This window comes from Prionailurus bengalensis, chromosome E1 (genome assembly GCF_016509475.1).
Source record: "Prionailurus bengalensis isolate Pbe53 chromosome E1, Fcat_Pben_1.1_paternal_pri, whole genome shotgun sequence".
Taxonomy (NCBI): domain Eukaryota; kingdom Metazoa; phylum Chordata; class Mammalia; order Carnivora; family Felidae; genus Prionailurus; species Prionailurus bengalensis.
The window spans coordinates 19918409-20154340 of NC_057347.1; the positions used below are offsets into that span (position 1 = coordinate 19918409).

The 235932-nt window shown below is 42.2% G+C and overlaps 5 protein-coding genes, 1 non-coding gene and 2 pseudogenes across 17 annotated transcripts; 7 read left to right on the top strand and 1 right to left on the bottom strand.

The window, feature by feature from the left end:
- The first annotated feature begins 9238 nt into the window (after positions 1-9238).
- ATAD5 (ATPase family AAA domain containing 5) lies at positions 9239-55721 on the top strand. Of its 3 annotated transcripts, none has more exons than XM_043583655.1 (23): positions 9239-9670; positions 13489-15383; positions 16164-16272; positions 19551-19715; positions 21715-21838; positions 22645-22726; positions 30025-30209; positions 32146-32303; positions 33830-33989; positions 34453-34782; positions 36341-36437; positions 37833-37912; positions 38093-38235; positions 38333-38483; positions 44088-44261; positions 45004-45137; positions 45841-45934; positions 47187-47251; positions 49062-49242; positions 51139-51320; positions 52650-53515; positions 54192-54350; positions 54455-55721. In XM_043583655.1, exons 1-23 carry the CDS (start codon positions 9605-9607, stop codon positions 54531-54533), a joined length of 5679 nt encoding a protein of 1892 aa, XP_043439590.1. In that variant the 5' UTR covers positions 9239-9604; the 3' UTR covers positions 54534-55721. The 3 variants fall into 3 exon arrangements, with proteins under 3 accessions (XP_043439590.1, XP_043439591.1, XP_043439592.1); XM_043583656.1 differs by having other exon boundaries at positions 54195-54350; XM_043583657.1 differs by having other exon boundaries at positions 9579-9983.
- Positions 55722-57189: 1468 nt separating this feature from the next.
- On the bottom strand, positions 57190-64412 carry TEFM (transcription elongation factor, mitochondrial). 2 transcript variants are annotated; one of them, XM_043583660.1, is made up of 4 exons: positions 64286-64412; positions 63085-63548; positions 60117-60266; positions 57190-58071 (listed from the first exon to the last, which is right to left on the bottom strand). In XM_043583660.1, exons 1-4 carry the CDS (start codon positions 64314-64316, stop codon positions 57634-57636), a joined length of 1083 nt encoding a protein of 360 aa, XP_043439595.1. In that variant the 5' UTR covers positions 64317-64412; the 3' UTR covers positions 57190-57633. The 2 variants fall into 2 exon arrangements, with proteins under 2 accessions (XP_043439595.1, XP_043439594.1); XM_043583659.1 differs by having other exon boundaries at positions 64265-64384.
- A 2684-nt stretch (positions 64413-67096) lies between these two features.
- LOC122486048 lies at positions 67097-67752 on the top strand (annotated as a pseudogene).
- Positions 67753-80326: 12574 nt separating this feature from the next.
- Positions 80327-110589, top strand: ADAP2 (ArfGAP with dual PH domains 2). Its single transcript, XM_043583661.1, has 11 exons — positions 80327-80518; positions 81396-81526; positions 83150-83241; positions 86247-86326; positions 87238-87350; positions 98058-98204; positions 103351-103434; positions 106657-106719; positions 108042-108119; positions 108772-109000; positions 110230-110589. Exons 1-11 carry the CDS (start codon positions 80425-80427, stop codon positions 110262-110264), a joined length of 1146 nt encoding a protein of 381 aa, XP_043439596.1. The 5' UTR covers positions 80327-80424; the 3' UTR covers positions 110265-110589.
- Positions 110590-114807: 4218 nt separating this feature from the next.
- Positions 114808-115497, top strand: LOC122484729 (annotated as a pseudogene).
- Positions 115498-117466: 1969 nt separating this feature from the next.
- RNF135 (ring finger protein 135) lies at positions 117467-133183 on the top strand. The gene is made up of 5 exons (XM_043583670.1): positions 117467-118096; positions 123406-123549; positions 126888-127008; positions 131252-131341; positions 132114-133183. Exons 1-5 carry the CDS (start codon positions 117734-117736, stop codon positions 132641-132643), a joined length of 1248 nt encoding a protein of 415 aa, XP_043439605.1. The 5' UTR covers positions 117467-117733; the 3' UTR covers positions 132644-133183.
- Positions 132185-208478, top strand: RHOT1 (ras homolog family member T1). 9 transcript variants are annotated; one of them, XR_006297811.1, is made up of 22 exons: positions 144586-144817; positions 162331-162389; positions 165181-165262; positions 167174-167217; positions 167521-167574; positions 167878-167930; positions 171723-171831; positions 172141-172242; positions 180327-180425; positions 180953-181061; positions 181819-181939; positions 184124-184208; positions 184578-184723; positions 186141-186241; positions 188290-188420; positions 189140-189223; positions 190796-190915; positions 193073-193275; positions 194265-194360; positions 196026-196148; positions 197584-197694; positions 207371-207469. XR_006297811.1 is itself a non-coding variant. In XM_043583664.1 (21 exons), the coding sequence occupies exons 2-21, from the start codon at positions 162357-162359 to the stop codon at positions 207486-207488; spliced, it is 2013 nt and encodes a 670-aa protein (XP_043439599.1). In that variant the 5' UTR covers positions 132185-132231; positions 162331-162356; the 3' UTR covers positions 207489-208478. The 9 variants fall into 9 exon arrangements, 8 of the variants coding, with proteins under 8 accessions (XP_043439599.1, XP_043439603.1, XP_043439602.1 ...); XM_043583664.1 differs by lacking the exons at positions 144586-144817; positions 197584-197694 and adding an exon at positions 132185-132231 and having other exon boundaries at positions 207371-208478; XM_043583662.1 differs by lacking the exon at positions 197584-197694 and having other exon boundaries at positions 207371-208478.
- Positions 167646-167770, top strand: LOC122486237. Its single transcript, XR_006298086.1, has one exon. It is a non-coding gene; the product is annotated as a U11 spliceosomal RNA (small nuclear RNA).
- Positions 208479-235932: the final 27454 nt, after the last annotated feature.

Consider the following 235932-nt stretch of genomic DNA (forward strand, 5'->3'; position numbering starts at 1 on the left):
ACAAAGTATTCTTTGCATCATTTCTCAGCTATTTAAAAATAAAAATCATTCTTCGCCAAGGGGCCCTACAAAAATAGGCGGTGGGTCAGATTTGGCCGTGGGCCGTAGTTTCCTGACCCCTGGCCATGGATGTTAGAGCTGAAAGTTGCCTCGGCCAGGAAAGAGAACAGACAGAACGGGTTTTGCTGAAGGTTACACAACGAGACTGTAATAAAGGCTAGATCGCAATTTTTCTGACCAGAATAAAGCTCTTTCTACCACCGTGTTTTGTGCTAGGTTAATGACACTTGGAACTAGAGAAATTTAGAAAAGGGGAGCCCTCCTGGAGAAAATGGGAAATTAGCTTTATCTTGAAGGTGAGGAAGTTGGGCACTTAGTAAATACTCAACAAGTATCTGTGGAATGAATCAAGGTATGAACTAAGCAAAAGGGGTGTGGAAAGGCATCCTAGGTAGGACAAAATTAAGTAAGGAAAGGTATATAGGTCTTGGAGACAGGAATGTAAGCGAATTGTTTAAGAAAAAAGAACAGACCACTTTGGAGAGGTAGGGCTGAAAATATATTGCGAGATGAGGTTGAGAGAAGAATAAAGGCCATGGAATTCCTGTTAAAAAGTTTAGACTGTAGGGGCTGTTGGGTGGTCGGTTAAGCGTCTTGATCTCAACGTTGGTGAGTTCCAGACCCACATCCCCTCTCAGCTGTCAGTGAGGAGCCTGCTTTCCATCCTCTGTCCCCTTCTCTCTCCCCCTGCTCACTCTCTCTCTCTCTCTCTCTCTCTCTCTCTCAAAAATAAATAAACAATTAAAAAATATTTTGACTTTAATGAGTAGACATTAAAGATTTTTGCATTTACATTTGCAAAAAAAAAAAATGTTTTAGGATGGTAAATGACAGACCTGGCATTTGGGTGTGTCTTAAGATAAAGAAGGGGGTGCCAATTGTAAATTCTCAGTAAATATTTGTTCAGTGAAATGAAAATACAAAAGATAGATGGATGGAGTGGTAAATAAGAAAAGACCATAGGCACTAGTCCAGCTATGATGTGATAGAAGCTTGAATTAGGATGTTGGCCTTTATAGAGGTTTGAAAGTAAAGCAGAGGAAAAGATAGTCAAATGGTTCGAGGGAATAGGAGGGTGTAGGCACAGACTGGGTCAGTAAAAAACAGGATTTACTAAGTGTTCTTGAACACAGTGTGTTCTGTGTGCTCTCTAAAGCTAATTGAACAGAATTGGATCCTACCCCAGAAGGCTTACTGTGTGAAATTTAAAAAAAAAAAAAAAAAGAAAAAAGAAAGAAAGAAAGAAAATGTCTAAAGGCCAAGACTCTAATCTTGGTCTCGTTCAACTTTTTTCCTTGATCTATACCACCTGATGGGAGGCAGGAAATATGTATTTAATATAGCCACATTATACAAAAAAATAATACAAACTAAGGAAAATCTTGTGAAACCACTCCTCCCAGGCTTAAAATTTTTGGTTGTTTTGTTTTTAGCTTTAGAGCAAAGTAAATACTCTAGTCAATGACAGGAAGATTGATCTAGAGGTGGGAATGATAGAAGCCAGCGGGCCATAGTTTTTATCTCTTTCACATCACACTGGTCTAGAATTGACTTTTCAAGGTTATCCAGAGGTAAGCAGATTCAGGGTCACAGACTCCCCATGCTAATAAGACTTAGAAGAAACAAATAAAGCAACTTGTTAAGTTATTTATTTACATAAGGATATAATTGCTCTGAAGATTACAACAGCTGGAAAATCAAGTTATAACCAGAGAGTTATTTGGTAAACATGGATTCAGTCCAGAATACTTCGATTATCTGGTCAGCCAAGATTTCCTCTCTCCTCACTCCAGCCTTTTCTCAGAAAGCTTCTAACTGTATTGGGCATGTACTGACTTTTTTTTTTTTTTTTTTTTTAACTCTGACTCCCCTTTCTACACACTTAAAACTATTAATTCATTGTTTAAAATCAACTGGCTACAACTAAGTAAACCTTAGTGTCTAGTTTTTTGTTTTTTAATGAATTTATTTATTTTAAGAAAGAGAGAGCATGCATGTTCGAGTGGAGGAGGGTCAGAGAGAGGAGGAGAGAGAGAATCCAAAGTATGCTCCACGCAGAGCCCGGCTCAGGGCACAAATGCACAAACCCACAAACTCTGAGATAATCACCTGAACTGAGATCAAGAGTTGGACACTTAACTGACAGAGCCACCCAGGTGCCCCAATACCTGTTTTTTTAATAGGGACTCATACAAATAAACACTATTGTCCAATCAAAAATAATTCAGAGACAATTCTAATTTTGACTGTAACTCTTAGCATTTTAATTAATGCCATCTAGTTTTAATTTTGAGGACTCACATTTACAGAATCTCAGAAGTCAACAGAGAAGTTGCAAATACAGTTCAAAAAAATTTTTTTCCTCATTAAACCATTTGAGAATAAGTCGACAGATTCTTTCAGTACATTCTTCTATGAACCCACCCACAATGCACCCTCAAAAACAGGAATTTAACATTGATACCGTCTATTTTTCAGATCTCATTCAAGTTTAATCCATTGCCACAATGATGCCCCTTATAACAAGTGGCTCCAATCCAGAATCATGGGTTGCATTGAATTGTCATAGGTCATGACAGTCTCCAATTCATATTAAGCCACAGAAATTTAAAAAAAAAATTTTTTTTGGTTTATTTATTTTTGAGAGACAGAGAGGGATAGAGGGCGAGCAGAGAGAGAGGGAGACACAGAATCTGACGCGGGTTCCAGGCTCTGAGCTGTCAGTACGGAGCCCAACCAACGTGGGGCTCAAACTCACGGAGCGCGAGATCATGATCTGAGCCGAAGTCGGACACTTAACCAACCGAGCCACCCAGGCGCCCCAAGTCACAGCCATTCTTAATATTCTCTTCTCCACTCCCATTTTGTTTTAATTCCCCATTAGTGCTCTGGAGTTTCTTCCCCAATCTCTTGCAAATCTCCTACTCCCTACTCAATGCAAATCTCCTGATACCCAGCTCCCTCCTTCCCACCTACCTCTTCAGTCATTTCTCTCAATTCTGTGCCACAGAATCTTGGGAGCCAGGCTGAAAACAAGCTGCAGGTGAGAAAGTGAGGGCAAAATTCTCTTTGTTGATAGGCTGGGATGTAAGAGCCAAGGCTGGGAGTGTATACATGTTAATACATTTTGGTTTTGTCAGTCTTTCCTGGGTTACCTCAATGGCCTCTTGATTTATTCAGAATGTTTCTAAATATCTTTAGTATCTATTTACATGTTTTACAAAGATCAGTTAGTTACACATTCAGTCTCCCAAGTTTTCCTTTCTATGCCTTCTTGCATCTTGCATTCTTTATGATACTTTCAGTTACAAGTTACAGCAGACTCAAACTGCCTTTAACAATAAATGGGATCCATTCCCTAACGTGGTGTAACTCAAAAGGCTTTAGCGTTAGTCTGATTCAAAGGTCAAACTTCCCAACTCTTTTTCTGCCATTGGTAAGGTACCATTACCTTATTTTAATCTTACCCACCTTCTGGAAGGAGGGAAAGGACCCCTTTCTGTGCTATATCAGTAGTCCAAATTTGCTTATCTCCCAGAAGCACCCAGAAGATCTCTTGGAATGTAACAATCCTACGTTGGCCTACACTTGGTCACATGCCCACCTTTGAAATTTTTCTTTAATGTTTATTCATTTTTGAGAGACAAAACGTGAGTGGGGGAGGGGCAGAGAGAGAGGGAGACACAGAACCCAATGCAGGGCTCGAGCTCCTGAACCGTGAGATCATGACCTGAGTGGAAGTCAGACAGCCAACTGAGCCACCCAGGCGCCCCAACACATGCCCACCTTTGAAATGGTAACTGGCCAGGAGGTGGAATTACGCAGATTAGTTTCAAAGGATCCAGAACCAAGGATGGAATTGACCAAGTGGGACAAGTGTATACCTCAGAATAACAGTAATGGTTATCAAGGGAAGGAGATATAATATTGGGGAGAAAATGACATCTTTCACGGTCCTTCCACGTACTGACTACAATGTAACATTGCAAAAAAGCACAGAAGCTAAGAAGTTAAGAGACTTGGCTAAACACTTTGTAAATATCTCTGAACTATTTTTTTTTAATAACTTTTTTTTTTTAAGTAAACTGTGCCCCCAAAGTGGGGCTCGAACTCACAACTCTGAGATCAAGAATCACATGCTCTATAGGGGCACCTGGGTGACCCCATCAGTTAAGCATTCAACTCTTGGTTTTGGCTCAGGGCATGATCTCCCGGTTTGTGGGCTTGAGCCCCACATTGGGCTCTGCACACAGGATGCAGAGCCTGCTTGGGATTCTCCCTCTCCCTCCCTGTCTCTCTGCCCCTTCTGCACTCTCTTTCTTTCTCCCTCTCTCAAAATAAATAAATAAACTTAAAAAAATAATAATAGAAGGAGAGTCACATGGCTCTGACTGAGCCAGCCAGGCACCCCATAAACCATAAGGGATTCTTTTTTTTTTCAACGTTTATTTATTTTTGGGACAGAGAGAGACAGAGCATGAACGGGGGAGGGGCAGAGAGAGAGGGAGACACAGAATCGGAAACAGGATCCAGGCTCTGAGCCATCAGCCCAGAGCCTGACGCGGGGCTCGAACTCACGGACTGCGAGATCATGACCTGGCTGAAGTCAGACGCTTAACCGACTGCGCCATCCAGGCGCCCAGGGGATTCTTAACAATAGAGAACAAACTGAGGGTTGGTGAGGGGAGGTGGGTGGGGGATGAGCTAGACAGGTGATCGGTATTAAGGAGCACACTTGTGATGAGCACTGGGTGTTGTATGTAAGTGACAAATCACTGAATTCTACTCCTGAAACCAATATTGCACTGTATGTTAACTGACTAGAAGTTAAATAAAAATTTAAAATAAAAACTATATTGGAGGGTAGTGTTACATGAGAATTAAATCTTTAACCAGAAAAAAAGGACATCAATGAATACTGTTTAAAATTGTTAAATCAAGGGGCGCCTGGGTGGCTCAGTCGCTTGGATGTCCGACTTCAGCTCAGGTCACTATCTCACCGTTCGTGAGTTCAAGCCCCATGTCAGGCTCTGTGCTGCCAGCTCAGAGCCTGGAGCCTGCTTGGGATTCTGTGTCTCCCTCTCTCTCTGCCCCTCCCCTGCTTGCACTCTGTCTCTCTGTCTCTCTCTCAAAAATAAATAAACATTAAAAAAATTAACAAAAAAATTAAATGTAATAAAATAAAATAGTTAAATCAAGAAATATTGGGGCTCCTGGGTGGCGCAGTCGGTTAGGCGTCCGACTTCAGCCAGGTCACGATCTCGCGGTCCGGGAGTTCGAGCCCCGCGTCAGGCTCTGGGCTGATGGCTCGGAGCCTGCAGCCTGTTTCCGATTCTGTGTCTCCCTCTCTCTCTGCCCCTCCCCCGTTCATGCTCTGTCTCTCTCTGTCCCAAAAATAAATAAAAAACATTGAAAAAAAATTAAAAAAAAAAAAAAGAAATATCTGTATAAGCATATTAATGTATTTAAAAATAAGGACATATCTAGGGGCACCTGGGTGGCTCAGTTGGTTGAACGACTGACTTTACCTCAGGTCATGATCTCGCAGTTGGTGAGTTCAAGCCCCACGTCTGATTCACAGCTGTCAGCCTGTTAGCACAAAGCCCACTTCGGATCCTCTGTCCCTCTCTCTCTCTCCCTCTCTCTCTCTCTCTCTCTCTCTCTGTCCCTTCTCTGCTTATATTCTCTCTTCCAAAAAATAAGTAAAATATTAAAAAATATATTTAAAAAATAAAAATGAGATATTTACAGTGCTAGAAGACTTTTGAAAGTGGCTGCCTTTGGGAAATTACACCAGGTTATGAAATGGAAATCAGCTCTTTCTTAGGCTGGCTCAGTCAGTAGATCATGGGACTCTTAATCTCAGGGCGGTGAGTTCAAGCCCCACATTAGTCATAGAGTCTACTTAAAAAGAAAAGGGGGAGGGGTGCCTGGGTGGCTCAGTTGGTTAAGCCTCCGACTTCAGCTCAGGTCATCATCTCAGGTTCATGGGTTTGATTCCTGTGTCAGGTTCTGTGCTGATAGCTCAGAGCCTGGAGCCTGCTTTGGATTCCATGTCTCCCTCTCCCTCTGCCCCTGCCCAGCTCATGTTCTCAAGAATAAATAAACGTTAAAAAAAAAAAAAAAAAAAGAGGGGTAGCTCACTCAGTTAAATGTGCAGCTCTTGGTTTTGGCTAAGGTCATGATCTCATGCTTTATGAGATTGAACCCCACATGGGGCTCTGTGCTGCTGACAGCACAGAGCTTGCTTGGGATTCTCTCTGCCCCTCCCCTGAGCATGCTCAAAGTAAATAAGTAAACTTTCAAAAAAGAAAAGAAAGAAAGAAATTAGCTCTTTTTTGATAGTAAGTTTTATAATGCTCTCTGACATTTCTTAACCAAGCACAGGCATTACTTTTGATAAATATAAGGGTTAATAATAATTCTTTTTTTTAAATTTTTTTAACGTTTATTTATTCTTGAGACAGAGAGAGACAGAGCATGAATGGGGGAGGGGCAGAGAGAGAGGGAGACACAGAATTGGAAGCAGGCTCCAGGCTCTGAGCCATCAGCCCAGAGCCTGACGCGGGGCTCGAACTCACGGACCGCGAGATCGTGACCCGGGCTGAAGTCGGACACTCAACCGACTGAGCCACCCAGGTGCCCTGGGTTAATAATAATTCTTAAAAGTAGCAGTTAGCTAGATGGGGAAGATGATAAAAAACCACATGAGCACATTGTAAATACTTAATTGCTATGCAAATGTTAGAGCTTATTTAATTTAAAATGTATAAATGCCATGAGCTCCTTAAGAAGAACTACATATCTCAAAATAAACTCAGTGCAAATGCTTAACAAAACAATGCAGTTTAAATACTTAGAAATTTAGAAAAATAAATAGTCATGGAGATATATAGCATATAACCCCGCAATTCCACTTCTAGATGTGTCTTCTAGAGAAACATTACACATGTTCAAGGAGACATAGACAAGAGTGTTCACTGACTCACTGAGACAGAAAACTGGTGACAAATGTTCATCACTAAGGGAATGGATAAATAAAATGTGTATAATTGGACAGAATGCTCAAGAATGAAAGGGAGTGAATCAGATCTACATGTATCATGGATAGCTCTTGAAAACAATGATGAATGAAAAAAGCAGATTGCTGAATGATATTTACAGTATTACTGTTTATGTAAATAAAAACAATAGTAAAGCATTTTCTTTGGAGATACATACAAATATAAAAAGTGTGCAGTGCTACCCACCAAACAGGTAATAATGACTACCACTGGGCCAAGAGGTGGAGATTGAATTTGGGGATAGAAGTCAAGGAGACTTTCAGTTTTCTCTGTAATTTTCTCATTTGTTTCTCCTCCCCCCTCCTCTTCCTCCTCCTTCTCCTTGGGCAGTGTTCTTACTCTACAGTGAGGGAAAAAAAAAAAAACAAAACAAACCAGATCAACAAAACAGTATGTATTTTAGAAAAACCTTATTCTGGGCTAACAGTTTTATTTTTTTATTTAAAAAATTTTTTAGTCTTTTTTTATTTTTGAGAGAGAGAGAGAGAGAGAAAGAGAAAGAGACACAGTGAGAGAGCAAGGAGGGGCAGAGAGAGGGGGGGACACAGAATCTGAGGCAGGCTCCAGGCTCTGGGTTGTCCTCATAGAGCCCAATGCAGGGCTGGAACTTAAGAACCGTGAGATCACGACCTGAGCTGAAGTCGGATGATTAGCTGATTGAGCCACCCAGGCGCCCCTTGGCCAACAGTTTTAAAAGAAAAAAATAATTACCTCCAATTTCATTGGAGAAATTTGCACCCTTTGTGTTGTGAAAACAATAGCAATACCATCTTTATGGTATTGAGATGGACACAGTGACATCCGTAGTTAAAATCAGTTTGCATAGCCAGATGCAACAAGGTGGCTTCCCGTTATTATTTGGTATATCCTTTTACCTGACCTACTCAGTTCTTACACACCATGCAGTTAAAAGTATGCACTCAAACAAAATAAACATACTCTATGTCTATATCACTGCAACAATAAACTCATGTGGAAAAACAAGTCAAAGCTAAACAAATCCGTGAAAAGAATGCAAATGAAGTATGAGATTATCATCACTACAAACCAGCAACCCCCTGGAACAACTGGCATGCACTCCAACCAGCTGAGGCCATGATGTTGGGCTCCTGGCTGCCGGGGAGAAAGAAATCCGCCAGAAACAATGCCCTCTTTTGCTCAGTTTAGGGGAAAAAGTCAAAATCTCGGATCCTGTGTGTATATTTCCAGGTAAGACGCTTGCCAAAATAACATTTTATTCCATGTGGGTGGAATGTAATCAATTATTTCCTTTTCTGTATTTTTTGAATTTCCACTTTATTTTTTTGAATTTCCACTTAATTTTTTTTTAATTTGAGAGAAAGGGGAGGGGAAGAGACAGAATTTTCTTTAAGATTTTTAAAAATATTTGTTTGTTTGTTTATTTATTTATTTATTTATTTATTTATTTATTTATTTAATTCCTGAGAGCGCACCAGCAGGGGAGGGGCAGAGGGAGAGAGAGGAAGACGGAGAATCCCAAGTAGGCTCAGAGCTGACAGCGCAGAGCCAGAAGCGGGGTTGGAACCCATGGACTCCAAGACCATGACCTTAGCCGAAATCCAGTGGGTTGCTTAACTGATTGAGCCTCCCAGGCGCCCCTTGAATTTCCACTTTTATTTATTTTTAACATTTATTCATTTTTGAGAGACAGAGAGAGCAGAGCGTGAGCGGGGGAGGGGCAGAGACATAGGGAGACAGAATCCCAAGCAGGCTCCAGGGTCTGAGCTGTCAGCACAGAACCCGCTGTGGGGCTCGAACACACCAACAGAGAGATCATGACCAGAGAGGAAATCAGACGTTTAACCCACTGAGCCACCCAGGCGCCCTTGAATTTCCACTTTTTACAAGGGGCTAGCCTAAGGCATCAAAAGTCTACAGTTTTAATTCTGTCACCGACGGACTTTAGTCAAAACACGTCCTCATCCGTGAAACTGGGCGGGAGAAGCCCCGCTAGTCTGAAATCCCTTGGTAAAACCAATCCCGCCTCCTGCAGTTTCGTCCGAGAAGTATTTTGGCCCTCTCTGCTTACCGTCCGCGCAGCCTCTAGAAGCAATCCTAAGCTCCGCCCCATGCGCTCCAGACGGCGCGAAAACCCAATTGACAAGAATTCCCTCCGAAGCCCGCGGGTCGGGTCTGCGTTCGGCCTGCTTTCCCGGCCGGGGTCGCGGTCCCGGGCGCTTAGCCTGGGGGCGCCTGTGTCGAGGGTCCCCTGCGCTCGCCGGCCGCGCCCCGGGGTCCTCGCTGCCCGCGCTTTCTTACCGCCCCTTCCCGCGTTCGACTCGACTGAGCTGGGCCCAGCCTCCGCGACCGCTCCGGGCGGGTGGGCGCGGGGGGAGTCCGGGACGGACCCCACATCCCGGCTGCTGCCTCTTCGGGGGCCGGCCGCCTCCATGGCCTCTAGGCTGGCGGGGCCCGGCCGCTCAACGCCCTAGGAGCCGGCATTCCGGGAAGCAGGGAGCATGGTGGGGGTCCTGGCCATGGCGGCGGCAGCTGCTCCCCCTCCGGTGAAGGACTACGAGATTGAGGTGAGCTAGAGAATCTCCGTCTGTAGGAGGTGGGTGAAAGGTGATCCCAACTTTGGATCCGGGAGGGGAGAGGAGGGACCTGGTGAGGCCCCACAGCAGTGACATTGTGTGCAACAATTGCTGGAGTGTGTCGCTTCCTAAAGTCGTGATAGGTACTGACAAACATCGAGATTGTGAGATGATTGCGGGGCCAGGAAAGTCAGGATTTAAAAGATACCTCGACCGGTCCCCAGGTCCTGAGATGTTGGTGGAACTTGATGTTTTGGACTTGTGAAATGTCGCAGAGGATCCCAGGATCAAGTCTGGGTTCATGGTAAGGAATCAGAACTTTAGCGTTGGAAAGAATCTTTAGGTTCCAGTAGTGTATCCATTTACCTATTGGAGGATGACTGCTTAGATTGCCATTACGGGAGTCAAAGTAATTTTTTTAAAAAATCGGTTTCTCATGGTTCCAGAGCTTAAGATACTGCAGTTAGGAGTCCCAGCGTGGAATGCTGTTATTCTTACGTATTCACCAGATTTCAGTGAAATGCAGTAAGCAGTCCTTATATAGATACTCTAATGCCATGAAGTATTGGAGTAGCATCTCAAGCTAGCGTTCTGAAATAGGCACACTGGTGTCCTTGAAGTGCGCCAAGATGTATGCTTATTTAACTAGGACTCTCCCTTATTTTTTGGAATTGAATAACTTTTGTCTACTTGCTGGTAGCTGTTACGCTGATATTTGTCTGCTAAATCAAGGGAGTTGCTCAGCTTTCTCTGATGTGAAGAAGGACTTTTGGTACTTGAATGAGACAGTTCTTGATTTTTGTGTGGTCGGTTTATCAACCTTTTCGTTACAGTTTCTGCTTTTGGTGCCCTGCTTAGCCTATTTCATAGCAATGATACTTATTGTTTAATATTGCAAGGGTGAGGGCCTTGTACACATTATTTTGCTTAATATCAACCCTGTGCTGAGGTATCATTGCCTGTATAATTAGAAAGTTAAAAGTAATATGCTTAAGGTCCCATGGTAGTAGATATCAGAGCCAGCACTTGAACTTAGATCTGCCTGACTCCAGAGCCTATGGCATAGTGCCTTTGGTACGATCTCATGGTAATATAATAATACTGATAACTCATTAGCATTTTCTCCTAATGCATTTACCATCTCATTTTAACATACACAATTTTCATCTGTAATTTATTTTGCCTCGTAGTCATCCAAATGGTTAGAAATTTGTCCCAATACCATTTATTAAGTACTTCTTTGCTCACTAGCTTGAATACTACTGTTCTCATGTACCAAGTTCTTAAATATATACTTATTTCTTTTTCTGGTTTTCTTTTTTATTTAAAAAAATTAAAAAAAGATTTTTCTAAGTTTATTTTTGAGAGATAGAGTTCTAGTGGGGGAGGGGCAGAGACAGAGGGAGTCTGAATCCGAAGCAGATCCAGGCTCTGAGCTGTCAGCACAGAGCCCGACTCTGGGCCCGAACTTACAAAGTGAACGATTATAACCTGAGCCAAAGTCAGACGCTTAATCGACTGAGCCACCCAGGTGCCCCTAAAAAATTTTTATAAATTTTTCGAGAGAGAGAGCACGAGTAGGGGAGGGGCAGAGAGAGGGAGACACAGAATCCGAAGCAGGCTCCAGGCTCTGAGCTGTCAGCACAGAGCCTGTCTTGGGGCTTGAACTCACAAACCACGAGATCATGACTTGAGCCGATATCGGATAGTCAACCGACTGAGCCACCCAGGTGCCTCTCTTCTTCTTCTTCCTCTTTTTTTTTTTAATGTTTATTTACTTATTTTGAGACAGAGAAAGAGCAAGCTCAAGGAGGGGAGGGGCAGCGAGGGAGGGGGAGAGAGAGAGAGAGAGAGAGAGAGAGAGAGAGAGAGAAAATCCCAAGTAGGCTCCACACTGTCAGTGCAGAGCCTGATGTGGGACACGGTCACACAGACCAAGAGATCCTGACTTGAGCCAAAATCAGGAGTCAGATGCTTAACTGATTGAGCCACCCAGGCTCCCCCCTGCCTTTATTTTCTTTTTTTCTTTCTTTCTTTCTTTCTTTCTTTCTTTCTTTCTTTCTTTCTTTCTTTCTTTCTTCTTTTTTTTGTTTTAGTAATCTGTACACCAAATGTGGGGCTCAAGCTCACAACCCCAAGAGCAAAAGTTGCATGTTCCACTGACTGAACCAGCCAGATGCCCTAGCTTTTAATGCTTTCAATGATGATAGCTTTGTGATACCTTTTTTTCCCCCCTAATGTTAATTTATTTTTGAGAGAGAGAGAGCACAAGCAGGGGAGGAGCAGAGAGAGAAGGAGACACAGAATTCGAAGCAGGATCTAGGCTCTGAGCTGTTGGCACAGAGCCTGATGTGGGACTGGAACCCATGAAGTGTGAGATCAACCGACTGAGCCATCCAGGCGCCCCTGCTTTATGATACCTTTTAATTTTCTTGAAGTATAATTCCCCATTCATTACTTAATTTTTTAAGATTTTATTTGATAAATTAATTTATTTTTAATGTTTATTTTTGCAAGGGGGGTGGGGAGGGACAAAGAGAGAGAGAGGAAGACACAGAATCTGAAGCAGGCTCCAGGCTCTGAGCTGTCAGCACAGAGCCCAATGCAGGGCTCGAATCCACAAACAGTGAGATCATGACCTGAACCCAAGTTGGATGCTTAACTGACTAAGCCACCCAGATGCCCCAAGATTTTTTTTTTAAGTTTATTTATTTATTTTTTATTTTTTAATTTTTTTAACGTTTATTTATTTTTGAGACAGAGAGAGACAGAGCATGAACAGGGGAGGGTCAGAGAGAGAGGGAGACACAGAATCTGAAACAGGCTCCAGGCTCTGAGCTGTCAGCACAGAGCCTGACGCAGGGCTTGAACTCACGGACTGTGAGATCATGACTCGAGCCTAAGTTGGACATTTAACAGACTGAGCCACCCAGGCGCCCCTTGTTTATTTATTTTTTGAGAGTGTGTGTGCATGGGTGGTCCCTCTCTCTCTCTCTCTCTCTCAAAAATAAATAAATAAATAAATAAATAAATAAATAAATAAACAAATAAATCACATTAAAACATTAGAAAATTTTATTTGTGGTAAGTGTCCTTCAAAATTTTTACTTGATTAGTAAATTTTGGGATGCTAGGTTTGTTCACTGTGTGTTTCTTAGAGATAGGATAATTTGTTTTTAACTAAAAAGTGAAAAGGGAATGGAGTTAATATTTGTAGAGGTTCTGCCATGCAGACTTCATATATTTTCATGTATGGTGTTCATTACAAATTTTGTGGGGTAGGTGCTAGTATTCAAAGGTTGTAAACAGAGACCAATAGAAATTAACACATTTGTACGTAAGTATAGTGGCCTTGAAACTTTTTTTTCAAGTATAATATATATAAAGTAAAATACACAAATTATAAGTGTATGGCTTGTGATGTAACATTGAGATTTGAACGTAGGTTTAATTTTAAAGCTCTTTTTGCTTTAAAACATTTTTTTTGTTTGTTTATTTTTGAGAGAGAGAGGGAGAGAATGGGAATGGGGGAGGGACAGAGAGAGAGGGAGACACAGAATCTGAAACAGGCTCCTGGCTCGGAGCTGTCACCTCCCGAACCTCGAGATCATGACCTGAGCTCAAGTCATTTGCTTAATTGACTGAGGCACTCAGACACCCCTCTTTTTTCTAGTATATATCATGTTTGTTACCTAAGGGAGCCTTCCTTTTTTTATCCAATTAGGTAAAATATTAGATCCATGTTTAAAATTTATGTTTTGTATTATCTTGCTTGACGTAAGTGCTTTCTTTTTCTTTTAAATTGATAGGCGTGCAAAAAGCGAAGGAAAGATGATGACAGATCTTCCTGCAAAACAATTACAAAATATTTATCACCAACAGGGAAGACTGGAGACAGTGTGTTCTCTCCACCCAAATCCAGTAATATTCTGAATTATTTTAGAAAGACGTCCCCCACAAATGAGAAGACACAATCAGCAAAAGAGTGCAAGATAAAATCATTGCCACCATTGCCTGCTGACAGTGGCAAAGACTGTAAAACACCGTTGGGAGTGTTCTCACATATAGAGTTCAAGAAGAGAGGAAAGAGAGTTAATTTATCTCATCGACTAAATAATATTAAAGCTGAAAATGAATCTCCAATTGAAATTAACAGTGACGATAGCAAAGAAGACTCCGGTCTAAATAATGATTTTGCAGAAAGTGGTACTTCTGTTTCACTCTGCAAGAAACGTGTAGAGGTACTTGCAGAAAGTATTCAAGATATCAAAAAACAGTCAAGCACTAGGACCTCCATAAAAAGCTCCAAGAGAGTAAATCCTAAGCAAGGAATCACAAAAAATGATTGCAAAAAAATGAGGAAAAGGAAGCACAGAGATATAATAGATCTGTCTGAAAGCTTGCCATTGGCAGAAGAAATAAGTCTCCTTCAAAAAGATGGTAAAGACAGGAAGGAGAGAGTGCCTTCCCTAGCTGATGAGATGGACAGTCCTGCAGACTGTGCAGACTCTAGGGGTGATATAGCTAAACCATCCCGCTTAAAGGATAGGACAATAACTGTCTCCTACGAGGAATTTTTGAAAAGTCACAAGGAAAATAAAGTAGACCTACCAGACTCTACAGTGGCGATTTGTATTCCTTCTGAAACTGTTGAAGATATAGTCAAAAGCGGTAGTATGAGTGACCCAGAAACCTGTGAAATTTCCCAACACATACGCTCCAAGACAGTTACCGTTCTTGCACAGGTTCACCCTATTCCCCCCAAAAAGACCCGGAAAATACCCTCAATTTTCTTGAAACAAAAGCAGTTGGAAACAGAAAATAGCCTGTCAGATCCTGAGAATGAACAGACTGTTCAGAAAAGAAAATCGAACGTTGTCATACAGGAGGAAGAATTAGAGTTGGCAGTGCTGGAAGCTGGAAGTTCCGAAGCCTCAAAGCCGAAATGCACTCTAGAAGAAAGACAACAGTTTATGAAAGCGTTTAGGCAGCCAGCATCGGATGCGCTTAAAAATGGAGTGCGAAAGTCTTCTGATAAGCAGAAAGAGCTCAATGAAAAATCTTTGAATGATGAAGGAAGAGACGGTAATTCTAAAAAAATCATGGACAATGCTAATATTCAAATGATTTCAAATTATGGCAATTCACAGTCACATACTGACAAAGGAACTTTTCCTAAAGAGAAAAGTAAAAAGCTGAAGAAAAAGGGTAAGAAGATGTTAGATACTGGTGTTACTCCAGGTGAAAGTAGACAGGGAAATACTCAAAAGAAAGGAACAACTTTTTCCTTTAAGGGTAAACAGAGTCAAAATAGGCTTAGAAGGAGTTTAAGACAAAAGAAAACGGAAGTTTTCAAAAACACATTATTTAGCAGTGAAAGTCTTGTTGGGGAAGACCCTCTAAAGATTTCCTCTCCGTATAACAAGAAGTCTTCAAGAAAAACCAGCGTACCCATTAATGATAAGGTCATACATTGTAAAACCGAAACCGAAGACAGTCTGGAAAATGTTTCCACACCCAGGTCAAGCAGAAGATCTGTAAGAACCAGCAGCACCCCTACCGCAATGGTCATTAGAAGTACTGATTCTGAAGACGATAGTCCAATAAAGGCTTCCACTCCAAAAGCAGCCACTTTACCAGAAAAGCATAGCTTATATACGGCAGAATTAATAACAGTCTCTTCTGACTCAGAGAGCCCTATTAGGTAAAGTTTTGTTTCTATTCTGAAGTTCTAAGTGTTCTCCATATGTTAGTTGGGAAGGAAAATGCTTGAAGCCTTGGAGAGTATCATTTTTTTCTAGAATACCTGATTTATAAGGCACAAAACAGTTTCAAAAATGCTTATTTTTCACATTTAATTTAAGGTCAGGCATGATTTCAGAAGAATTATAGATGTATTTTATTTATTTTTTTAATGTTTGTTTTTAAGGGGGAGAGGGACGGAGTGGGGAGGGGGAGGAGACACAGGATCCCAAGCAGGTCTGCCCTGACAGCAGAGAGCCCCATGTGGGGCTCAAACTCACAAACCATGAGATCATGACGTGAGCTGAAGTCAGAAGCTTAACTCACTGAGCCACCCAGGTGCCTCCTAGATATATTTTAGATGAGTTCTAACTTTTATTCATCATAGTTGCTAATCTCTGAATTCTCTGCATCTAATAAACATGAGATTAAAAATAAGTCAGAGCTTTATTTCTTGGGAAACTGAGCCATATCGTATGAGGTATATACTTGCATGCTAGTTTTGGTCAATGAAAGAGTGATCTTAAGAGGTAATTTTACGATTTCTAAAAGGAATCATTTTATATTTTTTAAGAGTTTGAGTTTGGCTTACTTTTGATCAGTAGTTTGAAACTGATGTAGGGGGTATTTTTGTTTTTAAGAACTGTCTAGAAATTGAAGCCCTAGGTGGTTCTTTTCTATACTTAATTAAAACTCTTACACATAATCATAAAACGCTTCTGAATATCTTTTTTATTCCCAGAATGAAATTCACCAGAATTAGTACTCCCAAAAAAGCTAAGAAGAAATCTAAAAAAAGATGTGAGAAATATGAAGCAACCGATGGAGATTTTACTTCTCAGACTAGAAAGGTAATTGGAATATTCGGGTATTCCGTTTCCTAAAACAACAGCTACTATTAGAAGTAATGTGCCAAAAGAATATTCACATATTTTGTATATTGGTTATATTAACTATAGCATATGTTATTACTCACTATTTTTCTGTTTCTCTAGTTAGTTTATTAAGTGGTCAACATATCTTATTGTGAGATGAGAGCAATTGATAAGGACAGTATAATTTGCTTAGAAAAACTTTTCTTGGTAAGAGTTACATGTTAGTCATTTTCCTTAAGGCTGCTTATAGGTTATGATTCAATTTTTGGTTTATTTCTATAGATCAGAGGCTAAAAAGTAGGGTCTGTAACTCTGGGACAGGTCTGAAAACCCTTGTACTATTGATATTTTGGGCTGGATAATTCATTTGTTATAGGGGACTCGTGCATTGTAGGATGTTTAGCAATAACTTAGGCCTCTACCCATGACATATGAGTCGCTGTCCAGCTCCCCTGGTTATGACAACCAAAAATGTCTCCACACATTGCAAATATCCCTGGGAAGGAAAAAAAAGAATCGCACATCACCCCCCCCCTTCCCCTAAAGGGAAAGGTAGGATATATAAGAATAATTTAGCTGCTTTTAAAAAATAATCTGCGTATCCACACCTTGAGAGAATTGGATTCTCTCCAGGGTGTAGGCACAGGTATGTGTGGGTTCACAATGCCCGTAAGGTGATTCTGATATAATCCTTGGGTGAATGGCACTGCTACAGAAAGTTGTTATCTCTTTTGTTGTTATTTAACAGCTGTCATTTTTTTGACTGCTTATCACATTCCAGGCACTATGCTTAGTACTCGTCATTAATGTCATAAAGTAAATATTTATCCCTGTTTTGAAGGACAGTGGAGCCAAAGGAGGTGAGAACATTTTTCAGAGTGGATGAAGTGACGTGCAGTGGAAGCCAAGCTGGGTGGCTGGGACTAGAGGCTGACAAACAGGGAGAAAGTAGGGTGCCATCAGCACCTGGTGTTGTCAGGGGTAACCAAGTAAGGCTGGGAGGATGGGTGGATATGACTTTTTGAGGTGATAGGATTATTGATGGTTTTAACTTTATTTTTCTGTTTTCTGTATAAACATGAACTTTAAAAAATTATTTTAGTTTTTTTAATAGCAAGAGAGCACGAGCAGGGGAGAGGGGTGGAGGGAGAGAGAATCTTAAGCAGACATGACACCACGTTCAGCTCAGAGCCTGGACACGGAGCTCGATCCCATGACCACAAGATCATGGCCTGAGCCAAAATCAAGAGTCAGACACTTAACCGACTGATCCCCCCAGGCAGCCCTATAAACACGAACCTTTAAGAACTTTTATCAGGAAAGAAAAAAAAAACTATTAAAAAAAAAAAAAAACTAATTTCAAGTAACGGCAGAATTACTTGCCAAAATGTGTATGTGTATGCTTTTTTCACATTCACTAAAACATATCTTTTTGTGTAACAGTTTATTTCAGTAATTGAGTTATCCATTTAAATTTAGGTGGATTATTTTGAATACGAACTTAATAAGGTTCATCAGCCTGCCAAAAATTTTGCTAGCAGAACAACAGAAATCTATCACTCTACTATACAGAAGATTCTACCATGGAAGAAGATTCTACTATACAGAATCTTTGTTTTCCTAACCTTCTTACATATATTTTGAACATCCATGCCTATGCTTTTCAATAGTTTTTTAAAAACATTTTGAAGGTTTTAAAAAAAAAGCAAACATTTGTTTAAAAACAGAAGTATATAAAATTAAAAGTGAAAAGTTATTATCTACTCTCTAGGGATAACACACTTAAAAAAATTTTTTTTAACATTTATTTTTGAGAGAGAGGGAGAGACAGAAACAGCGTGAGCAGGGGAGGGGCAGAGAGAGAGGGAGACACAGAATCCAAAGCAGGCTCCATGCCGCCAGCACAGAGTCTGCCGCAGGGCTCCAACCCACGAACTGTGAGATCATGACCTGAGTGGAAGTCAGATGCTCAGCCGACTGAGCCACCCAGGCTCCTCAAAGGGTAACCCACTTTAATAGTTACATTAAAACTATTAATGCCCTTCTAGACTTTTTCCTATGATTATATAGGTATATGTGACTTTTAAAAGGGATCATATAAACTGTTGTGCACCTTGTTTGTTGGATGTCTTTAAACATAAAAACCTATAGAACTCAATGTGGAAAGCACATTGTCTGGAAGGTAATATTTAAATGCACAGGATCACTTCGTACATCAATGGCAAAGTCAGGCCTAAAGGCCAGACTTCTTACCTAGTGCTCTTTTCCATACTTAATGCCTTTTCAGCCTCTCTCTAGTGGATTCACCCTAAAGGTGACTAAAGTCAAACAGATGCCATGAAGATGGTGGGGAAATAACCAACAATTCTAATCCATACAGACATCTAATATAGACATCTCTCTGGGTGTTTTTCATGAACGTAATTATATTTATCTGAATAAATTTCTAGTTAAAAATAAAGGTAGACACATTATATTAGACATGTTAATTACACTAGACACACTAATTTAATTTCCTTGGTAAGATTTAAGTAACTATTTCTTTGTCTTTTTTAACACAACTTATGATTATAGTTTTATATATGTTTAATGGATTTTATTATTTATTAATTAAATGTTTGAGAGCGAGTGAGTGAGCTGGGGAGGGGCAGAGAGAGGGGGAGAGAGAAAATCCCAAGTAGGCCCCATGCTGTCAGCGTGGGGCCTGACATGGGGCTCCATCTCACAAACCATGAGATCATGACCTGAGCCGCAATCAACAGTCGGATGCCTAACCAACTGAGCCACCCAGGCGCCCCTGGATTTTATTTTTTACAACAGTTTTAGGTTCACAGCGTAACTGAGTGGAAGATACAGAGATTTCCCATATACCCCCTGTACCCACACATGTATAGCCTCCCATATTATCAATACCAGAATAGTACATTTTTTAACAGTTGATGAACCTGCATTGACAGATCATTATCACCCAGAGTCCTGAGTTTACATTAAGGTTCACTCTTGGTGTTATACATTCTGTGAGTTTAGATAAATGTATAATGACATGTATCCATCATTCTAGTATCATACATATAGTGTCGTATCACTGGCTTAAAAATCCTCTATGCTCTGCCTGTTCATCCCTCCTTCCCCACCTAACTCCTGGCAACCACTAACCTTTCTACTGTTTCCAAAGTTTTGCCTTTTATAATTTCTTTCTATTATTAAATATAAAATGTTTGCCACTGATCTAAGTTTTTCAAATTTTTGTTTAGGCAAGCAGTGCTTCAAAAAGTGTATCAAAAGCAAAACAATTGATTGAAAAAGCAAAAGCTTTACACATTAGTAGGTCAAAAACTACTGAAGAAATAGTGACGCCCTTAAGACGTTCATCTAGACATCAGACGCTTGCTGAAAGGAAGGAATTGTCAGAAACAGCAGTAAGTATTAGAAATATTTATTGGTGTGAGTTCTGTCCTATTCTGCTGCTTGGAGAAGGAGGAGGAAGCCATATAAAGTTATAGGTAGAATTGTAAGATACCCCTGAGGTTGTGGAAAGAATATCATTTGCATTTCTGTTTTAAAAGCTCTTCGCTCCTTTTGCAAAAGCATACAGTCTGCATCCTTATCATGTCATTTGAGATCCTTCATAGGCTGAATTAGCTCTTCCCTTTCCTCCTTCCTCACATACACACTTTTTGCTCTAGTCACACTGAATTATTCCTTTCTTCCCAAATGGTGCAACTTTTATTTCCACTTTGTAGTCTCAGCTTGAAATGCATATACCAAATACTCTTTTCTACCTGAGGAATTCCTACTCATACATTAAGTCCTGCTAAATGCTACTCTCTTTTCTTATGTATGTATGTATGTATGTTTATTTTTGAGAGAGTGCAAGTGGGGAAGGGCTAAGGGTGGAGGGCGTGGAGACAGAGGAGTTGAAGCAGGCTCTGCGCTGACAGCAGTGAGCACGATGCACGGCTTGAACTCAAGAACCATGAGTTCGTGACCTGAGCCGAAAGTCCAATGCTCAGCTGACTGAGCCACCCAGGCACCCCTGCCTCCTCTTTTTTAAAACCAGCTTTATTATAGAGATATAAGTCACATACCATACAATTCACTATTTAAAGTGCCCAGTTCACTGGCTTTTAATATATTCACAGAGTTGTGATTCCATCGCCACAATTTTAGAATATTTCATTACCCCAAAAAGAACTCCTATTTCCCTTAGCTATTACTTCCCAGTCTCCCCTCCCTCAGCTCCAGGCAACCACTAATCTACTTTTCTGTTTGTATAGATTTGCCTATTCTGGATATTTCATATAAATGGTATCATATAACATATGGCCTTTTGTGCCTGGTTTCTTTCACTCATAGTGTTTTTGGTGTTCATCCATATTGTAGCATCAATATTTCATTTATTTTTTATTGCCAAATAATACCGCTTTGTATGGCTATACCACATTTTTTTAACCCTTTCATCAGTTGACGGACATTTGGATTGTTTCCACTTTTTGATTATTAGGAATAATGGTACGAACATTCTGATACTTCCTCTTGGAAGCTTTGTTGGTGCCTTCAAGACAAGTAGTTTCTTTCCAAAATGTACTTAACTTCTGTGTTTTTTTTTGTATTTTAGTCAATGTTGCTCTCAACCTACCGTGTTATGATTGAACTAGCTCTCCCTCTGTCCCCTAAACCCTGGTACAACCTTGAAGCCAACTCTTGTTGCATTTGTCTGTGTATGCTGTATTGCCTGACACATGGTAGATGCTTAGTAAATGTGTACTGACCATCTGAAAGCATATCAGACTTGATCTTTATCTAATACATTTATAGGATGTATAGCTCTCAAAGAGTAGAGCTAGAACTTGTGTAGCTCAGTGATACTGACTCTTTTGTCTGGAGTAAAGTCTTTTGGTTGCTTCTTTAAAAAAGAAAACCCATGGGGGGCGCCTGGGTGGCGCAGTAGGTTAAGTGTCCGACTTCAGCTCAGGTCACGATCTCGCGATCTCGCGGTCTGTGAGTTCAAGCCCTGCGTCGGGCTCTGGGCTGATGGCTCAGAGCCTGGAGCCTGTTTCCGATTCTGTGTCTCCCTCTCTCTCTGCCCCTCCCCCGTTCATGCTCTGTCTCTCTCTGTCCCAAAAATAAAATAAACGTTGAAAAAAAAAAATTAAAAAAAAAAAAAAAAAAAGAAAACCCATGGTAATAATAAGTCCACCCTTTGATATGTGAACTTGAATGGTATAGCACAGGCTATTGTCATTTACGACATATAGCTTATGTTTTCTGTATCAATCAGGTAGTGTCTGATGAAGAGATGGATGGAGCTGCTAATGTAATTCTCTTACCTCTGGCTTCTAGCACTGTAATCCTTTTGAAATTTAAAACCTCAATTGTCTGACATATTGTAAAAATGTTTTTCTTATTCTGTCTTAGGACTCTGTAATAATAATAGATTCAGATATTACTTCTTTAAAGCAACCCGAGAAAAATCAGAAGAATCTTCAGTGTCTGAATGATGTGCTAGGAAAAAAACTTAAGAATCCTAAAAACGTACCAGGTAATGAGATCTGATAATGTTTGTGACGAATATTAGAATGCTTTGGAGGAATTATATTGCTCTCATTTTAATTTAATTTCTTGTCTTCTAAAATATGAACGTTCAATTATATTACATATATCTATTTTAATAAGTAAAGTTATAATGTAGTGAAGAGTTTTATAAAGGTAATTGTGTGTATTCAAATTATTGTATTTCTTTCTATTTAGCTGCAGTCAAGGTAGAGATTCCCAAACCTGATAATCAAAATCTTCTGAATAAATTAAAAATTTTCTTTAAAAAAAAATTTTTTTTTTAATGTTTATTTATTTTTGAGACAGAGAGAACCAGCATGAGCAGGGGAGGGGCAGAGAGAGAGGGAGACACAGAATCGGAAGCAGGCTCCAGGCTGATCTGTCAGCACAGAGCCCAACGCGGGGCTTGAACTCATGAGCTGTGAGATCATGACCCGAGCAGAAGTCAGCTGCTCAACTGACTGAGCCACCCAGGTGCCCCAAATTAAAAATTTTCTTAAATCTTTAGGTCCTTCCCTAGGCATATTGATTAAGAATCTCTGGAGGGGGATTGTGGGAATCTGTAGTTTAAAAAAACATTCCCAGGAGATTCTGATAATGCTGTTGGGAGACTAGATGATTATATAGAAAATTTTTTAATTAAAAAGTTAAGTTTAAAAAAAAAGTTTTGTTAAAGTTGAGAAGAGTTCATTTTTTTTTAAGTTTAAGAAGATAGAGCTATAATTGAAAAGTATCTGGAGGTAAGTAGAGATGATAAACTTTGATACTAACCTAACTATTTATTTTTCTAAGGGAAAGTGAAAGTTGCTCCTTTATTTCTTACCAGAAAAGCTCAAAAAACAGCTGATCCTATTCTTGGTTTTGATGAAAACAGGTCAGTCTAATACAAATTCTAAAATGCTGAAATGTCTTATGGAATGTATTTTGTATTTTTTCCTTGACTTTGATGAGAAAGCACGTACATTATCATTTGAACCTTTAATAAGTTTATTTATTTTTAGAGAGAGGGAGCACGAGTTGGGGAGAGGGGCAGAGGGGGAGAGAGAGAGAATCTTAAGCAGGTTCCATGCTTGGTGCAGAGCTGGATGCGGGGCTTGATCTCATGACCCTGGGATCATGACCTGAGCTGAAACCAAGAGTTGGATGCTTAACCAACTGAGCCACACAAGCATCCCAATAAATTCATTTCTAAAAATGACAATATTGACAGTGCTACAGTCACAATTTGAAGATCAGACATTTTGTGGCCATCTCTAGATAGAATAGTGGAAAAATAAACCAAAAGCACCAAAGAGCTGATTATGAACTTATTCAGTATATATTTAAATACCTGCTATGAGGGTGCCTGGCTGGCTTTGTCGGTAGAGCACGTGACTCTTGATCTCAAGGTCATGAATTTGAGCCCCACATTGGGGGTAGAGATTACTTTAAAACAAAAAAATAAATAAAATGAAATCTTTAAATACCTGCTATGTACCAGGCACTGTTTTTCATACTAGGAATATTTGGGGGAACAAAACAAGACACCTTCCCTGTCCTCGTGAGGCTTACACTCTAGAGGGAAGACAATCTGTGATAAAACATTAATTGGGCCATCAAGTGAAAAATTGCAGTTGTGCTAAGAAGGAGAGGTACAGGGTTTTATTAAGTTTATATTAAGTGGATTTGGTCTGGTCAAAAAAGGCTTTGCTGAGGAAATGACATCTGAACTGAAGGATGAGCAGGAGTTCACCAGGGGAGGAACAGTGTTCTGGCCAGAGGGAGCAATCTGCAGAGTCCCTATAGCTCGAAGGAGCATGGTGAAGAGAGAGGTTGAAAGAATGCTAGTGTGACTTGAGCAGAGAGCTTGGGTGAGAGGAATGTGGGCCTAAGCTGGGGAGGTGGATGCCAGCTCACGTAGCACCTTTAGGCCGTGTGAGAGAATTTGTCATTTTGCCAAGGACAATAAGAAACAGAGGGCTTTAAACACAAAATATGCACATAAATGTTTGGATTTCGGGAAGGTCTTTTCTGACTGCTGGATTGGTTTGCTAGATCAAAATCCATAATGATTAATTAGATCTGGGGGGTAGGGGTAGGAGAGATGAAAGTGAAGGTGACACTCAAGTTCTGGTATCCCTGTGCAAGTGGATGGCATGGTGGAAGACCAGGTTTAGGGACATCATGGGTTCAGGTTATTTTTTCGTGTTTCACTCTTACTGAGGTATAATTACATATTGTTAAGATGCACAAATCTTTTTTTTTTTTTTTCGAGGGATGGAGGGGCAGAGGGATAGAGAGAGAGAGAGAAAGAGACTCCCAAGCAGGCTCCGTGCTCAGTGCAGAGCCAGATGCAGGGCTCAATCCCATGACCCTGGTATCATGACCTGAGCCAAAATCAGGAATCAGATTCTCAACCGACTGAGCCACTCAGGCACCCATTAATCTTTTTTTGATTGAAGTATAATTGACATACAGTATCCTGTTTCAGATATACATGGTAGTGATTTGATATTTTTATAAATTACAAAAAGATTCCCATGATAAGTCTCATTACCATTTGTCACTATACAGAAAGTTACTACAGTTGATTGACTATACTCCCTATGCTGTAGATTTCATTCCTGTGACTTAATTATTTTGTGAGTAGAAGTTTGTACCTGTTAATCCCCTTCCCCTATTTCTCCTGCCTCCACCCTCTCCCCCTCCCCATTCTGGTAGCCAACAATTTGTTTCCTGTGTCCATGAGTCTGTTTCTGTTTTATTTGTAAAATGCACCATTCTCTTTTTTTAATGTTTATTTATTTATTTTGAGAGAGAGAGGGAGCGGGGAAGGGGAAGAGAGAGAAGGAGAGAGAGAATCCCAAGCAGGCTCCATGCTCAGTAAGGAGTGGTGTTCTCAGTTTCACTGTGAGATCATGGCCTGAGCCTAAATCAAGAGTCGGACACTCAACCAACTGAGCCACCCAGGTGCCCCTAAAAAGGCATCATTCTTATTATTTTTTTCTTTTTTAATGTTTATTCATCCCTGAGACAATGCGAGAGAGTGCAAGCAGCAGAGGGGCAGACAGAGGGAGACACGGAATCTGAAGCGGGCTCCAGGCTCTGAGCTGTCAGCGCAGAGCCTGACGCAGGGCTCGAACTCACGAACCATGAGATCGTGACCTGAGCCGAAGTCAGACGCTTACCCGACTGAGCCACTCAGGTGCCCTTCTTATTTTTTTTTTTAATGTTTATTTTTTTAGAGAGGAAGGGGGAGACAGAGAATCCCAAGCAGGCTCCAAACTGTCAATGCAGAGCCCAGTGTGGGGTTTGAACTCCCAAACCACGAGATCATGATGTGAGCCAAAATCAAGAATTGGATGCTTAACCAACTGAGCTACCCAGGCGCCCTAACTGCACCATTCTTAAGCATACAGTTTTCATAAGTACATTATATCAAGATTTAACAATCTTTCTTTTACTCTGAAAGGTTACTCTTTTTCTGTTATTCCTACCACCACCATAACAAAAGGTTACCGCTATACTGATTCTTAACCATTGATTAGTTTGATTTCTATTGCCGTGGATTAGTTTTGTTAGTTTTAAAACTACGTAAACTTCAGAACTTCATGTAAATGTATATATATATATATGTGTGTATTCTTTTGTATCTAATTGCTTTTGGTCAGTACACATACACACACTTTCTTTTTTTAAATCAACTTTATTCAGGGACGTCTGGGTGGTTCAGTTGGTTGAGCATCTGACTTTGGCTCAGGTCATGATCTCATGGTTTGTGGGTTCGAGCTCTGCGTCGGGCTCTGTGATGACAGCTCAAAGCCTGGAGCCTGCTTCGGATTCTGTGTCTTCCTCTCTTTCTGCCCCTCCCCCGCTCACACTCTCTGCTTTTCAAAAATAAATAATTGTAAAAAAAAATTTTTTTTTAAATCAACTTTATTCAGGTATAATGTACTCGCAATCATATGCATACAATTGAAGTAAACAGTTTGAGGTTTAACAAACGTACACATCTGTGTAATCATCACAATAGAGAACATTTTCACCACATTCCAGAAAGTTCCCTTTTGCCTCTTTGCAATTAATCCATGTCCCCAACTCAATCCCACACAATTTCTGATCTGTTTTCTGTTGACATAGATTGGTTTGCCTTTTCTAGAATTTCGTAGAAATGAAATCATACAGGGCGCTCACTTTTGTCTCTGTCTTCTCTTAGCCAAGGTAATATATCAGTAGTCTTTTTTATTACTGAGTAGTATTCCTTATATGAATATACCACAGTTTGTGTATCCATTCTTTTATTGATGGCCAATTGGGTTGTTTCCAGTATTTGGCTATTATTAATAAGGCTGCTGTGAACATTCCATTCCATTCCATGTGTAGACAGTGTTCTCATTTTTCTTGAGTAAATACCTAGAAGTGGAATTGCTCTGTCATTGGGTAGGTGTACGTTTAACATTGTAAGAATCTGCCGAACTTTCCCAAGTGGTTGTTCCATTTATACTCCCACCAGCAGTATATGAGAGCTCCGGTTGCTAACGCTTGGCATTATCAGACTTTTCTTTTATCGGTTATTTATTTTGAGAGAGAGTATGCACATGCAAGCAGGGAAAGGGCACAGAGAGAGGGAGAGAGAGAGAGCATCCCAAGCAGGGCTCGATCTCATGAACTGAAATCAAGAGTTAGATGCTTAGGGGCACCAACGTTAGGTGTCCGACTTCAGCTCAGGTCATAATCTCACGGTTCGTGAGTTCGAGCTCCGCGACGGGATCTGTGTTGACAGCTTAGAGCCTGGAGCCTGCTTCGGATTCCCTCTCTCTCTGCCCCTCTCCTGCTGGCGCTTTGTGTCTCTCTCAATGAATAAACATCAAAAACAACAAAAGAGACGCTTAACCAACTGAGCCACCAGGTGCCCCCAGACTTTAATTTTAGCCATTCTCATGGGTTTCTAGTGGTATAGTGTTATTTTTTATTATTTACTTTTTTATTATTTTTAATCAATTAAAAATTTGAACCTTATTGAAGTATAAATTACATAGTCACCTGTATTTAAAGTGTATAACTTGGTGAGCTTTGCCAGTTGTATATGTAGTGAAAGCACCACCACTGCAGTAAAGATAATGCTTTATTTCCACTAGCCAGAAAGTCTTTTCCTCCACAAGCGTCCTCATGCCTTTCTGCAGTCCTCCTCCTAGTCCCAGCTCAGGCAAGCACCTGTCTCTTTTCTGTATGTTAATTTGCATTTTCTAGAATTCTGTATTAATGAAATCGTATGATAATACACTCTTTCATCTGGCCTCTTTCAGTCAGCTTGATGATTTTGAGCTTTGTTCATGTTATCAAATACTGTTGACTCTTTGAATTGCGCAAGTCCACTTACGTGGGTTTTTACATTACGGTACTGTGAAAATGTATTTTCTCTTCCATATGATTTTCCAATATTTTTGCCTCTAGCTTACTTTAAGGATATAGTATATAATATATATACTGTATACACAACATAACAAACTATGTGTTAATCGACAGTTAATGTTAATCCTTTAGGCTTCCAGTCAGTAGTAGGCTATTAGTAGGTACATTTTTGGGGAGTCAAAAATTATGCATGTACTTTCGACTGTGCAGAGGGTCAGCAACCCTAACCTCTATGTTGTTCAAGGTCAACCATATATCAGTAGTTCATTATTTTTGCTGAATCGTATTATATGGATAAACCACTTTTTGTCTACCTGGTTACCTGTTGATGGACATTTGGGTTGTTTCCAGTCTTAAGAATAAAGATGCCAGCAACATTCATGCAGAAGTCTCCTACAATTTTGCTGATGATTCTGTTAAATAGTGAGAGAATTGATATCTTAACAATATTAAGTTTTCTGATCCAAGAACATTATATTTCTATTTTTAATATCTTTCACCAGTGTTCAGTGGTTCTCAGTGTAGAGGTTTTATACATGTGTTAAATTCATCTCTAAGTATTTCATGTGTTTAATATAATTATACACGGCATTATTTTCCAATTGTTGATTTCTGGTATGTGGAAATACAATTGATTTTTTTTTTTTAACCTATACCACAGTCCACCATTTCACCTAATGCTATTATTTAAAAAAAAATTTTTTTTTTCAACGTTTATTTATTTTTGGGACAGAGAGAGACAGAGCATGAACGGTGGAGGGGCAGAGAGAGAGGGAGACACAGAATCGGAAACAGGCTCCAGGTTCTGAGCCATCAGCCCAGAGCCTGACGCGGGGCTCGAACTCATGGACCGCGAGATCGTGACCTGGCTGAAGTCGGATGCTTAACTGACTGCGCCACCCAGGCACCCCATAATGCTATTATCTTATATGCCTTTGCTTTACCCAGTAGAATTGTTTGAAGGAAGAAATTTGCTGGTTTTGGACTACTTAACTTAAATTTCTTAGAAGTTTCTTAGAATTATTCTTATGTTCCTAAATTGGTATACTATGGAAGAATTTAAAAAATAATTTATGTTGAAATAACTTTTTTTTTTTTAATTTTTTTTTTTTCAACGTTTATTTATTTTTGGGACAGAGAGAGACAGAGCATGAACGGGGGGGGGGGGGGGGGGGCAGCAGAGAGAGAAGGAGACACAGAATTGGAAACAGGCTCCAGGCTCTGAGCCATCAGCCCAGAGCCTGACGCGGGGCTCTAACTCACGGACTGTGAGATCGTGACCTGGCTGAAGTCGGACGCTTAACCGACTGCGCCACCCAGGCGCCCCTATGTTGAAATAACTTTAAGAAAAGTTGCCAGACTACTACAAAGAACTCCTATCCCCTTCACCAAGATTTCCCATGTCCTTGACTGTGTTTATTGAAGTGTGGAGACTCTGAACCTGGGTCTGTCTGATAAAGCAGATAAAGCTAGGATACATATATAAATATGTATATATTTTTTATATATATGCATATACCCAAAGCAATTTATAATTGTATATATTACACAGTTTATCACATATATATAATACGTGTATATTTTGTATTAGCACTTTGTACACTTCTCCTTAAAGTTTACCTTCTGCTATTGGCATATACTCTTTTTTTTTTTTTTAAGGTTTTATTTTTAAGTAATCTCTACACCCAACATGGGGCTCGAACTTACAACCCCAAGATCGAGTCACATGCTAGGGACACCTGGGTGGCTCAGCCCAACTCTTGATTTCGGCTCAGGTCATGAATTCACACGTTCATGAGATTGAGCCCCACGTCGGGCCCTGTGCTGACAATGTGGAGCCTTCTTGGGATTCTGTCTCTCCTTCCCTCTCTGGCCCTTCCCTGCTCATGTGTGCGTTCTCTCTCTCTCTCTCTCTCTCAAAATAAATAAATAAACGTTAAAAGAAGAAAAAAAGTTGTATGCTCTACCTACCGAGCCAGCCAGGTACGCCAATCTCGTACCTCCTTAGCTACAACTTCACGAATCTCTTCCTCCTTCCCTCCAGCTAACAGTAAAAAAAGCTACACCTCCTCTTTTCTGAGATAAATGCCTCCACACTGGCTTTAAATCTCTTCTTTCCCTCATTTCTCTCAAAAAGGAAAGGAAAAGCGAAATGGAAGTCTTTACATCCTCTTTTTACTTACCAACTCAAATTTCTGTTTGTAGAGAATATTACAATTCTCCATATATGGCGGGCTAGGAAGGGCAGATTAGCTGTCGTACAACCCTCTCCCCCTTCCGCTGCTCCCGTATCCCATCCTCCTCGCCTCCCTCCCACCGAAGTCAGGACTCTTAGGATTAGCAATATGAAGATAATCGAGGTAAAACTGAGGCATCAGTAATAAAGGCCCTAATGGTCTTGTTACTATATTGGAAACATCACATTAGAAATTCTTATATTAACTTTTTGAAATATAGCACTTACTTTGTTTTCTGATTATGATACAAATGCATGTTCTTTTAAAAAGAAGACAAAATACACAAGGGAAAAAACTCACCTACCACTCATAGATAGACTCTGTTAACATTTTGGTGGATGTTCTTCAAGTCATTTTTTTTTCCCTCTATGTATTTACTTTTATTTCTTAATACTGATCGCTTTCATTTTTATGATAAGGAAAAGTGAATGTGCCCAGCTAACATCTCAGATAGCGGATTCATTTTTTGAAATTAAAAAGTATTGTGTATTTTTTTAAGTGTTTATAACCTTAGCTTTCCTTTGTTGCATCATTTTCTTAAAAGCCAAGATACATCTGAAAAGTCTCAGGATTGTGATGTGCAGTTTCAAGCCAAGCGTGACTTCCTAATGAGCGGTTTGCCGGATTTGCTGAAACGACAGATTGCAAAGAAAGCTGCTGTATTAGATGTGTACCTTGCAGCGAGTACTAGTTTCCAGAGAGTTGTCCACGTACAACAAAGAGATGATGGTGAGTTTATTATAATTAAACATTTTTAAATGTAGGGTGCCTGGGTGGCTCAGTTCAGCGTCTGACTTCGGTTCAGGTCACGATCTCCTAGTTCATGAGTTTGAGCCCTTCTTGGGCTCTCTGCTGTCAGCCTGTCAGCACAGAGCCCACTTCGGATCCTCTGTCCCTCTCTGCCCATCCCCTGCTTGCGCTGTCCCCCAAATAAATAAATATTAAAGTATTTTTAAGTGTTAGAAGTAATATGAAAGTGTAAGTTGACTTGAAATGAGGCTAAAGTTTAAAGATAATTCTTAAGGAGATTTTAGTGACGATTCGCAGTATGTGTTTCATTGTCTCTTCCTCAGTCTTGGACTCCCTGTACTGCATATGGGGTGTCAGGGCAAGAGAGCCAGAGGCATCCTCAGCCCTCACCACCTTATGCAGCGAAGAGCAGGCGTGCGGGTGGGACCTCAGGTGGATGTTGTTCTCCAGGGAGGCACTGTTCCGAAAAGAAGGCAGTGGTCTTCACGCATGCAGCCTGTGTGTGAACAGATCACCTGTAAGACTTTCTCAGAGGAGCTCCAGCCCTGTCCTCGTCCGATGGGCTGTTGAATGTGCAAGGGAGATGTGTGCCTCCTTTCCAGAACAGCTTTTCCTCTCTCGTTGCATCTAAATCCCCCCTGGAGCAGGTAGCAAGTAGCTCCACACTCCAGTTCACCCTTTCCTCACACACACCCTGCACAAGGGTGAGCTGTTTGCACAAGCCTTCTGCACGGTGGTCTTGGCTTGATCAGAACCTGATTCTGGTTGGATTCAAATGCTACCGCAACCACAATCTTACTTGACTTACATAGTTTTTAATTACCAAAAGTGTACAAAGCTTTATTTCTTTTCCTTGTCGTTGCTCCTACCTAGAGGGTTTTGTGTGTGTGAGTGTGCACGCTCGCGTGCGTGCACAAAAGCATTTATATTCTTCTCAGCTGGCTTTGTGGTTTGGTTTAATGCACTCCTTCTACTCCTAAAATATGCTCTATGTTCTCTTCTGTCTTTTTTCCTTTTGTGTTTCTGACCTTGATAGCTTTTCGGTTTTGTTCAACCTCCCATTTGTACAGGGAACTTCCCAGCCAGCCCTTCTGGTGATATTCTTCTTTCTCTTTCTTCCTCAGCTCTGCCATTGGCCATTCGGTGAACGAAGCCCTTCTTGTTATTTTCACCAGTTCAGTTTTATACAGCATATTCCAATAGTATATTCAACTGTAGAAGTTAGTTATACGTTTCTTCCCTGATTTTGATCAACATTTTCACCAGAGTGCTACTGTAAAATGTATCATATGTGTTTGTGGATCAGGAGATGAAGCAAGCACAGAGACAGCCTCTCTCTTTTAGAGCCTGAAGAGTTGGGGCGCCTGGGTGGCTAAGTCAGTTGACCGTCCGGCTCTTGACTTTGGCCCAGGTCATGATCTCACATCTCGTGAGTTTGAGCCTCGCATTGGGCTCTGCGCTGACTGTGAAGAGCCTGCTTGGGATTCTGTCTCCCTCTCTCTTTGCCCCTCCCATGCTTACTCTCTCTTTCTCGCTCTCAAAATAAATAAAAATAAACTTAAAAAAAACAGAACCGGAGGAGTTAATCACACATTTATTTACTGGTATGCCAGGTCTGCCCTCAGAGTTTAAACCTTAAACCAGGATGCGAACTGCCCCTGAAATTCTTACCCCTAGTAGCAAGGGTTGATTTCAAAAGAAACGAAGTTTGCTATCACTTGGTTATTTTAAACAATTGGGAAGGAAGACTCAATATTTTTGTTAATTGTATCTGTTGGAGGAGAGGAGTTTGGTTTTTGAGTTTTGGTATTTTTGTGTTAACTATGTAGCTGTCAGGTCTTTTCACGTTTGCGTATTTGGCATTCGATGTAATGAATGAAGATAATTAAGACCTTTGTTTTCTGTTTTGCTTTAGGATGCCATTTGTGGCATTTGAAACCACCCACTTGCCCTCTCTTAACCAAACTTAAAGAACTGGATACTAGAGTAATAGATCTCTCAAGATGTGTTCTTGCTCTTGGTGAATTTTCAACATTGAATTCAAATTCTAAAAGTACTAATTCTGCTGTTGTGGTAAGTACCAGAGATCCCGGCTATTGTACGGTGTTTCCTTCATATCTTCAGAGGGAAAGCAAACAGATATCTGCTACTGTGGCCTAAAGTTCTTTTTTCCCTGGAGTCCAGTTTAAAAATTTTTTTTTTTCTTTTTTTTTTTCAACGTTTATTTATTTTTTGGGGACAGAGAGAGACAGAGCATGAACGGGGGAGGGGCAGAGAGAGAGGGAGACACAGAATCGGAAACAGGCTCCAGGCTCTGAGCCATCAGCCCAGAGCCTGACGTGGGGCTCGAACTCCCGGACCGTGAGATCGTGACCTGGCTGAAGTCGGACGCCCAACCGACTGCGCCACCCAGGCGCCCCTAAATTTTTTTTTTTTTCAACGTTTATTTATTTTTGGGACAGAGAGAGACAGAGCATGAACGGGGGAGGGGCAGAGAGAGAGGGAGACACAGAATCGGAAACTGGCTCCAGGCTCTGAGCCATCAGCCCAGAGCCTGACGCGGGGCTCGAACTCCCGGACCGGGAGATCGTGACCTGGCTGAAGTCGGACGCCCAACCGACTGCGCCACCCAGGCGCCCCCCCCTAGAGTCCAGTTTTAAAGAAAAAAAATCCCAAATGAGGTAGACATCTCTTTTAAATACTCCTGGAGCTTTAGAAACATTTTAAGAATTAATGGTAGCCAGGGCACCTGGGTGGCTCAGTTGGTTGAGTGTCGGACCTTGGCTCAGGTAATGATCTTGTGGTCTGTGAGTTTGAGCCCCATGTCAGGCTCTGTGCTAACAGCTCGGAGCCTGGAGCCTGCTTCGGATGCTGTGTCTCCGTCTTCCCCCCCGCCCCCGTCAAAAATGAATAAACATCATGGGGCGCCTGGGTGGCTCAGTCGGTTAAGCGGCCAACTTCGGCTCAGGTCATGATTTCGCGGTCCGTGAGTACGAGTCCCACATTGGGCTCTGTGCTGACAGCTCAGAGCCTGGTACCTGTTTCAGATTCTGTGTCTCCCTCTCTCTGACCCTACCCCGTTCATGCTCTGTCTCTCTCTGTCTCAAAAATAAATAAACATTAAAAAAAATTTTTTTTTTTAATGAATAAACATTAAAAAAAATTCTATAAAAAAAAGGAATTAAGGGTAGCCAGTTTCAAAAGAATATTAGATTATATAGCACATTTAGATATTGTGTAAATCAGCATTCTAATCTAATGTGTAAAGTACAATTAGTTGAAAGAAGGAACAAGAAAAATATGAATTAAGTCCCTAAAAACTATGCAAATGCAGCTTTGCTGTTAAGGTTTTATTTAGTCACTGAAGCTAATCCTACATTAATATTGACTAGTTATCGACAGAAAATGGTTGGTGACTAATATTAATAGACAATGTGGGGGGCACCTGACTGGCTCAATGAAGCAGGCGACTCTTGTTCTCAGGGTTATGAGTTCAAGTCCCATGATGGGTGTAGAGATTACTTAAAAAAAACATCGAAACGTCTTTAAAAAAACAGACAATGTGGGTCCATTATTGAGCTTTTTTTTCTTTATTGCAGTTTGTGGAGAGAAGGAAAGATTTGACTGAAGAAGTAAGAAATGTTTTGCTGGAGGAAATTAGGTGGTCAAATCCCGAATTTTCTTTGAGGAAATATTTTTCTTTGCTTCTTAAAAAACGAAGTGAGCACCAGGTACTTTCTGAGTGTCATCGTAAACAAGGTTAGTGATAACTGTTATCATTTACATTAACGTTTTGTTTTTGAAAACATTAAGACTTGGTCTTTGACTCTTGGAAGTCCACTGAGAGGATATTGCTTATGGTTGGCAGGGAAAATTGTTCAGTTGTATTAAAGCATCTTGTTCAATGCAGTGTTGGCCCCTGCCATTCTCCACAGGTACAAACCCAAAGACAGGTTTAATATTGTTAAAATATTAATAGTTCATTTAAGGAGAGCCTTAGGTGAGATCATTTGAACTGACTTGCCTTTATATAACTTGTACAAAAGGCAATCTAGATAACACAATATCCTGCTTGCTTTCAGCGGCCCACATTTGATTCTTGCCTCTTCATTTTATAGTAATAAGATTGTTGGATATTTTGAAGTAATATTAAGATTTTGGATATTAAAATTTGTTTTTTGTTAATTAGTAAGCACATGCATTTCTCTAACTTCTGAAATAGAAAGTCCAGAACTTGAACCTGATGTCAATCAAAAAGAAACCAAAAGGAAACGAGTGGAAATGGAAATTCAGAAGTCAAAAAGAAAGAAGCCAAACGAGTATTCACAAAGCCCAAAAAAGATAAATGGGAAACCAGAAGAACTTGACAAAAGAAACAACTCCACTGGGATAAAGCTAGACTCTTGTAAAGGCCTTCTTTCTAAAACATCCAGGAAGAAACAAACTGCTTCGAGTACAACATGTAAAATAGAAACAGAAGCAGTTGAAGATTCTGATGTTCTGATAATAGATGATGGCAAAGAGCCTACATCAGAAAGATCTCCTGTTCCTGGTAAATTAGATCTTCTTCCTCTCGGCCTAGAACTTTTTTGTTTGTTTTCTCTTCTTGTTCATTTTCTCTTTAATATATGTTCTTTGCAACATTCGAACAATATATGTTTATAAAACAAGAAGTGGAAGCCTTACTAATTATAATCACAGTCTTACAGAAAACCACATTTAACAGATAGGTGTTTGGTCTTTGATTTTTCTGTGTGCTTTTTAAACAACCTGGGATTATATCTCTTTAACATGTCTCTGACTTACTCCCATTTGGGTTCTTTAGCTTTTTCAAAAATATTCTATTGAATTGATTAATTCGTCCATTTATGTGGCTGAATGGATGTTTTAATATTTGTATAGCAAGTCTCCTCTATCGTTTTTTTTAAAAACTATTCATGTATCGGGGTACCTGGGTGGCTCAGCTGGGTGATCATACCAACTTCGGCCCAGGTCATGATCTTGCAGTTCGTGGGTTTGAGCCCCACGTCGGGCTCTGTGCTGATAGCTTGGAGCCTGGAACCTGCTTCAGATTCTGTGTCTCCATCTCTCTCTCTCTCTGCCCCTCTCCTGCTCGTGCTCTTTCTCTCTCCAAAAATAAACATTAAAAAAAATTAAAAAATAAAATTATGTTCATGTATCTACTCTGCTGAATAAACTATAGATTCTCTTACTCCACAAATCCCACTGGGGTTTGATTTTGCATTAGTGTATAGATTAATTTGGAGTGAATCGGCATGTTTACCACATTCAGTCTTCTCAAATGGGAGTGTGGCACATCTCCATTTACCTAGGTTGACTTTGTAGGACATTTTAATGTTTCTTTTCAGGGATCAAAGGATGCTTCACAAAAATTACGCTGCCTTTATTCTTTAGATTATTTCTTAGGGTATAAATTCCTTTTCATATATCATGTTTTTTTAGTGATTACTTAAATTTTAAGCATGTACTTTTATTTTTTCATTATTTTTTGTAAGTAATCTCTACCCCCAACATGGGACTTGAGCTTACAACCCTGAGATCGAGTCACATGCTCTGGTCACTGAGCCAGTGAGGCACCCCTAATTGAGTACTAACTTTTAAACTTTACTGCCATGAGACTTTATGGCAGTTAGTTTTTTGGGGGTTTTTTGTTTTGCTAATTATTTTTTTAGCGTTTATTTATTTTTGAGACAGAGAGAGGCAGAGCACAAGCAGGGGAGGAGCAGAGAGAGACACACATAGAATCCGAAGCAGGCTCCAGGCTCTGAGCTGTTAGCACAGAGCCTGATGTGGGGCTCGAACTCATGAGCTGTGAGGTCATGATCTGAGCTGAAGTCAGACACTTAACCAACTGAGCCACCCAGGTGCCCCTATGGTGGTTAGTTTTTAAGGGGGAAGAATTGATATGAAGATATGAAGAATATGATAGGAAGAATTTTAAATGTTAAGTTTTGAAATTGCCCTTTTGACATTTTGTAAATATAAATACTGTACAAATATTCATTGTTTACATGAAACAATAATGTAAATGTGTAAGAATATATGCTTATGTTAAGGAACAATGCTTCAATGTATATGTTTTGCTTTAGATTCTGGAACTGAAGACATGCTATGGACAGAAAAGTATCAACCCCAGAACTCCAGTGAGCTCATAGGCAATGAGCTAGCTATAAAAAAATTACATAGGTTGGTAAAACATGTAAAAGAATTGAGAAATAGTTTTACATTTAGTTTGTTTTGAATCTAGTTTGTTTAGTTTGTTTGAATCTAGTTTTACTATTTATTTACTTTGTTTTATTTATACTAAAATATAGAAATTATAAAGTATTACTTGTATGATAAAATCTTTTTAAAAAAGGAAATTAAGAAAAACATGAAAAGTAAATATCCTTCTTGTCTATTTCTACTCTCTAGAGGTAACAACTATTAAAGGTTTCTTGTAGAATCTTCCAGAAAAAAATTTATGCATATGTTAGCTCCTTTCTTCCTAACAAATAGGGTCATATTACTACTAATTCAGGTCCATAGTCCTTTGTCTACAATTCCCACATCCAAAAAAGTTCTGAAAATTAAAAGTTACTAACTTACGGTTTTTATGGATCCCACTTGGTAGGAGTTCATACCTTTTTAAAAAATTTTTTAATGTTTATTCTTTGAGAGAGAGAGAGACACAGCGCAAAGAGGGAAGGGGCAGAGAGAGAGGGAGACAGAATCCAAAGCAGATTCCAGGCCCAAGCTGTCAGTACAGAGCCCTATGCGGGGCTCAAACTCACAAACCACAAGATCATGATCCGAGCTGAAGTCAGATGCTTAACTGATTGAGCCACCCAGGCGCCCCTCATATCTTTTTTTTTTTTTTAATAAAAACGTTAAGTGATTATTTTGTAATACCAGAGACCCCAGAGGGGTATTGTGTTATGTGTGGTATATGTACCAAATTACTTTTCTAGTATCTGAAAAATTTTGAATTCTAAAACTCACCTGGTCCAAAGGATTTCATATAAGAAATAGGGGCCTATAATAATAGTTAACACTTTGAGCTTAGTACTGTGCTAAGTGCTTGTATTATTCTTAGCCCCTGTAATCCTTACAACTATACTATGAGCGTAAATACTGCTGTGCTCATCTTATAGATAAGGAATGGACCTATAGAGGTTGAATTATTTGTCCAGGGTCACCCAGCTTGAAAGTAGTGGGCTGGAACTCAAACTTGAGCAGTCTAGCTCTAAGCTAGAACTTAATCTTTCTGCTTATACTTAGCACTGTGTATTAGACATGTTTCATATCATCACAGAGTCTACCTGAACTCTTTATAGTTGTTCCGTACTGGTTTCATAGGTGAGGGTACTGTAGTGTCTCTTTTCTCCTACTGAAGTACTTTTATGTTTTTCCCTTTGGAACCTAATCTGAACAAGGTTGCAGTGGATATCCTTGTGCATACAGTGTTGTATATTTTGGTAAAAAATTACTTCCTTTAGAAATATTTGTGCCCATGTAAAAATATTTTACTATTTCGTTGATTCAAAGAGATAAGGCTCTATTCTGTGAATTAGTTAATTAACACATATTTTCTTATGGCAGTTGGTTGAAAGACTGGAAGAGACGAGCCGAATTGGAAGAAAGACAAAATTTGAAGGGAAAAAAAGATGAGAAACAGGAAGGTATCTTGAGGCATTTTCTCCATTTCACTGAACGTGTTTAGTTAGATTGGCTCTAAATGTGTATGAAATTTCTTAATTGTATTTTATATTTGATTTCCTAGTTTTTGTAAATAAGTGTCTAGCATCTATTGCTGCCTGAGCAATTATCAAATGATAATTTGCATTTGAATAATTTTTCAGATCTGTCGGATAGCATTGATTTTAAAGGCAGTTCAGATGACGAAGAAGAGAATCGCCTTTGCAATACTGTTCTGATAACAGGGCCGACAGGAGTGGGGAAGACTGCCGCGGTGTATGCGTGTGCTCAGGAGCTTGGATTTAAGGTTAGTAACAGCTACGCCAGGAGGATGTTAATGTAACTGTTGCACTCGAATTAAAGGAAGACCGACCATTCTGCCTTGCTTTCATGTATTCTTCCAGATATTTGAAGTCAATGCCTCTTCTCAGCGCAGTGGTAGACAAATTCTGTCTCAACTGAAGGAAGCTACCCAGTCCCATCAAGTGGACAAACAAGGTGTAAACTCTCAGAAACCTTGTTTTTTTAATAGTTACAACCTAGGCAAGTCACCAAGTAAGTAAATTCTTTTGCTTAGGTCATAACCTTTGAGAGAAAGTGAAATCTACAAAAAGAATTTTAATAATCAGCATTTTTTTTTTTTTTTGCCTTTTGTTTTTTAACCTTTTCCTATACACACACGTGCGTGCACCTTTTTTATGTTTTCCTGGATGGTTTTAAAATAAACCTCCAGACCATCATATAATTTTATTTGTATGTACTTCAGTAGGTATCTCTAATTGATAAGGGCCTTTAAAAAGCATAACCAGGGGTGTCTGGGTGGCTCGGTCTGTTAAGCGTCTCACTCTGGATTTCAGCTCAGGTCATGATCTCACACAGTTTGTGGACTCGAGGCCCACATTGGGTTCTGCACTGACAGTGCGGAGCCTGCATGAGATTCCCTGACCCTCCTCACACGTGCTTGCTCCCTCTCTCAAAATAAATAAACGTAAATAAAATAAAAAGCATAACCACAGTAATCATTATTAGACCTAATGAAATTAGCTATGTATCTTAATTTGATCTAATACATACTCTTATTTTGGTGTTCTGTTGTTTCAAATGGTTCGTGCAAATTTGGATTCAAACAAGGTTTACATCTTACATTTGACTGATGTCTTTTAAATGTCTTTCAGTCTCCCTAATAATTCCCTCATCCTTTTCATATCATTTATTTGTTGAACGTGGATCATTTTTCATAAAATCTCTCACATTTTAGATTTCGCTGATTGTATGTTCATGGCGTCAGTTAACATATTCCTCTTCCCTATATTTCTTGTAAACTGGCAGTTAGATCTGTGATATTGATTAGATTAAGGTTCTGTTTCAGGGCTACCATACATGCATAGGCGGGGCTGTGTGCTTCCTATGGCATCAAAGTGGAAGATAACATTTGTGATAGTCACATGGCTCAGTGAGTTCAGTTGTTTTCAGGCTGATCCATCCATTATAAAGTTCCCCATCACTCTTTTATGTAGCCATGAATGATCTTTATCTAGTAGATTATTTCATTAGGAGTTAAAAAATGGGTGATTTTGTAATTTACTGAGCCTTTCTGAATTTATTAGTTGAAATTGTAAGGAGAATTTCTCCTCATCAGTTGTTTGGACACTTTGACATACAATTTGTACAGGAAAGGCACGAGAAATGTTTCATTCTTTCCTTTTTAAAAATTTATTTTGTTTGTTTTTTTAGAGAGAGCATGAGTGGGCGAGAGGGGCCGGGAGAGAGAATCCCAAGCAGACTCTGTGCTCAGCGTAGAGCCTGACGTAGGGCTCAATCCCACAACCATGAGATCATGACTTCTGAGCCAAAATCAAGAGTCAGACGCTTGATGGACTGAGCCACGCAGGCACTCCCATTCTTTTCTTTCATTTATCAGTTCTTAAAGTAGTGGTGCCCTAGTAGTCTCTAAAGTTATCCAATGAGTTTTTGGGTAGTCTACTTTTTTTTTTTTTTTTTTTTTTTTTTTTTTTAGTATTATGAGGAACTCATGGATTTGTATCTATTTAATGTGTTTCAGTCCTTTGTGTTCATTATTCGTTGTGGCTATTACAATTTTCTTTTTGTCACTAGTTTAAACAGCTGTGATTTTGATGTGGGTTGCTGGAGTTTTCTTCATGTTTCATGTGGTTGGGGTTTGTTGAGCTTCTTGGATGTATGCGTTTATAGTTTTCATCAAATCTGGAAAATTCCAAGCATTGTGTCTTTTTTACTCTTAATTAAAAGAGGTTTGACATATAACATTGTATAAATTTAGGGCATACAAGTGTTAATTTGATACATTTCTATATTGTAATATGCTTGCCATTGCATTGATAATTAGCATCTCTATCATGTTACATAATTATCACTTCTTTTTAGTGGTTGGAATAATTAAGTTATAGTCTCAGGAAGTTTGGTGATTATAATACAATGTTGCTTGTATTTACCATACTGTGCATTAGATCTCTAGGATTTATTTACTCATTGCAAGTTTGTACCCTTAAACAGTATCTATCCTGTCCCCAGTCCCTTTCTCCTGGCAACCACCATTTTACTCTCTGTTTTTTGTGAGTTTGAGTTTTTAGATTCCATATAGAAGTGATGTCATACAGTGCTTGCTTTTCTCTGTCTGACTTACCTCACTTAGCCTCATGTGCTCCAGGTCCATGCATGCTGTCATAAATGGCAGGATGTTCTTTCTTAACGGCTGAATAATATTCCATTGTGTATATATACCACATCTTTATCCATTCATGCATGGGTACTTAGGTTGTTTCCATAGCACATTCTGTCGTGAATCATGCTGCAGTAAACATGGGAGTGTGTATATCTCTTCGAGATCCCATTTTTGTTTCCCAGAAGCACAACTATAGCAGATCTATTTTTAGTTTTGGGGAGAAACTTCATGTTGTTTTCAATAGTGGTTGAGCCAGTTTACATTCCCCTCAACAGCACACAAATCTTCCCTTTTCTCCACATCTTCGCCAGCACTTGTTATCTCTTCAAATAATTTTTCTCTTCTCCTCTCCTTTGACAATTTTAATTATATATATATTAGACCACCTTGAGTTGTCTTCTAGCTTGATGATTGCATGTGCAATTTTTCAGTCTTCCTTTGCTCTGCATGTTTCATCTTGGATAGTTTCTAACTATTTGAGTTCACAGATCTTATTTTCTGCAGTAACTAGTATACTGTCAGTGCCATCCAATGTATTTTTTTATTTCATACATTGTAGTTTTCATTTCTAGAAGCTTGACTTGGGTCCTTTTTATAGTTTCTGTGTTACCATGCCCAATTTTTCCTGTAAGTTTTTGAACAGAAGAAACAGTTATGACTATTTTAGTCATAGTGTTCTTGTTTACTAATTAGTGTTCTTGTCTATTAATTCTGTCATCTGTGTCATTTCTGAGTTGGGTTCAGTTAATTGATTTTTTTTTTCATTATGGATTGTATTTTCATGCCTTTTTGGTGCCTGATAATTTTGTTGTTGTTGTTGTTGTTTTTTAATTTTTTTTTCAACGTTTATTTTTTTGGGGACAGAGAGAGACAGAGCATGAACGGGGGAGGGGCAGAGAGAGAGGGAGACACAGAATCGGAAACAGGCTCCAGGCTCTGAGCCATCAGCCCAGAGCCTGACGCGGGGCTCGAACTCACGGACCGCGAGATCGTGACCTGGCTGAAGTCGGACGCTCAACCGACTGCGCCACCCAGGCGCCCCGTTGCCTGATAATTTTGATCAGACGTCAGACTTCGTGCAGTTTACCTTGTTGGGTATTGGACATTTCTACATTCCCATAACTACTCTTGAATTTTGTTCTGGAATACATTTAAGTCACCTAGAAACAGTTTGATCATTTCGGGTCTTCTGCTATATTAGCAAGACCATAGCAGCATTTAGTGTAAGACAAATTTTGCCATTGCTTAGGTAAAATCCTTCTGAGTACTCTGTCCACTTCCCCATTAATTCTGAAGTTTGCTGTTCTAATGGGAAGAGGAACTGTTCCCAGCTCTCTGTAAGCCTTAGATTATTTCTTCTAATCTTTCACTGATCACTACTCCATTGAAGGCTTGAGGGAGACGCTCTGCACATTTCTGGAACACTCCGTGGAGCTCTCTGCTCTTCACTATTCTGCCCTGTGATTGCAATCAGCCTTGGCCTCCCTGGAGGCCTGTTCAGTCTCCTGAACTCAAGGAAACCTCTGGACTGGCTTCCCCCTCTTCACTGTGGCCTATACATTGTCTCAAGGCAGGAACCAGGCAATTCCTGGGGTTCACCTTGTTTGTTTCTTCTCTTAGGTATCACTGTCCTTTTTTGCATTATTTTCAAAGTCTTAAAAAGCATTGTTTCATATATTATGCTTAGTTATTTGCTGTTATTTCAGATAGATTGGTAACTCCAGTATATGTCTTGGCCAAATGCAGAGCCCTTTTTTCTTTTTGTGTTTTTTGACTAGCAGTAACCTGACTTAATTGGCTTGTGTCCTTTACACATAGCCCCAGTAATCTTTGATATTTGTTTTTGCTTTCTGGCTTGTTAAGATGTTCCAGACCTAGAAGGTAGCTACTTCTCCATGGAGCTGATTGTTTTGGTGAAAGATCCTTTAAGAAGATTATATAAATAAGGGCACCTGGTGGCTCAGTCGGTTAAGCGTATGACTTCGGCCCGGGTCATGATCTTGCGGTTTGTGAGTTCAAGCCCTCTGTTGGGCTCTGTGCTGACAGGTCAGAGTCTGGAGCCTACTTTGGATTCTGTGTCTCCCTCTTTCTCTGCCCCTCCCCTGCTTACACCCTTGTCTGTCTGTCTCTCTCTCAAAAATATATATTAAAGAAAAAAAAAGAATATATCTATAAAATTTAGCCAAGTACCTACTACCTACTAGGTATATTATTTAAATTTGGCATGTATTTTCTTTTTTTTTTTTTTTTAATTTTTTAATGTTCATTTTTGAGAGAGAGAGAGTACAAGCAGGGGAGGGACAGAGAGAGAGGGAGACACAGAATCCTCCAGACCCCACCCAATGTGGGGCTCAAATTCACGAACTGTGAGATCATGACTTGAGTCGAAGTTGGACACTTAACCTACTGAGCCACCCAGGTGCCCCTTGGCATTTATTCTCTAAAACCAGTCTTCGGACTGATGCCAATCCATGATCAAACAATCCTTGTACTATGCCAAAATTAGAAAAATAAGGACAAAATAGTGAGTTTTTTTATAAATCGCCATCTCTTCAATATAAAGAAATATTTTTTTATTTTAAGATTATGTTCCAGGGCACCTGGGTAGCTCAGTTGGTTGAGCGTCCAACTATTTTGGCTCAGGTCCTGGTTTCATGATTCGTGAGTTCGAGTCCCATGCTGGGCTCTGGGCTGCTGGTCGTGGAGCCTGCTTGGGTTTATGACATAATAGTGATGTCTAGGATAATATCTCAAATTCAAAATTTTCGGTAAGTTTTCAAACATCTGTAATATGCAAAGAATATCATAAGATCTGTGGAGATGGGGTGCAAGAAAAAGAATAGGACAGATACAGTCATGGAATTGTGCACATATGATGGTACAGGAAAAGATCGTGCTCCTAATAATAATTTGCACATGTGAGGACTGAATCAGAGCACTTGGAGGAGAGAAAAAACATGCTCTGGTACAAATGCTTGGTGCCATGGGACCTCAGGAGGGTAGAGATCAAACATTTGCTTTTAAACTTTGTATTGATCCTCCATAGTATCCTTAAAAAAAACATTCTTTGCTTGTGATATCCACATACTATAGGGAAACTGAAGTTGGATAACAGTGTTCTGTCTGTGCTCAGTATGTACATTATCTTTCTTCCTCCAGCCTCCTCTGAACCCAAGCAGATGTACAGAAAGTGAATGGAGGGATTATGAACATTATTTGCTTCAAGGGTGTATGTTTGTTTGGAAAAGAATGTCTTTTCTAAATGCCCAGTTTTACCTTCTCTGATGATAGAATAACTGTAACAATATACTAATATTTGTACACAGTGTAAGAATGAAAGAAATCTTCTGTATCAATTTTTAACTGGTAAGAGTAGAAATATAGGCTGTGGATAACTCAGTCTTACCATCTGTTTAACTTTTAGAATATTTACCTTTACGTAAATTTGGTTTTGGCAGAAAAATTAAGCTCTCCTAAGAAAGTTATTACATCACCAAGGAAACTTCCTCCGCAGTCACCACAAAGTAGCGTACCAAAACGAACACTTCCGCCTAAAACTTTGGCAAATTACTTTAAAGTTTCTTCTAAGCCAAAAAAAAATGAAGAAATAGTACTTCTGGAAAATAATAAAGGTAAGACATTAAATTGACAAAATATATGTGATATTTTTTAATAATGACCTTCATACATAAAATATCCTATTTCATGAGTTCCTATTGCTATTGATTTTTTAATGTTCTAATTCTTTTTTATTTTTCTGTAATCTATTTTTCTAAATGTTTATTTTTGAGAGAGGGAGAATGAGTGTGGGTGGGGGAGGGGCAGAGAGAGAGAGAGAGAGAGAGAGAGAGAGTGTGGGATAGAGGATACAAGGCAGGCTCTGGGTCAGGTTTCACAAACCAAACGTGAAATCATGACCTGAATCGAAGTCGGACGCTCAACTGACTGAGCCACCTAGGTGCCCCTATTTTTATTATTTTTAGAGAGAGTGAGACCACAAGCAGTGGAAAGGGGAGGGGGGGAGGTGAGGAGAGAGAGAGAAAGAGAAAGAATCTTAAGCAGGCTCCAGGCTTAGCGTGGAGCCCAATACGGAGCTCAATCCCACAACCCTGGGATCATGACCTGAGCTGAAATCAAGAGTTGTTCACTCAACTGACTGAGCCACCCAGGTACCTCCTACTGCTATTTATTAAACCTCAGCTACTTTGAAGGTCATACACATAGGAGTTTTGACATTTTGTTTCAGCTTTTTTCTTCCCCCACCCTTGTTTCAGTTTTGATAGGGGGTTTCACTTTGAGCTTAGTTTGCAGAAATATCCAGTGTTCTGTTAAAGGTTGATTTGAATCTAAAATATTAATATTTTGTTTATGCAGGAATCAAAAATTCTTGTGAACAGAAACCAATTATTCAGACTAAATCTACAAACACAACTAAGTCAAATGTCAAAGAATTTGGAGCTGAGGAATCCAACAGGAAAAACGCAACATCTCTCATTCTTTTTGAGGAGGTAGGCTTGTGGACATATGTTCATGATATCTTATAATACAAATTTTTGTATGAGGTGCCTGGATGGCTCAGTTGAGTGTCCGACTCTTGATTTCAGCTCAGGGCATGATCTTGCAGTTCGTGAGCTCGAGCCCTGCTTCAGGCTCTGCTCTGACGTTGCGGAGCCTTCTTAAGATTCTGTCTCCCTCTCTCTGCTCCTCCCCAACTTGTGCATGCATGCGTATTCTCTCACTCTCTCTCTGTCTCTCTCAAATAAACATTAAAAAAACCCTTATTCTACAGATTACTACATGTGTTACTGTGACGTGTTGTAAAATAGCCAAGAAAGTCAGGAAGACTTGTATCTATTTGAATTTTAAGTGAATGAAACTGCAACCATAGAAGAATTTTTCAGAAAGATGATTAATGCAATTCAGGGTTATTAATTATTGTTCAGCGATTATAGAAATTATTCTGATTCATACTTGTTCAGGTATAGGTGACTGCTTTTTTTGGTTTAATATTTATTTGATAATTTTTTTTACTTATAATGGTGTAAAACATTTTAAGCTTTCAGTGTGGGCTGAATTCACAGTGTTCATAAATTTAATAAATTCATAAACTTTGTCTCTGACAGACTTACAGTGTATCTAGTATGTGTACATGACATATCCAGCACATGTTTTGTTACTCAGTATACTAATATTCTCATAAATGGTTCTTAGGTTGATGTCATTTTTGAGGAAGATGCTGGGTTTTTGAATGCAATCAAAACATTCATGGCAACAACTAAAAGACCTGTAATCCTTACTACAAGTGGTAGGTAACAGTGATTTTACAGCTAATTACTTTTGGTTAAAATATTTGAGAAAGCCTCAAATTTTAGTTAGAAATGTTCCTTTAAAAGTCTGCTAGTAAAGGGGCGCCTGTTGGCTGAGTTGGTTAAGCATCCGACTTTGGCTCAGGTCATGATCTCAGTTTGTGAGTTTGAGCCCTGCATCAGAGCTCACAGCCTGGAGTCTGCTTCAGATTCTGTGTCCTCCTCCTCTCTCTCTGTCCCTACCCTGCTTGCACTCTGTCTCTCAAAAAATAAATAAACTTTAAAAAAAAAAAAGTCTAGTAGGGGCATCTGGGTGGCTCATTCGGTTAAGTGTCTGACTTCAGCTCAGGTCATGAGCTCACGATTGTGAGTTCGAGTCCCACTTTGGATTGTCTGCTGTCAGCAGAGAGCCTGCTTCGGATCCTCTGTCCCGCCCCCCCCCCCCCCCCCCACCTCTCTGCACCTCCCCTGCTCATGTTCTCAATCTCTCAAAAAAAAAAAACATTAAAGAATAAAAAATGAAAGTCTACTAGTAAATTAACTTTTTTTTTCTAAAATTTGGAGGCTCCTAGATCATTTCTTAAACGAAGAATTATTCAAATTTATGATTAGTTCTCAGCTTTGAGTAATTACAAAATTAATATGTTACCTTGCAAATGGCACCAAACATCATTCACTGGTCAGAACTTTTTATGGAACCCAGCCTTTCTGCAGTTCCTTAATATTGAACTTAGCCATTCCTTAACCCCTGAGAACACTTCCATATGGATTATTGCCTATTTTAAAGTAAGTTGTAACCAGCCTGATTGCTCTAAACTTCCTAATAATTAGTGTTTGGTGTTCAATTTTAAAACTCATAGTTTTTTTTTTTTCATTATAAACACTGAATTATAACAGTGTTTTCTAATATTTTTCATTGCACATATTCAGTAGCATATCTCTGCTATAAATTTCTAGAGGAAAATAAATGTTAGTTTATGTCAGACTCCACTTATAAATTAATGGGTCATTTGACTGTTAGTGATTGTCCTCTAAAAATATTGATATAAATTGTATTATTCAAAGGTTACATGACAGTTTAATTAAAAGATCAATTATTTTAGGTCAAGATAGAAATTCACTTCCTTAATGATTTATAATTTGCATATTTTTATTACCGATGAGATACAGAATATTTTCATAGAGAAAGTATAACTGGACAAAGTAATTTAATGGTCTTAATGGTTTTTTAAAATGTTTTCTTTCCTATAGATCCAACATTTAGTTTAATGTTTGATGGCTGCTTTGAAGAAATTAATTTCAGTACTCCTTCGCTTGTAAGTTTTGAATTTTGATCATAAATCATATATCACAATTCTGTAAAAGATGGTTTCTTATGATAGTGCCAGTGTATCTTCAGTACATTGCTGATTAGGAGAGTGAACATCTCTGCCCTGTTCCTGATGGTAGGGTGAAAGGCATTCTTTACCATTAAGTGTGATATTAGCTGTATATTTTCATAGATGGTCTTTATCGGTTAGCTGTATTTTTATTGTGAATGGTGTTAAATTTTGTCTGGTGGGTTTTTTCCTGTCTTTTGAAACAATCATCTGGTTTATCTTTTTAATTCTATCACTATGGTGAATGATGTTGTTTGATTTTTGGATGTCAGACCAGTCTTGCATTCTTAGGATAATATGGTCATCCTGCATTATGTCTTTTATATATTTCTGGATTTGAGACTTTTTCCCTGTACTTTGTGAATATATTGTAGATTCTGTTATGTTTGTGTGAACAAATATTCTCCTGTAATATGTGGCAGCTAAAATTTCTGTTCCGTTCTTTTAGTGTTAGCTGGGCTGCTTTGAGCTAGGCCCACACATGTGAAGTTCAGGTATCAACCAGGGATTTGCATTCTTCTTTTAGCTAGAGTTTCTGTTTCCCTCCTTTCAATGAACTCCCCTGTCACTTTCCAGCTACGGCCATCATCCCAAACTCTATCCTCTGGTTCAGGCCAGTAATATTGTGAGTTTGTGTTTGAGTTTTAGCCACCATTGCTGCCCCCTGCCCTCAGTCAAAAATCAACTTAGAGGAGGTAGGAGAGGATGGGAGTTCATCCAGGGCCATTTTCTTTTGTCCAAGTGTTGATTTCCCTTCAGTTATCTTCTGCTCAGGTTACTCTCTTGTGCCTTCAAGTAGTTTGTTTTTTATATTTATTTGTTACTGATTGTAGAGTTTATAGTTATTACTGAAGGCAAGGTTTGTCTGATAATAGGGTCTTTATTATTGAAAGAATTCCTAGTTTGTGGGAAGCGAAAGTCCCAGAAGTATGCAGGAGTAATGTATGCACATAAAATAAAGTCAAAAATTTAATAGAGGAAATCTTTTAATTGTCTTGTTAACTTCAAGGTAAAAATGCTAGTGATCTTGTAAAATATGCAAAATGTAAATACAATTTTATTTGTTTCAGCTTTTGAAGGTAAAAAGCTTTCCATAAACAGCGGGAAGAGAAGAGTATATGTTTTGTCATTTTACAAAAAATATTATAGCAATATTGATGAAAATGCTAAATAAAATGAAAATTTTTACTTGGTCCATTTATTCTTAAGAAATTACATGGGTTTTTTGTTTTTTTGATTTTTGTTTTCATTTTGTCTCATAATGTTTCTTGTTAACTTACATGTATACGTTTGTGCATGCATTGATATAATTTTCTAACTCTGGCTTTTAAAAATTATATGAGTATTTTTCAGTATTGTAGTATTCACGTTGTTTTTCTTCTATAGTATTCACATTTATAATTTTAATGGCTGTGAAATATTCCATCAAGTTGTACCATTATTTAAGCTTAAGGGAATTTCTCAAGGTTTAATAACATTGCCTCCAGCGTTCATGTTGGAAAATTTCCTGTAAAAGTTTCCTTACTGTTTTTAGACTGTATACAGTTAATAAAATAAGTATACGTAAAATCTTTTTAATTTAGAAGTATATTCCTTTATATTTTTCTAGATCAGTTTCACTCTCAAGAGCTAAGATATTGTGAATTTTAGTGAAATTTGTCCTACTTTTAGATGTGTATTACTGATGTATTTCTGTTAACTCTACAATTCACCATGTTTCTTTTTTCTTTCTCTGTTTGTTGCTCAGCTAAATGTTGCCAGCTACCTACAGATGATCTGCTTAGCTGAGAACTTTAGAACTGATGTGAAAGACTTTGTAACATTGTTAACTGCAAATACTTGTGATATTAGAAAAAGTATCCTTTACTTACAGTTCTGGATTAGAAGTGGAGGTGGATTTTTAGAAGAAAGACCGTTATCCCTTTGTCGTAAGTTGATCTGTTATAAAAGAAATTTCTATAAGGGGACCCTCTGTTAAACTATATGCTGTACCAAAATATCTGAAAGATTTAAAAAATTGTGAGCATCCAGAGATCATATTAATCTTGAACATAAACATACATATGTCAATTTAGTTGATTAAAATTTTATAAACATGAAATGTGGTTAGAGTAAACCTGCACATGGAACAAATTGTTACTTCTACATTTATAAGCATAGTTTCTTATAAACAAATAGAATTAAATATTATTTAGCAACTGATTTCCTTTTTCCACTTACTAAAAAACATGTTGGTGATTTTCCCCATATATAGGTTATTTTTGTCTGACTGTAAGTTCTTTAGCTGCAATAGTCTATCATTCTTTTCTCATAAGAACTTTATCATTTCAGAAATGTTTTATTTCTTATCAATCTTTAGCCTCTGTTACCGAATTGAAGTCACAGACATTTATTGAGGACTTTCTCTATGCCAGGTCCTGTGTTTACATGAATAAGACATGCTTCCTTCCCTGAAGAAGTTCATAGTTCTGTGGTTTTCATGCTCCATAGTCACAGTTCTGTAGTTACAGATCCTGCTCTGGGAAATACACAAATATTTAAATAAAACCAAGGTGAAGTTCTGTAATATTAATCCCCTGTCAAGTTTTTTTTTTTTCTTCGATTAGTTCCAAATTTTAATGTGTTATTCTTTTTTGAGTTAGCAAACGTATATATTTAATTCAGTGTAAGCTTGGAGCCTTAACTGTTTCTTAGAAGTAAATATGATAAATAAGACACAGAAAAATCTTCTTATAAAAAACAAATTAGTAACTATTGCCGTATGACTGGAAATAAAATGCTATACCAAGAACTTTCAAAGAAAAAAAACTATGTCATTATTTCTTTTCTTGAAGATTTTATATGCATTTTATTTCTGTCTAAAAAAATGCAGCTGTGTACTCATTGGGAATTCAAACAGTACAGAAGTATGTAAAAGAAAAGTAAAAGATCTCCCCCCTTCTTAAGGTTAGCCACTGTTAGAGCTTTATCTATGCATGTACAAATATTGCTACCTACTTATTTAGTAGAGTTAACCAATACTGTATGTACTGTTAAGCAATTTGCTGTTTTTACTGGAGAATGTGTTGTTAGTACGTACAGTTTTAGCCCTCTCTTTTTCACAGCTGCATGCTATTCCATAACAGGGAATGGATGTAACGTAATTTAATTAACCATCACTTATTAGTGGAAATGGAAGTTACCTTTTGTTGTCATTAAAATGTGCAGTGAATATCCAGACACATATCCTTGAGCATATCTGTGAGTACTTCTGTTGGAGAGAATTCTAGAAGTTTGGTTGCTAGGCCAAAGGCTAGAGTACATTTGCATCCTGGTAGGTATTGTCCGGTTGCCCTCCAGAAGATAACTGTACAAATTTATGTTCCCAGGAATAGTTTATGATGGCTTTTTTATGTATACCTCTGAGAAAATTAGGGAGCCAGTTGTTTTAGTTTTGCCAATTTAAAAGGCGAAAAGCGAATGGTATCTTATTCTAATTTGCATTTCCAAGATCACTAGTAAAATTGCACATCTTTTAAAAAAAAATTGCACATCTTTTTATGAGTTTATTAGATATTTGTATTTCTTCTGTTACTTGTCTGTTCATAGTCCTTGTGCTTTATTCTTTTGGATTGTTTTGTAAGCCAACCACCACCACCATCTTAACCTCTGTATGCTAGAAATAATGTTTGTATCATACTTTTTGTGAATTAAAAACACATGTGGAGAAGAAGAAAATGGGAATATAGGTCCAAAAGATGACAGGATCTTAGATTTTAAATAATTTTTTGCTGTAATTTATTAAAAATATAGATAGCTAAGATTTTCTTTTATTGATTTTGTAGGAGGAAATAGCAGAAGTGTTCAACTGGTTTGCTCTGAAGATGGCCCTGATTCCAAAAATAAACCTAAAAATACTAAAAGGAGCCCTACAGACCTTCCCAAATGTGACACTGGCTGTGTTGAGACCTTGTTTGGCCTTAAGAACATTTTTTCCCCATCGAAAGACTTATTTTCATTTCTAAAGGTATTTTCAATGTCTAGTGTAAGATACTAAATTTATATTCCTTTTCATCTTCCTAACACTCACTCCTGTGTTTTAAATCTTAAAGTTAGGGAGACCTGGATGGCTCAGTTGGTTGAGCGTCTGACTCTTGATTTCGGCTCAGGTCACGATCCCAGGGTCGTGGGCATGAGCATGGAGCCTGCTTGAGATTCTCTCTCAGGGCGCCTGGGTGGTATCAGTTGGTCAAGCATCTGACTTTGGCTCAGATCGTGATCTCACGGTTCATGGGATCAAGCTCTCTGTCATCAGCATGGAGCCTGCTTTGGATCCTCTGTCCTTTTCTCTCTGCGCCTCCCGTGCTTGTGTGCGTGCGCTCTCTCTCTCTAAAAATAAATAGACATTAAAACAAACAAACAAACAAACAAAAGACTAAAAAAAAAAAAAGGGGGGGGACACCAGGGTGACTCAGTCTGTTGAGTGTCTGAGTTTGGCTCAGGTCATGATCTTCAGGCCCCACATTGGGCTCACTGCTGTCAGCCCGCCAATGCAGAGCCTGCTTCAGATCTTCTGTCCCCCTCTCTCTGTCCCTCCCCAACTTGCGTTCTCCCAAAAATAAATATTAAAAAGAATAAATTAAAAAAATTAAGATTCTCTCTCCCTCTGTTCCTCTCCCCCACTCTCTCTCTAAAAATACATACATATTTTTAAGAAATAAATAAATCTTCAGGTTAACGTAAATTTGCCTGTAATTTTCATAGATTTCTGATTTTAACACACTATACCACTTTGACAAACAGTTGATGGGTAATGCTCTAAATGCATATTATCGGATTTAGACTAGAATTTAGAAAGATTTCAGATTAAAAAAAGACAATTTCAGAAAAGTAGTTTTTTAAACAAATGAGCTAACTATTGAATTGGGGTATAAACTATTAAAAATTTAATTCTTCAAATTTTAATAGTTTAAATGTATTTTTTAGGCTCAAAACTATTTTATTATTATTTATTTATTTATTTTTAATGTTTATTTATTTTTGAGAGAGAGAGAGAGCACGAGCTAGGGAGGGGCAGAGAGAGAGGGAGACAGAGGATCCAAAGTGGGCTCTATGCTGAGAGCAGAGAGCCCGATGTAGGGCTCAAACTCACGAACCAATGAGATGATGACCTGAGCCAAAGTCAGACACTTAACCGACCAAGGCACCCAGGTGCTCCCAGAACTATTTGACAAATTAAGGGAGTGTAGGTTAATAAAATTATGAGAGGGTAGCAACTCATTACTTTTAAGATGGTCATATGGGTAGAAGAATGTTCAGACTATGTTCTAACACTTCATTCAAAATTTTTTTTCAGCACAAGATCAGAACAAAGGAAGAATGGTATCAATTCATCCAGCTTCTTACAGAATTCCGAACACAGAATGTAGATTTCTTATATAGTAATCTTGAGTTCATTCTGCCATTACCTGTTAACATCATTCCAGAAACGGAAAACTTTTGTGGTTCATCAGGAAGTGTGGAGGACACCAGTGCAGCAACAAAAAATATGAAATGTCTTGCTAGGAAACATTCTGAAGGAGAGAAGCCATTGAAAAAGCCACAAAAAAAGAAACAAAAGAAAAAGATGACAATTCTAGATGATAGTGACTTATTTGACTCTGAAGTGGACTTTTCTAATGAATTCTTTAGCCTTTCCCCTGTATCTTCTTCCTCAAATTCAGAAGAAAGCAAAGCCAGAGATAAAGAAAGCAATCCAGAGACAAAGAAACTAAACAAATGTTTAGAGTCTAACATTGAGTCTGTTCCTTGTCCTCCTAAAACACCAGCAGAAAAAAAATGTTCTGCCCTCGTTTCTCAGTGTCTAAATTCTCTCACTGAGTTCATGGATAACATGTCCTTCTTAGATGCTCTTTTAAATGATGTAAGAGAACAAAAGGAAATTGGTAAAAATGACTTCAGTTGGACAAATGTTAAAAGCGGACTTTGTGATGAGTTTAGTCTCGAGACTACCGATGGATGGACTTCTCCGAGCTCCGGAGAATTAAAGGCAGCTGTAGAAGCTCTCAGCTTTACTAAATGTTCATCTACTATTTCAAAAGCATTGGAAACCTCCTTGAATTCTTGCAAGAAATCAGGAAGAGATCCAACAAAAGAGCTTACTTTTTATGTTTCACAAAAACGCAGCAATGTATATTTCAGTCAGTCGGCGGCTAATTTAGAGTAAGTCTTGCCTCCTTTTACTTTTTATTTTTCAATAATAAATGCTAAAGGGAAAATTATTAGTTTCTTTTTACTAATTTTGAAATGCTTGGCTTTATTGATCATGGTAAGCCCTTAATATTAATAATGTAGCTCCTTTTTTTTTTAAATTTTTTTTTTAATGTTTCTATTTATTTTTGAGACAGAGACAGAGCATGAGCAGGGGAGGGGCAGAGAGAGAGGGAGACACAGAATCTGAAGCGGGCTCCAGGCTCCAAGCCATCAGCACAGAGCCCGACACGGGGCTCGAACCCACAAACTATGAGATCATGACCCGAGCCGAAGTCAGATGCTCAACCGACTGAGCCACCCAGGCGCCCCAATAATGTAGCTTCTAATAAGACAGGGAGACCATCCTGATTGCTGGGAAGAAAAATGAGAGATTAGGAGACTCTTGAATGACAGGGAGTGGGGTTTTGATTTGCTGTGACAGATAGCAGGTAGCCATTAAAGGTTTTTTTCACTTGTGAGTGATTGATGTGTTGAAAATGATACAGTAAGTTAACCCGGAATCTAGTTAATCTAGTCTAGACCAGAAGCAAGGAGAAGTGGAGACCAGAAGCTGGTTGTGTTTGGGATTGTTGCATTTTTATTAGACCTTAAAAGTAAAAAGTAATGCATTCCTTTTCATTTACAGCAGTGTCTGGAAGAGGATAGCAGTCATTAAAAGTGTATTTTCTAGCCGATCCCTTCTAAACCTGGGTAATAGACAAGCTAGTATAATTGAGTACTTGCCAACTCTTCGAAACATTTGTAAGACGGAGAAGCTAAAAGAACAAGGAAAAAGTAAAAGAAGGTAAAGAAAGGCTCTATACAAGTAACATTGTAGACAGCTATTTCAAGATTAATAAATATCCTCAGCTGATGGTTAAATTGAATTGTTCCTTGTAATTTTGACAGGTTCCTGCACTATCTGGAAGGGATTCATCTTAACATTTCGAAAGAGACTGTGAACACTTTGGCAGCTGGCTTCCCTTAATGTTCACATTAACAATGCCTTGTACAGATTATTATGTGGTCCTCAAGATACATTTTTATATTGATTCATGGAAGAATTTATTTCTGAATGTACATTTAAAGCAGGCTATTTGTATATTTTTTATTAGTGTGCAGATATTTAAAATGAAAAAATTTGAGTTACAAATTGTATTTATGATTGTGGTGGTATTTTTTTCTGAAATTTTTTATATTATCTGATTTAGCTTTGTGATAGTATTTTTGTATGTGAGTGAGCTGTTTCTAGAAGGGACAGTTCACTAAGATATTTCTAAAAATGTTTCAGTGTTAAATTAATCCATAATTTTTCTCTTTCCTGTTACCTTTAATCCACCTCTCCCCAACCCAACCTTCAGTACTCTGTCAAGTTGTATATATGAATCATCTAGGTGGTGATCTTTAAAAAATAAATTTATGCAATACAAAATTATGTAACATGCAAAAAACTTCCTAGGGAAGAAATTATGCGTCAGTTTTCAAAAAGTAACATCTTCCCGATAAATTTATTTTTAGTGTATTCCTCTGGCATATTTTACCATTGGATCAGCATGTTGACAAAGTGAAAACAAGATTATGAATTGTCGTTTTCATAAATCTTTTTTAGCAACCATACATATGTGATATCTTGTATATTTTGCCAACTCAAATCATTTGCCTTGTACATTTTTCTTGTATTTTTATATCAGTGATGTTTTATTTCATAAAGATATTAATGACATTAATATATCTATTTTGGACAAAGTGCTACTCATCAAAATTGTAACAAGGGAGGATTCTACTATACAGGCTTTCTACATCATAGCCATCTCCATTTAAAGTTATGCTTTTGGAGAAAGTATATATTTTTAATTACAAGATTGTAAAATCCCACATTTCACTTAAAATTATTTTTGCGATCATATAATCAGGTATATCTGAAAATACTGTCCTATTTCCAATTTTTATATTATGTACTAGCCTAGAATTCAGTTACATTATCTGAATTATGTTTTTACCCCAAAAGGTAAGGATCCTGATTTTGTACAGATGGAAAATATTGTTGTATACCTGTTTACAAATGTGTATGAAGACATGTTTTTTACCTCATTTGTTCAATTTACTTTTTCTTGTTATTGATAGTATATGGATTTAATTAAAGGCTGAAGCTAAGAGGCTTTATGCAATGTTTAAATAGGTGTTCAGGTGTAATCCTCTGGGTAAATATGGGTATTTTATAGGTTTGGATATAGGCTATGTCTTACAGGTTTCGTGCTTGTACAAGAGAGAGAATAGATCTGAAGTTTTGTGGGTTTTTAAGTATATGGATCTTTCTACTGCGTACTAGTGTTCATTGACTATTTGTAGACCACTTACCTGTTAATTTGGTCTTTTATTATTAGAAAATTCTGGTAATTCTCAGTAATTGAGAACCAAAGTAAAATAACTATAGAATTGTATTTAATAAGATCAAAAATCAGGGAACAGGATATTTTCCTAATAGGGACACATTTAAGATTTTTTATTTAGGTTTAGCATGATTTGGGGAAAAAATTATGAATTCTTAAAGGTAGTAAATTCCTATAAGATTTAGGTCCACTTTTGAGATAAAGTAACCAAATTCTGATGGCTTTTCGATACTTAGCATCTTATCCTATAAAGTCCTAAAATGAACACATTTTCACTTAAAGCTATTTCCAGGAATATGTGGAAGACAGAATGCCACGTATCTGGCATGAACAACTGGATGGCCGGTGAAGCTGTTTACTGAAGTGTAGAACAGTGGCAAAGCGGGGGGTAGGGAGATTTGAAGGAAAGAGAATTATTTCAGACGTGTAGTTTGAGAGATCCACAACATATCCAAGGTGCAGATGTTTTTGTACAACCATATAGGTAAATGTAGAGCTTTATAAGTGAATGGCAATAGGTCTAGAGTGCAACCCAGATTCCACATATTTTATATATTTCTGATTATTTTTTTTCCAACAAGTATATTTCACTTTTTAAAGGAAAAATGTATTGCTTTGACATCAGAGACTTGGGTTCAGGATTGGTGAGATAGAATGAGGGCCTGAACTAAGGCACATGTAATGTGAGATGCGGGTGGAAAATTAGGTGCTATGCTACTTTTTTTTAAATGTTTATTTTGAGAGCACACAGACACAAGATGGGGAGGGGCAGAGAGGGAATCCTAAGCAGGCTCCACACTGAGTGTGGGGCTCGATCTCACCACGACATCATGACCTTGGCTGAAATCAAGTCGGGATGCTTGACTGAGCCACCCAGGCAGCCCAGTCCTACTTTTCTCAAAAGAGGGTCTGTCCAAGTAAAATATTTCAAAAGTGAAAAAAAATGAACCCATTAGACAAAGCTTGTTTGTTCTGGGTTTGATAGACCGAGTTGATGAAAATCACCTTTGGAAGCAGTACATCGAACCACATGCTACTTACAGAATCAGAAGATGTAAGTTGTGTTCTCGGTTATAATTAGTGTTATTCCCAAGATGAGCACCACCCAGAAAAATCATTACTCCCTATTTTAGCAATATAACAATTCAATCCTTTAGGATGGGATTTGCTTTTCAGGGGAGATAACTCTGTTTCTTGTTTTGGCTGTTTAGGGAGCATCTTACCATTTAACACTAAAACCCAAAAGGCACACAGTCTCCTCTAAGATATTTATTGATTTGGCCTAGGCCTATTATTGTGTGAACAATTCAACAGCCGAAAGTCTGACCCTAAACATCCGAATATAAACATGTTTTCTTCTCCATAAACATGGTTAAAAACAGTTGGTTTTACAGCTTTAGAACTAATAAATACAGTTTATTTATTTAAAAAAAATTTTTTTAAACATTTATTTATTTTTGAGACAGAGACAGAGCATGAACGGGGGAGGGTCAGAGAGAGAGGGAGACACAGAATCTGAAACAGGCCCCAGGCTCTGAGCGGCCAGCACAGAGCCCGACGCGGGGCTCGAACTCATGGACCGCGAGATCATGACCTGAGCTGAAGTCAAGACGCTCAACCCCCTGAGCCACCCAGGCGCCCCAATAAATACAATTTAATAGCTATAACAGTAGAGCCCATTACAGTAACCTCAGAATTTTAAGGTTCAGTATCAAAAACTGCTAATTCATAGAAGGCAATGGCTTGTAACAATGAATCATATAACTCTTCTGCTCTCTGTTGTTCAGTAGATGAAAACATCTGTCTGTAGCGGACGATCTTCTCTGATGGGAAGACTACCCGAGGCTCCTCCTTCAGTACGGACTCTGAAAGGAACTGCTTCACTAGTTCTTTTCCACTAGTCCGCGTGTCACCAATCATGAGCTCAAAGTGCTTCCCCACTCCATTTCGATTCATGCTCAGTACCCGGTGCTGGCCGTCCTGGACAAAAGTTTTATTTAATAAGGCATACAGCATGGCTTCCATGATATGAAAATGTAACAGTACAGGAAACCGAGAGGAGTTCTGAATCGAAAGCCCTATTTTTTCCAGAACATAGAGGTCAGCGTTAGGCATCTTTGAAATGACTGAAGAAATCTTAAAAAAAAAAAAAAAAAAAAAGACAAAATTAGTGACAAGAAATACTTTGTTGTTTGGGTCCCCTCTCCCATTTATTTTTTTTAATGTTTATTTATTGTTAAAAGGCAGAGCATGAGCGGGGGAGGGACAGAGGGAGGAGGGAGACAAAGAACCCAAAGCAGGCTCCAGGCTGTGAGCTGTCAGCACAGAACCTGATATGGGCTCGAGCCCACAAACCATGAGATCATGACCTGAGCTGAAGTCACTCAACTGACTGAGCCACCCAGGCTCATAACCTGTATTTTTTTTAATATATAACTTAGGTTAAACTCCTGCTAACAGTTCTGAAGTAACTGAAAAAGCATTTAATGGAGGCCTCAGGACAGCCAAGTTCTGATCATTGTTCTATCAGGAATAAGCTGAGCTAAGACAGGCCATTTAGTCCTCCCAAGTACTGGTTTCTTCATCTGTAAAATGGGCTTCATAATTTCTTTCTTCCTTTTTTTTGGAAATGTTTATTTTTGAGAGAGAGCACTTGAGTGAGCAAGTGAGCTCAGGGGAGGGGCAGAGAGAGAGGGAGAAAGAGGATCTGAAGCAGGCTTTCTGCTGTGCAGTGCAGAGCCTGATGTGGGGCTTGGAACTCACAAACCATGAGATCATGACCTGGGCCAAAGTCGGATGCCCAATCAACTGGCCACCAGGTGGTCCCCCGGGCTTCATAATTTCTAAAATCTGTACTAGACAACTTAACAGGCACCTGGGTGGCTCAGCTGGTTGAGCGTCCAACTCTTGATTTTGGATCAGGTCATGATCCTATAGTCATGGGACTGAGCCATGTTGGGGTCTGTGCTGTGTGTGGAGCCTGCTTGGGATTCTCTCTGCCCTTCTCTCTCATTTGCTCTCAAAAGAAAAAAAAAATTTTTTTTTATTTTACAAAAGATTAGACAACTTAAAACTTCTATTAACCTTTTAAAAATGTCTAGTTGGGGCGCCTGGGTGGCTCAGTCGGTTAGGCGTCCAACTTCGGCTCAGGTCACGATCTCGCGGTATGTGAGTTCGAGCCCCGCGTTGGGCTCTGTGCTGACTGCTCAGAGCCTGGAGCCTGTTTCGGATTCTGTGTCTCCTTCTCTCTCTGACCCTCCCCTATTCATGCTCTGTCTCTCTCTGTCTCAAAAATAAATAAACGTTAAAAAAAAAAAAATGTCTAGGGGTGGGGCGTCTGGGTGGCTCAGTGGGTTACGTGTCTGACTTCAGATCAGGTCATGATCTCACAGTTTGTAAGTTCGAGTCCTGCACTAGGCTCTCTGCTCTCAGCACAGAGCCTGCTTCACATCCTCTGTCTCCCTCTCAAAAATAAATAAGCATTTAAAAAAGTAAATAAAATAAGGGGCGCTCAGTCCGTTAAGTGTCCGACTTTGGCTCAGGTCATGATCTCATGGTTTGTGAGTTCAAGCCCTGCGTTGGGCTCTGTGCTGACAGCTCAGAGCCCAGAGCCTGCTTTGGATTTTGTCTGTGTCTCTCTCTGCCCCTCCCCCACTCCGCTCTGTCTCTGAAAAATAAACATTAAAAAAAAGTTTTTAAATAAATTAATTAAATAAAAATGTCTAGGGTAGAGCACAGAGTTAGAATAACTAGCCTATAATCAATCATCTGCAAATGATTAATCCCATCAGATGCTTGATTATACCAGTTTCCCTATGTGTAATCAGGATGGTAATTACTCCCCATCTCACAAGGTTTTGAAGACTCAATGAGACAATTAGTGACAGCGTTTTTGAAAAACAAGCTTTATATAGGGATAAAATTCTGTAACATTTAGAATAATATATTTTAACACTGATTTTTCTCAGTATATGCCTTTGACACATGAAGGTATTTCATGAACTAAATGAAGATTCAACCTTTAAAAATCATAGGTGATGAAAACATGATAGGAATGGGTGAATAATAAGCACGCAAAGAGAGTCCATCATTAGTACTGTATTTCATTCCTCTTAGGACTAGAAGATTAAACTACACGAGGAGTTCCGGCAGGTGGGAATTTGGAGGTGCAACTGCTTTACCTCTTGTAAATAGACAGATGATAAGTATGTTCCTTTCATCAACGGGCAACACTCACTTTGCTGCCAGTCTAGCACGGCCAATTTACGATCCAGGTGAGCCCAGGCAATTCTTCTAGTTCCAAAAACAATGGATACGATACTATTAACTGCCTAAAACAAAAAGGCTGGTTTAATGACAAGTATAGACATTTTAATAGATACAAAATTGAAGCTATAAACTCAGAATGCCAACTTAGTTTCTATAACAGAAATATATTTACAGTTTATGAACTGAGAATTGTTAAAGAAATGCAGCAATAATATTTAAAAAACAAACAGTAGCAGTTTATGAACAAAGAACCTTTACTTATTCTCAGTGCCTTGCCCAAAATCGGCATTCAAATATTCAAATGTTGCTGGGGACTGTGCTAGGTACTGGGAAACAAGAAACATACCCATACATTGTAAGAAATGCCAGCACAGTTACACTGTAGAGAGGAGACCCGGTCAGAGAAGACTGACTGGACTAGGAGAGTGAGTAGATGCTAAATGGGACGTTATTTCACCAGATGTCCACACAGATAGGTTGTGTGACACCTCACACTCAGGCTGCGGTATGAGGGCAAGTGGGAAAAGTGCCGAGGGGTACGCAAATTTCTGCAAAAGCATCTTGCTTTATCCTGAGAGCTCCAGGAAGCCCCCAAAGCAGGTAACATTCAGGTACAACATGAGACATTTCAGAACCATCACTGACTGCTGTGTGGAAGACGGACCATAGCAGGCTAGGCTAGAGGTGGTACTGGTTAGGTGCCTGTTATATGGCCAAGCATTAAGAATCGGGGGCACCTAGGTGGCTCAGTCGGTTAAGTGACCATCTCCTGATTTCGGCTCAGGCCATGATCGTTGCCGGGCTCTGTGCTGACAGTGCAGGGCCCATCTGGGATTCTCTCTCTCCCTCCCTCCCCCTCTTCTGCTTGGGCACCTGCTCTCTCCAGCGCTCTCTCTCTCAAAAATAAACTTATAACAAAATTGAAGACAGTGACAGTGAGGACAAGAAATAGAGCAGAGATAATGGGGGTAGAATTGATATGTGGGATGGAGGAGCTTAGGATAAATCCAGTTTTATTTCAGTGATTGAATGGCACCTGTTAAAGATGATGATAGGAAGCAGATCAACTTGGGAAGGTTAAGGGCAGGTGAGTTGTTTTTTTATGTATTCCATTCAGGTTGCCTACAGGGCTTCTAAGGGGAAATGTGTAGTAGATAATTGGATATGTATGTTCAACTCTGCATGAAGTCTGGGCATCACTTCACTCCCACACAGTTCATTTAGTAATATGGATATGCAACGTGCTCCACAGATACAAAGGCAGATAAGCAGGAACATTTTCTAATTCTATGCCCATCTCCCTTTCACTGCTAAGGAATGGATAAATATCCACTATGGGCAGAATAGTTTGGATGCCCAATCTACAAAATACAGGCCTTCTTTTGGTTCTTTTATTTAGCTCAATGATTGCCGAGATTTACTGTATATAACAATTACTGCACCAGGTCACACACAGTACTTCATGGGCAAGATTTTTTTTAAGGACTACCACATGACTTTTTCCATACAAAATAACTTTAGAACCTAACCCTCTAAATAAGATTGCAACTCCACTGTAGTGAGTATAAATAGTATTTGTAGCAAACACTTTGAAGGAAAATCCAACCCCTGAAAAATGTCGTTTGAAGTATGTTCCAGATCAACTGCAAGAGTTCTATCAGGAGTCCATGGATGGCTTCATGAAACTTACAAACCCTCTGAAAGTACATGCAACATTCTATGTATACGTGTTTTTGTTTTCCTGAAAAGAGGTCCATAGCTTTCATCAGGTTTTCAGAAAGTATCCATAATCCCCCCAAAACTGAGAACTACTGGTCTAGAAAAAAGTGTGCTTACTACTGGTATAGGATGAGAGAATATTTTATCATGTATTGTTACACAGGACCTAAGTCCCTCCTCCAAGGTTTAATGTCTGATGTGCCAAGTAATTCTAATATTTGTCTTAAAGTGCCTGGATGGCTCAGTCGGTTAAGCATCCAACTTCAGCTCAGGTCATGAGCTTGCAGTTTGTGAGTTTGAACCCCATGTTGGGCTCTGTGCTGAGAGCCCAGAGTCTGGACCCTGCTTCAGATTCTGTGTCTCCCTCTCTCTCTGCCCCTCCCCTGCTCTTGCTCTCTCAAAAATGAATAAACATTAAAAAAAAAAGAGAGCACCTGGGTGGCTCAGTCAGTTAAGTGTCTGACTTTGGCTCAGATCATGATCTCACAGTTCGTGGGTTCAGGCCCCACATCGGGCTCTGTGCTGACAGCTCGGAGCCTGGAGCCTGCTTCGGATTCTGTGTCTCCCTCTCTCTCTCTGCCCTCCCCTGTTCGTGCTGTCTCTTGCTTTAAAAAATAAATAAAATAAATAAATACATACATACAGACAGACAGACAGACAACACTGAAAAGGATTTGCTTTTAGAATGCTTTTTAAAAGGAGGTAGGGAGGGAAAGGTTACGTTAAATCCTGCTGGAAAGACCAGTATAATGTTGTACAGTCACTCCCTGGCCATAACCATCTCTGCATCTTAATTTCTCATTACTCTCGATAGAACCCTCAGACACAGCCAGATAGCTTCTCAACATTCCTCTTAAATAAACCTTGCACAGACCTATTTCTCTACAACTGTTCTTTCTTCCTAGAATGCCCACCTCCTCCAGGTAGCCTAATCCTCTCTCTCCAAGATCCAGGTTGAGTTCTACCAGTAATCTGCCCAACAGTCACAGCCCACAGTTCCCTGCCCCATCCATTGCCAATTTACTATCTGTATATCTCATTCTTCAGTACTGATCACATACCAACTAAACTCTAAGCTGTCTTGATGCCCAGAATAGTGCTTTGCAAAGTATGTTCTCAAATATGTAGGCCATATAGCGGACCTTAAGAAAAATGATATACCTTAAGTCTCTCTCTTTTTATCTCTGGTTTGATGAGCTTTCTCAAGAGCCGGTTGTCTTGGAACTTTCTTTTTTCCCCTTCAGTCTCTGGACAAAGAATGGAGTTACAAACTTGAATGGTAGTTTTGTACTGAAACAAGGGCACATTCATTAAACTCTCCAAATTCTGAAATGGCCCAAACTTCTCTCTATGCTCTATAATATTGATGGATTTTCTTCCACGAAGCAATTTGAAAGCTTCAAGTTCTTTATTAGATGCTGTATTCAACACCTGCAGGATGGAAGCCTGCTGCTCTGAAGAGAAGAGCTTGTCAAGTGCATTTCCAGATTTCTTTGTATTTTCATCACAAAGAGCAACACGGGGAATAATCTTCTTAGGTGCGGTGGATTTTTTCCGACAGCAGGAATTATGGAGACCTTGGACCAAGGATGACCCTAACAAAACTGGAAAACATCGCCACCTTCCTGAAAGGAAAATTTAGCAAAACGTAAGTTGGAATGTCCTACTTCTCTTTAGTATTAGTTGTGGCTTCACCAGAGCCTTTGCAAAGTGACAGAGACTTTCCCATAATTTTAGAAGTAGTAGACCAAATTCACAAGAGGTGTCTTCTGATTTTTGTGGACAAGTCCTAAGTTTTACAACCTGGAAATTTTATGCCCTTCAATGTCTTCAACTGCTTAACGTTTTGGCATTTTTAACTTTAGAAAGATCCTTTTGTAATTACTATCTCTTGTTAAGAACATTTTCACTAGTTTCTTTCTCATCCGGGGGAGCCAGATAAAATTAAATTTTATACGTGTGTAAGAAATGTTTCAGCTGAGTGGTAGATTGAAGGACGATTTTTGTTTCTCCGGTACACTTTTCGAGATTTCTACTATGACTATGCTTCTGCAAGTGCAAGGGCAAAAACTATGCAAGAAACAATTCTGTAAAACCAATGGGAAGTCACTCTGACATTGCAGGCGCAGGAAGAAAATACAGCCAGAAGTCAGCAAACGGCCGTTAGAATCTGAACCGTCCGCCCGCCCGCCACCCAGTCCGGGAAGGAGCCCCTCGCGGGCCCCTCCCCCGGGAAGCACAATCGCTCCGAGGCGCCTCTCAGCTCAGCGAGGACTCCAAGACGGAGAGCTGGACAGGGGACCCGAGAGAGGAAATATCCCAGGACAGACGGGAAATTAACTTAATATTCCAGGAACGCTACCTCCCGCCACGAGGAGACAATGGACGCTCATCCTCCAGGTAAAGCACCAGGTTCCCTCAGTCCAATCTTCCTCCGTCGACTTCCGGTCCCTACGTGCTCCGCCCCAAAGTGCCCGGCCTCTCGGCGGAAAGGTTCCGGCCGGCGTGGCGTTCCGGCACCGGCGGGAGGTACGTCCGGCCTGAGGAGCGGGTGAGTTGCCTGTGGGCTGCGGACTCCGGGCGCGCTGCGGCCGAGGTGGTGTCTCCAGATCCCCAGCCCCTGGGCGGCCCGCACTTTCCTTCCACTGAGTCCGGGAGACGTTCTCGGCCCGGCCGGCCCTTGACAGCCGCTGAGCCCAATCTCTGGGATGAAAACGCCTAGGCCACTTCTAGTTTGTAGTTGGCAAGGTCCCTCCTTCAGGGAGACTCCCTGGGTTTATTCCAGGCACAGGAACTGATACGGCCTTGTGGGGGCCTTGCCTGGGGCTCAAGGAGGGGAGCCTGGTGGGGAGCAGAGACAAGGACACAAATAGCCCTATCTCTAGGCAGAAAGGGGCAACTGGGAGAAGCAGGGGGTCAAGGAAGGGCGAGGTAGGAGCAGCGTTCCATTTGGCAGGGATGGGGGGGGGGGCACATGAAGCTGGCACAAAATTTGGTTGGACCTTGAATGCGGAATGGAGCAGTTAAATCGCTTCATTAGGTAGCCCGAAGCTACTGAGGCTTTTGTAGGGGCAGACGGGAGATGGTGTTTCTAGAAAATTGGCCATATATAAAAGTGCCAGACTGGGTTGGAGGTGGAAGAGGGAGGGAGTGTCTCTTCCCAAGGGGCAGGCAGCCATAAGGAACTGAACCTGGAAGGGGTAAGGAGAATGGAAAGGAAAGGATTCTGTCTGGAACATGGGGAGATTTTAGCGAGTTTTGTGAACAACACAGAAGTCAGGAGGGAGGTGGGTTTTGAAGGGAAAGGGGGTGGGTTTGTGTTTTCATGAGGTGGTAATGTCTTTGTAGATATTGTCCAGGAAGTAGGGAAATGTAGGGACTTCTAAGTATTCATAAGAAATACTCAGGAGAGGGGCGCCAGGGTGGCGCAGTCGGTTAAGCGTCCGGCTTCAGCCAGGTCACGATCTCGCGGTCCGGGAGTTCGAGCCCCGCGTCGGGCTCTGGGCTGATGATGGCTCAGAGCCTGGAGCCTGTTTCTGATTCTGTGTCTCCCTCTCTCTCTGCCCCTCCCCTGTTCATGCTCTGTCTCTGTCCCAAAAATAAATAAACGTTGAAAAAAAAAAAAAAAGAATTCTTCCTTCTATGAGGCAAGGATATCACTCTTAAAAAAAAAAAAAAAAGAAAAGAAATACTCAGGAGAATTCTAGGAATCTTACCAATTCCTGGAGAACTTAGGACTGTAAAAAGAAATAATCTCAACTTTTTGTGCAAAATCCTCCAAAGCAAATAATTTCCTTTTTGCTCCTGGTTTATTCTGCTTAATGAGGTGTTATGGGTTGAATTGCATCCTTCAATAAAGATATGTTGGGGCGCCTGGGTGGCTCGGTTGAGTGACTTTCTTTTTAAGTTTATTTACTTATTTTGAAAGAGGTTGGGGGTGGGGGATGGGGAACAGGATCGGAAGCAGGCTCCGCACTGACAGCAGGGAACCTGATGGGGAGCTGGACCTCATGAACCGTGAGATCATGTCCTGAACCAAAGTCAGACATGTAACAGACTAAGTCCCTCAGGTGCCCCAAGTGTTAGATTCGATTTTGGCTTAGGTCATGATCCCAGGGTAGTGGGATTGAGCCCCACACTGGGCTTCACACTGAGCATGGAGCCTGCTTGGGATGCTCTCTCCCTCCCTCTGCCTCTCTCCCCTGCTCATGCTCTCTCTCTGTATATAAAATGAAATGAAATAGTGAAGTGAAATGAAATGAGACATGTGGAAGTTGTAGCCCTCAGTACCTCAGAATGTGACCTTATTTGGAAATCGGGTCACTGCAAATGTAATTAGCTAAAACGAGGTCATCCTGGAGTGGGGGCAGGTGACTAATTCAGTATGACAGTATGACTGTGCCCTTAAAAGAATGACCAAATGAATGCCGTGTGAAAATGGAGGCAGAGGTGGGAGTGGTACATGTATAAGCCAAGGATCACCAGTGGGTCATCACCAAGTAGGAGAGAAGGAACAGATTCACCTTCAGAAGGAACCAGCCCAGGGGCGCCTGGGTGGCTCCTTGGTTAAGCATCTGACTCTTGATTTCGGCTCAGGTCATGATCTCACATTTTCATGGGTTCGAGCCCTGCATCGGGCTCCGTGCACTGACCGTGTGGAACCTGCTTGGGATTCATTCTCCCTCCCTCTACCCCTCCCTCTGCCCTTCCCCCACTCACACTGTCTCTCTCAAAATAAATAAAAATAAAATAAAACGTAAAAAAAAAAAAAAGAAAGAAAAGAAAGGAACCAGCCCTGCTTACACTGTGATTTCAGTCTTCTAGCCTCCAGAACCAGGACAGAATACATTTCTGTTGCTCTAAGCCACGCGGTTTGTGGTAGTCTGTTACAGTAGCCCTAGGAAATTAACACCTGAAGCCATCAGGAACCCTGGTGATTGATGCTTTCAGAGATGATGATGTTCACCGGCAATCAGGTCCCCTGTCTCCCTCTCTCTCTGCCCTTGCCCCGCTCACGCTCTCGCTCTCTCTCAAAAAATAAATAAACGTTAAAAAAAAGACAAACCAACAGCTGGACAGCCATTGCAGTACATCGGGCTCCACAGACACAGCACCAGGGCAAGTGAGAGGCACACGGGCACTGGGCGACTCTGTGCCTCGCTGAGGAAAATAATTAAACACGGGCCAAAGAGATCCTAAGAAGCCGAGAGGCAAAATGTCATCATATGCACTCTTTGTGCAAACTTGCTGAGAGGAGCACAAGAAGAAGCACCCAGATGCTTCAGTCGACTTCTCAGGGTTTTCTAAGAGGTGCTCGGAGAGGTGGAGGACCATGTCTGCTAAAGAGAGAGGAAAGTTTGAAGACAGGGCAAAGACGGACAAGGCCTTTATGAAAGAGAAATGAAAACTTATACCCCCCCTAAAGGGGCGGATATCAAAGGAGAACATCCTGGCCTATCCATTGGTGATGTTGCAAAGACACTGGGCGAGATGTGGAACAACACCACCGCTGCAGATGACCAGCAGCCTTATGAAAAGAGGACTCCGAGGCTGAAGGAAGAATGTGAAAAGCATATTGCTGCAGACCGAGCTAAAGGAAAGCCTGACGTGGCAAAAAAGGGAGTTGTCAAGGCTGAGAAACGCAAGAAAAAGAAGGAAGAGGAGGAAGACAAGGACGAGGAGGAAGATGAAGAAGATGATGATGAATAAGTTGGTTCTAGCGCAGTTTTTTTGCTTGTCTATCAAGCATTTAACCCCCCTGTACACAACTCACTCCTGTTAAAAAAAAATTGAAATGGAAAAAAACAAACAAAAAAACTGGATGCAGAGAGCCCAGCACATAGTAAGGGTTCAGTAAACGTTAGTTCCCCTTTTAAAGGATTACCTCTTCCTGGGAGCTAATTATTAATGACCTTGAAGGGAAACTCCCTCATTCCTCAGAGCATTCGTCCAATATTACTTGGACCAGAACCTGGAAGTGGAAGGTAAAGGGGCAACTATGGTGTATGATTTACTGTAAACCAGACTCCGGGTGTTCAAAACAAAAGTTGTTACTTCCCCGCCCCCCCCCCCCCCAAACCAGCTCCTCCTAACTTCCTCGTTTGTATTGCAGATGTCCCTGGCTCCTCCCACTCCTTCCATCTAGCCTGTTACCTGGTTTCAATGTTTTTAAAACCTTTTGACCTTTTAAAACCTTTCTGACCAGGACGCAGGACACATAGGCGTCTGGTGTGACACAAAAGCTTCGTTAAAAAAAAAATACTTGTGTAGGAGCACCTGAATGACTCAGTCGGTTGAGCGTCTGACTCTTGATTGCAGCTCAGGTTATAATCTCACGGTTCATGAGATCAAGCCCCGCATCAGGCTCTGCAACAAGTTCCATGATGACAGGGCGGAGCCTGCTTGGGATTCTGTCTCTCCCTCTCTTTCTGCCCCTCCCCCACTCGTGCTATTGCTGCCTCTCTCAAAATAAATGATAAAAACAAAAAGTCTACAGGACACCAAGTGGAGATGCCTAGTAGATAGATGCTAAGTCTGATGCTAAGGGAGAGGACTGTGCTGGGGTATAGATTTGGAGGTTGTCAGTGTAGAGAGATGGTACTTTATCCCATGAAAGTGCAAGGGATGAGCTGGGGAGAGGGTAGTGTGAGAAAATCACACTAAGTCAAAGAGAAAACTCTGGGAGCACCAGTATTGGGGGTGAGCAGATAATTCAGATTCCCCAAAAGACTAAGAGACAATGTTTAGAGAGATTTAAAAGGAAACAGGACAAAGTCAAGCTAAAGAGACTAAGGACACCTAGGATCCTGAGGAGGTAAGAGGTTTTTTGTTTTTGCTTTTGCTTTTGTTTTTTAAGCTAGGTTGGGGCGCATGGTGGCTCAGTCGGTTAGGCATCCGACCTAGGCTCAGGTCGTGATCTCGCAGTTCGTGAGTTCGAGCCCCGCGTCGGGTTCTGTGTTGACAGCTCAGAGCCTGGAGCCTTCCTCAGATTCTGTGTCTCCCTCTCTGCCTCTCCCCTGCTCTCTCTCTCTCTCTCTCTCTCAAAAACAAACATTAAAAAATAAAATAAAAATAAAAAATCTAGGTTAGTTGGAACCACTAAATCAATATTCATTTCATGACTCACTACTGCGTGGTAACTTGCAAAATTTTAAAAACACACAAAATTCTACAACCTTACCTGCACTATCTCTCACCTGGGCTCTTGCAGTACCCCCCACCAATTTTCCAGCTGCCTATCAACCTAACCCTGCCCTGTCCTTTATACACACCCTACCTGTCCTTGCCAGCAGCTGACTAAATCTCCAAATCCCTGCCCTGTGGTGGGGCCTCACCTTAATGTTCTAGCTCTTTCTCTCTCTGCACACTACCAGGCACCCTCTCTGGCACCCAACACCCACAGTGCTGCCTCTCCCAATAGATCCCTGGTTGTAGGCAGGTAGCAATGTCTCCAGGGAAGGCGAACCGGTTAAGGTAATCCATTTCCCTTTGCTGCGGATTAAGAAGGGTGTGATTCTGTTTGGGGGCGTATCAGGAAAGAGAAGCAGCCGCCTCCCCTTTCTTCCTGAGGCTCTGGTAGCCGGGAGGAGGAACTAAGAGCAACAGCCACATCTGCGGGACAAGTAATGCTGACAACAGAGCATGAAGAACAGAGGCGCCTGGGTGGCTCAGTCAGTTAAGCGTCTGGCTCGATTTCAGCTCAAGGCATGATCTCATGTCATGGTTTGTGGGATCCAGCCCCTTGTTGGGTTCTGCACGGGGCCTGCTTGGGATTCTCTCTCTCCCTCTCTCTGTGCCCCTTCCCCCCTCTCTCAAAATAAATAAACGTTTTGGAAGAAAAACTGTCAAGGCAAAACCAACACTTAAAAAAAAAAAAAGCATGAAGAATGCCTTGATGACGTTGTTCCCTGAAACCATCCACCTGCAGACTTTTGGTTCAGTACTAGATAAACTGACCTAATTGTTTCAGCCACTTGTAGATCAGTATCGTGTTACTTGAAGCTGATAACTTCCACCTTAATACACCCACTCAGGAGACAGACTGGGTGACTTAAAGTTCCCCATACACGTTCCATGCTGTCTCACCTCTGCACCTCTGTGTCTGCCGGTCCCTTTCCCTAGGATCCCCCCCAAATGAATTCTCACCTCTCAAGGGCCAACAAGGGTGTCTCCTGCCCCAAGAAGCCCCCCTCTCTGCCAAGCCAGAGCATCCTGGCCCTTTTGCCAAATACTTGATTCGTATCTCTCTCAAAATACAATCTGTCTTCAACTATGGGGCTTTTTGTTTTGTTGTTTTGACCACATGGCTTTGTCCCCTTATTTGACTCTGGGGATCTGGAAGCTACCAACTAAAATATATCAAAAATCCATTCCCGGGGGCACCTGGGTGGCTCAGTCAGTTGAGCGTCTGACTCTTGACTTCAGCTCACGTCATGATCTTGTGGTTCGTGGGATCAAGCCCCGCATCGGGCTCTGCGCTGACAGCGTGGAGACTGCTTGAAATTCTTTCTCTCCCTCTCTCTCTGCCCTCTCCCTGCTTGTGCCCTAAATAAATAAATAACTGCATTTAAAAAAAAAAGACAACAGGGAAAAAGCAAGTCGCAGAGTGAAAGCAAATATTTTCAAAACATATAACTAAATTAATAAATAAATAAATTCCTAGAAAGTAAGAAAAAGGCAGGCAAACCAGCTGAAAAAAAAATTGGGCAGAGGATTGGAATAAGCACTTCACCTAAAGAGGGCATTTAAATGACCAATTAACAGATGAAAATGCGTTCTTTTATTAGTCATCAGAGAAATGCAAATCAAAATCTATGATGTGATAGCACCACACAGACATGAGAACAGCTGAAGTGAAAAAGACATAATACCGATCGATCAATAAACCTGGAGTGTCGGCAAGGATGTGGAACTCTCACACTTGCTTGTGGAAGTGGGGATTGGTGGAATTACTTTGGAAAACCACCTGGCAGTATCGACTAAAGCTGAGCATATGTATCCTCAGTGAGCCAGCCATCCCACCCCTGGGTGTAAATTCAATAGAATGCAAACATACGTGCACTAAAAAACATGGAATATATGTATGAAGTTGGGAGTATGTGGTAGTTTTTGATTTACAAAAACTGCAGCTTCCCAGAGTCAAACCTCCTACCAGAATGTTCATAGCAGTGTCCTTCGTATAAGCCAAAACATGGGATATCTCAAATGTCAAAAGATTGTATATGGAATCAGCTTCAAATACATCCAGCATCATGGAGGAATTTCACAAACATAATGTTGAGGGAAAGAAGCCACATGATTTATATAAAGTGTAAAAATCGACAAAAGAGTATAGGGGGATAAAAATCAGATTACCTTTAGGGACTAGAAACTGAAGGGGAACGAGAGCCTTTTGGAATGCCAGTTTATGGGGTGCCTGGGTGGCACAGTCAGTTAAGCGTCCGACTTCAGCCAGGTCACGATCTCGCGGTCTGTGAGTTCGAGCCCCGCGACAGGTTCTGGCTGATGGCTCAGAGCCTGGAGCCTGTTTCTGATTCTGTGTCTTCCTCTCTCTCTGCCCCCTCCCCCATTCATGCTCTGTCTCTCTCTGTCCCCAAAATAAATAAACGTTGCAATGCCGGTTTCTGTGTTTTTGTGGCTTGTTTTGTTTTTGGTTTCATTTTGTTTTGTTTTTAGCTCTGGGTACTAGTTAAACATGTGTGTGCACTTAGTAAAAATTCATCAAATTGCACATTTATTATTTGTGCTTTTCTGTTTGTTATATTTCAATAAAAGTTTACATCCAAGTGTAATTCTCCGAGTCACCTGAATTAGATATGCATCATATAAGGTTTGAATGTTTATTTAGTGATATAATCTATTCTATTTAGTCTTCAAAGTTGTTCACTTCCCAAACGTAGCCCGGATCTCCATGAAAGGGCTGCTGATTCTTGCATAGACCATTCTGGGCAAGGAGCACAAGATGTCTCTTTGCTCCCCCTCCCCAGGAAGAGATCAGAGGGGACAAGAATGGGTAGAGGGAAGGTAATTGGTCCTCCTAATGTCACTTGGGCAAAAGTTTTGGATTTTTTTCCCCCTGCTTTTATGTTACATTGTCTTACTGTCTTTTTAAAAGATATTACACAGGGGCACGGGGGTAGGTCAGTCACTTGAGTGCCTGACTTCGGCTCAGGTCATGATCTCGTGGTTCATGAGTTCGAGCCCCCACATAGAGTTCACTGCTGTCAGCACAGAGCCTGCTTTGGATCTTCTGTCCCCCCCCCCCCCCCCCCCCCCCCCCCGCCTCTGCCCCTTCCCCGCTTGTACTCTCACTCTCAAAAATAAATAGATCTTTAAAAAAATTTTTCTTTTCAACGTTTATTTATTTTTGGGACAGAGAGAGACAGAGCATGAACGGGGGAGGGGCAGAGAGAGAGAGAGACACAGAATCGGAAACAGGCTCCAGGCTCCGAGCCATCAGCCCAGAGCCTGTCGCGGGGCTCGAACTCACGGACCGCGAGATCGTGACCTGGCTGAAGTCGGACGCTTAACCGACTGCGCCACCCAGGCGCCCCAAAATAGATCTTTAAAAATAAATAAATTATAAATAAATAAATGGTATTACACAATTAAAATTATAAGGCAAATGATCAAAATAAGAAACTATTCAATCTGAAATTCAGAATACTTGGGTTCACGTTCCGACACTGCTACATATTACATATGTGTATCTCGGTTTACTTCTGTAAGAACAGTTTTGTGCAAAATAAAGTTCAAAGTACCGCTCTCACAAGGTTGTTGTGAAGATGAAATTATACAAATCATAGGGAAAAGAGAAAGTGTTACACAACAGAAATGACTTTTTTTTCACAGTGGAAGATATGATAAAGTGGACAATTGATTCTATAGGTTAAGATGAAATGTGATTGCCTAAGAAACCACCTCAAGAAGAAAATCCCTAGATGTTTTCTAAAACCATCCTCAGAGCACCTGGCTGGCTCAGTCAGAAGAGCCCATGACTCTTGATCCTAGGGTTGTGGGTTCGAGCCCCACGTTTGGGGTAGAACTTTCTTGAAAAAAAAAAAAAAAACTTAAAAAAGTAAAATAATCCTCTATCTGATTAATTTAGGTATAACAATAGGAAATAGAAGTTTTAGATTTTCGAGCCCAATTTTAAAACTCCACTTCAACAGGGTAGCACCAACGTTCAAATCACATTTCCAACAGGTGTCACCCTAACCCCTTTGATTGTGGGTTTGAGCAAACCTCTGTGACTAACTTCTCACTCAGTGCTCCAGGTAATGACATCAAATGTAAACACTCAATTGCCGTGTGTTAATCCGGGACTTCTTTTCTGGCTCTTCAGGTTTCACAACGGGATGTTTCAACTCCTTGTTGTATTGTACTCAGAATGCAAACCCGAACGAACCACGGGTTGCCTGTGTAATGAAGGTCTCAACTCCACCCCCAGTTCAACCAACATTTTTTGGGGGTGTGTGTGGCAAAGCTCACATAACATAAAATTCACCATTTTAACCGTTGTTTTTTTTTTTTTTTTCAACGTTTATTTATTTTTGGGACAGAGAGAGACACAGCATGAACAGGGGAGGGGCAGAGAGAGAGGGAGACACAGAATCGGAAACAGGCTCCAGGCTCTGAGCCATCAGCCCAGAGCCCAACGTGGGGCTCCCACGGACCGCGAGATCGTGACCTGGTTGAAGTCGGACGCTTAACCGACTGCGCCACCCAGGTGCCCCTCATTTTAACCGTTTTAAAGTGTACAATTCAGTGGTGTTTGGTACATTCGCAGTATTGTGCAACTATCATCACTATGTAGTTCTAGAACCTTTTCAACACCCTAAAAGGAAACCTTGTACCCATTTAGCAGTCACTCTCCTGCCCGCCCCTCCCAGCCCCTGGCAACCAGGAATCCACTTCCTGTCTCTATGGATTTGCCTATCCTGCACATTTCACATAAATAGATCAACCAACTGGGCGTGCCTGGGTGGCTCAGTCTGTGAAGCATCTAACTTTGGTTCAGGTCATGATCTTGCGGTTTCGTGAGCTCGAGCCCCGCTTTGGGTAAAACATGAGCCCTGTTTCTCTCTCCCTCCCTGTCTCTCTCTCTGCCCCTCATTCACTTGCACCCTCTCTCTCTCTCTCTCTCTCTGAAAAAAAAATCGGGGTGCCTAGGTGGCTCAGTGGGTTAAGCATCCGACTTCAGCTCAGGTCATGATCTCGTGGTTCATGGGTTCAAGCCCCTCTTCTGGCTCTGTGCTGACAGCTCAGAGCCTGGAGCCCACTTCAAATTCTGTGTCTCCCTCTCTCTCTGCCCCTTCCCCACTTGCGTGCTCTCTCTCTCAAAAATAAATAAACATTAAAATTTTTTTTAAAAAAGCGATTGATCAGCATTTTGGGGGCCCAGCACTTGCTAAGCACCAAGAATACAAAGATGAGTATGACAGTCTTCTGTTAACAAGATCACTGACAACTGGGACAAATAGATTTTAAAAAATGATAGTACAATGTGATGATTATTGTAACAGAAATATGAGCATTGTGAGGAAATAGATGCGGGAGATAGGGCAAACCGTAAGAAGTAAGATTTGAGGGTGCCTGAGTGGCATAGTTAAGTAGCCAACTCTTGGTTTCAGCTCAGGTCATGATCTCACAGTTTCGTGGGTTGGAGCCCCCCCCCACATCAGGCTCTGTGCTGCCAGTGCAGAGCCTGCTTGGGATTCTCTGTCTCCTCTCTTTGTTCGTCCCCTGCTTGCTCTGTCTCTGTCCCTCTCAAATTAAAGAAATAAACTTAAAAAAAAAAAGTAAGATTTGAATATAGGCATAGAGGCAAGAGTTTGCTAGAACAGTGGGGCTGGGCAAGAGGGCAAGGTAGAGGAGGTGGGAGCTGCAGTAGTAGAGAAGTAGCTGGAGCAAGGCACAAGAGCAGAGAGTTGGACAGCTCTGTGCTCACAGGAGGTTGACAAAGCACACTCCAAGCATGTTTCCACCCTAGGGCCTTTGCATTTGCTGGCCCCTTTTCCTGGGACACTCTTCTTTCAGATCGGTGCCTGGTAGGCTCAACCCCTTCCTTCAGATCTTTGCTTCAATGTCACCTCCTCAGAGAGGGCCTCCTTCACCTCCCTATCAAAACAGCATCTTTATAATAAACTTTTTAAATAAAGTTTTAATAAACTTTATTAAAGAAAAACAACAGCATCTTCTGTCCCTCTCTATCTTCTTACTCTGTACTCCCTTTCAGCCTTTATCGCTCTGGTACCATATTGTATATAGGTATATGATTCTCTGTTCATTTTCTGTCTCCCCCACTTGAAGGTAAGCTGTACAAAGGCAGGACTCTTTGCTTTGTTTATAGTTATATTCCCAGCACCCATAACAATGCCTGGCACATAGTGTAAGCCCCATAAATTTTAATGAGTGGAGAAGCAATCACTTTGGCAGCATTGCGGTGGGGAGTCCCTCTGGGTTCTGAGCTGCTTCCTGCTGAAGTCAGAGCAATATTGAAAGCACCAAGCAATAGGTAAACTCGATCAGATTCTTCTGATTGGCTGTCACAGACTATGAGTCTGGAGTGCTCTCTTGTCCAGCGAGAGCAGACGCAGAATTGAATACAAGAGAGGCTAACGTCCAGAAGGAGACAAGAACCACTAACAGGGGTTTCATCTTCGTGTTTCTTGAGCTCACAAGGTATTACCCACTGTGTGAATGTGAAGAAAACAATCAGATAGCAATTAACCGGTGTGTGTAAGAATAAAGGGTCTGGGAGGCAAGTGGAGTTTGTGATAATATATTGGCATCAGGTGGAAAGTAATTTCCTGCAGCTGACATAACAAGTTACTTGTGATTCCATTACAATATCTCACTAGCTAACCTCAGGCACTTTTGCCCCGTGATGGTGACTTTCTGCCCTAAGCTTTCCTCTAACCCATTTATATAAACAGCACCTATTTCCCCACAATTGGCTGCTTGATTTTCCGATGTTTCCCGTCCCTGCCTATTATTTCCCTTCAAAAGGAAAACATTTTTGTGATCCCAAGTCCTCTCACCTTATTGTTTATTATTTTTTACCTGTATTCATTTTTTCGTTTATTTTACAAGTATGTTTTGAGTCCCTGCTACGCAGCAGGCAGGTGCCTGGATGCAGCAGAGGACAGAGCGACCTGTCCCTGCCCTCAGGAAGCTGAGATGAGTAAGGGAGACAGGAAGCCAGTGAGCAATTACAGGCGATTCAGGTACTTGAAAATCCTAGCATTAAAGAGGGGAAACTCTCTGGACACAAAGATACTCAAAGTTGCATCATGTGTAACAGCGAAATATTGGTCACAATCGATGTCCGACAACAGGGAAATATACATATCTCATGGAATATTGCAGAGCTATTAAAATGATGTCATGGGGCGCCTGGGTGGCTCAGTCGGTTGAGCGTCCAACTTTGGCTCAGATCATGATCTCGTGGTCTGTGAGTTCAAGCCCCACGTCAGGCTCTGTGCTGACAGCTGGGACCCAGGAGCCTGCTTTGGATTCTGTGTCTCCCTCTCTCTCTCTGCCCCTCCCCCACTCATGCTCTGTCCCTCTCTGTCTCAGAAATAAACATTAAAAAATAATAAAATAAAATGATGTCATGACACATCTATAACAATATGATAAGGGACATTATGTGAAGAAAGTAAAAGAAAAAAATTATATGAAAAAATATGATCCCAATGATATATAAAAAAATGTATGGAAGTCCAGAAGAAAATCTAGGAAAATGTTAATAAAGACTGATAGTAGGACAATTGAAAGGATAATATTAGGTTGAACTGCATGCCGTTACTTTTTTTTTTAAGTTTACTTACTTATTTTTGAGAGAGAGAGAGCACACATGTGCCCTGGTTGTGGGGTGTGGCGGGGGGGGGGGGCAGGGTCAGAGCTGGAAGAGGGAGGGGCAGAGAGGAAGGGGAGAGAGGGAGAGAGAGAATACAAAGCAGGCTCCATGCCAATGAGGGACTCCATCTCACCAACGATGAGATCGTGACCCGAGCCGAAATCAAGAGTGGGATGCTCACACAACTGAGCCAAACAGGCACCCCAACTTTTGTAAGTCTACTTCATACCATCAACCAAATATATTGATGAAAGGGGTCCAAGGCAGACTTGGATTCAAATCCCAGCTCCAATACTATGTACCATCCAGTATGCATCATCTCAGTTGTGTAACCTGAGTAGTAAATTTACTTTGTCTGGGGCCTCCGTTGCCTCGACTATAAAATGGACATAGGGTCGCCTGGGTGGCGCAGTCGGTTAAGCGTCCGACTTCAGCCAGGTCACGATCTCGCGGTCTGTGAGTTCGAGCCCCGCGTCGGGCTCTGGGCTGATGGCTCGGAGCCTGGAGCCTGTTTCCGATTCTGTGTCTCCCTCTCTCTCTGCCCCTCCCCCGTTCATGCTCTGTCTCTCTCTGTCCCAAAAATAAAATAAATGTTGAAAAAAAAATTTTTTTTAAATGGACATAAAAATAGTTCAGACTTCAGGGTTGTATTTAAGATTAAATGCAATAATGTCTGACATACATTCATCTCTGAATAAATGGTGGTCATAATTGTAGGTGGCGTTTTCTTCCTTCTTTATTGTATTTTCCAAATTTCCTGTAATTAGAGTTCAAAAAAACTATCTAGTAAACATAATTATTTAAATTTTCAAAGGGGTTGCAATCTATTCCCCAGGGATCTGGAGCCAAGTCCAGGGCTGGGAATGTGGTTGAAAGCTTTCTTCCAACCCCTGCGGTGGCTGGACTCAGCTCCACAGACAGTGGCCCTGAGAGCAGGGCTTGATGTTTGTGCTTGGCGGACCCTGGGAGCTTTGTTTACAGAGGATACTTGGTCCCAGGGCCTGAACTGCCCCCTCACCTCTGCAGCTGCTACAGACTGAGCCCACGAAGAAGGCTGCCTCAGCCCACCCTGCCCCTCACAGCCTGGCCCCTGATCCCAGTCACGACAGCCTTTGGCACAGTTATCTTCTTCCCTTAAGAGCAGCCTCTGGTTCCCGAACACAGGCCCGAGCTGAACCCTGATCATGTCCCATGCCCACGGAGTGGGCTGTAGCATTTCTGTTTGTGGTGATGAAATAGTTGTGGAAACAGCTGTGATAGTTGCGTGGCATCGTGAATGTATTCAATGCCACTAAATCATACACTTAAAAATGGCTAAAGGGGCCGATTTTATGTTATAGAGATTTTACTTCAATTTTTTGAAAAGTGAAAAACAAAAACAAAAACAAAAACCCAGATGAAAGAGGGCAGGCTTGACCTGTGGGATTTGGTGACAGAACCTGGGCTGACACCAGGAGGCCTCTATTTTGACCTCCATTCGGTTCCTTTGGCTCTTTGACCCTGGGTAACTTAACTCCTCTGAGGATAGATAACCCGCTGCCCTCAGGGTAGTCATGGAACTCAAATGTGACCAAATGGTGTGAAACTCTCTTTAAACAATCAATAATTCTTAATTAGTATTATCGCCTTAACCTTGCCCCATAAAAGAAACCCATTACAAACAAAATACAATAGTACCTTTTTTTTTTTTTTAATATTTATTTAGTGTCTGAAGACCTTAAGGCTTGCAATTCTGTGAATGGAAACCTCCAGAAATAAGGACAGGTGGAGGGCAAACACAAGGAATCTCTCAATCTCTGGCTCCTCACCAGGAAGGAGATGCTGTGTTTTTCCTGGTGTTGTGGGGAAGGAATATTCAAAGATGCATAATCTAGGAGGGCTTGGGGTGTTGCCTTGGCACTGGGCAGCAGAGAAATGATGTCCTTGCCCTGTCCTGTCTTTGCCCCCTTACCTCCCCCCTCCTCTTGCCTTCCTGTCTTAGGTTGCCTTTCCCATCTGTCTCTTGGGAGATTTATTTCTGTCTCTTTTTTCATCTTAAGCAGCGGAAATGAATCATCTTTCAGCCTGTTTGGTAAACAGCCCCATGCCCTTTGACCCCCTCTGGGCTCTCTCTGGCTCCTCTGGAGCTGCCCCTGGGCTAGGTCTCACCCCCCCCCCCCCTCAAGACCCTCCTGGCTGGTTATTTTTGGTAATGTCCCTCTCCTCCCAGGCATGGAGGCTTGACCTCCTCTGCCCTGTGGAAAATGGGAAATGACACACAGCATTCCATATGATGATCCCACGAGCTGACCAGAGAGGGACAGGGAAAGCACGGGAGCCACCATGTTCTGAGGGTTCTATGTGCCACGCACCCACTGGCACATCTCAGTGACCCTATTAAGTGGGTCTTCCCAAATCCTCATTTTCCAGAGGAGGAGTACAAGGCTCAGAGAAGTGAAGGAATATGCCCAAGGCCACCGAGCTGGTAAGGGGTGGAGCCAAGATTCAAAACCTATATTCTTGGATTCATTCCATGATACCATGCTGCCCTATGTATCCACATGTGTATATGCACGTATGTTGAACTGGGGATACAGGAGGGTCAGCTAGAACTTCGGCTGCAACGATCAGGATGAAAATGGAACATCCTTGCGCATTAAGCTATACGCATATGACAGATGGGTGTTTACCTACGGAGGGGAGGACAAGCGTGAGCAGCGTGTGCCTTCCCAGGCACCTGGGGACCACAGAGAAAGGGATCAACGAGGGCCAGGGATGGGGGAGGGAGACCCCAGATTCCAGACCACCTGAACCCTGCCCACACCTCACAGCGATGGAACCTCACAGATAAAAGTGCCTAGTTGAGTCCGCGTTGGTGAAACCACGCTTCCTGGTGAACACGGTCATGCAACTATTGGACTTCTAAAAATGTGCAGGTGCTGTTTCTAGGAATTATGTGGGATACAGAAATAAATCTGCTGACGTCAAACTATCCAGCGAGGCCACGTGTGTATTGGAGGTGTGGGAGGGATTAATATAAATAAATACATAAATAACCGATGCAGCGTAGATAGAAAATGCTCAGGGCCAAAGGGATGGACGGGTCCTGTAACAGGGTTCTAGCAGGACCAGAAGCTGGAGAGATTGCTCTAGGCTGGGTATTGAGGAGGGCTTCCCGGGGAGGTCTCTAAGTAGATGTAAGCGCTACATCAGTGGAAAGCTTTAACGGAAGTTAGATCCTGTCTAATTGTCCACGGAGCCCAGAGACACAGACATGCCCTTATTCCCCTTTTACAGAGGTGGAAACTGAGGCCAGAGAGGTCGACTGGGATGTCCACAGTCCCGCAGCTAGCAAGCGGCCGACGGGTTTTTGCTCTTGGGCCAGCCAGCGTGAGGGTCTCCCAGGCCCGCACTCGGGTCCCTCCCCGCGGGACCGGCTCCAGCAGGGCACCGAGTGGCTGGAGCGGGGGCCGCCGGCACGCGCCGGGGGCGGGGCCGAAGGGCCGGAGGGGCGGGGCTGGCTGGCTGGCTGCTGCGCTGGCGCGCGGGAGGCGCAGGGGCTGAGTCCCTTTCCACCTGCCGGCGCGAGCACAGCGCCATGGGCGGCCGCCAGCCGGGGGACCGCCGGGCTGAGCCCCGCTGAGCCCACCGGGCCGGCCATGGGCGACCGCGAGCGCAACAAGAAGCGGCTGCTGGAGCTGCTGCAGGCGGCGGGCACCGGCAACTCTCACTGCGCCGACTGCGGGGCGGCGGGTAAGGGCGCGGCGGCCCGGAGCAGGACCCCTGCCCTCCTCCCCTCCTTCCAGACCCGGTCCCGTCCCGGGCGCCCGCCGGACTCGGGCGTGACCCTTCTGACACCTTCGCACCCAGCCCGCGAATCTCCGACCCGCGCCCCTGGCCGAGCTCTCCACATCCGATGCGGCGCCCACCCGAACCCAGATCCCCTGACCTCCCCACTCTGGACCCCTACACTAGACCCGGACCCGGATGCCCTGACCGTCTCGATCGCCTCCCAGCCAGACACCACCCCCCCCTTCCCCCCCAGACTTCAGTCCCTGACGTCTTCATCCGGACCTGGTCACCTCCCACGCTCTCGGACCCAAACATCCCCCACACCGAGGGGTCCAGGCCCACGGCTCCTGACCTTCCAGTGACCCCTTCCCTGCCCCCGGACGCCCCGGGTCCTCCCACGTTCCTGTCGCGCAGCGCGCGGACCCTGCGGACGTCCAGGGGCCCTGCGGCGCACTTCCCCACCTGCAGCTCCCCAGCTTGGCGTCCCGGGGTCGGCCCCTCCCTCCGCGCTCTCCTCTCGGTTCCCCGGAGTCTTGTCACTTCCACTTCGTGCTCGCCGTAACTTCTCGCCCCGCATCCCTACACTCCTTCCAGGATCATCCTGGTCGCCGCCTGCCTTGGCGGGTGGGCTGACCAGAAGGTTGCCTGCGGGTATCTTAGTTAACAACGTGGGCGGGGGGGAGGACCGAGAGAGAAAGGTTTCCCAGCCTGGGCAGCGCTGGGCACCGCCGCATGAATTCTAACCGCCAAGCCCGCCTCTCCCAGCACCCCCAGCCCAGCCCTGGTCTCCGTGCCTAGCTCACCATACAACTCCCCTTCCACCCTCTTTGCCCCGCAGATCCTGACTGGGCCTCCTACAAGCTGGGCATCTTCATCTGTCTGAATTGCTCCGGCGTCCACCGCAACTTCCCAGACATCAGCAGAGTTAAATCCGTGAGACTTGACTTCTGGGATGACAGTACCGTGGAGGTAGCGAGGGGCGCTCGTGGACAGCCTTGGAACCGCAGAACCGGGGTGGAGGCGGTGGGTAGGGCGTCCAGAGCAGGAAACTGAGTTCCAGAGAGGAGCAAGAACTAGCAAGAGAAAACACAGCCTGTTAGAGTGCCTGCCTAGACAGAGGCCCTGAGTTCAAGGCCCTGAGCTTGTTATTTCCCTCAGTTTCCACATCTGTATTGTAAGGATACCACTACCCCTTCCCCCGGTTGCCATAAGGATTAAATGTAGGCTCAATGCCTACAAAATAAATAGTCAAGTAACAGCTGCTGTTATCATTAGCTGAAGTCTTGGACTGGAACAGTATACTGATCATGGTCTGCAGTCCCCCTTCCGGCCCCCATAACCAGGAAGGGCACCATTTTGCTCTCCTGACCTATGCAAATGGATGCAATCTGGATGATAATACCGTTTTTGGCCAGAAGACCTTCAGAGAACAAGCAGTTCTAAACTGTACTGGTTGGCTGAGGATTTCAAGGACTATTGGAGGAGCAGGCCCATGTTTACAGAGAGCCCACTCTGTGCCGGGCCCTGTGCTAGATGCCTTATTCATCGGACACATAGTTACTGTAAGCTTACTAGGTGCTGGGTGTTAAGGAAAGAACAATGAATGAGATAAAGTCTCGTCCCATGGGGAGCTTACACCCTTCTAGTGCAGGGGAAAGACAGGAAACCAGTAACCAGCACATAGACCTGAAGGTTGTTTCTTTGTCCTTACAACCCCCCTGTTAAACTTTCTTCATTTTTGCAGTTGAAATCCCTGAAGTTCACAGGGTTAAGTATCGCCCAGGGGTCACTCAGTGAATAAACGGAACAGCTGGAATGTGAAATCTATTCTGTTGGGGTCCAAAGCCCATGCAAATCCTGGGTCACAGCCCAGCAGCCCCAGGGGACGGGAGAAGGGTTCACTCTGCTCACAGGATGTGAATTAGCAACCTGATGTCTCTTCCCACATGGGCCCTAACCCCAGATATGCCACCTCTGTTACTGAGTGCTAACTCTTGGCCAGCGCCACTCTTGGCATGTCTGCCTCTGGGTACCTCGGGCGTCATAGGACCCCAGTGATCACCCTGACTTAAGTACTCAGTGGCACCACCTCTGACTTCTTCCATCCTCCAGCTACGTCTATCTGCTGCAGGCTTGCCGGGACTGGTGCTGGTGGTCCTGGCCATCTGTGGAGGGGGTGGGACAAAGTACATGTGCTTTGGAGTTGGACAGGTTTGGGTTCAAATCCTAGCTCTCCACTTTCTAGCTGTGCCACCTTGAGTAAGTCACCTAACCTCTCTGAGCCCCAGTTGCCTCACCTTTAAAATGAGGATGGCGGTATTAAAATTGTTGCAGGGATGGAATGAAGTAATGGGTAAGAACTGTGAAGTTCTCTGCCAGCGTGAGGCGTGGTTGTTACTGCACCTCAGTGTTCTGGCCTGGGGCTTCCCAGCAGCATGAATGACCAAGCCTGGGGTGCGTCAAACCCCAAGTAGGAGTGTCTCCTGACTGGGTCTAGGAGCCAGTGGGAAGAGTGGCCTTCTGGGTAGACCATGGTTTCATTTCACATTTTTTCATGTTCTAATATTACCCCAACTTGCTGCTGTTTTGCAGTTTATGACCCACAACGGGAACCTCCGTGTGAAGGCCAAGTATGAAGCCAGAGTCCCTGCTTTCTACTATATCCCCCAGGCCAACGACTGTCTGTGAGTGGGTGATTTCTCGGTCTCACCTCCCCCACCCCTATTCCATTTGTCTGTGGTGGTCTTTTCTTTTCTTAAAAAATTTTTTAATGCCTATATCTGAGAGAGAGAGAAAGCAGAGGGAGGGGCAGAGAGAAAGGGGGACAGAGGGTCCAAAGCAGGCTCCGCTCTGACAGCAGAGAACCTAACACGGGCCTTGAACTCACAAACCGTGAGATCATGACCTGAGCCGAAGTCGGACGCTTAACTGACTGAGCCACCCAGGCGCCCCTGTGGTGGTCTTTTCTATGGACCTGGTGGATCCAGAAAGACATTTGGTACTGTCATGGAGAACACGTAGACGTGGCCTAGTTCCCTCTCTGTCTTTGTTGCGTGGATTGTCACTTCACTGTCTGGGACTCAGTTTCCAAGCTGTGAAATAGGGCATTTTCTCTGTGATTCCTTTGCCTCTGATGTTCTCCTAGCCTACTGGTGGTGGCTAACTTGATAGAGAAGAAAAACGCTGGTATTTTAGTAGAGCAAATGTGTTCCAGCTACTTCCTATGGAGTGTTGTGCCCAAGGCTGTCCCACAGGCCTCAGCATAGCTGCAACGCAACTGTCTGGCCCCAGGTCCCTAAGTAGTAACCATATAAATAAGAGTAGCCACTAATATTCATTGAGCTTTACCTAGGTACCTGTGCTAAATGCTTATGAGCATGAATTTGTTTAATTCAACAACTCTGAGATAACACTGCCTTGATCTCCATGATACAGATGAAGTACCTGAGGCTCATAGAGACAGAACTGGGACTGACTAGCCCATCTGACACCAGGGCCTGCTGTTGGGTACCATGGCACTGGGGAAATTCAATATAAGGGCAGGAAGCTGTGAAGCATCACGAGGTTTCAGGTCCCTACACGTGAGGGGTCAGTGTGACTTCAGCCTCTGCAGGACTGACTGCCTGAGGCTTAGCCTCCCTCCCAGGGACTCAGCCTCACTGCCAGGGCTGCTAGGCAGCGCCGCACCCCCACCCCCAGCATAAATGTGAAGAAGGTACCCTTTGGGCAGACACAGCTCATGGGGGGTATGGCTTGCGGAGAGCAGGCTGTATTTCAGCCACCATTGTCTTCTAGTGTCAGCAGGAAGCTCTTGGCCAGTGCACCAACTGTACAACTGTACTTAGTACCCTGCCATTTCCCAATATTTAAGCAACCCAGGGGCTACTGATGCAGCGTGGAGTGGCAGGGGAGGCACAGTTTTGCACTCAGAAGATCCCAGTATTGTTTCCTGACTCTACCACTCTGTGGCTGTGAAAAGGTGGACAAGTTACCCAACTTCTCTGAATCATGGCATCATCATCTGTGAAATGTAGATAGTGATGCCCATATCATGGCATGGTGGTAGAGATTAAATGAGATAATTTGTGTAAAATGTCTCACAGGCCACATGACAGGCTAGTTTTAACCCGTTTCTTCGGAATGCTGTCTGGTCCCTGGGCCAGCTGAGGGATGTGCCAGGCTTAACTCAAGAGGGTCTGGCTCACCTTGCCTCACTGCTGCCACTCAGCCCTTTGCTGCAAAGAGAAAGGAACAGGCATTTGATGAACACCTACTATGTGCTCAGCTTTCTGCCAGCACTACAGATACTACTTGCTGTGACTTTAACCACAGCCCTGTACCTTACCCGCTTTTAGCAGAACACTCACGGCCTCCTCCCTGTAATTCTAAAGGTCCTCGAAGTTTCCCACCTCCAGGACCAGGCCTGGGGCCTCAGTCTCCATTCCCTCTCCCGGCTCTGATCCTGTCACTCAGGATTCCATGGTGGGCTTGGTGACTCTCCTCAACGTGCTGGGTGTGAGGGCTGTGCATTAGGTAGGACTCTTAGTGGTAAGTGACAGAAACCCAGTTTAAACCAGCTTAGGCATGAGGAGATTTTATGGGTTCTGGGAATCAGACTGTAGGAGGGACACAGGTGGAGCCACCCTCAGGAAGGACAAGCCAGGGGCTCAAACGCTGTCAGGCCTCTCCTACTCTGTCTGGCTCTCATTCCTGCACCTTTTCCTCAGCCAGGCTTTTTTCATAGAGCTGGGAACAAGGCCACTTCCCGGTCCCCGGCCCCAGCTCTCAGCCTGACCCAGAGAGGGCTTCCAATCTATCCCTCTCTTGGTTTTGCTCCACACAGCCCAGGGAAGAGCTCTGATTGGCCAGTTCAGGCCAAGGGCCCAGCTCTAGGTCATTCCCAGTGTCTTGGAAGTAAACCTTGGAACATTTCCCTGGAAGAGGCAAAAGAGAACCAAACAGTTGAAATAAGTTTCCTGCAGGGTTCATGGAGGACAATATCTGATTAAGCTAACATTAAGCTCCTACTATGTGCTGATTGTGGTACTAGGCCCTTTTATATACATTTAAACCCCTCCTAGACCCTGAGGGGTAGGTAGGTATAATATTATTGACATATCCCCAAGTTCAGAGAAGTTAAGTAACTTGCTGTTGGTCACACAATGGATAAATCGTAGAGGAGGATGAGGTCCCAGGTGGTTGGACCCCTATGTCACTGCTCTGTCCAGTGTGGCATGCCCAGACTTTGTGGGAAAGCCACAGGAAGAGGTTCATGGACTCCCCTGGCATCAGCTTATGAGCATGCAGTGGGGGGTGGCAGTGTAGATGGTCCCGGGGAGCCGGTTGACCTAGAGGGCTGGGCTGGGGTTGGAATAGCCCAGTGGTTTTCATAGAGCCCCTTGGGGAAATCTTTTTCCTCAGGAGACACTGGAAGTATCTAAAGACATTTTGGGGTGTCCTAACTAGGGGTGGGGGACTATTGGCCTCTAGGGGATAGAGGCCAGAAATGCTGCTAAACCGGCTACAGAACACAGGATGCCCCCCCCCCCCACAACAAAGAATTAGCCCCAAGTATAACGGTAACAAGGCTGAGAAGCCCTGGGTAGTCTGAGCAGACAGACTGTGGTGCTCCCACCCTGTGGTAAGAGGATGCACCAGACACAGTTGACCAAGGGCTCTCTCTTTTTAGGGTCTTAAAGGAACAGTGGATTCGAGCTAAGTATGAAAGACAGGAATTCATGGCCGATGGGAAAACCATCTCACCCCCAGGTAAGTTCTTTTGTGGTCTGCGTTCTAGTGAGTTCTGGAGAATAGAGTGTCTGAGTATCAGGGCCTAATCAGGAGATATCTGCCGGCCTCACTCTGGCCACAGAGGCCAAGGTGTGGGTTCCTCTGCCTCTGAAACAGCAACATGTCAGCTGGTGGGGTTTTATGGTCTGAGTGGTTGAGAAGCATTTTTATCTCAGGTCCCCGCAGGGCCACAAGTGTGTATAGAGTCTTAGTATAAAATTGCAGGAAGACTCACCCGCTGGGCAGAGTAATTAGAAAAAGGCACCCCTGCTCCTGGTGAGGGTAGCCCCTGGTGCGGCACGAGGCTCGGATAGGCACACGAGAGGGATTTCAGCCTCCCTTTCCACCTTTGTGTGGGGCACGACCTCATCGCTGGCCCTCGACCGCTGGCGGTTGCTGCCCAGCTGCTCTGAGTCCAAGCTGACACCGACCCAGAGTACAAAGTGCACAAAACCACTGTGAGGACCCAGCAGCAGCCTGTGTCAGCACTCCTAGCCACCAGGAGCACGCGGTATTCTTCGGCCAGCGGGTGCCTGGAGGTTGCTCATTATTTCCGCCCTCTGGAGAGTTTCATTAGGCCGATGGCAACGTGAAGTCGGGCAGGACCATATGGGCGTCTTTCAGAATCATCCCGTTTCTCAGGACTTAGGCTCCTTAAGGGCTTACTCTGTCTTGTGAAACAGCCAAAGAAGGAAGTTAGTGGGGGGAGCCCAACCAAAATCATAAGACATTGCGAATTTGGCTCCAGAGGGAACCCTGCGTGCTGCAGCTGATAGAGCTAAGTTAGATTTCAGAGGTTTTTAGCACGGGGTGGAGCGTTCGTTCTCCCCTCAAGGAGGTAGAATCTTGAGGATGTAGGTGTTCACTCTTTCTCATCTTTGGCGGCCAAGGTAACCGAGAAGGGTTCTTGTGGAAGCGGGGAAGAGACAATGCACAGTTCCTGAGAAGGAAGTTTGTTCTCCTGGCAAGAGAAGGCCTCCTGAAATACTATACTAAAGAAGAGGTAAGAGGCCAGACCGGCGAGGGCTCCCCTCCCTGAGCCCTGGCTCCCACCCCCCCGGAGGCTGCATTTAAATCAATGGTGCTGAGCCTTATGGCTAGTCTCAGACACTGAGCGTTCAGCACCACATTCTGCCGCTCTTCCTTGGTGATGCCACTCATAGAGTCCACAAAAAAACACACCTTCTCTTCGCTTCAAATCGGATTAAGCCTCGGATGATCACTTGAATTTACTTCACCTATTCATGCACTCGAGAATTTATTTGGTGAGCACCTACTATATACTAGGCATAATTGCAAGCACTGGGGAAACAGCAGCGAACTAAACGAAGCTGCTGTTCTCACGGGGCTTTCGTTCTAGTGGAAGGAGGCAGGTGGTAAACCAAAACATACATCGATATATGACATATGAGGTGGTAGGAGGCGCTATGAAGTGTAATAAAAGAGGGCGAAGAGTTAGAGAGGACGGCGAGAGCCTGGCTGGCAACACACAGTGGTCGGGGAAGGCCCCTCTGATGACATTTAAGCAGAGAAGTGAACACAAGTGAGCAAGTCATGTGCATATGCGGGGAAAGAGTAGAAGTAGAGGGAACACGATGTGCAGAAGCCCTGAATACGGCCGTGGCCATGGCTGGCACGCACACCGCGTGCCAGTTAGAAAATGGCTCCTCTGAGACGGCGCAGCCCCGGGGCCCCAGTCTAGACAACCAGGAGCCTAGACTGCAGTTCTCCCTTGCACCTTAAGCCGGGGACTTTTTGTTTAGTGTACAGACTACTCGACCATAAGCCACAGCCCTGGCCTGAGTTGGGTGTGTGGTTGGTGGATTCGTAGGGCGTGAAGGAAACCAAAGTGGAATGCGCAGAGGGAGCAAAGAAAAGGAGGGAAAGAGGTGAACCCATGCAGGTGAGGACCTTGTAGGGCCTAGTAAGACTCAAGATTGTTTTCTGTTTCTGTTTTTTATTGAAACAGCTTTATCAAGACATAAATTCACTGGGCGCCTGGGTGGCTCAGTCGGTTAAGCGCCCAAACTTCAGCTCAGGTCATGGTCTCACGGCTCCTGAATTCGAGCCCCACGTCGGGCTCTGCGCTGTGTGTCAGCATGGAGCCTGCTTGGGATCGTCTGTCCTCCTCTCTCTCTCTGCCCCTCTCCTGCTTCTACACTCCCTCTCTCTTTCTCTCTCTTTCAAAAGTAAATAAAGAATTTACAAAATATATGTAGATTCACATACTATGCAATTTGCCCATTTAAAGCATACAATTAATGGCTTTTAGTATATTCAGAGAGTTGTGCAGCTGTCACCACAATCAATTCTAGAACATTTTCATAACCCCCCAAAGAAGTCCCAAACCCGTTGGCTGTAATCCTCTACCCACTCGACCCCCAGCCCCAGGTGACCACTGCTCTACTTCCTGTCTCTCTAGATTTGCCTGTTTCGGATCCTTCATACACGTGGAGTATGTGGTCTTTTGTAACAGACCTCTTTCATTTAGCGTATGTTTTTCTTTAAGTTTATTTATTTTGAGAGAGAAAGAGAGAGAGAGAGAGAGCGGGGGAGGGGGCAGAGAGATGCAGAAGGAATCCCAAGCAGGCTCCTCACCTTCATTGCAGAGCCCTACGCGGGGCTCAAACCCACCAACTGTGAGATCATGACCTGAGCCAAAGTCAAGAGTCGGAGCCTTCACCGACTGAGCCACCTAGGCGCCATTTAGCATATAGTTTTAAGGTTCATTCATGTTGTAGCATGAATCAGTACTTTGTTTCTTTTCATTGCCAAGTGCTGGCCCACTGTATGGATATTAATTTCATCTGTTCACTTAGTTGATGGACATTTGCGTTTTCACTTTTTGGGCAAGTGTGAATAGTGCTGCTAATAAACATAGGTATACAAGTTTTCATATAGACATCTGTTTCCATCTTTCCTGGGTCTATACCTAGAAATGGAACATACCTGGGTCATATGGTAACTCTGTACTTAATATTTGAAGGAACTGCCACACTGCTTTCCAAAGTCGCTGCACCATCATATGTTGTGAAGTTTCCAGCAATGTGTGAAGGTTCCAGTTGCTCCGCTGTTATCTCATTTTCTGCTGTAGCCACCTTGGTGGGTCTGAGGCAGTATCTGATTGTGATTTTGATTTACGTTTCCTTGGTGGCTAATGATGTTGGGTGTCTTTTCATGGGCTTATTGGCCATGTGTACATCATCTTTGTAGAAATGTCCGTTCACTGCCTTTTCCTATAGTTTAATTATCTTATGTGGCTTTTTGTTATTGAGTTTTTATAGTTCCTTATTCTAGATAGAGGTCTATATTGGATAGATGATTTACAAAAAAAGTTAGGCTTTTTGGATTCTACTCTGAGACGAGAAGCCACAGGAAGGTTTTGAGCAGAGAAGTGATATAATTTGATTTAGACTTTTTACCTTTTGGGAATGAAAGTCTTGTGATGGATGAACATTTTGTGGGGACAGTTTCTTCTTTTTCATTTCATTTATTCATTTTATTTTTTAAATATTTATTTATGTATTATTTTATTTTCTTTAATTTACATCCAAGTTAGCATATAGTGCAACAATGATTTCAGGAGTAGATTCCTTAATGCCTCTTACCCATGTAGCCCATCCCCCCCCCAAAATGTTTATTTTTGAGACAGAGAGAGAGAGAAAAAACACTAGTGGGGGAGGGACAGAGAGAGAGGGAGACACAGACTCTGAAACAGGCTTCAGGTTCTGAGCTGTCAGCACAGAGCCTGATGCGGGGCTCAGATCTGAGACAGTGAGATCATGACCTAGGCTGAAGAAGGACGCTTAACTGACTGAACCACCCAGGCCCCTCCATACCCCCCACCCCTGCCAAAATTTTATTTTTAAGTAATCTCTACACTCAATGAGGGGCTCAAACCCACAACTCCAAGATCAAGAGTCACATGCTCTTACCGAGTGAGCCAGCCAGGCGCCCAGACTTAAACTTTTTTTTTTTTTTTGGTTCTTTTTTTTTTTTTTTCCAACATATGAAATTTATTGTCAAATTGGTTTTCATACAACACCCAGTGCTCATCCCCAAAGGTGCGCCCTCCTCAATACCCATCACCCACCCCCCATCAACCCTCAGTTAGTTCTCAGTTTTTTAAGAGTCTCATGCTTTGGCTTTCTCCCACTCTAACCTCTTTTTTTTTTTTTTTCTTCCCCTCCCCCATGGGTTCCTGTTAAGTTTCTCAGGATCCACATAAGAGTGAAAACATACGGTATCTGTCCTTCTCTGTATGGCTTATTTCACTTAGCATCACACTCTCCAGTTCCATCCACGTTGCTACAAAGGGCCATATTTCATTCTTTCTCCTTGCCACGTAGTACTCCATTGTGTATATAAACCACAATTTCTTTATCCATTCATCAGTTGATGGACATTTAGGCTCTTTCCATAATTTGGCTATTGTTGAGAGTGCTGCTATAAACATTGGGGTACAAGTGCCCCTATGCATCAATACTCCTGTATCCCTTGGGTAAATTCCTAGCAGTGCTACTGCTGGGTCATAGGGTAGGCCTATTTTTCAGACTTAAACTTTTTAAAGGAGCACTCTGGCTACTGTTGGGTTTCAGGGTGGGGCAGGGAGGGGGCAAGAGTAGAAGGAGAGAAAGCAGTTAGGAAGCTATTGCAATAATCAAGCGAGGAATCAGGGCACCTGGCTCAGTTGGTAGGGTCAACTCAGGGTCGTGAGTTCGAGCCCCACATTAGGCACAGAGTTTACTTAAAGAAAATAAAAGTAAATAAATTTTAAAAAATCAGATGAGGACTAATGGTGGATTAGACCAGGCCGATGGTGAAGGAGGTGGTCAGAGGTGGTCTGATCTTGGAAGTAGAACCAACAGCATTTACGGATTGATTGGCTGTGAGGTGTGAAAGTAAGGAGAATCCAGGGTAGTTCCCAGCTTTTTGCCCTACAGAACTAGAAGGACAGAGTTTCCATTTGCTGAGATGGCAAAGACTTGGCTCCCTGCAGGGATGATCAGGAGGCTTTTTTGGTTTGAGATGCTTATTAGTCATCTAGGGGGAAACATTGAGAAGGAAGTTGGATATGTGAGTCTGGAAGTTTGGGGAGACTCTGGAGCTGGAGTCCTCAGCACTGAGACTGTGTTGTTGTTGTTGTTGTTTTTAATGTTTATTTATTTATTTTTGAGTGAGAAAGGGAAAGAGAAGCAGAGAGAGAGAGGGAGAGAGAATCCTAAACAGGCTCCACACTGTCAGCACAGAGCTGGGTGCAGGGCTTGAACTCACGAACTGGGAGATCATGACGGGAGCTGAAACCAAGACTCAGACACTTAACCAACTGAGCCACCCTGGCGCCCCAGCACTGAGACTGGTTTAACAATGGGACTGGCTGGGATCACCTGGGTAGGGAGTACAGGTAGATGAGAAAAGAAGCCCAAGGACTGAAGTTTTTTGGTTTTGTTTTGGTTTCCTATCAAAAAAAAAAAATGTGTTTGCTGGGATAGTTTCCCACTCATCTTAATTCAGGGGGCTTTAGTGCTGCTTCTGTTGGGGGAGCATCCTCCTGTAAGTCTTGCTTGTCATCCTGTAGGTGGGCAGTGGGGCAGCCAACCCACACCACCGTTTGTCCACGGCTAAAGACGGTGGTGATTTTGTAGCATCCTGGGCACGGCACGTCCATGAAGTGGGAGCTGGGGCTCTGCACCAGGGGGCTTCTTCTTGCACTCCCTCTTCTCTTCCGGGGATGGGTGGAGGAGGTTCTTTGCAAGAAGCATGTTCTTGGGGGGTGGGGGGGTTGTCACCACTGGGAAGAAGCGAGAGCAGAAATCCTACAACCGAGTAGTTTAGTACTTGTTGCTGAATGACAAACCACCAAAAACTCAGTGTCTTAAAACAGCAGGTTATTATTTCTCTCAGTCCTGTGGGTCGGGAATTGGGGAGGCCTTGGCTGCTGCGGTGTGCTCCATGTGTGCATCCGCCGGCTCACTCACCCTGCTGCACCGCTGGCTGAGAAGGCCCAGGAAGCCTTCACTCATGTGTCTGGTGCGTGGCTGCAGGTAGCCTCTGTCTCTCCATGTGCTGGTTCTGCGTTCAGGAGGCTGGCTTGAGCTTCCTTGCAACATGGCAGCTGGTCTCCCCCAAGCACAGGTGAGTGCTGCTTGGCCTCTTAAACGCTAGGTCAGGAACTACCTTGTGTCAATCAAAGCACCTTGAGCAGCCAGCACTGATGCAAGGGAAGGGGATATAGACTCCCCCTCTTTATGGGTATAATGGCACGTGCGTACTGGGAGGGAAAGAATTGGTAAGGACCATCTTTGGAGATTGTTTACCACACCGAGCCCTGAGACACTCCAATATTTAGAGAGCAGAAGGAAGAGACATTTCCAGCAGAGAATGTGAAGGAGTGGCCAAAAAGGGCAGAAAAGGACAAGCTCTGAGCACTTTAGCCATGACCTGACTCCATTTCCTGTATGTAGGCCTTTTTATTTAAAAAAAAAAAAAAAAATTGTCCCTGTTGCTCTTCTAGATGGACCAGAGCAATGCCAGCAGGTCTCCAGTATGACTGCAGCCTGGGGCCAAGTGAAACATGGTGGGGCCGGTGAAGAGTATTAACCCTCCAAGTGAGAGTCCGGGATTTCTTCTCAGTCTTCAACGTAAAGCACTGAAACAAGTTGTAGGTGCAAAAGGCAGGAGGAGGAGAGGCAGCTGCAGAGTTAGGAGCAGCTGCTGTGATTTGGCCTCGAGGAGGGACTCATCCTTGGCTAGCAAAAGACGGTCTGTTTCCCAGTCCTCAGCCAGTTCAGTCTAAAACCGTCTAAAAACAGAATGAGTTGCTTTTGTTCTTTATTTCTTTTCCCCAAAGGGAAATTGTTTAAGGTTTGTTTGTTTGTTTGTTTGTTTGTTTGTTTATTTATTTATTTATTTATTATGCGAGCAAGGGAGGGGCAGAGAGAGAGGGAGAGAGAGAATCCCAAGCAGGCTCCACGCTCAGAGCAGAGCCCGATGTGGGACTTGATCTCATGACCGTGAGATCACGACCTGAGCCAATATCAAGAGTGGGAAGTTTAATCGAGTGAACTACCTAGGCACTCCCAGAGAGAAAGTTTTTAAATTGTAGAGGTAATTCATTTTTATGTAAAAATTTTGGGTAATACAAAAGAATAAATATAAAGAAAGTGAAACTCAACATAATAAAATAGTAATACCCAGAACACATTAAAAAAAAAAACTGTACAAACTTGGGTTGGGGTGCCCGGGTGGCTCAGTTGGATGAGCGTCCAACTTTGGCTCAGGTCATGATCTCGCGGTTTGTGGGTTTGAGCCCCGTGTTTGTGGGGTTGAGCTGTGCTGACAGCTCAGAGCCTGGAGCCTGCTTCAGATTCTGTGGCTCCCTCTCTCTGTGCCCCTCCCCCACTCATTCTCTTTCTCTCTCAAAAATAAACGTTAAAAAAAAATAATAAAAAACCTACAAAGCAAAAAGAAAAGGAGAACCCATTGGAAAAATAGGTAAAGAAAATAGACTGGCAGTTCACAGTAAAGGAAGCCAAAATGATCAATATAAGAGATGCTCAATCTCTCTGGCAGTCAGGGAAATGCAAGTTAAAGACATAATAAGATATACTACACACTCACCAGAATGGCTGGCGTTAAAAGGGCTGACCACCCCATGCCCTGGAGAGGATGTGGAGAAACCAGAACTCCCATATACTCCTGGTGGGACTGTGAAATGATACAACCACTTGGGAAAACCATTTGGCAGTTTTTTTGTGGGTTTTTTTTTTGGTAAGATTTATTTATTTTTGAGAGAGACAGACAGAGCACAAGTGGGGGAGGGACAGAGAGAGAAGGAGACACAGAATCCGAAGCAGGCTCCAGGCTCTGAGCTGTCAGCACAGAGCCCAATGCGGGGCTCGAACCCACAAACCACAAGATCATGACCTGAGCCGAAGTCGGATGTTTAACCGACTGAGCCACCCAGGTGCCCCCTTTTGGCAATTTTTAATGAAGGTAGATACACACATAAGCATATAACCCACCCATTCCACTCCTAGGTATTCAATGAAGAGGAACAAAAACACACGTCCATAAAAAATATTTGTACGCAAATATTCATAGATGCTTTATGCATTAAAAAAATCACCAAAATGTCCATCCACAGCTGAATGAACAAATTATAATATATCCATAGACTGAATATCACTGGGCAATAAGAAGAGACAAACTGTGGACAAATGCAACAATGCAGATGAATCTAAGATAAATTATTCTGAGCAAAAGAAACCTTATGCAAGGGTGTGCACTATATAATGTCATTATAAGAAGTTGTGGAACAGGTGAAACCACTTTGTGTCGATAGAAAGGGGTATGTGATTGCCTGGCGTTGAGGTAGGGTGGGAACTGACTGCCAAGGGAGATGCGGGAAGTCTTAGGGTGATAATGATGTTCTATATTTGACTGTGGTGGTGCTAATGTAGGTATATCCGTTTGTCAAAAATCAAGCTGTATTCTTAAAATGAGTGCCATTTATTATTTATAAATTCTACCCCAGTGTAGTTGATTAAATGAAAATTAGCAATGATCCCCAATTTCATATCCATCATATTGGCAAAAAATTTAAATTTTTTTTTTCAACGTTTATTTATTTTTGGGACAGAGAGACAGAGCATGAACAGGGGAGGAGCAGAGAGAGAGGGAGACACAGAATCGGAAACAGGCTCCAGGCTCTGAGCCATCAGCCCAGAGCCTGACGCGGGGCTCGAACTCACGGACCGTGAGATCGTGACCTGGCTGAAGTCGGACGCTTAACCGACTGCGCCACCCAGGCGCCCCAAATATTGGCAAAAAATTTAAATCTGCCAGTCAAGTGTTGGTGGGGATATAGGGAAAGGAGCACTCCTCTGTTATTGAGTGTGTTATTCATTTCTATTATTCCGGATTCTATATTGAAGTAAATATTGGTACAACCACTGTGGAGAGCCGGTGAGCAGGATAATTTGACAGTTTCCAGTAGGTCAAAGATGTATGCACTTGTGATCTACAGTTCCATTCCTAAACATATACTGCGACCTAGAGAAACTCTCACGTATGTGTGCCAGGGACACAAGCTGACTGCAACATCACTAATGATTGCAAAAAATCAGAAATAATATCTGTGAACAGGAAAATAGACTGGTAACTTTTGGTGTGGTCATTCACAAGAGCAAACTAGGTGGGTATATCTCAACATGAATAGAACTCAAAAATATAATGTTGAGCGACTAAAGCAAGACCTAGAATGATACATATAGAATGATACCATTTATGTACCTTAAAACCACAGAAAACAATACTATGTAATGTTCACAGATATGTAGATATGTGTAAAAGTATAAAAAACATAGCTAGTGGCACCTGGGTGACTCAGTCAGTTGAGTCTGACTTCAGCCCAGGTCATCATGATCTCACAGCATAAGTTCAAGCCCTGCATCCGGCTTTGTGCTGACAGCTCAGAGCCTGGAGCCTGCTTTGGATTCTGTGTCTCCGTCTCTCTCTGCCCCTCCCCCACTTGCTCTCTCTCTCTCTCTCTCTCTCTCTCTCCCTCAAAAATAAATAAACATTAAAAAATTACAAAATAAATAAAAATAAAAAGTGGGCTAGAAGAATAAACATCAGACTCATGACAGTGATTGCCTGGGGGAATACAGGAGAATGGGATAGAGTGAATAGTGGTGAAAGGGATTTTTGCCTTTATTCATAATATCATACTTCTTTTAGAAAAAGGAAGAATATTCACAAAATTAGATACTATTTTTTGTGTTTTTAGTATTTCTAATAGTAAATATTCAAAAAAAAGAAAAAATCTTCCAGGGGTGCCTGGGTGGCTCAGTTGGTTAAGCGTCTGACTCTTGGTTTTGGCTGTCATGGTCTCACGACTTTGTTAGTTTGAGCCCCACATTAGGCTCTGTGCTAGCCAGTGCAGAGCCTGCTTGGGATTCTCTCTCTCACCCTCTCTCTCTGCCCCTTCCCGACTTGCTACTGTCTCTGTCTCTCTCAAAATAAATAAATAAGCTTAAAAAAAAAAAAAAAAAGGAAAGTCTTCCAATAGTCTTTCAAGAAAACCATTGTTGAGAGTGTTGGTGTAAACATGTCTGTATTTTTATGCATGTTCAAATTGATATATATACATGTATATATGGAATGTATATATACTTTTGTGTGTATGTATGTATGTATAATTTCTTATATTAGTAGGTTCCTACTATACATCCTGTTTTCTGGGACTTGGTGTTTCTCACCCATGGATATCATGGATGTTTCTTCATATAAGTAATATTGATCTAAATTATCCTATAAAAATTCGGTGGTATTTCACTGTATGAATGTACCATGATTTATTTATTTAACCCATTATCCCTCATGTATATTTAAATTCTTTTGACATTTATTTATTTTTGAGAGGCAGAGAGAGACAGAGCATGAGCAGGGGAGAGGGAGAGAGTGGGGGAGACACAGAATCAGAAGCAGCCTCCAGGCTCTGAGCCATCAGCACAGAGCCCGATGCAGGGCTCGAACCCACAGACTGGGAGATCATGACCTGAGGCAAAGTCGGACGCTTAACCGACCGAACCACCCAGGCGCCCCATCCCTCATATATATTTAAATAATAGGTTTTCTTCTTTCTTCTTCTTCTTCTACTGCCACCAGTAATAGTTATTACTATTCTAAAAAACACAGCAACAAACATCTTTTGAGACACATGTTTGCATTGTGATGCAATTACTACCTTGGGATAGATTCTCAGATGTGAAGCTGTGACTCAAGGCAAAATACTGAACATTTTAATAAATATGACCAAATTTCCCTCTAGAGAAGATTATCCAACAGAACATTGTTCAGTGATGGAAATGTCCTATGTCTGCCCCGTCCAATACCCTAGCCGCTAGCCACATGTGGCTACTTGAGCACTTGAAATGGCTAGGCATAAGGAACTGAAGTTTTATTTTTATTTAATCTTAATTTAAATAGTCACATGTGGTTAATGGCTGGCACAGGTCTAGAGGGTTTGTATCATTTTCTTTTTTCTTTTGTTAAATGTTTGTTTGTTTTCACGCACGAGAGAGACAGATTGCAAGCAGGGGAGGGGCAGAGAGAAAGGGAGACATAGAATCTGAAGCAGGCTCCAGGCTCCACACTGTCAGCACAGAGTCTGACGCGGGACTTGAAGTCATGAACTGCCAGATCATGAGCTGAGCCGAAGTCGGGTGCTTAACCGACTGAGCCACCCTAGGCGCCCCTGTGTCGTTTTCCTCTCTCATCAGTTACGAACGAAAGTACTCTTTTCCTTTCCTTGCTTAGTATCAGTGCTTAACCTGTGTTCCAGACCCCTGCCAACAGAGTGGAGCGTGGGAGGGAGTGCCCCAAGGCCCCCACACCTGCCTTCATCTGTATATCTGTTTTATTGGTTTGGCTTCCATAGAGGAACTGCTTCAGAAAAAAATCTGTGGCTAAAAAGTTTGACAAGTCCTAAGTTCAGGTCTGTCTAAGCCCCTTTCCAGCTTGGCGAAGCCAATCTGATTGAGTTGGAATGGTGGGATGACCTAAATGCAGGGAGCAGTAGAACCTCTGTGCATCTTGATATTAGAGCAAGAACATTTAAAAGCCCTGAAAAGTTACAGATTGGTTATCTGTTGGCATTAAGGCCTTGGTGAAGGTGGTGAGATGTCACCTGCTTCCTCTCTTTCAGGGTAAAGGCCCCAAAGCTGTCATCAGCATCAGAGACTTGAATGCCACCTTTGAAACAGAGAAGATAGGGAACCCCCACGGGCTGCAGATCACCTACAGGAGAGAGGGCCACATCAGGAACCTGTTCGTGTACCACGAAAGTGGGAAGGTGAGCCGAGCCGTGTGGCTACCCCAGCCTCCCGCCTGCACCCCAGGACTCTGCAGGCCCGCCCCGCAGCTCCCTTGTTCAGCTGCTCTTGAGATTTGCTGCCCCAGTTTGCCTTCGTCTGTTGTCACCTTCCGGTCTGAGATGGCTGTGTGAGGAAGGCAGAGCGAGATTAGGGAGAGACACCCGGCAGGTACCGTGGGTGTGTCTGGACAGTACACAGCCACTCAGGGGAGTCCAGTTGGTAGGAGGGACTATGCCCAGGGGCGGCCAATCCAGATAAGGCAGGGAGTCTGAACACAGCAGGAGTGGATGGAAGACCGGGTGGCAGTGAATGCAGAGGCCTTGCTTCTCAGCAGGTGGTCCTGTGGTCCTGTACTAACAGCATTCGCATCACCTGGGAGCTTGTTAGACCGGAGTCTCAGGCCCACCTGAACCTACTAAATTAGAAATTGCATTTTAACAGGCTCTCTAGGTGATCCTTAAGCACATTAAAGTTTAAGAAAGCAGGGGTGCCCGGGCGGCTCAGTCAGTTTAGCGGCTGAGCCTTGACTTCAGCTCAGGTCATGATCTCACAGTTCGTGGGATCCACCCCTGCCCTGGGATTCTCTCTCCCTCTCTCTCAAGATAAATCAACATTTTTAAAAAATCGGCTTCTGTCAGAGAAGAGCAAGCCAATAGTACAGGTCCAAGAGGATAAGCTGGGTCACAATGAGCAGAGTCATGTGACTTGGGAGTCATGTGCTAAGTGGAGGTGGGGGTAAAGGTGAGGTCTGACATTTTGTGAGTACCTGTTAATTCTGTGCCAGGCACTGTTCTCGGCTATCACTATACATCATTTATGTCTTCATTTTTTTTTTCTTAAGTAGCCTCCACACCCAACGTGAAGCTTGAATTCACAACCCCGAGATCAAGAGTCACATGCTGTACTGCCTGAGCCAGGCAGGCACCCCACAATACAGCATTTTTTTTCTTTCTTTTTAAAAATTTTTTTAATGTTTATTTGTTTTTGAGAGAGGGAGAGAGAGAGAGAGCGAGCATGAGTGGGGGAGGGGCAGAGAGCCAGGGAGACATAGAATCTGAAGCAGACTCCAGGCTCTCTGAGCTGTCAGCACAGAGCCCGACGCGGGGCTCGAACTCACAAACCCTGAGATCATGACCTGAGCTGAAGTCGGATGCTCAACCGACTGAGCCACCCAGGCACCCCGTGCAATACATCATTTCTTAATCCTCAAAACAATCCTGGAAATGTTCTAACCCTATGTCCCTGAGGCATGGGCACATTAACCCAGACTATGGTTCTTGGGTCCCGCAGTCCATTTTACCACTCTACGTGACCCTGCTGGAAGGAGAATCCTTGGCAGCAGGAGCCAGAAACCTGACCCAGGGGCTAGATCTTCCCAAGCGGCACTAGCACTGGGACGCTGTCTTCACGCTTTGGGCAGAGTTCCCAGTGGCGCAGTCTGAGGAACAGGGGTTCGGAATCAGAAACTGGAGCCCTGGGTCCTCCGCTCTGGGCTGTGTTACTGGGGCACATCCCTTCCCCTCCTCCATCTGTGTTTATAGATCAGAACACCCGCCTCCCAGAGGGGTTTTGAGGGTTGAGTGACCATGAACCATGAATGTGAAAGCATTTCAGTACGGTGAAATGCATTTCAAACATTAACCGCTGCTAATGATTTATTGGCACATGATGGTAACAGTTGTAAAAGGTTAAGAACTTACGGGCAATTTCACATCTCTGTCAGTTATTCATTCATGAATTCACTCTTTCCTTGAATGCTTATTGGGTCTTTGCACTATACAAAGCACTGCTGTAGGTTTAGAAAGTGTGGTGGTGAACAGGGCAGAGCCGTGGGCAGGCCTCAAGGATCTCGGTCTGGGGAGGGAGTCAAATGAGGAAAGAGGCACCTGCTGATACCGTGTTGATGGGCTGTCAGTCATGCTCGGTCACACAGGAAGCACGTAAGTGGCCTAGTCTTGGGGGCGGGGCAGTCAAAAAGGCATTCCAGAGGAAAGAGTTTCTATTTAAAAATTATGTGAATATGTTGAAAAAGAGGACACTCAAATCAGCTTAAAGGGAGCATGAATGGGAAATATACAAGGGTGTTTATTTTAAGGGCAACAAATCTGGCTGGGCCTCCTGAGAGATTAGAGTCAAGAACTGTGGTGTGTGTGTGAGAGAGAGAGAGAGAGCCAGAGAGAGCAGTGAGCCCTCTTAACAGGAGCACATTGTTCTATGACACCTGAGGTGCAAGTATAGTACTTATTTATTTCTCTAAATTCAAGGACCCCCAGGGGCACCTGGCTGGTTCAGTTGGTTGAGCGTCCTACTTTATTTTTTTATTTTTATTTTATTTTTTAACGTTTATTTATTTTTGAGACAGAGAGAGACAGAGCATGAACAGGGGAGGGGCAGAGAGAGAGGGAGACACAGAATCGGAAACAGGCTCCAGGCTCCGAGCCATCAGCCCAGAGCCCGACGCGGGGCTCGAACTCATGGATCGTGAGATCGTGACCTGAGCCGAAGTTGGACGCTTAACCGACTGAGCCACCCAGGCTCCCCAAACATAGTACTTATTTATTTCTCTAAATTCAAGGACCCCCAGGGGCACCTGGCTGGTTCAGTTGGTTGAGTGTCCTACTTTATTTTTATTTTTATTTTTAACGTTTATTTACTTTTGAGACAGAGACAGAGCATGAACAGGGGAGGGGCAGAGAGAGAGGGAGACACAGAATCTGAAACAGGCTGCAGGCTCTGAGCGGTCAGCACAGAGCCTGACGCGGGGCTCGAACTCACGGGCCGTGAGATCATGACCTGAGCCGAAGTTGGACGCTTAACCGACCGAGCCACCCTGAGTGTCCTACTTTAGCTCAGATCATGATCTCCCAGTTCATGAGTTCCAGCGCCTCACTGGGCTCTGTGCTGACAGCATGGGGCTGGCTTCTGATCCTCTGTCTCCCCCTTGCCCTCTACCCCTTCCCTGCTTGCACTCTCTCTCGCTCAAAAAAAAAAATAAATAAATAAAAATAAACATTTAAATTCAAGGACCCCCATTCCCCAAAGTGGCAAGAAATCTAATATCAACCCTCTTTCTTGACTTCCTCCCTTGGTTTTACCAGAATCTTGGGACTGGGAGACATGGAGGAGAGCCCTGGTTCTTGGTCCATGGTGGGCTCTCTGCTGTTGCCCTGTGTCCACAATGGATGCCCGGGGCCACCCTTCTGTGCCAATCACTATACGAGGGCTTTTGCTGAGGTGCCCAAGGTCTCTGATACTTACAGTTTCTGGCCCCTCCCATTTGCCCAGTTGTAGAGCATCTGAAAGCTTGGGTCTGGCCATTCTCTTCCCTTCAGTGCCCCAGCCTCTCTGTTAGAGAGGCATAAATAGAAGCTGCAAACTCATGCCTGCGGGAGCCAGGTAGGTAATTGAAAAGTGAAGTGGATGGGGCACCTGGGTGGCTCAGTCCATTAAGCATCCAAATCTTGATTTCAGCTCAGGTCATGATCTCATGGTTTGTGAGATGGAGCCCCTCGTCAGGCTCTGTGCTGACAGCATGGAGCCTGCTTGGGATTCTCTCTCTCTCCCTCTCTTGCTGCCCCTCCCCTGCTCGCACACTCACTCTTTGTCTCAAAATAAATAAATAAACTTAAAAAAAAAAAAAGTGAAGATGGCTAGAAGGCTATAAAGCAGGAAAACCTGTATAGAGGATTGAAACAAACATAACTTCAGGAACCAAACAAACATGTATGCAGGTTGGATTTGGCCTCATGGCCTCCAGTTAGTGACCAAAGTGAAGGTCTGGGTGAGTCTTTTCTGGAATGGCCCCATTCCTTTGGTGTCTGGGAGCTGAGAAGTTTATTAATTCCCAGGCCAAGAGAGCTCTGAACTCTGGAATACTAGACCAGTGTGCTTGGCTGGCAAGAGAGAAATGGTAATTATGTTGCATTCCTGGGAAACCATAGTCAAATGAATTTCTCAATCACCGCATTAATTACGTCAAGGTGTAGCACTGCAGCTATTTGAACAATCTTTCGGCTCCCCCATTCCAAATTCTTGGGAGAAGGAACCTGGTAAGCCCAATTTAGCCTCTACCTTGGCCCAGCCCTGGCCCAGTTGCTGTGGCCAAGAAGGGGAGGATCTTAGCTGCAAATGTGGCTGCAATTGTGGGTGAGCGGTGAGTGGGTGAGAATGGGTGGGGTGGTTCTCACAGAAGCAGGGCTTAGGACTGGGCAGAAACCCATTACAACAACTAAACTAAACTTGGGGATGAGTAGAAGCTCTGTGTGGGGGGGAGGGAGGAGGGGTGGGCCGGGCAGAATGTGAGAGGACGAACAACATGATTGGGAGGGTTGCAAATGGTTTTGTATGGAGAGAGCTCAGAGGGCAAAGTAGTCATACTTAGATTTTTCTCCTGAGGGTGGCAGAGAGGGCTCTAAGCTAGACACGGTTGCATTGTCAATGAGAAAATTGCTCTGAAAAAAAAAAAAAATCACTCTGGCTGTTGTCGGCGGGGGGGGGGGGGGGGGGCGGGGACCCATTGCAAAGCAGCAAAGCCAAGGCAGAGCCTGCTAGACAGGTGGTTCACCAGGTAAGCGACGATGGTGGCCCACACTCGAGGATGCATTCCCCCAGTGTGATACAAGTCCAAGCCGGCTTGGGCCCAAGTTACATGAGCATTGCTACCGGAGGAGAATCCCCAGGTGCACCTGCCCCCACTTGGGAGCCGATCTTCAACATCTGAGGACACTTGCTCCTCCAATTGTGTCCCACTGGCCAGCATCACATCACCAGAAAGCTTGTTAGGAATGCAGGATCTCAGGCCCCACCCACCCCCAAACCCACTGGATCCAAATCTGCACTTTAAAGAGATCCTCAGGTGATTCTTATGCATATTAAGCCATTTCGGAACTCCAGTGCAGTTCACCTTCCTCCTCCCCTGGGCTCTGGATGTCTCCAAGTCAGAGGGTTCCCACCTGCTGGGGTGGGGGGAGCGTCTGGGCTCTGTGATCAGCGCACTGGCCGCTGAGCAGAACCGAGGGTGTGTGCATGTGCTGAACCTGAAGACCCAGCCCGCTTCCTGCCAGCGGACTCAGCCCCCCTCCCCCACTCCATCTCACAGGCTGATGTCCTCATTTTTCTCCGCAGGAGATAGTGGACTGGTTCAATGCCCTCCGTGCAGCCCGTCTGCAGTACCTAAAAACGGCCTTTCCTGAGCTCCCAGAGTCTGAGGTGAGCTAAATGTGGACCCCAGCCTCTGAGTCTCTTCCCTGCCACCTCTTTTCCTTGTCTGCTGACCCCCAAAATACTCAGAGGCTAGACTAGCTTTGTTTGTGGACAGGACCTCGAGATTTGGGGGTGGATACCTCAGAGGGAAACCAAAGACTCTTTCTTCAGGGGGTTTGGCCTCACACATGGCAAGGCAGCCTCCAAAATGCAGGTGAGACTCTCTCTTAGGGATGCATAGCCACTGTCCCTAGTGTCAAGGGGCTTGGGATTGGGGCATCTCTTTCTGACCCCTCCTCCCACTGAAATGTGCAAATGATCCTTCATGTGCTGCTTTCAAAGTGCTTTTCAGCCCCTTTTATCTTGTATTCCCTCATATCCAGTAATCCCTTGTAGCAGCCAGTGAGATGGGGTAATCATTCCCATTTTAGTGACGAGAAACTGAGTTCCAAGAAGGTCAAGTGAATACCCAAAGGTGCTCTTCCCATTCGAGTGTCCTCCCTTTGCCCTTTTGTGTTCTGGTCTCGGGAAGGTGATGGGATCTTCTCCATTACAGTTCTGACAGGAACAGTCTTCCTTCTGTGGCCAAGGTAACGGTGACCCTGAGAACTTCATTTTGGTTGTCCTCAGACATGTAGGGCATCTGTCTGCATCTCTCAGGTGTGTGGGGCAGAGGATGCTGCCTCGAGCCAGGAGGCTTGGGTTCTCAAGGATGCCCTGTCACTAACTCGCTCTTTGACAGCTGCTGGTTATGGCACTTCTCCAAGTATCGGTTCCCACATCTGTAAGACGGTGGTTGGTCTGGGTCATGTTCAGGGTTCCTTCCAGCTCTGAGGTGCTATGGGCTGGTGTCTGCTTTAGGCCCTGCTCTTAGAGGATTTTGTAAATGATGGGGGTGGAGATGCCATATTAATCCTGGAACTTTTTTTTTTTTTTTTGAGAGAGAGAGAGAGAGAGAGACGGAGAGAGACAAAGAGAGAGAGGGAGAGAAAATCCCAAGCAGGCTCTGCGCTGTCAGCACAGAGCCTGATGTGGGACTCGAACTCACAAATAATGAGATCGTGACCTGAGCCGAAATCAAGAGTCGGAGGCACGACCAACTTAGCCACCCAGGTGCCCCCCCCAACCCGGTATTTTCTTATTCCAAACTGTTAGACCCTCCTTGAAAGCTTAAATTCTCCTTAATTCCACAGTTTTCAGGGAGCTAAGTTTTGGAAATGGGTGTCCACTCCAGGCTTGGTGATGCACCGAGATCACAACTCCCTGGGAGCGATTCCAGCCAAGGGTCAAGACCTTCCGGGTCTGCAGAGTCAGCACCCAGCATGGGTGAATGCACGCTCTGCGAGGAAGGCGTTGTGGGTGCTGCCTGCTGACTGGAGATCTTGGAGGACAAAGTGCAGACTCTCAGCCTGAGTCATTGGGCTGACTCTCCAACTTTGCTGACCCCTGCAGAGGAAATTGGTCTTTGGCCAACTCCTCAATGTCCTCTTGCCTCCCCTCACCCACTGTTGATCTCCGCCGCCTCCCCCCGCCCCAACCAACATCTCTCTGCTGCCTTAACTCCTGCTGTGCCCAGGTATGTGTGAGGTTCTGGACAACTGCCTGGACCTGCCTCAAGCTTAGGGATGCAGAGGTCAGACAGCTGAGAGTTCCAGTGCGGAACGTGGTCCTAGACTAAGAAACGTGTGGCCTCTGAAGTCAGAGAAGCTGATGTGTTACCTGGGACACATCACCTCACCTCTCTGAGCCTCGGTTGCTCCTCTGTCACCATGGGACAGCGCCTACTTTCCAGGGCTGTTGTGAGAATGGAGTGAGCCAAGGCTTCTGAGGTACAGCAAGCAGCACTCCATCCATGTGATCTGTCTTCTTCTGGTTGTTTCCCTAGGCCTAGCCCAGGCTTGCCCTGGCTCAGGTTCAGACTATTAAGCAGCTTGGGACTCTCTTTTCCAAATGAAGGAACTAAGGCCTGCAGAATGTATTTTAGGGAAAGGGGAGTTTATTTTCTTCACAGTTTTCTTCCTTTCAGACTTCCCAGACTTTACTTCCCCTTTGTCCCGTCCTGGGCTCTGGAGCTCTGGAGAACCCCCTCTGCCCTCGGAAGCCTGGGCTGCATTGGAAGCTCTAGGCTGCCAGTTTGACCCCCTAGGGTATAGGGGGCCAGCGTTAATTCCTGGAAACCTCTCTGAGCATAGGTTGGCAAGCCGGAAGGGCTCCTGGAGATCACACAATCCAGTCTCCTTATTACTCAGGGGACATGGGCCCAGAGAGGGATAAGGTCTTCCCAAGGTCATACACCTTGTCAAGGTCAGAACTGCAGCTAGATCCCAGGTCCCCCTGCTCCTAGTCCAGAACTTTCTCTGCTTGCCTACTCTGCTACCATCTCCTGTGCGCCTGCGTTAGAATCCCCAGTAAGGGCCAGGTCTTGGCCGGGGGCCTGGCCAGAGGGCTCTGGCATGTTTATGCTCAGTGTCATGGTGAAGTGGCGGGAGAACCGTGAGTGTCTGTCTAGCGTCTGGCAGCCCTAGGTGCAAATCCCAGCTTTCTGTCCTACCAGCAGCCTGACTCAGGGAAAATCCCCAACCACGTCTCTGGGGCCTGGTGTGTTCAGATGTCCAGCGAAGATAAAAATATCCACCTCGCGGGGCGCCTGGGTGGCTCAGTTGGTTAAGCCTCCGACTTCGGCTCAGGCCATGATCTCGCGGTTCATGAGTTCGAGCCCCGCGTCGGGCTCTGGGCTGACAGCTTAGAGCCTGGAACCTGCTTCTGTGTGTGTGTCTCTCTCTGTCCCTCCCCTGCTCGTACTCTGTCTCTCAAAAATAAATAAAACATTTACAAAATTAAAAAAAAAAAAAACCCACCTCACTCGGTGGTTGAGAAGGGTACCCAGAGCCTGACACAGAGTAGACCCTCAGAATATGCCCCCTGATGACACCGGGAGGGTCTCCTCAGAGCCTCGCCGATGTCTACCTCTTGGGGATACTGAAGGAATCCTTAGACTAACTAAGTCCTTAAACCAAGATTCGGCTCTGCCGGTAAGCTCTGCAAACATCTGAGATGCTGTCGTCTGCCTCTGGTGAAATGTTAATATTGCACCCATCCCACGTTCCAAATATAGCCCCGTGAACCACGAGCACACATCCTTCCCCATTCCAAACTTCCCCTTTGTTGGGGAGCCTTGAGCCCCTGGCATGTGAGTCAGGGGTTCAGTGTATGTCTCTCTTCCCCCAGCTCGTGCCCCTCATCACCAGGAACTACCTCAAACAAGGCTTCATGGAAAAGACGGGCCCAAAGGTACATTTCACCGCTCTCTGTGGGACTCACAGGGCCCTGGTTCCAGGAGGCAGTAGGGCAGGATTTGGGAAGTAGGAAAGTGGGGACCTAGGGGGGTGGGAAGAGGAAGGGAAGTAACCCAATGTTTGTGAGTTCTTGGGGCCAAAGACCAAGTGGAGACTGGTGAGCTGGTATGTGTTCCAGCATCGTGCTGGCGCATCTCCCGACCCGTGGGCATCCCCTCCTTTATCAGCATCACCGGCAGCTTCTTTCTCCTTGGCTCCATCTAATTGAGCCGACTCCTGGGAGAGCAGAGCTGAAAAGGGACTCTTTGGGGGACAGCTTTTGCACTTGCCAGAACCCCCGTGTGCTTGGTTCTGGGGACCTACCGGGACCGTCCGTCCGAGTGAGACAGGCGCTTGTGATTGGTCTGAGAAAACACACCTCTGCACACACAGGGACACACCCCTCCCCAGCACACACCCCCTCCCTCCAACTCAGCCCCTGCTCTTTCACTGAACCTGCCCCAACCCCCAGTGTTGCTCATCTGCACTCATCTGTGAAGGCAGGGAAGCCTGGCCGCTCCTGGACCTCCCTTGGAGGCCTGTGGTGAGGGTATCTAAGCCCCCTCCTGGGGGCTGAGAAGGGTGAGGCTCCAAGCCAGGAGTCTGGCTGGTGAGGGTCCTGGTGGTTGGAAGGGGAGGAAGAGGGGAAGGGAGGAGGAGAAGGGAAAGCAGAGGGAGCCCCCTAAAACAAAACAAAACAAAACAAAACAAAACAAGACAAAACAAACTCCCAAAGCAGCAGCAACTCAATGCTTTTTGATTTTTTAAAGGTGTACTATGTTGACCAGATGGTTGTCAAGACTGCGGTGGAAGGGGTTAGGCAATCGGTGTGAAAGAAAGCCCCTGGGCAGCTTAACAAGGACTGGAAGGGTTGCACATTGTGTTTTCTGCCTTCACCAGCCAGTGGCACAGCCAGTCTGCGGTGATTCTTGCGGGGGGCTTTCTTTCCCCTGACCTCGGTTGCAATTCCGCCAAGGCCAGCGCTTTCAGCATTGCTGAGCAGTGACTACTTCTGATTTCCCCAGCTTCCTTTTTCTGAGACTTCTTGTCCACAACCTGAGAAGGAGGAGGGCGCCTCTTCCTACCCACAGCAGCACCCAGAGGCACGGGGCGCAGCTGGCAGGGGGTGAGAGGGTGGGCAGAGCCTTCAGGGAGGAGCCCTGGGGTGTCTGAGGGGGAGGGGACTGGCCAGCTCCCGAGGTGTAGCCCAGGCCGGCTCTCTGACCTCTTTGCTACCCCCACTCGGCTGACCCTGGTATGAGGTTCCCTCTTTTGCAGCAGAGAGAACCTTTCAAGAAAAGGTGGTTCGCCCTGGATCCCCAGGAGCGGAGGCTGCTCTATTACAAGAACCCACTGGTAAGAGCCACTGCCGGCCCCTCTCCAATGCACCCCCAAGCAGAGGAGGGGTCAGTACTAGCCGGGGACCGTGGGGGAAGCTACAGGGCTGGAGAAGCCTAGCGAGGGACACACCTCCACCTTTGCTTGCCTCCAAGTCATCTCCCGGGCGTGGAGCTATTCTCTCGCACCTTGCCGGAAGTCGTGTATCCTAAATGCTGCCAATGCAGCTAAACAGGTCATTTCTCATCCTCCAGTTTCCAGTGCTCACTTGTCACCAGGAGGCTAGTGGTTAGGACTGTGGGCTTTAGAACTTTCAGCCCTGCCACTTCGTGGTATGCCTTGGGCAGAGCACTTAAATCTCTGTGCCTCAGTTTCTTCCTCAGAGGTTGCCATGAGGATTGTATGAGTTACTTAAGGTAAACCGCTTGAAATCTTGGGGCATATAAGCTGTCCATAAATGTCAAGTATTATTTTAACAGATCACATGTGTGATTTATGTTTTTTTTACCCTTTCACATTCTGGGTCCCACCAAACAGAAATCCCCAGCAGAGACCCCTGCCATGCACATAAAACACCTCTTTCTAAAATAGAGCTGGGGAGATGGCAGGGCTGCAGGTGTCTCTCTGCCCCAGGTGTGGCCTCTGATGACCACACGTCTTCTATTTCCAGGATGCCTTTGAACAGGGCCAGGTTTTTCTTGGGAGCAACGAGCAGGGGTATGATGTATATGAAGACCTGCCCAAGGGCATCCGAGGGAACCGCTGGAAAGCTGGCCTCACCATCATCACCCCTGAGCGGAGGTTCGTCTTCACCTGCCCCAGCGAGAAGGAGCAGCGGGAATGGCTGGAGAGCTTTCAGGATGTCCTCTCCCGCCCCCTGACGCCCCTCAACCTCCTCGGTAAGACACACGCACGGCCTAGGGTTGGTCCTTTTGGCCAAAGGCAGAAAGGGGCCTCGTGGGGTTCAGCCGTGAGCCCTGAAGCCGAGGTCATGGCTTTTCCCATTTTCTTCTCTTCCTGCCAAAGAAAAGTACAGACAGTGCACATTATTATCAGAAAGCCCCCTCCGTCTGTGCAAAGTTCCTCTGTGGGGAGCCCTATCCCAGAACCGCTGTGTCCAGGAACCAGCAGCTTCTCTCTCTGTCCACCCTCCCCCACCCCTCCCAGTCCCTCTCCTCCTGAGAAAACCCTGGCCTATTATTATTAGCTAAGGTCACACCCACTGGGCAGCCCCTGCCCCCCAGTCTTGGGTTCCTCCCTACCCGCAGAGGGAAGGCTATTTTTAGCACCCTTCTTTTCTCTGGATCCTCCCTTCTGTCTGCTTCTCTCCTCCTCCCCTTCACCCCAGATGTGTTAGAAGTAGGTTTCTTTGTGGCTGACAGCTCTGTGAAAAACGGGAAGACATTCTGAGTTAGGGCAGGAAACTTCTGGCCCAGGGCCTGGTTGGGGGCACCAGGGAGAACTTCTGTGTTTTTGAAAAGTACAGGGTGAGTGAGTGGGTGACCCCACACGGGCACTTAGGAGAAACCCTTGTGCCCTTTGAATCTGACCAGTATAAAACACACACTCTTTTCACTGTCCAAAATCTTTTTTTTTTTAATGTTTATTTTTTATTTTTGAGAGGGAGACAGAGACAGAGGCAGAGAGCACACACAAGCAGGGGAGGGGCAAAGAGTGAGAAAGGGAGACACGGAACCTGAAGCAGGCTCCAGGCTCTGAGCTGTCAGCACAGAGCCTGATGCGGGGCTCGAACCCACGGACTGTGAGTTCATGACCCGAGCCAAAGTCTGGCGCTTAACCGGCTAAGCCACCCAGGCGTCCCTTCACGTTCCAAAATCTTAAAACCAAGAGCCTAAGAAGCGGACTTGGAAGTTGTTGGCGAAGGGCGTCAGCTGGTGCTTCCTTTTCCCCATGGGCCTGTGTGTCTGAGTCTCGAAGTTTCTGTGTCTCTCACTCTCTGCTTTTCTCTCCTTCTCTGGTGTGTGTGTCCCCTCTGTCTCGCACCCTTTTGGTCGGTTTTTCATTCTTGTTCACTGTCATTGTGCTCTGTCCCCTCGCTGTCCCTTCTCTCCAGTAGGACTGCATTGCCGTGGTTATTGGCTCAGCTCTCTTCTTGTTCCTCTGGCAGCTGCATCAACAGAGGGCAGCCACGGCCGCAGGTGACCCATCAGCTGAGGAGCTGGCCACTGGTCACCCGGAGCTTGTGGTGGGAAGGACAAGTTCTCACCTTGGCCTTGGTTGCCCAGCTGGAGGGCCCCATAGGCAACAGCCATCGCCGGCCATGAACTCTGCCAAGACTGAAGCTTTGGCCTTTACCTGTTGGCTCCCCAGGCCTTCCCACTGCCCAGCCCTGGGGGTCTTGGGGCTCTGGCACATGTCCTCAAGGCCCAGGACATCTGAAATGAAGGCACTGCAATGGAAAGCCACCCACCGTGTCATGCAAGTGGCATTTTTGCTCAAAGAGAAAAAAAGTTTAATCTGGATCTAACCATGAGGAACTAATCAGACAAATTCACATTAGAGACATTCTCTGAAACAGCTGGCCTGGACTCTTCAAAAGTGTCAGTATCATGAAAGATAAAGTAGTGAGGAAAGGGTTCTAGATTTAAAAAGACTAAGGAGGCAAGAAAATGCAATTCATGATTCTTGACTGGATCCTGCATTTTTATGATTTATTTTTTTAAAGATTTTTATTTGTAAGTAATCTCTACACCCAACGTGGGGTTCAAACTTACAACCCCGAGATCAGGAGTCGCACACTCTCCTGACTGAGCCAGCCAGGCTCCCCTGGATCCTGGATTTTTACAAAGCAGCTATAAAAGACATAATGGAGTGGGGCGCCTGGGTGGCGCAGTCGGTTGGGCGTCCGACTTCGGCCAGGTCACGATCTCGCGGTCCGTGAGTTCGAGCCCCGCGTCAGGCTCTGGGCTGATGGCTCAGAGCCTGGAGCCTGTTTCCGATTCTGTGTCTCCCTCTCTCTCTGTCCCTCCCCCGTTCATGCTCTGTCTCTCTCTGTCCCAAAAATAAATAAACGTTGAAAAAAAAATTTATAAAAAAAAGACATAATGGAGATAACTGGGGAAGTTTGAACATGGATGTATACTAGCCAAGAGTGTTGTAAAACTGATAATTATGTTGTATTTGTGTAGATTGTTCTTGTTCTTCAGGGATACGTGCTGAAGTGTTCAGGGGTAAAGTGTAATAATTTTTAGTCTACAACTGTCTCTGAAATGGTTTGGCAAAGAATAAGTGTACGTGTACATGTATATATAGAGTATATACATATATATATATGTATATATATAGTGTGTGTGTATATATATATATGTATAGTGTGTGTGTATATATATATATATAAGATAGGAAATATATATACAGGGAAAGAGCTAGAGAAAGCGAGCCGCTGTGCAACATGTTAGCAGCTGATGAATCCAGGTGAAGTATAGATGAGTCTCTATTGTCCTTTTTGTGCAAACTTTCTAGAGATTCAAAAGTGTTCAAACTTAAAAGTTGGAAGTGGGGAAACTTTTAAAGAGACCATCCACTTCTCACTCTTCAAAAGCACTGTTTTTTCTACATGAATCAAAAATGTCCGTGGGAAAGTCCCATCTTTGTGCACATCTGAGAAGAAATTAAAACCCAGATTGGTAAACAGAACAAAACAAAACTTTCTGTGAAGAAAGAAGCAAGCCAAGGAGAACCCCACTGGACCCCAGGGCAGAGAGAGAGCCATCCAGTCGGCGTGCCAGCTCTGGCTTTGCCACTAACTTGAGATTGTTGGACACCTCACCTTCCTACCTATGTGCCTTGGTTTTTCGCTTTCAAGTGAGGAAGTTGTACTAACTATTGAAATGCGATGCAAGCAACACATACTTTTGAGCAGCCCCCCGGTGCCAGGTTCTGTGCCAAGCCCTGGGAACAGGGCAGGAACCAGATGGTACCTGCTGTCCCAGATTACAGGCTTCTGGAAGGCAACTCTTATACAGGGTGGGACAATGGCACGCGTGTCCAGAAAGGAAAATACAGGCTGCTGTGGGAGCATGCAACACAGGGTTGCCCCTAAGGAGGGGGAGGGGAGGGCCTCCGTCCTCTCCAGAAAGTGATGTTAAGTTGAAACCTTAAAAGTATTTAGAGGTTAGTCAAAGGGAAGAGGGTGAGGAAAACGCTCGTCTGAGGGAAAAAAATGTTCAAAGGCCCTTAGATGGCAAAGAGGAACCGAAAGAAACTTGGAAAGGCTGAAATGTTAGAGAAATAGATCACCGAGGTCCCAGCTCTATGATTCTTTGTCCTTCAGGTCACGTGCAGAAAGACACTTAGTGTTCTCTCTTCATTTTGGTGGAGACCCAGAGGGCTGGGAGCGTCTTATTCTCTGCTTTTTGTGGGGGTTTCCTATGGATCCCCCAGAGGGCTAGCAAAGTTATTGGAGTGTCTTTGTTGAGGCTTCCTGACAGCCCAGACATGATGTGGGTGCTCCCTCTTCTGGCTCCTAAAGCACCTTGAAAATGTCTGTTTCAACACCTGCTGGGTTGTATATTAAGGGTCTGCTTTTTTTTTTTTTTTTTTTTAATTACCGGTGAGCTCTGTCTAGAGAGGAAGAAAGAAATACACAGGCAGTAACACAGCTAGCTACCTGGCGTTAAGAAGGAAAGTCACATGATCAGACTTGAAATTGAGGAAAACAACACAGCAGCGTAGCATAGGAGTAGGAAGCAGAGAGACCAATTGGGAGGCCACTGCAGTAATCACAAGCATCATTGTAATGTGTAATTGTGGGCCTGCACCCCAGCTCTCCTTCCCATCTCTTCTTTCCTAAACCTCCTTCTCTTGTCCAGAAAAGAAAGCCATACCTCTTACCCATCTTAAACCTTACTGGAGTACATTGCTTGAAGGCATAAAAATCACTGGGATGCCAAATAAAGAAACCATTTGGGGGCGCCTGGGTGGCTCAGTCGGTTGAATATCCGACTTTGGCTCAGGTCATGATCTCACGGCTCCATGAGTTCGAGCCCTGCGTCAGGCTCTGTGCTGACAGCTCAGAGCCTGAAACCTGCTTCAGATTCTGTGTCTCCTTCTCTCTCTGCCCCTCCCCTGCTCACGCTTTGTCTCACTCTGTTTCTCAAAAATAAATAAATGTAAAAAAAAAAAATTTAAGAAACCATTTGAAAGAGTGACAAGCCTTTTTTTTTTTACATTTTATTTTTTTACATTGACATTTCTTTTGTATTGTTCTATAAATGTTGATATATATATATATATATATATATATATATATATGGCCTCATACCACCCCATTCAGAATAAAGAATGGTTACGTCACCTTAAAAACTCCCTAGTGTACCTCTTTCTAGACACACCCTTCCCCTGCCCCCTGGCAACCACTGCTCTGTTCTTCATCAGTCCAGTTTTATGTTTTTGGAGATGTCATATAAATGGCATCATTCATATGTAATTTTTTTTACATCATATGTGATTTTTGAGACTGGCTTCTTTCATATAACATCCCTGAGATTCATCCAAGTCATTGCATGTATCAACAATTCTTCCCCGTTGTTGCTGAGTAGTATTGCATTGGATGGACATACCACAGTTTGTTTACTCAATGGAATAGTACTCAGCAATAAAAAGGAGAGAATTGTGGATACACACACCAATATTGGAGTGAAACTGCCAGGCCATGTGGTGGATGTATGTTTACCTTTATAACAAACTGTCAAACTGTTTTCCAGAGCGGGCCATTTCACATTTCCGGTAGCAACGTATGAGAGTTCTAGTTACTCTGCCCAGAAGTCCAATGGTCTGTTGTGCCACAGAACCAGGCAGAGAGTTCCAGTCATTCTGTATCTTCACCAGCACTTGGTATTGTCAGTATTCTTAATTTTAGTAGTTTTCAGTAGATATGTAGTGTTATCTCCGTGGTTTTCATTTGCATTTCTCTAGCGGTTGATGATGCTGAACATCTTTTCATGTGCTTATCTGCCAACTTTATATCTTTGGAGAAGTGACTGTGCCTATGTCTCATTCTTCAAAAAAAAATTTTTTTTTATTTTTGAGAGAGAGAGAGACAGAAAGAGAGAGGGAGAGGGAGGGGCAGAGAGAAGGGAGACAGAGGATCCCAAGCAGGTCTGCGCTGACAGCAGAGAGCCTGGTGTGAGGCTTGAACTCATGAACTGGGAGATCATGATCTGAGCCAAAGTCTGACACTCAACTGACTGAGCCACCTGGGCACCCCCATATCTCATTTTTTAATTGCATCATTTTAATTGCATCATTTAATTGCAAAAAAAATTCTTTTTTGTTTTAATTTTTAAATTTAGAGAGCGTGCCTGCGAGTGGGGGAGAGGCAGAGAGAGAAAGATTGCTCAGCAGGCTCCATGCCCAGCATGAAGCCCATGGTGGAGCTTGATCCCACTACTCTGGGATCATGACCTGAGCTGAAATCAAGAGTTGAATGCTCAACTGAATGAGCCACCCAGGCACCCCAGAGGTTCTTTATACTTTGATGCTAGTCCTTTGACAAACATGGGATGTGCAAATATTTTCCCCCAATCTGTTAACAGTTTTTCCCCATTCTCTTAACAGTGCCAGTGAAGGTTTCTTAAGGCATTGAGGTCAGGGTTTACGACTTCCTTTGTTTTTTTTGCAGATTTTTGTTGGTGACAAAGTTTGGCATTAAAAATGGGGTGTTTTCCCCAGGCAGCTGCTTAAGATGGAGGAGGGGCAGGTCCTGGGGCTCAATGGCAGGGGCCATCTCCTGGGCCACCTGGAAGCCACTGTGTCTAAACAGGTGCTGCTGGGCTGGAAGGTTGTAGTGGTGCGCTATGAGGGCATCAGCACTTCTGGCAATTTCTACAAAAACATTAAGTACCTGGCTTTCCTCCACAAGCCGCTGAGCCTCAACCCATCCCATGGCCCATCCCCAGAGCTCAGCCGCATCTTCTGGAGGACAGTGTAAGGCACGCTGCCCCACAGGACCATGGGAGGCCAGGCTTCCCTGGACCGCCTCAATGTGTTTGATGGGATCTTGCCACCCTATGACAAGAAAAAGGGGATGGTGGTGGTTCCCGGTGCCCTCAAGGTTGTGCGTCTGAAGCCTACACGAACATTTCCTTACCTGAGCACCTGGTTCATGAGGTGGGCTGGAAGTACCAGGCTGTAACAGCCACCCTGGAGGAGAAGAGGAAGGAGAAGTCCAAGATCCATTACGGGAAGAAAAAGCATCTCATGAGGCTACAGAAACAGGCCAAAAACAATGTGAAGAAGAAGACCGACAAATACACAGAAGTCCTTGAGGCCCACGGACTCCTGGTCTGAGCCCAATGAAATTGTTTATTCCTCAATAAATAAGTGAGGGAAGGAATGAATGAATACACAAACAAATAAATATTAAAATAGGGTGCTTGGGCTTATATTTGGATATTTTGAATTCACATAAAGTGGAGTGGAAATAAGGATGATGTACATTTAATGACTTCTTCCCCTGACAAAATATACTTTGTCCCTGAAGGAATCCAGTAAGGGCAAAGCACTGATAGATGTTAATGGCAGTCATACGGCCATTTCGTCCAGTGCACAAATTCAGGAACTTGTCCTCTCCCATCTTTCTTAACATTGGAACCCAGTGTCACAGTGATGTGGATCAGCACATCTGTTTGAATTTAACAATGATGTCAGACTCTCCGACAGAAAATGAGCCTTGTTCATGGGTCTTTACATCTAGGGCTGACTACCCACCCCTACCCCTTTTCTGGTAACCATTGCATGTTTTTTGCATGTAACTTTTAGGAAGTGTCCAAGAAGACATTTGAAGAGCATTGGTTAATCTGCTCTTTCAAGAAACTTAGGTGTCTCGTAGAGAAGAGAAGGAGAGGTGGCTAGAGGATGCTTCTCGCAAAGATTTTATTTAATGAAAAAAAATTTTTTGAACGTTTATTTATTTTTGAGAGAGAGAAGAGAAAGAGTGAGAGCGAGGGAAGGACAGAGAATGGGAGACACGGAATCCAAAGCAGGCTGCAGGCTCTGAGCTGTCAGCACAGAGCCTGACCCGGGGCTCGAATCCACGAACCGTGAGATCATGACCTGAGCCGAAGGCGGGCGTTTAACCTACTGAGCTACCCAGGTGCCCCTTCAAAAATTTTATTTTTTAAGATGGAAAATTTGAGCATGTGTCTTGGTATTGTGTCTATATTTCAGAAAAGACAGGCGTGGAGAAGCTGAGTTTACTACAAATGAGGAAACCATGGAACACAATCCAGGCAATAATATATCAACCAGGATAGGCAAAGTAATGCTGCCCCCACTAAATCTCAGTAAGCTTAACCTATGCCAAGTTTATTTTCCTCCTTTACTGCATGTTCTAGTATGGGTCTGCAGGGGGTCTGCTCATCTTGGACACTCAGAGACCCAGGTCACCAATTGATGGCCTCATTTTCACAGTCAGGGCATTTGGCAGAAAGGGATACAATGACTTACTAGCTCTTTAAGCTCATGGAAAAGTAACAAGTACTCTGCATGTTTCAAGTGGGCCAGAGAAGTGTTAATCCCACCAGGTGCTGGAAAGAGCTGGAAACTCCCATGAGTGGCCTAGTACGTAGTTCTATTGACTACTACTTGTCATTTCCGGTACTGGAAATAGCCACAAATTTGTATTATCTTGTACCTACTTTGGGACCTGGCGAGATGGGGTGAGGTAAAATATGAGACACTGTTAGCTCATTTCAACAAACCAGAGAGATGGGGGTTCTGGTCTCTGGCACTCAATTATTGCCGTGTAAACCTGAAAGTTCCTTTGTGTTTGGGGGGAGGATTTGATGCTCTTCCAGCTCCAACGTCTTCCTGTTGCAATGAGCCTGGAACTGGAATAAGAGGAGCCAAGGAAGCGAGTAAGCCCAACCAAGGCCCAAGCGCGCTACCTCAAGAAAACAGGCTTTCTAGAATTTTGGTCCGGATGCCTGTTGGGTAATGTGCTTTCAGCCAGCAGGGAGCGGTACGGAGCCAGCGGCACAGTTCTGTATTGCAATAGCGATTTGAAAATCGCTAGGGGTCACTCAACTTTGAGCGTTAGAATCATCTCGGGGAGGTTTTTAAGAATACCGGCGCCGAGCTTCCCCCTAGACGATGAAATCAGACTCTTTGGGAGTGGAGCCCCAACATCGGTATTTTTAAAGAGCTCCCCGGCTATGTGCACCGGGTAGTCTTTAATTCTTTACTACTTGGAGGCTGGATGACATCCAGTGGGTGCATTCTCACAAACAAGTTCTTGAATCGAACCCTCTCTTTCTTCTCGCAAGAGTTGTCGGGGTTACGTTCTAACGGGCCGGGGTGGGGGTGGGGGTGGCGGGGCAGGCATCAAGCTAAAGGGTCTCTAGGACATCAGCGTTTCCTAGCGCTCGGGAGGACCTGATCTCCACGCGCAGGTGGCTGTGACTCAGGCCAACTCGGCCCTAGGGCGCCGCTCGCCGGGCGGGGGAGGGCCGAGGTCCGCTCTCAGAGGGACCGAAGTCAGGAAAAATGGGTGGACCCAGGCGGGCAGTGGAAGGTCGAGGGAGGAGCGGAAGGAGACGACGACGCGGGCGGGCGGTCCCCGACGCGGCCCCGACTTCCGCGGCCCGGCGTCTGGGGGCGGCCTGGTCACCATGGCGGGCCTGGACCCCGGCCTGGCCATCCCCGTGTGGCTGGCCGAGGACGACCTGGGCTGCATCATCTGTCAAGGGCTGCTCGCCTGGCCCGCCACGCTGCCCTGCGGCCACAGCTTCTGCCGCGACTGCCTGAAGGACCTGTGGGCCGCCAGCAGCCCCGGCCGCCGGCGCTCCTGCCCCACCTGCCGCGAGGGCGCCGCGCAGCCGCCGCAGCTGCGGAAGAACACGCTGCTGCAGGAGCTGGCCGACAAGTACAGCCGGGCGCTGCGCGAGCTGAGGGAGGCCCCCGGCGCCGCTTCCGCCGGGGGAGTCGCGCCCGAGCCCGCGCGCCCGCCCCCGCGCCGCGCCGCCCAGCTGCCGGTAGGGAGGCGGACCCGCGCCGCCGTCGCGCCCCTCGGCCCCGCGCGCATGCCCGCGGCCCCCGCTCTCCCCCCTGCCCCGGCCCGCCTGCTCTCACCCTGGGCCCTCCCGCTCTCGGGGCAGTTCGGACAAGTATAGGCACGCTGGGAAAAAGCCGCCTCCTGACAGCCCGGCCGCTCTAGCTACTCCTCAGTACGTTGCCACTTCTTTCCAGTCTTTCCGCAGTCTGTCTCTTTGAACATTTTTATACGGGGTAAGATATAGCCCAAGACCGGTCCGCTTAACCATTTTTAAAAAAATGTACAGTTCAGTGGCGTTAGTTATATCCTCAGTGATGGGCAACTATCACTTTCTGTTTCCAGAATGTCAGCACCACAAACACTCTTGCACCCCTTTAAGCAGTAACTTCTCATTCCATCTCCCTGCAGTTCCTGGTAACGTCTGGTCTGTTTTTTGTCTCTATCATTTGCCTACTCTAGGTATTTCATATACGTGGGATCATATAATATTTGTCCCCTTGTGTCTGGCTCCTTCCACTTCCCGTAGTGTTTTCAGGGTCCCTTCATGTTGTAGCGTGCACCTGAATCTTACTCCTTTTTGTGGCTGAATAATATTCCATTGCGTGTATGTACCACATTTTGTTTATCCATTTGTAGACGGATGGCCGTTTGGATTGTTTCTACCTTCTGATTATTGTGAGTCGTGACGCACTGAACATTGGTGTCCAAGTAACCCAGCCCTTCTTCTCCGTTCTTTTGGGTGAATACGTAGGAGTGGACTTGCGGGTTTGTACGGGAATTCTGTTGAACTTACTGAGGAACACAGCCAAACCATTTTCTACAGCAGCAACAACATTTTACATTCTATTGGCAGCATCCTGATGTTTCCACATCCTTGCCAACGTTTGTTGGCAAAATAACAACATTTGTTATTTTTCATTTTATTTTTATTCCCCTCTCCCTCCTGCCACTTTGTTTTTAGTATACCTTTCCCGTTAGGCATGAAGTCCTAGTGGGATCTGCATTTCCGGAATGATTAATGATGTTGACTGATCATCTTTTCATGGGCTTATTGCTAATTTATGTATCTTTGTTGGAGAAATGTTTATTCAGGTCCTTTGACTTTTTTTTTTTTTTTAATTGGGTTGTCTTTGGGCGCCTGGGTGGCTCAGTCAGTTAAGCGCTGGACTCTGTTAAAGCTCACATCAAGATCTCACAGTTTGTGAGTTCAAGCCTGGGGTTGGGCTCTGTGCTTACAGCTTGGGATTCTTTTTCTCTCCCTCTTTCTCTGCCCCTCCCCTGCTCACACACACACTCTGTCTCAAAATAAATAAATAACTTTAAAAAAATTGGGTTGTCTTTTTCTTGTGGAGTGTTAGCAATTCTTTATAAATTCTGGATATTAAGCCCTTATCAGGTATATGACTTGCAAATATATCCCCCCATCTCGTGGATTGCCTTTTTACTTTCTTGCTAATGTCCCTTGATGCACAAACGTTTTAAGTTTTGCTGATGTCCAGTGTGTCTATTTCTTCTTTTGTTGTTCTTGTTTCTGGTGTCGTATCTAAATCCACCACCAAATTCTGAGTTAACGAAGATTTATCCCCCTATATTCTCCTGAGAGTTTTATGGTAATAAGGCTTGTTTTGAGGTTGCTGACCCATTTTGAGTTCGTCTTTCTATATGGCATGAGGTAGGGGTCCAACTTTATTCTGTTGCATGTGAAAATCTAGCTGTCCCAATACCATTTGTTGAAGAAAGTGTTTTTCTGCATTGAGTGAACTTGGAACCCTCATAAAAAATCAGTTGGCCATAGATGAATGGGTTTATTACTAGACTCCTAATTCTAGTCCATTGGGGTTTTTTGGGGGGCAGGGGAATCTATCCCTATGTCAGTACCACATTGTTTTGATTAATATAGTTTTGTAATAAATTTTGAAATCAGGAAGTGTAAGTCTGTCTGACCCTGTTCTTTTTCAAGATTGTTCTGGCTCTCCCTGCAATTCCATATGAATTTGAAAATTGATGTTATCATTCTGCAAACAAGGCTGTTGGAATTTTGAGAGGGATTGTGTTGAGTATGACATCTTTAACAATATTAAGTCTTCTTCCAAAAACATGGAATGTGTTTCCATTTATTTAGGTCTTCTTAACTTTCTTTCAGTGATGCTCTGTAGTTTTCAAAAATAGAAGTTATTTCATCTCCTTGGTTAAATATATTCCTAGGTATTTTAGTCCTTTTAGGTACTGTTATACATGCAGTTGGGTTCTTAATTTCTTTTTTTGATTGCTCACTGCAGGCGTATAAATACACTATTTTTTGTGTGCTGATCTTGCGCCTTTCAACGTTGCTGAATTCGTTTACTAGCTCTAGTAGCTTTCTTGTGTATTTTATTTATAAGATCTTTAGGATTTTATTTATAAGATCATGCCATGTGAGTAGAGAGGATCTTTTCTTCTTTTCCAGTTGGGATACCTTTTGTTTCTTTTTTTTTTTTTTAATGTTTGTTTATTTATTTTTGAGAGAGAGTGAGCGAGCACACAGGTGCATGCACAGGGGAGTGGCAGAGGGAGAGGGAGACAGAGAATCCCAAGCAGGCTCTGTACTGTCAGCTCACAGCTAGACAAGGGCTCAACCTCAAGAACTGTGAGATCATGACCTGAGCCGAAATCAAGAGCCAGATGCTTAACCCACTGAGCCACCCAGGCACCCGATAGATGCCTTTTATTTCTTGTCTAATTGCTCCGATTAAATTTCCAGTACAATGTCAGATAGCAGAGGTGCAATCAAGCATGCTTGTTTTGTTCCTGCTCTTAGAGCCTTAGTCCCGCTCTTAGTCTTTCACCATTGAGTGTGATGTTAGTTGTGGATTTCTCATAAATTCCCTTTATTATGTTGAGGAATTTCCTTTCTATTCCTGGTTTTATGAGTGTTTTAATCATGAAAGGGTGTTGGATTTTGTCAAATGCCTTGTCTGCATCAAATGAAAAGATTATGTGGTTTTTATCCCTTCATTCTATTAATGTATAACACACTGGTTGTTTTTCTTAAGTTGTACCACTTTGCACTCCTGGGGTAAATTCCACTTGATCGTGGTGTCTTATCCTTTTAATACGCCACTGGACTTAGTTTGCTAGTATTTTGTTAAGGGCTATTGGTCTGTGATTTTCTTGTGATGTGTTTGTCTAGCTTTGGCAACAGGGTCATGCTGGCCTCACTGAGGAGTTAGGAAGCGTTCCTTCCTCTTCTATGTTTTGGAAGACTTTGAGGACTCTTGTTAATTCTTCTTTAAGCATTTGGTAGAATTCACCAGTGAAGCCATCTGGTCCTAGATTTTTCTTTGTTGGGATTTTGATTACTGATTCAATCTCTTTATTTGTTATACCTCTGTTGACATTTTTCTGTTTATTTTTAAGTCAGTTTAGGTAATTTGTGTTTCTAGGAGTTTATCCATTTCATGTAAGTTATCTAATTTGTTGGCATAATAAGTTCATAATATTCTCTTAAATTTTATTCTGTAAGGTCAGTAGTAATGTCTCCACTTTGCTTTCTTTCTGATTTTGGTCATTTATGTTTCCTCTTTCTTTTTCTTTATCAGTCTAGCTAAAGATTAGTCAGTTTGTTGATTTTTTTCAAAGAACCAACTTTTGTTTCATTCATATCTCTATTGTTTTTACATTCTCCATTTTATTTATCTCCCATAATCTTTATTATTTCCTTCCTTCTGTTAGTTTTGGGTTTGGTTTGCCCTTTTTTCCCCCTGGTTCCTCAAGGTATAAATAAATGTAAGTGATTGATTTGAGATCCTTCTTCTTTTTTAATGCAGGAATTTACAGTTATAAATTTCCCTCTGAGCCTTTTCCAGAGTTCTGACATAATTGGTTTTGACAGTGTCTGTTCTGTGATGTTTCTATGTGGAGGGAACACAAGGTATATTTATATTTATATTTATATTTATATGTTTATTTATATGTTTATTTATATGTTTATTTATTTTGAAAGAAAGCACGTGAGTGGAGAGGGACAGAGAGAGAGGGAGAGAGAATACCAAGCAGGCTCTGTGCTGTCAGTGCAGAGTCTGACGTGGGGCTCAATCTCATGACCATGAGATCATGACCTGAGCTGAAGTAAAGAATTGGACACTTAACTGACTGAGCCACCCAGGTGCCCCAGAGGGATGTCAGGCTTCTTGGAGATGCAGAAGGTCCTGGGTTAATTTCAGATTTTGAGGTTCCAACATGATTTAAAAAAGAAAAGTATCAGAACAAAGTTATAAAAACTGGTTTATTGACAGTTGGATGATGAACACTGTGTATTTCTGTGACTTGACATAGGACCCCTTGTGGAGGGAATGCAATTCCAGACTTCATCCTTTGAAGTCTGAGCCCATCCTGCCTCTGATGAGGGCCCCCAGGTCTTGAGGTTGTTCCAGAATGTAGGCTGCAGAACTTACTTCCACTCCCAGCCAGGCCGCTGAGCAAATCAAGGTCTTTAAGTGGGGTTGTTTAGTGCTCTAGTTTGAATGTTGCCTTAAATGTTTAGGGCGTCAGGGGTGCCTGGGTGGCTCTGTGAGTTAAGCATCTGACTTCGGCTCAAATCATGATATCACGGTTCATGGGTTCAATCCCCACGTCGGGCTCTGCACTGACAGCTTGGAGCCTGGAGCCTGCTTCAGATTCTATGTCTCCCTCTCTCTCTGCCCCTCCCTTGCTTGTGCTCTGTCTCTCTCTCTCTCAAAAGTAAATAAACATTAAAAATTTTTAAAAATGTACAGGACATCAATAACCAAACAAAAGGAGCTTACATCTGTGCATCACTTGAAAGTTTCCTCAATCCCTGCACAATGATCAGTTAGGTTGAGTCTCTGCACTGTTTAAGAGGAGAAGGAGGAAGGGTCACTTTTACTTTGAAAGGAGTGGTAAGGACACAGGATGATTCTGGTGACACTGGACCATAAACCTCTCTAGTTTGATTCCTGCCACTGCCCCTCTCACCTTGCTGGCTGCACCCACCCTGCCAAATCTCCAGGCTCTCCATTTCCTCTCTGACCTCCTCTGCAGAATGACCCCTCTCGTCCCTTCACGCTTCACTCTCACCACCCCCCACCCCACTCCTGTGGATGGTCTCTGTTTCCCTGTTATGGCCACCAAATGATCAGTAGGCACGCAAAAGGTCTAGGAAGTGTACCTCCTTGTCCTCCGGACATCTACGTCACTTACTTGCCTGCTTCCTTTATCCGGTGTTTACAACTTCCCTCTCTGGAGCTGCTTCCCAGGTCCAGCTTTGTGTTCTTCTTTGTTCTTTTAAAGGCGGCGGCACAGAAGAGCATCACAGAAGCTGGGCATGAGCTGGAAGAGTTGGTGGAACAGCTTGTAGACCTTGTCAGGAGTCTTCAGAGTCAGACACACCTCCCGGAGCCCGGACCAGACAATGAAGGGAGCAACCAGAGCTTGGTAGGCATGCAGCCAGGAGGGGGAAAGGGTGTGCCGGGGGCGGGGCTAGGGACAGCTTCCAATTGGAGCAACATGAACGTGTTTGGAAGTTGAAGGATGCAGTAAGTCTTCATCTGTTACCATTTTCCTGCTGTCGAACATGTTTGAGGAGAAGCGTGGAATGCTGGAGGCAAGGCGGGGGAGCTTCTGGTGGGTCAGGTTCCATCCTTAGCCCTGTACCTAACCAGCTCTGAGATCCCCAGTGACCTCTGTGCAAATCCTGCAGATAGTCTCGTCCTCATCTTCACTGACCTTTCAGCAGCCTTTGGCCACACCTTCATTCCTGAAGCTTCCTCAGCTTCTAGGACAGGATTGTTCTGACCTTCTCCTGTTTTTCTTTGGCTGGTGTCTTCTCCGTCTGTCTTGCAGGCTCACTCTCTTTTCCTCTCCTCAGCAATGAAGTGCCCAGATTCCTCAAGGCTGACTTGTACATCGCTTTTTCTTCCCCCTGCGTGGTCTTTCCCACACCATGGCTTTAATTACCACCCTGTGAACACCGTAGCTCCAGCCTGGACCTTTCTCTGAGCTATGGTCTGATATCTTCCTTCTCACCTTTTCCTCTTGGTATCTCAAAGGTACACCGTACTTAAAGTGCCCCAAACTGGGGTGCCTGGGTTGCTCAGTTGGTTAAGCACAGCACAGAGCCTGCTTCAGATCCTCTGTCCGCTTCTCTCTCTCTGCCCCTCCCTGCTTCAAAAATAAATAAATAAACTTATAAAAAAATGTCCCAAACTGTTTCCATCTCAATGACTGGGCCTGGTATATCCTTCTAAGTGCACAAGCCAGAAATCTGGGAATCACGTCACCCCTTCCCTCACCAGCCTAAACATCCCTAGAATCTGTTGACTACTCTTGAGCTTTCTGGAGACATCTCTGATCGAAGCCTCTGATCATTTCTTGCCTGGATTGCCGCAATAATTAATTACTCCACTCTGTTCGCACTGGTCTGCTCTCCTCATGGTCCTCTCAAACACAAATCTGATTTACAACATCTCCAGCGCCATCTGTTTGTGGGGGATTAAGACTCAAATCCCAGCAGTCCTCACAGAACCAACAGGGCCCTGTGGGACTCCTGCCCTTGTCTGCCTCTCCTGTCTCCTTCCATCTGGGTCCCCTCACCCTCCTCACCCTGGGGCTCTTCAAGCTGCAGCCACCGTGGCCCACATCAGTACCTCCAGGGTGTCGTGCTTCTTCCCACCAGCAGGGTGCGCTCCATGGAATATTCTTCTTTCATCCTGCCACCTAGGTAATGCCTGTTCATCCTTCAGACCTAGCTAGATCATCACTTTCCGGGAGAAACCTTCACTGATTTCCTCGAACAAGTCTCCCTATTAGAGAGGCCCTTATGACTTCATTTGTAACAGTTATCACAAGTTGGAACTTGATAATGATTGGTGCCATAATTTATTGCTGTTTGTTCTCCCTCTTCCCCTACCCTGGACTCTAAGCTTCATTAGGGTAGAGACCTTGATGGCTTTTGTTCTTTTGTTCACTCTTGTATCCCCAGGCCTACCACAGTGCGGGACACATAGTTAGGTGTTCAACAAATGCTCATTGAAGGAGTGAATATACAGGTCTTCAGGGATGCAAGGTGTTGGGGGAGAAAAGCCTGAGGGTCTGACTTTCCCCCTTGGCATTGCTGCTGGCTTGTATTCTGACCTTGGGCAAAAAGAGCTCTGGTATAAAAAAGCGCTCAAGTAGGGCGCCTGGGTGGCTCAGTTGGTTAAGCATCTGACTTCGGCTCAGGTCATGATCTCGTGGTTCATGGGCTCAAGCCCTTCATTGGACTCTATGTTGACAGCCCGGAGCCTGGAACCTGCTTCGGATTCTGTGTCTCCCTCTTTCTCTGCCACTCCCCTGCTAATGCTCTGTCTCTCTCTCTGTCTCTGTCTCTGTCTCTCTCTCAAAAAAATAAATAAACATTAAAAAAAAGTGCTCAAGTGATGGGAAAATGCAGGTCGATAAAATTCACTGTGGCAATTTAGTTCACCTCCATGAGGTGTAACTGTAACTTCTTTTTGTATTTATTATTATTATTATTTTTAATTTTATTTTTTACATTTACATCCAAATTAGTTAGCATATAGTGCAACAATGATTTCAGGAGTAGATTCCTTAATGCCCCCTACCCATTTAGCCCATCCCCCCTCCCACAACCCCTCCTGTAACCCTCAGTTTGTTCTCCATATTTATGAGTCTCTTCTGTTTTGTCCCCCTCCCTGTTTTTATATTATTTTCGATTTCTTTCCCTTATGTTCATCTGTTCTATGTCTTAAAGGCCTCATATGAGTGATGTAACTTCTTTTTTTAAATGGGAATAGCAAACCCACCTTGGAAGGTTGTTTTAAAAATTAGAAGTAAGCCGTGGAAAGTACTCAGTCCATTGGGCCTGCTACTTTATGAGTGGTAAGAAGAGTGGGATATGCAAATAGGATATGCAAAGTTGGGAAGGAAAGTCAGGGACCAAAGGTGGGAAGGTAGGAGCAAATGGGAGGCTGTGTTGGGGAATGACAGGTTAAAGACAATCAGGGAGCATAGGTTAGAGGCCCGAGAGAGCTGGGAGGACCTGGATGGCAGCAACATGTCTATGCTGGCTCTTGAGAAGAGAGATGATATAATGGTAGCCTCTTGGAGAAGATTATTCTGGCCTCTGAAGCTTATCTTGGTGACTATCTGTATTATTTATTTTGTAAAGCCCCTATAGGATGGGCTTACAAATTTTAATACTTTTTTTGGTATTACTTAAGAAATCCATGTTTATTGTAGAAAATACTAGAAAATACGCAAGCAGTTTAAAGAAAGCAAATGAGGGGCGCCTGGGTGGCTCAGTCGATTAAGCATCCGACTTCTGCTCAGGTCATGATCTCGTGGTTCGTGAGTTTGAGTCCCGTGTCAGGGTCTGTGCTGATGGCTCAGAGCCTAGAGCCTGTTTCAGATTCTATTTCTCCCTCTCTGTTTGCTTCTTCCCTATTCTTGCTCTCTCTCTCTCTCTCTCTCTCAAAAATAAATAAACATTAAAAAAATTTTTTTAAAACAAAGAAAATGAACATCACCCATAACCCCACCACCCAGAAATAACCACTCTTTAATATTTTTGCTGCCCTTTGTATTCTTCCAGATTCCTTTCAAGGCATGTGGTTTGAGGGCCTAATTATGTTTTTAAAAATTTGTGAGGGGGCACATAGAGAATTAGAGATGGCAGAATCAGAATATGCTATTTGATGCATACCTTAAGAGACTTGAATTAATTAATTTATTTTGGATGATTCATTAATAGTCTTTCCTTGGTTTCTTCAAAGCTCGTGACTCCCCACACACCCGAGAGAAAACTGCGAGACATTCTACATGACTTAGAAGAAATCCGGGAAAAATTACGGGAAAACTTGACATGGAAAGAGGCCCTTGAAGAACAACCACAGGGTAAGGTGATTTTATTTTGTGGAGTATTAAATATGGAAGTTGGGGGAAATGACAGAGTGTTCCAGGGCTTTGTTTTTGGGGGATAGGATCCCAGAGCCCAGCTGTGTTATTCCTGTGGTGCTGTAAATGAGGAAAGAGTGGGCTGAGGTGTTTTTGTGGCTGGATATGTTTTTTGGATATGACTGGCGGTATGATGTAACACAGGCCTTTAAAAAATAGCAACTCATTTTCTGAGACCTATACATCCAGAACCTAGACCTGATTTTGCTAGCTTACTGCTCATCTGTGTTATCTACCTGAGGAGATTCAGAAATAGGCTGTTTTTTTGGGGGTCTGGGTGGGTCAGTGGTTTGAGTGACCAACTCTTGGTTTCAGCTCAGGTCATGCTGTCGCGCTCTGTCTCCCTCTCTCTCTGCCCCTCCTCTACTTGTGCTGTTTCTGTCTCTCTCAAAATAAATAAATAAACTTTTTAAAAAAATTAAAAAAAGGAAATAAGCTGCTTTTTATGTTTAACTATTAAATATCTTTGATAACAAAGCATACGATTTTGTAAATCGTCCTTGATAAGTTCTATTAACATATCATCTCTGGTGAGCGTGCTAATAATAAACAGTAAAAGCATAGAAAGGAACCTTTCTGTTTGACTTTGTACATTCTCTGTTGTAACCCTAGTCATGACTGAAGAACTGTTAGTTCACGCCTGTCCCTTAGACATTAGCTCTGGGCTCCCTCTCTTCTGCCTCCTGGTCTGGCCACTGCCAGCTTTATATGCTTTAGGGACATGTCTCTTATAACGACTTTTATATTCAAATGATCTTGCTCTGCTTAAAAAGTTATTTAAGGGGCGCCTGGGTGGTGCAGTCGGTTAAGCGTCCGACTTCAGCCAGGTCACGATCTCGCGGTCCGTGAGTTCGAGCCCCGCGTCGGGCTCTGGGCTGATGGCTCGGAGCCTGGAGCCTGTTTCCGATTCTGTGTCTCCCTCTCTCTCTGTCCCTCCCCCGTTCATGCTCTGTCTCTCTCTGTCCCAAAAATAAATAAACGTTGAAAAAAAAAAAGTTATTTAAAAAAATTAAAAAAAAAATTTTTAATGTTTATTTATTTTTGAGAGACAGAGAGAGAGCATGAGTGGGGGAGGGGCAGAGAGAGAGAGAAAGACCCAGAATCTGAAGAGGCTCCAGGCTCTGAGCTGTGAGCACAGAGCCGGATGCGGGGCTTGAACTCACAAGCCTTGAGATCATGACGTGAGCTGAAGTCAGATGCTTAACCGAGCCACCCAGGTGTCCCTAAAAAAAATTTTTTTAAATGTTTATTTATTTTATTTATTTATTTATTTTTATTTAAATTTTTTTTCAATGTTTATTTATTTTTGGGACAGAGAGAGACAGAGCATGAACGGGGGAGGGGCAGAGAGCGAGGGAGACACAGAATCGGAAACAGGCTCCAGGCTCCGAGCCATCAGCCCAGAGCCCGACGCGGGGCTCGAACTCACGGACTGCGAGATCGTGACCTGGCTGAAGTCGGACGCTTAACTGACTGTGCCACCCAGGCACCCCAAATGCCCAGGCACCCCAAATGTTTATTTATTTTGGAGAGAGAGAGAGCATAAGTGGGTGAGGGGCAGAGAGAGAGGGAGACACATAATCCGAAGCAGGCTCCAGGCTCTAAGCTGTCAGCACAGGGCCCAATGTGGGGCTTGAACCCACAAACCATGAGATCATGACCTGAGCCAAAGTCGGAAGCTTAACCTACTGAGCTACCCAGGCGCTCCAGAAAGTTATTTTGTATTTAGGTGGAGAAACATGATCCCTTGGGAGAAGTTTCTCAAGGGAACCAGTTAGAGCACACTTTATTAGTTGCTCCAAAAATTATCTGAGAAATAAGTGTCCTCTTGGCTCTTGTGCACCCCTAAGTTTAGATTAGGTTCCTTAATGATCTTATTTACTTACATAAATTTAAAATCAGAATTTTAGTAGTACCTGGCTGGGTCAGTCGGTGGAGCATGTGACTCGCTCTTGGGGTTGTGAGTTCAAAGCCCATGTTGGGTATAGAGATTACTTAAAAAAAAAATCTTAAAGTGATTAATTAAAATGTTTAAATTTTGGTGTTAAATTTAAAATTTTTAATTCAGCAATCAAAACAATATAAAAGCACACAGTGAAGGTCTGTTTCCCACCCTTGCCCAATTTGCCCATTGCAGTTTCAATTAACTGCTTGTAGTAGTTTCTTGAGTGCCCATTCAGAATTTACTTACACAAAGTAACATTTTATTAAATTTTTTTTTTCTCAACGTTTATTTATTTTTTGGGACAGAGAGAGACAGAGCATGAACGGGGGAGGGGCAGAGAGAGAGGGAAACACAGAATCGGAAACAGGCTCCAGGCTCTGAGCCATCAGCCCAGAGCCTGACGTGGGGCTCGAACTCCCGGACCGCGAGATCGTGACCTGGCTGAAGTCGGACGCTTAACCGACTGCACCACCCAGGCGCCCCCACAAAGTAACATTTTAAAGCACTTATGGCATTCGGTGGGGAGGTCATGGATATTCTGGGTGTCAGAGTGATGCCCTGAAACTGTATTAGCTAATTTATTTGATACATATGCATCTAACCCTTCCCATGTGCCTGGTACTATGCTTGGTGCTTAGAACATGAAGATGAACAAGGTCTCTACCAGTGTTAGAAATAAGTCCAACATCCCAATCAATGGAGGGACACGGAGACTCGGAGCATGGTGAAGCCAGGCTTTAATCAATGTTCTTGCAAGAGCAGGTGTCTGATGGACAGGCACACTCAGGGCAGTTACAGCAGACAATGTATCTCCTGACGTGCAGGTCCCTCCCCTGATTCCTCAGCACTCATTGGCTGAGTACTACAGAGGTTACAGCCTTACCCGGATGGCGCCTATGCCAATGTCAGGCAAAAAGTAGTCTGATTGGAACAAATGTACATTCCCTGAGGTGACGCAGAGAATTTCAGTCCCTCCTCCCTTTGTTCTTTGGTGCATGCTCATTGCAAAGCCTGCGAAAATAAGCCCATGAAATGGAGAGGGGAAGAAGAACCAGGATGTGAAGTGTCTAAGGGTTTGGGACTCCATGGTGTGTGTGTGGGGGGGTGTGGGGAGGGAGGTCATACATATTTCCAATAGGTTGTAAACCTATTTTAATGAGACAGCACAGCTTTTATTTGGTGTTTCTGAAAATGAATCATCTCCCTTACTTCTCACACCAGCAAGGAGCTTAAATCTTACCAGGGAAACAGGCAGTAAAAAAAACTCACCGTGAGAACATGGGGCTGAACATAAGGATGTGGGAAACATGGGGTGCCTGGGTGGCTCAGTCGGTTAAGCATCCAACTTCAGCTCATGATCTCACAGTCTGTGAGTTTGAGCCTGGCGTCGGACTCTGTGCTGACAGCTCAGAGACTAGAGCCTGCTTCTGATTCTGTGTCTCTCTTTCTCTCTGTCCCTCCCCTGCTTGTGCTCTCTCTCTCTCTCTCAAAAATAAATAAACATTGAAAAAAGATTTTTTTTAATGATTTGGGAAACAAAGGTAACTTACAGCCCACTGACAAGTCCTTGAAACAAGCATAGTGACCTTCCTCTGGGAGTTCAGCTGCCTCCATGCTGACACTTTGCTAGGGGCAAAAGGCAGTCTTAGCTTAACATTATCCCAACCCTCCAGGAGCCTATAAGTCTACTTTAACATATGGGACATTTAACATTCCTTTGGAAACCTCCTTTATCTCTGTCCCCCCAATTATATGTTAGCAGTCATCCTCCAAGCATAAGGAGCATAATATACATCTGAAGGGTTTCATGACTGAGGTTTTGCTAGACAGTAATAAATGACTTTTTCCTAACAACAGCTAGCCCCCTCAAGGTCCTGCAAACCTTGCTTCCAAAATTCCTTAGAGACTTACTCTATCCCTAACCCCCTCCCAACTTGAAGGTATATAGTCAGCCACCCCTCACAACCCACGTACAGCTCTTTCTGCCCACGGGTCCTGTCCCCGAGCTTTAATGAAACCACCTTTTTGCACTGAAAATGTCTCAAGAATTCTTTCTTGACCGTTCGCTCTGAACTCCACCATTTCCACATCAATACCTGAGCTGGATGTCCTGTCTGATTCAAGTCTGACACTACAAAAAATCTCTGTGCCCTGATCACGATGTTTGAATAATTCTATTTGCCTTTTTTTTTTTTTTTGATAAGACTTTTTCCCCTTCCCAATGTTTTGATTCCTTAGTGGAACTCCAAGAAGGTCCATCTTCCTCTGCATGCCCGCTGTCTGACTACAGTCACCCTGCCCCCACGAGGACCTCCCGGTTTGCTCAGTGTAAGTATGTAGTCTGCTTAAAACTTGGCTTTGGCCTGGGGCGCCTGGGTGGCTTGGTCGGTGGAGTGTCCGACTCTGACCTGATTTTGGCTCAGGTCACAATCCCAGGGTTGTGGGATCGAGCCCCGTGTTCTGTGTTGGGCTCTGTGCCCAGAGTGGAGCCTGCTTAGGATTCTCTCTCTCTCCACCCCTCTCCCCTACTTGGGCTCCCTCCCTCTCTTTCAAAAAAGAATTAAACAACACAAAACAAAACAAAACAAAACTTGGGGGTCTGCCAGTCCACCTCCCAGCTGCTGGGCCTGTTTTTGGCTCAAAGGGGAGCTGATTACAAAGACAAAAGGGATGAAGACTCCCAAATTCCAGGCTAAAGTGGGGGAATAAAAGTTAAGATGGGAAGGGGGGATTGTTACTAGAACCATGATAGAAGACTGCAAATTGACGTACCAGTTTTAATGCCAGTGTAAGTAAACTTTATCACACTCAAAGATACAAAGCCTCTGGGTGGCTCAGTTGGTTGGGCGTCCGACTTCGGCTCAGGTCATGATCTCGCCATTCTGGAGTTCGAGCCCCACGTTGGGCTTTGTGCTGACAGCTCAGACCCTGGAGCCTGCTTCTGATTCTGTGTCTCCTCCTCTCTCTCTGCCCCTTCCCAAATCACACTTTGTCTCTTTCTCTCTCTTTCTCAAAAATAAACTTAAAGAAAAAAAAAAGCTACAAAGCTGTATTTTGCTCTTAGGGTGAGAGCTAATCATATCCTTGTTCTTTTCCTCAGGGGCCGTCAGTCCGACCTTTGACCTTCGGAGCCACTGCTGTAGTCTGGAGGTGTCCGAGGACTGCCGGGTGGTGACTGTATCTCGCTGCCCGCAGACCCATCTCTGGAGCCACGAGAGGTTTGTGACCTGCCAGGTCTTATGTTCCCAGGCCTTTTCTTCAGGGAAGCAGTACTGGGAAGTAGACACTCAGCACTGCAACAACTGGGCAGTTGGGGTGGCCTCCTGGGGGATGAGGCGCAACCAGACCCTGGGAAGGACCGAAGACTCCTGGTGTGTAGAGTGGAAGGGGACTGGCCAGCTCTCTGCATGGCACATGGTCAAGGAAACCATCCTGGGCTCTGACAGACCTAAGGTGGTGGGCATCTGGCTGGACCTGGAAGAGGGCAAACTTGCCTTCTATTCGGTGGCCAATCAGGAGACACTTCTGTACGAGTGCCCCGTCTCTGCCTCCTCCCCTCTGCACCCTGCCTTCTGGCTGTATGGCTTAAATCCTGGAAACGCTCTGACTATAAGGCCAGTAAAGGTGTAAAGGTTCCCTGGGTCTTAAAACATGGTGATCTTCCGGTTTCTCCCTCTGATTTCAAGCAGCTGGCCACTTCCCAAAGATCCCACTTCCAGAGCTAATGGGTGAGCAGAAGAGGGCTAACTGTAGGCTTGGGACATTGAAACTGCACATTCCCCAGAAAGCATTGACCCTTGACTGGCTCCTGGGAGGTAACTCCTAAGCCCTTGGGATATCCTGCCTGATAAGAGTGTCTGTTTACCTGAGGGCCTCGGGCCAGGAGCTATCACCTTGACCTCTGGAGGGGCTGGAGACTCTGCCTGGGTGCCTGACCCCAGTAAAAGCCCTGGGCTCCAAGGCTGGGGTGAGCTTCCCTGGTTGGCAATACCCTTTGTACATTGCCACACACTTGTCGCTAACTGTCACTAGGAGAATTAACCTTGTCCTTGTGACTCCGCAGGGAGAGGATAGTTGATCTCTTGGCTCCTGCCCTGTGTGCTGTGCCTTTTACTACTGCTGATTTTAATCTGTATCCTTTCACTGTAATAAATTGTAACCAAGACTACAGTCACTTTGCTGAGTTCTCTGGGTGCTTCTCGTGAATCACTGAACCTGAGAGTGGTTTGAGGGACCCCCAAACTCAGGGCAGATTATCAGTTGCTGTGTAATACCATGGCCACGAATGCAGTGGTTTTAAACAACACACAGCACCTCACAGTTTCTGTGAGGAGTGAGGCACAGTTTCTGTGCCAGGAGTCAGGGCACTGTTGAGACAAGGCCTCTGCTTGGGGGTCTCACAAGCTGCAGTCAAGGTGTGACCCAGCACTGTGGTGTCATCTGAGGCTCAACTGGGGAAGGATCTCCTTCCAGACTCACATGGTGGTTGGCAATATTCAGTTCCTCTTGGGTTGTCAGACTGAGGTCCTCAGTTTCTTGCTGGCTGTTGGCTGGGGACCACCCTCAGTTCCTCACCCCTCACGTCCTCAAAGCCAACAAGGAACAGAAGATCTCCTAGCCAGATGGACTTTAAATCTTGTATAATATAATCACATACACATAATCACATACATCCTATTGCCTTTGCCTTATTCTGTTGGTTAAAAACAAGTTGCAAGTCCTGCCCACACTCGAGGGGAAGGGATTAAACAGGGCAGGAATACCAGGAGGTGGGGGGTCTTAGGGGACACCTGACAGTCTGGCCAGCATAGGGTGTCATTTCATTCTTGATTTCCCCTATTTTTAAAAGTCATTTTATTATATAACACAACAGATACAGAAAACCATAAAAGGGGTGCCTGGGTGGCTCAGTTGGTTAAGTGTCCTACTCTTGATTTCGGCTCAGGTCTTGATCTCACAGGTTCCTGAGTTCAAGCCCCACATTAGGCTCTGCACTGACAGTGTGCCTACTTGGGATTCTTTCTCTCTCTCTCTCTCTCTGCCCCTCACTCTCAAGGTAAATAAAACTCCATAATACATGTGGAATATAACAAATTATTATAAACACCCTTATTAAGTACACTTTAGGTCAAGAAATAAAACCTTCCTACCCACCCCAGAAGCTCCTTCACGTGCCTTGTCCTGATCACACAGTCCTTCCTCTGCCTGAAAGGAATCTGACGTTTACAGTAATCACTTCCTTAAATTTCTTTATAGTGTTAGCACCCAAATAAACATCCCTGGCCACAAGAGTCTTGCCCATTAAAAAACAACAACAACAACAACAACCAGATGTGTCTTTTTCTTAACAGCTTTGTTGAGATATAATTTACATACTATAAAACTCACCTATTGAAAGTATACAAAGCAGGGTGTCTGGCTGGCTCAGTTGGAAGAGTGTGCAACTCTTGATCTTGGGGTTGTGAGTTCAAACCCCATGTTGGGTGTGGAGATTACTTAAATAAATAAATAAATAAATAAATAAATAAATAAATAAATCTTAAGAAAAATAAAAAATAAAGTGTACAAATCAACTTTTACTGTGGAGTTGTGAAACTCTGATTGTATTCTAGCTTTAGAACATTTTCATCAGCCCCAGAAAGAACCCTCTTACCCATTAGCTGCTGATGCATCTGTCTTGTAGGTCTCTGAATCTACATATCTCCCTCTCCCTTTACTTTCCTTGCAATTCATCTGTAGGACCCCAAGCTGGACTAGCACCCATTTTGAAGATGTGGAAATTCAACTCTGCTGGACTGGGTTTAGCAGAAAGCCTCATTGCACAAACCAGCCAGGCAACCCTTGGCAGTGCATTTAAGCCCTTCTTTCTCCTGTACGATGGAAATAATAGTTATCTGCCCTTCCTCATCTTCTTCAAAGGGTTGCTGAAAAAATTAAAGTAGTAGGTGAGGAAATTAGAAAAGTGCCAGGACAATGATAACCACAGCAACAATGACAGAATCATGGCAGCCTCTAATTCACCTTGGCCTCTCACATCTTGAGACTCACATTTAATTTACATACATATCCTTGAAAACAGGGCCAAGCAAAATTCTTCTGTATGTTCTATTAATTTGCTTTCTCACAAACCAGGGAGCAGAGGCCCAGACAGGGTTAGTGGTTTGTCCAGGGCCAGTCAGTTGGCAGAGCAGGGACCAGGCCGTTTCTCCCCTGTCAAGTCTCTAACCTCAACACCCTCTGATGAGGTCCTGTGCTGAGACCTGGCCTTCCAGTCTGATGGGACACAGCTAGCCCTAGAGCCACGAGGTGCTCTTTTTTGTGGTTGGTGGTGGTGGTAATCCTCAGTATAGTGGCCTTGGGTTGTCTGAGCAAGGGACAGGGCCTCTCTCTTGGTGCCAGTTGACCATTAAAGGTCTCTCTGTTTTCACTTTCTGCATCACTCACCTTTTATCTTCTCACCCAGAGTCACTTTGATGTTTGCCCTTTAAAAGTACCAAGATTGTGGGGTGTAGCTCAGGTCATGATCTCATAGTTCATGAGTTTGAGCCCCCACATCTGGCTCTGTGCTCACAGCGGGGAGCCTGCTTTGTTTCCTCTGTCCCCCTCTCTCTGCCCCAGCTCCCCCATCAAAAGTAAACATTAAAAAATTTTGGGGGAGGGCGGCACCTGGGTAGCTCAGTTGGTTGAGCCTCCGACTCTTGACTTTGGCTCAGGTCATGAGCTTACGGTTCGTGAGTTTGAACCCCATGTTGGGCTCTGCACTGACAGTGTGGAGCCTGCTTGGGATTCTCTCTCTCTCCCTCTCTCTCTGTTCCTCCCCCCACTCACACTCTATCTCTCTGTCCTAAAATAAATAAACACTTAAAAAAAAAAAAAGTAGAGAGGCACCTGGGTGACTTAGTCGGTTGAGCATCCAACTTCGGCTCAGGTCACAATCTCACGTTCCGTGAGTTCGAGCCCCACATCAGGCTCTCTGCTGACAGCTCAGAGCCTGTAGGCTGCTTTGGATTCTGTATCTTCCTCTCTCTCTGCCCCTCCCCCGCTCATACTCTGTACCCCCCTCTCTCTGTCTCTGTCTCTCCCAAAAGTAAATAAACATTAACAAATTAAAAAAAAAATTTTAAGTAGAGAATAAAGGTTCGCACTCTGCTTCTTTGCTTTTGTCTCAAGTTTTCTGTCAGCATAAACTTTCCAGGACACTGTGAAAAGTGGTGCCCTTCCTCAAACGAAACAAAACAAGAATCCTCCAGAATAGAAATAATGAAGCTGAAATGCCAGTGGCTGAAGGGCCTCTCACTTGGATCTATGCCACATGGGGGAAGGAATCATCCACACAGGGATCCACCTGGAAAGACTTCCTGTGGGGACAGAAAGGCTAATGGGCAGAGCACTGGGGACTCCTGTGGCAGCGTCTCACCTTCTCTGCAGGTGTTTCTCTCAAAAACTTACGTTTTCTTGTAGACTTCTCTCTTCTTTTCTAGGGGTTAGGGAGAAGGCAGTAATGTCAGTGACAAGGGCCACCTCTATCTCTCTTCTCTCTTCCCCTCCATTTCTCTCTCTCTCTTTCTCTCTTCTCTCTCTCTCTCTCTCTCTCTCACACACACACACACACACACACACACACACACACACACTTCACCTGCTGGTGAGACACCTACTGGTGTGTCCGTTGTTGGGGTCCAGGGCTTTGGGTTCCTGGAAGAACCACCTACCAAGCAGGAAGCCACCACCTTCTTAGGGTCACAGCAACCTCTAATACAATTATATCTATCTGTCTCTTTTCCTCCCTCAAATACTTTTTTTTCTGGAAAAGTTTAATTTGAAGACTTTATTTCCTAGCTGATTGCAGAAACAAACCACAAAATGCAACATGCTGCTCTTTGGAGGTACTTCAGGCTCTCTTGCTTTGGTCAAGGGAAAAATCCCTTCCCCAGGGGCACTTGAGGCTTTTGACAGGAAGGGAGAATCTTCCTTGGTATGTGCTCAGCTCCATCATCCCCACTTCTGCCTGAGCCCTCAGCCCCAAACCCAAATTTATCTTCATTCGTAATTGCTCAAACCTTAATCACCGCAATGCGTATCTGGCTGGTTCGGTCAGTAAACCAGAGTGTGCGACTGACTCTTGATCTCAGGTTTGTGGGTTCGTGCCCCATGTTGGGTGTAGAGATTACTTAAAAATAAAATCTTACACACACACACACACACACACACAAACCCTAATCACTGGGACGCCCGGGTGGCTCAGTTGATTAAGCATCTAACTTTTGATTTTGGCTCAGGTCATGATCTCACCATTTGTGGGTTTGAGCCCTGCATCGGGCTCCATGCTGACAGTGTGGAGCCTGCTAGGGATTCTCCCTCTCTCTCTCTCTCTCTGCCCCTCCTCCAGGCATGCCTGCACACTCCCTCTCTCCTTCTCAAAACAAACATTAAAAAAACCCACCCTAATCATTACATGAGTGTTTGTCCTTCCAGAGGAGTGCAATCTTCTTGAATTATATTTAGGATTAGGCCAAAGATTTGTTTCAATTTGGGATTTACCTTCCTAGCCAGCCATAGGCTTTCTTAGGACAGGGTTTCCCAAGCTTCAGCCTTTTATGTGCCACGATTCTTGTTACCCTTGCATTGTCTCCTGCACCATTTTTTACTTAATATTTTTTCCTAAACCAACTCACTGACCCCTCTCAGGTACATTCATTTCCAAAGGAAACCTTATAGTTGATCTTAGCCAAAAGGCCGAGAAGCGATTCAAAAGGAAACTTTTAAAAAGTTACGTAAATGGAAATCAGGGTCATGTGTCTTAAATAAAGGGGTAACCCCAAATATATCTTTCAAGGAAAACAAAACAAGGTGACTAGCCTGGTTCTGTCCTCTAGGGCTCTGATCCCGGGATTCGTCACTTGCTTGCGTGCTCTCTCTCTCTTGCAAGAGGAGATTCTCACGGGTTACAGACATCTTGAGGCTTTCATTTTGGCTTAATTAGGGTAGAAACCATAATAGAAAAGGGGGAAAACTTTCTGGCCACAGGGGTCATTGTTTCTAATGTCCCTGCACCGTCTACAATGACCTCTTGTTCCACTACTTTGGGAAACCCGGTTCTAAGAGATTGGGCTAATGCGGTCTGGAAGACTATGTCTTCCTTCCCTGCCCAGTGAAATCTCTTTCACCTTTATATTTCAAAACAAATATGCCCTGGGGGAGAAAACCTTATGTCTTTGGTCAGGACACAATGTCTTGGAGTTACCATAGGATCTTTTCTTCACCACCTTCTGCACAATTAGTCACTAAGTAGTGACACTGGATTCTGCCTTCTCAAATCATTCCAGCTCTGGCCCCTCCTCTTCCCTCGGCGTCTTCTCTGGCGCAGATTCTAATCGATTCTCTCCCAGATTATTTTAATCCGAGCCCCTCTGTCTCTAGTCAGAACCCTCTTCCCATCTGTTCTCATTCTGCTAATGTGAGCTTCCCCGAAAACACAAATCAGAGGTTACTCCTCCATTGAAAACACCCCCAGCGCAGGGTGCCTGGGTGGTTCAGTCAGTTTAAGCGTTCGACTTCAGCTCAGGTCCTGATCTCATGGTTCGTGAGCTCCAGCCCCACTTCAGGCTGTGTGCTGACAGCTCAGAGCCTGGAGTCTGCTTCGGAGTCTGAGTCTCCCTCTCCCTTGCTCACACTCTCTCTTTCTGTCTCTCAAAAATGAATAAACATAAAAATTTTTAAAAATAAATAAATAAATAAACTTAAGAAAAAGTAGGGGCGCCTGGGTGGCGCAGTCGGTTAAGCGTCCGACTTCAGCCAGGTCACGATCTCGCACTCCGTGAGTTCGAGCCCCGCGTCAGGCTCTGGGCTGATGGCTCAGAGCCTGGAGCCTGTTTCTGATTCTGTGTCTCCCTCTCTCTCTGCCCCTCCCCCGATCATGCTCTGTCTCTCTCTGTCCCAAAAATAAATAAACGTTAAAAAAAAAAAAAAAATTTAAATAAAAAAAAAAAAAAGAAAAAGCAGACCCACTAGTACTAAGAGTGATCAGGAAGGCCACTCGGGCTAAAATCATGGTCATTTTCCTAGGAGCTCTCTGGGGATATTTGCATTTTTGCTGGGTTAAGGCATGGCGTTGCTTGTTAACAGTGCCCTGTAGGAAGAGCTGACGACGGGAGGAATGGGACACCATCACACGAGTCTTGTTGGTTTTGGCCAAGGAAGGAAAAGATTATGAGATGCCACCTATTTTGTGGAAGGGTTTGAAAGGTTTGGGTACCTGGAGGATGATTTGGAGGATTCTGGTGAGAAGAAAGAAGGGTGCCCAAAGATGAACTACCCGGTCCACCACTTGTCTCCCATAATAAATCAGTGATGTTCAGTACTTTGCCCCTAGCACCTAGCTCAGAGCCTCACACCTCCTGGAGACAATAACTACTTGTTAAATGACTGAATAAACATAATATCCTACATCAGCGCCTCCATGAAAGCATATTGCTATTCTTCTAAATATTTCTATTAATTTTATTTAAAAGATCTAATTATTGGAGCGCCTGGGTGGCTCAGTCGGTAAAGCATCTGACTTCGGCTCAGGTCATGATATCACAGTTTGTGAGTTTGAGTCCTGCGTCGGGCTCTGTGCTGACAGCTCAGAGCCTGGAGCCTGCTTCGGATTTTGTGTCTCCCTCTCTCTCTGCCCCTCCCCCACTCACGCTCTGTCTCTCTCTGTCTGAAAATAAATAAATGTTAAAAAAAATTTTTTTAAAGATCTAATTATTTAACTTTGACATCGTACAAAAGATGATGGTACTAAAAATTAATTCATAATCGTTATACGTTTTCCCTTCTTTGTATTCTCAGCCAATATCTATGTTCATCCATTAGTTTTAATTACCCGGTGGACACAGGTGCATGCTTGTAAAAGTTCAAAACTACACAAATATAGAGGATAAAAGTTGCGTAAATGGATAGATCATAGTTCGTTTTTATATAGCTGTAATTCTATATGTGGTTTTAGATTTCTATTTTTTCACTTACTTTGTAAGTCCTTTTCCATGTCTGTAATAGTCATTAGTTTTAATGACCCGAAAGTTCTCCAGTTTATTTATTTGTAATCTCTACACCAGTGTGGAGCTTGAACTCATGACTGTGAGATCAAGAGTCATGTGCTCTGCCAACTAAGCCAGCCAGGCACCCCATAATGACAGCAAAAGTGCTAATAATTTTATGTCATACTTAATTTATTCCCCTATAATTACATGTTTTCCATTTTTAAGTACTGTGTAATGTTGCTATGAATAGAATATGTGTATATATATATATGTTTCTTCTTTTGAATTATTTTCTTGAAATATATTTAATTGTGATTTCTTGGCAGAAATAAACAGATATTATACATTTACTATTCTATGGAATTTTTGGTTTTGCAGAAACAGCCTGTGGCCTAAAATTTTTTGAGAATGGTTGATATCTATAATAAGTCAGCAAAAATTTTAATGTCTTTACAGTGATCAAAAGTTATATTAAATGCACTTTTGCCTTTCAGACTTTACAATTTGAGTGGGCAGGCTAACCAATTTGCCCTTGGAAAGGTAATGCATGTCAGCAAATGAATTCCAAATTAAAAAATGCAGTGAAGGGTGATATGTGAGCATGTGATCTGTTAGGCAATGTGATAAATGCTTTATCTAGGTTTTATTTAATTACCAAAAGAGCCCTATGAGATAGCTCCATTTTGCAGACGAGGTTTAGGTTTTTCAGAGAGGTTCTGTAACTTGTCCAATGTTGCACAGCTAATAAGGTGTTGGAGATGAAGTGTAGAGTCCAGAGCCCATGCTCCTACCCATTCCATAAGGGAAATTAGACCACTTGTGGGAAGGATGGATCTGAGAGGCTTCTCAATACCAACTATCTCTTAATTGGGGCTATTTGTTTTACAATCTGTATTTGAAAGGAGCTTAAGAAAATTATGAAGTAAACTGGATGCAACTTCATCAATACATGAGGGCTTTTTTTTTTTTTTAGGTACAGTTGACATACAATGTTACATTAGTTTCAGGTGTACAATATAGTGATTCCACAACTCCAAATTATGCTGTGTTAAAGATGAGGATCCTAGGTGGAAAAATTTCCTTTCCACATGGCTAACTATCAAATGCCTTTTAATAAGTAGTTGTGTGGAGTGACAGACCTTCCAGCCAAATCAAGCAAGCAGAACCCGTGTCCTCTAGAGACCTATCCATGTGATTATGCAGAGGACATGGATGTTTGAACAATGAACCAAGAGCAAATGCATTACAAGGCAAGATAAAATATTTACTCTGTATCCATCAGGCATTGGACTTTTCCACCAGAGCAGGCTTGAGAGGAAAAGGAAGAAGTCTTCCTGGAAGCAGTGGGAGACAAAAGTGAAGAATGGATGATGGATGCTACTTTGGGTTTAACTTTAGAGACCAAAGATAGAAGGTCTGAGGAGTGGGGCCAATTCCAGTCCAACTTTTACTGGCCTCTTGCCTGGGACTATGTCTAACTCACCAGTCAGAGACCAGCCTCTTATTTCACCCGATGTTGGTCATCTTCTGCCCACTGGCCCAGGGTGGCCCACTGTCCTGGGATGCAGAGACAGGCTGTGTGGCAAGTTCCTCCTTTGATGGGCATAAAAGCCGGATCCTGTTATCTCCTGGCCAAGGTACTGTGTTCAGACCTCCCTATGTCCCCTGCACAGTTGAGGAGGCATCAGGTTTGTCTTGTGATGGTAGAACTCCTTCCTAGCAGCATTCTGGAGGAAAATTCCATCAATGCCTTCTAGATTTCAATGTGTCCTCTTGGCTTTATCCAATATACTTAATACATAGTAATCAGTCTGCAATATCCCAACAGTAAATTCCACTGCCAGTAACTCCATCCCCTGGCTTGTGTTTCGCTGCAGTGCATCATCACGTGGCTCTTACTTAGGCTCAGAGATGTGTGCACAAGTCTCTTTCTTCAAAATTCACTTTGTTTATTCAACACTTATAAATCACTGACCATGTACCATGCACTATTCTGTTTTTCTACTATAGTAACTCATTTAATCTTCACTACAATTCCATGAGGTGTTACTACTATTTAGCAGATGAGGCACAGAGAGGTTAAGCAATTTGTTTGATGATGCATAGCTAGGAACTGGCAAAACTGAGGTTCAAACCTAGGCAGGTGGACTCCAGGGTCCCTGATCTTAACCCCTGAACTATGCTGTCTCCAGGAGACCTTCAGAGTGATCCCTGACGGATGTCTGTTAATATCATGAGAAGGACATAAAGCTCAAGGGAGGGCAAGGGAGGCATAGCCTCAGAAGTATAGCTGATCAAGAGATGTAGAGGTGTTTTAAGAAGAAACTTACATTGCCCAGGAGGCCCAGACACCCTCTCCCCAATTTAATGAGTGTTGGTCTCCGTTTGTGCCAAACCATTAATTTTTGCCTGCTGACAGTGGTTGCGGATTGCCTTCTTTCTGCGGCCCTTGAGTCTGGATTTTTAAGTAGGCTTTATTTACAAAGGAGTTTGCAGTGTTAACTGTGTGATGTTCTCCTGCCAAATAAACTCTTCTTAGTCCTCTGCCTTCCAGACATTTCAACTAATAGAAATGCCAAAGCCGTTGCCCAGCACACATGTACAACACCATGAAGGCCTTGTCTCTCATGCTTCTGGAGAAGGTGCACAGAATTCACATTGTAATCAGCTGGCAATGCTGTTGCAGAGCTCCTGGGGTCAAGATTGTCCACAAAGGGTTGCTTGGAGCAGGCAGTGCCCTAAAGAATTTGCCCGCCTATAAAGGGCCTTTGTCCTTTGTCATCCGATATTTGTGTAATTTATTTTTTTAAGGAAACATTTTTTTCACGTGTATTATTTTATGGGATCCTCCAAACAATCCCATAAGGTAGAAGTTTGGGAAGAGACTATAGTCTTCATTTGGGAGAGAGGAAACTAAGGCACAGACAGGTGACTTGCCCAGGGTCACTCACTAAGGATGGCAGAGCCAAGGTTTAGTCTCAGCTCGACTGCCTTTGGCAAGTCGCAGTATCTCTCTGGGTCTTGCTTTTCTTACCTATAGAGTAATGGTATTGGAATAGGGGCTCTGTAAGTGTCTTTTCAACTCAACCATTGTGTAATACTGAAATTCAGAAGAAATCCTTTTCTCTGAAAGATCTGGTTATCAAGACTCCTGAATTTCACATTTCCATCTGTCTTATTTTTGTGTCCATCCTGGGATAGGACTTCATTATCTCCCGGTGAGCAGGGAGTGTATCTCTCCTATCTCCCTCCTTATACTATAGAGCGTTTTTTTGGAAGGGCTCTCTCTCCTATGCTCCGTAGGGACATCATTATATTAAGGAGGCAGAATACTGTTATAAGTGTAACAATGTATTTGCCTCAAAACCTGTGGCTTGTAACTTTTCAGTGCCCTTCAAAACCACGCGAAGACATACGTATTGTTATCATTATTGCCACATTATGGAATGGACAGATTGGAGAAGTAGAAGAATTTACTCAGGATCACATACCTGATGAGGCAATGGACTCTGGATTCAATCCCATGCAATCTGTCAGCAGCGTTTAACTGCTACACCACACCCCGTGGCTTCTCCTAGGAGAAAGGGGGATTGCACTTTGCACACATTTTATTTCCTTTAAAAACTTACTATGTAATATTTAAGATAGAAAAAAAGGCACATTATGCAGATAGTGTTTCCTCATTAATTATATATATCTCTGTATCTATCTCTTTCTTCTGCTGCATGCCTAACACTGTCCTAGCATTTGGGATGTAGCAACAAATTCCTCCAGACAGACAGGGTCAGGAGGGAATTAAGGCAGTATTAGAAAAGTCAGTAAGAGTTCATTATCCAGTGTCACCTATGTGTCCAGCATTATGCTCAGCAAGCGTAACTAAAATATCAGAAGACCCTTCTCAGAGGAAACCACAGAAAGCGACTTAGTTTGGCTTAGAAACTAAGTTTGACTTAGAGCAGAAGGAAGTCATTAAGTTTGGTACAAAGAAATGGAATCTGTTTACAAGGACAAGGTCAAAAAAAGAATGCCATTATTTAGAACTGTATTTTGTAAGCATCACAGGCAAAAAGCAGCTAGGGTGGTAGTTTTGTGTAGTGGAAAAGGCTCTATCCCAGGAGTCAGTCACCCTTTAATCAATCAAGCACTTTCTGATAAGGTGTGGATGCTACTGAAAACCAGGTAGACAGGTCGCTGCCCTCCTGGAGATTATAGTCTGGTGAGAATAATCCCGTCTTGAGTCACTGCCAGGCTCTAATGTGACCTTGGACAAATAACTTCTCCTGCCCCAATTCTGCAAAATAAATGGGGTCAGACTAGCGGATCTACTCCTCAAATTCTGAGCCCCAGGCGTATCTGCTGTCGCGGCGCCCTGGGGAAGGTGGGCTAGGCTCCCTGGCCCTGCGCCGCGGCCTGCCGGACGCCGGGGGCGCCGCGCGGGCCCTGAGAGCGTTCGCGTTCCGAAAGCGCTTGTCCCTCGCGGCGCCCCGTCGGCCCCGCCGCCGCTGCCGCCGCCGCCCGCGGAGCCGGAGGAGGCGGAGCTGGCGCTGTCCTGGCTCCCGAGCAGGGAAGCAGCAGAGGAGGCGGCGCGGCGGGCCCCGGCCGAGGCTCGGGCGGGGCGGCGGGGGAGGCTGGCAGCGGCACCGGTAGCGCGGGGAGAGGGGCGCCGTGGGCTGAGCGCTCCCGGCGAGAGGAGTCCGCTCCATGCGTGCGGGCCGAGCCCGGCCCCTGCGAGCCGCCGACATGAAGAAAGACGTGCGGATCCTGCTGGTGGGAGAACGTGAGTCCGCGCACCGGGGCCGGCCGCGGCCACCGCAGCCCCTGCCGCCCCGGGCCTGCTCGCCCCTCTCCGCGCTCTCGGGCCTCCCAGCCCCTTAGCTCTTCCTTTTCGGCAGCCCGCTGGCGGCCCTCAAGCTCTCACCTCATCCTGGGCCCTCTTAACACATCCCGACCCTGACCCCCAGTCGTCCTCTCGAGCCTTGTCTCTGTGAGTCTCTGACCGCCAGCCTCATCTCTCCGAAGGTCCTCTCCTCCTTTTCCGCTTCGAATCCTTTCCTCCTGGGCCTCAACGCGTTTCCGAGGCCGCTTGCCTTTCAGACCCTTTTCTCTTCGTGGAGAGTCCCTTGTCACTGCCGGGCAGGTGCTGAAACAGGCCGACTGACCAATTGGGATGGTGTGAACTGGCTCCCGGGGAAGCTAGGGGGAGGGGGACGCAGGACTGTTCGACTTGCGGGCAAGGTCAGGTTTCTGCCTTTTTTTTTTTCTTTTTTTTCTTTTTTCTTTCTCTTTTTCTTTTTCTTTCTCTCTTTGTCTTTTTCTTTCCTTCTTTCCTTCTTTCTTTCACGTTCGCAGTCTTCCCACCCTCTGGCATTGACTTCAAGGTAGGGAGCGTTTTTAGAGATACTTGCACTTTACATTGGAATAACTTCTGTTATGCTCGCTGTTTCCTCAAAAATTTACTCTCAAGTTCAAGTTATACAAGTTACACAAGGGCTTAATGAATGAATAATTATCTGGGGAGGGTTCTTTAGTTGAGAGAATTATTCTTACCCTAAAGCCTAATTTACTCCCCTCTTTTTAAGCATTATTTATTCCGTAGCTTGGTAATTATTTTATAAATAACAGGCACACAGGAAAACAGACACATGCACATACACATAAGACCCCCTAGAAATTCTTAGATTTCACCCTTTTAAGATATAATAAAGGAGAAATGCCTCTGTTTACTGACTTGGGGACAGGACAACAGGGACTTCTTGATATCACTTGGCTGGTTACATGACTCATTTGGTAGGACTAAAATAAGAAAGTGGGCTGGGAGAACTGAATTGTTTGTTTGTACATTAGTTAATGCTCTGCCATTGCTGTTTTGAAGCATTCTTTTCCAGACTCCATTTCAGCCTAGAGTAGCCCTTCCAGGTCACTGTGATGCACTCCCAAGGAAGAAAGCTAACACATTTTTACCCTTCTCTGTAGTGTTCTTTGATATTCATTGAAGTCTCTGTTCACCTGCTCTGTGGAGAAGTCTTTAGAATCAGAATTTGGAAGTAAGCTTGGCCTGACACTGTTGTCTTTTGGGTTTGCAGTTGTGAATTTTAGTCTTTATTTATTATTGTATCTTAATCTGTATTTTGCATCAGTTTCCTTGACAAAGTTCAGGAAGGTGTTACTTAACATGTGATTCATAGCTGATGCATTTGGAATATGGTAGGGAAAGTGAGTAGACGAGCCACTTAAAAAGCTGATCCTTAACTGTCATAAAATCGTTTTATAGTATGGTGATTGTAATACTAATGTTCTAAAAGCAGAAATCCTATGTTTTGGTTTTAGTTTTAGGAAGCATATAATTCATCTGTGAAACATCTAAATGGAAATGCTATATATACGTAAGATATGTTGACAGCCTTAGGGCATTTAAGTTAAAACGTTAACAGTATTACTTATTTAGAAATACACAAAAGAACTAAAAATTTGTTGAGAAAATTAAAAGCCATGTTCTGCAGATATGAAAGCAAACAGGAGAGTTGAGAAAAGTGTGCATGCAAGAGTGTTTTGATTATAGGGAGTTACCTGACCTAAGAGAAAGTCTTAGTTTTTGAGGAAGACATTTTTCTTGAAAAGGTTTGTACCAAAAGCTTTAGGCCAGCTACCATATATATAATTTTTTTCACATTTAAAAATATTAGGATTATATTTATGTGAAATATGTAATTTTAGTGAGTTATATTAAAGGTTGGTATTTTGGGAGGAAAAAGTTGGAAAGATTAGTTTTCTTTTTTTTAAATTCATTTTGAGAGGGAGAGAGTGCACACGTGTGTGTACTTGTGCAACTGTGTGCACATGATTGGGGGGGGGGGGCAGAGAGAGAATCCCAAGCAGGCTCCAAGCTGAGCAGCACACAGAGCTCAAAACCATGAACTGTGAGATCATGACCTGAGTTGTGATCAAAAGTTGATGTTCAACCGACTGAGCTGCCCAGGTGCCCCAGAAGCATTATTTTTTGAGATTTAATGTAAATATTTGTTAGCTTTAGCCTAGCTGCCCCACTTTAAATGCTAGGTAAACATAACTGTGACGAAGGCTATTTTAATACTGGTCTAACACATGAATTTATCTGGAAAACCACTTTTTTAGGTAGAAGTGGTAGTAACTTATTTGTCATTTTAAGATGGTTAATTAAGAGAAATGGGGAAAGCAAACAAACAAACAAAATCCCCACATCATTTCTGGTATTATTGTAGAGCCTGTTCCTTTGCTTTCACTTCAGTACATCTTATTGCTGTTAGCATCTGTCCCAGAACCACACAGCAGCTGCTTCATTCACTGAAGCTCCCAAATAGTTGTGAATGGTTTCAACATTCTCTTGGCTAAACCTATAATGTCCTCCGAAGGTGAAACAGATCTTTTTTTGGCCCATCCAGAATCTGGATTCTGATCCATCCAGGCTTAAGTGCTAACTGATGCTTACTGTCTGTTTAGTGCCTAGATCAAAGAAGTTAGATTGTCTATGAATTTTAAGGTAATTATTTGCAGAGAAAGCCAAAGTGTTTTAAAGATCATTTGCACCTTATCTTAATTATTGAACACAGTGAATACCATTCAGGCCATGTTAAAAGTCAGTTGCCATTCTTGAAACAAAACAAAATTTTTAAAATCATTAAAAATGCAAGCATGCAAAACAGTTCTCAGGTTATGATTTTTCATGGTCAGATTCTTTGGCCAGAATTTGTGTTTAACGATGTTTGCGTTAGTATGCTTAACAAATGTCCTTGTTGCAATAAAATTAGCATGAGCCTTAATACCCTTTTATCTAAATCATGTAGGTACGTTAAAATTACACAAGATTTAGTTTTAGTGAAGTCTTGTTTTTAAGTTGAGATATGTTTGTCTTCTGGTCAAACTCATTAAGAAAGTGGAACTGTTACCCTCTTTTTGAATGAATCTGGTCAGAGGCACCTGGTTGGGCATGCGACTTCAGCTCAGGTCATGATCTCACAGCTCGTGTTTTTTCTTTGTTTTCTTTTAATTTTATTTTTCATTTTTTAAGATTTACATCCAAATTAGCATATGGTGCAACAATGATTTCAGGAGTAGATTCCTTAGTGCCCCTTACCCATTTAGCCCATCCCCCCTCCCACAACCCCTCCCGTAACCCTCAGTTTATTCTCCATGTTTATGAGTCTCTTCTGTTTTGTCCCCCTCCCTGTTTTTATATTATTTTTGTGTCCCTTCCCTTATGTTCATCTGTTTTGTCTCTTAAAGTCCTCATATGAGTGAAGCGATAGGATTTTTGTCTTTCTCTGATTTCACTTAGCATAATACCCTCCAGTTCCATCCACGTAGTTGCAAATGGCAAGATTTCATTCTTTTTGATTGTCAAGTAATAACTCCATTGTATATATATACCACTTTTTCTTCATCCATCCATTGATGGACATTTGGGCTCTTTCCATACTTTGGCTATTGTTGATAGTGCTGCTATAAACATGGGGGTGCATGTGTCCCTTTGAAACAGCACACCTGTATCCGTTGGATAAATGCCTAGTAGTGCAATTGCTGGGTGGTAGGGTAGTTCTATTTTTAGTTTTTTGAGGAACCTCCATGCTGTTTTCCAGAGTGGCTGCACCAGCTTGCATTCCCAACAGCTCATGGTTTTGAGCCCCATCATCAGGCTCTGTGCTGACAGCTCCAAGCCTGGAGCCTGCTTCGGATTCTGTGTCTCCCTCTCCCTCTCCCTCTGCCCCTCCCCTGCTCGCTTGCTCTCTCTCTCTCTCTCAAAAATAAACAAACACTAAAAAAAAAAAGTTTAAATGAATCTGTCACTCTTACCCAATGTCTAACTGATTAGCTTATCATCGAAACTAGTTGAAGCCACTACAAGCTTCGATTGGCTCTGGCCTAGGCTTTTGTAATATCTCCTTAACCGGTCTCCCTCCTTCTAATTTTGTCCATTCTCTATGTAACAGGTAATCATCTTTAAAAAAATACCTCAGATCCTGTTACCCGTTTTTAAAATTCTTTGATGATTTCTCCTTTCACTTAGAAGAAAGTCCAGACTTCTTTATGCAGGCCTGCAGACACCATCACAGTCTGGCCCTTGCTTCACTCTTGTAGTGCTGTCTACTGCTTTCTCTACAAGAAGGCCCTGACTCAGGCAGTTCTTGTGTGCATATTTGTTCACTTGTCTTTTGGGCTGGAAAGTAAGCTTCATGAGGGTGGTGGATTTGCCTCGTTTTATTGCTGTATACCCCGTGCCTGGAATAGGCTTGTCACAAAGTGGGCACTCAAATACAGTTGACCTTAGGTGGCTTAGTTGATAAGCGTCTGACTCTTGATTTTTGACTCAGGTCATGATCTCATAGTTGTGAGGTTGAGCCCTGCATCGGGCTCATGTTGGGCGTGGAACCTGCTTAAGATTCTGTCTCCCTCTTCCTCTACTCCCCTACCGCATGAGTGCTCTCACTCTCAAAAAAAAAAAAAAGTCAAATACAGTTGACCCTTGAACAACATGCAGTTCAAACTGTGTGGGTCCCTTTATACAGGGATTTTTTTTTTTTTTTTACACTACTGTAAATGTATTTTCCTTATGATTTTCTTTTTTTTTTTTTTAATGTTTATTTTTGAGAGAGAGAGAGAGAGCATGCCTGCGCATGAGCAGGGGAGGGGCAGAGGATCTGAAGCTAGTGCTGATGGCAGAAAGCCTGTTGCAGTTTTCAGACTCTTGAACCGTGAGCTCATGACCTGAGCCAAAGTCGGACGCTTAACCACCCAGGCACCCCCCCCCTTATGATTTTCTTAATAACATTGTCTTCTCCAGCTTACTGTATTGTAAGAATACAGTATATAATACATAAAATATACAAAATATATGTTAATAGACTGCTTATGTCATTTGTAAGGCTTCCAGTCAACAGTAGTTATCAGTAGTTGAGTTTTAGGGGAGTCAAAAGCTATCTGAGGATTTTGGACTGCCAGGGGGGTGGAGAGTTGGTTGGCGCCCCTAACCCCAACATTGTTCAGAGGTCTTCTATAGCTTTTGGAAGAATGAATGAGTTTAGGTTAGTTCCATTTATTTAGACTTTGCTTGTTTTCCAAATCACTCTTAGTCATAAAAATTTGATTCTTGTTCATTCGTTCTTTCTTTCTTTCTTTCTTTCTTTCTTTTAAATTTTTTTTTAATGTTTATTTATTTTTGAGACAGAGAGAGACAGAGCATGAATGGGGGAGGGGCAGAGAGAGAGGGAGACACAGAATCGGAAACAGGCTCCAGGCTCTGAGCCATCAGCCCAGAGCCCGACGTGGGGCTCGAATCCACGAACGTGAGATTGTGACCTGAACTGAAGTCGGACGCTCAACCGACTGAGCCACCCAGGCGCCCCTCTTTCTTTTAATTTTAAAAAGAGACAGCACAAGCTGGGGAGAGGGGCAGAGAGAAAGGGAGAGGGAATCCCAAGCTGGCTCCATGCTTAGCATGGAGTCCAATGTGGGGCTTGATCCCACGACCCTGGGATCGTGACCTGAGCCAAAATCAAGAGTTGGACGCTTAACTGAGCGAGCCACCAAAGTGTCCCTGCTCATTCTCCTTTCTCAAATCCGGTCTGATATGTGGTTGCTGTTAGCATTTGAAGGGGCAGTGTTCATCCAGTCTCTTGTTCCAGGTTCTTAGCTTTGTTTGACCTGGGAGATTCCTGTGTTCTTGCCATAAAGTATACCAGTGACTTCTAATGATGGGGTCACGTCTATTCTATGTCTTGGCTGCCCCAGTTCTATTCCTTGCCAAAAGAAATAGAAACACCAGAGGTCGGGGCACCTGGGTGGCTCAGTTGGTAGAGTGTCCGAGTTGGCTCAGGTAATGATCTCACAGTTCGTGAGTTCTAACTCCTGCATTGGGCTCTGTGCTGACAGCTCGGAGCCTAGAGCCTGCTTTGCATTCTGTGTGTGTGTCTCTCTCTCTGTTCCTCCCCTGCTCACACATTGTCTCTCTCTCAAAAATAAAGATTAAAAAAAAAAAAAAAGAAAGAAAGAAACACCAGAGGTCATCTTAGTGGGACTGGGAAACAATTCTTCAGGCATAAGATAAGAGTCAAAGAAACTTCAGTAATAAGCTAGCATTTATGGTAGAAAAAACTTTCTACAATCCTTTTAAAGCCGTATTGCTTTCCATTCTGGTCTTTGTTAAATGATATTTGAAGATTAAACTCCATTTTCAGTTATACTATGTTTAGTACCTGGATGATAGTATGTGACCGAGCATGTTCAAGCATAGTCTACATAGTCTTTTCTGTTCAGATAGAGTCTATTCTGTATCATTCTCACATCTGTATTAAAACTCATCTTTTTGTTCCTCTGGCACCATTTGGGCCCTAGTGTTGATGTAGTTCAAAGGAGAGGGATAGACCGTAACATTGTTCTTCTGCAGCCCAGATAGTCTGATTTGATCAACGAAATTTTCCTTTGGAACAATACTCAGCTATTGCCACAAATGCCAAAGTTTCCCAGTTAAAATTCTAACTCCATAGTCACCCTCCTGCTCCCTGTATATTCTAATTTCCTAATTTAGGAAGAGTCAACAAGGCTTCTTAAGAAGCCAATAAAAATGAGGAGTAGGGCCCTTTGCCACTTAAAGCATGGGGTGTTTGTTATCAAGAAAAATAGCCAATATGGCTGGTAGGATGGTATTTGGAACTAGAAAATGTTATTTCTGCTTCATGAATATTAGGAATTTGCTGTCATTTAGAAGTAGATGTTCAAAAGATGTGATGAAAAGACAAAGAAATTTTTAGCTTGGATAAATCTAGATAATTTGTTCTATAGTGATGAATTATGTTTCCCATGGATGACCTACTTAGAAGCGTGGAGTGTCAGACAGAACTGTAGCATGTTGTGTTGAACTGAATCAGAAGGCCTTCTCTCTTTGGGGATAATTGTGACCGTGCCTTTTGTTCTTACAGATCACTTCAGTGTTTCTCAGGCAAAACAGAGGAAATAGAGACCATTAAATGGCTAGTTAACAAAGAATAATTTTTTGTCCTCCATATAATATAATATACTTATATCAAATACATATATTATATTTTTACATGTGTTTATTTATACTTAGGTATTATAAATTATGTAACGATATCATAGATTATCTTGCATATAAAATTTAATTGGTAGAGTAATTAGAGAGGTTTCTTCCTTTATGGAAATTATTTTTTGGAGCAGTTAAAAATATGCAGTGTTAATACTCCTGCCATTGTCAAAGAGCCTTTTTGATTGTAGGCTTATTTAAATAATTTTTAAGGGGCGCCTGGGTGGCTCAGTCGGTTAAGCGGCCGACTTCGGCTCAGGTCATGATCTCACAGTCAGTGAGTTCAAGCCCCGTGTCAGGCTCTGTGCTGACAGCTCAGAGCCTGGAGCCTGTTTCAGATTCTGTGTCTCCCTCTCTCTGACCCTCCCCCGTTCATGCTCTGTCTCTCTCTGTCCCAAAAATAAATAAACGTTAAAAAAATTTTTTTTAATAATTTTTAAAATTTAGTATTCTAAAATGTCTTCCTTGTTTTTAAGGTCCTCATTTATTTTTGCAGTTAAGATTAGCCTAAAGTTAGTGGCCTGTTGTAATTTTAAACCTGCTGATTCCCTATTTCTTTGATAGTCTTACTCAGGGTTTGGTTGTTAAGCCTTAAGGGAAGCAAAAAGCTCTAGTTTAGATTCACTGAAGCATTTCTTAACTTAATCACATCTGATCTTTTATTAAAGTAGCTATCATCTTACTGCTCTTCCAAAAGGAAACCCAAAATGATACTAATGAAAATGTGCTCATTTTCTGCTAAATTCACTATAATGTGTCTTGCTCTAATTTTAAACTTTTTTTTTTTAAAGAGGAAATCACTCTTGGATTTTTATGTGAAGGAAATTCGGGTTTGATTTTTAAAAGGCCTATTATACAATTACTTCAGAAACTAGATTCGGTTGTTTTATTGTAGTGAGTACTAAACTGCATCAGATTCTTTAATGGGTGAGGCACAGTACAAATGAATAAATAAATGAAAATGCCATACTCTAAATGATAGTACCCATATAAATAACTTAAATGGAATGGTTCTTACTTTTTGGTACCACTGTCTGTATCATCAAGCATCATAAAGCTCTTTAATTGTTGCAGTGTTTACAGTGCCCTTCTCCTGCTGGGGGTGGGGGTTCCTTTTCTGTCTCTGAGGCCTGCCATGTCAGAGTAGACCTGGTGGCAGGTTTGTGTTTTGGCAGGAGCCTGCTGCTGCACAGGCAGCCAGAACTGCCTTGTTGAGTTGAGCTGTGAAGAAATCTGAATTGCCTCAGAATGTTGGGCTTTCTTTTCTGGAAATATTGCTGGGAAAAGAAGAAAGGGACGATGGCTCGGAAAAGGGGTGTTCTCCTGAGTTTTAAGCAGAAAGATGAGGAAGAATGGATGACATGTAAGGGTCATGGTGAGGGAGGGGACTTCAAAAGTAACACGGAACACCTGTTGAAAGCCTGAACTTTGCTAAGAGAGCCTAAGTGGTTGTGATTAAGGAGCAATAGTCTTTAGCTTTCTTGGAAACTAATAAGCCACTTAATGTTGGTGTTTGACTTAATTTTGATCGTTTTTGTTTAACATTTTGATCTATGGATTAAAAGTTAGGTAGATTTCTTCTGAGACTTGTCAGGGGTTTGGAGTGGGGGGATACAAGCAGATTTTTAAAAAGGTAATTCTGAAAAGGGAATCTGAGGGGAATCAAGGTCTTAAGGGTATTAAGGCAGGCAAATTTCTCAAGGACCAAGCAGGAGGGAGACTTGTTTTTCTTTTGGGTAACAATGAGCATCTGAGTTTTTGAACATCTGATTCATTTTTCCCATTCCTTTTTTTTTTTTTTTTCAGGTTTATTTCTTTTGGGGGGGGGGGGGTCGGGGGGGAGAGAATTCCAAGCAGGCCCACCGATGTGGGGCTTGATCTCTTGAATTGTGAGATCATGACCTGAGCCGAGATCAAGAGTTGGACGCTTAACCAGCTGAGCCACCTAGGTGCCCCTCATTTTCCCCATTCTTAATAAATAGTTGATCATGGATAAGAATGTAGAGATACGTAAGATGTCCCGGAGAGCCCTGCAGAAATGGAACGGTTTCTGGGAACATCTGTGCTGGCAGTAGTTGTGGGATTTTGGAGACACTAGGGAAAAAGACCCAGAAGTTCAAAGGTCACAGGAATTGTACAAGCATTGGATCTTCTAAAAGGTCTGTTGTTTTAAGTACCTGGGAGTTTTACCACTTACTAAAATAAATAACATACAGGGCCTGGTGGATGCAATTGGACTTCACAGCAGAGGCATTCTGCTATCAGGTGACAGAACTCTGCTGTATGTTGTCTTAGCTCAGACATCACCGCCCTTTGCAAGGAACTTGATTAGGGCTCTTTCCCAAATGCACTCTTGCTCTGCAGCCTCAGTTGCCAAGAGTAAAAAATAGGCAGGAGGGCCAAGTTCTAGGTTTTCTGATGCTGGAATAAAGGGAATTGGCGTGGTTCACGTTAAGCTATTTTGCCTCCATTGTGCATCATCATGTGGAGTTAGAATGGACCACTGTGGATGTTGAGATGAATACTGCCTTGAGCTAGCAAACGGTTTGGCGTTTCTGGGACCCTAAACAAGGCCATAACGGAAGCAGTTATTTAAGGAGAAAAGTTACAAAATGCTCATTATAAGTCAGCAAGTTCTACAGATTTCTGGACCCCATATTGGCTTGGTCCCACTTGAGTCCCACTTTGTTCTTACAGATAGATGAATGTTCCTCACCGATCACTTACCCATACACAACTACAATAGATAACAGATACAACTTGGGGATCTGTCTGCCATTGCTAGGGTACTGTAAGGTACATGTCATATGCGCTTTTTCATCTGTTGCAGGCCAGTCTTCCAGGTGTGCTACATGATAGTTTAGATTACTCACAGAGTGTACACATTGATAGCATCTGGTCCTTTTTTCTTTCTGTTTTCTTTCTTTCTTTCGTTCTTTCTAACTGTTGAGAAAATTGAGGCCCAGAGAGAGTCAGTGACAGCACAAGGTTATACTGCTAATTAGCTGATTCCCAAATCCGAAATTTCTGGCCCATTCTCATACTCCCTTAACTCCTTTAATTTAAACTGGGCTCATCATCATCGCAACAACTATCATTTGTGTATTTTATGTTTGTCAGGTATTGTCCTAAGCGTTATATATCTGTCGTCTTAATTCTCTTACCAATTCTGCTGAAGCTGTTCAGCACTATATAGAGGGACAAACTGAGGCTTGATTACTTGCCTGAGGAAACACAGCTAGTCAGTACTGGAACTAAGGTTTCAGTCCAGTCTTGTCTGATTCTGAAGCCTGTATTGTTTTCCTTTTGTTTTGGTGAAAAATTTATATCAAAGGTATAAAGAATAATATAACAAATACCCATCACTTAGCTTAATAAATAAAACATTACCCATTAGTTGAAGCCCCTTGCATTTACTTCTCTTTCTCTCAGAAGTAACCAGCCACTCTTCCTAAATTGTAAATCTGTGCTCTTAACCGCTAAGCCATAAGCTCCATTTACTAAGAGCATTTGCTAGGAGCTAAGATTCAACAGTGAACGAGAAAGACACATTCTCCGCCCTTGTGGAATTTCCTGTGGGTGATAATGAAATATTTGTTCCTTAGTCTTTCTAGAGATACTCAGTAGCTGGTAGGAAAAGTAATGTTTTCCCCAAGGTCTAGGAAGTCCTTCAGGAGACCACTAGTGATGTGCTAGAAGGTTGCCTGTTACACAGGCACAACACTGTCTTAAGAAACATACATGTCTTAACTGATTATTCAATTTTTCCTCCTTGTGACCAAACTGTAAGCTTCTTTTATGAGATTTTCAATTTTTCTGCTATATTTAGAGAGTTCTGAGAAAAGTATTCTCTTCCCATCCTTCCCTGCCCACCTTCCCGTTTTTCAAGAGTGATTGAACATAGTACTTGATCCATACTTCTTTCATAGCAATTTTATCTTGTTTAATACATTTTCCATATTATCCCCATAGAGTATCTAAAATTAAGTTTTGTGCTTGGAAGGCAATCAGATGAATACTTCTCAAATGAATTAATAGAAGGAGTCTGCACAAGTAAGATGGGTCATGTAGAAGCATAAGTTAATACTCTCTACATGATCTTTTAGGTTTTTGTTTTGTTTTGTTTTTTTGTTTGTTTATTTTCTAGTTTGGTCCAGGCCCAGGAAAATATGCCAGAGTGGAACTTGTACTCTTGGATAGTTCTGTTACAGTGTTTCTCAGTTTTTTGAGCCATCCCTACTTTTTATAAATACAAAACTGTCGTGCCCTCTTCTTTCTGACGATTGTCTGACACTGGGCGTTCTACAATTCATTTCAGTTTTGACATTAACCACCTGGGTTAGCATCAGATCCTACAAGTTAAAGGGCAAGGTCCCCAACAAGATTACCCTTACTTTAGACACCAGCTACAAGTGGGGTCCCCAGACTATCCACTCTTCTTCCTGGCTGACTACAAATTTGGGGCTTTCTACAATGCCCTTAGACTTGATAATTCACTAGAACAACTCACAGAACTTGGGAAAGTGCTATACTCAGGGTTACACAAATGAACAGCCAGATTAAGAGGTACATAGGGCAAGGTGTTGAAGGATCCTGAGCCAAGACCATTGTCCCTGTGGAGTCAGAGTGCACCACCTTCCTGGTTCATCAATCTGTTCACCAACTAGGAAGCTCCCCTGAGCTTTGATGTCCAGGGTTTTTATATGGGGCTTCATTATGTAGGCACAATTGATTATATCATTGACTGTGTATTGAACTCCATCTGTGGGCTCCCTCTACCCACCACCCTCCCACCACACTGATAGGTTTTGGGGGTGGAGCTGGAAGTTCCAACCCGCTAAATCACATGGGTAGTTTTTCTGGCAACCAATCCCCATCCTCCCATCTAGGGCCTATCTAGGCCCTCCCTTCTCCCTAATGAGTCACCTCATTAGGATAACTCAAGTATGGTTGAAAGAGACTATAACAAAACACACTCCTATCACATGGGAACTTCCAAGGCGTTTTGAAGCTTTCTGCCAGGAACCGTGTGGGGATGAAGACCAGATGGATTCTTTGTTATATCATACCCTCCTTTGATATTATTTGAAATTTCAACATTAATTATTTTCTATTAAAGACAAATCGAAAAAAGTAATTTTAGAAATATTTTTTTCCCCTAGCGTTCACAGCTTTGCAGTTGTTGTTGAGCTTTGAATGGGATAGATGCTCCATGAGGTGGAACTTAATTTCCTAAATGGCAGTGCTGAAGCAGTAGCAATGCTGTTGTGCTTGGGCGAGGTGAAAGCAAGTCAAATGAAGTCAGTCTGGTCAATGTGCTAGAAGTCTTTCTCCCATTCATATAAAATTAGAAAATTCAGTTCATTATCCAAGGGTTTTCAAATATTAGATTATTGTGTTAATGTAGACACATACATGTGAAGTATGCACCTTCCATTCATAACTGTTTGATGTAGGTTAGGTGGCACGGAAGTAGTTCAGAGGGGGAAAGGGAGGTCTACAGTAGTCCTGGGATGTCTTTAAGGATGAGGCAGAATTTGAGCTGTCCTCCAGAGTTGGTTAACATTTGGAAAAGTCGAGGGGAGAGAGGTACTGATGTTTTAGATGAAGAAAACCTTGTGAGGAGGCAAGATTCATCATAGCTTGTTTGTGCTTGCACAGAGCAGAATGGCCTTATGTGAGCAAGTTGTGTGTGTGGGAATAGTGAGCAATGAGGTTGGGTAGATGAAGTGAGGTTAAATTATGAATTGCATGATTTTCAAAGGCCAGCAGAAGAGTTTCGCCTCGATTTTGTAGGTAATTGAGAGTCAAGGCTTTTGATGAGCTGAGAAAATGAAAAGATGGAGTGGTATTTGTATTGTTGATAGATTTTAGTAAGAGGAGAGATTGGAGGAGGCGGGGAGAAAGTTGGGAATAGAGACGTGTTTCAGTAAGAGTCCCATAATTAGGGAAAAGTGGGAACAGAGAGGAAGGAGTGAATACTTAAAATTTCAAAGGAGGGGCGCTTGGATGGCTCAGTTGGTTAAGCTTCCAACTTTGGCTCAGGTCATGATCTCGTGGTTTGTGGGTTTGAGCCCCATGTGGGGCTCTGTGCTGACAGTTCAGAGCCTGGAGCCTGCTTTCGATTCTGTGTCTCGCTCTCTCTGCCTCTCCTCCGCTTGTACTCTCTCTCTCTCACTCTCTCAAAAATTGAATAAACATCAACAAATTTTTTGATAAAAAAAATTTTCAAAGGAAGTTTTGACAGAGTTTAAGTGTTCAGTATAGAGGAAGGGTGAATCAAAGGATGGCTAGTTTTAAAATTTTTGCTTTTTATCCTGATGTGAAAATCTCTTATTGGTGAAAATCTCTTAAATCTGTTGAAATATAATCTCCGTGAGGGGGTGCCTGCGTGGCTCAGTCGGTGGAGTGTCAAACTGTTAATTTCGGCTCAGGTCATGATCCCCGGGTTGTGGGATTGAGCCCTGTGTCGAGCTTTGTGCTGAGCATGGAGCCTGCTTAAGATAGATTCATTCATTCATTCATTCATTCATTCATTCATTCATTCATTCTCTCTGTCTCTCTGTCTCTCTCTTCCTCTGCCCCTCTCCTTCTGCCCCTCTTCCCCGCTTGTATTCTTTCTCTAAAAATAATAATAAATAATAAAAATTTAAAAATATATATAAAAAATAGGGATACCTAGTGCTGTGATCAGTGGTATTCCTGGCACCCTGGAATAGTGCCTGGTATATAGAAGTGCTCAAGAAATATTTGTTGAAGGGATGAAAGAATGCATTTTACATGTCAGTAGGTAAATTTCAGTGGCCATCTATAAATTTAGAACATGCCAATTTTTACTGCTAAAAATTATGACTGTAAAATAGTACTTGTTAACATTTTCTAGTAGCAAAAATTGTATATTTTTGTTGTAGAAAATTGGGAAAATATGTGAAAGCACAAAACACAAAAAAAGTTACATTTACTTCAGAGATAACTGCTGTTGGTGTATATATCCTTTCTGGGGTTTTTTGTTTGTTTGTTTGTTTTTTTGGTGTGAGTACATATTCATTTATAAAATGGATCATATAGTAATGCTGATTTATACCTGCATAAATGCCCTTTTTGAAAGTAAAATGGAACAATTTGAGCCTCCAGATAATGACAGTAGTGGATTATAACACGTGGAATAATGTAGGAGTCCACAAGACCGTGCTGTTACAAATCAGAAGGGAGTGCTTCCTTAAAGTAGAATGCAAAGTAATGTAGAAGGATTGGTAGAAATAGAAATATCACCATCTAGCAACCCCTGTAGCAACACAAGACAAGAATCATGAATGGCTGCTAAAACTAGGAGGCAAAAGTTTGATGAGAAACAGAATATTTTCGTGGTCTCAACGTATCTTCTCACGGGTTACTTTTTAATTACAAAGAGAAAAATAATAACCTGGCAGACACCACCTCCTCCAAGGGACAAAAGTTAACATCACCAGTAATGGGACAAATTGACATCATCTCCCTTCTGCTGTGATGCACTGTGAAGGATACAGTATCGTTTCTGGGGCAGTCCTGCCCAAAATGCAAAATCTGAAATTAATCATGAGATAACATTATAGAAACCCAATTGAGAGCTATTCTACAAATTAAATGGTTTGGGTTTTTCAAAAATGTCTGGATCATGAAAGATACTCTTCCAAGCTAGAGACTAAAGACACATGACAACCAAATGTTGCATTTGATCCTGGGGGTAGAAAAAGATTTTTCTTTTTTGTAAAAGATGGTAATGGAACAAATGGTGAGATGTGAATGAGGTCAACAGACTAGACAATAGCATTGTATTAGTATTAAATTAATTTCCTGATCTTGACAGTACACTGTGGTTATGATGAATAAGACAATGCACTTGTATTTAGGAAATACATCCTAAGGTGCTTACGGGTAAAGAGACATCATCACAACCTACTCTTAAATGGTTTAAAAAATATAGAGAGTTGGGGGTGGGAGAGGGAGGAAACGATAATGCAAATGTGGTAAAATGTTAACATTTGGGGATTTGGGTTACAGAATAGACGTGACTCCTTTGTACTATTTTTGCAATTTTTCTGTAAGTGATACTTTCTCAAAATAAATTACAAAAAAAAAAAAAAAAAAAAGGGAACCAGAGCTGTTGGATTAGTCACCAGTGAATCAGTGGATATTTTAATTAATTTACATAGTATTTGTATATGTAGTGCTTGCTGACTTTAGAGGCCATTATTCCATTTCTGTATTGTGTGTTAACAATATTTTTTAAAACTATGTCATAATAAAGAGAAAGAACACTGGCTTAGTCATCAGAGGATGGGCTATTCTCTTAAGTCTGCAACTAATTGTTTAGTGAGACCTTGAGAAAATCACTGTTTCTGGGTCCCGGGTTCTGCACCTGCAAATGTTTGCAGGGAGCTGGATGAACTCACATGGATAACTGGATTCTAGCAGTTGTGTGATGATGGGTTCTGGACTCACTACCATGGTCGGAACTCAGGGAAATGTTATCTCACGGTTAGCCACTTGAAAAAGGCCCAAGCCTTCTCACACAAGTAAACTGAAAAGATCCTCGGACCCTCCACTCTGGCCCTCCACTAGCGCACGCAACTTGTTAGCGGCACATCCTCTGAGTTGTATGACCAGTACTCTTGTTCCAGCCGTTCATCATTTTCCAGAGACTTGACTTGTGTTGTTAGTCACCCTTTCTTTTAGTCATTTAAAAAAGGAATGTGACTTTTCTTCGCTTTAAAATTTTCCAGTTCTTTCATATCTAGACTTTACCTTTGGAAAGTAATTTGCCATTATGGCAGAGATGAATAGGTAGGTGGACTGTTTTCCTCTAGGATCACGAAAGAGTTCAGTTGATAAGCAGTTGAATGTAGATGATCAGAAAGTGAATGGAAAGGGAATGGAAGTAAAATTTCAGAATGAAAATTAAGATTTTTAAGTTTGTGCATTGAAAATCTTGTGAGGTTAGAAATGTAACCAGGAAGTTACTCTTGCTCTTCTAAGCCTTTCAATATGATTCCCCAAGAAAGACAAAAACGTAAGGATACCCAAAGCAGACACTCTGGTCTTCTACTGGTGAGGATGTAAATTAGTTTTGGGTTTTTTTTAGAGGTAATTTAACAATATTTATTAAAAATAAAAGAGATTATGGATGCTAACTTGAGTTCCACTTCTAGGAATTTATCCTGTAGAAATGTTCATTGCAGCATTGTTTATAAAGGTGAAAACTTGAGCAGTGTTCATTGTTAGGACACTGCATTAAGAAATTATGACATATCTTACAATAGATTCTTATACAGCTGTCAAGAAATAATATAAGATTTTTTATGTTAATATAAAATGGATTTCATGTTGCTGTTTATAAAAATTGTGACAAAATATATAAGACGTATTATTTGACATTTTAACCATTTTTGAGAGTACACTTAAGGGGCATTAAATACATTCAGTGTTGTATAACCATCAGCACTTTCTACATCTAAAATTTTTTCATCATCCCCAGCAAAACCTCTGTATCCATTAAATAACTTTACCTTGGGGCGCCTGGGTGGCTTGGTCGGTTGAGCGTCCGACTTCGGCTCAGGTCATGATCTCACGGTCCGTGAGTTCGAGCCCCGGGTTGGGCTCTGTGCTGACAGCTCAGAGCCTGGAGCCTGTTTCAGATTCTGTGTCTCCCTCTCTCTCTGCCCCTCCCCTGTTCATGCTCTGTCTCTCTCTGTCTCAAAAATAAATAAACGGTAAAAAAAGAAAATTAAAAAAAAAAAAAACTTTACCTTCACCTTTCCCCCCACCCCCAGGAGATTTTACATATTGACATGGAATATGGCCCAAGTGCATAATTAAATGATAAGGGAAGACTGTAAAATAGTATAAATACTATGATTCTACTAGTAAATTGTGTAGGGAATTATAGTATGTTGCTGTAAGTGTGGAAAAAATCTGGGAGTCTACATGTATTAAACTGGTAAAGGGGGATATTTGGGGAGATTTTAACTTTTCCGTTGTATTTTGGTAATTTTTTTGTTTTAAAGGGATGTGTAACTTTTCTAAGCAAAAAACAAGAGTTGTACTTTAAGTATTGTAAAACTTGGTGATTTGGATAACTCTGATTTTGTCTAATGAATAACAGACTTTGCTGTGTGGTTGCTGAATTTGAGTTTATATAGAACCTAAACACTTTATTAAAATAATGATGTTTGTTTTCACAGCTAGAGTTGGGAAGACATCACTGATTATGTCCCTGGTCAGTGAAGAATTCCCAGAAGAGGTAAACATTTTTATCTTTTCTATATTTAAAATCTTTTAAATTTATCAAAATTAAGTTAAAATGAAATAAATTCTGCTCTTTTTTTGGATGTGTTTCCTTTCTGACAGTTATGACTTTAAAAAGGCTCATATTAGTTATACAAGACATCCCTGAAATATAGTGCAGGAGAAAGAATCAAACTAGATCTGAGCCCACCTAAGTCCTTTGTTCTTCCTACGTTTTCTATTTCTTTTTTTTTTATTTTTATTTTTGAAGTTTATTCATTTTTGAGACAGAGTGCGAGCAGGGGAGGGGCAGAGAGAGAGGGAGACACAGACTCTGAAGCAGGCTCCAGGCTCTGAGCTGTCAGCACAGAGCCCGACACGAGGCTCAAACTCACAAACTGTGAGATAAAGACCTGAGCCCAAGTTGGATGCTTAATTGACTGAGCCACCCATGAGCCCCATTTTTTTTTCTTCCTTCCTTCCTTCCTTCCTTCCTTCCTTCCTTCCTTCCTTCCTTCCTTCCTTTTTTTAGTTTATTTTGAGAGAGAGAGGGACAGAGAGAGAGTAAGCATGTTTGTGCACACACAAACAGGGGAGGGGCAGAAAGAGAGGGAGAGAGAATCCCAAGCAGGCTCCGTACGATCAGCACAGAGCCCAGCATGGGGCTTGAACTCACGAACCGTGAGATCATGACCTGAGCCAAAAACCAAGAGTTGGATGCTTAACTGACTGAGCCATCAGGTGCTCCTGCTTTTCCTACTCTGATCTTGGCTAGGACGTTTCTCATCTCTGTGCCTTAGTTGTCTCATCTGTAAAATGGGAGCTGGAAGGGATTATTAGAGATCATCTAAGCTGTTAATCCTTTCTTAAATATAAAACAGGTGAGTATTCCTTTAGTTTGAAGTAAGGGTAAAAGGTCTGCTGGTTTCCTGCCTGCCTTCCATCTGACACTCTCCAGTTTTTGAGGCATTAAAACTACTAGGATTCTGACACATGTATTTGAGAATCTTTAATATTATCCATTGCATCATTTTACAGGTGAAGAAACTAATTCATTCCACCTTTACCTAAACTCAAAGGATTGTTGTGTCTCAAATGAGAATTGCTTAATAATAGTAGAGTGCCACCAAAAGTAAGGTGGTTTTATTATTACTTGCAATATTTTTATTTATATTCTGGAAGTTCCAGGATGAGGGACTGCTGGCTAAGGCCTTATGTAAAGTTAGAATTTTGTTTTGGGAAATGCTATTGATGCAAATGGGGTGAACGTTATTTCTCCTTTATTCTGTGTCTTCACATAGTTGGCACTATTAGCTCCACAATTTGCATTTTTCCCTTTTTTTTTTTACTCTTGTTTAGTTGGAAATGCATAAATTCACTGTTCAGACAGGAGTTTGATACATTATGTGGTAGTGTTCTCAGCAGCTACAAATACCACATGACCATTCATTGTTTCTTTTGCTTTTTTCCGTTCTTAAGATAGCTAAATAAGTAAGTACTTAATTTGTGAAATGAAACATATTGTCATATGATTACTCAGAGTATAATACCTAAATGTTTTCTCTGATTGCTTAACTTAGTTTAGACTTGTCATTTTAGCACTGTCCTCTTGGGTGTGGATAAAGCATTTTTAATGTATTAAAAAATCATAATCTTTCTAAAAAATGGATTCATTAAGTGAGGCCTATGTAGCCAGTTATCTTCTAGAAGAAATGAATTTTGATCATTATTTTATTTGAGAATTGCTTTGGATTAACATAGTTCCTCATTTGTATAGCATCTTAAACTTTCAACAAAATAGAATGAAAACAGCATTTTAAAAATCAAATGTTTGAAACACCAAATTAATTTAAGTATTGTTTTAGGCTGCATCAGATCTGAAGTATCCTTAATATGCATTATGCCCACACAGGTAGCAATGTACATGCTTTTTTAAAAAAAATTTTTTATGGGGCGCCTGGGTGGCGCAGTCGGTTCAGCGTCCGACTTTGGCTCAGGTCACGATCTCGCGGTCCGTGAGTTCGAGCCCCGCGTCAGGCTCTGGGCTGACGGCTCAGAGCCTGCAGCCTGTTTCCGATTCTGTGTCTCCCTCTCTCTCTGCCCCTCCCCCGTTGAAAAAAAAATTTATTTATTTTTTCAACGTTTATTTATTTTTGGGACAGAGAGAGACAGAGCATGAACGGGGGAGGGGCAGAGAGAGAGGGAGACACAGAATCGGAAACAGGCTGCAGGCTCTGAGCCGTCAGCCCAGAGCCTGACGCGGGGCTCGAACTCACGGACCGCGAGATCGTGACCTGAGCCAAAGTCGGACGCTGAACCGACTGCGCCACCCAGGCGCCCCTGTACATGCTTTTTTAAAAGAAATATTTTATCACATAGCTTTTAATATATACTTGAATCCCGGGGCATATGGGTGGCTCAGTTGGTTAAGCATCCAACTTCTGCTCAGGTCATGATCTCATGGCTCGTAAGTTCAAGTCCCGCGTTGGGTTTGTGCTGACAGCTTGGAGCCTGGAGCCTACTTCTGATTCTGTGTCTCCAGTCTTTCTCTCTGCCCCTCCCCTACTCGAACTCTGTGTGTGTGTGTGTGTGTGTGTGTGTGTCTCTCAAAAGAATTAAAAAAAAAAAAATACGTGTATATACTTGACTCTGGTAAAGCACAAAAAATAAGCATTTAAAAGTGTAATAAATCTTGAAAGGGCAGGTATGGGTGAAAGGGGCTAATACAGATGAATTTACATGCTCTGTTAACAAGTTTGGTTGATAATATCCAAAGGGTTTTTTCCTTTATTTGTTTGCTAATGAAGGTTCCTCCACGGGCAGAAGAAATTACCATTCCAGCTGATGTTACCCCTGAGAGAGTTCCAACACACATCGTAGATTACTCAGGTAATGAATATCCTCTTGTGGGTGGCGCTGTAGGGTTAATTTAATAGCCCTCCAAAAAAGTGTTCAAAGATAGGTGTTCCTTTTTCTCTAGCAGCAAATAATCATTTATGACTCTTGTCTCATTTGTATCTCCCCCCACCTCACACTCCACATAAAGCCTCCATCTTGCAGTTGTCTGTCCCAAATTTACTAAGTTGGGTTCCATAATAATGAAAAGGAAGGAGAGAGATGGCAAATGACAAGTAGTAGTTAAATCATTACCCTCCTTGAATTGGCCTGTTTGCAGAGGTAAGTTCTAGATTAGTTTTGTTATCAGGCATGTAGAAAGAGTTCTGCATTTGAGAATTTGTTGAGTTCTAAATTCGTTCTTTAACTTATCAGCCTTTATTCCCTTCCCCAAATAATAGATAAAACAGTTGTCAGCTTGTTTACATTATATGATAATAGAAGCACATTTGTATCACTTAATAATTTAAAAATTTTCTGCCCACTGGTACTTACTTTTTTTTTGTTTCTTTTTTTTTTTTCTTCTTAATGTTTGTTTATTTATTTTGAGAGTGAGAGAGAACACAAGCTGGGGAGGGGCAGAGAGAGACGGGGACAGAGGATCTCCAAAGCAGGCTCCAAGCTGTCAGCCCAGAGCCTGATATGGGGCTCAAACTCATGAACCCTGAGATCATGACCTGAGCTGAAGTTAAACGCTTCACTAAGTGAGCCACCCAGGCATCCCTAGTACTTACCTTTTTTTTTTTAATGTTTATTTTTGAGAGAGAGAGAGAGAGAGCAGAGCATGAATTGGGGAGGGGCAGAGAGAGGGAAACATAGAATCTGAAGCTGCTCCAGGCTCTGAGTGATCAGCACAGAGCCCAACATGAGGCTTGAACTCATGAACTGTGAGATCACGACCTGAGCTGAAGTCAGACGCTTAACCGACTGAGCTACCCAGGTGCCTACTTACTATTTACTCTAGTACTTACTCTATTTACTCTACTACTTACTCTAGTACTTACTATTTAATCACTAAATTATTTTGCTTGCTTTAGGACTTCTTTAAAAAAAAAAAAAGGAGCAGTGCCCAGCTGACTCAGTCATTGGAGCGTGTGACTCTCTTGATCTCGAGGTTGTGAGTTCAAGCCCTATGTTGGGTGTAGAGATTACTTAAAAATAAAAACTTAAAAAAAACCCATAAATAAAAAAGGGAGTCCATTGTAATAGATGTCCCACTCTGATGGGGAATATTCATAATGTGGGAAGTTATGTGGGGTCAGGAGGTATATAGGTAATCTCTGTACCTTCCACTCAATTTTGCTATGCATTTAAAACTGCTCTAAAAATTAAAATCTGTTTGTAAGGATGGTATAACTGCACTGTGGGGTTATATGCACATCTACCATTAGACCTGTTCCAGCCAGAGATAATATGCTAGAAAGGGAATTCTGGACTCTTTTATTTATTATCATGCTCCAGTTTTGCTTCTGGGGCCTGCTCCCTAGCTTGTATTGCCCAGATTCTCACCTGGCCTTCTGACCCTGTGTGTATGGACTCTTTGTCTGGGCTTCTGACTTCTCCACCTAGTCTTCTAGCTTGGGTTTCTGATCTCTTTGGCCTGACCCTTCTCAACTCTGGATCAGATGCTGGCCTAGATTTATCACACAATGCCTTCTGCTCTCGAGTGCCTGAGTTATCCTCTGCTAGACTTGTCTTTCAGTGCCAGCCAGCTTCCTTATCATAGCCCAGCTCTTTCCTTTCCCTGTCTTGCCCTTGTCTTTGCCACCTCATCTGGCACTACACTGGGTAGATGACACGAGGGATGAAGGATATTGGGCGGGTGCCGTGTAGATGTTAGCTTCGTCATTCGTTTTTATGAAAATGTTTAAAATAATGGACATTTTTTGACTTTGTCATTTGTAGAAGCAGAACAGAGTGATGAACAGCTTCATCAAGAGATATCACAGGTGAGTTAAAAAAAAATAGTTGCAGGTTTTTATGTGGGAAAACATCGATGATTCTGTGTCTTGTCTTTTTCATTCTCTCACTTAGGCTCTTTCAATTCTTTGTTGTTACTGCTTTGAGTATGTTTTTTTGCTATAAATCCTTAGGAATTTTTCCTCTTAGAAGCATGCTAACTTTGGGGTTTTTTTAGGTTTCAAAATTTATTCTTCCTTTAGCCCAAATATATTAGCTAGTTGGTAATTAAATGTTACCATTTACATTTGTATTATTTTAAAATGCCGTTAATTTCTTAATTTCTCTTATAGGCTAATGTCATCTGCATAGTTTATGCTGTTAACAACAAGCATTCTATTGATAAGGTATGAATGTGTGAGTTTTTTCACTATATTTAGTTAAATTTCAGTGAGGGCACTTTTAAAATTGATCCTCAAAAAAGGGCTTCTGTTGTGAGTAGGGCAGCTCCATTGCTCTTCGTACAGAATAGACATCAAGAGATTTCAGAAGCAAAATTTTTTGGTACCCAGGCAGCGGGTGATCATTGGTCCCGGCGCCCCAATAAAAAATAAAACTGATCCTCAGCTTAGAGTTTTAGGGGTCCAAGGACAGAGTATTTTTCAGAGAAGAGCCACATCATGGTTTAGCTCTTGTTAATTTTTTTTTAGGTAACAAGTCGATGGATTCCTCTCATAAATGAAAGAACGGACAAAGACAGCAGGTATTTTTTTTTTCCTCTGCAACTTGCTATATTGAAAAATTTCAAACTTGAGAGAAACATTGCAAGAAATAGTACAGAGAACAGCTGTAAACCTTCCACTTTTTAAAAAAAAATTTTTTTTAATGTTTTTATTTATTTTGAGACAGAGACAGACAGCATGAGTAGGGGAGGGGCAGAAAGAGAGGGAGGCACAGAATCCAAAGCAGGCTCCAGGCTCTGAGCTTTCAGCACAGAGCTGGATGCAGGGCTCGAACTCACAGACCGTGAGATCATGGCCTGAGCCAAAGTCGGACACTTAACCGACTGAGCCACCCAGGCGCCCTAGAGATCTTTATTTAGGAATTCATACAGGGAGATTTCTTTGAAATTCTTTGGAAGATACAGGCATGATGGGAAAAAGTAAGAGAGCACACCTTCTGTATTTTTCTGAGCAGAATGATAGTTTTGGGTATAGATGTTTTCAGTTTTAAGTGAAAATGGAAATCAAAAATTTTTCTTTCAGTATTAATCAATTGAACATGTTATTTATGAAGCATTTGAGTATTTTTAAACATTAGGAAAATAAGATTTCGCTTTTGGTTGGACATTTTTGTGCCTTGAAACTATAAAGATGTGGTTCTAAACAGATGAACATGGTCATTGACCTTGCCTCATATATTTACAGAGGCAGACTTTGTGACTGCTATGGCATTGTGTATATGCTATGTCTTGCAGCTCTGATGGCTCCTCTTTGTTATAGCTGTAAACTCTGTTGTTGTTTTTTTAATGCTTATTTATTTTGAGAGAGAAAAAACACACGCGAGTGTGAGCAGGGGAGAGGCAGAGAGAGAGGGGAGAGATAACGCCAAGCAGGCTCCGAGCTTTCAGCACAGAGCCAACTTGATACTCGATCCCATGACCGTGAGATCGTGACCTGAGCCGAAATCAAGAGTCGGACACTCAACTGACTGAGCCACCCAGGTGCCCCCGTAGTGGTAAACTTTGTAGTGACTTCTTAACGAGGTGAAAAGGGGAGAATGGCCCTGTGGAGCTAGTGTCCAGTGTGGTACACTCTTGTCATTTGTGGCTGGTGGTTACAGTAATGGACAGTACAGGTAAATATCATTGCCGTCAACACAGAAGGGTGTGTCAGAGAGGGCTGCCTTGGAGGAGCCCACAGCCTTATGCTCCTGACACTTGCTTTTCTTGCTGAACACTTGAGCTGTTTCCAGAGGCGACTCTTCAGAGGAGGCGTTTTTTCTGGGATCTGTCAAGCACTGTATTAGACCACTGAATTAAAAAAAATTAGTTTTACTAGGACAGCTTCCTGAAATTCTATGACTAGTTTTGTAGCCCTGCTGGGAAAGGAGCTTTTTTAACATTTGAAGATTGAATTGGGCTTTCTCAGGTGTGGCTGTTTTTTCCCCCTCCCTGAATCATATGAGCATACTTATTTTTCTTGTGGTTGACTTGTCCCAAGGTGATCTGTGTCTTCATTTTTGGACCTTACACTTTCCCGGTAACTTCTTTCCTGAGCCTCATACCTTAAGTTTTTGTTTGTTGCACATATATTTTTCCTTAGGATTTCCTTGGACTGTTGTCACAGTGGTTCTTAATCACTTAATCACTGTCACCTGAGGTACTTTCAAAGCCTACATGTGCCTTTGCCCCACCCCTAGAGTTTTAGAATCTGTAGGTTTGGAGTAGGGCTTGGACATTGTTTTTTAAGCTCCATAAACTATTCTGAGCTCCCCTTCAGTTGCAAACCACTACCTTTGGAAACCTCCTGGCTGTTAGGAATCTATATTTGGGTTATATAATGGGCCAGTCCCCTTATGCATAACCATACTAGGGGGGTAAATAAATGCTTGCAAGAATTTCTCTTGCTATTTGGAGTTCCAGCAAGATGATTTGCTTTCTTTCCAAGCTCTCTTGCAGGACGTACAAATAACAGTTCCCTGCTAGACTCTCTTTGATAGTCCCCATTTAGATTTCTGATAGGCCTGTCAAATTTAACTTGTCTAAAACAAAATCCTTAATTCCCTGCCTACTCCCTACCTCACCCCCAAATGAATCTTTTCTGTCTCAGGAGATCTACTCATTTTGTCCAGCCAAAAACCTATGTATTTTTCCTGATTTCCTGCCTTGCCTTCCACCTCCGTATCTAATCTACCAGTTGCTCCTATCAGTTCTGCTTCTAAAACATATCTCAAATCTGAATACTTTCTCTCCATCTTCACTGCTCTAATCCAAGCTCTTTAAAATCCAACCACATTTTAAAGACTTTTTATTGGTGGAAAAAGCCAAACACACAAAAGTAGAACCGTCTAAAGAATCCCTCTGTATCTGTCATCCCACTTCAACAGTTATCAATTCATGACCCATCTTGTTTCATTTATTACCCCTCCCATTGGGATCATTTTGAACAAATCATACTGTAAATATTTCAGTATGTATCTCTAAAAGACAATATATGACTCATTTTCTTTTATTTTTTTTTTAATTTTTTTTTCAACGCTTATTTATTTTTGGGACAGAGACAGAGCATGAACGGGGGTGGGGCAGAGAGAGAGGGAGACACAGAATCGGGAACAGGCTCCAGGCTCTGAGCCATCAGCCCAGAGCCCGACACGGGGCTCGAACTCACGGACCGCGAGATCGTGACCTGGCTAAAGTCGGATGCTTAACCGACTGTGCCACCCAGGCGCCCCAATATGTGACTCATTTAAAATTTTTTTTTTTAACGTTTATTTATTTTTGAGACACAGAGAGACAGAGCATGAACGGGGGAGGGGCAGAGAGAGAGGGAGACACAGAATCGGAAACAGGCTCTAGGCTCTGAGCCATCAGCCCAGAGCCCGACGTGGGGCTCGAACTCATGGACCGCGAGATCATGACCTGAGCTGAAGTCGGAGGCTTAACTGACTGCGCCACCCAGGTGCCCCTATATGACTCATTTTAAAATGTTGATCAGATCATGTTGTTCCCCTACTCATAATTCTTCAGTGGCTTCTCATTTTTAAACTCATAAAAAAATGCACACTCCTCACCACAGCTTATGTGTATGTCCTTTGTTCCTCTTTCCAACCCCATGTCACACCTCTTTCCCTTCGCTTAGTACTCTCCAGCCACTCTGCCATTTTTCTTTCTGTTTTTCTGTTCTTTGGACTCACAAGGATGTTTTTTCAATTTGAGCTCTATGCATGTGCTGTGCTTTCTTCCTGAACAGTTCTTTTCTGGCTCTTCACAGGGCACATTCCATTTCATCCTTCACTCCTTGGCTCAAATACCACCTTGTCAGAGAGATTTCTCCCTGATTTCTATATAATTAGCCCCCTTCAATTACTCTGTCCCATATTCCCCTGTTTATTTTCTTCATAGCACTTACAGAATTGGAAGTATATTGTTTATTTGCTTATTGTCCATTTTCTGATTTTCGCTATTAGAATGGGCAGGGACTTTGTCTATCTTATATCCTGAATGCTTAGAATGGTACCTGGCTTTTAATAAGTACTCAGCACCTGGATGGTTCAGTTGGAAGAGCTCGTGACTCTTAATCTCAGGGTTGTGAGTTGGGTGTAGAATTTACTAAAGAAGATAAATGAACCTAAAGATTTTTGAAAAAAAAGTACTGAGTAAATACTTGTTGAATATGAACATGCTCTCTAGGGGACTAGAGCAGACTACAGTAGAAGGTTCGTGTTGGGGGGGATTAAGTAAAGCTTATTAGTTAGAATGAGTTTATGTACTTTAAAATGGATATTTAAGGTCTTTTGCCTTCCTTATTGTTACAACATATCCTCTTTGTTTCAGGCTGCCTTTGATACTGGTTGGGAACAAATCCGACCTGGTGGAATACAGTAGTATGGAGACCATCCTTCCCATTATGAACCAGTACACAGAAATAGAAACCTGTGTGGAGGTATGCGTTACCGTTTGATTTTGAAATTTACTAGTGAATTCTCACTAAACTGAGGTTTAAAATCAGATGTGGGAAGGTAGGGGATGGAGTAAATTACCTGCTGTTTGTGAAGTCATGTAAACCAGATAAAACAGATGACTTGGAGATGGCCGCTGTGTTCTTGTAGACATTACTGTTGTGATTATCAGCAAAGAAAGATGTATTTTTCAGTTTCTTCAGGCAATCTTATTATTACTTTATATTGATTAAAAATTGTCTTTAACTCCCATAACTGCTTTCAGAGTATAAAATTTTTAACTTTCTTTTCAGTGTTCAGCAAAAAACCTGAAGAATATATCAGAGCTCTTTTATTATGCACAGAAAGCTGTTCTGCATCCTACAGGGCCTCTGTACTGCCCAGAGGAGAAGGAGGTAACCCCATCACCCCCAGGCTATGTTAGTAGGGGCTGGAATGTGTAGGTGGTAACTCTAGTAGTGATGATTTTTTAGTAACTCTTAAGTCTTCTTCTGAACTGCTGAACAGTTACATTTTCTAGGTACTTCAAAGGCATTCATGTTAAATACTGTGAATAACATTCCAGATCAAATAGTATTTCAGGAGATGCCCTTAAAACAAACCAAAGAATTGGCAACAATAACAGCAGAAAGTCCAAAGACTTAAGTAATGGTCTACTTGCTTTGCTTGGATAAAGTTCACAAACTTAAAAACACATACAAACGAAAGCCTTGTGTGGTAATTTGACATAGGTACAGCATGTAATACAACTCGAATACTCCTTTTTGTTTCATAGCTAAGAAACACAGTAATATCTAAAATTTAACAATATTTTCCATAGACTTTTTTCTTTGTCTTTTTAAAAAATTGTTTTTTAATTCCAGTATAATTAACATACAATGTTGTATTAATTTTAGGTGTACAATATAGTGATTCTACAGTTCTGTATATTACTCAGGGCTCATCATAAGTGTGCTCTTAATCCTCTGTAGCTATTTGCCATAGACTTTTTTTTTCTTTTTTCTTTTTTTTCTTTTTAATTTTATTTTTAATTATTTTAAATTTACATCCAAATTAGTTAGCATATAGTGCAACAGTGATTTCATGAGTAGATTCCTTAGTGGCCCTTACCCATTTAGCCCATCCCCCCTCCCACAACCCCTCTCGTAACCCTCAGTTTGTTCTCTGTATTTATGAGTCTTTTCTGTTTTGTTCCCCTCCCTGTTTTTATATTGTTTTTGTTTCCCTTCCCTATGTTCATCTGTTTTTGTCTCTTAAAGTCCTCATATGAGTGAAGTCATAGGATTTTTGTCTCTCCCTGACTAATTTCACTTAGCATAATACCCTCCAGTTCCATCCGCATAGTTGCAAATGGCAAGATTTCATTCTTTTTGATTGCCGAGTAGTACTCCATTGTATATATATACCACATCTTTATCCATTCATCCATCAATGGACGTTTGGGCTCTTTCCATACTTTGGCTGTTGTTGATAGTGTTGCTATAAACATAGGGTGCATGTGTCCCTTCGAAATAGCATACCTGTCTGGGGTGCCTGGGTGGTTCAGTCGGTTGAGCAACTGACTTCGGCTCAGGTCATGATCTCACAGTTGGTGAGTTCAGACCCCACGTCTGGCTCTGTGCAGACAGCTCAGAGCCTGGAGCCTGCTTCAGATTCTGTGTCTCCCTCCCTCTCTGCCTCTCCCCCACTCATGCTCTGTCTCTCTCTGTCTCAGAAATAAATAAGCCTTAAAAAAAAAAAAAACAAAACAGCACACCTGTATCCCTTGGATAAATGCCTAGTAGTGTAATTGCTGGCTGGTAGGGTAGTTCTATTTTTAGTTTTTTGAGGAACCTCCATACTGTTTTCCAGAGTGGCTGCACCAGCTTACATTCCCATACCATAGACTTTTAAAATTAACTTTTATTTTTTTTAATGTTTATTTATTTTTGAGACAGAGAGAGACAGAGTGCAAGTGGGGGAGGGGCAGAGGAGAGGGAGACACAGAATCTGAAACAGGCTCCAGGCTCTGAGCTGTCAGCACAGAGCCTGATGTGTGGCTTGAACCCATGGACCGCGAGATCATGACCTGAGCCAAAGTTGGATGCTCAACCGACTGAGCCACCCAGGTGACCCTAAAATTAACTTTTATTGAGATATAACTCACATACCTTAAAATTCACCCTTTAAGTGTACAGTTTGGGGTGCCTGGGTGGCTCAGTCAGTTAAACACCTGACTCTTGATTTTGGCTCAGTCATGATCTCATGGTTGATTTCTGGGATTATTCCCTGTATTGGGCTCTGCACTGACAGTACAGAGCCTGCTCGGGATTCTCTCTCTACCCCTTACCCCTCTTGCATGTACTCTCTCTCTTAAAAATAAATAAATAAACATTAAAAATAAAGCATACAGATTAGTGATTGCTAGTATATTCATTCACATTTATACATCTGTCACCATTATCTAATTCCAGAACATTTCACCATCCCAAGAAGGGATGTACCCATTAGCAGTTACTACCATTCCCCCTTTCCCCAACCTTTGGCAACCACTAATCTACTTTTTATCTCTATGGATTTGCCAATTCTGGACATTTTAAATGGAATCACGCAATAGGTAGTGTTTTGCGTCTGGCTTCTTTCACTTCACGTGTTTTCAACATACATCCATGTTGTAGCGTGGATCAGTATTTCATTTCTTTTTATGGACAAATAATATTTCCTTGTATGGATATTCCACATTTTGTTTATTCATTCATCTGTTGATTAGCGTTTGGGTTTTTTCCACTTTTTGATTATAGTGGATAGAGCGGTTGTTAACATTCATACAAAAGTTTGAATACTTGTTTTCATTTCTTTTGAGTGCATATTAGCAGTGGAATTGTTAGGTTACATGGTAGTTCTGTTTAGTTTATTGAGGAATCACCAAACTGAATGGCAGGTTGCAATCTCTCCACATCTTTGCCATACCAATCCTTTTTATTTTTTTTTAGTGGTTTGTTATAGCCACCCTAGTGGTTGTTGGCATTTTGATTTGCATTTCCCTGATGGCTAATGATGTTGAACATGTGCTTATTGGCTACTTGTATATGGAGAAATGACAAAGTCTTTTGCTCATATCTTAATTGAGTTGCTTTTTTTTTTTTTTTTTTTTTTTGGTGCTGCCTTTTTATTGTTGACTTTCAAGAAATCAAAAGTTGTAGATTTTTTTCCAGTAAAAGTTTATAGTATAGGTGAGTGGTTGCTGACTTTGACCTAATTTGGCCTGCCACCAATTTTTATATAGCCTGTGAGCCAAGAATATAGATATTACACATTTTTCAATGACTGAAAAAAAAAAAATCCAAAAAAAATCCCAGCCGCGCTCATTCCTTTATGTTTGTCCGTGACTGCTTTTGTGCTGCAAAGGCAGAGTTGACCAGTTGCAGCGGGGCCCGGGTGTGGGTACTTGTCACTCCTCATCTGCTTGGCGGACTGCTGAGCGCACTGAACAGGTGGAACTCGATGGCCTGAGTCCCATGTGTGCCACAGTACCATAGCACTTCATTTTTTTATTGCCGGTGCATCCCTATCACGCCAAAACAGGAGAAGAAACAGTTGGAGTTTTAGATGTCAAAGCAGATATGTTTTCTGAGCTCAGACCACAGTTCCAGCATCGGTTTTCGGGGGACTGTGATGAAAACGTGAAGGAAGTTTCCTGTTTTGTAACCCATCTGACTGTACACTGGAGCCCCTTCCCCTAACCTTCAATTGGGACTGGCTAATCTACAGTGTAATGACATGCTAACAGGCAGATGTCAAGAAAAGAATCTGATTTTATAAACGCCTTCCAAGCAGTGAATGTGGTTGATTAAAATTACATGTTTACGGATGTGTGTCAGTATTGTCTGCATGTATCCACAAAATGATTTTTCAAAGAGGAAATATGTAAAATCTCATTACAGATCAGCATTAACAGACGAACATGTTCAGTTTTCACGATAGAGAACACTAATTTTGAACCCTAATTAAGCGAAATGTTACTCCTCCAAAAAGAATTCCATTTTTTTATTAGTATATCTATATAGCAAACTTATACTCCATTATTATTACATTTTGAATTCTGTCAATTAAACCTTTGTGGAAATTTGATTCTCCCTTATACCTGCATGATCTTCTTGATTTTGCCTGTTGGCCCCCAAAGCCTAAAACATTTGTTATGTGCCTCTTCACAGAAGAATGCTGACCCCTGGTATTAGTAATTAATCTGAGTTATCCCTTAATCCGACCCTGATTTACTCTTCCTTAATCCTGATTTCTTGTTCCATAATTGGAATGCTTCTTTCTAATTTATTCTTAGTCCAGTATTTACTTGATTTGCTTCATAATAGTCACTAGGCACACTTGTTACAAACACCAGTTCCATTGTGATTCTGCCAGGTACCACATCCTGTGATCAAGGAAATTTGGGAAACAGTCTCATCCGGTGGAGATTTACCTGAGGCCCAGGCCCAGTGGTACATTAAATCCCCTCTCCTAGTTTGTTCTCAGTGCTTTAACTGCTACTTTTTCCCTAGGCCTATTTTTAGTTCTCCTAATCTGCTAATCGCCCCTGTCCTTCCCCTGGTCCCATAAAAGTAAAACACCTACCACCATCTGTTCTTTGTTTCTCAGGTGGACCTACCTGACCTAAACTCTGTAACTTTTAGAGACTAAACCTTGTTTTAGACAAGTATAAGTTTAGTGTCTAAGCTTGTACCAGAACCTTTTATTTACACAACAATAACTTTTTTTTTTTTTTAAGTAAGGTCTATACCCAATGCGAGGCTCAAACTCACGATCCTGAGATTAAGGGTTGCGTGCTCTATCGACTGAGCCAGCCAGGGGCCCCCAAAATAATAAACTTTTAACGCAGATTTGAGGTGGAATCATCAAAAAAAAAATTCAAAATTAAAGCCTGATTATTAATTCAAAAATAATTCCAGTGATGATGGACTCTGTATGGCCCACGGAATCCTCTACTTAGCTAATAATGAAGAAGATGTGACTTGTATAATAATAATGTTTACTGTGTGAGGGTTTCAATTACTTATATGCAAACTGAATATTTTTATTGTAAAAAATTTTTACAGCTTTATTGAATACAATTTTTAATACCTTGTAAGCATAGTCATATTTTGGCTTATATTTTAAGGTAGTTATTATTTAAATATTGTATTGAGCAAATACCTTAGACCGCTTTAGTTTCTGATGGATTTCAAATTTTAATGAAAAATGCATCATTTTATTTTTCTCCAAATTACCTTTTTTTAATGTAGCTTTTTATGATGTGAGGAAAAACAAAATAAAAAGTTACTTTTCTGTTTTTTACATCTTTCTAGGTATTGCTACTTTTTTTAAACATTTAGGTTATTATGTACTTTATTAATTTTGAGTATCTAATATTAGGATCACATTTATAGAAGTTATATCTTACCATTTTAAGTAAAAACTCACCCATGATTGTAGATGTTCTAGGTATGGCTCATTTAGTATGCTTACAGAGGAAGTCCTATGAATGCTTTCTAAATTTTTTACTTAACTTTTCTCAGTTCTTTATAATCTCTTTATATCTTAGGTTTTATCTTTTTCTCATATTAAATTGCTCTCCTAAAGACCCTATTTTTTTTAATGTTTATTTATACATTTGATAGAGAGAGAGAGAGAGAGAGACAGCATGAGTGGGGGAGGTGCAGAGAGAGAGGGAGACACAGAATCCAAAGCAGGCTCCAGGCTCTGAGCTGTCAGCACAGAGCCCAACGCAGGGCTCGAACTCACCAACTGTGAGATTCATGAAAGCCACCCAGCTGCCCCGTAGAGACCCTGTTTAAAACAAAAAAAAGAAGCGTTGTCTATATATGCTTGGGAAGAAAACTGTTTCCTTTTTTTTTTTTTTTTTTTTCTTTTTTAAGAGAGTGAGCGTGCGGGAGCTAGGGAGAGAGAGAATCTTAAGCAGGCTCTGTGCTCAGCTCGGAGCCTAATGTGGGGCTCAATCCCTCAACCTTGGGATCATGACCTGAGCCAAAATCAAAGTCAGATGCTCAACCAACTGAGCCACCCAGGCACTCCATCTGTTTTCTATTTTTATTTTTATTTATTTTTAAAAAATTTTTGGTTAATGTGTTTATTCGCTTTGAGAGAGAGAGAGAAAGAGAGAGAATGAATATGAGTGGAGGAGGGGCAGAGAAAGAGAGAGACACAGAATCCAAAGCAGGCTCCAGGGTCTGAGCTGTCAGCACAGAACTCAACACGGGGCTCGAACCCACGAACTGTGAGATCGTGACCTGAGCTGAAGTCGAATGCTCAACCAACTGAGCCACCCAAGTGCCCCGTTTCCTATTTTTAAAAGAATTTCTTTTCTGCATTTGAGTTTGATAGCATGATCAAAACTCATCATTACTGTTTGTTCTGGATAGCATGATTGCAGTTAATAAGTACACATTTCCTCACCTTGCCATCTTCATTTCTCAGATTCAGACTGTCCATAAGAGATCTCCTTCCGGGTTAACACAACGTTTAGAGATCTTCCTGAAAGTTCCATTTTCTCAAAATTGTTGACAGTGCTTTTCTTACAGCAATTATACAAATTAGAAGCCTGTGGGCCTTATTTTTAAATAGTAAAGTATTTGTTCTATCCATTATAAATCCTAAAACAAAATTAAGGAAGTTGTCAAAATATGTCTCTAGCAACATTACTTATAAAAGTTTTACAGAGTCACAAAAGGCAAGATTCTATTTTAAATGTAATTCTGGTAAGAGGAAGTTAATAAAAGCCTTTATGCTTCTAACCAGTGCTGTTTTGCCACCTGTTTGTGAATAAGTACACTTAATTCCCAACTTTGATACACACACACATACACACACACACAAGTGTGACCAAAACTTTAGTCCCATTCTTCTACCAGAAGATTGGTCAAAAATCAGAAATTGGTTATACCTCAGTAAAGTTGTGGGGAAAAATCAGAAGTTGGGAAGGAAAGCCCTGATAAGTGACTTCATATTCTTTCTTTTTATTTTTTATTAAAAAAATTTTTTTAATGTTTATTTTACTTTTGAGTGAGAGAGAGAGACAGAGTGCGAGCAGGAGAAGGGCAGAGGAAGAGGGAGACACAGAATCTGAAGCAGGCTCCATGCTCTGAGCTGTCAGCAAAGAACCCAATGTGGGGCTCGAACCCATGAACCAGGAGATCATGACCTGACCCGAAGTCAGACGCTTAACCAACTGAGCCACCCAGGCGCCCCGAAATTCTTTTGTTTAATTAGTATTTATTTATTTATTTATTTATTTATTTATTTATTTATTCTGAGAAAGAGAGAGAGACAGCAGGGGAGAAGCAGAGAGAGAGATGGAGAGAGAATCCCAAGTGGGCTCCATGCTGTCAGTGCAGAGTCAGATGTGGGGCTCCATCCCACGAACTGTGACATGACCCAAGCCGAAACCAAGAGTCAGATGCTTATCTGACTGAGCCACCCAGGCACCCCAGTCAATTCAAAGTCTTTATGAAACAAAAGAGGGCATAAATAAATATTTCTTTTCTATATGACTGGAAAAATAAATCTTCTCTAAAGATGAACTTCTTTTTTGCTTATCCTTGGAGAATTTGTGGTCATGAGGGGCAGAATTTGACCACTGTGTATATTGGTCTAAGTAAATAGTGCCTCATTTACTTAAAAAGGTTTTGAGTATAAAAGTTAGTGGTTTAGGGGCGCCTGGGTGACTCAGTCGGTTGAATGTCCGACCGGCTCAGGTCATGATCTTGCAGTCCGTGAGTTCAAGCCCCGCGTCGGACTCTGTGCTGACAGCTCAGAGCCTGGAGCCTGCTTCAGATTTTGTGTCTTCCTCTCTCTCTGCCCCTCCCCCACTCACACTCTGTCTCCCTCTGTCTCAAAAGTAAATAAACATTAAAGAAAAAAAATTTTTTTAAATAAAATAAAAAATAAAAGTTAATGGTTTTGCTTCAGTTCATTTTTCATGTTGTATTTGATGTTATATGTTTGATAGTGAAAACAATCAGAACTATTAACATTGCTTATGAAATTCGTATTTTGTAATCCCAACTATTTTTTATTTCATTTAATTTTTTAAATTTTATTTATTTATTTTGAGAGAGAAAGAGAACTAGAGGGGCAGGGAGAGGGGGACAGAGGATCCAAAGCTGGTTCTGTGCTGATAGCAGAGAGCCGGATATGGGGCTCAAACTCACAAACTGAGATTTTCACCTGAGCTAAAGTGAGATGCTTAACTGACTGAACCACCCAGGTGCCCCCCAGCTATTTTTTTTTTTTGTCTGTTTATTTTGAGAGAGAGGGAGAGAGAGAATCTCAAGCAGGCTCAGTGCTGTCAGCGTGGAGCCTGATGCAGGCCTTGAACCCGTGAAATGCGAGATCATGACATAAGCCAAAATCAGGAGTCGAACACTGTACCTCTGAAATCCCAACTATTTTAGTTAACATAATTGTTTCTTTTCTTAATGACGTTTAGATGAAACCAGCCTGTATAAAAGCCCTCACCCGTATATTTAAAATATCTGATCAAGATAATGATGGCACTCTCAATGATGCTGAACTCAACTTCTTTCAGGTAGCCCTATTCTTCAGGCATTTCTCTATCTTGGGGTGGGGGGGGGGGTTGATGAGAAAAGCTATAAAAAAACTTACTGGCTTCAGTAATGTTATGTTGATAAACGTGTCTCTTTCACGTAAAACTCTTTCACATCAAGCTATTTCAGTCTTTACCTGAGGTATAAAGCTCTCCTATGCATAGGAATTGAGGGGACTCCTTGACATTGTCATTTCATGGTATACAGTGGGTGTATTAAAGATGATGTGAAATCTGAACTCTGAATTATTTTTTTCTTTCTTGGTTTGTATAACATGGGTACACAGAAAACTCTGTATAAGAAACACAATGGAAAGAGTATGGAAGGTTTCTTTCCTTCTGTGTATGATAGGTTTTAAATAAATAAGGCAAGGTGGAGATTATCCTAATTTAGAATTTGATTCTTTTGGTTACAACTGATTTAATATTGTTTGGTAGATTAACGTTCTATATGGTTTGTGGTTTTAATGCTATTTTGTTTTTAAATTCATTTTTACATTTTTTGCTAGAGAATTTGTTTCAACACTCCATTAGCTCCCCAAGCTCTGGAAGATGTCAAGAATGTAGTCCGAAAACACATAAGTGATGGTGTGGCTGATAGTGGATTGACATTGAAAGGTGGGTGAATGGTATTTTTCCCCCTTTTAACCTTTTCAAACTTTGGCAGAAGGTGAAGGTCTTTATAGCATTGTGTATACTTTAAGGAAATGTTAGTATTTACTGATATGCCTGAAATCTAACTTGGATACTCAGAAGAGACAGGCCATTGGTGGGGATAATCATCCTTACTGTCAGCATAAATTAGAGGTGGGGGAATTTCTTGGTTCTTAGGAATGCGGAGGTCCATCTGATGGACAGAGATTTCTGGGACAAACAAATTTATCTTAAAATTCTTACTACTTAAAGGCATCTTTTGGATAGAAATTATTTTTAGGGAAGACATTTTGTCTACCAGTCATATTTACTGAGTAGAAAATGTTCCTTGTGGAATGTATTCTGGAGCCTCAGTGAAATAAGAAACAAAATTGAAAACCATAGTTTTCCATTACAGAAATAAGTTCAAAGAGCAATAAAATGACTTCCGTTTATTTTTATCATATAACTGTGAATGTCGATGTATTCCTTAGGATTCATTTTTGGCTCTTTTATCCATTGGCATCTCTTGTTGACATGGATGTATGTGAAATGATTCTGAAATCTGTTGTGTTTCATTCAGAGACTTGCAAACTGCATTTTGATTTGACCTTCCATATGCAAAGCTTTATGCATGTTTTCATGGATCTAACTCTTGCCATTATGAGTTACGTGCTTTTCTCCCATGTGACTTTGTACCCTTGTTCACATCAGCCGTACTTACTAATTCATTTTATTTCAGGTTTTCTTTTTTTACACACACTTTTTATCCAGAGAGGGAGACATGAAACTACTTGGACTGTGCTTCGACGATTTGGTTATGATGATGATCTGGATTTGACACCTGAATATTTATTCCCCTTGTACGTACCTTTGGCCTTCTAATTAATTTTGCTTGCCAAGTATTTTAAGTTTTATTTAGTGCACAGTTTAGATAGGCTTTGAGCTACTCAGGACTAATTTAGATTTATAGAGAGGTTTACAGCAGGGTTTGTCAACCTTGGCACTATTGACATGTTGGACTAGACAGTTCTTTGTTATAGAGTCTGCCCTGTGCATTATAGAATATTTAGCACATCCATAGTTGCCAGTAACACCTCCTCCCCCAGTTGTGACTACTGAAAATGTCTGTTGTCTCTAGAAATTACCAAATGTTCCTTCAGGAGTGAAATCACCCCCACTTGAGAGCCCCTGATTTATAGCATGGCATAAACTTTTCCTCTTCTTCTCATGGAGAATATAAGTATCTTTTTTTTAATTCATCTTACTATGGAAGGAGATCACAGGTGCTGGACAAACTTTCATTTGGAGTCAAGAGGTCAGAGTCTATTATTTCACTTATTTTCATTGGTCCTTCTTCTAAGTTTTATGGCCTTTTCTTAGCTCAGGGTAAAAAAAGTATTTTTCCTAAATAGCCAGCCTGTTTGTAGTTATATTCCGGTAGATAATGCTATGTGTAAGTTGCGTTTGTTAAAAAACAGACCAGTGTCACCTAAAACAGGAGACTGCCTTACCATTGGTTGCCTTTCCTGTGCCCTAGGGAGGTGGGCTTTTCAGGGAAGTGATGTCCTAAGATCTAGCCTTTTGGGTCTTTAGCCTTTCTCTCTCTCTCTTTTTTTTTTTTTCCCCCTGTGGCACATTGTCTTCATATTGTCCCTTTTTATTTTAGCATAGCACCCCTCGCTCTCTATGTAAGGATTCAGAAAGATTTTTGTTTTTTTCATTTCTCATCAAGAAAGCAAAGTTCTTTCAAACTGGATTCCTGGTCCATTAGGTCTAAGTTGGAACTTCTCTTGTCAAAGTTAGTAAATCTTGGCTCAAGTAATTTCCCAGATTTTTCAATAAAAATCTATTGAATGAATGAATTTGTCCCGGGATCTTTTGTCAAGTTTTCTGTGCCATTAACATGGGTAGATAAATTTTACAGGAGATTGCTTACTGCTTTCTTAAGCATGACAGTAAGAAAATGCCATTGCTAATGGCTTTGTGGTTCACACTAATATCTTCTCAATTTCTTTAGGCTCTTTGCCTTTCGTTTTCTGTAGAATAGCCCTGTAAAGCCACCACTTGAATCTTTCTAGCCTTCTTACTAAACTATCTCCTTCTGTCCTTCATACTGCTGCTAGATTAATAGATTTATAAATACAGATTTGCCCATGTCACTTCTCTTTGAGCCAGGATAAAGCTCAAGCTTCTTAACATGTTATACAAGGTCATTCATGGTCTGCTGTGCTCATGCTCACTCCCTGCCTTCATTCTAGAAGTAAACACTAAGCTATTTTTAGTTCCCCAATCATCTGTTGTTTCGTACTCCAGGCTTTTGCCCAGGTAGTCTCACTTGCTGCCTCTCTCTCCCTTACTCTACTTACTAGCTTTTATCCTTCAAATCACCATTCAGGTGATGATGTCTCCCAACACATCACCTTCCCATCCCCGGGCCAGAGATGTCCCCTCTAGTGTGGGTTCCCCTAGCATCCTTGGCTTACCCATATCCACCACTCGCCTCGTTCTGTTGCAACAGTGAGGTTGTCTGTGATCTGTCTCCCACTTGAATGTGGGTTCCGTAGAGGTAGGGAGCCTGTCGTGTTTTTGTGTCCCTAGTACCTAGCTCAGTGCATTTGATTGAACTGAACTTCAGATGTTTAAAGGTCAAATCAGGCAGAAATAATTACCTCCTCACATCATTTTTAACTCATTACAATGTTGACATAAGCAACAGTTATGACTTAAAATTTGTTTATGGGAAGAACAAACCCGTTACAGTGTAATCAGTGTTACTTGTAAAATTTTTATTTCAACCTGCCCTTCAGAAATTTGAGAAACTTTGTGTTAGCTCAGAGTGAACATGATCATGGCTCTTCTGAGGATTGCCATCCCACTCCGTTGACTTACCCTGGGAAAGTCTAAATAAATGGCTTCAACAAAGATACTTTATAAATGCGATCATCCCACAAAAAGACTTGTTGCAGTTTTATATTCATTTCTTAAGTTAAATTGTAATGTTTGGTTAATGATCTATTTTACTCTTAAAATTTTTTTATTTACAGGCTAAAAATACCTCCTGATTGTACTACTGAATTAAATCATCACGCATATTTGTTTCTCCAAAGCACCTTTGACAAGCATGATTTGGTAAGCTTTTTAGCTGCAGTTTTCCATGATTTGTAATAAAATACTTTTCTGTAAATGATTTAACTCTGTTTCCTTAGCTATGGGATGCTCATGTCACATAGCCAAGAATTGCTCAAACTTGTTAAGTTAGACTAACAAAAATACCTTCTTTTATTTATTTACTTTTATTATTTTCTCAAGATGAAAAAGTCTAGATTCTAATAGACTCTTGTATAGGTTTTCTTATGTACGTGAGAGGAATTTTCTTGATAAAATGTAAAATTCCATTTGTTTTTAGAAGCACAGCTTTATTAGACTGGGGGTTCTTATGTTTGGGAGTTATTCTCTTACATACCTAAACATTTTGTGTACTTCCTTATGTATCTTCAGGATAGAGACTGTGCTCTGTCACCTGATGAGCTTAAAGATTTGTTTAAAGTTTTCCCTTACATACCGTGGGGGCCAGATGTGAATAACACAGTTTGTACAAATGAAAGAGGCTGGATAACCTACCAGGGATTTCTTTCCCAGTGGACGTGAGTACAGAGCTCACCTATCTCCTCTAGAGTTACAGCTCGCTTAAAATTATGATGCGTCACATTCATCATTTTGTAAATTTGTCAGGTCTTACGAAATGCTTCAGTCATAACTGTAAGCAGGATTTATAGTGCTGATGCAGTGTCTAAGATGAACTTTAGACGTTCTGTCAATTTATCAGGAAGGGATGTGTTTGCTTTTGGTTGATGTACAGGGAAGCAGTAATAAGTCTTACATCAAAATTGAACTAGATTGTCATACTTTTTGATTAAGGGAACTGGAAATCTCACTGCTATTACACAATTCTTACACTTCCAGAATATGGGGAGAGCATGTTTTACTTGACAGTGAAGACTTAATTTTGAGGGTTTTTTGGTTGGTTGTTTTTATTTTTCTTTATTTTTTTAAGTGTTTATTTATTGTGAGAGAGTGCCCATGTGCATGCAAGTTGGGAAGGGGCAGAGAGGAGGGAGAGAGAGAATCCCAAGCAGGCTCTGTACTCTCAGTGCAGAGCCCAAGTCAAAGCTCAATCCCACGAATCATGAGACCATGACCTAATCTGAACTCGAAAGCTGCATGCTCAACCAGTTGAGCCACCCAGGCGCCCCTTTGTTGTTTGTTTTAACCCACTTTTTTTTTTTAAACATTTATTCATTTTTGAGAGAGAGCATGAGCTGGAAAGGGCAGAGAGAGAGGGAGACACAGAATCCAAAGCAGGCTCCAGGCTCTGAGCTGTCAGCACAGGGCCCGATGCGGGCTCGAACTCACGGACTATGAGATCATGACCTGAGCTGAAGTCGGACGCTTAACCGACTGAGCCACCCAGGTGCCCCTTGACGCACTTTTTAATGAGGGTTTATCTACAGTCTGTTTACAGTGTAGTTGACATTGTATGTAGGGTACTAAGGACATCCTCTGGTCATGCATGATGACATTATTACTTTAACCTTGGTGAGACTAAATTTCTCAACACCAGGACCTGTTCTTTTCCCACATCACAAAAAGGGCTAATTTCAAGTGCCTTTCAGTTATTTTTGCACCCTTTGCAAACCTCTTCGGATTTAATTATCAAATCCTCAACCAGCCAGTATTTGCAATATGCTGTGTAACTTGGGAAGCAGATAATGTAAAATATCCTTGCCCTAGATTTTACCAGCATCTCACTGCTCATCTGTGTGTAGATACAGGAATCCCATTCTACCCCTGCCAATCTTGCGTTCCCTCCCTCTCTTCTCTGCCTTGAGAATGTCAGTGCGGGGAAACCTGTGGTTGGGCACATGGGAAATTAAAGGAGTCTGACAAAAATTATCTGGGTCTGGTGATAAGATATTTAAGCTGTTGGGTTTTGTTTTTTTTTTTTTTTCTGTAAATGTTCATTTAGGAATTTTTCTGATCTTCACCTCTTCCCTTTCCTAGGCTCACGACCTATTTAGACGTCCAGCGCTGTCTGGAGTATTTGGGCTATCTAGGCTATTCAATATTGACGGAGCAAGAGTCCCAAGCTTCAGCCATTACAGGTGCGTATTTGGATACTACTCACTCCGTGCTTAGAAACGTTATTTACTCTTCCGGTTTCATGTGTGAAAAGAGTGAAAATAAACTCATCTTCGTTAGTCTTCCCTGTCTGCACTCTGTTTGTTCTCCCTGCCATTTGGTCATTTGAGTTGAGAGTCTAGATTTTATTGTTTATCAAAAAAGAAAGGGTAGAGGTTTTCCTTCTAGTTTCCCCCTGAGGATACTCCACTGAGGAAAATCAGGGAGGGCTGTGGGCATTAAGTGTATTGTAATGTGCCAGTTTATCTTGTGTTTTAATTTTCTGTAGACATTAAAGACTGTACCTATTAACATGTAATCCTGATATTGAACTAATTGTGTAACTTGTGGTTTTGTAACCATTTTCTACATTAGTAAATCTTTCACAGACTTTGTAATTCTTGCTAAGCAGTGTGCTCCACTTAAAGAATACCATAGGAACAGATATAACAAGTTAGGGAACTGATTGTTTCGAGATTTTCTTCTTTCTTTTTCTTTTTTTAAGTTTATGTATTTTGAGAGAGAGAGAGAGCATGAGCAGGGAGGGGCAGAGAGAAAGGGAGACAGGGAGAATCCCAGGCAGGCTCCACGTGGCTAGTTCACCCCTCAAGATTTTCTTATTTCCTAATTGGTGGGGGGACATGCCATATCTTACAGGAGGAAGTTCCAGCACAAGAAGACAACCAATCTTAAATCGACAAAGCAGGTACCCTTTAAAGTAGTTAACCGGGGGGCGCCTGGGTGGCTCAGTCGGTTAAGCGTCTGACTTCAGCTCAGGTCATGATCTCACAGTCTGTGAGTTCGAGCCCCATGTCAGGCTCTGTGCTGACAGCTCAGAGCCTGGAGCCTGCTTCGGATTCTGTGTCTCCCTCTCTCTCTGCCCCTCCCCTGCTCGCACTCTCTCTCTCTCTGTCTCAAAAATAAATAAAAACATTAAAAAAAAAAATAGTTAACCAGGGGCCCCTGGGTGGCTTAGTCAGTTAAGTGTCAGACTCTTGATTTAGGCTCAAGTCATAATCCCAATGGTTTGTGAGTTCGAGCCCCACATCTGGTTCTGCGCTGACAGTACGGAGCCTCCTTGGGCTTCTCTCTCTCCCCCTTACTGTCTGCCCCTCCCCCACCTGTATTCCCTCTCTCTCTCTCTCTCTCTCAAAATAAATAAACTTAAAAAAAAAAAAAAAGTAGTTAACCAGTTAAATGTTATTTAATTCAGCACCAAAGAGCAAGGAGCTACTTGCTAGCTAGCATGAGGTTCTTTCACTTAACAAAATATTGGGGACATGTTTCTGTATTAATATGTATACCTCTATAAATCTTTAATGTTAAATAATGCACCATAATATGGATGTTGTAATACTTATTTAACTAGCCCCTAATTGGAGTGTGTGTGTGGGGGAGTGAGTGTTGTATCATTTTCAGTTTGGGGCTACTCTAAATAATGCCTCTGGTGAGCTTTGTTAGAGTTGAACTTTTGAGTACAGCTTAAGGAAGTCTCTTTGCCTCTGGAAGAGATTCACAGTTGCTCTGCCGTTGGAGCATTGCTATCTGGCCTTCCTCTTTTACACATTTATACTGGGAAGGCCACTTAAGCCCAGAGTGCATATTCCTTTCTTGTTTATAGATTCAAAAGAGAAAGCAGAGATGGAGAAAGCATCTCTTAATTTGTCATTTGTTATAACAGTCATTTATCATAGAAAAAAAATAGATGGGATATAATGTTGGCTGTATTCACTGTAATTTTCATTTGTTTTTTTGGATATCATTTTCCTTATGAACATGTACTACTTATTTTATGATGAAATAAATATCACTTTAGAGCCAACTTTCAGAAATGCATCTTTTCCACTAAGTGAAGCCCTTCTGTATTATATTTAGTGCTTTATTTCCCATACAGCTTGACTGTTGCACAGTATGTTTATTAATCATACACTTCATAAAAATGATAGATAGCAGTACCATATTTTGCAGAATGTGAAATGGGGGCTTAGTGAGTCTAAGTGGTACATAATTAGGTTTTTTTTTTTCTTTTCAGTAACAAGAGATAAAAAGATAGACCTTCAGAAAAAACAAACTCAAAGAAATGTGTTCAGATGTAATGTAATTGGGATGAAAAACTGTGGGAAGAGTGGAGTTCTTCAGGCTCTTCTTGGAAGAAACTTAATGGTGAGAGTTCTCAGAAAATAGAGCTTTATCCAACAAATTTTTATCATCACAAGTTTACGTAATTTTTTCATAGCCATTAACTTTTTTAGATGATTGCTACAGATCAGTCCGTAACTTGTATGTATTAGTAAAGTGCAATCTAAGGGTAACAGTAATCCTGTTGAACTGGCTTTATCTTGGTTTCATTGCTGTTAGTTATCCTTTGTTTTTGTTTTTGTTTTCCTAAGCAGTGTTTAGGTGGGGGGTTAAATAAATAGAATACATCTGTGAAAGCACCTAACACAGTGCTTGGCCTGAAGTGAATGGACCGTAAATACATCAAATTGAATACTGTATCTAATTCTGGCTACTGCCCTGAGTACGGAGATGGATGTATTTCCACACGAGTTTCATGGCGGACCAAATTACAGTGTAAGGAGAATTGCTAGCAGGTGGCTCTGCAGTGCACTTGGCAGTGGTATAGTTTACTTCCTTTTCAGCTCCTGCTTTTACTTTGTGCAGAACAAATGCATCTTTTGAACCAAGAGCTAACACCTTAAGACCTAAGAACTAAGAAACATAAAATCAACGTCCCCTCTGTATGGATAAATAATACATAGCTTAGGGAGGAACGCCCTTTTATTTGTAACACACTCACAGGTACATGCAGAGTGTGTGTTGGTGAAAACTAGATACTGTAATTGCTTACTGTAAATATTGAGATTTCTGGTTGTTTTCAGAGACAGAAGAAAATTCGTGATGATCATAAATCCTACTATGCAATTAACACTGTTTATGTCTACGGACAAGAGAAATACTTGTTGGTAAGAAATTCTCTGGCACGTAAAGATTACTAATTATTAGGTGTATTTTTATATGACTTTGAAAACATAATTGGATTTAATTTAGTGGCTGTTTTTAGAACTTTTGTGATTTTTTTTTTCTTTCACTTGGTTTATTCATTGGAATTAATTTTAATTCCCTTGATGTGTGTGGTGATTACATGGGTGTAGATATAAGTAAAAATCTATTTGTGTGCTAAATTGTGTATTATACACAATAGAAAGTAAAACCAACAACAAAAAATTTCTCTTTCCTCTTCCGCTTTTATTTTAAAAAATGTTTCTTCCTTTACTGTTGACTAGAAATCAATATGAAAACTTACTGTGGGTGCTTTTGGTAGTTTATCTATACTCTGAATCGAGTTTTATCTATTTAGCAGGGAGGAGTATAGTTACCAAATGTGTTAGTCAAAAAAAACGGATGAAAGAAGTATATGACTGAAAAGATACTATGAAATACAGTAGTAAAAGATTATATGTTCTTCTTGGATCCAGTCATATTTTGGTTGGAGCCCTGGTCCACCATTGATTAGCTGGGTGACCTCAGGCAAGTGGCTTTTTCTCTCTGAGCCTGAGTTTCTTACTAAGTTAGCTAATATGAGGAGCTCCTAACAAATAATAGATACCAGAAAGAGTTCATTTCCTTTCTTTTTCTTTTTGGAAATTATTTATTCTGCCAGACAGATGATCACATTGAATTTTATACAGTTTTTCCTCTTTATGATAAAAGTTCTTTGTCAGTTTCTTATTAAACCTGGTTTATCTCTCATTCTTCTCCTATAAGTTTAGTTCTACTCATTGGGTACTCTGTGAATGTAGCTGGCTGTTAATTTTCCTGTTTTTATTCTTCTGTTGTTCTTTGCAAATTGATATCTTTCACATCTCTGAATACCCATGCTATAGTAGTGTTTTATTTGGAATATATTGAATTGCTTCTGACCCTGTATCTCCCCTTTCCTCTCATCAAAGATACACTCTCTTATATAACTCAATAGTACTGAATTTTACTCTAGTTAGATCATTGTCATATTATAGGTGGGATATTTCTTTAGAGGTTTTATAATAAACATTGAGAGTAGGCAGTGAAGTCAAACAAAATGACCTTAAAGAGTCTTTTGCTCTGCTTTTGTTTTTGCTTTTTTTTTTTTTTTAATTGGTGAGGAGAAAAGGTGGTCTGTAGTCTGTTCAAAAGAGAAGAGACTTGGAATCACATCTGAGCTCAAAGTTTGGTCTGATAACTTGGTAGATGTGTTATATTGGGCAGTTGACTTAATCTCTATAGCTTGTCTAATCTGTATAGAGAATGTGTGTAAAGGGCCTTCCTGGCACACATTGGTCACTAGCTAAATGTTCACTTCTGTAAAATCTTAATTACCATTTTCAGTCCACAAAATCAGAAGCCACTTATTTATCTACACTTCCCACCTCTAAAAATAGCCTGAAAAGTTATGCTTAACTAGTACTTTCTTATTTGGAAGTCAAGCAGTAATAACACATGACTTGAAGTAAACATTGTTATGATATTAATGTTTATTATCTTTCTCTTTTTACAAGTTGCATGATATCTCAGAATCGGAATTTCTAACTGAGGCTGAGATCATTTGTGATGTTGTGTGCCTGGTGTATGACGTCAGTAACCCCAAATCCTTTGAATACTGTGCTAGGATTTTTAAGGTTTGTTGTTCTTTTGGTCGATAATGTAGTTTAACTTTATATGGAGTTAAATGGAATTGTAATGTGATGTTTTTCTAACCAGGGAGATGCAAGAAAATCACTTGCGGGGCTTTTAAAAATATGTATATTTGTGTCCTATCCCTACAGGTTCTGGTTTCATTTTGAGGTGGTACAGTCTGAGACACATGTATTATAAAATTTTTTTTCCACATGTGCCTCTGATGGGCGTTCCTACTTAAGAACCTCTGCATTAGGGGCGCCTGGTTGGCTCAGTCGGTTGGGCGTCTGACTTCGGCGCAGGTCACGATTTCACGGCTTGTGAGTTCGGGCCCCGCGTCGGACTCTGTGCCGACAGCTCAGAGCCTGGAGTCTGCTTCAGATTCTGTGTTTCCCTCTCTCTCTGCCCCTCACCCACTCATGCTCTGTCTCTCTGTCTCTTTCAAGGATAAATAAAACATTTGAGAAAAAAAAAAAAAGAACCTTTGCATTAATGGAAGGTCTTCTTGGCTGTTAGGAATATGCAAGGAGGGATGCCTGGCTGGCTAAGTCGATAGAGCATGCAACTCTTGATCTCAGTGTTGTGAGTTTGAGCCCCATGTTGAGTGTAGAGATTACTTAAAAATGAAATCTTAAAAAAAAAAAAAAAGAAATGCACATGGGTTTTATATATATATATATATATATATATATATATATATGTAGTGAGTTATACCAATAGTAATAATAGAGCAAGGGGAATAACCAGAGGCTTGAAAAGTCCTCAGTCACTTTGAGATTATCACAAAGATGCAATAGGAGTAAAAAATATATGTATAAAGGAATTTATTCTAGCATTGTTTTTAATAAAAAAAAGAAAACTAGAGGGGCACCTGGGTGGCTCAGTGGGTTAAGCTTCTGATTTCGGCTCAGGTCATGATCTCACGTTTCGTGAGTTTGAGCCCTGTGTAGGGCTCTGTGCTGACAGCTCAGAGCCTGGAGCCTGGAGCCTGCTTTGGATTCTGTGTCTCCCTCTCTTTCTCTGTTCCTCCCCTACTCGCAATCTGTCTCTCTGTCTCTCTCTCAAAAATAAGTAAACATTACAAAAACAAACCAGTGGGGCACCTGGGTGGTTCAGTCGGTTGAGTGTCTGACTTCAGCTCAGGTCATTATCTCACGGTTCATGAGTTTGAGCCCTGTGTTGGGACTCTGTGCTGACAGCTCAGAGCCTGGAGCCTGCTTCGGATTCTGTGTCTCCCCTTCTCTCTGCCCCTCCCATGCTCATGCTCTGTCTCTCCCTGTCTCTCAGTAATAAATAAACGTTAAAAAAATTTTTTTAAAAAAACCTAGAAATAATCCAGATGTCTAACAATAAGGGGTGGTTTACCAAATTAAGATAAAATAACAGAGCAGAATATTAAGCAGCTATTGAAAATAATGATTTTGAATTCTGAAAACATGGAAGAGTCAGTGTTACATATATTTTTAATTGCTTTTTTTTTTTTTTTTTAATGTTTTTACTTATTTTTGAGAGAGAGAGACAGAATGTGAACTCGGGAGGGGCAGAGAGAGAGAGGCAGACATAGTATCCAAAGCAGGCTCCAGACTCTAAGCTGTCAACACAGAGCCCAACCTGGGGCTCTAACTCACGAACCACGAGATCATGACCTGAGCGGAAGTCAGATGCTTAACCTTAAGACTGAGCCACCAGATGCCCCTCAGTGTTGTGTTTTTAAATGGCTATGTCCAACATAACTTGAAGCTACAGAAAAGTTTATAAATGCATGTGCTTAAGGACTAGCAGTACATAAAAAATGAAAATAGTGAAAAAAAATAAACTGTGAAGCAGAAATGTATGAAATGAAAATAGTGTGCTTTAGGATAGAGGAATTTAGATGGATTTCTCATTTCAAAATATGGTATCTTTTTCATAAAATGTATATTTTTTCAAATTGTAATGAATCTGAAGAATCGTTATAGGTTTGTATTATTACCAGTGTTAAGAGAATTGGCCCTGGTCTTATTACGAGACTGCTCTAGACCACTGCCAATCATTGCCTCTTAGTTTACTTTCTCTTTGAAGCTGTGCTTTGCCTAGGCAGAGATAATTTTTAGTACACATTTAATTAAATTTAGTGATTTTTTAAATTTGTCATCAGCCTTTGATTTTTTATTCCATAGCAACACTTCATGGACAGCAGAATACCTTGCTTAATCGTAGCTGCAAAGTCAGACCTGCATGAAGTTAAACAAGACTATAGTATTTCACCTGCTGATTTCTGCAGGAAACACAAAATGCCTCCACCACAAGCCTTCACTTGCAATACTGCTGATGCACCCAGTAAAGATATCTTCGTTAAATTGACAACAATGGCCATGTACCCGTAAGTACTTGCTCTGCCATCATTTTCACGTTGCATGGTTCATAATAACATCGCATGCCATTATTAGCCATGAAGGCAAACTTTTGTCGCATAGAAGTTGTTCAGCAACAGAAAGAGACTTTGTTCTGAGAAGGTACAAATTTGAATAAATGCGAGTTTGGTTTGGGTGCCATAATAAAATTACATAAACAGTGCTTCTGACAGTATTTGTATATTTTTAAGCAGGCTGTTACTATCTTAATAGGATAGTACAATAAAACTCGGCCCCAATCCCAGCGTTAAAAAAATAAAGTCTTACTGCAATAAAATGGGGTTGGCATCATGTTGCTTTATGCTTTTAGGACATTTCCATATGAACATTTCCATATGAATTTATATTAAATTATAGATATGTTTGAGTTCAGACTATAATGTCTTTTTTAAGTGCTGTAAAAAGTAGTTGTGATTGGAATTCCTGCTATATAAATGTTTTACATTAAGTGTTAATGAGCCATGAATTTTATGTACATTTATTGTATATCTATACATGCATATGCATAAGCACATAACTGTGGACATCTTCATAGCTTACTAACTGCCTTAGAAGTGCATGGTTCTTAATGGCATTCTCCTCAAGTACTGTGTGTGTATAATTCTGTTGTGTAACAAGATAGTTTTTCAGGCAGTGCGTTTCTCAGGACGTTAGCTTAATCTATTTATTATTAATTTAGTCTCTAAATAATTTTCTTATGAAAACTAGGATATAAAATAGAGTAATAATCAAACATGGCTATAAACTGAAGTCTTGCAGAAGGTGTTAATTTGTGCAGATTTTTCAAGTCAGAGTCAACTTAACTGCTATTCTGTTAACTAATATGTTTTTAAAAAGGCAGCAAACCCTTGAAATTCTGTTTGTATTGGAAGACAAGTCATTCCTATTGCTTTAAGATAAACAAAGCCTTATTTATGTTTTACCTTTGCTTTAAAACTCTCGTGTATGTTATCTACAGAGAGGATCATTACAGAGACAGACTCTCCCGAGACATGGGCAACCCTGATAGGATAGAGAATTTGAGAAAAATCTGGGTCTTTCTAAAAACTGCTTTGTAAGTTACTTTTTCTTTACGGCTTCTGTGGGATTTTGTTGACATTTTCTTATAGATGACCAGATCTCCTTTCTTGCCAGAATTAACATTAATAATTATCCAGAAACGCACTGCTTGGTCCGGCTTATTGCCTAACTGTATATTACAGTGGTGTTTTTTATATTTGGTTTTGTTTTACTATGTAAATGCGCTATATTAATCTTGTAGATAGCTGTGACAGTGTTTTCAGAGCTGCATCTTTAAAACATTTTCCTGCAATTTGTGTGCGTGTGTATGTGTGTGTATATGATAAATGTACATACAGGGACACTTGCTTAGATGGTGACTCCCAAACTACTTCTCATGAAGCATCTCCCTGTTGCTAAGCATACTTTGCATCTCTCCTTTTTGGTGGGTGGAGCCTGTGTATGTTGAAGAGTCAAATTATAAAATAACAGACGGATTCCAGTATGACAGCTGGCAGCAACTTAGTAGCTTTGAGATGTTCATCATCGCAAGTCAGGTTTTTGAAAGGAATGTCTTGAGTCTGTAAGAGTTTTTTTAAAAAAAATTAATTCTTGTTTTTCTTCATGTTGGGAATTAGGCATTGTTGGGATGCTGCTAATCTCCACAACCATGCCACCGTGCCATGTGGTCTCATCAGATCTCACAAGCTCAGCCAAGTCAGATTGGGCCAGTCCTTTGACTGAGAAGCCTTTAAAAAAAAATGTTCAGGTGTTACAGGAAGTGATGGCATTGATTCATCAGGGGGCACTCTTCTGAGCAGGTTCTGCGCCAGTGCCTCTTCAGGGTGGTGTGATGGCTTTGTGTGTCTGAGTGGCTCTGACCACCGAGCGGTCATTGAAGACCCCCTACTTTGGTGGTTAGGACGGAGGTGAAATAGGTTGCCCCATGTGCCTGTACCAACTAGTATCACTCCACTCAACCAGAAAGGAGCCAGAAAGTCTCCCTAAATTTCATCTCTAAAATCAATCGAACCCATTGTTGATTTTTACAACCTGAACCCGGAGTTTCATACTGTCATACTCAGCTGCTGTGTTTTAGTAGCAGATGAAATCAACCCTATATTTTGTTCAAGTGGAAATTTATGAAGCACTTTGGTTTCCTTTGGGAGCCAAGGTGCTTGATGAATTAAAGACGATGTTGTTCATATCTCCTCAGGGTTGAATATACTCGTCTTTTGACTCTTTTGTGTATTTGTCGCTCTTCTCCTTCCTGGTTTTCAGGCATGTGTGTATGCTGAGGGAGGAGGAGGAGAAGGGAATGGTTATTTAAATGCTAGCAAACTGTGTCTTTTCGGTGGGTGCTATGGCTTACTCGGTTTTTCTTTTTATTAATTTACATGAGGGTGCCATCTATTGCTGTGCATATTTATTCCACTAAAACTCTTGTAATAATAATTCCATCCCCCCTCCAAAAAAAGCCAAAAGTGTTAGCTGATTTTCCTTAGATTTTCTCTAGGGAGGGAGGAGGGAGCTATTGCTGTTTATTATATTTTTGGTAAACGTGGAATTCTGCACAACTTTAGCATGCCCCACACTGTCCTTTTCCTTAGTGTTGCTTATGCCTAAATCTTTTTTTTTTTTTTTTTAAGTTGGCACACCCTGACTTGTGCCATATTTGTAAGTAAGAACTCAACTCCTGTCCTTCTGTGTGTTTTCGCAGCCATGCCCGGTTACGCTGTATGTGCACCTGCAACAGGTGTACATTTTGCATCTGTCAGAACTTCCTCAACTCAGACTTGCTGCAATCTGTAAAGAACAAAATCTTCACTGCAGTTCTTAACAGGTTCTTAACTTTATTTACTGGGTACCAGGCATTCTGTTAAAATACAAAAGAAAAAAAGTTGATAACTATTTATTATACATCTACTCACTACAAAGACAACAAGCCAACTGATGCCCAACTAACTTCCACTAAAATACTTACTGTGGTGACAGTGTTTTTAGGGGACTTACAAGATTTTGAATTTCTTTTTCATGAAGGAAGTTAAAGTATTTTTCATATTAGAGGATAATATGTATAGGGAGATTACAATCTTTTGGTTGAGAGTTGTAGAATTAGATTAGGATTTTTGTGGTAAGGAGCAGACCCGTTGTTCCCAAATGTTATGCATGTTACGCTCAACTAATATAACTTAATTAAAACCATAGTAATGAAAACAGTATCTTGGGTTTAAAAAAAAATTCTCTATTATAAGTACTGGAATGTTTATTTGAAAGAGCATGGCTTCTGGAAATGAGGATAATAGCCAACTTTAAGGATTCAAAGGAATATCATGGGAAAGAAAAAAGGATTGGTAGAACTAGTTTTTGAGGTCTTTATAATTGAGCCCAAAGCATGAAGTATGCCTAGAAAGTAATGTGCTTTTTCAAAAGGAAAGAAAAACAAAAATATAAGATACGGACATTCCTTTAGAGTGATGAACTTGGAAGGTATATTCATATTCTGGTTATGCCTCCATTGTTCAGATTGACATTTTGTGAATACTTAAGAGCCTGTGTACTTTGTATCTACTGTAAAGTTTTGTGTCTGAAGATGAATGAGTGTTCTGAAATTGACATTCAGCTGTTATCAGGAGCTGGGCTTGATTAAGACAGATGATGAAGCTAAACAGATTTTGGTTAGAAATGGGTCCATTCTTTGGTTTAGCACTGGACTCTCAACAAAGGCTAGGCTCTGATGGTACCGAATGAGTAGTATAGGTTGTGTCCACTAGCAAAAATAGTAGATGTGCCTATGAAACAATGAGACTGTATTTTATGTGAGTCAGAAACTGATCTTGAAGGCATTCTAAAAAGAGTTTTGATGATATTTTGAGCACTAGCAGCTCTGGAATAAGAATGCAGCCATCTCAGGTGACTGCGTTTGAAGGGACCGCCACACTATTTCGGTGGTAAAGTTCTGCCTCTGTCCTTCGAATGGCTTCTTGTAAAGTAATGACACAGATTCTCTCATGGAGACTGAGAAAATACAAGGCTAGTTCAAACCAAACAACATTCAGGAGCTCCGGTGTTAGAAATGGTAGAGTTGGAAGAGATTCCAGAATTCATCTGGCCTAACCTCCCATTAGAATGCCTTCCTGAAAGCCTTCCCATGGAGAGTACTGCTTATCTGCTGGTGGCTTTCCTCATTGGAGAGGGTTTTTGCTTTTGCTTTTGCCTTTGCTTTTTAATTTTATTTTTTAACTAAAATGATTTCCCTATAACTTTCTCTCCTTTAGTTTTAGTTCTGCCCTTTAGAACAACATACGACTATTCTCCCTCTTCAACATAACAATCCTTCAGACATTTGAAGACGGCCATCATGTCTCCCCTAATTTTCTCTTCTCCAGGTAGAACATCCCCATTTCTTTCAGCCTTTTCTTAAATTAGATGGTTTAGTGACCTCGTCAGTCCTGGTTGTTCTCATCTGAAAGCCCTTTAGGTTTCCACAGTTCCTCTTAAAAGAGGTGCCACTGAGGATGGAGAGCAGTGCCTCAGGTGTGACGGGGCAAGTCCAGAACAGTGGGCAGGCCTGTTCCACAGTTAAGACAGCACCTGCCCGCTGCATGAGTTAACTTTTTTAGCAGCCCCATCCCATTGTTGATGCATATTAATCTTGGGGTTAATGGAAATCAGATTTTTTAAATATGAAGTACTGTTAAGGCAGTGTCCCCTCCTCTCTAATTGTGTATTGGACATTTTTAGTTGACTTTCTGAATCTAAACACAGATACGTATGTATCTCTATTAAATGTCATATTCTTCTTTTTGATCCATTTGTTCTAGCTCAGTCATTTCAAACATTATTTTTGTCATTTGTCCCATTATATATCTCTCTCGGCATTGTGTTATTTGCAAATTCAGTAGATATGTCTTATCTTTCAAGTTACTGATAAAAAATAATGTTGAATACCCGGAGCTTGGAGAGAGAGAGAGAGGGCGCCAAAGCCAGCAAGCCCAAAAGTATTCCACTGGAAAACTCTTTTGCCAGTGACACGGATTTAAAATTCTTGGGGAAAGACTGTTCTGTAAATTAAAAATATTTTATTATCCAGTCTACATTTTCTGTTATTATCTTACAAGAGATTTCACGGAGGGCTTTTTTGGAGTCAATATGTAACTTCCACCACATGCCCCTGACCTACCAGTGTAGTCATTTTACCTGAATAGGAAGTGACATCTATTTGGTGTCTTACTCTTGTTGAACCCGCCTTAGCTCCTAATAATTGCTAATCACAAACCATCTATTTTATTTATTCTGGAAGATCTTGAGTGTCCATAATTGCAGATTGATACATTGTCCGCACCTTTAGTGACAATTTTATTTTTGGGTTGATTTAGTCAGTTTCCAGATGAAATAGGTTGGGTGTATATTAATGGATGAGCTTGTTTATAGTAAATTACTCTGTACAATGATCTTTGAAGAGAAATCAGTACATTTTGTCCTATGTACTTACAAACTAGAAGTAACTTAATGGTAATGTCAGCATACATCACTGACAACTAGTAACCAAGAATGGAATAAATGAAAAAGATAAAGAGGAAAACCAGAGTACCTTTCAGAGAACTCCTTCCTGGTTCCTGGAATTTTATGGAAGTGCAGTGGACATTTAGGGCTTCTGAACTGAAGTTTCTCCTAGTTTACAAAAGGGTGTAGGTAAGGTAGGTGGGGGTAGAGGCCCAAAACTTAAGTGCCTAAGGGTCTGGACAGGCAATGTGAACGAACGAAGGTGACCAAGTAAAAGAAGTAAGAGCCGCGGGGACTGTGACAGGGACTGTGACAGGCCCTGGCGAAAAGAGGCAGCCACAACCCAGCTCGGGCCGTTTGTTGTTGTCCGGGCTGGGTGTGCCAGGTCTTCTGATTCTGTGAGACCCTAGAAATCAGGGTTTTTATGTGAAATTTCCTGCTGGTCAAATAATGGCAATTAAATTTGAATCTTGGAAAGTGCTAATCAGAACAAAGCGTGCTTACAGGCCACCAGCTTGCAACGTCAGTCTTAAGCTGTGGCCAGGCAAGAAAAAAAAAAAGGTACACCTGAGGAATGAAAATGTCTCTTTCCCTCCCCCCTCACCACATCCTATTCCTTTTTCACCAAGAATCTGAACACGTTATGGGGTCACCTCCTTTCTCTCCCATCTCTCAGGTCGTGGCAACCTTTGGTGGTTGGTCACAATTGGTTCATCGTGCTAGATCTATCTTAAAGTTATAAAAGCAGAAGGAGGATTGACTAACTGGGTAAAAGTCATCTAAGAGTTTTTCACTGTAGTTCAGGAGGAGTGTCACTCAACACTGAGCCTTAAGTCTTTGGTTTCAGAGATCTGCCACATCTCGTGTTTGGTTTAGAACTGTGAGAGAGTAGTTTTGAAATTTTTATTCAAGCAACAAGTTTCATTAAATGTTCATTAAACTCTGGTACATACGTGTTGGTCTCAAATTAATGCCTTGTTTTAGTGTGCTTGTAAACATGTTGCTTGCTGAAACAAGTCACTTCTAGAAATAGTCCATGTTTGAGGCCACATTCTGCCTTCACCTGCCCGTGTCCCTGTGATTTATTCAAATACTTAAATACCTGCTTTAGACAGAATCCTCTGTGAGCTGGGGCAAAATATAAAGATGAAGATAGGGACCTGCCTTTAAGTAAATATTATGTTATTAAATTTTTTTCCTTAAAGTTTGGTTATGTTTTCAGTAACCTTAGCCCCTCATACCATAAAAGGAAGTGCTATGAAACCTCATCATGAGAGGCTTTATTAAGCCTAACCATTTATATTCAGGCTCTTCCCACAGATTCATTTCTGAAATTATCCATTTTTTCCCTAGCTGTCTTTGGCCAGTAAATATTGTCTCCCCTTTTTTTGAGCTTATTTACTGACACTGCATTATTTTAAGTAGAAAGTAGTAAGATTTTTTTTTCTTTTTTTTTTCTTTTTTTTTTTTTTTAATTTTTTTTTAACGTTTATTTATTTTTGAGACAGAGAGAGACAGAGCATGAACGGGGGAGGGTCAGAGAGAGGGAGACACAGAATCTGAAACGGGCTCCAGGCTCTGAGCTGTCAGCACAGAGCCCAACGCGGGGCTCGAACTCACGGACTGTGAGATCATGACCTGAGCCGAAGTTGGCCGCTTAACCGACTGAGCCACCCAGGCGCCCCAAGAATTTTTTTTTCTTTTTAACGTAATCGAATATATATATATTTTTCAAGATGTGAGAAAAGTGTTAAACAAACTATGTGTCTGATATATAACTTTGTTCTTTGATAACTATGGTCTCACCCTTCTGACCTGGATAGGTTTGTTTTTCTTTAGAAGAATTTCTGAATAATGGGATTATTTGCATTTAAATACATTTGGAAGATGACTAACATGTGGTCAGATGACTTTAATCTTTGGCAATGCTTTCATTTCAAATATTGGTACTGGGATAAACATACCTTCTGATTATATTTTAATTTTTAAAGACCTTTTTAACCTGAAAGTGTTAAAATGAGTATGTAGGAGTGAGCTGGATTGTTGGTTTGAACTACCCAGGATTTTAGTTATTACGTATTTATTATTCTGACTTCAGAAGACTCCTACTTTGCATGAGGATGTTACTGTACTGTAGTGTGCTGTGAACTTTAATTTGTCCTTTCCTTTAGGTGTTCAATTTGTCTGTCTGTGTCACTTAGTCATTTTTTGAACTTCTCTCAATCCCTGTCCCAGCTAGAATTCTGAATGTAACCCTCCCACTTCTCCCAGCTTATAATGTAATCAAAATTGTTTATTTTATAATTTATTATTTTGGTGCAATTTTCTTTGATACAATTTTGGTTTTAGGATTCTTTCATCCCATTTTATTATTTGAATTAGCCACATAAATTATTTGTTCATGTTACTTCTTTTTTTTTTTTTTTCAACGTTTATTTATTTTTTTTGGGACAGAGAGAGACAGAGCATGAACGGGGGAGGGGCAGAGAGAGAGGGAGACACAGAATCGGAAACAGGCTCCAGGCTCAGAGCCATCAGCCCAGAGCCTGACGCGGGGCTCGAACTCACGGACCGCGAGATCGTGACCTGGCTGAAGTCGGACGCTTAACCGACTGCGCCACCCAGGCGCCCCTGTTCATGTTACTTCTTAAGTTTAGTAGCAGCATTATACTTTAGCGACCAATTACATAGTTCACAGTGAGTATTTGAGTAATGATGCATTTTTAAAATTGGGTATATGTGGCATTTATTTTAAGCCATTTGTTAATGACATTTGCCCATATTGCTTTAATAATCACCTAAGTTGCTCCTTAATGTTAGAGAGGTTCTGTTGGGAATGTAAGAGTGCTTAGGATATTATGTTACAGTAAGATGTTGTATACAAGAAAGTCTGTCCTATTTGAGCTTCATATGAAACCTCTGTGTCCCCCTGTATCAAGGTCCTAAAAGGCTTTTCTTTTAATTAGGATACATAGTCTTATGTTTAAAATTATACAGGAGCTTATGTTATAGATTCTCATTAAGGAAGCCACTGCTTGTACATTTAAAATTTTTTTGCCATATTGTTAGAATATTAAAGGATGCCACAAGGTGGAGTTTGCCTATTCTGATCTTTAAGTGTCAGTAGTTAACATGTAGATATTATGTGTTTCCCATGTATCTACGATCATCTATAAATTTTGGTTCTTCTAATGCTTGGTGAAGCATTTCTTGACATTGATGCACACTTATGTCCTTTTCTAAAGTATGTTAGGCATGCTCAGTTAACAGCTTTCTTATGATTTGTGTTGCAGTTCTTCTTTGTTGGATACTATATTTTGACTTCTTAACCTATTTTGAGAAATATATTAAAAGATTTCATGCCTACTAGTTAGAAGAATTGTCATTGTTAAAACTGTTATTAAGAGTAATGGCATTATTATTAGGAATGAATGTAAAAAACACTTCACTAGGCAAAACAAACAAACAAAACAGTAAGAGGAGTAAAAGCAGAGAGGCCCAGAAGACTTTAAGAAGAAAGTGAAATATTTTATTTATTTATTTATTTATTTATTTATTTATTTATTTATTTATTTTTAATGTTTATGTTTGAGAGAGAGAGCGAGTGAGCATGGGGGAGGGGCAGAGAGAGAGGGAGACACCGAATCTGAAGTAGGCTCCAGGCTCTGAGCCCTCAGCACAGAGCCCGACGCAGGGCTCGAACTCATGGACCGCAAGATCTTGACCTGAGCTGAAGTTGGATGCTTAGCTGACTGAACCAGCCGGGCGCCCCAAGAGTGAAATATTTAAAAACAGAACACTTAACTATAGTTTTGGTGACCTCGGTACAGTTTTCAATTTGAGATATGTTTTTGCAACTAGGAAAAAGCTATATGTGATATCTCTGAGCCCTAGTAACTAGGTTACACACAGTATAGTTAAATAGGCTGTTTCAAAGTATTAACTTAAAAATTCATACTTGAGATATGTAAGTGGATAGAATTATGAAATTAAAAGTACATTACTATTGCTGCATTTGTACACCTCTGAGTTGGGTTTGGAAAGGATCAGATGGTAAGATGAGAAAAACAGAAGCTAGGAAATCCACACTTATTTCTGAAAAGCTGTATGGGAGTGCTGAGAAGTACTTGGCTGGAACTGCTCTTCCTGCAGATCTCCTAGTGCTACTGCTCTTGACTGTGTTCTACTGAACTTTTCCTTCCACCTCATAATAGCCTGCAGTCCCAGGCAAGGTTAATTGATACCTTGACCGTTCTGAATTCTCCCCTTTCCTTAAATTCTAATTTTTGCAGACTTTAAGTCTTTGCAATAGAGTTTTTATGCCCCAGATGTAAAGTTCCATGACACGTTATAAAAAATATTAAAAGTACCCTATTTGGGAATAGCTAGAATGGGTTTAATTCCATTGAGCCCTTTAGAGTTTGATTGTTTTGTTCCTAAATATTGCAGCTGATAACATTCCCTTTATGATTGGTTAAATACATTGAACCAATAAAGATTTCACCTCATGTTCTTATATACGCAGTAAATTGCAGAGTGAATCAAAAGTATCTTGTATGCCTTCTTTAAGGCATTCTGTGCAAAGATACATAGGAATTTTGGTCATTCTGTTATATGCCTTATGTGATTGTTCACACAAACACCTCTTCATTTAAGTCTTTATTGCCTGACGTTTGAAACCTTTCCTCCTCTTTGCCTTATTAAGTAGCAGGGCCTGGCTGGCTTAGCCAGTGGAGTGTGTGACTCTTGATCTCAGGGCTGTGAGTTCAAGCCCACAATGGGTGTGGAGCCTACGTAAAAAAAAAAAAAAAAAAAGAAAAAAGAAAAAGAAAAAGTAGCACTTGTCATCTGATTGACATATGGGCCCTCAGCACTTCTAAGCAGAAAGCCAGCATCCAATATGCAGGAATTTTCCACCTAAGAGCTTAGAAGCTCTGACAAGCTTCAAATGATTAACTAAGTTATATTCTAGTATTTAGTAATGATTTCTTATATTCTAAAAAGAGATACTGCTGAACTAAATTATTCCACACAGAGAAGGAAAATGTGATTCTGGTACATCAGTAGGTATTTTTAAAAAGAATCTTTATACACACAAATGCACACTCATTTTTGACCCTGTAATACTCATTTTTGGGAAGTCTGTCCTAAGGAAACCACTAAATATGGAGAAAAATCTTACATGGAAGGATATCGATCACTTCGTAGTAGAGGTGGCCACCCATAGGAATGGAGTATAATAAAGCTGTCTAAAATGATGTTTCTGGAATTATGAAAAAGTCCTTATATAAAGGATGTAAAAGTATATAAATTATACATATTGTATTTGCAGCAATGTAAGAAGCACACAGAAAAAAATCTAAAAGGAAGTACCCTAAATTTTAATCAGTTGCTTCAAGTGATGGGACTCTAGGTGATTTTTTTCTTCCTACTTTTATTTTCCTCATATCTTATCATGAACGTATATTGTATTTTGACAGTAAAAAAAAAATAATAAACTTTAAAAAGAAAGAAAAAGTATGCCATAAGATATTATAATTTATTCTAAGATGATATTTTAGGTGAGTCATTTTGAAAGGATTACACTTTTGAATTGTGGAAGGATTATTTTTGCTTGAGTTTAGAAATGAAGTAGGAAGCAACTCTCTGAAACCATTACTCCGTTTCTGCTTGAGACCTGAAATGACAAATGTGGCCCAGTGCTGATACTCTGGAATACAGTTCAGATCTTCATACTGTTCTCTAGTCAGGTGTTGTCAGTCAGCTAATCAATGACAAATGTGCCATCCGGTATAAATGCTTTCTCCTAGATGGAGAGCCTGCTTAGGGCAGCTATTAAAAGCACATGCTAAAGGCATAAAATGGGTGTCTAAGTAGCTTTTCATGTCTAAAAGTGTCTTAAATAACCACTATAACGTTATGGAGTCATTGAAGCATATTTTATGAGTTAATAGTTGCCTTAAGTTTTAAACTAGCTGTATCTAGAGTATGTATCTATATTATTTGTCATACAGGAGTATGAACTGCTGTTCTGCCTGTTGGAGGCTATACTATAGTCGGGGGAAAATAATAATCACTATAATTACTATCTGACATGCAAAAGTAAACCAAGCAGTAAAGTCAGAATATATTATGTCATGAATGGTAGGGAATACTTTCTTAAAATACAAAAAAAGGAGCTGTGTGAAAACAGATTCCATACTTGAAAAAATGTTTATGAGAAATCATTGTGACTGATTTTAATGTGATGGCAGCTAGCTTTAATACTAACCCCTCTCTTGCCCAAGTTAAAAGATGAATGTAAACATTTTTTTTAATCCTCCATCAGTAAAGATGAATAAAAAATCACAGAGAGCCCAAAGCTGAAGCAGAAGCTCTAATGCACTTGTAGCCAGTGTTCTCACTTTAAATTCTGTGCATCTCTAATTGATTTGGAATTATGCACTTTGAAACTCTCATCGTAGGTCTGTTACAGTCTATGAGTTTGGGATGTTGGACCTGATTTTTTACAGATGCATGTTTGCAGTTGTTGGTAGTCTGCAATTAGAAGCCTCAGTAAATTTCATGACTAATAGCTGTTAGCCTCATTTTGAATGAATACTTACGGTCACCACATAACTGTCAGATACTGCTTTTGGTATTGGTTTCAAGGGCTTCCCTTAGTGTTTCGGGTCAACCAAGACCAGCCTCTAAGGGATATATAGATACTGTATATAACCGCCTTAGGTTTCCTTGCCTGGTACGTGAGTGTTTTTAAAAAGTACATATAGATAGGTGTTTTTTTTAAGTTGGGCAATTTGTTACAGGATATATTTATTTAAATATAGAAAGCATGAGATGCATCCTATTATGGTGGCGACTCAATTTGTGTGTGCGATGTTTAATTGAGAGATGTTATTTTCAGTCCCCCACTTTTGTGAGCTCTGCTGTGAACTGCAAATTGTGTGCATGTGTATATAAAAGGTTAAGAGCCCGGGTAGCTGAGTGGGGTGCCATGCTGTTAGCAGACGACGAAGGCAGTATTACTCACCAGGTGCACGCCGTCAGCTCTGTAGAAGATTCCATCTTCATGGAGTCATCTCATGGTCCACTTTTTCTTGAAGCCAGGTAACATTTCCCCCAACCAGCGGGTTGGCCTTGGTGGAGTTTTTCCAACTGGAAAAACTGAAACCGAAGAATTTTCTTCCCCTAACTTAAAATAAATAATTAAGCATTGCCTGTTGGAAGAACTAACTCACAAGGTGGAATGAACCTGTGTTACCACTTTGCTTTGTAAAATAATACTTATGTCAGGAGTGATTTTTATTTTTATTTTTTAGGAACTGGGGAGGATAAGAAATGGGAGTGCTGTGTGTTGTGTTGCCATGGTGATAAGCATGGAGCACTCTGGCTTGTATTACAGACTGTTTCTAGAGATGCGCAGGTTGCATTTTGTGATAACTAATCTGATTGTCACCCTTCGACTATTGCTGAGGCAAAGTAGTTTTGTACAATTGATATTCTTGGCTCTTAACTCTTTTGCATATGTCAGTGTCTTGGTCTTTTAATGATGTCTGACTTTTGCTTCAAATCTGTTTGTTTCACTTAGTTGTAAAATAACCTAAACTAGACAGCCTCTCTAAACTCCTAATTCTCTAAATTTTCTGTATCTCCTCAATTGTGTTCAGTTAACTCAAACTTCAGTGATACTTGAATAAAATATTCCAGCCTTTGCTTTAAAGCTTTATCCTCTCTATGGTAAGCTGTCATACTTGAGACTCTTGACGGTGCTTAGCAGTGTTATTAACTGAGCATGCTCACAAACTCAGTTTGTGGTACAGGCTGTCCCTGTTCTTGTCATGCACAATATGGCTTCTTTTACGTCATTTACCTTTCAGTCCATCTTGTTTCATTATGTCCTTTGGTTGGTACCATTGTCACTGCCTGTCTAATAATCAGGGTTGTTTTTGTTTGTTGTTTTTTAAATTTTCTTTCTTTAATCAGCAGTAACCAGATTAATGTGAGCTGGTAAACCTTCCCCATCCCCTTTGGGATTTTTTTGGTAAATTTTTATGGGGCTCAGTGTCCCCAAAGTTGATTTTAAGCAATGCTCTTAGAAAAGTATTGTCACTTGTCGCTTAACTGCTTACAAGATAGCTTTCAATTCCCGGGGACAGGAGATTGTATATTAAGTCCCATAAAATTGACTCTCAAAATTGTGAGATCTCAGTTTTACCTCTCATTTTGAAGGACTGTGGTGGTATTAAAAACTGGTAGGTTGATTTGTCTATGTTCTCCATTTCCCATGTGAAGAAAACACACAATTTTAGATGTTTATTACTCCCAGATAGTAGCTAGTTGTAAAGACATTTGTCTTTATTAATGTCTACATTATATCGTAAGATAATGATGATATAAACAATGTACATGTGGCTACATGGATAAATGATTTTGGTAAGCATTACTGTATGCAATTAGCCTGACAAGTGTGCTAATACTTCCCTAAAAGTAGACTGTTCATATAATTGGTATTTTCATACTAATCATGTTTTGAACATTAATTATATTTTCTAACTACAGGCACGTGACACAAGCTGACCTCAAGAGCTCCACGTTTTGGCTTCGAGCAAGTTTTGGTGCTACTGTTTTTGCAGTTTTGGGTTTTGCAATGTACAGAGCATTGTTGAAACAGCGATGATTAAAAAAAAAAAAAATACTGGCCCCACCAAAAACAAATACTTTTATGTATTTATGTATGCTTTAAATTCTGCTAGAAATATTGAGATATTTATACATGCAGAGTTACTTTATTAATATTTGTAATTCATGCATAAGAGTATTTTAATGATAGTTATAACTGCAGTATTGACTAGCATTGGAAAGAAACAGCTTAACAGCCAAACTAAAATGGCTAAATTTCAGAGGCCAAAAGGGAATATTTTGTAAATAATGTACATATTCAGGCAAGATATGGTCTCCCACACTGAATTCTAGAAATGATGTTTCTAGACGTTTCTACATGGTATTGTTAGTGTTCAGTTGGCTCATTCTCCTAGGTCTAAGCTCAGAGATTGTATCTACTCATGAATTACTTATTTATTTCACATTTTACTTAGAATGATCCCTCTGGGTTCTTCAAAGAATACGAGGCACAATTGGCCATTTTCTCTCCATTTTTAAAAACAGATGAGTCATGTCAGCTTACACTTCTCCTTCAGCCACTCATGGTAGGTCAGCCTTGAAGCCATCGTGCAGTCTAGAAAATTGCATAGCTGTGTTGAAGTGCTTCTTTAAGGAAGGAGTGAGTTCCTGGCAATTAGCAGAGGCGTTGCCTATATGATTATGTTGCTTCCTTTGTCTGTATGTTGAATTTTATAGCCCTTTCAATCAAATGAGAAAAAAAGATTTGTATATTATCAATGTTTTTAGTTTAAATAAACAGTCACCATTCCTACTATGGAATTTCTTCCCAAAGTGTGTACATCATTCTCTAGTGGCTGTGTCTGTTCTAGTGTCTTACAATAGCTGCATGTGTCATACCGTTCTCCATCCGGCTAGGATAACCTAGAAGCAGCACTTTTGTAAATGGTAAAGTAAATCTAATGAATATAAACTCTCATGATAAACCTATTTTTTTCCATCATCGAAATTTTCAAGTATTTAAATAAATAACTGCTGTGTACCGTGATCTTGAGTTTTTTTGTCTTCTGGAGTAAATATTTTGCACAGATGTGAATGCAGTCCTCTGGTTTCTTTCTCACCTTGAAAATTATTTTTTTGTTCAAGAAGATAATGGTCGTGAGGAAAGAAGACAAGTATGATTTGTATTATATGAGAGGAAGTCTATCTTAAAGTTGTGGGCAAATCTATTCTCTGAGAAGGCCAGTTGTTTTCTCCTGCACGTACCTAACTAACATGGTTTCTGCTGTGACTTACATGTTTATCTGCTCCTCTAACATGGATTTTTTTCCTCTTTGCTGTTGTGATGAACATTTTCTCTAAACATCACACTCCCGGGGGTGCCTGGGTGGCTCAGTCAGTTGAGCCTCTGACTTCAGCTCAGGTCATGATGTCACAGTTCGTGAGTTCAAGCCCCACGTCGGGCTCTGTGCTGACAGCTCGGAGCCTGGAGCCTGCTTCAGTTTCTGTGTCTCCCTCTCTCTCTGCCCCTCCCCTGCCCCTGCTTGTGCCCTATCTCTCTCTCTGTCTCTCAATAAACATCACACTCCCTGAGCAGCTGGTAACAGCAGAAATTACTAGCTATACACTTGTAAGATAATATGTGCCATACTTAGCTACATACTTCCCTTCCCCCTCCCCGCCCTCCCACTCCCCATTTCCACTCAAAATGTGAGGAAAGAAGGGGCGCTTGGGTGGCTCAGTCATCTGAGCTCCAACTCTTGATTTCAGCTCAAGTCATGATCTCATGGTTCATGAGTTTAGGCCCTGAGTCAGGCTCCGTGCTGACTGCGTGGAGCCTGCTTGGGATTTCTCTCTCCCTCTCTCTGTCCCTCCCTGGCTTGCTCTTGCACACACGCGCGCTCTCTCTCTCTCTCTCTCTCTCTCTCTCTCTCTGTCTCCCTCCCTCACCCCCCCTCTCAAAAAATGAACATTAAAAATTTTAAAAAAAATTTTGAGGAAAGGAAAAATTAAGCAAAAATCTGGTGACTCCTCATTTTCAGAAGTCTCCTATTTACCAAATACATTTTCATCAGTTACACGGCTTCCAGAGACCATTCTTTGCTTCCAAGTTCTTCCCTGTTCAGACTGAAATATTATTTTAAAGGGGTACGCCTTATGGATTGATGTGTTTGTGAGAAACAGAGGAAAGAACGTGGTTTGCCCAGACGTGAGAAGTGACGTTGATATATTTAGGCTTTTCTCTCTTAATCTTTCTCGTTTGAAGCTTAAGTGTCTGATTGACAAGGAGGCTGGCGGCCACCCCGTCTCCCCTGTTGTTGCCGCGTCTCCCGCTCGGAGCCTCCAGCCTCCCGGTACTGTCAGCCAGTCCAGGTGGGGCAGATGTGCACGGCAGTGCCCCCTGGTTTCTCCTCCGCAACAACAGGCTCACGCACGCATTTCCTCCATTTCACGTTCACTCTAGAGACTAGTGAATGTGGGGAAGTTTGTGAATAGATCTAGTAATAGGCTTCTTCTGGCTTTCGTGATTTACTCTCAAAGGACGGGAGCTATAAGAGCACTAAGGGAAAATGAGGAAAATAGGAACTTGAGGATTCAAAGACTACCTTTCTTTCACTTTGCACCAACTGCATTGTCTCCTAAACGGACAGCTCAGGCTGCTTGCTGCAATAGTTTAATGAGTAGTGAGGCAGTCGTGTGAAGAAACATCACTGTGAAGGTTTGTAGCCTTACTTAGCACATCAAGGGTCTGTTGCTTCGTTTTTTATTTTTATTTTTGATGTTTATTCATTTTTGAGAGAGACGCAGCGTGAGTGAGGGAGGGGCAGAGAGAGAGGGAGACACAGAAGCCGAAGCAGGCTCCAGGCTCTGAGTTGCCAGCACAGAACCTGACATGGGGCTCGAACTCATGAGCCACAAGATTGTGACCTGAGCTGAAGTCGGACGCTCAACTGACTGAGCCACCCCGGCGCCTCTTGGGTCTGTTGCTTTTGCCATTCATGTCTTTCTCTTGCACATTTGACCAAAAAACGATTCATGTCCCACATTGTTGGAGCTCATAAGTGCTACAGTAGGAGTGAGTTCTGATGTTAGCAGTTTGGGGGACACATATTGGCCTGTGAAAGAAGTAGGAAGGCTGCGGAGATCTGTGCGTATCAATACATCACCCGTCAGGGGAAGGCACCAAAGAGGAGACCCGCTGATGAGCCAGTCCTGAATGAAATGAGAATTTTTCTGACCTGAGGGAAGGCAACTGAATAAAGAAGAGCAGGGGGAAAAGAGGTAAGTGCTCAAACCCAGGGTAGAGCATCAATCTTTCCTGAATAGGCCCTGTGAACGCAACTGGTCTTTGCTTTGGTGCCCCTTTTGTCTGAGTTGTACTAGCAGAAAGCAATATAAAAGTGTCTTTACAACATATGTGCAAGTCTTAAAACTGAGTATGTGACCTAGTTGTCATTAACACATTTATTTGCCATTATCCTTCAATTTTTTTTTTTTTAACGTTTTTTATTTATTTTTGAGACAGAGAGAGACAGAGCATGAACAGGGGAGGGGCAGAGAGAGAGGGAGACACAGAACTGGAAGCAGGCTCCAGGCTCTGAGCCATCAGCCCAGAGCCTGATGCCGGGCTCGAACTCACGGACCCTGAGATCGTGACCTGAGCCGAAGTCGGATGCTCAACCGACTGAGCCACCCAGGTGCCCCTATCCTTCAAGTTTTAATAGTCCATGTGTTTTTAAGAAGCTGACGGGGGACTAGATACTTCTTGCGAAATAGGACATCAAGATATTAAATTTATTTAATGTTTATGGCATGACAGTGCTCCAGGCAGGTAGCCTCACCGTTCCAGAAACCCTGATCCCCAGATTTCGCAGCCCCAGTAACCCACTTGTTAAAACCTCTAAGCTTTTAAGTAATTCTTGTTTTGTTTTTTTTTTCAACGTTTATTTATTTTTGGGACAGAGAGAGACAGAGCATGAATGGGGGATGGGCAGAGAGAGAGGGAGACACAGAATCGAAAACAGGCTCCAGGCTCTGAGCCATCAGCCCAGAGCCTGACGCGGGGCTCGAACTCACGGACCGCGAGATCGTGACCTGGCTGAAGTCGGACGCTTAACCGACTGCGCCACCCAGGCGCCCCAATTCTTGTCTTTTTAACTCCGTTTATCAAAAGTCCGTCAGAAGGAACATCTGTTAACCTGTTTGAGCCTTGGCTCTATGGAAGTCTCGACCTGTGAGCATCACAGTTAACAAATCTCACGTTTCTTTAGTGCATCCCAGGTTCAGAAACTCCCAGGGCACACACAGACTATTCAGACCATTTTCCCCCAGTTATTTTTGGCTCAGAAAGTATGGACATGTTTATCAGAAAGCAAGATTTTGACATCAGGAAACACTTCCTAACTTCATAGCCCCTTTCTGGTTCCTGGATGTATTTTCCAATGATAGTATTTTGCTCTGTAGATTTTCTCATCTTCTTTTAGACAGTGGCAGAAGTCAGGGAGATCGAGGGGCTGTCATTCATTCTGGGTTTGAAAGCCGTATGTTGGATGCACACTCCCAAGAGGGCACTGCCAGCATTATCTCTGTCCATTGAAAACTCCAAATTCGGGGCGCCTGGGTGGCGCAGTCGGTTAAGCGTCCGACTTCAGCCAGGTCACGATCTCGCGGTCCGGGAGTTCGAGCCCCGCGTCAGGCTCTGGGCTGATGGCTCAGAGCCTGGAGCCTGTTTCCAATTCTGTGTCTCCCTCTCTCTCTGCCCCTCCCCCATTCATGCTCTGTCTCTCTCTGTCCCAAAAAAAATAAACGTTGAAAAAAAAAAAATTTAAGAAAACTCCAAATTCCACATGATCATTTTTTGCTTTTTCAGGATTTCCCTATTCATGGTTTACATTTAAGTCCTTTATAATCGAATAACCCTTGGAAGTTTGATTAGAATGATGTGGGTATACATGTTGTAGTATAACTTATGGGTCACAAACTTTTTCCATCAGGGGCCGGATGGAACATGTTTGAGACTTCTGCTGCTCCTGTGCTCTGTCATAGCAAGAAAGCAGCCATAGACAAAACAAATGAGCATGACTGCATTCTAATAAAACTTGATAGGCACTGAAATTGGAATTTCATATCATTTTCACTTGTCAACAAATATTTTTAATTTTTTTAACTACATAAACACGTGGACCTTCTCTTAGTTCAAGGGCTGTACAAAAACAGGCTGCGGGCCAGATTTGACTGACACTTTGTAACTGATGCAAGTGTAGTAGCAAGTGCATGGCAGCTTTTACCAGTAGTTAAAAAAAAATTTACCTGATTGTTTGGGAATTCGAAAAGGTATGGTAGTAGGAAGAACTTCAGAGTATTGTAGGCGGTGTTTGATTTGTTTCACTTTTGCTCATGATGATGTTCAGAACGCGGTGCTCCGGCTGAGCTGGGGCTCATCTTGGAGGGCAGTGTGGCCTGGGAAGGTAAAGACAACATCAGTTTCCCATCCTCTGAGCGCTCCCCCGGAGCCGTTCCTTTGGTACTTTATCCGTGTTGGTTTTCCTTTGTGAAGTTGTGTAATCAGCACGCCTGCAAGGTAAAAGAATCCCACAAGCGTGTGTGGTTTGAACTCTAGTTTTCTGGGGGATCTTGTGCACATGACAGCATGATAATGCTTTTCATTTCTTTAGATGTTGAAGTGAAAATTTCAGAGGTAAAATAGACCAAGATATCATCTGTTCAACTCTATACTTTTATAGAATAAACTGAGCACAGAAAGTAGAAGCGACTCATTCAGAGCCACACCGTTAGTCTGTGCTTGAGCTACGACTGGAATGCAGGTGTCCAGACTCCCAGTTCAGTGCTCTTTCCACAGCAGGAGCCAGCCCTAGACAACTTGACTTGATTTTTTAGCTTCGGTAAGTTTGCAGTATGTTCGGTTTTAAAAAACAGACCTAAAAAGAAAGAAAAAAAAAACCCAGTTTTGACATTTCTATTACTAAGAAGGGTTAAAGATGGCAAAGCGAATTTTTTGGAAGACTTTCAGTTCCTCTGAGGCATTTTGCCTTCACGTCTGGTAGCTGTCACCAGGTAATTGATGGTGTCTATTTACAGGAGCGCAGGCTTGGTGGTTAGGTTTATTTCAGGGATAGATAACTGAGGGAAGTAGGGCTGTAGCTTTTTTTTTTTTAATTAAAAAAATTTTTTTTAGTTTATATTGAGAGCATTTGAGGCGGAGAGAGGCAGAGAACGAATCCCAAGCAGGCTCCGTGCTGCCAGCACAGAGAGCCCGACACGGGGTTTGATCTCACAAACTGTGAGATCATGACCTGAAGCAAAATCGAGAATTGGATGCTCAGCCAACTGAGCCACTCAGGTGCCCCTTTATTTTTTTATTTTAAGGATGCTCCACACCCAGTGTGGAGCTTGGACTCAACCACCCTGAGATTAAGAGTTACATGCTCTACCCACTGAGCCGGCCAGGTGCCCCTGTAGCCACTCTTTTAAAAGCACTGTGCATGATTTTTGCTTAATATTCTTAAACTGCTGATTTTGAAAAAAATATTCTTTTTTTATTTATGAGTAGAAAAGTACCTTGGAACAGAGGCTCTACTAGAGGGGAAAACTCCTTGAATCGTGTTTTGTCACTGACTTAACTCTTTTTATCTCCACTTCTCTAACCCCCCTCTCCAGCCTCCTGCACCCTGGCCACTTCTGGGTACCACCTAGACCCTAAGCGGCTCGGTGGGTCTTCACACATCTGCCCTCGCAGATCTCTTACTTTCCCCCCAGATTCTCCAAGTGTGGTCACAGTGCTCGGGGACTTGGAAGGAATAGAGTTCAGGCCCCACCCCAGACCTACTGACTCAGACACTTGGGGGTTAGGGTTCAGCAAAGTGCGTGCTCACAGCCCCCCACCCTGGGACTCTGGTGCATGCTGCAGTTTGGGAACCCCTGCACTGGAGACCGGGGGACAGAGTAGTTCGGTACTCAGTCTTGGCCTTCAAAAGGGGATAATGTTCATCTCGGATAACTGAGTTGACAGTGGTTACAATTATTTTCCAACAGAGTGATTAAATTGTGCATGCGTGTTTAAAAAGTTAGCAAACTCTAACGTCTTTCCTTTCCTCTCGTGATAAAACTCAAACCTTAAGGTGGTTGACGGGGTCCTGCAGACCTGGCCCAGACCTTATTTGTCCCCAGACTTGCACTGTCACCTCTCACTACACTCTAGTCAAAGAGATCTTTCAGTTCTAACAACACTCACTGTCTGTTGGGCTCTTTGCAGATGCTTCCTCCAAAACCCTTGTCCTCCCAGCTCCATATCCTGTAGGTCTCAGGAGGGTCAAGGCCAGGCCGCCAGTATCCAGGAGCTCAGTCTTCATCACCCATTTCATTGCCCTGCTTGCAGCATGGCTCCCCTGCCCTCACCTGTGTTTTGTCCAGAGAGTCTCTTCTAACCTCTCTAGAGGCCCCATTAAAGGGTTTAAACAGGTATTAGGCAGGTCTTGGCAAATTGCCCCTTCCCCTGTCACTGAGGAACTGAACTCAGAGTAGCCGACCCATCTGTGTCTTACTGGTCGTGCACGGAGTCCCAGATCTTTGCCCTGCTTGCTGTGTCCCTTGCCTACTCTCAGAGTACCCAGGGAGATATATGTCTGTCTCTTGTGTCTGACTTCATTTTCTTGATTTAAACCCTTTCGTGAGAAGCAGCTTTACTCAGTGACTGCCACCCTTGTGGAGACACTGACTAGCAGCTCTAGAAACTAAATGATCTCTTAGTGGTATTGGGAATTCACTGCGTGCGGGAGTATAAAAGCATGACCTTAAGAGGTAAGGCCTTGAGTTTGAATCTCAACTTTGCCACGTCCGTTGCACAAAGTACTTGAATTTTCTCATTCTGTTTCCCTCTCCATAAAATGTTAGGATTGTTGTGCACATTCACTGAGATCTGTCCCTGGTTGTTTCACCTCCCTCTTTCCCCAGGTGAATAAGAGAGCTGCCGTCCCCACAGCAGACACCATTGGGCGGCAAGGCTCTGGTCCTCCCACACATGAGCAGAGCTGAACCATTGCATCTGGGAGAGCAGGAGAGGCCTGGGCGACAGCCAGTTTGTGTGTGTGCATATCTGAGAAATGTCTTGATTAGGTTGTCTGAAGGACTGGACCCAATAAAATGTCCCTTAACCCCCTGTTGCCTTGGCAGGTGGCACAAATAGCTGAATTTCCTATCTTTCTGGCTACCTTCTGTTTTTCAGTCTCGCTTGGCTGTTCGACCTCTGCTGAACTTCCAGAGCCGTTGGTGCGCTCCAAGGTTCTGTCCTGAGTTTTCTTACCCTATCTATGCCCTGCCTCTAGGTGATCTCACTGAGTTCCTTGAACTGTATTTTTCTTAACTTTTTATTTCAAAATAATTGGAGACATCTTTATAAGTTACAAAAATAATAACAGAGTTTGCCTGTTCTGGACATTTCCTATAAGCAGAGCCGTCTAATATGCAGTCTTTTGTGACTGGCTTTTTTCATGTAGCATAATGTTTTCAAGGTTCGTCCACACTGCGTTGTGACACCAGTTACTTCATTCCCCTTTTTTTGACTGAGTGATAACTCATTGTATGGATGTACCACATTTTGTTTATATTATCTGTTGAAACATTCAGATTGTTTTTACTTTTTTTTAACAGTTTTAATTTTTTACTTTATTTTTTTTTAAGTAAACTCTACGCCCAGTATGGTGCTTGAACGCAACAACCCCGAGATCAAGAAGTGTACGCTCTGAGTCAGCCATGCACCCCTTTATTTTTTGACTAGTATGAATAATGCTCCCATGAACATTTGTGTACGGGTTTTTGGGAGGAGGTATGTTTTCACACTTCACTCGGGCATGTACCTGGGAGTGGAATTGCTGGGCCATCTGTAACTCCGTTTGAGTATTTTCCAAAGTGGCTGCACCATTTTACATTCACCCCCGCAATATATGAGGGTTCCAGTTTCTATGTATCCTCGCCAACGCTTGTTATGTGTTTTTAATTGTAAACGTTCTACTGAGTGTAAAGTGGCATCTCATTGTAATATTGACTAATACTAATCTTGCCCAGAATAGTTATTACTGTGATCCTTGCTACGTTTTCTACTTCTATCATTTATTCCATGCTTTTTTAATTGGAATTGTGCTATAAGGAAAAAACCATGCCATTTCCTCCATTTATTTACTCAGTTATTTATGTGCATCAGTATGGACTTGTGGATGTTTATTTTATGGGTCATAACCCATTACTTTATTTATTTATTTATTTATTTATTTATTTATTTATTTATTATAAGTTTGTTTATTTTGAGAGAAAGGAGATGAGCTGGGGAGGGACGGAAAGGGGGACAGAGCATCCAAAGCAGGCTCCGTGCTGACAGCAGAGAGTCTGATCCGGGGCTCAAACTCACGAACCATGAGATCATGAACCATGAGTTCAGGCCCCACCTCAGACCTGAAGTCGGACACTCAACCGACTGAGCCACCCATGCGGCCCCTATCAGTGTTTATTTTGTTGCTCGTCTGTTATCCCAGATTTGGGCATCGGGAGTGCCTTCATCTTGGTTCACGGATCCTTTCAACATGTACCCATGGTCTTCTTTGTGCTCCTTACTTTCTGGCTTCATAAAATGTTCCAGGCAGCTTTTGCACTTCTTTGCTCCCTTGGCATCCTTCTGTACTTAGCCCCGGTCCTAGCCCTGACACCAAAAATTTCTCCAAGGAACCTTGGTTCCTTTTACTGGAGATGTGGTTAGAAACCAAGATCTGGCACTAGGTGTAGCTCATTGCTGCTAGCAACTCCTTGACTTTAAGTTGAATCCTCCAAAGACCTCCACATTGGTATTATCATCCCTAACCTCCTTCCAGAAATCCACACTCCTATTCCCACTTTCCTGCCTTTTGTTTCCTCTTGGATATCTAAGGCACTTTCAGCAGGGCCCTTGATATCCAGCACTAACTGCCCCTTTCCCAGTTTCCCCATTTTAGCAGACTACACCATCATCTGTGTCGTTGCCCAATGTAGAAATCTTGAAGTTCTCCTCTGCTCTCCACCACCCATGCGGTCCATCAACAAGTCCTGTTGACTCTACTTTCAAAACCTGTATCTGTCCACTTCCTTGATCCACTACTGTCCCCTAAGTCTGGGCCACACGACTTTCCACCTGGACGAAATGCAAGTGACCTTCTAACAGTTGGTTTCCTACTTTGATTCTTTCCTTCTCAAATCCATTCTCTTTACAGCAGCCAGATTGCCATGACCATGCTTAAATTCTCTCAGTGTCTTCTTGGCACATTTTAATAAAATCATATTCCTTGCCTGCCTTCTAACCTACCTGACCTGCTCCTTGCCTGCTTCCCTGACCTTACTCTGTTTCTAGACTTTGCCCCTGCTTGAGCCTCTGCCCTGGCTGTTCCCTACTCAGAATGCTTTTCTCTGATTTTTGCAAAGCTGCCTCATTCTTGTCATTCACATCTCAGTTTACATATCACCTCCCCAGAGAGGAACCCTTCCAGACCATCTACTCCAAAAACGCTCACAGAAATATCACCCTGAATTCTTAGCATCTCACCGCCTGTGGGTTTTTTTCCTCATGTGTACCCCTTCATATGTTGAATGTCCCCACCCCCTCCTTGCTTGTAAGCTTTGTGAGAGTGTGGCCTTGTCTGTCTTTCTTTCTTTCTTTCTTTCTTTCTTTCTTTCTTTCTTTTGAGGTATAATTGGTAATATTAATTTCAGGTGTACAACATAATGATTCACTATTTGTTTATATTGTGAAAAGGTCATCATAATATGTTGTTCCTATCTGTCACCGTACAGGTACACAATTTTTTTTCTTGTAATGAAGACTTTTAAGATCTACTCTTAGCAGCTTTCAAATACGCAATAAGGTATTATTAAGTAGAGTCACCATGCTGTACATTACATCCCCATGACTTATTTTATAACTGAAAGTTTGTACCTTTTGACTTCCTTCATCCAATTTGCCCATCACACCCCAACCCCTCCCTGGCAACCAATCTTTTCTCTATATTTATGAGCTTAGTTTTTGTTTGCTTGTTTTTTAGATTCCACGTATAAGTGAGATCATACAATATTTGTCTTTCTCTAACTTTATTCACCTAACATAATGCCCTCAAGATTCATCCATGTTATCTCCAGTGGCACAATTTCGTTCTTTTTGGTGGCTGAATAATATTCTGGTGTGTGTGTGTGTGTGTGTGTGTGTGTACATCTTCTTTATCAACTCATCCATTGGACATTTAGGTTGTTTCCATATCTTGGCTATAATAAATAATACTGCAGTGAACATGGGGGTTTTCATTTTCTTCAGATAAATACCCAGAAGTAGAATTGCTGGATCATATGGTAGTTCCATTTTTAATTCTTTGAGGAACCTCCATACTGTTTTCCATAGTGGCTATACCAATTTTTAAAAGATTTTATTTTTGGGGCACCTGGGTGGCTCAGTCGGTTGGGCAGCCGACTTCAGCTCAGGTCATGATCTCGCGGGCTGTGGGTTTGAGCCCTGTGTCAGGCTCTGTGCTGGCAGCTCAGATCCTGGAGCCTGCTTCGATTCTGTGTGTGTCTCTCTCTCTGTCCCTCCCCTGCTCGCTGTCTCTTTCTCAAATAATAAACATTAAAAATTTTTTTTTGAAAGATTTTATTTTTAAGTAATCTCTACACCCAACGTGGGGCTTAAACTCACAATCCTGAGATCGAAAGTCGCAAACACCACCAACTGAGCCAGCCAGGTACCCTTGTGGCTGCACCAATTTAAATTTCCACCAACAGCGCATAATGATTTTCTTTTTTCCACATCCTTACCAACACTTGTTACTTATTGTCTTTTTGATAATAGCTACTTTAACAGGTATGATGTGATATCTCATTGTGGGCTTTGGGTCTTTTGAGAGAAAGAACACGCACGCATGCAAACGGGAGGAGCAGAGGGAGAGAGAATCATAAGCAGGCTCCTCACCTAGCACAGAGCCCAACGCGGGGCTCAACCCAGGGCTCAATCTCACAACCGAGAGCTCATGACCTGAGCCGAAATCAAGAGTCAGATGCTTAACTGACTGAGCCACCCAGGAGCCCCTCATTGTGGTTTTCATTTGCATTTCTCTGATGATGAGTGGTATTGAACAACTTGCCTGTTGGCCATCTGTCTGTCTTTGTTGGAAAAATGTCTATTCAGATCTTCTGCCCATTTTTTAACTGGATAGTTTGGTTTTTTGCCATTGTGTTATACGAGTTCTTTATATGCTTTGGATATTAACCCCTTATCAGATACATGATTTGCAAATATTTCCTCCTATTCTGTAGGTTGTCTTTTCATTTTGTTGATGTCTTCTTTTGCTGTGCAGAAGCTTTTTATTTAGTTTGATGTAGTCCCATTTTTTTTATTTTTTAATGTTTATTTATTTATTTGCTCTTGTTGACTTTACTTTTGGAGTCAGATTTTAAAAATCGTTGCCATGACCAATGTGAGGATGTCTTCAATCATCACTGTATACTCAGGGCTTAGAACAATAGTTGGCAAGAGTCAGTGCTCAATAAATATGTTTTGAATGAACAAATGAACAGGCAGAAAACAAAGCAGGCTGTTGGCCTTAAAACTCTCTGGGAAGTCAGTGCAACATACTGGACTGAGTAAGGAAGTAAGAACTAAAGGGAAACCGAAATATTTCCTGCTGAGATGGCCCTGACAACTGAGCTGTGGGGAGGGGTCTCAGCAGAATTAACTACACAATAGCAGGGACTCAAATACTTTGGAGCCAGTGGGAGCAGCCCTCATAATTGGGGTCTGGGCTTTTCTAAGCAAGTCATTTGATCAACTAGGCTCCTTAGCCTGAGCTCAGCGATCTCTCAACTACTGCCACGCTTGGTTTTATCAGGAGGGGTTCCATCCTGCTTGGTCATTCATTCACTCAGAGACACGTATATGGAGGCTTCTGTGTATAAAGTGCCAGGCCAGGCGTGAGAAATGAAAATGAAAGCGTTACAGGGGGAGAAGGTGCTGGATCAGAATATTTTTATCTTTATTTTATTTTATTTTATTTTATTTTATTTTTAATGTTTATTTTCGAGAGAGACCAAGTGCGATCAGGGGAGGGGCAGAGAGAGACACACACACACACACACACAAATCTGAAGCAGGCTTCAGGCTCCGAGCTGTCAGCACAGGGCCCTGCATGGGGCTCGAACTCGTGAACCTCGAGATCATGACCTGGGCTGAAGTTGGACGCTTAGTCGCTTAACCAACCGAGCCACGCAGGCGCCCCAGATTCTTATCTTTAAAAAGGAAATATGTAAATAAGTGTCTACTGCAGGTAGAAAAATAACTGTAGGAGATGAAATCAAGTGCAATGGAAATTCAAGCAAAGGGGGAGTTTTCTCAAGTTGAGGAGTCCCCCAAAAGTTTTATGGAGGAAGTCATGTTCAACTTGACCTTGAACAACTTATACATAAAAAGTATTCAGTTTCACTTGGGTTGAAGGAATCAAGTGCCTTCATGCTTCCAGGGCTAGAGATTAGCGATCACCCCTTTGAAGGACTTTCTCTGGCATGGTATATAAAAATGGAGACACTTCTATAAAAAATGTCAAAGTAGCAGCTGAATTTGAAAAATATGCTGCGTAGGGGCCGTGCCTGGGAGACTTAGTTTAATCCTCACATCAACTGTAGAATTTACTCAGAAAAAATTTAAAAAAAATTTTTTTAAAGAAAGAATTGGGGGGGCGCCTGGGTGGCGCAGTCGGTTAGGCGTCCGACTTCAGCCAGGTCACGATCTCGCGGTCCGTGAGTTCGAGCCCCGAGTCAGGCTCTGGGCTGATGGCTCAGAGCCTGGAGCCTGTTTCCGATTCTGTGTCTCCCTCTCTCTCTGCCCCTCCCCCGTTCATGCTCTGTCTCTCTCTGTCCCCAAAATAAATAAACGTTGAAAAAAAAAATTAAAAAAAAAAAAAAAAGAAAGAATTGGGGTACCTGGGTGGCTCAGTCGATTAAGTGTCCAACTTTGGCTCAGGTCGTGATCTCACAGCTCGTGTTTTCGAGCCCTGCCTTGGGCTCTGTGCTGACAGCCCAGAGCCTGGAGCCTGCTTTGGATTCTATATCTCCCTCTCTCTCTTTCCCTCTCCCACTCATGCTCTGTCTCTCAAAAATAAATAAACATTAAAAGTAATAATAAAAAAAAAAAAAGAGAGGCATGTCACCCGCCAGAGAGAGCCTATCTTAAGTAGCCAGGTGTATGGAGATCCCAAAACTGAGGGACCTCGGAAGCTGGCCAAGGAAGTTTGTCTTTGGATGTCTCCTGGCTGGTTTCTCTGTCCCTGGAGCCACCTATCTTTAGAGCTCCCTGCTGTACTCTGCTGAGTTTATATTTATGCTAGATCAAATTTTTGAACTGATTTTCTTTTTGTGAATCATAAATTTTAGAACAGAAAATATGTGGTTCTGGAATTTGTGAGAGACAGGACTACTGTATGTGTTGCTTTACTGGGTGCTTGCTTTAGAGAAGGAAGACACCGGCCTCTAATTGTTCACCCAACCCATTATGGTTCTTTCTGGTCGTAAGGCTGCATTCCTATAAGAATTAACCTCTACCTCCTACCTCCAAGGAACAGCTCAAGTGCTGCTTACATTGTTTTTTAACTAAAGATCTCAAAAAAGCAAAAGGAAATCCCTAGAGTCTGACACTCCAAGCAAACCTAGGTCTGGGAGAATTGACAGACAAAGATTTAGGTGAATAGGCAACCCATTGTCCTCCTGTCTCACCTGAGGTCAGCTCACGTGTGGCAGGGGTGCTTGATGTGTCGGTATCCGCTTACTTCCTCTTTGTGTGATATTTAAGAGGTGTGGCCCAGTGGGCTAAGTGTTCAACTTGATCTCAGCTCAGGTCTTGATCTTGGGGTCATGAGTTCAAGTTCTGCACTGGGTGTGAAGCCTACTTAAAAAAATGAGGTGCTTACATTAAGGGAGTACTCAATCTGCATATCTTTCTTTACCCACTAATCGAAAAGAGTTCTTAAATTTGCAGCTAGCAGGTTGGATTCCCATTTATTCTGTAGGCAGGATGGCTCTATTTAGGGTTCCCCTTCTCAAAAAATAGAAACAGGGAAAGGCAACAAATTCTTCTGAAAAAGTGTATGGGGTTATAGCAGACAAGGGTAAAATGCCTATCACAAAAGATAACCTATTTTACTCATCAATGAGCTGTGTGTCCTTTGACTTCTCAAGGTCCTGGAGAAATAGGAGTCCAGCTGGCAGTAATCTGTGGGGACCCCTACCTGTGCTTTAAGCAGTGGGTAGTTTAAAGTAGCACGCTGCCCCTCCTTGGTTAGGAAATGATTTCTGAGCCCTTGTAGGGGGCAATACAGAATAGGAAATGCTGGGCTGAAGAATGAAAGTGTCTGTGCTGGCATGCTTCTGCCTTCAGGTTACAGTCTGGGGCCCTGCAGATGGAGGGACCCCCAAGCACTTTAACCTCTTGCCAGGACGGAAGTGGAGGCGTGCCCGGAAGCCTCAAAATTTGTCAGGTGTCTGGTTTTTTTCTACACCGCCTCTCTGCCCCACACACAGAAGGAAAGAGCACCTTGGCTCCCTTACCAGCAATATGGAAGAATGGCCCCCCACTCCCCATCTCAGGATCACCCCCACCTCCAGCCCATAGGAATTCGGATGCTTGGAGAACTGCTGGCCTATGAAATCAGCGAGCCCATCCTGCCCCATCCTCTTAGAATGCAGGCAGGGCAGTCTTGACTGAACTAATGAATCCTTTCTTCGGGATGTGTTCTTCCAGTTTCATTTTCCTTCCCGTGTTGCCTTTATTTCTAGAATTCTGGGAGCCGTACTGATCATTGTTTCTACCCATCATTATTAAGGGAGAGATAGGGAAACATTCCCATGGTAACAGTTTCATCTCAAAATATCTGAATGCTATTAGCTGCTTTCCCCTCCAGGGAAAAGACTAGATTTTTTTTTTTTTTCATCTTCATCCTCAGAGTAGAGTTGACAAGTCCTGTCTATCCTGCTGGGAGGCCTACCCATGTCAGGAGCAGAGAGGAAAGCCCAGAGAACAGAATTTGTTTCCTAGCTGACCTCACTTTCTGAACAAAGTGAAAACATTTTTTAAAAAACTTAAAATTTATATGGTTCTCACATTGACCTAGGGAATTGCTGGTGGGAACACAGACGAAAATACCAACTTCTTTACTCCAGGGGAAATCATCACCTGAGAGCACCCGAGATGGGCCAGCACAGATGTGGCTCAAAGCCCCACATGCCACGCTATCTTACTGCAGAGGAACATGGTCTGAGCAAATTCAGACATCTGTGCTGATCATCGGAGAGGCAGGGGAGAGGAAGGGACAAAAGGCACCATATTTTATATTCATGACATACTTTATAGCCGGCAAGGGGCTTTTCGTATTGAAATAGGATGCTGAATGAGATGGGATGCATTTGTTTTAAGCATGTATATTTGTTGTCTCACAGTTTTGGTGGGTCAGACATTTGGGAGCAGTTGAGTTGGGTGGTTCCGGTTCAGGGTCTCTGATTAGGTTACAAACTGCCAGCTGGGGTCACAGTCATCTGAAGGTTTGACTAAGGCCTCAGAATCCCTTTCCAAAATGGTTCACTCACATGGCTGTTGGCGGGAGGCCTCAGTTCCTCACCACATGGTCCTTTCCCCATGGGGCTGCTTGAGGTCATGGCGGCTCCCTTCACCCGAGAGCAAGTGATCCAAGAGATAGAGAACAAGGAAGAAGCTGAGTTGTCTTTTGTGACCTAGTCTTAGAGGACACACATTGCTTCTGCCATATTCAGTTCATTAGAAGTGAGTCACGAAGTCCAGCCTACACTTAGGAATCGAGGTCCACCTCTTGAAGGAAGGAATATCAAAGACTTTGTGAACATATTTTTAAATTGCTATATCATAGTAGTTATGAAAAAGAATGAGTCAGTGCTATATGTACTGATAATGAAACAATCTCCAAGATACATATTCAGTGAAAACAGCAAGATGCAGAACATTGAGTAAGTTTGGATACCATTTGGGGTTTTTAAAAGCGATGAAGGATATATATGCAAATATACCTATATATGCTTTCATATACATAGATTATCTCTTGGGGGATGGGATATTCAGTAAACTGGCCTCAAGGAGGAGGACTGGGGACAGAGGTAGGAGAGTGATTTGCTTTCTGTACCTTTTGAATTTTATTTGTGCAAGCATTTCTCTTCAATGACAAAATAAAATTTAATTTTAAAAATTGATAGGGGCGCCTGGGTGGCGCAGTCGGTTAAGCGTCCGACTTCAGCCAGGTCACGATCTCGCGGTCCGTGAGTTCGAGCCCCGCGTCAGGCTCTGGGCTGATGGCTCGGAGCCTGGAGCCTGTTTCCGATTCTGTGTCTCCCTCTCTCTCTGCCCCTCCCCCGTTCATGCTCTGTCTCTCTCTGTCCCAAAAATAAATAAAAACGTTGAAAAAAAAATTGATTAAAATAATAGAAATAAAGGGGCACCTGGGTGGCTCACTTGGTTGGGCCTCTGACTCTTGGTTTCGGCTCAGGTGACAATCTCACGGTTTTATGGGTTTGAGACCTGTGTCGGGCTCTGCGCTCATAGTGCAGAGCCTGCTTGGAATTCTCTCTCTCCCCCCCCTCTCTCTCTGCCCCTCCCCCACTTGTGCTATCTCTCTCTCTCTCTCTCTCAAAATAAATAAAATAAACTTAAAAAAAATGACAGAAATAGGGGCACCTGAGTGGCTCAGTCGGTTGAGTGTCCGGCTTTGGCTCAGGTCATGATCTCACGGTTGGTGGGTTCAAGCCCCACGTCGGGCTCTGTGCTGACAGCTCAGAACCTGGAACCTGCTTCGGATTCTGTCTCCCTCTCTCTCAGCCCCTCCCCCCACCTCAAAAATAAATAAACATTAAAAAAAGATAACAGAAATAGATAACATTGTTGAAAGAACTCAGAGCAAAAGAATGACCAGCTTGAGATAGAGTTCATTTTTAAAAGCTACCAAGGTAGATGATCTGGGGGGTGTTAATGTGCTTGCTTTGCTTGTTTATTTTCTTTGAAGCCAGTTTGCTTTCTTTGAAGGCATGTGTTGAGACAGGAGGCTGGAATCCTGATGTTCAAGGAAAATAGACCGAGCTCTCTGAAGGAGGGCTCTTGGAACAGAACTTCCTCGAGCTCCCACACCATCTATAAACTCACCTACCTGTATTTGTATGTGGCTAATGTACTTTCTTTCCTGTTATTACACATAAACTGTCCACAAGGCAGCCCATTACTTCAGCACTGGATTCCAGCCCCTCTAATTTACTCCAGCAATTCTCTCTACCTCTTTCTCTCTCTCCCCTCCCACACCCACCCTCCTTCATCAACCATTTTTCCTCCTGGATCTCTCTATACAAATATATTGTTATCGCGGCCATCTGAAAACATTATCTTCTTGTCCTCATTCCTCTGTGCCCCTTTGTTGCTTGAAAGTTTCTCCCACATCTCCTCCTATTCTCTTTTGAAAACTTGGGATATAATTCACATACCACAAAGTTCACCTGCTTAAAGTGTGTGATTCAGTATATATATTCACAAAGTTGTAAAATATATTCACAAAATTGTAAAACTGTCACTGTGATCTGATTTCAGAACATTTCATCACCCCAAAAAGAAACCCCATACACGTTAGCAGTCACTGCCCCCCCACCCCCCTGGCAAACACTAACATACATTCTGTCGCCATGAATTTGCCTATTCTGGATCCTTCATACAGATGGAATCGTACAATGTGTGGCCTGTGTCTCTGGCTTGTTAGCATGTTTTCAAGGTATATCCATGTTATAGCATGTATAAGGATTTCATTCCTTTTTATGGCCAAATAATATTTCATTGCATGGATATCCCACATTTTGCTTATCCATTCATCAGTCGATGGATTTAGGGGTTGTTTCCACCTTTTGGTTATTATGAACAATGCTGCTACGAATATTTGTATCCAGGTTTTTGGGTGGACATATGTTTTCAGTTTTCTGGAGTATATATTTAAGAGTGGAATTGCTGGGTCATGCTTTAACTTGTGTTTAAAATTCTGAGTAACTGCCCGACTGTTTTCCAAAGCAGCTGCAACATTTTACATTCCCACCATTCTTTCCCACTGTTAACACTTGTGATTGTCCATCTCGCTTTTGTAGCCATCCCAGTAAGTATGAAGTGGCATGTCATTGTGGTTTTTGATTTGTATTTCCCTAATGACTGATGACGTTAAGCATCTTTTCATGTGCTTATTGGTCATTTGTATGTTGTCATTAGAGACATGTCCATTCAAATCTTATGCCCATTTAAAATTTTTTCTTGCCATTTGCAACTACGTGGACGGAACTGGAGGGTATTATGCTAAGTGAAATGAGTCAGAGAGAGACAAATATCCTATGACTTCACTCATATGAGGACTTTAAGAGACAAAACATGAACATAAGGGAAGGGACACAAAAATAATATAAAAACAGGGAGGGGGACAAAGCATAAGAGACTCTTAAGTATGGAGAGCAAACAGAGGGTTGCTGGAAGGTTGTGGGAGGGGGGATGGGCTAAATGGGTCAGGGGTATTAAGGAATCTACTCCTAAAATCGTTGTTGCACTATATGCTAACTAATTTGGATGTACATTAAAAAACAAATAAAATTAATTTTTTTTCTTTTTACTAAGCTATAAGTGTTACATATTCTGAATGCTACTCCTTCATCACATACTTGATTTTCAAGTGTTTTCTCCCATTTTATGAGTTGTCTTTTCATTTTCTTGATTTTCTTTGAAGCATTTAAGTTTTTTTTTAATTTTTTTAAATGTTTTTATTTATTTTTGAGACAGAGAGAGACAGAGCATGAGCGGGGAAGGGGCAGAAAGAGAGGGAGACCCAGAATCCGAAGCAGGCTCCAGGCTCCAGGCTCTGAGCTGTCAGCACAGAGCCCGACGCGGGGCTCGAACTCACAGACTGTGAGATCATGACCTGAGCTGAAGTCAGACGCTTAACCAACTGAGCCACCCAGGCGCCCCCCGCATTTAAGTTTTTTTTTTTAAAGTTTTTATTTATTTATTTGGAGGGGGAGAGAGAGAGCATGAGCAGGGGAGGGGCAGAATCCCAAGCAGGCTCCTCATTATCAGTGCAGAGCCCAGCGCAGGGTTCGATCCCATGAACCATGAGATCATGACCTGAGCTGAAATCAGGAGTTAGATGCTCAACTGACTGAGTCACCCAGGTGCCCCATAAGTTGCCTTTTTTAAGTAGTCTCAACACCCAACATGGGGCTCAAACTCATGACTCTGAGATCAAGAGTCACGTGTTGTACTGATTGAGCCAGCCAGGTGCCCCTAAAATTGTTCTCTTAATTTCATTTTCAGATTATTCACTGCTAGTATATAGACATGCAATTGATTTTTATATATTTATCTTATATCCTACAACTGAGCTCTAATAGTTGTGTGTATGTGTGTCTGTCTGTCTGTATTCCTTAAGCTCTTCTATACATAAGATCATGTCATCTGTGTATAGAGATAGTTCTACTTCTTCCTTTTCAACCTAGGTTCCTTCTATTTATTTTTCTTTCTTAATTGCCCTGGCTAGAACCACTGTACAATATTAAATAAAAGTGATGAGCAGACATCTTGGTCTTATTCCTGGCCTTGGGGGGGGGAAATAGTCCATCTTTTCAGCATTAAGTAAGTTATTAGCTGCAGGTTCTTTATAGATGCCCTTTATCGGATTGAATAAATACACTTCTATTCTTTGTTGAGTGTTTTCATTATGAAAGATTGTTGGGTTTTGTCAAATCCCTTTTCTTATCTATTGAATAATATTTTGGGTTTTATCCTTTATTCTGTTAATATGATGTTGACATCATTTTTTTTTTAAGTTTGAGAGAGAGGCGTGGGGAGGGGCAGAGAGAGAGGGAGACAGAATCCCAAGCAGGCTCCATGCTGTCAGCAGGCCTCCATCCCACAAACCATGAGATCCATGACCTAAGCTGACATCAGGAGTTGGACACTCAACCAACTGAGCCACCCAAGCACCCCCTACCTTGATTTTTGTAGGTTGAACCAATATTGCAATTCTGGGATAAATCCTACTTACTTAACATGGTGGGATTTGTATATAAAAAGGACTTCAGGTTGGCTTCAGTTTGCTAGTATTTTGTTGAGGGTGTTTGTATCTATAAGATAAGGCCGATTGATCTGTAGTTTTCTTGTGATATTTTTGTCTGGCTTGGGTACCAAAGTATTACTGGCCTCACAGAATAATTTGGGAAGTGTTCCATCCTCTACTATTTTTTGGAACAGTTTGTGAAAGAGTGGTTTTCCTATTTTGTCTTGAATCCACTCTAATCAGGCTTTTTGCCTGCCCTATTGTGCCGAAACTGCTCTTGTCAAGATTTCCAATGACCTCCACATCGCCAATTCAATGGTCCGTTCTCAGCCATCATCTTAAACTCATCAGCATCATTTGATACATTTTCTTCTTGAAATACTCTCTTTTCTTGACTTCTGTACTTCCGTGGTTTTCTTTCTGTATCATTGACCACTCTTTGTGAATCTCCTTTGCTAGATTCTCCTCCTTTATCAGATCTTTTAATAAAGGGACCACAGGCCTTGACATTTTTCTCTGTCTTTTCTCAGACTTTTGGTGATTTCATCTGCTCTCCTGAATTTAAACACCAATTATGTGCTGAAGATTCCCAAATTTGGAGCCTATATCTGTCTCTGGATTTATATGTCTCCTGCCTAGTAGACATCTTAATGGGGATTTTGAATGTACATCTCAAACTTATCACGTCCAAAACAAAACTTTTGATTTGTCCCACGAAAACCTGCTGTCCCACCATCTTCCCCATCATATTCAGTGCAACTTCATCCTTCCAACTGCTCAGACCAAAAATCTTGAGTCATCCTTTTTGGCTCCTTTCTTTCTCTTACTCCCTACCCATTCCATTAGCAAATCCTGTGTGGACCACCTTCAGAATAACCAGAGTCTGAGCACTTCTCACCACCTCTGTGAATAGATTATCACCCTGGTCTTTCTCCAGCTGGGATTGTTGGAATAGGCTTCTCACTGGTCTCCCTGCTTCTCTCTTTGTTGGCATTCAGTCTATTCTCAACGTGGAAACCACGCAGGAGTTTTTGTCATGCGTAGATGTTGAGTTTTATCAGATGATTTTCTACATCTGTTGAGCCGATCATTGTGCTGTTGCCTGGGTCGTTTTGTTTTGGTCTGTCAATGTGGTTAATTACATTGATTTGCAAATGTTAAACCAACTTTGCATTCCTCGGATTAACCCCATTTGGTCATGTGTATCCCCCTTTACATATATATTACATTTGATTTGCCGAAATTGCAAGAATGTTTGAATCTATGATCATAAAGGATATTGGTATGTCATTTTCTTTTCTTATAATTTTTTTCTGGTTTTGGTGTCCAGGTAATGCTGGCCTCATAGAATTAGTTAAAAAGTGTTCCCTCCTCTTCAGTTATCTGGAAAAAATTGTGCAGAATTGGTATTTACTTTTAACCCATCTTTTTCTTTTCTTTTTTCTTTTTTTTTTTTTTTTTTTTTAAGATTTTACTTTTAAGTAACCTCTACATCCAACGTGGGGCTTGAACTCACAACCCCAAGATCAAGCGTTGCCTGCTCCACTGACTGAGCCACCCAGGTGCCCCTTAGCCTATTTTTTATTTAAAGTAAGTTTCTTGTTGGGGCGCCTGGGTGGCTAAGTCGGTTAAGTGTCCGACTTCAGCTCAGGTCATGATGTCGCAGTTCGTGGGTTCGGGCCCCATGTCGGGCTCTGTGCTGACAGCTCGGAGCCTGGAGCCTGTTTCCGATTCTGTGTCTCCCCCTCTCTCTGACCCTCCCCTGTTCATGCTCTGTCTCTCTCTGTCTCAAAAATAAATAAACATTAAAAAAATTTTTTTAATAAATAAAGTTTCTTGTAGATGTCATATAGTTAAATTGTGGTGGTTGTTGTTTTATATCCAGTCTTTTTTATATCTAGTCTTTTAGTGCTTGCTTTAGGATTTATAGTGTATAGCGTTAGCTTATCTCCATCTACCTTCAAGTGATATTATACCACTTTACGCACTATATTAAAATCTGTGGACAATACAGATAAAAGAGATTAAGAGGTACAAACTTCCAGATATAAAGTAAATAAATCACAGAGAGGACAAGTACAGCACAGAGAATATAGTCAGTAAGATTGTAAAAACATCCTGGGGCGCCTGGGTGGCGCAGTCGGTTAAGCGTCCGACTTCAGCCAGGTCACGATCTCGCGGTCCATGAGTTCGAGCCCCGCGTCAGGCTCTGGGCTGATGGCTCAGAGCCTGGAGCCTGTTTCTGATTCTGTGTCTCCCTGTCTCTCTGCCCCTCCCCTGTTCATGCTCTGTCTCTCTCTGTCCCAAAAATAAATAAACGTTGAAAAAAAAATTAAAAAAAAAAAAAAGATTGTAAAAACATCCTATGGTGACAGATGATGACTACGCATATCATGGTGAGCCCTGAGTATTGTAGAGAATTGTTCAGTCATTATTTTGTATAATCACATTCTATGTTAATTATACTTCAGTACCAAGAAAAAGAAACAACAACAAACAATAAAAACTTGTAACTGTGTATTTCTGTTTCTCCTGTCCTGGCCTTAGGGCTACTATTGTCGTATATCTTATTCTCAAATATGTTATATGCCCCATGATTCAGTGTTACTATTTTTGTTTTAAGAAATTCATTATCTCTGGGGCACCTGGGTGGCTCAGTCGGTTGAGCGTCCGACTTCGGCTCAGGTCACAATCTCGCGGTTTGTGAGTTCGAGCCCTGCGTTGGGCTCTGTGCCGACAGCTCAGAGCCTGGAGCCTGCTTCAAATTCTGTGTCTCCTCTCTCTGCCCATCCCCCGCTTGTGCTGTGTCTCTCTCTGTCTCTCAAAAATAAATAAATAAATATAAAAAAATTTTAAAAAAAGAAATTCATTATCTCTTAAAGATATATATATATATTTTAAGATTTTATTAAAAAAATTTTTTTAATTTTTTTTTTAACATTTATTTATTTTTGAGACAGAGAGAGACAGAGCATGAACAGGGGAGGGGCAGAGAGAGAGGGAGACACAGAATCCGAAACAGGCTCCAGGCTCTGAGCGGTTAGCACAGAGCCCGACGTGGGGCTCGAACTCACGGACCGTGAGATCATGACCTGAGCCGAAATCGGACACTTAACCGACTGAGCCACCCAGGCACCCCAATTTTATTTTAAAAAATTTTTAACATTCATTTATTTTGAGAGAGAGTGCATGAGTGAGTGGGGGAGGGGTAGAGAGAGAGGGAGACAGAGGATCTGAAGCAGGTTCCACACTCTCAGCGCAGAGCTTGATGCGGGGCTCAAACCCATGAACTGTGAGATCAAGACCTGAGCCGAAATCAAGAGTTGGAAGCTCAACCGATTGAGCCACCCAGGCGCCCCTATTTATTTAAGTAATCTCTATGCCCAACGTGGGCCCCGAACTCACGATCCCGAGATCAAGAGTCGCAGGCTCTACTGACTGAGCCAGCCAGGCATCCCTCCTAAAGACATTTAAATTAAAAAAAAAAAAAAAAAAAAAAAAAAAGACACAGGGGCGCCTGGGTGGCTCAGTCGGTTACGTGTCCAACTTCGGCTCAGGTCATGACCACGAGGTGCATGAGTTCCAGCCCCGCATTAGGCTCTGTGCTGACAGCTAAGGGCCTGGAGCCAGCTTTGGAATCTGTGACTCCCTCTCTCTCTGTCTCTTTCCCACTCACACTCTGTCTCTCAAAAAATAAATACATGTTAAAAAAAATTAAAAAAAAAAAAAAGAGACACATACTTAAGTACCCATCTATTTTTTCTGGTGTTCTTTGTTCCTCTGTACAGAGCCAGATTTCTCTCTGATATCATTTTCCTTCTGCCTGAAGTTCTTCTTTCACCATTTCCTATAGTGCAGGCCTGCTGGTGGTGACTTCTTCCGGCTAGGATACGTCTGGAAAGTATTTCACTTTCATTGTTTAAAGCCATGTCACTAGGTACAGAATTCCAGGGTCACAGCACCTTAAAGATCTTGCTCCACTGCCTTCTAGCTCGCGTCGTGGGTGTCGATAAACATGCTGTCATCTTATCTTGGTTTCCGTGTGTCTAATGTGTCTTCCCCTCAGGCTGCTTTTATGATTTTTCTCTTTATCACGGGTTTTAATCAATTTGATTAAGAAGTGCTTTTGTGTATTTGTCTTCATGTTTCTTGCACTTGGGGTTCATTGAAGTTCTTGCATCTGTGTGTTTATAGATTTCATCAGATCTAGAAAATTGTTGACCATTATTCCTTCCTATATATTTTTGTCCTCTCCCTCTTCTTCCTGGGACTTCAAACATACGTAAACATAAGCCTATCAGGCTGCTTGATGTGGTCCCACTGCTCACTGATATTCCATTAATTTTTTTTAGTCTTTTTCTCTCTCTGTATTTCATTTTAAATAGCTCCTATTACTGTGTCTTCAAGTTCACTAATCTTTTCTTTTCCTTCTGTTAATCTTTTTCTTTAATTTTTATTTATCTATTTATTTTAAGAGAGAGAGAGGCAGAGAGAGAGAATCCCAAGCAGGCTCCACTCTGTCAGCACGAAGCCCGACGCGGGGGCTCAATCCCACGAACGTGAGATCATGACCTGAGCTGAAATTAAGAGCTGGTTGTCACCCAGGCACCCCGTCTTCTATTAATCTTATCCAGCATATTGTTCATCTAGATATGCATGGGACTTTTCATTTCTGCACCTTCCATTTTGGTCTCTTTTATATTTTCAAAGCTCCCCATCTTCTACTTTGGCCTATCTTCAGGCTTCTGTCAACATAACAGCCAGAGTGAGCCTATTAAAATGTAACATCCTACTCCTTGGCTCAGAACTTTTCAGGGGCTTCTCATCTTATTCAGATAAAAAGTCATATTTTTAAAATGACTTAAAAAAAAAAAAACAACAAGTTAGAGAGGGAGGGAGCCAAACCATAAGAGACTCTTAAAAACTGAGAATAAACTGAGGGTTGACGGGGGGGGGGGGGGGGGGGGGGAGGGAGGGGAAAGTGGGTGATGGGCATCGAGGAGGGCACCTGTTGGGATGAACACTGGGTGCCCTGGGTATGGAAACCGATTTGACAATAAATTTCATATTACAAATTAATTAATTAATTAATTAATTAAAATAAAATGACCGACAAAGCCCTATGTGACTTACTCTGACTTCATCCATTATCTCTCTGATTTTATCTCCTCCCCTCACTCCTCTCCATCTACTCTGACATCCTTCTATTCCTGGAATATATGAGACATGCTTCCACCCCAGGGCTTTTGCACTTGCTTTGAGCTCTGCCAGAAATGCTCATCTCCCATATATCCACATGCTTTCTCCTTCACTTCCTTCAGGGTCTTACTCAAATGTCACCACCCTTCCCCCATTTTAAAAACTGCAGTCTCTTTTCATATAGACGTTTCCTGAATCCTTGCTTTATTTTTCTCATCATCTTACACACTGCACTCTTTAATTAATTGTGCTAGTTAGTCTCAACACTGTTAGCTCTGAAAGGGCAGAATTTTCATGTGTTTCGTTCACTGCTTTACCCTCTGCTCCTAACACCGTAGTACTTGGCACATAGCAAGCACCCAGATATTTATTCAGCGAATAAATGAGAGTCTGTCTGTACAGAGGGTGGAGGAAGAGTTTAATAAAAAGGGGGAAAGGGGCCCTTGGGTGGCTCAGCCAGTTAAGCGACCCGCTTTTAAGTTCAGCTCAGGTCATGATCTCACGGTTTGTTAGTTCAAGCCCCACATCGACAGCAGGGAGCCTGCTTGGGATTCTCTGTCTCTCCCTCCCTCTCTGTCCCTCCCCTGCTCATTCTCTCTCTCTCTCTCTCTCTTTCAAAATAAATACATAAACATAAAAAAATAAATAATAAAAGAGGGGAAATTAACACATACTACAGGGCCGTTTCTAACGTCCTTTCTCCATATCATTCAATTCTCATAACTAAGAGGCACAGGCCCTATTATAAATATAACAGAACTTCAGCTAACGGAGTTAAAATCACACCTCTCGGGACAGTTAAGTAGCAGGACTGAGACTCAAACCGGCGCCCTCTCTCAGTTGCCATGACTGAGGTTAGCGCCCAGTCAACAAAGTCCTTAAGGGCTAGGCCTTAAGCTCCTTTCAACTTTGATTTCACTTGTGACCATTTCCCCCAAAGAAGGAGCAGGGTTTCTGCTGCAGGCTTGGTACAAGCAATTCCCTGATTCTGAGTTACAGCAACCTAAGAAAACTCCAGCACGGCAGAGTGAAGACACCACCTGCGGATACCCATGAGAGCCTGGGACTTATTTTTAGCCAGAATAGGAAAAGTGCCGGATATCTTCTAGGAGAGCTGGCAGCTGGCGGGCTGCTGATACAGCTGTGTTTATGTAAGCTGGTGGCAGAGGAGAGTACGAGGGTTAGCAAGGAGGCAGGAGGTGCTGAATCCACCTGACGCTTGCTGATGCTCTGATGTCCAGTGCCTTTCGTTGGAAAGTTGCGAGTCAAACGTTACCGCTGAGGAGAGAGGGTCCCGCAGATCCTTCGGAGACTGCAGAGAACATGGGAGCCCCTGGCTCCCCCGAGTCAGCATTTGTTGAAGCGGTCCCTTACAAGATCTCTCCCCTAGTTCCTGGCCTCTTCCTGCTCTATTATCCAGGAATAAACAAGAACAGAAGTGCATTCAAATAATGCATCTATAAAGCATAGCAGTTCATCTGATTCTGGCTGTACTGCTCAGACGTGCCAGGTGAAAGCAATCTCCAATTGCTTATCCTACAGAAGTTGTCAAATAGCGGGCTCCCGTTTTCTCATGGGGGCAGCAGAACAAAGTTCTTTTTTTAAAGACATTTTTAAATATTTATTTAGTTTTGAGAGAGAGGGTGAGCAGGGGAGGGGCAGAGAGAGAAGGGGGTACGTAACATCTGAAGCAGCATCCGTGTTGACAGCAGAGAGCCAGATGCGGGGCTCGAACTCACGAACCACGAGATCGTGACCTGAGCTGAAGTCAGACGCTTAACCAAGTGAACCACCCAGACGCTCCAGAACAAAGCTCTTAAAGGAGTCATCTGTGGGCTCTTCTTAAGAATCAAGGTCGAAACTTTTTCTAGTAGGGATTTTGTTTTTACGTTGAGTTGAAAATTTTCAAATATAAACAAAAGCAAAGCAAATAGTGTAATGAACCCTCATGTATCCCTCATCCAGCTTTAACAGTTAACATAGCCAGCCTTGTTTCATCTGTGCCCCCACCCACTCTGAAATTATTTTTCAGTAAATCCCAGACAGCACATCATTTCATCTGAAACTATTTCAGTGTATACCTCTGAAGTATGGGTAATCTATAAAAAATAAACAACCACAATACTATCTTCACACTTCAAAAATGATGAA

Bases quoted from the DNA above. Each gene is read 5' to 3' on its own strand.
- ATAD5 (XM_043583655.1), top strand. From the start codon at position 9,605: ATGGTGGGGGTCCTGGCCATGGCGGCGGCAGCTGCTCCCCCTCCGGTG. The intron at 44,262-45,003 runs GTAAGACATTAA...TTGTTTATGCAG, and splicing joins ACTTCTGGAAAATAATAAAG to GAATCAAAAATTCTTGTGAA. The intron at 45,935-47,186 runs GTAGGTAACAGT...TCTTTCCTATAG, and splicing joins TGTAATCCTTACTACAAGTG to ATCCAACATTTAGTTTAATG.
- TEFM (XM_043583659.1), bottom strand. From the start codon at position 64,316: ATGAGCGTCCATTGTCTCCTCGTGGCGGGAGGTAGCGTTCCTGGAATA. The intron at 63,549-64,264 runs GTTAATTTCCCG...TTTTCCTTTCAG, and splicing joins TAGCGTTCCTGGAATATTAA to GAAGGTGGCGATGTTTTCCA. The intron at 58,072-60,116 runs GTAAAGCAGTTG...TTTTTTTTTAAG, and splicing joins CATCTGTCTATTTACAAGAG to ATTTCTTCAGTCATTTCAAA.
- ADAP2 (XM_043583661.1), top strand. From the start codon at position 80,425: ATGGGCGACCGCGAGCGCAACAAGAAGCGGCTGCTGGAGCTGCTGCAG. The intron at 83,242-86,246 runs GTGAGTGGGTGA...CTCTCTTTTTAG, and splicing joins CCCCAGGCCAACGACTGTCT to GGTCTTAAAGGAACAGTGGA. The intron at 86,327-87,237 runs GTAAGTTCTTTT...TTGGCGGCCAAG, and splicing joins GAAAACCATCTCACCCCCAG to GTAACCGAGAAGGGTTCTTG.
- RNF135 (XM_043583670.1), top strand. From the start codon at position 117,734: ATGGCGGGCCTGGACCCCGGCCTGGCCATCCCCGTGTGGCTGGCCGAG. The intron at 123,550-126,887 runs GTAGGCATGCAG...GTTTCTTCAAAG, and splicing joins AAGGGAGCAACCAGAGCTTG to CTCGTGACTCCCCACACACC. The intron at 131,342-132,113 runs GTAAGTATGTAG...TCTTTTCCTCAG, and splicing joins GACCTCCCGGTTTGCTCAGT to GGGCCGTCAGTCCGACCTTT.
- RHOT1 (XM_043583662.1), top strand. From the start codon at position 144,742: ATGCGTGCGGGCCGAGCCCGGCCCCTGCGAGCCGCCGACATGAAGAAA. The intron at 165,263-167,173 runs GTAATGAATATC...TGTCATTTGTAG, and splicing joins ACACATCGTAGATTACTCAG to AAGCAGAACAGAGTGATGAA. The intron at 189,224-190,795 runs GTAAGAAATTCT...TCTTTTTACAAG, and splicing joins GACAAGAGAAATACTTGTTG to TTGCATGATATCTCAGAATC.